The sequence below is a fragment of the Diabrotica virgifera genome, chromosome 8 (assembly GCF_917563875.1).
Source record: "Diabrotica virgifera virgifera chromosome 8, PGI_DIABVI_V3a".
NCBI lineage: Eukaryota > Metazoa > Arthropoda > Insecta > Coleoptera > Chrysomelidae > Diabrotica > Diabrotica virgifera.
Genome location: NC_065450.1, coordinates 147,118,783 through 147,407,140, shown reverse-complemented (window position 1 = coordinate 147,407,140; position 288,358 = coordinate 147,118,783). Strand labels below are relative to the sequence as shown.

Genomic DNA, 288,358 nt, shown 5'->3' with positions numbered 1-288,358 from the left:
ATTTTTAACTCTTCCTGATTTATACTATTTTGAATGCTGGCGCAGATATTTGATACCAGTATCATTGGTCGACTATCAGGAATAATTAATCTTCTAATCTCTATATCATTTCCTTATATCTAAATCGATTTGTGGCTGTGGAGTAAATTTTCTACGATTGTGTTGTTACTCAAGTCATGCACTCCGAAGAAACCGTGACAATAATAAACGACAAAGTAATAGAAAAATTTGAAGAATATAATATATACTTAGGACAAAAAATAATACTAAATAGGGAAATTCAAACGGAAGAAATAAAAAGAAGAAGAAAATTAGCATGGGCAGCATTCGGAAAACTGAACTATATACTCAGAAATCAGCAAATTCAACTACATCTTGGATCTAAAGTTTTTGATGTATGCATTATTCCGATATTATGGGGCACAAACATGGACAATGACAAAATAGAATATGAACATAATCAGAGTCACGCAACACGCGATGGAAAGAGCAATGCCTGGCATATCACTTAAGGACAGGAAAACAAACACATGGATAAGACAGAAAACCAAAGTCACTGATGTGGTACAAAAATCATTAAAATTGAAATAGGAATACGCTGGACATGTAGCTAGGAGCGATCTAAACAAAGAGCACAGAACAATTCTAACCTGGAGACCATACCAACACAAAAGACCCAGAGGCAGACCTCCTATGAGGTGGACAGATGATCTGAAACGAACTGCCGGGAAAAATTGGCTACAAGTAGCGTACAACAAAAAACAATGGAAAGGAAGACTTGAAGAGGCTTATGTTCAGATGTGGACGTGAATGGCTAGACGAAGAAGAAGAAGAAGAAAAAGAAGAAGTGTTGTTACTAAGATAAATTTTTGTTGAAGATTCTGGACGCAAAAATATTCTTTGTTTGTACTAAATTCCTGTAATTGTTATATATAAAGCAATTGCCTGTTCTTTAGATGGAAAATTAAAATTGCCTCGGCATTGGAGTAGACTTTCTTACGGTATTTTTACATCAGGTACTGATGACGAAACATTAAAGCACTCAAACTAAAGGTTATAGATTGGAAATATTAATCTAGGGACCGAAAAAAATGGAAACAGATCACTACAGCCACGAAAACACATAACATATTATAATGAACAAAGGGGAATAATCCACCTCTAAAAAAGGATTATTACACGCCCAGGCGTGAGCCATAATCCCATGGGATTGCGTAGCTAGAATGATTATGATAAACCAACAAAAACACGTTTTATTTGGAGCTGAAGTTTTCGAAATTTCTCTAATTAGTTCCAGGGACGTCTCCAAAGACTACACCATATTGTTACATTGTATTTTGAGCTCAAATAGGGAGGTATGTATGAAAATAAAGATATTAACCTATTTTTGAATTAAAATTTTTGTATAATCCTGTCTCAGAAACAGGGTAGTACTTGAAACGGAAACGTTTCATTGGGAAACGGAAGTACTTGAATGGTGAATGGGGGTTACTGAGGCGGTTCTAGATATACTGCATTTATTGCAACACCGATTTTTATAACCGAGTTACAGGGTGTTTATCGATTTTTCCCATTTATATCTGGACACATTACTTTAGAATCACCTTGTATATATTTGGTACACATATGTCTCATTAAGAACCCAAACCACCCAACTACTAATTACAAGAAAAATCAAGGTCCGGACTAAAAAAGTTATAATTTCATTGTGATCTAGAAACAACCCCCTTTATATTGAAATTTTCAAAATCCGTTTGCATATTTGAAAAGAGCACAGAAAATTAAGTTTAATTGTTCTCTTCAATTCTTTGGCCAAACAACTTAATGACTTTAATCTTGAACTGATATTGAAATTTCTAAGAAATCTGAGATTAAAAAACAAGTATTATTAACTTTTAATAATACATTAGTAAGGTTAATGAACAAATACTCATTTTAAAAATAAATAATCCGTACCTACTCTTTTAATACATTGGAACAACTCATTTAGTAATCAGAAAAAAATCCAGGTCTATAACACCATTTATAATGAAATTTTCAAAATCTCTCTGCACATTTGAGAAGAGCAATATAAACTCAGTTTATAGGTTTGCTTTAATTTTTGCGCAGAAAATTTAATGAATTTAATTTTGAAATTAAATAGGTATATTGAAATTTAGTTTAATGGCTGGCTTCAATTTTCTGCGTAGATCATTTAGTACATTACTTTTGAAACTTTTGTTAGAGTTCTCTTCTTCTTCTTCTTGACTGGCTTTACAACTCGGGGTGAGTCTTCGCCGCATCCGCTATGGTCCTCCATCGTCTGCGATCTTGCGCTTCGATTTGCCATTGTTGTACCCCAATCCTAGATAGATCGGTTTCAACATCATCCTTCCATCTTTTTCTGGGACGGCCCACTGATCTTCTACCGTCTGGTCTCTCGAAGAACACTGTCTTTAGCACTCTGTCTTCCTCTGATCTTACTACATGACCTGCCCATCTTATCCGATTAGCTTTTATATGTCTGACGATGTTTTCAGTACCATATAGAGTCACCAATTCAGCATTGCGGCGCCTTCTCCACTCTCCTGTCAATTCATCTCTTTGAGGACCAAATATCATTCTGAGGACTTTCCTTTCAAATATCAGCAATTTATTTATTTCTCGCTGATGAAGAGTCCATGTTTCACTCCCATATGTAACAACTGGGCGAATAATTGATATGTACAGTCTTAATTTAGATTGTCTTTTCAGCAGCTTAGATCTTAATAATGATGATAGGGAGTATAATGCTCTATTTCCCGCAGCTATTCTTGCTGAGACCTCTTTTTCTATGTGATTGTCCTCTGTGATTACTGCTCCCAGATATTTAAACTCTTTTACTACTTCAAAGTTGTGGTCATTAATAGTTACGTTCTGCCTAACTCTTGGTCTTGGATTTTTGGTCACCAGCATATATTTCGTCTTCTCTTCATTTATTCGAAGGCCCAGGTTACCTGTTTCCTCCTCGAGCTGTGAAAACACCTCCCTTACGTCTCTTGTAGAATGTGCGACTGCATCTAGATCATCGGCAAAGGCCAACAATAGTTTTGATCCTCGATTTGCGAATCCCCCTGTTAGTTCAGACGATATTTTACTTATTGCGTATTCTAAAGCCAAATTGAATAGCAATGGTGATAAAGGGTCTCCTTGTCTAAGCCCTGATGTTATACTAAATGGCATCGATGTTCTGTTTCCTATCTTTACCTGTGCATATGAGTCTGCCACGCACATTTGAGTGAGCTGCACTAATTTTCTTGGTATTCCCATTTCTAGCATTGCTAGCCATAGTCTGCTTCTTTTTATCGAGTCATATGCTTGCTGGAAATCTACGAAGATTTGGTGTACATCTCGGTTGAATTCCCAGTTTTTTTCTAATATTTGTCGGATGGTAAATATTTGATCTATTGTTGACCTTCCACTTCGAAAGCCGCATTGGTAGTCGCCTAGAATATCTTCCGAATACGGAGTGAGTCTCTTTAGTAAGATAATTGATAGAATCTTATACGCTGTACTAATAAGCGATATGCCTCTGTAGTTTCGGAATTGCTCTTTATTTCCCTTCTTATGTATGGGTATTATAACGCTTCCATTCCATTCTCTAGGCATTTTCTGCTGTTGCCATACTCTGAGAATAATGTCATACAATTTTTGATGTAAAACGTTTCCTCCTTTTTTTATCAATTCTCCATTTATACCATCATTTCCTGGTGCTTTGTGATCTTTAAGAGATGCTATTGCATTCTTTACTTCTTGGAGTGTTGGTGATGGTATTTCCACATCTGCAGAATGAAATGTAGTCTCTGATTCCTCCATCTCACTTTCAATATTTAGTAAATTCCGAAAGTATTCCTTCATCGCTCTACGATTTCTGTTTCCATCATTATCAGTTCACCTGCTTCATTTCTCATAGCTTGTGTTACTCCAACATTTCCACCTTGTCTGACTGTCTACACTTCCCTAAAGAATTTTCTTATTTGATTCCTCTCGCCACTTATTTCCATTACTCGTATTTGCTGTTCTATGTAGCTTCTCTTTTTAGTTCTGAGTAGTTGCCTTGTCTGTGCCCTCGTTCTGTGAAAATCTGCTTTGTTCTCATCTGTAGGGTGTTGTAGCATTTTCATTCTTTTGTGAGTTTTTGTTTCCAGCATTTCTTCGCATTGTTTGTCAAACCATTTCTGTTTTGGGCGAGTCCTCTTTTTCCCAATGGTTTCTTTCGCTGCTTGTTCTATCACTGATGCCATTCGCTGCCATGCATCTCCTAGGTCTACATTTTGGTCTTCCTCTCCTAGCAATTGAAATCTGTTGCTTATGGCTACTTGGTACTCCAGTTCTTTATTTGGTATTTGAAGAGCTTCTATGTCCCATCTTTCTCTTTGTTCTTGTTGCTCCATCTTCTGTACTGATATTCGTGTTCTCAACTTTGATTTTACAAGAAAATGATCACTATCACTGTCAGCTCCTCTCATACTTCGTGTATTAATAATGCTACTAGAGTGTCTTGCATCAATGAGGACATGATCTATTTGGTTACGTGTTCTTCCATCATTTGACACCCATGTGACCTTGTAAATGTCCTTTCTTTCAAATTGGGTGGATTTAATAATCATGTTATTAGATATTGCAAATTGTGTTAGCCGGTGTCCATTATCATTTGTTGTATCGTGTAGGCTATATTTACCAATTACTTCTCTTAAATAGTCTTCCTTACCTAGTTTAGCATTACAGTCCCCCATTACTATTTTGATGTCATGTTTTGGCGCTGCTTTATACTGTTGGTCTAGTAATTCGTAAAATTCGTCCTTCCCATCTTCTTCGGCATCTTCTGTTGGGGCATAAATTGAGAATATAGTGAGATTTAACCACTTACCTTTGAGTCTAATATAGCAGATACGTTCGTTTATTGGCTTGAAATCTATCACTGCCGTTTTTAATCTTTTTGCAATTACGAATCCACATCCGTATTCATGTCTGTTCTCACTACCCGACCAAAAGACTATAACATCTTCCATTTCTAAATTTCCCGTTGCTGTCCATCTTATTTCCTGTATTGCTGTTATATCCATGTTATATTCTTGCAGTTGTCTAATGGCTCTTGTCGCTATTCCAGGTCTGTACCAACTTAACACATTCCACGTACCTATGCAAATATCCTTATTCCGTTGCGTGTGTCGTTTATTTCGAGTATCCGTCTTGTTCCGAGGCAATAGTTTCTGTTTCGTGGCTTCAAAATTTTCATATGTACGGGACGCCGGCCCATAGCACAACCCCCTTTTCGGAGGACCATTTCACCCATTGTTAGAGTTCTCCGAGTTCTTAAAAATTTCGATATAATTTCAAAATTAAAGTCAATAAATTGTCTGCGCAAAAAATTGAAGGGAACCATTATACTTAGTTTTTTGTGTTCTTTTTAAATATGCAAAAGAATTTTGAAATTTTCAATATACAGGGTGTTGTTTCAGGGTCACAATTACGTTATGTTCTTTGTTAATTCGGACCTAAGCTATCCGGACCTTAAAAAGCCAGCATATACATTAAGAAACGTAAAAGGCAGTATAGGAATCCGAAATGTAAACTACACTGTCTCCATTACTCCTGGGAACGGTTGTCTATCTAAATTTATAACGATAGTGAATGCTATATCCCTTTAATGCTTGTAATTCGATAATAGCTCCATTATTGCTAAAATATATTACAGTTAAACCCTCTTATTAAAACACCGGGTATAGGAATATTCCGGTTTAAAAAATATAAATTTGAGGTTCAGAGACATTTTCATTTACTCAATAAATTTATCCGTTTATACGAATAAGTTTTAATTACCAGAGAACGGCAGTTCTCGCCAGTGGCGCACAACCCCCTAAACGCGACACTATATATACACGAAATTTTCGATTTTCTAAATCTGACAATTAAAAATTGGGCCAACTCCCAACTTAAAGTTCAGGAAAGGACTCACCCATCCATATGTCAACGATCCATTTTGGTCCAAGGCTGTGGATTTTACGGCCGTTCTTATTTAGAGTCTGTTTTCCGTTCTCGTCCTCAAAACTCATTACCTTTCCAACGTATGTCTAATTTTGCAAATCGGTTATACCATTCAAAAGTTACCGAGCTCAGAAATATGACTCAATTTTTATTTAAAAAGGGGAAAATGTTTCTGGATATGTATGTATGTATGCGTGTAGAAAAGTTACACCGATTTGAATTTTTTTCTGTGTTTGAAGAGGGGTGAGGGCCGATTTAGAACCATTGTATTTTGTGACTGTTGACCACCCATAAGCCAGCTATAGGACTTGGTAAGTACAAAACGGCATATATTTGGGGGCATATATCTTCGGTTTAAGAAAAGACAGGAGAACCGCAAATACACCAAATCAATAGTGTTGAGTTAAGCTTTCAAATAGTGTCTAAGCTGTCAAGATCAGACATACACACGGCTCAGTAAAGCCAAAAAACTAAAATACTAAACTTTGATAATTTTAATTTTTCGACCATTACTCAAAATTTCAATCTACGAATTGCACCAATAGCTGAGCGTTTGTAGAAGAACTCTGGACGAATCTAACTGTGTATACTGCATATCCGGGAATATTCGAATTTTTAAGTTATAGGCTTCATAAGTATGATCAAATCTATTTCATATGGGAAAAAACGGTTGTTCAAGCTCAATAATTCCTGTAATAGCTTTAGTTACCATACTTAACCTTAGATGTATGAGGTACTACTTGTCAGTACGTTTCAAACTCATGTTTAGTGAACAAAATCGGTTATGCCGTTTAGAAGTTATTAAGCTACAAAAGTATGTATAATACAATTAACGATTATTCCCGAAATGGTTTATGTAGTTGTAGTGATTACGACACACAGTGATTATGTCCACAATAGGACACGTTGCCAGAATGAAGGATGGAAGATGGACTCGCAAACTTGTTGAATGGAGACCAAGATCCGATAAACGTACCAGAGGAAGACCACCAACACGATGGACACAAAAACTGGATACAGACAGCACAAGATAGAACACATTGGAGACAAACAGGGGAGGTCTATGTCCAGCAGTGGATTGAGAGAGGCTGATAAAGAGTGATTACGATGCTAAATTTGATCTGGCAACGGGCAATCCGAGTTCATTTACCCGTCATCCCCCCAATATTTTTTTCAATCTATTTCGAATAAAAAAAAATCTAGTGTACATTCGATGGACACTGGATCATTTGGGAGATAATCCGACAAAGACGACCATTTGTAAAGCTTAACATGTAATCGAGAAACATTGCATTCAACTTCATACATTTAATTAAATTGCTTTGAAAAACTCCTGATACAAGAATAAAAAACCGCTAAACGCCGTAAAAATGAGTGGCGCATACAATATTACAGCTACAAAAGATCTGATATGATTATTACGTGGCGCGAAAATGTATTTTCATTTTGATGCAAAAGAAAATTCTAGTTTTATTTTAAAAGATTTTTTCATAATATTTACTAAATTTGAAGCAAACGCGCCACAAGAGTTTCAAAATTCAAACTGTATCAAAGTTACTCTTTTGTGGCGCGTTTTACTTCAAATTTAGCAAATATTGTGGAAAAATCTTTTAAAATAAAACTAGAATTTTGTTTTGCATCAAAATGAAAATACATTTTCGCGCCACGTAATATTCATCAGATCTTTTGCAGCTGGAATAATGTATGCGCCACTCTTTTTTACGGCATTTAGCGGTTTTTTATTCTTGTAAAATAATACCCATAGTAATAAAATTTTACTAGATGTCTGGTTTAAGAGGATGTGTCAGGTAATAAATACTTAATAACTTTTTTTATAAGCACCAATTCGAACTTTCTTCGAAACAAACACAGGTAATAAAATAAGTTTTTCAATTGTATAAAAATTTCTATTTCCCACCAATTTCATATATATAAGCAGTTAAGTTAGAATTCACCCAGGGGCCTAAGTGTTTGCAAGTAAACCATGGCATCAATAAATTCGAAGACGAAGGAACTTACTTTAGGAGAAAACATTAATGTAATTGATTACGCTAAACAATCAAGTTATGCAGTCAAATCAAAATTGATAAAAAATTTGGTATTTCACAAGCTCAAGCGAACAATATTTTAAAAAATTAAGACAGTTTCATTAACTATTGGCCAGCTAATTTAAAATTAACTCAAAAACGAAAAAACAGTAGGATAGATGCTGACGTCCGCACAGGCATTAGCCGAGTGGTTTACTGAGAAGACTGCCCGAAATATTCCTGTGTTCATATCAGCAGTCCAGTTTGATGCAATAAACTACCCCAGATAATTGAAATATTATTCGATAATAATATTTCAATCAACTATGATAGCTATTGTCTACCCTAGACTAGCTCAATCTCCCAAGTTGTGAGTCCACCTAATCAAAAACAGGAACAATGAAAATCCAGAACGGAGCAAATAAAACAATAATATTTAACTAATCATGTATATTTTTCATAAGGACATAATTAACTAATGTAATAAAAAAATATATATACAAGAACTTGCCGAAACTTAACAGATCACAGATTATACTTATCGATGACACTTGTTATCTGTCTGCGGGTCCTTGGTGTCTTGCTTTTGGTTCTGCAACGGGCTCTGGGGCTTGTAGATGTTCTGGCCACCAGGCTTAAAGGTGTAAATCGGTTTCTAGGTGACTAAAAATAGTTACTGCTGCATCGATGCATCGCCGGCGACATTGGGGGCTCCAGTTTCAGGGAGTCTCCCACGAGGTGAAGTGTTGTTCGGTGTAGATTATAAGTTGTCCAGAAAACTAGAATACATACAAATATATAAGGCACCAAGAAAATATGAAAGATATTCTTGCCATTCTCTTAAGAGATAATCCAGAAATGTTGCAGAAAGACAAGGTTAAACAAAATTAATAGTAATAAATAATATTAGTAGTTAAATAGTTGTGGATTACTTCATACATATGAAAATAATAGATATAATGTGAAATATATGAAATAATCACCATGAGGTATGAGACTAGAAAGTAAGGTTAGATAGGAACATAAAAAAATTACACATATAGGCTTAGAAAAATGTGTACAGTTATGTTTAAACACTTACCCCAAATAAGAACGTCTGTTTAAAAATGTGACTATGAGGCCAGACAATTGTCTTAAGTAAATTTTAAAATTAAAAGAAAAAATATTCTTCATTTTGACAAAGAGAAGGGTTTCACTTGACATTGACAGACTTCGTAAGTGGAGGCTTAAAATTTGAAACGAGAAACGACAGTGCGACATCACTGTCATGAACCACAAAACGATTGAATAACAATGTTCTATGCTGAGATAGAACAAGAATGATGAGATATGCCTAAAAATAAAGAAGCAGCGCGCCAACCAATTTTTAACGGGGAAAACAGGTAAAACAAATAGAGAAGATTATTATTAAAGAATTAATAATGAAGGTAGAATAAAATAATTATTTAACAATAAAATATCAAAGAAGTGACGTTTGTAACGTTACAAGTTTTAAAAGAAAAAGCTGAATAAATAGCAGCAAATTTGGGAAATGAAAACTTCAAAGCGACAAACGGATGGATCTGCAGATGTATAAAATCGTTCACAAGTTTCCTTCAAAATTATTACTGAAAAAGCAAATGATTCCCATGTATCTGCCGCAAATACCTGGATAACCGATGTTTCACCTTCATGGATTAAAAATTATGAACCAGCGTGCTTGTACAATCGTGACAAAACTGCGCTTTATTAACGAGCTATTCCAAACGTCACCTTTTGTTTCCCAGGAGGCAAAGCTGCAGGCGGAAAAGTTCTACAGGACAGATTGACGATTATGTGTTATGCTAATTCCTCGATAAACCATTAATTGTCACTTTTTATTATTGAAAAGCCCAAGGTGTTTTAAATGCATAAAAGGTTAACGGAAATATGATTTGTTGTTGGGTTCAAGTGGCTTTGGTCCTTAATTAATTAAATGTACAATAAACACGACGTCAATTTGACTACATTATACTTTATTTACTGGTATTCGAACTGCGAGTATAAAAATCAACAATAGTAGCGAGCAGTCTAGCCCAACGGCATGTCGCAATCGTTTTTACATTAATAAATACTAACTACAATAATAAGTCGATATCACAGGAGGTTTACTTATACAGAGTGAGTTTTATGTATGGAAACACTCAATTATCATAAAAACGGCTTATACGATTTTTATAGATTTTGGTAGGTATAGGTTTTCTCAGGCCGATGCCACATTATGCGTTTTGACCGGATGCGGTGAAAACGCATCCGTTTCCAACGCAACCGGACCGACCTGTCACACTATGCGTTTAGTCTGGTGCAGTTTGTAAGCGCGTACCGATGACTCAAAACGCATCCGTTTCCAACGCAACCGGACCGATCTGTTACACTATGCGTTTTCACCGGATGCGGCGGAAACGTATCCAGTCAAAACGCATAATCTGACATCGGCCTAATGCGGCCGATATTATAGTGCTAATTACATTGTTGTCATATTTTCCGTTTTTTTTTTTGGAAATCTAATGAACTTTCTTATTTCAAATGGAACACCCTGTATATTTTTTGTGTTTTGAAGTCCCTAAGCCAAGCCGCACACCAAAGAAACATGAAACGAAAAACATGAAACATGAAACGAAAAACATGTTTCATGAAAAGAAAACACTGCTAAACAAATCTCAAAGTCCGCCTAAGAATGAAACGAGTGTGATTCATACTCATGACACACTTTCATTTTCGGAGAGTTTCATAAATGGCCGGACATATATTTGTTTAGCAGTGGTTTATTTCCATGAAACGTAATTTACGTTTCATGTTTCTTTGATGTGCGGCCTGCCTAAGAAATACTGATAATTTTTCATGTTATATTCCCTATACCTAAATACCATAATTTCGGAGTTATTGCTACATTTATTTAAAAAAAATTTAAACAAATTATAAAAATCAATTTTTTTGACCCGGCTAAACACTATTTTAGGTTGTTTGGATCATGGGGAACAAAAAAGATCTTTTATAATTTTTCTCTAACATTGATCGTTTCCGAGTTATAAACAATTTAATACTGAAAAAAATCGAATAATGACGATTTTCAAGGTTCAAAAACATAAATAAAAAATTTTATTTTTGAAACTTCGAAGTGCCCAAATTAAACCTCAAGCCTTATTTTATCAGAGACCGATAAGTAATTTAAGATTGTTTCATTTTAAAACATTGTAATTTTAATGTTAATGCAGCCCGATCGCCCGTCCTCTCATATGCACTTCATTAAAAATTAAAAATCAATGTTTTAGAATAAAAATAGACAAAAAATCTTATGGCAAGCTATCAGAAGAAGAGTTGGGCTTGAATTTAGGTACTTTATAAAATTTTAAGATATATTTTTTACTTTTGTTTTAGAACCTTAAATATCGTCATTATTCGTTTTTTTTTCAGTTTTAAATTGTTGATTACTCGAAAACGATTAACTTTGTAAAAAATTACAACAGACCTTTTTTGTTCCCAATGATCCGAAGAACCTAAAACAATATCCACCTGGGCCGTGAAAATTGATTTTTATAATTTGATTAAATTTAAAAAAAAAATTAAAATAAATGTAGCAATAGCTCCTAAATTATAGCATTTAGGTATAGGGAATATAACATGAAAAATAATCAGCAGTTCTTAAGAAATCCAAAACGCAAAAAATATATTGGATTTTCCATGTGAAATAAGAAAGTTCATTAGATTTGCAGAAAAACAGAAGATCTGGCAACAATGTAGTTAGCACTATAATATCGAACGCATTAGAAAACCCCTACCTGCCAAAATCTATAAAAATCGTGCAAGCCGTTTTCGAGATAATTGAGTGTTTCCATACATAAAACTTACTCTGTATAGACAATAAACTATTGCTAAATCACGCACGCCTTCGGTCACGGTCAATCGAATCACGGTCAATCATATTTACTTAAATTATTGACTTTGAGTGAGTTTTAAACATATTTTATACAGTGTCATAATATCACTACAAAATCATTGCTCGTAAAATACAGTTTGAATAAAAATGATTGTATGACAAAAATCCTGTTTAAGGAATGGCTTATTGACTTGACAAGAAAATGGCAGCAAAAAATAGAAACACTCTGTTAAGCAAGAAACCCATTATGAACGGCCGGCACGGCACAGCCCGGCCCGGCACAGGACAGTCCAAATTCATTTGTATAGTTTTAAATGCAACGTAACCCATTACGAGCGGCCGGCTCGGCCCGGCAGCGTATTTACGTTTCCGTGTTCATTTCAAGACCGGGTAGTTTTGTAATCGGCACGTAAACGGCGGAGCATATCTGCTTTCAAACACATGTGCATTTCAAGACGTTTAATTTTGAAATGAGCACTGGTTTGTAAAAGAACTTCGCGCGTAAAATTATCACAAATACGTGTTAAGTTGTAACATTATTTTATTTTATTTGAACTGTTTATCACAAATAGCTCCTATCTGCAGAATAACAAATTATCATTCATTGGATCTGTGGAAATAAAACAATTTTGTTACCAAAGTTACCTTCTTTTTTCTTTATAATTTTTCAAAAAACTCAAAGTAGTGCCAATATATCCTGTCAAAATAAGCTAGTACGATACGTATACATTTTGTAGTAATGCACAATAGAAACATATTTTAGTTTCAGCTAAACAATTATTGTTCAGCAAACATATTTTTAGCTATTTTTAAGGAAGCAATATCAGAGGAAGAACAGGGTATATCAATAGACGGAAAATTCTTGAAAAACAAAAGATTCGCAGACGACACCGCTATTTTTGCAGACAGTTTAGAAGCACTGCAACGAGTAGTACCTAAATAGATTACATCAAGTCAGTATAAAATATGGACTACGAATTAACGTTAAGAAAACCAAGTTCATGATTAATTCTAAGCAACATACAATAGGAAGGCTAGATATCGAGGGAAAACAAGTAGAAAGAGTGAATAACTACAAATATCTGGGAACCTGGGTAACAGAAAACAACGACCAAGGTGGAGAAATCAGGACACGAATCGAAATTGCAAGAAAAGCATTTATAAAAATGAAAAAAATGTTTGTTCCTTTGGAAAAACCTTTCTCTGGAACTGAGAATAAGAGCCTTAACATGCTACCTGTTCTCGACTTTTTTGTATGGAATGGAAAGATGGACACTGAAAGTAGACAACATAACGAAGTCGGAAGCATTTGAGATAATGGTGCAATAGAAGGATTTTGAAAATACCATGGATCCAACGAGTTACGAATGCACCTTAAATAATTGACTTAAATACACAACAACACGACCCTCAAAGCTAAGTTGATAAACAGCACGTTCAACGAATAATAGACCTATTAGTTCTATGCACTTGTTTGTAGAATTCCAACGCCACATGTTTCGGTACAAACCCGTGCACATTTCGGGGGTTGGCGCTTTCAAATCAACACTTTTTTGGAACTAGATATGTATCACCGTTTCGGTGTCCGTTTCAAAACCGCAATGTCTTGAAATGAACACGCAAACGGAAATACGCGGCCCGGCACGCATCTAAACATTCCGTATATGTATTTGTACCATAGGAGTTTTCTATTGGTTCGTTGCAGCACGCGGTAATATTTTAACCAATAGGCGGCGAGGTCCCAAACGCATATACGGAATGTTTGTCGGTCCCAAATTCATATACGGAATGTTAAAAATATTGTACACCGAAAAAGATAAGTTTTTTAGAGTCTTTTAAAAGGAGATTGACTTTAAAATACTCGTTACTGTATTATTTCTGTAAATATATTTTGTTTTATTTCCTATTGCATTGTGTTATTTCTCTTTAATTATTGAATAATACAAAAAAAACGAATAAAGTCCTTTATAAAAGGTATTTATTTAAAATCCCTAAAGGGCTACATCACAGAACTAGTTTTCGATTGGTTGACCTTGACCAATCATTATCAGTGCCTTCCTAAAATGAATATAACCTGATACAATGATGCAAAGGTTTTAAAATTTTGACTACGGTTAAAAAAAGTTGTAGGTTATACTCACGTGACCTTACCGTGCTAACCATCAAAATATACCTAATATTACAAATTTTATTTACATATATTACATAATTACAAATATTTTGGTGGTTAGCATGTAAGATCACGTGAGTATAACCTACAACTTTTTTTAACCGTAATCAAAATTTTAAAGCATTTGCACCATTTTATAATATTATATTCATCTGAATATAATCACACACACTTATAGGTCTGGATCCCGCGTATGAAAAAAAAGTTGATTAATAGCAAGCTGAAAATTTGTTAATAGCTTAAGGGTGTCCAGTCGGATAAACTTTGATATATGGGAACACTGGAACAGGGGCAGTTTTAATTGTGGAACAGGTTAAAAATTTGGAATGGTCACACCACGAAAACGGCATATTTATTTTGTCCGACAAAACAGACTTAAACTCTTCGAACAGAGATTAAACTCTCATGCAAAAATCAGAGTGCTATTTATCACCAAATGGGCGTTTTAATGAGTGAAACATGTAGAATATGTCAAATGACAGGAATTATGACAGGTGATAAATAGCAGTCTGATTTTTGCATGAGAGTTTAAGCTCTGTTCGGAGAGTTTAAGTCTGTTCTGTCGGACAAAATACATGTGCCGTTTTCGTGGTCTGACCGTTCCAAATTTTTAACCTGTTCCACAAATAAAACTGCCCCTTTTACAGTGTTCACATATATCAAAGTTTATCCGACTAGACACCCTTAAGCTATTAACAAATTTTCAGCTTGCTATTAATCAACTTTTTTTTTCATACGCGGGATCCAGACCTATAAGTGTGTGTGATTATATTCAGATGAATATAATCTTATAAAATGGTGCAAAGGTTTTCAAATTTTTATTACAGTTAAATAAAGTTGTAGGTTATACTCACGTGATCTTACATGCTAACCACCAAAATATTTGTAATTATGTAATATATGTAAATAAAATTTGTAATATTAGGTATATTTTGATGGTTAGCATGGTAAGTTCACGAGAGTATAACCTACAACTTTTTTTAACCGTAGTCAAAATTTTAAAACCTTTGCATCATTGTATCAGGTTATATTCATTTTAGGAAGGCACTGATAATGATTGGTCAAGGTCAACCAATCGAAAACTAGTTCTGTGATGTAGCCCTTTAGGGATTTTAAATAAATACCTTTTATAAAGGACTTTATTCGTTTTTTTTTGTATTATTCAATAATTAAAGAGAAATAACACAATGCAATAGGAAATAAAACAAAATATATTTACAGAAATAATACAGTAACAAGTGTTTTAAAATCAATCTCCTTTTAAAAGACTCTAAAAAAAACTGATATTTTTCGGTGTACGATATTTTTAACATTCCGTATATGAATTTGGGACCGACAAACATTCCGTATATGCGTTTGGGACCTCGCTGCCTATTGGTTAAAATATTACCGCGTGCTGCAACGAACCAATAGAAAACTCGTATGGTCCAAATACATATACGGAATGTTTAGATGCGCCCGGCACAGGCCAGCACCCAAACGGAACGGCCAAAATTCTCCGAGGAGAATAAAATCCGTTGAAGTCGACGGCCTGAACGGCCAGTCGGCGCCAGTGCGTCATAATTGTTGGTAATAAGCAGATATATTGTTGATTTTTTAATTGAAAGCGCGTTGTTTCTTTTGAAATAAAATAATATGGAAGAACTTTTCATTGAGAGTGTCAGAGAATACCCATTTTTGTATGATGCATCGGACTCAAGTTATCATGATAGTAAGAAAAAGGACAATACATGGGTATAAATATCCGAAAATTTTAATCAATGGACAGGTACGTACATTATCTTTTAACCATGAATTCGTTTTTTTAACATGATGCATATTCATTAAAATTGTGTAGTTTATGTCTTTTAAAAACTTTTATTTTACGATAGTTTTTAAAATATATGATCATTTTTCCGGTGCCGTGCCGTGCCGGCCGTTACAAATGGGTTTTTGGACGTGCCGGCCTGTGTTGTGCCGTGCCGGGCTGTGCCGTGCCGGGCGTTCATAATGGGTTTCTTGCTTTATTTGTTAATAAACTCTCTGCCCATGTTAAGAGGTTGAAAAATATCGGTGTCGGAAAGTTGATCGAGAAGAGTTAGTCGACGGAAAATTAGTCGACAACATTTGGTCGACAAACAGTTGGTCGAATGCACAATTCATCGAATGTACAAGTCGTCGACGAACATTTGATCGGATAGATTTTTCGTCGACAAAGACCCAAAGGGAATAATACATGACGGAAACACGCCAATATATAAAGTTAGTTTCTTTGTACCATATAAAAAAGATCATTTTATAGATTGCCAGTCCTAAGCCTTGGATAAAGTGTGAATGGAAGTTTATTCGCGATTTCTGTACGTACTTTTTTATTGATATTGACTAATTATTGCAGTCGAAAACATTTTACGGAAATGCCTCGATTCTACTAAATCTCTAAAACCCGGTGACTTAACGGGACATCTTGAGGTATTAAGGGCTGGAACAACCCAAATCATGAAGATGCCTACAGACGTAATGCCTGCAAAACAAGATTTCGAACTCGCGTTAGATGTTACTATTAACGACCGCGAGTTGACAGAAAACGAAATCGCTCAAATCTCAAAGGGTGCCCTCACTTACTATACTGATGGGTCAAAAACAAACGAAGGAGTAGGAATAGGGATCACAGGTCCTAATATTAGGATATCCGCAGCCCTTGGAAATGCTCCAACAATATTTCAAGCAGAACTAATAGCAATAGAGTTCTGTGCTCAAGAGTGCCTAAGAAAAGGCCTCAACTCAGCAAGAATATTTATTGCATCTGATAGTCAGGCTGTTTTGAAGGCTCTGAAGTCTACAACTTACGAGTCAAAAATAGCCTGGAATTGCAAACAATCCCTTAAACAACTGGCTAGTCGCAATAAACTAACGTTGCTATGGGTGCCAGGGCATAAAGGAATTGTCGGAAATGAGATTGCCGATAGTCTCGCAAAGGAAGGAGCTTGCACTCCTGAACTGGAGTGGCTGAACCATTTTGAACTGAACCTTGATACCTTGCTGAAAGCAAGGTATTATTAACTTTTAATAATAAATTATTAAAGTTAATGAACAAATACTTATTTTAAAAATAATCAATACTTATTTACTACATTGCAAAGGCCCATTTAGTAATCACAAGAAAAAATCAGGTCCGGATTAACAAAAAAAATAATTTAATATAATTATGACCTTGAAACAACACCCTGTGTATTAAAATTTTCAAAATTCGTCTGCACATTTGAAAAGAGCACAAAAAACTAAGTTTAATTGATCGCTTCAATTTTTTTGCGCAGATAATTTAATGACAATAATTTTGAAATTACATCGAAATTTTTGTTTTGAAAGTTCGAGTTCTTAAAAATTTCGACATAATTTCAAAATTAAAGTTATTGAATTGTCTGCAAAAAAAATGGAAGTTCCATTAAAGCCCTTTTCAAATGTGCAAACGGGTTTTGAAAATTTCAATATACAGGATGTTGTTTAGAGTTCACAATGGATTTATAATTTTGTTTAATCCGGACCTGGATTTTTCTTGTGATTAATAGTTGGGCGGTTTGGGTTCTAAATGTGACATGTGTACCAAATATCAAAAAAAAGGTACAAGGTGGTTCTAAAGTTATGGGTCCACAAAGAAATGGGCAAAATCGATCAAACACCCTGTAACTCGGTTATAAATTCGGTGGAACAATAAATTTAGTATGTCTGGAACCGCCTCATTTACGTCTATTCACCATTCAAGTATTTCCGTTTCCAATGAATCACCCTGTATACTAGTTCATCTTGATTGCGGCCCGCAAGCTGTGGCAATAGCTACTATGTGGCCTAGGAAAGAAAAAGGTTGAGTATCGCTGATTTAGAGCAACAAGCGACTAGTATTTTATACACTCACCGGCACCCCAAAAAATGGGTAATTTTTGATAGCTCGTATCTCCTAAACCTGTTGTCCGATTTAAGTAATTTCTTTAATATTTTATAGCCTTATTTTTTAACAATACCGCAATAATAATATTGTCGATAGACAAGTAAATTTTCATTGTATACCAAGTGTACCAATCAAACTGGGTTTTTTTCCCAATTTTCACAACACCCTGTGGAATATTTTAGTCTTTATAAAATATTGAAATTAAAACCCAACTATAGCCCCAGGTTTTATTAACCTTCTGTTTTTTTATTTATTCGCTTGTGTTGGATAATAAAAAAGTTAGGTACTTCAACAACTAGCCATGTTCTTTATCAATACAGAGTGTTTCTAAATAAGAGCGACAATCTTTAAGGAGTAATTCCGCATGAAAATATATTGGACGTTTGCTTGATAAACCTATGTCCGCAAAAGCTTCGTTTCCGAGATACGGGATGTTGAATTTTTTGTTACAAACTAACGATTTATTTATTACTTTAAAACCGGTAAAGATATGCAAATGAAATTTGGTAGGTTTTAAGAGATACTTATTGCGCATTTTTTGACATACAATTAGAAATTGTATATTCACCATTGGCGTGCATGCGGGTAATGTGACTGGGTAATATGACCCGTATGCACGCCAGTGGTGAATATAAATTCTTAATTGTATGTCCAAAATGCGGAATAACTGCCTCTAAAAACCCTCCAAATTTCATTTGCATACCTCATCCGGTTTTAGAGCAATAAATAAATCGTCAGATTGTAAGACAAAATTCAACATCCCGTATCTCGGAAACGAAGCATTTGCGGACATAGGTTTATAAAGCAAACGGTCATTATTTTTTCATGTATAATTGCCCCTTAAAGTTTGTCGCACTTATTTAGAAACACCCTGTATTGATAAAGAACATTTCTAGTTGTTAAAGTCCTTAACTTTTTTATTATCCAACATAAACGAATGAATAAAAAAACAGAATGTTAAGAAAACCTGGGGCTATAGTTGAGATTTAATTTTAATATTTTATAAAGGCTAGAATATTCCACAGGGTGTTGTAAAAATTGAGAAAAAAAACAGTTTGATTGGTACACCTGGTATACAACGAAAATTGAACTGTATAGCAACAAGATTCTTACAGCGATATTGTTACAGAATAAGGCTATATCATATTAAAAGAATTACTCAAATTGGACAACAGGTTAGGAGATACAAGGCATCAAAAATGACGCATTTTTTAGGGTGCCCGTTTTTCGTGCCGGTGAGTGTATAACAAAAATTAGGCTAAGAGTACCGATTATTTTGATTTGTTTTTTTTTTCGCTTGGCACGAAGGGTATTTTAATAAGCGAGTTCAACTATATATGAAAAAGTGAAAAAATCGAACAAAGGGCTATACCCAAATCCCAAAAATCTAGCAGTTCGTTATGTTTTTTCTTCTTCTTTTAGTGCCTATTCCTTTCGAATATTGGCGATCAATCTGGCTAAAAATTTTTTTTAACTGATGCTTTAAATAGATTAGTTGTTGTTGTGGAGAACCATTTCCTCAGGTTCTTTACCCATGATATTCTTCTTCTCCCAATTCCTCGCTTTCCGAATACTATTCCTTGAAGGATAACCTTCAGTAATCTGTATTTAGTGCCGTTTCTCATTATGTGTCCGAGGCATTCTAACTTTCTCCTTTTAATGGTATGCATCACCTCTCTTTCTTTCCCCACTCTTCGTAATACGGTCTCGTTGGTTATCTTGTCCGTCAATGATATCCTTAGGATTCGCCTGTATAGCCACATCTCGAAGGCTTCAAGTTTTTTCTCAATTGCTTCAGTGAGTGTCCATGATTCAACTCCGTAATACAATATTGAGAGGATATAACATCGCACAGTGTGGTATTTGACCTCAAAACCTGGCCTAAATGGTTTTTGTTAAAAATGCGTTCTCCCCACCAATATTCATCATATTAAGACAGGAAAGTAGTGCGCATGAGCAGATGAAAGCCGCACGTCGCTATGAGTAATCGTTTTTCAGCATTGTCAGTCTAAAGTTACTTTTCGCCTCAGAGTGTAGTGTGATTGATAAGTGTTTTTAAAAGTTACTGATTTTCCAAAGTTTTATTTTTACGTCTCTAAGCAATTTGTTTACCTTTTTTGTGATGGATCCTGCAGAACCAGGTATGTTCTTTATATACTACTATATCTTAGATAAATTTTTAGCCAAATTTAGTCCGCTTTGACAATATTACAGAATCGTCTCATATATGTGAAGAAAAGGCAACTTTGCAACATATCAAAAGGATTTTGTAATATTTCTGGGCTGCGAAACTTATCCCAGGGCATAATGTGGCTTGCCCACTAGACAGCAATGAAAAAAATAGCCGCCCGAAACCGCCCCATTTTTTATAATTCTATTTTTTATGTAAGCATTCAGAATGTAAATTTTCGCTTTTTTTAATGTTTATGTTTTTTTGTTATTACAGGCCCTTCTAAGTTGAGGTGTTTCAGTCGAAATGAGTTGTATGCTATCATACAAAGATCAAACGAAGCAACTTTTGATGGAAAGCTTCAATTTATGGAGTCTAAAATACTGAAACAATATGCAGACAATGACATCATATTAAAGGATGTAAAACATAAACTATCAATTGTATAAAATGACTTCAAGCAAAAATGGACTACTGCTAATAAAATAAAAGCAAGGTTCGAGGAAAAGAACACTAATTGGCTCAATAGCGCAATTTCCTTGCCAGCCAGAGGTATGTAAAATACACATAATAATGGATTTCAGAGAAAGCAAGATGTTTCCCGCTAATGTTTAACTCAGCGTGGTGTATTTTAACCGAAATTTTATCATCGTTGATTACTATTATAGTAAATATCGTTTTTGTTTAATTACCTTTAATTATTTATTAATATTTAACAGGAAACAGCCCTGGTCGCCCCATCAAGTCTTTTTCGGACTCAAATGAAAGAACCAAGAGGCGGAAAACATAGGATCTTCGATCAGCAGATGTTGACGAATTAACATATGCAACACAGGTGAAACTTCGTGATTCGCGCAAAACTGATGCTTTAAAGGTCGTGAAAGACCTCACAAAAAGTCCTCGAAAAGCAACAAAATATGTAACAGCTATGAAAAAGAGCCAAAAAGAACAAGATCAACCACGTCAGCTGTCACCTTTACAGGCACTTTCTATGTTCATAGAAGTAGGTCTCACTGAAGCCCAATATGAAATAATAAGAGACACAAACAAAAGTTTCAAAACTTTTGTCAGAATGTGACCTTGCTAATGTAAAAAATATACAATCTGAATGTGATGATAGTGGTGATGAATAAATAGTTTAAAATCACAATAGGCTTTTGTTTTTACGTTTTTTATCAATAATAAAAGAAATTAGAAGCAGTTAGGAGCCGTTTGGATCAAAAAATAATTTAGGTCCGGTTTTGGTCAAATACCACAATGTGCATCGTAGGAGCCTTATATTTTTTAACAAATATAAAATGAAATAATTTTAAAAGTATGTAAATTCTTTTCCAAATAAACTGACTCGCTGCAAATTAGTAAGTTGTAACTGAATTAAAACTTCAAACAACGACAAAAATTAAAAAGAACGTTGCTTAGTTGGCCCAACAAGCTATTAACGCGGATTTTCAAATAATGATTAAAAATGTTTTTCGATCGTAATCCAGCGAGCCTTAATAATGTTAATTATACACCAAGGATTCAAACTAGCGCAGCTCTAACGCGCTGTATTCTATAGAACTTGATACCAGTTACCAATTAAAACTCTGCTTCATCGGTTGTTGGTATTTTATATATTTTTCGTCATTTGTTAGTTAATAGGGACATTTTATTTCTCAAAGCACATTAATTCAGAGAAGAAGTTATATATATTGTTATGCTCTACCTTTTCTGTTTATTTAGATTAATTCGCAAATTATTAATTTGATTGATTATCAAATTATTTTATTTATTGCCTATTTAAAGACATAACTAAATTCCAATTAAATTTACCAATCAATTTTATTATCAGGGCTAATTTTGTATTTGATCCAATACCAGTAATCTGTGGATTCTAGTATTTCTGGTTGCTTACTTCTTCCAGGGTAGAAACAGGGAAATTGACAACACTCAAATTTATATAAATGTAATCTATTGTTTTTATTAAATGCCGTGTATATATGATTCAAAATTATTAAAATTTAACTTTGTTGCAACAATCTCTAACTTAATAAATTAAAACTCTAACTCTGATACCTCCTTCTTTTGACAAAATTATTTATTTAATTAATTTCTTATTTACTCATACTGAATTGAATGAATTTTACTTTTCTTCTTTTGAATTGATTTCTTAAATTTGAAATGACTAACTGTGTTACAAAAATATTGTTCAATAAACAAGTAAACAAATATGGTCTTGATATAAATAACTTTTCTCCATTCAGACAAATGATTTGACTACCTAACCTTTTATTCTTCACTCCCTCGTTTTCTGGATTGCGCTGTCCTTGATTCTCCCAACACGTACTCTCTGGTTGTTGCAAAAAAATCCCCCTCGTCAAAACTGCTTCCAAGAAAAACACACAGGACTTGCTCAAATATCTAGTGCACAAACGGATAATAATCAGCTACTCGTTCTAGACAAAACAAAGGAATCTCCCTCGGACCAGGAAAATTAACTCTTCAACCGGTCGACGATTTGTTTTCAACTTGACTCTGCTCGCAAAGGCTGATCACACCACTCTACACTGATTATACACTTTACACAGTGACTTTATTTTTCTCTCAAATCCATACTCTCGCATCCATTATCCCTTCTCCCGATATTTTTCGTCCACTCAACAACAACCTCTCTCCAACCATTTATTTCTTAAGAAACCCAATATTCTTCCACATAACTTTTCCAATTTGTCAAATTCAAGGAAAATCATAATTAGTTATTTTCTACTTTCTACTCTTACAACTAAAATAATACCGTTTGTATACCACATTAAAATACCTTCCCGGAAGGATCTTAAAAACGTTATAGTCTCGTCAACGCTCTCTCCACTTTCTAATCACCGAAATTTTTTGTTAATGTCCCGACCATTTCGTCGAATAATTATCACTAATCGTTTTAATTTTTCCGAAACACTTGTTTAAAAGCAAAATTAAATTCTAAACAAAGTTGCCCATATACAGGGTGATGAAAAACTATCATTTCTTGGTCGTTGATATAAATTTATTTTTTTTTTTAATTTCCTTAAAAAACAATTCCACAACAATATTTAATGCTATAATTGAAGTAAAATAAAGAATTCTGAATAAAAATCGTGAATATGACATTTGTGTCTATCTTAAATATAGTCAGAAGAATGGTTCAAACCGGGCGATTGAATATGCAAAATGAACAGAAGATTAAGGCCGTGGGCCATGAAAATGATATGCCTAAGTATCTTGGAGTGAAGCAAGTGCGGAAAATTGACCATAAGCAAATGAAAACTGAGATACGGAGTTAGTTCATACAAAGGATAAAACAACTGCTTCATTCACATCTTAGCAGTAAACATTTGTTAGTAGATTAAAACGGATATAGAAAATCGTCAACGAGAAAAGCACGAACACACCTAATAAATTTAGAAAAACACCATCCTCCATTATTTGTCTCGGGATTTTTTGTCCAGGGATTAGGGATAATTGGTGGGGATATTTTTGTCCGGGAGTATTTGTCGGGGGATTATTCCTCCTAGCTTTGTAGAAACACCTACATTACCGCGATATTTAGAATGAAGAGGAATTATAGATATAGGTGAGCAATTTCAAAAATGGATTGCTAGTTTAAAAACTTATTTCCGGATGTTAGTCTAGTCGGGATATCATCTGACCTTGCATGGTCAATAGTAGTGGGGGTCAATAGTAGTGGGTGTCAATAGTAGTGTAAATTTAAAATCCCAACTAAATTTCGCAGTTGCATTAGCCGCCATCTTGATTTAGAAGGCGAACCGTTTTGCTCTATATCTCCGCCATTTTCGACAAAAATGGTAGGAACTAAAATTGTTGCAAATGCGATTTGCTACAATTTCTTTTTTTTTGCATTTTTTTATGCAGAAAATATTTTCCGAGTTAAAGGGGAAAATAGTGAAAGGGGAGGGGAAACATATCTGTTGAATTATCTCGTTTATTATTAACTTTTCGACATAACTGAATATAAACAAAAATTGATAGAATTATATTTTATAAAATTTTGAGCTTTTTCATTTTTTTGCTAAAACTTAGGTTCGTCTTTGTGTATGGTTTGCTGCTGATGACGTCAGTGGCTAGGGTTCGTTAATCGCTTGTGACTCGGTTATGCTTGTCATAGACGTAGGACCTTAAATGTTGATTGTAGCACAAAAAATAAAAAAAAATCAAAATTGTATAAAACATAATTCTCTGTATTTTGTTTATGTACATTTATCCATTTATGTCGTAAAGTTAATAATAAATAAGGTAATTAAATAATTATATTTAGTCACTATTTTCCCTTTAATTCGGAAAATATCGACCGTACAAAAAAAATCGCAGTTGCAATCATTTAAGTCAATACGTTTTCCTTTAAAATCAAGGGCGGCAAACTCAATGGCTGAATTTAGTTGCAATTTAAAATTTATATTATTGACCCCCCCCTCCCCAAATATTAGAAAAATAAAATTTTGAGCACCTTCTTAATATGTATCATATACATCATACATTTTTAATGTAATGTTATGATCTTTCTTAATTTTTATAATTTCAGGATTAAATGAATGTTCATTTTCCAAAGAATGTTTAGGTGAAGCTAAAGTATTTGGTTTTTTGGTTTTTAATGCGTATTCTTAAAAAACCTATTTTTCTAATTTCTATGCCCCAATCATTCACCTAAATTTAATTCGGGCAAAGACAAATTTTAAGTTCCTCATTTCTTCTCGGACGAAAGACACGTAATTATCCTAATCGATTATAATAATATCGACGCGTTCGAGTGCATTATTTTTGGCCCTAATGTTGATTACTGTAGTCCTTCGAAAAATCGATGGTAGAACACTATCGGATAGAGCTAGAAATGCAGATATACGACGGAGATTCAAGGTCTTCTTCTTCTTACAGTACCGTCACCTATCGGAGGTTGGCTACCATCACAGCAATCTTAGCTTTGTTGACTACAGCTCTGAACAACTGTATTCCACCGCACCCATACCACTCCCTTAAATTTCGCAACCAGGAAATCCTCCTACGTCCCATATTTCTCTTTCTAGAGATTTTTCCTTGAATTATGAGTCTTAGCAAAGAGTAATTTTCTCCTCTCATTATGTGACCTAGATACTCCAGTTTTTTCGTTTGTATGGTTTTCATGACTTCGCATTCCTTCCCCATCTTCAGCAAAACGTCCTGATTTAGAGATGCATGGTACTTTCCACATTCTCCTGTAGCACCACATCTCGAATGCCTCAATGTATACTACTGCAGATAGACAAAGAAAATTCGACTGGTTTACATTGATTGATTTATTGGCAATAAGTGTGTGAACTTTATGTACAACATATGTCATATAATTAATAAAATATTAAAGATTTAGAAAAAATGAGAAATATTTAGATTAAGTATGTACTTTTTCCTGACATTTTCTTTGAAGACATGCAGTTGTGAAGGCTAATAGTCGCTGTGATTCTATTAAATTGGTGTAAGATTTATTGCAGATTTTTGGTTATAGGCTACTACTGCGTCATCGGCATAACATATTAATGTTGTTCAACAATTTTATCATATAAATTGTTAACCCTTTTTTGGGATCTAAAGAGGTTACATTAGCGCCTCATCAATATTAATTCGAGAGATAGTAGCCGCACCGTTTTTCGACTGTTCTGCGAACCTTTGGCAACAGTGGAAATACAGGGTGTAACAAAAATACAGGTCATAAATTAAATCACATATTCTGGGATCAAAAATATTTCGTATAAACCTAACTTACGTAAGTACAAATGTGCACATAAAAAAAGTTATAGCCCCTTGAAATTACAAAATAAAAATCGATTTTTTCCAATATATTGAGAACTATTACAGATTTTTTATTGAAATTGGACATGTGGCGTTACTATTGCAGGTACATCTAAAAAAAATAGAAGTGAAATTTGTGCACCCAATTAAAATTTTATAGGAGTTGTGTTTCCTTAAACCCCCAAATATTTGTGTACGTTTCAAGTAAATTATTCTTGTAGTACCATTAGTCAAACAAATGTTTTTAAAACTTTTTTGTTTCTTTGTAATTTTTCGAGAGGTCAGTTTTTAACGAGATATTTTGAACGTTTGTAAAATCCAACACAAATTTTTACATGGTAAGTAAGATTGTAGAGGCCTGGTAATAATATGATTATTACATTCATAGGAGATTCTGACCAATAGAAAGCTACAGAAATAAAAAATTAAAGTTATAATTTTTGATTATTTCATTCATAGGAGATTCTGACCAATAGAAAGCTACAGAAATCTGAATTAAATCGATAATTTTTGATAATCTCTCGTCGTTAAGTATATTACGTCAGATGCCCTTCGTTGCTACGAAAAAATACATTCAGTGACATTAATGACAATTAATGTTTTAAAAATTATAAAAGTGATGACATTCAATCGTCAAATATTTATAAAAACTGTATGTTTAATGGTACTTACATAAATAAATTACAATAAAATTTTGGTTTTGAACAGTTTTATTCATGAAATAATCGCAACAAATTGCACTCGACCTCTGAAATTAATATAGAATTTTTGCTCTCGTGACACTTTGACATAATTTCACTCGCCTCCGGCTCGTGAAATTAAAACTGTCAAAGTGTCACTCGGGAAAAATTCAATAATTTCAGAGCTCTTGTGCAATTACTACTGATTATTTCATTCATAAGAGATTCTGACCAATAGAAAGCTACAGAAATGCAAATTAAGGTGAAAATTTTTGATAATATCCCGTCGTTAAGCATATTACGTCAGATGCCCTTCGTTGCTACGAAAAAATACATTCAGTGATATTAATGACAATTAATGTTTTAAAAATTATAAAAGTGATGACTTTCAATCGTCATATTATATTTATAAAAACTGTGTGTTTAATGGTACTTTGTACTTACATAAATAAATTACAATTAAATTTTAGTTTTGAACAGTTTTATTCATGAAATAATCGCAACAAATTGCACACGATCTCTGAAATTAATATAGAATTTTTGCTCTCGTGACACTTTGACATAATTTCACTCGCCTTCGGCTCGTGAAATTAAAACTGTCAAAGTGTCACTCGGGAAAAATTCAATAATTTCAGAGCTCTTGTGCAATTACTACTGATAATATCCCGTCGTCAAGTATATTACGTCAGATGCCCTTCGTTGCTACGAAAAAATACATTCAGTGACATTAATGACAATTCATGTTTTAAAAGTTATAAAAGTGATGACTTCCAACCGTCAAATATTTATAACAACAGTGTGTTATATTGTACTAATTTGTCCATACATAAATAAATTACAATAAAATTTTGGTTTTGAACAGTTTTATTCATGAAATAATCGCAGCAAATTGCACTCGATCTCTAAAATTATTATCGAATTGTTGCCCTCGTGACATTTTGACATAATTTCACTCCCCATCGGGTAGTGAAATTAAAACTGTCAAAGTGTCACTCGGGAAAAATTCGATAATTTTAGAGCTCTTGTGCAATTACTACTGAAAATATATTGTGAATTTACAGTTTTTATGTGTTCATGTTTTAATGAAATTAACGCGAGAATTCGATGAAATAAAATAATTTTGACATAATATTCGAAAGTCAAATCAGTAGACAATAACAGTGGTTTTGAATCGTCGTCATGGAAACCAAGATCGTCGTCATACTAACCAATTATGCTGAAACTTTGGTTTTGACAACCTTGTCCAAGAATTAATTTGTGTATGTATTATCATATTAATTAAATTAATTGATTAAGATTTGGTCATTTTTTACAGACTCGTAGAAAAAATATTGTTCCTAACGCTTGCAGAAAGTCTCTTTTCCGCACTCGACTGCTTGCCGAACTCCCGCTTCGCGTCGTTCGGCAAACTGCAGTCGCGTGCGGAAAAGTATGACTTTCTGCCCTTGTTAGGAAAATATCTATTGTGGTGTGTACAAATTGCAATATTATTATTTTTTGAGACGTCCCTACCATAAGAATACCACAAGCCCATTTTCAGTAAAAAATCTCTAATAGTTTTCGATATATTCGAAAAAATTTATTTTTATTTTGTAACTTCAAAGGGCTGTAACTATTTTTATGTTTGTACTAAGGTAAGTTAGGTTCAATCAAGCTATTTTAGGTCCCAGAATCTGTGGTTTAATTTATGACCTGTATTTTTGTTACACCCTGTATATTGTGGAAATAATTTACTTATAGGCGCGCTAAATGTTGCCAAATCAGTCAGTTATGTTCGATTTATTGTTATAGATAATCGATTTTAGTATTTCCAATGTGACACAAAATTTAGGCTTGGAATAAAAAAGTTTATTTGAAGAAAGTGTATTTTTTTTTTTTGTTCTTTTTAATGGCGGTACATACTTACTCGTTTTTGTAATATTTTATTTAATTATAGGGTAATTTCAACGTGTTAATATATTTCTCAAATTGGGCTCTGTACCGCCATTCTTTACTATATTAAGTATATGTTTGCCAAATACCTAACTCGACAAGATCTTCAAAATTACAGCTGCAATCTTGGAACGCGTTTTCCGTCTTGATGACGCGAAGATGTAGCCTCTTAAGGACTTGTTATTATGATAACAAATTTAAACAAAAAAGCTTAGCTGTATCTGTAATTATTTTCACATTGGTTATTTAACTACATATTCCAAAACCGCCTTATTATATTTTAACACATGTAATAAGCTATAAATATAATATTGCCTTTATTTGCCTAACGTCCTTTCTGATTATTTTCTGCACAAGAGATTTTCTTCGTAATCTGGATTTTCTCATTATCCAGAAGTGCTCTCATTTCATTTTAAAATGTGAACCGTAAAGGTGCAGGAACATTCCTGAGCAACTCAGATAAAATAGACTACACGGTCACAACAAACCCGTGTTTTGAGATGGCCGCAAATTTAAATGGATAACTGAGGCAACGATAAATTGAATTATTTTTGATGTATTATATTTAACAACGATTCTATAAAGCCAAATAATGTGAACAATAATAATGTGATATAATTAAAAAATATTTACCGGCTTCATCATCATCATCATCCAGCCTTCTGCATCCAAAGTTGAACATAGGCCTCCCCTAATTTCTTCCAGTTTTGTCGATCTTGGGCTTTCTGCAACACATTGCCAGCAATCCTTTTGACGTGGTCTGTTCATCGTGTAGGTGGTCTACCTCTACTTCTCCTGTTTTCTCTTGGTCTCCACACTGTAATTTTTTGGGTCCACATCCCGGTGTTCATTCTGGCTACATGGCCCGCCCAATGCCACTTCAACCATGCTACTCGCTCTATGACATCTGTGACGCCTGTCCTTCTTCTGATTTCTTCGTTTCTGACCCTCTCTCTGAAAGTTAGTCCAAGTAGTGACCGTTCCATTCTTCTTTGGGCCACTCTAAGTTTCGTTGCTGTGGCCTGGGTTAACGATAATATTTCGGCGCCGTAAGTCATGACTGGAAGCACAACGTCTGGTTGAACGTCTTTCTTTTCAAATAACTTGGCAAGTTGCTCTTACAGATGTCTGACAGAGCTCCATATGCGGCCCATGCTAATGTGATCCTTCTCTGTAATTCGGTCAATCAAACTGATTGACCCTGGCAATTTAGATTTCATTTCTTAAGTATTTATATTTTTGGACCAATGCTATTTCGCTGACGTCGACTTTTGGATTTTCTCTTGGTACCAGATTTGACATGTATTGTGTCTCTCCAAAATTTATGTTTAAACCAACTTTTTTACAGGCGGCATCTAACTCAGTAAGCATAGTTCTAATATCTTTTAAATTGTCTGTTATACGAAATATGTCGTCTGCGAATCGTAGGTGGGAGAGCCTTTCACCGTCGACACTTATTCCTTTGGCGTCCCACTACAATTGTTTGAAAGCATGTTCAAGGACTGCCGTAAAGAGTTTGGGAGATAACGTGTCTCCCTGTCTTACTCCACTTTTGATTTTTATAGATTTGGTATCTCTGTGTAGTCGGACGGTCATGGTTGCATTATTGTATATGTTCGCTATCAGTTTGGAGTACCGATAATCTTTACGACTTTCCTCCAATGCTCTCATTATGCTGTTCATTTCTATCGTATCAAATTCTTTGCGACAGTCTACGAAAGCCAGGACCAATGGTCGGTTGTATTCGAAAGATTTTTCTATAATTCCTTTTATGCAGTGTAGGTGGTCGTTAGTGATAAAGATTTTCCCAAAACCGGCCTGTTCTCTAGGTTGGTAAAAATTCAATTTTGTTTCCAGTCTATTTGTTATTATTCTTGTGAATAACTTGTAGCGGTGGTCTAATAGGCTTATGGGCCGGTGATTTTCGAGGTCTGTTGAATCGCCCTTTTTGTGTAATAAGATGGTAAGTGCACTGTGCTATCTTGTAGGTGTTTCACTTTGGTGCAGACATAAGTTGAACAATTCCTTTATGTTGTTTAAAAGTCTGTCTCCTCCCATCTTTACGACTTCTATAACGATATTGTCTTCTCCCGAAGCTTTATTTCTTCTCATTTTTCTCAATGCGTTCCTGATTTGGTCTGTTGATATATCAGGCATCAATTCCGATCCTTGGTTGACTAACCTTTTTCCTGAAACTTCTAGTGGGTCATCATGGTTTTGTTGGCTGTTGTTTTACCGGCTTAATTTTTTTATTTAGATTAATGTCTCGAAAACCAATTACTATTGGCATGGTACAGTTGATTTTTCATCTAAAACAGTCGACCATAAAAAACATCGAAGCATTCGAGATTCGAGATGTGGTGCTATAGGCGCATTCTCAAAATAACACATATGGACACACAAGCACACAAGTACTTCAAACTTTAGACAAAAGATGCGGAATTGTAAATGAGATAAATACTAGAAAGATGGAATACTTGGGGCACATTATGAGGGGTGAAAAGTACGAACTTTTAAGAAATATAATGCAGGGCAAAATTAAGAGCAAAAGAGGTGTGGGAAGACGAAAAATATCATGGGTTCGTAATCTAGTTCGATTAAACTTTTTAAGCGCGCTGCTAACAAAGTCGCAGTGGCCGTGATGATTTCCAATCTCCGCTAGGAGTAGCACGTGAAGAAGAAGAAGTTCATTTTTGTAATCAGATACCTAGTGTAGTGTATAATGTGTGTGTTGAGTAAATGTCTTGTTACTTTGAAAAGTCGATTTCATTGTCTTTACCAAAGAGACGCAAATTGTATCCGAACGTCTGCGGTCCTTACGGTGAGTATCGATCCCACCAGAATAGAAACTATTTTATTAATTTTTAATAAATGAAAAATTTCCTACCCCTGATGAGATTCGAACTCACGACCCCTGAATCCAAAGGTAGGCTCTCTTACCACTGAACCACAGAGGGAATTAGTTAAATTTTTATTTCAATTTTAGTCGTTTTAAATTTATCGGTAATAGAAGCCTGAGATTCTGACCAATAGAAGCCTACAAAAATAAAAATTACAACGATTACTTTTTAATGATTTTCACTTCCAATCGTTTAGTAAGATTTTTCATCACTTGTTTAATTTTGTCCAATCAGATGATTATTACAGAGGTAATTTCCTATTGTATATTATTATAGTGGGAATAATTTCAGGTAGATTGTTTGTGTTTAATTACGAGTTAACTAGTTTTGATAACTGCCACATTTAAGAAAACAAACCATAATAAACTTTTAGTTCTGCATCTGATGTCAAATTTTCACGAGGACTACACAAATCAGCAAATTTAAGCACTCGAGTTTATTTCGGTAAGATTATTTCATGAATAAAACTTTATTTATAAATAATTTTAATTAATATTTTATGGATATCTTCCTCTGAATATTTGCTAAACTGTTCACTTTGACAAGTTGAAATATGTGTCACATTAATTGGGATGAATAATGCCACTGAATGTTTTTATACAAAGACTTAAATTTTATATATAAGTATTAATAAATAATCTGACGAATATCACACGATAGTAAGAATAAATAAGAAAATAATACTTTAATTCCATTCTTAAACTTGTTTCCGTTCGGCAATAGCCTTTTGCCAGGCAACAAGTTTTCGAAAAATTGTCGCATTATTGTAAATTTATTCTCACTCTCTTATGATATTAATGCCGATTATTTTTTGATGATTTTAACTTCCAAACGTGTAGTAAGATATTTGATCACGTGTTTAATTCTGTCACATCAGATTAAAATTATACTGAGAATTATCTACTGTAGAAAATTACCGATAGAATTTTTTTAAGTAGATTGTTTCTGTTTAATGGCAACCAGTTTCCTAGTTTTGACAACTGTCACATTTAAGGAAATATCCATAATATACGTATTAAAAAATAATCTTACGAATATCACACGACAGTAAGAATAAATAAGGAAATAATGCTTCATTTTTACTCAAATTTGTTGTCATTGGGCAATATTGCCAGACAACAAATTTTCGAAAAACTGTCGCATTATTTTCAATTTATTCTCACTCTCTTGTGATATTATACCCGACAATTTTTTTTGATAATTTCCCGTCGTCAAGTTTTGCCAGATGCCCTTCGTTGCTACGTAAAAATATATTCAGTGACATTAATGGCAATTAATGTTTTACAACTTATCAAATAGATCACCATGAATAGGTTTAGCAAATATTGAGGCGAATATATCAATAAAATATTAGTTAAAATGATTTAAAAAACAATTTTATTCATGAAAGAACCTTACCGAATTACTTTCGAGCTCTTAAAAATTATCCATTTGTTTTGTCCTCCTGACACTTTGACATAATTTCTCTCCCCTTGAAATGGTTCAAAAGATCGCCATTATTTTGCCTTATGCAGAAACCAAAAATTGTAAATGTATCGTAACATATTTTTGTCCCATCCTGTAGACATAAAATATATCGCTTCATATGCCAAGCGAATGTAAGGAATTCATTCTTCTTCACGTGCCATCTCCGCGACGAAGGTTGGCAATCATCATTACTATTCTCACTTTCAACACTACAGCCCGAAAGAGTTCAGTTGAGCTGCTTGAGTAAGGAATTTATTTCTGTTAAAAAAAACGTGAGAATTTGAAATTTATCCGTCTTGTTAAAGAAAGACGTTATTATATTTTACGGTCATAGGTATCTATATTCGATTTCCTATGTTCAGTTTGTGATGTAAAAAAGAGTTACAATGTAGCTAATGATCGTTTTGGCTCCACGAATCCTGAAATTTAGATACACATACGTGCTAATATCAGTATTAGAGAGTACAGGTGTAGTATTGTGCACTCATCAATATCTTTCCTGAGAACTGTAGAACGAAGTGAGTTTTGCTGACTTTGCAAACTAATTTTGGATGGTTCCCTACTAAGTAGGTTGGGCTTAAAATATATTTTGTTTTTCCCTATTGGTCGATAGTAAATATAGGCTTGGTTATTTTTTTATTAGTCATTGATGAAAGAAGGAAGGATTAAACTTTTTTCTTATTGGTTGATTGGATGAGTAGGGTAGAATGAGAGAAATGGAGTGGGTTTTTGGAAGGAAGGGTTTTGGTTTGAGGAGAGGTATTCAAGTTGTGAGATTGTGGATTCAAGTTTGAGCTTTCAAAGAGAGAGGTTTGTTGAGCCTCAGCAGAAGCCGCTTTGGCGGTTTTCTGAGAAAGTTAAGTTCGAAGATTAAGTTCTGACGTAGTGCTTAATCAAGTTTTTTTAGTTCCTGAAAATGTAGAGTATTAGAAGCAGTACCTATGTAGTGTTGAAAACTGTTCTCCTTTCGTGACTTCCTAGTCACAAGCCTAATGCCGCTGTTAGGCAAAGAGCCAGTTTATTTTAGAGTATACTACACTACCTAAGTTTCTTTTTGTAAGCAGTTATGGATTAAGTGCTAAAGATAATCCTAAATACCTCAAAGGTTATTTAAAATCAATATGAGCAGAGTCATTTGGAAGTTTATTTAGTTTTGCTGAAACTTTTCGTGGAAACAAACCTTTTTGTACTTTTTATGTAAATTCAGTGAAAAGTAGTGCTTTGGACATTCACAACGTGAAGAATAAGGACAGGACTATATGACAAGGTATTGTTTGTAAACTTTTTTATCGTTTTTGTAAACAGGATCTTTAATATTGTACATCTACAAAAGATCCATCATTTTCTTTTTATTTTAATTTTAATAAAAATTTCATTTATTTAGCAATCATGCTTTTGACTATTAATTATTATCTGATCCCTTTTCTCTTGTTCCTAAATGATATTCAACTGAGAACACTATGGTAAGTCATGTTATATTTATATTTATGTAAATGTGTTTGTATCTTATGATAACTATATTTTTTTATTAACTTGTTACTTTAATTATTTTATTTTGAAGTTTTAAGTAAGCTTCGTCTTTCATTTTCTTTTAATTATGGCGCCCCCCGAGCAATTGATTTTCTATTATATTTGAAATCTATTAAGAATCCACACCCCTAGATCTCTGAATTCTTGGAGCTACCGAGGTACTCCGTAAAGTTACGTAGCACCAAGTATAGATATTTTTATGTTTGTTTAATTTGTCGAGTTACATATTATGTTTTTTTGCTTTTGTTATCTACGCTGGTGTTACACCTTTCGGGTCGTGAAATTAAAACTGGCAAAGTGTCACTCGGGATACAAATCGATAATTTTAGAGCTCTCGTGTGATTACTACTGATTATTTCATTCGTAGGAGATTCTGACCAATAGAAAGCTTGGGAAATAAAAATGAAACTGATTATTTTTTGATGATTTTAACTTCCAATCGTGTAGTTAGATATTTGATCACGTTTTTAATTCTGTCCAATCAGATTAAAATTATACTGAAAATTATCTGCTGTATAAAATTGCCGATAGAATTTTTTTAAGTAGATTGTTTCTGTTTAATGGCAACCAGTTTCCTAGTTTTGACAACTGTCACATTTAAGAAAATATCCATAATATACGTATTAAAAAATAATCTTACGAATATCACACGACAGTAAGAATAAATAAGGAAATAATGCTTCATTTTTACTCAAATTTGTTGTCATTTGGGCAATAGCCACTCGAGCCTTGTGGGCTCTAATGTCTATTGCCAGACAACAAATTTTCGAAAAACTGTCGCATTATTTTCAATTTATTCTCACTCTCTTGTGATATTATACCCGATAATTTTTGATAATATCCCGTCGTCAGGTATATTCCGTCAGATGCCCTTCGTTGCTACAAAAAAATACATTCAGTGACATTAATGACAACTAATCTTTTAAAAATTATAAAGGGATGACTTCCAACCGTCAAATATTTATAACAACTGTGTGTTTAATTGTACTAATTTGTACTTACATAAATAAATTACAATAAAATTTTGCTTCTGAACAGTCTTATTCATGAAATAATCGCAACAAATTGCACTCGATCTCTAAAATTATTATCGAATTTTTGCCCTCGTGACACTTTGACATAATTTCAGTCCCCTTCGGGTCGTGAAATTAAAACTGTCAAAGTGTCACTCGAAAAAAATTCGATAATTTTAGAGCTCTTGTGCAATTACTACTGATAATTTTTTTGATTATTTTATTCATAGGAGATTCTGGCCAATAGAAAGCTACAGAAATCAAAATTAAACTGATAATTTTTGATAATTTCCAGTTGTCAAGTATATTACGCCAGATGCCCTTCGTTGCTATGAAAAAATACATTCAGTGACATTAATGACAATTAATGTTTTAAAAATTATAAAAGTGATGACTTTCAACCGTCAAATTAATATGTATTACAACTGTTTGTTTAATTGTACTAATTTGTACTTACAAAAATAAATAACAATAAAATTTTGGTTTTGAACAGTTTTATTCATGAAATAATCGCAACAAATTGCACTCGATCTCTAAAATTAATATAGAATTTTAGAGCTCTTGTGCAATTACTACTGATAATTTTCCGTCGTCAAGTAGCACGTCAAATGTCCTTCGTTGCCACGCAAAAATAAACATTCGGTAACGTTTAACAATTAATATTTTACAACTTGGCAAAGAAAACACCACGAGTAGGTTTAGCAAATATTCAGGAGAAGATATTAATAAATTATTAGTTAAAATTATTTAAAAATAAAATGAGTGAAAGTCATGTTGACAACGAATTAACGAAACCGATTATTTTCATTTTTGATTTAAAAATAGTTTTATTGATAAAATAATCTTCCGAATTTCACTGAAGCTCTGAAAAGTTACCGATTTATATTGCCCTCGTGAAAATTTGACACAATTTTCCTCCCCTCAAATGTCCAGTTGTTAATCGGGATACAAATCGGTAATTTTAGAGCTCTTGTGTAATTATTATAAGTGATTATTTCATTATAGTCGCTCTGCGGACTCTCGTGTCTATTCCAATAGACAAGTAGTTTTCGAAAAATGGTCGCATTAAGGCACGATTCCGACATCGACGGCAGGTGGCAGACGGCAACTGCAGGGCGGCATTTGCAGTTGTCGCCAGGACGACGTCATTATTTTGAACTGTTAATTTGTATATTTTTTAGCAACTGACGTTCTACCGGACACCAGTTGCTAATTAGTCCATGTGGTGAGACCGCGACCGTCTGAAAAAATTTCTGATTCGGTTTCTTTGTGGATTCCTATTCAAAAATGTCCCCTTTAAACAAATCTGAAGGGTGCCGGGCGGAATTTTTGGGCAGAAATTGTTTAAACAATATTTTTAAACAAATACAAAAGATCACATTTTTAGACCCGAAAAATATTTTTTTTAGGTTTTTTGAGTCATTCTAAACAATAAAGGTATCTTGTGATTTTTCTCTAAAGCTGATAGTTTTCGAGTTATAGACGATTTAAAATCTAAAAAAATATATTTTCCGGAGGAAAATAGGAGATTTTTGGAAATAGTGCGCGCCGCACCGGCAAAAAATCAGATTAGTGGAGTCACTGAAGGTTTTCACCTCCGATTTCGTTGAACCTTCATCGATTTTCATGAAAATTGGTGAGTAATTAGAAGATACTTCAAGGAACAAAGGTGACATGACGCCAACTTGCGCTTTTACCATGGGGGTGGATGCCACCCCTTCTCGGGGGTGAAAATTTTTTATTAAAAATATTAAAAACAATAACAGAAATCGATATAGGTGCAACTTCTAAGCAAAATTTGTTATATAAAGTTATTAATATAAATCACTACTTTTTGAGTTATTAAATATCAAAGATTTTATTTTTTTCTTAAAAAAATGCATGTTTTAAAGCTGTTTTTTACGAATTACTCAAAAACTAGAAGCTTTTGTAAAAAAGGTATTATTATCAAAATTAAAGATAATAAAAAATATAATACGCTCCCCACTTAAATAACTAAACTACTGCTATTTCAAAGTGAGTGATGGGTAATTGAATGTATATTTTTTTCGACGAGTACTCAAATCTTAGTATTCAAGCTTACATAACGGGAAAACGATGCATTTTATAAAATATAATTGTTAAACACTCGTCAAATTACTTCGAAATACCTATCAAATGAGCTCAAGTAGAAGTTAATAGCATCAAAATTAAGCAAGTTATGATGAAAATAAGAGAACCCTTTCGATTTTTTTAGGAAAAGTGAAAAATAAAACATACGTCATTTCCACAAAAGTTAAAATTTATAGTAATCCTCACAAGAATTTCTTGAGGTTAACATAGTTAATGATTTCAACAATTTTGACAGGTTTATAATGCATATTTTTGAAAAAAAAAAAAAAGATATAATTTTAAAAAATCAGAATTTTTAAAACTATCGTACTTTTCATTTTTTTTTGATAATAACTCCAAAAATATTCAATATACCTAAAAAATGATATGTGACTAAACTTTAGTTTTTTCTGTTCCAAATACTTTACCGATTTTGCTATTTCCGTAGAGTAAAAAATAACCGAGATAGAAACGTTTAAAATTTCAATTTTGCTGTGAGAACCATGTAACCAGGTCCATTTAACCTTTTATTTTTAAAAAACTAAAGGGTTTAAAGACTGGATTCGACGTCTTTTAATATCTCTTGGAATCAACTTTTAATTAGTTTTTAGGTGAACCTGATATCTTAAAAATTAACGGAGTTACTTACAAAAAAATAACATTTTTTGGAAAAAATTTTAAAAGATACATTTTTGGTGCATAAATTTTAATGATATCAACTTGTTCGATGGCTTTTTTGATAGATATTTCTATGAACTTTGACAAATGTTTAATAAGTTTATGTTATAAAATGCATCATTTTCCCGGTATTTAAGCTTGAATACTTAGATTTGGGTACTCGACGAAAGAAATATACATTTAATTACCTATAACTTATAACTCACTTTTAGTTAGCATTGAAAGGTTTTTCTAGTAAGGAGTTTATTTGATTTCTTATTATCCTCAATTATGATAATAATAACTTTTTTGTAAAAACTTATAGTTTTTGAGTTATTTATGAAAAATCGGTTAAAAACATGCATTTTTCTTACGAAAAATTAAAATCTTTGATCTTTAATAACTCAAAAAGTTTAGATTTATTTTAATAACTTTATATAACAAATTTTGCTTATAATTTGTCCCTCTATCGAATTGTGAGGTTATTTTAAATAAAATAATTTTCTCTCCCAAAGAGGGGTGGCATCCACCCCCAGGGTAAAAGCGCAAGTTGGCACCATGTCACCTTTGTTCCTTGAGATATCCTCTAACCACTCACCGATTTTCATGCAAATCGATGGAGGTTCAACGAAATCGGAGGTAATAGCTCATATCCACCTTCAGTGACTGCACTAGATAGACATGCATAATTAACAATTAAATAACAACGGTGTTAATTTAAGTTAGACCCGATCAGTCTGCAGGATTTTGAAAATGAATGTTTAAGCTACAATTCAAGTACTTGGCAACCTCAAAAATACTAATTTAAATATTTAGCTTGTATAGAGTTTTAAGCCTTGAAAAAGCGTATTTTCGCATTTTTCAGATTTTAAATCGCCTATAACTCGAAAACTATCAATTTTTGAGAAAAATCACAAGATACCTTTCTTGTTTAGACTGGCCCAAAAAACTTAAAAATATATTCTTCGGGCCAAAAAAGGTGATATTTTGTATTTGTTTAAAAAAATTGTTTAAACAATTTGTCTAAATGAAGTAACATATATTATCGACCCATCAGCCTACTCCCAACCGTTAGCAAAGTTTTTGAAAGATTGCTGCTACAAAGAATATACGCAGATCATGAATTCCTAACATTACTACCAGAACATCAGTTTGGTTTTCGGGAAAATCACTCTACTACACAACAAGTCCATCGAATACCAAATGAAATATCAAAAACTCTCGAAGAAAAGAAATACTGTATTCCTAGATATCTCACAAGCGTTTCTCAAAGTTTGGCACAGAGGTCTGCTTTACAAAGTAAAATTAGCACTATCTAGTAACTATTTTCTTCTAATCAAATTCTACTTATCAAATAGATATTTCTCTGTAAAATTCAAAGACCAACAATCCAGCCTCTGTCCTTTTAACTCCGGAGTTCCGCAAGGTAGTGTTTTCGGGCCCCTGCTTTTTTCACTCTACACAGCCGATATACCAGAGTCTCATAATACTACGATCGCTTCCTTTGCTGATGACGTAGCAATACTAGCTGTAAATGAAGATACAATACAAGCCTCACAAGACCTGCAACACCATCTGGACATACTCAGTGAATGGTACACAAAATGCCGAACAAAAGTAAACAAAACAAATTCATCTCAAATAACGTTTACCAACCGCCACAACACATTCCCACCTGTAAGAATGGAAAATGTACGAATACCAACAGTAACAGACACTAAATACCTTAGCCTCCATCTTGACCAACGCCTTACTTGGAAGAAACATATCCAGACCAAAATAAGACAGCTAGACTTGAAATTCCGGCAAATGTATGGGCTCCTTGGGCGCAGATCAAAACTCAACATCCAAAACAAAATTCTTCTGTACAAAGCAATACTCAAACCTATTTGGTACTACGGACTACACCTCTGAGGCTGTGCAAAGTCAACATCACTGAATATCATCCAAAGATTTCAGTCTAAAGTTCTAAGGTCAATAGTGGATGCACCATGGTACGTAAGTAATCAAACACTTCACGAAGACTTAAATATACCTTTCATTAGAGAAGAAATCCATCGAGCAACGGTCACAAAATGAGCGTACCATCCACCATGAAAATGAGTTAGTAAGGGAATTATTCCATAATGGCCCTGCCACAAGGAGACTAGATCAAACCTGGCCTTAGGACCTATTTTAAAACAAACATAAATAGAATAAGATGAGACATCATTGGAAGTCTCTTCTTCATGCCCAAAAATATGGAACAAATTTACTTAATACTCTTTTAATGATGTAGATTGTAAATAAACATAATCACATTAAAATAACAATTTCTGCCCAAAAATTCCGCGCAGCACCCTTCAGATTTGTTTAAAGGAGATATTTTTGAAGAGGTATCCACAGACCGATTAGCCTCCTCAGCCATTTATATAAGTTATTTACGCGAATAATAGTTAAGAGAATGGATAGAAAGTTAGAGACTTATCAACCAAGAGAACAGGCAGGATTCCGAAAAAATTACGGAACAAATGACCATCTACAAAGTATAAAAACCCTGATAGAGAAAGTAGTGGAATACAATAAACCCCTAGTTCTACTTTTTATCGATTTTCATAAAGCCTTTGACACAGTTGAACTTAGCAAAATATTACAGGCGCTTAAAGAATGCAGGCTAGATTATAGGTATACAAAATTATTACACAAAATATACTTACAGGCAACAACCACTGTCAAATTACATACTAACAGTAATCGCATAAAAATAGAACGGGGGGTTAGACAAGGAGACCCAATGTCACCTAAACTTTTTAATACGGTCTTAGAACATGCTTTCAAGAGTTTGGATTGGATGACAAAGGGAATAAAAATAGATGGAGAATACCTAAACAACTTACGTTTCGCCGATGATATAGTCATAGTAGCTGAGGATCTAGGTATGGCAAGAGAGATGGTACAAGAACTCGTTGTAGCTACAGAAAATGTAGGTTTAAATATAAACATCTCGAAAACAAAAATAATGACAAATTTGGTACCCAACCAGAACATCAGTATTGGTGGGAAGGAAATAGAACTCGTAGATAGATATAAATACCTGGGACATGAAATTACGATTGGCAGGGAAAACCAGACTCATGAGCTGAAGAGAAGAATCGGTCTTGGGTGGGCAGCATTTGGAAAACTGAGAGAAACTTTTAAAAGTGAGTTACCCACATGTCTAAAGAGAAAGGTATTCGATCAGTGCGTCCTCCCAGTCTTGACGTACGGATCAGAAACACTTACCTTAACTAAAGCCTCGGCTACCAAACTAAGAGTCACGCAGAGAAGAATGGAGCGGTCAATGTTAGGAATAACTCTGCGAGACAAAATCAGAAACGAAGAAATCAGGAGAAGAACAAAGGTGACTGACGTCATCGAGAGGATAGCCAGGTTGAAGTGGAGATGGGCAGGACACGTAGCGAGAATGACAGATGGGCGATGGACGAAGAGGTTATTGAAATGGAGGCCAAGAGAAGACAAGAGAAGCGTCGGTCGACCGCCTACAAGATGGACTGACGACTTAAGAAAGGTAAATAAAAACTGGATGAGGGCGGCGCAGGATAGATGGGGTTGGAAACGAGGGGAGGAGGCCTATGTTCAGCAGTGGACTTTTGAGGCTGGATGATGATGATGATGATCCACAAAGAAACCGAATCAGATTTTTTTTAGACGGGAGCGGTCTCACCCATGGACTAAATAATTATACAAATTAATAGTGCAAAGTAATGACGTCGTCATGGTGACAACTCTAACTGCCGCTTGCAGTTGCCGTGTGCCGCCTGCCGTCGATGTCGGAATCGTGTCTTTATTGTTAATTATCACAATCTTGTGATATAATTGTTGATAATTTTTTTGATAATTTCCCGTCGTCAAATAGCACGTCAAATGCCCTTCCTTGCTACAATAATTTAAAATTAAATAAACATTCAGTGACATTAATCACACATAATGACTTTTATCTATTTAAAATCAACACCATAAGCAGGTTTAGCAAATATTTAGATGAAGATATGGATAAAATATTAGTGAAAATGATTTAAAAATATATTTTTATTTATAAAATAATCTTACCGAATTACATACGAGCTTTTAAAATTACCGATTTGTATTGCCCTCGTGACACTTTGAGATAATTTCCCGACCCGAAGGGGATTCACTCCCCTGTCAGAGTAAAACTGTCGAAGTGACGCTCGGGATACAAATCGATAGTTTTTAGAGCTCTTGTGTAATTATAAGTGATTTTTGAAGTTATACTTCTTTACCGGCGATAGAGGGTGATTTTTTTATATGTTAAAACCTATCAGCCCGGCGCATGCGCATTATAACTTTGTTCTGATTGGATGTTCAAATGGCATGTCAAAAATTATCCGATATGGCAGCTGCGGTTTGGAGGTAAAGGTAAAGGTAAACAAATGTATAATATATTAGTTTTATTGTTGTGAGGACAGAAACAAAAAAGTTTATAATATTGTAGTGACTTTTAAATAGCTTTTAAAAGCAACAGGTACGTAATAATTGTTAATGTATCATGGGTATAAACCTACCTATTTGATCTGCCAAAATACATAGTATGTAATACTTTTATTTATATAATTTGATTACCATCAAAATTTCTATCAATATTCACCTAATATATTGTTTTTTTACTCTATGTTTTGTTGTATTTTTTCAATTCTAAATCATTTGATCAATTTTCAAAATATCAAAATATCACAAGTTTAATCCGTTTAGTTAGTCGATCTTCGTAAATAATGACACATAGTGTCCGTGGCTAAGCGGAGAAGGCGAATGAATTCCAATACCAACCGCTCTTATCAGTGCTGGTTCAAGTCCCAATAGAAACTTTCTTTTTTGTTTTTTTTAATACATTTTATGATTGTAAGTATATTTATTATATAATTGTAGTTTCAGAAAATACGTATTTAGTTAAAAAAAATTTCGACAATTAATGTTCAGACACCATTTGTGGCTTGTTTAATGTGTTTGTGTGTGTTTTATTCTTTTATTATTTTAATTTTTGGCACTGTTCTGATAAAAATGTTTGAGAAGTAGTAAGTATAAATTAGTTTAATATTTAAACAAAATATAAATAAAAGGTATATTAATTTCGTTTAAATCATATAATAGAAGTATAACTTCTTACGTGCGTACAAAGTACACACACATTCTTTTTTTTTTTGATAATTTTCCGTCGTAAAGTAGAGCGACGGATGTCCTTTTTTGCTACGCAAAAATAAAAATTCAGTGACATTACTTAATAATAATTAATTACAATAGTGCAATCACTGAAGGTTTTCACCTCCGATTTCGTTGAACCTCCATCGATTTTCATGAAAATTGGTGAGAAGTTAGAGGATACCTCAAGGAACAAAGGTGATATGATGCCAACTTGCGCTATTACCCTGGGGTGGATGCCACCCCCTCTCGGGGGTGAAAATTATTATATTAAATATAATACCAGAAGTCGATAGAGGAACAAATAAAGTTATTAATATAAATCAATACTTTTTGAGTTATTAAAGATCAATGATTTTATCTTTTCGTAAAAAAATGCATGTTTTAAAGCTGTTTTTCACGTATAACTCAAAAACTATAAGCTTTTGCAAAAAAGTTATTATTAAGAAAATTGAAGATAATAAAAAATTTAATACAGTCCTAACTTAAAGAACTAAACTAATGTTAAATCAAAGTGAGCCATGAGTAATTAAATGTATATTTCTTTCGAGGAGTACTTAAATCTAAGTATTCGAGCTAAATAACGGGAAACCGATGCATTTTACAAAATATACTGACTTGTTAAACACTTGTCAAAGTAACTCAAAATACCTATCAAATGAGCTCCGGAAGAAGTTAATAGCATCAAAATTAAGCAAGTTATGATGAAAATAAAAGAACCCTTTCGAATTTTTTAAGAAAAAGTGAAAAATGAAACATAGGCCATTTCCACAAAAATTAAAATTTATAATAATTCTTACAATAATTTCTTTATACACTAAGCAACAAAATTAACGCACCACCTTAAAAATGGGACAGCTTTTATGCCTCGGATTTGCTAAACCTGTTGTCCGATTTGAGTGATTTTTTTAGTATATTATAGCTTCGTTCTTCAAAAATATTGATGTAATAATATTATTGCTAAACAGGTAAGTTTCATTGTATACCGGGTGTAAAAATGATAGTGTGTTTTTTCCTCAAAGTTTGGAACACCCTGTGGAATATTCTAGCGTATATAAAATATTGAAATTAAAACTCAACTGTAGCCTTAGGTTTTCTTAACATCATGCTTTTTGATTCATTCGCTTCTTGGATAATAAAAAAGTTAGGTACTTTAACAACTAGCCATGTTATTCATCAATACAGGGTGTTTCTAAATAAGTGCGACAAACTTTAAGGGGTAATTATGCATGAAAAAATAATGAACATTTGCTTTATAAACATATGTTCGCAAATGCTTCGTTTCCGAGATACGGGATGTTGAATTTTTTCTTACAAACTGACGATTTATTTATTGCTCTAAAACCGGTAGAGATATGCAAATAAAATTTAGTAAGTTTTAAGGGGTATTTATTTGCGCATTTTTGACATACAATTAAGAATTTTATATTCACCATTGGCGTGCATACGGGTCATATTACTCGGTCATATTACCCGTATGCATGCCAGTGGTGAATATAAAATTTTTAATCGTATGCCAAAAAATGCTCAATAACTACCTCTTAAAATCTACCAAATTTCATTTGCATATCTCGACCGGTTTTAGAGCAATAAATAAATCGTCAGTTTGTAAGAAAAAATTCAACATCCCGTATCTCGGAAACGAAGCATTTGCGGGCATATGTTTATAAAGCAAACAGTCATCATTTTTTCATACAGAATTACTCCTTAAATTTTGTCGCACTTATAAAGAAACACCCTGTATTGATGAAGAACGTTGCTAGTTGTTAAAGTACCTAACTTTTTTATTATCCAACATAAGTGAATGAATCAAAAGACATGATATTGAGAAAGCCTAAGGCTACAGTTGAGTTTTAATTTCAATATTTTATATACGCCAAAATATTCCACAGGGTGTTCCAAACTTTGAGGAAAATACATATTATCATTGTTACACCCGGTATACAATTACCCTTTTCTATTTAGCAACAATATTATCACATCGATATTCTTGAAGAATAAAGCTATAACATATTAAAAAGTCACTAAAATCGGACAGTAGGTTTAGGAAATACAAGACATCAAATATGTCCCATTTTTAAGGTAGTGCGTTAATTTTGATGCTTAGTGTATTAGCATAATTAATCATTTCAAGAATTTTGACCGGTTTAGAATGCATATTTTTGAAAAAACAATATAATTTTAAAAAATCAAAATTTTTAAAATTATCGTAATTTTCATTTTCTTTTGATAATAACTCCAAAAATACTGCATATCCATAAAAAAATGATATATAACCAAATTTTAGTTTTTTCTGTACCAAATATTTTTACTTTTTTTACTATTTCTGTAGGGTAAAAAATAACCGAGATAGAAAGGTTTAAAGCTTACATTTTGGTGCGAGAACCATGTAACCGGGACCATTTAACATTTTGTTTTTAAAAAAAAATAAGGGGGGTTTAAAAGAATTAATGTAACGTGGTTTAGTGGCCCTTGGAACTAACTTTCAGATGGTTTTTAGGTGCACCTGATATCTTAGAAGATAAATTTTGAAACATTTTTGGAGCATAAATTTTAATGTTATCAACTTGTTCGGGGCCTTATTTGATAGATATTTTTAAGTACTTTGACAAATGTTTAATAAGTTTATGTTATAAAATGCATTATTTTCCCGTTATTTAAACTTGAGTACTTAGATTTTGGGTACTCGCCGAAAAAAATATACATTCAATTAACTATAACTCACTTTTTTTTAACATTATAAGGTTTTTCTGGTAAGGAGTTTATTTCGTTTTTTATTAGCTTCAATTTTGGTAATTATCACTTTTTTGTATATGGAGTTGTTTTAACCCGCGAGCAGTCGGGCCGTTAGATAAAATCTAACATTTTCTCCTTTTTCGCGATAACTTTATGAAAAATTTTGTAATTTTGAAAAAATTTCGTAAGTGCCTCGAGGAAGGGTGTAGTAATGCGTAAGTATTCTTTTTTTTTCTTCTTCTTCTTCTTCTTTTTGTGGAATTTATAGCCTAGGGGAGAACCAATTAGCTTTAATAATTGTTAGAAATAATATTTCTAACATAGCAAGTAAATAAAAATACTATAAAATAAAAATTTGTTATAAATTCGTATTTAAATTCGTATTGTGAGACAAAATCTAACACGCAACTGTTCACGTTACAGAAGTGAGCGCGACTGCTTCCGGGTTAAATAAAAAAAATTCACCCCCGAGAAGGGGTGGCATCCACCCCCAAAGTAAAAGCGCAAGTTGGCACCATGTCACCTTTGTTCCTTGAGATATCCTCTAACCACTCACCGATTTTCATGCAAATTTATGGAGGATCAACGAAATCGGAGGTAATAGCTCATATCCACCTTCAGTGACTGCACTACAATTAATGTTTTATAACTTGTAAAAGAGAACACCATGAGAAGGTCTAGTAAATATTCACGCGAAGATATTAATAAAATATTAGTTAAAATGAATAAAAAATACCGTTTCATTCATGAAATAATCTTACCAAATTAAACTCGCGCTCTTAAAAATTACCGATTCGTATTGCCCTCGTGACAATTTGACGTAATTTCCCTCGTGACAATTTGACATAATTTCCCTCAACTTCACGTCGAAAAAGTAAGACTGTCAAAGTGTCACTCGGGATATAGATCTGTAATTTTAGAGCTCTGTCTTATGTAATTACAAGTGATAATCTCATATAATTTTATCCCTACAATCCCTATGTGATTCAATAAAATTGTGTTTTTACTAGGAAAGTTTTGGGGTAGTTGTGATTTCTTTCATTATATATGGATTTTGGGCTGCTGAATTGAAATATGAGGTTTGCGGACAAAATTTCTTGCCAGAACATTGAAAAATTCGCGAAAAGAGCGAAAAATTTCAGCTTTTTTCCGCTTTTTTGCTCAAATCTTGAAAACTATTAACTTTTAGTAAATGGTTTGTTAACAGAAATTAAAGTACTTAAAATTATCTACAAATATCACTATTTACTTTTTTTCAGACGAACCGTTCGGTCTAAAGTACAAGTTGAAAATTGCCAATTTTTAACGGTCTCGGCAAAACCCACTTTTTACATTCCAAAACTTAGAATGCGGTCATTTGATAAATTTCTCCTAGTTTTCTGTACAAATAATAAATGTTAGTTTATAGGTATGGTATGTCTCTTGTGACAGCTTCCATGAGTCCATTCCGTATTAACAGGCCGGGAGTGTCTCTGCTTTTCCCTTAGACCCACAGAAGATCAGGCACAGATGAAGTCACAGTTTTAGTTGGTGTGAACATTTCCTTCGGATCTGTTATCTTGATTTCTAATAAACCTTGAGGTTTTGTCCTTTTAAAATGAATTAGTTGAACAGCTCCCTGACTTCCATAAACCTCAGGCGCGGGTTTCTTTTTTATCCGAGGAATGGATTGCTTAGGAGCTACTGCATGTTTTGGTACAATAGAGGAAATGCCACATATGACGTGAAAAGTGTGGTACTCGTCGATTGTATGTACGTTAAAATGAGCGTTATCGTACACCTGCTGTGTAAAGCAAGGCAGGTCAATTTTCTGCGGATCGCCTGCGAATGCTGACACTTCCAGGCGAACAGCTTCCATATAGCATGAAAAAAACCCCAAAGAGAAAACTACATCAACCTATTTTCTTGAGCCGTACCTTTTGTAGAGAAAACTGCCAACCCTTCAAAGAATGGTGAGACCAACTATCTGGGCCTTACTACCGCTACAAGACTTTGAGCAATCGCGTTGCTTATCTGGAAGTGTCAGCAATCGCAGGCGATTCGCAGAAAATTGACCAGCCGTGCTTTACACAACAGGTGTACAAAACGCTGATTTTAACCCTTTCTATGCCAGGCCTTAATTTGCAAGTTGGTCCCTCAATCCCAAAAGTTTTTTCATGCTTAGAGTCCCATTGCATTATACATACGTCGCATATAAATAAACCAATAAATGACCAAAACATGTTTTTAATGAGTTTTTTTTAACCAACTTAAACGTTTTCTTTTCAAAAGTACTCATCAGAGAGCAAAACCAACTTGAAAAAAATGTAACTATCTTAAAAAAATAATGTAATGTAAATTAACATTCAAAGCTTTCTTTTGTGTGGTACTCCTCAAAACATGACACTGACACTACGCAAAGGCCGACTCCGCATCTTGCACACATGTATCTCGATTCGATAAGCAACGCATATTTTCGGCTTTGGTAAATTGAGACCATAACACCTTGAACGTATATGTATATAAGGCGGCTGGGAATACAGACCCACTTTTTCAAAAACATATATAATATGCAGCGTTGGGACAGAAAAGGTTAACGTACATACAATCGACGGATACCACACTTTTTACGTCATGGGTGGCATTTCTTGTATTGCACCAAAACATGCAATAGCTCCTAACCAATCTATTCCTCGGCTAAAAACTAAACCCGCACCTGAGGTTTATGGAAGTCAGAGAGCTGTTCAATTAATACATTTTCAAAGGACAAAACCTCAAGGTTTATCAGACATCAAGATCCGAAGAGAATGTTCACACCAACTGAAACTGTGACTCCATATCTGTGCCTGATCTTCTGTGGCTCTAAGGGAAAAGCAGAAACATTCTCGGTATTTTAGGATGGAATGGATTCATGAAGCTGTGAGAAGAGACATACCATATTAGTCTGGGCTGATTATCGGAGAATAGGCCATTTTTGGGAAAAGTTATTTACCAGCAATTTTATTGCTGGAATCGAATTATAAGATCCTATATATTAATAATATAGGTATGCAAAGTCCTCAGATAGTGTGCTACTTTTTTTATAAACAAAATGGCGCCCGAAAATCGTGTTTTTTTCAATTATTGCTCTATAACTCCAAAGATTTTAACTTTACAACAAAAAAACTCAAATAAAAATTCACTGTGATTAAATTTTGCATAGAGACGTGTTTTTCCCGATCTGCTCCGACGAAAATTTTCCTCGGAAAATGCGGGTTTTCCCAACAAAATCTTTAATTTTCAAATAAAGTTTTAGATAAGTAATTATCTACCAATAATTAAATAATTTGGTGACCTAAACCCTTCTTGGTTTAGATTATAGTTCCAGAAGCTGGTGAAAATTAAACGAATATTTTAGCAACAATTCAATTGTTAATTAATAATTTACGGTCGCAATAATAACCAAAATAATTATGATACAGTGATCAAACATTGAAATCTTATAAAGATGAGATGCCTATTTAATATTTTGTCGACAACACATATTTTTTTTATTTTTTTGCATAATCTTTAAATGTTTAAAAAAAATAGTTATAAACAAATTAAAGTTTCTCAGAAAGTTTTTATTTTATTTTAATATTAAAAAATAGCTAAAATGCGCATTTCAAATATCTTGAAAATGAATGATTTAAAACTTTTTTGCAAGCATTTGCAAAAAATTTATGAAACAGCAAAGTAAACATACGATAACTACGGTGTTTATAATTTTTTTTAATTCTTTAAAAGCGTAGAAGTGAGTTTAAAGTACAAGCTAATTATTTACAGAAAAATAACGATCATCAGTTTAATGGTTATATTTTAATTAAAGATTATAAATATATTTTTTTGTAATTTACACGCGCGAAAATAGAGTCATACATTACTGTAGCTAAAATTTTCACTCGGAGCGACGATCGGCCGCGCGACGTACACTTTTAATAAATAATATATGCTGCGTGTCAGTCGCTTCGAGTGAACATTTTAGCTCCGAGTCTGTATCAGGCCTTCTTTTGCGCTAAAAATTCCAAAAAAGTATATTTAACCTTTGATTCAAATATAACCATTGCACTAATTTTTGACATTCTTTGTGAGTAATTAGATTGTACCATAGACTCACTTTTAAGCTTTGAAACAATTAAAACAAATTATAAACAACGGAGAAAACGTATATTTACTTTGCTGTTTCATAACTTTTTTGCAAATGGTTGGAAAATTTTTTAAAGCATTCATTTTCAAGACCTATGAAATACGCATTTTAAGTATTTTTTAAAATTAGAATATAATAAACAATTTCTGAGAAATGTTAATTTGTTTATAACAATTTTTTTAAACATTTAAAGATTATGCAAAGAAATGAAAAAATTATATTTTGTCGACAAAATATTAAATATGCATCACACCTTTATAATCTTTCTAAGTTTGATCAATGTCTCATGATTATTTTGGTTGTTATTGCGACTGTAAATTGTTAATTAACAATTGAATTGTTGCTAAAATATTCGTTTCATTTTCACCGGCTTCTGAATTTATAATCTATACCAAGAAAGCTTTTATTTCACCAAGCTATATAATTATTGATAAATAATTACTGGCATAAAAAAATTATTTCAAATTCGAGATTTTGTTGGGAAAACCCACATTTTCTAAGGAAAATTTTCGTCGGAGCAAATCGGGAAAAACGTGCCTCTATGTAGAATTAAATTGGGGTGAATTTTTATTTGAGTGTTTTTGGTGTAAAGTTAAAATCTTCGGAGTTATAGAGCAATAATTGAAAAAAGTACGATTTGTCGGCGCCATTTTGTTTATAAAAAAAAGTAGCACACTATCTGCGGACTTTGCATACCTATATTAATAATAAATAGGATCTTATAATTTGATTCCAGCAATAAAATTGCTGGTAAATAAGTTTTCTTTGTACTTTACTAATTAGACCAGCGTATTATAACTATTTTTTTTTCAAAATTTAAAGACTATGCAAAAAAAAGAAAAATTGATATTTTGTCGATAAAATATTAAATACCTAAGCATCTCAATTTTATAATCTTTAAAAGTTTGATCAATGTATCATGATTATTTTGGTTATTATTGCGATCGTAAATTGTTAATTAACAATTGAATTGTTGCTAAAATATTCGTTTAATTTTCACCGGCTTCTGGAATTACAATCTATACCAAGAAAGATTTGATGTCACTAAGTTATTTAATTATTGATTAATAATTATTTACCTACTAAAACTTTATTTGAAAATTAGCGTTTTTGTTAGGAAAACCCGCATTTTCCGAGAAAAATTTTCGTCGGAGCAAATCGTGAAAAACATGTCTCTATGCAGAATTTAATTGCGGTGAATTTTTATTTGGGTATTTTTGTTGTAAAGTTAAAATCTTCGAAGTTATACAGCAATAATTGAAAAAAATACGATTTGTCGACGCCATTTTGTTTATAAAAAAAGTAGCACACTATCTGCGGACTTTGCATACCTATATTATTAATATATAGGATCTTATAATTCGATTCCAGCAATAAAATTGCTGGTAAATAACTTTTACATGAATTTTGCTAATTAGCCCAGAGTATATTCATAGTATGAACTAACATTTATTATTTGTACAGAAAACTAGTAGAAATTTATCAAATGGCAGCATTCTAATAAAGACTAAAGTTTTGGAATGTAAAAAGTGGGTTTTGCCGAGAGCGTTAAAAATTGGCAATTTTCAACTTGCAGTTGTTCTGAAGCTATTTCCTTGTGGCATTTTTATGATTAATTATTTATATGGGAAATAAGCCACAATTAAAATGAAAAAAATAATTTTATTAACGTTTCGACGCCCAAATCGGGTGCCGTTGTCAAAATACAAAATATTACTAAAATAAACTAAAGTGTTGTTGCTAAGCAAAAAAAATTCTTCTAATAATTTATTTAATCTCACTCATTTATATTGGCAATTCAGACATATATTATACATTTTAAAGTAAAAGACTTTAAAATGATATTGCCAATATTTATGAGTTGCGTTCCTGGGACGACTTACTGAAAGATAGTTCATTCGATTACATGAAATTAACCCCAACTCAAGAATATCCGTCATAAAAAATTATAGCATGTGATATGTCTTTAAAAAGACAACCAAATGCAACGACAGTAAAATTCTCGCGTTAGAGACTTCATAGTAAATCACAAGGGAAAACCAGGAAAAACCCTGTGATACTATCCCGACATCGTAAGTATTTGGTCTTACATTAATTTACTCTCAAAAAATAATACCAAATTCTGACTTGTAACATGTTTAAATTATAAATATTATTAATAATACTAGATATATAAGTAATACTAAAATATAAAATATGTACTAGCTCGATATTATTGACTTACTAATCTTGGTATTTTCTTTCTATTGACTTCCTCTTTCAGTATGGGTAACCACATCCTACTGCATTCTACCGAGGAATTTGCGACACAATTGGTTTCATTTAGCATAATTAGAGCCGCTTCTTTGATTTTTCTCTTTTTACTATCTGATTCTTTCAGGACTATACTTGAATCTCTCCACTGAACTCTATGTTCATTATCCCATGCGTGTTGACATATTTGAGATCTCTCAAATTCTCTATTTTTAATATAAGATTGATGTTCACTTATTCTAACGTCTAATGGTCTTGATGTCTCACCTAAATAAAATTGTTCGCATTCACAAGGTATTTTATAAATGCAATTTTTTGTTCTTTCTTGATCATTGTTAGGTTTAGTTTTAGATAGAATAGATCTCAATGTGTTTGTTGTTTTGAATGTTGTTGAAATGTTGAATTTATTTCCTATTGTTTTAAGTTTCTCGGATAGTCCTTTTATATATGGTATTGATATTTTCCTCGTATTATTTCTGGTGAATGTTGTAGGATCCCGTTCTAAGTTGTTCTGTTCCATTCGATCCAATCTTGACAATTCCTTATTTATAAACGATAAAGGATAATCATTTTTTAATAAAACAGATGTTAACAATTGTTTTTCTGCTAAAAAGGAATTTTCGTTAGAACAAGTAATTTTGGCTCTATCATATAAGGATTTAATGATTCCCTTTTTAACGTTGATGTTGTGATTTGACTTGTAATTGAGATATCTGTTGGTGTGTGTTGGTTTTCTGTACACTTGAGTCTCATATCCAATATCCTTCTTTGAGATCAAAACATCGAGGAAAGGTAGGCTGTTATTGTATTCCTTTTCCATTGTAAATTTTATTGTCTCTTCTTGATCGTTTATAATATTCAGGAATGTATCCAACAATTCTGATCCATGAGGCCATATTGAAAACACATCATCTAAATATCTCCACCATACTGTGGGTTTTAAATTTTGTTTAGAAATAATATTAGTTTCGAAATCCTCCATAAATATATTAGCCAATAATGGAGATAAAGAAGAGCCCATTGCTAGACCAAAATTTTGTTTATAGAATTCATTGTTTAGTTGAAAATAGGTATTATGGGTACATAATGTCAATAACTCCATTATAGCTGATACATTTAGTCTTGTCCTAGTTGCCAATGTATTATCATTCTCTAATTTCGTTTTGATTATGTTTAAAGTTTTATCTAATGGTACATTTGTAAATAAACTGTTTATGTCAAAACTTACTAAAATATTATTTGGATTAAATTCAATAGTTGATAATTTGTTTAAAAAATGTTTTGTATTTTTTATAAAAGTGTCATCATTATTAGCAAATGGTTTTAGAATGTTTAATAAGAATTTTGATAGTTCACTACAAGGAGAATTGATGGTACTACAAATGGGTCTAAGTGGTATGTTCGCTTTATGAATTTTCAGCACTCCATAAAAATGTGGTGTCTTACTGTAGTGAGGTGTCATTAATTTTCTTTGATAGTATGTTAGATCATTTTTAAATTTGAATAAAGCTCTATATATTTTGTTTTCCAGTGTCTTCGTTGGATCCTTCGTTAATTTTCAACTTGCACTTTAGACCGAACGGTTCTTCTGAAAAAAAAAAGTAAATAGTGATATTTGTAGATAATTTTAAGTACTTTAATTTCTGTTAACAGATGATTTACTAAAAGTTAATAGTTTTCGAAATTTTAGCAAAAAAGCGGAAAAAAGCTGAAATTGTTCGATTTTCTCGCGATTTTTTCAATGTTCCGGCAAGAAATTTTGTCCGCAAACCTCAGATTCGGATTCAGCAGCCCAAAATCCATATATAATGAAAGAAATCAGAACTACCCCAAAACTTTCCCACTAGGGAGCTCGTAGAGTACAAATTCACTGAAACAATGATCTAAATCATTTTTCTATTCTCTCTGGAATTCTCGCTTATTAAAGGCAGCTGCATTTCCATCATACAACAAAACATTATAGGCCTGGATCCCGCGTACCAAAAAAAGTTTATTAATAGCAAGCTGAAAATTTGTTAATAGCTAAACGGTGTCTAGTTGGACAAACTTTGATGTACGAGAACACTGGAACAGGAGAAGTTTTAATTGTGGAACAGGTTTAAAATTTGGAACGTCATACTACGAAAACGTCCTACGTATTTTATCGAACAGAACATCCAATTGATTTGTTACCCTTTCATTAAACTCTCATGCAAAAATCAGACTGCTATTTACCACCAACATAATTCCTGTCATTTGACATGTTCTACGTGTCGGACTTATTAAAATGCCCAACATATTTGTCGGGCAAACATTTTTTCATATTTATATTATATCTTCTTCTTCTTCTTCCTACTTTATAAATAGGCTCAATGCCTGTTTACTTCGGTTTTTAGCCTCAATTGACATTGTCTGACCATCTTTTCCTCGGTCGTCTCAATGATTTTCTTTCATTTGGCGATTTGTCTCTTGCTATTTGTACTATTCTATTTTCTGTCATTCTTTCTATGTGTTGATTCCATTCAATTTTTTTTTTTTTTGTTTTGGTCCACACGTTTGTTTCTTCTATACCACATCTCGCTCGTATTTCCTCGCTTCTTACTGTCTCATAGAGTTTGGTTTGTTATTTTTCGTAAGACTTCCATTTCTGCTATTTCCAGCAGTCAGGGCCGTAACTACCATTGGGGCAACCGGAGCAGTGCCCCGGGGCCCCCGGCCAAGAGGGGCCCCGCAGTGCCCTCGTTTGATTGGCCGTGCATAGATTTTAACGAGGAAAATAAAAATATGTATTTTAAAAGCCGATCCCAATGAAATAGTTTCAAATGACACAATTTTAAAAAGACCTTACAGATGCACCCTAGATCTCAACATAAAGTTGAGGGGGTTAAGCTGGGGCCCCCGAGACCATAACATAAAAATTTAAACTATTACCTAGAAAATTAGTTATTTTGGAGTAATAAAACATAAAATGCCATTCGAAGAGGAGAACCGGGCTAAGCTGGGGCAACCGAGACCTTTCGTAAAGATATAAATTGTTACTGAGAAAATTAGTCATTTTGGCGAAATAAAAACTAAATTGCAACCGGAATATGGGCCCCCGTCCCAGCTATATTGTCTTAACCAATTTACCCCAGGCCATATATTGGTACGTGAAAGGAACCACATTGTAGCCGAACAATATACTTGCATAAAACAGATAAGATGGTACTTGCAAAATTATATAACTTAAGATAAGGTGATTTCAAAATTTTTTGTGTTGGTCAACTTAAATAGCAATATAGGTTTGTAGGTACAAGAAACTTTAGTCATGAAATGCATTAAAATGAGTTTTCAAGGGGTTAAATATCAAGCATTTTTCCGTACCCCCTCTCCTCATTCCGCTGGAGGATAAACCCCAGACCCCACGGTAGGGGCCCCCAGATCACGTTTGCCTGGGGTACCCAACATCGTAGTTACGGCCCTGCCAGCAGTCTTTGTGTTTTCGCCGTATCTGCTCTTGTTTCCGCTGTGTACGTCATTATCGGTCTTGAGATTGGTTTATATATTGTGCTTTTTGTTTCCATTGTGAGGTATTTGTTTCTCCAGATTGTGTTGTTGAGACATTCTGCTGCTCTGTTCGCCATGTTCACTTGTTTTGTACTTCTTCTTCCACTTTTTCGTAGCTTGACAGTTTTATTCCCAAGTGTTTCGTTTCCATCAGTTATATTATATAAAGTTTACTATTGAATAAATTTAAAAACAACCTGCTAGTTTTCAGTCACAACTTGTCAGGATGACAAGTTTCACAATTAAAATCATGTTTCACAATTTAAACTTCCCCTGTTCAAGTGTTCCCATACATCAAACTTTGTCCGACTAGACACCGTTAAGCTGCGCAAAATGTCACCTGTCAAAATATTCAATGTGTTTTAAATGTATTTATTTTTTGCGAATCCTGAGAAAACTAATAAATATTTTTGAAAATTTTAAACCCTGAATGAAAGATTGCATTATTATTGAGGGCTGAAAGTCCTTGAAAGCTTCTAAAATGTTTACTTAAGTTACAGGGGTTAAAATGAAAGAGAAAATTTAGTGTAAATTTTAATTGCAAATACTTCATTCAAAAGAAACTATTTATTTATTCTAAGGGACTTTGGACCCTCGGTAATAATGCATACTATTGAATAAATTTAAAAGCAACCTGCTATTTTTCAGGCATAAACTTGTCAGGATGACAAGTTTCACAATTAAAATCACGTTCCACAATTTAAACTTCCCCTGTTTAAGTTTTCCCATACATCAAACTTTGTCCGACTAGACACCGTTAAGCTGCGCAAAATTTCACCTGTCAAAATATTCAATGTGTTTTAAATGTATTTATTTTTTTCGAATCCTGAGAAAACTAATAAATATTTTTGAAAATTTTAAACGCAGAATGAAAGATTACATTATTATTGAGGGCTAAAAGTCCCTGAAAGCTTCTATAATTTTTATTTTAATAACTTTCAGGGGTGAAAATAAAAGAGAAAATTTAGTGTGAATTTTAATTGCAAATATTTCATTCAAAAGAAACTATTTATTTATTCTAAGGGACTTTCGGCCCTCGGTAATAATGCAATATTTCATTCTGCGTTTAAATTTTTCAAAAATATTTATTAGTATTCTCAGTATTCGCAAAAAATTAATACCTACATTTAAAACGCATTGAAAATTTTGAAAGGCGACATTTTGCGCCTTGCCCCTAACAAATTTTCAGCTTGCTATTAATAAACTTTTTTTAGTACGCGGGATCCAGGCCTATTAAAAAATGCTAAACTATTTACGTTTCCTAACATCTACCTACTCGTTGAGCTATCTCAAATTCAGTATGATTTGTGTCTGTATTCACACATCAAATAACTACGCATTTCATACTTCTCAAGAATTGTGCTTCAAAGGTATGCCGGAAATGATATTTTGTATTTATTTATACAGTTTACAATGCCAAGTAGATATATTTCTACTCTATATTCATTTTTCTGCTATCGAAATCGGTTTTTGTAACACTTCAATCTGGTTTTAAGAAATATACGTCTGAATTCCAAATATTATATTATGTCCAAAGCTTTAGAAGTTGAAAGCCAAGAGGTAATTTATTTGCAAGGTGCAGATCAACTAAAATAGGTTGAGTCAATAGATAAATGAAAATAAAATATATTTATTTACAAAACGTTAACGAATACTAATATATTAAAAAAGGAAAGCCCGTGGTTTAAAGAGGAAGTGAAGGTAAAATGTGAAGAAAAGGAGAACACAGCCTTTTTACAATACAGAACAAAACAAATAGAAAAGGCATACAACAACTATTTACGAATCAAAGACATAACGAATACTTCAGTCAAACAAAAAAAAAAGGGAACACTGGCTTCTGTTTTGGGGAAACGACTTCTACTGAACACAAAAAGAAATATGGAGAATGATTACAGAATAAAATAAAAAGAGTTGAACGAACTAATAAAAACGAAGCACACTCAGAAGGAAACATTGGCAGACTACTTTCGCTCTCTATTTGCTAAATGCAACGATAATGAACCACCAACACCTGAAGTTACGACAAACGAAGAAATAAACATCTAGGAGGGAGAAGTAAAGGAAGCATTAAGGAAATTGAAAAAAAAATACTAGGAGAGGACAGCTTATCGAATGAACTCATAAAATACGGAGGACAAGATCCGTCCAAACAACTATTAAAATAAATCCAAAAAAATAATAGAACAAAACAGAACACAAGAATGAAGACCAAGCATTCTAATACCTCTCCTCAAAAAGGGAGATAAATCCGACCCGTAGAATTACTCTATGTTTATAATGAGGCAAGTTCAAGAGGAATCATTAGAATACAACAAAATGGCATATTTAGGTATCTTCGTGGGCCTTAAGAAGGTATTTGACACGGTGAATTTAAATGACGTTATCCATTTATTGTACGCAAGTGAGGTACCTCTAGGAATAATTAAAACGATTGAAAATATCGGCCAGAACAACACAATCAAAGTATGAGTAGCAGAAGAACTAACTGACCCAATTGAAGAGTAATGGGATAGAATAGGGCGATATAATTTACTATATTTTATGGTTTACTTTCACAATTTCTCTTATTCTACTGTTAGTAACTCTTTCCAATCTCAATTTCCCTGCCGAACGTCTCCAAAAATCCATTTCCGTTGCCTCATATTATCTCTTATTAGGCCTGGGTTCCCGCGTACCAAAAAAAGTTAATTATTAGCAAACTGAAAATTTGTTAATAGCTTAACGGTGTCTAGTCGGACAAACTTTGATGTACGGGAACACTGGAACAGGGGAAGCTTTAATTGTGGAACAGGTTGAAAATTTGGAATAGACACCGTTAAGCTATTAACATGTTTTCAGCTTGCTATTATTCAACTTTTTTTGGTACGCGGGATCCAGGCCTAATATAATTCCTTGATTTGCCATACTTACTGCTCTAGGTGGTTATACTTTTAATAATTGTGTTATGTTATGTCCTACGTTTGTTACTATTTGTTACTGATTGGAACCAAAACATATAATTAGAAGGAATATTGGTTTTTGTTCCCTGGCAATTTCTTTCTTCTATCGTTTCGTATACATTATGTGCTTTTATGATGATCATACGCAGCTACTAATCATTTTAGGCACGATATGACCGTATAACTTAAATAGTAGAACCTAAAATAAAACGTGTGAACACTTTGTTGTCACTTTTTAGTGGCACGTGTGTCGACAGTGGCACATCAAACTTTCCACTTATGGACTGGATAAATAAATTAAAAGGTACCCTCTCTCGCTCCCAGAATTCAATTTTTGTCATTTTTTTATGTTCTGTGTGATCAAATAATCAGAATCAGCGTAATTTTAGCCCACCACCCCATCCCCTTTCCCCCACCATCAAAAACTTCATTTTTGGTTTTTATTTTTTTTTAGGTAGGATGCAATCAATTTTAAAATTTCAAAAAATTCGTAGGCATAGTTGAGGCTTTTACAAAACAAGTCTATTTTTTATAGATCCGAAGGTTGAGTGTACATAACCTCAAAAAAAATTTTTAATATTTTTTTGGAAAAAAGGGTATAACTTTTTTTGGAGGTGGTTGGAGGTTTATTTTTCTGTTTTGTGTATTTTATCAAACACAATGTTTTTAATATTTTTCAGATTTTTTCCGAAAGGTTCGCCGCCTTCAAAAATCCAAAAAACTGTTTTTATGGGGTTGTTGGGGGTTTTAACGGATTTCTCCCGTTTTAAAATATTCCAAAAGACTCAGTTACTGTAATTCACATATGATACCCTATAAAAAACATTGATTTGATCTATTTTGAAATCTACAATCTAGGGAAAATCCCCCAAAACCCCAAAAAACAGTTTTTTTGGATTTTTGGAGTTGGTGAACCTTACGGAAAAATCTAAAAAAAATTGAAAACATAGTGTTTGATAAAATACACAAAATAAAACAAAATTAGATCTCCAGCCATCTCTAAAAAAAAAGTTATACGCTTTTTTCCAAAAAAAAAATGTTTTGAAGTTATGTACACTCAATCTACGAATCTATAAAAAATAGTCATATTTTGTAAAAGCCTCAACAATGTCTATGATTTTTTTTAATTTTAAAATTGATTTCATCCCACCTAAAAAAAAATAAAAACGAAAAATGAAGTTTTCGATGAGGGGAGGGGGAAGGGGGTGGTGGTTTAAAATTAGTCTTATTACTGAGTCTTATTATGAGTCTTATTACTTAATCACATAGAACTTAAAAAAATGAAAAAAATTGAGTCCTGGGAGTGAGAGAGGGTACCTTTTAATAATTTATTTACCCCGTCCATAAGTGGAAAGTTTGATGCGCCACTGTCGAAGCATGTGCCACTAAAAAGTGACGGCACAGTGTTCATACGTTTTATTTTAGATTCTACTATTTAATTTATATATAGGATCTTATCGTGCCTAAAATGATTAGCAAATTTCACCTATAGCGGCTCTTAGTCTATAAGTATGTTTCTTATGTGTTCATTTCTGAGTCTGCTAGTCCTTGCTCCTATCGTTCTTCTGAGGTATTTCATATCTGCTCTTTGTATCCTAATCTGGTTTCTTCTGTGTAATATCCAGTTTCCTGCTCCATATATCAATGTTGGCCTATGTATTGATTCACATATTGTCATCTTCGTGTTCCTGGATATTTCTTTGTTGTTGAGAAATCCTCTACGTCTGTTATTGAGATCGTCATCGATGCTTCCTCTGTTATTTTATTACTGTTCCCAGGTATGTGTACATATTTGTTTGCTTTATTTTTGGTTGACCTATCTCCCCTTCGATTAGGTCATCCGTGTCTTTTATCTTGTTATCTTAATTATCTGTGACTTCTCTTTATTTACATTTAAGTTGTATTTTTTTGACTTCTGAGTTCCATTTTTCTAAATTGTGCTGCAGTTTTCCTACTGTTTCGACGAATAATAAATACTACGTCATCTGCAAATAGCCATATCACTCACTGCATTTATTATTTGCATTCTATAATTTTGTTTTAATTGTTTACACATTTTTAATAGGTCTAGATCCCGCGTATAAAAAAAAGTTGATTAATAGCAAGCTGAAAATTTTTAATAGCTTAATGGTGTCTAGTCGGATAAACTTTGATATATGGGAACACTGTAACAGGGGCAGTTTTAATTGTGGAACAGGTTAGAAGTTTGAAAAGGTCAGACCACGAAAACGGCACATTTATTTCCGACAGAACAGACTTAAACTCTCCGAACAGAGATTAAACTCTAATGCAAAAATCAGACTGCTATTTATCACCTGTCATAATTCCTGTCATTTCACATATTCTACATGTTCCACTTATTAAAACGCCCATTTGGTGATAAATAGCAGTCTGATTTTTGCATGAGAGTTTAATCTCTGTTCAGGGAGTTTAAGTCTGTTATGTGGGACAAAATACATGTGCCGTTTTCGCGGTCTGACCGTTCCAAATTTTTAACCTGTTCCACAATTAAAACTTCCCCTGTTTCAGTGTTCCCATATATCAAAGTTTGTCCGACTAGACACCCTTAAGCTATTAACAAATTTTCAGCTTGCTATTTATCAACTTTTTGAAGTTATACTTCTTTACCGGCGATAGAGGGTGATTTTTTTATATGTTAAAACCTATCAGCCCGGCGCATGCGCATTATAACTTTGTTCTGATTGGATGTTCAAATGACATGTCAAAAATTATCCGATATGGCAGCTGTGGTTTGGAGGTAAAGGTAAAGGTAAACAAATGTATAATATATTAGTTTTATTGTTGTGAGGACAGAAACAAAAAAGTTTATAATATAGTAGTGACTTTTAAATAGTTTTTAAAAGCAACAGGTACGTAATAATTGTTAATGTTTCATGGGTATAAACCTACCTATTTGATCTGTCAAAATACATAGTATGTAATACTTTTATTTATATAATTTGATTACCATCAAAATTTCTATCAATATTCACCTAATATATTGATTTTTTACTCTATGTTTTGTTGTATTTTTTCAATTCTAAATCATTTCAATTCAAAATTAAAATGATTTGATCAATTTTCAAAATATCAAAATATCACAAGTTTAATCCGTTTAGTTAGTCGATCTTCGTAAATAATGACACATAGTGTCCTTGGCTAAGCGGAGAAGGCGAATGAATTCCAATACCAACCGCTCTTATCAGCGCTGGTTCGAGTCCCAATAGAAACTTTCTTTTTTGTTTTTTTTAATACATTTTATGATTGTAAGTATATTTATTATATAATTGTATTTTCAGAAAATACGTATTTAGTTAAAAAAATTTTCGACAATTAATGTTCAGACATCATTTGTGGCTTGTTTAATGTGTTTGTGTGTGTTTTATTCTTTTATTATTTTAATTTTTGGCACTGTTCTAATAAAAATGTTTGAGAAGTAGTAAGTATAAATTAGTTTAATATTTAAACAAAATATAAATAAAAAGTATATTAATTTCTTTTAAATCATATAATAGAAGTATAACTTCTTACGTGCGTACAAAGTACACACACATTCTTTTTTCATACGCGGGATCCAGACCTATAACCGTTAATCTAGGATGAGAGTGAATAAATGTTTAATGAATTTTGTGAACACTATATTTTAAATGATGATGAAATTGTTTTAAATGATTATCGAAAACTATTTTGATTACTATATTAATTGAGAATAAACCACAATTTAAGTTTGAAGTTAAATTTATTGGACGTTTCGATTTTCACTTAACAAAATCATTACCTAAATACAAAACATTAATTTGATAAAAAAATAAACAAATAAATTATGCAACGGAATTGTTTCAGAGAAAAATAAAATAATATTCATACGATGGACACTACTATATTTTGGATTGATATCTATAATTAAACATTTTTATTTTTGGAATTAAGTTAAGATTTGCTATATTTATTATATTGATGGTATTAAAACTTTCGTCTTTTGGTGTTTTTCTTTATCTTGTTTTACCTTGTATATCAGTTTTGAAGAATGGTTGTTATTTTCTTTCCTTCGAATCATCGTCTTTTTGTATCTAATGGTTAATTATTCAGGAAACAACACACTCCAAATTGGCCCATATAACGAGCGTGTGAGGTAATATTCCAAGGGTACACTAGATTTCTACAGTCAAGAAATTCTGTACAATGTTGCGCGATCGTATTTTCTTAAAAGGTATTTCTGAGGAACATTGGATTAATAATATGCCTTTAGCACCCTTTAGTATGAAAATTTCTGTAAAATATTTTCAGTAGGCTTAGCCATATATGTAGTAATAAAAAAATCCACAAGGAAAAACTTTTCCTGTAGTTGGCTGTATCTGTATACCATAATATAATAAAAAAAAAACCAATAAAATCCTTTATAAAAGGTATTAAAATCCCTAAAAAGGGCTACATTACAGAACTAGTTTTCGATTGGTTGACCAATCATCATCAGTGCTTACGTGATCTAACATGCTAACCACCAAAATACAATGTACAGTATTGCCCAAAATAAACAGTACTGAAACTTAAACACAGATGTCTCTTTGTGCGCGCTGTCATATTCAAATTAACTAATATAGACCTGTAAAGAAATCCTTAAACAATTCATTATTAAGGCCTAATTGTTAAAAATGGTGTTAAGTACAGAGGAGAAAGTGTTTCTTGTGAAGCATTATCGGAATCGGCCGACATAATAGTGCAAGTCTGCCATACGTGTGTGATCAATTCACACAACGGTTTAATAAACGTTCTCCAAGTAATACAGTAATTTTGAAGGTTGCTGAAAATTACAGCATTACTTGGAGAACGTTTATTAAACCTTTGTGTGAATTGATCACACACGTATTGCAGACTTGCACTATTACGTTGACCGATTCCGTATGAGCGAAAATATTGCTCCACAAGAAACACTTTCTCCTCTGTACTTAACATCATATTTAACAATTTGGCCTTAATAATTAATTGTCTAAGGATTACTTGACAGGTCTATGCCAGTTAATTTGAGTATGACAGCGCGCACAAAGAGACATCTGTGTTTCAGTTTCAGTACTGCTTATTTTGGGCAATACTGTATTACAGAAATATGTGCGTAAAAACCCTTTAAAAGTAATCCGTCAAGGAAACATTGATGAAAAATGAGAAGTTAAGAACGGATATTTAAAATATTCCATGTAATACGCTTTAGGTACCATCTGAGCGATGGTACCTAGATGGTAACTAGTAACAGCTGTTGATTGTAAAAATGGTAGCCATTTTTTAAAACACATTAAATGTAATTATTTTAACATTTAAGGGTTTTACCCTGACCAGTGGTGACCACTTTTGACCCCGACTGTTTACCAGGTATAAGTTTGCTGTCTAGTTCAAGCGTTTCTTTTGTCCAATCCCTCCCATGGGATGTTTTCTTGCACAGGTAATTTAGGCCTATAGCTGAAGGCACTGTGCTACCCAATGGCGGATAGGGAATGCTCCTGGGGACAGGTGGGAATCAGATATAACCCAATAAGCACCCGCGGATTAACAGGTTTCCAAATGGTTTCGTACGAAGAAACGATTGTAAACAATTTTGTTTAGTTTAGAATAGAGGGTTTTTTTAGAATGTAAGTAAAATTTAATTATAATGTCTCCTGGAAATTGACAAGACATACAAATTTGTATACAATACTATTTGTTCTTAAGAAAAAAAGTAGGGATATGATGTGTGGAGAATGCTTGTGATTGGCGAGGAGACCGATGGAGGGAGAATAGAGTGGTTGAGTTTCGGATTGATGAGAGAAAAAGAATTCACTGTGTAATTAACATCGGAAGGAAACAGTCCAGTTTGAAAAATAGTATTTCTGTGTAAAGTGGTTAATTTGCTGGCCGTGTAAGCAGATTCGTGTTGAGACGAAATCGTGATCAAGTCGAGAAGTACAATCTCCTTGTGTCCGAATAGATTTCAGTTTCTGTCTAGAACCAGTAGCCGGTATTATATCAACTATGCACGAGATATCGAACTGAGAGAAGAAATCTTGGAATTATAAAGATTGATATTGTTTGTATCGAGTCAGAGATTTGATTGAGGAGAGAATTCGAGCGAGTGCTGTTTTTGTTTGTGAAATAGTTTGAAGGAGAAGGACAATCGCAGCATCAGAGGTGCACGTTTTGGGAGAACCGAGGACAACACAATCCATGAGAAGAAGTAAAGAAGATAGAAAAGGTTAGTCAGATTATTTGTAAAAAGAGAGAGTTGCTTAATATTACATACCATATTTGTTTTTTGTCAACTCAACAGCTTTGCAGTACAATTTATTCATTCATAAATTCATAGAAGATATAAGTAATCCATTTAAAAATTGAAAATTAAATTTTGTTTTTATTTTATATAATAATAAGGACAGTCTTCCGAATAATTTGAGTGAATTTTGGTTCAAAAAAGGAGATAGTAGAGTTAAAGTTTTTTTTATTAGATAAGAAATTTTTACAACAGAATAAAGTTTAGCACATTTTTTGAATCTTATATTTATGTATGGTATAGTATATAAATAAATAATAGTTATACAATTTATATGATTTTGAGTACATTTATTTTCCCTCTTTTGTCCTGGATAAAGTAAGCAACGAGAAATACTAGAAGCCACAAACTAAAAGTAATACATTAAAATCAATTAGCCCTGAAAATATTTTTTATTGGAAAGTTTTATTAAATTTGGTTTTGTTTTCATGAGTAGCAATTAAAATAATTAATTAATTAATCGAATTAATGAAATGCTGATCAATCTCATAACAGAGAGAAAATACAGAGCATAATAATATATTATTCCCAGAATACAACAACCATGTAACCAAAGAGACAGTATCAAATATTTTACGAGCAGAAGTAGAAAAGACTCTGAACCAACTAAGAAACGAAAATATCACAGAGATAGATTACATGCCAGCGGTGACTCTAAGATCAAATAACTAAATTGGCATAGAGATAATACTTAGTGTGACCAACTAGCCCGAAAAATCCGGGACATGACCCGAATTACGAAGTTGTGTCCCGGCGTCCAGGACAAGGCTTCCGGGCCATCCGAATTTTCAACTTTTTGGTAAAAATCTATATTTTCGTTTTTATTCTAAGAATTTACATCAAATTAAATTGTTGAGACGAAAAAAAAAATTTTATCGTGGTATAAATTTTAATAGTTCTATGAAAGAAAACGAAAACTGGAATTTTTTTTATTTGGGTTTTAATTATCGTCTTCCGAAAAGACCATTCAAAAACAATAATAATTCATGTCACAATGAATCATGCCTAGGCACGCATGCCGCATCGAACGATGTAATGTAATGATTGCTGATGCATCTTTTTTTTTCGGTTTTGTCAACTACTTTAAGTAGATACACCTCTTGAGTTCGTTCGCGAAATATGATTAATTTCCAAACCGTTGCATGCTTTGAGCCAAATTCAAATCTGCTGCGTTGCAATATGATTTTTTATCTAAACATTTATTTTATTGTCAGTACAGTAATCAGTTTGAATCCGAAAATCGATTAGTGACCATCTCGGAATTATTGTTTTTGACCCGACTTTTTCATTCCAATATATTATTATTGTTAATATGAATATGGAACCAACACACGAAAGTAAAAACAGAAAACGATATTGCACTTTCAATAAAATATTGGAAGAAGAATTTCTATTTTTAAAAAAAAAAGTAACTCTAACAGTGACATGAAGTGTGATACTTGTGGATCGGAATTTTCGATCGCCCACAGTGGTAGAGCGGATATACTAAGTCACATCAAAAGTGAAAAACACCGAAGAGGTATCTGCTCCGCGTCTAGCAGCAAAAAATTGACTCAATTTTTCAAGCCAACAGCTTCATCGAGCATTGATTTAGAGACAGCAGCTCGGGTAGGTGTTTGAGCGTATCATTTGATTAAGACCATCAAAAATATTATTGTCAACATAAAAATGTTAAATAACCAATAAAATGATGATATTAGAGTCCTATATTTAAAAAAATAACAAATGGCCCGATTTTCATTCAAAAGTCCCGGATTTTAGGTATTTTTTTTCAGCATTGTCCCGGATTCGACTGAATTGGAGTTGGTCACACTAATAATACTGGATATGTGTAACAAGCTATGAATCACAAGAAAATAGTAATTACAGTAACTTCAGAACCATTGCTCTTATTTCTCATGCAATCAAAATTCTGCTACATAATATAGTCAAAGAACGGCTAAAGAACTTTCTACCCCCAGAGATAGCCAAAGAACAATGCGGATTCGTTCCAGGGAAAGGAACGCGTTGGCAGATATTGAACCATAGATATAATACGAATAGGAAAGGTAAGGTATAGGCCGCTCTGTGCATCGAGATGTAAAGCCAGCTCTACACTCTCGCGAAGATCCTCGACGAAATACTAGGGAAAGTTGTCCGAAGTGAATCTCTACACACTCGTTCAACTTCGTGGAACATATTCGCGCGGGAAGAAACTAACTTCGAGTCCTTTGACTCGGTCGCAAAAAACGACATAAAATTGAAGTAGCCAGAGGCGAAGCGGGGTCGCATGAAGTACCTCTCTACACTCTCGCACTCGCTGAACTTTGATCAACTTTGCGAGTAGTATAGTGGACACCGATATCAAGGACGTCATTATCATTATCATCATGGCTTATTCACTCCTGGCGGAGTGTTTGCCGCCCTGTTGGGCTCTCTGATTCATTTATTGCGGAGAATCAGTCCGCTGTTGTCTTTTATCATTATAGCAGCGTGTGTAACTTGGCCCTGTCTACAATTTTCCTCCATTCTTTCCGGTCCTTACAGCGCTCCTTCCAATTATAGATTCTCAGCTTCTTTATGTCTCCTAAGACTTGAGATCTCTCCATCTTGTTTTGAGTCTTCCCTTTGGTCTCTTTTTTGTTGGTCTCCAGCCAGTTATTCGCTTTAGCGTAGAGTCTGGGTTAGCTCTTTCTGTGTGTCCCAGCCACCTGAGCCTTTGTGCCTTCACGAACTTGATTATGTCTTCACTCTGGATGACTTCTTTAATTTCTTAATTGGTTAGTCTTCTAAATTCGCCTACACTTATCCTCACCAGTCCCATTATTCGTCGAATTATCTTTCTCTCTAAGATTTCTAACCTCATTTGATATTTTTGTGTTAGGCACATCGTCTCTGCACCATAGGTGATCACTGGCCTGATTGCAATCTTGTAAATTTTTAATTTGGTTGTCTTTTATTACCCAGTAGGATGCGTTCATTTATTTCATCAGTTCTATCATTTCTGCCATGCACCATCACTCCCAAGTATTTGAAACGGTGTACTCTTTCAAATGTATATGCACCAAGCTTAATTTCTTTCTCGATGTTCGTATTCTCTCTTGAGCACTTGAGGTATTTCGTTTTGCTTTGTTTTATTACTAGCCCTCTCTTCTTTGCTTTTTTATCTAGTATTCATATTATATTCTGCATGGTTTTTAAATCTCTAGTAACCAGTGCAATATCGTCTGCATACGCTATCAGTTGAGCTGAAGATTCGATAATAGTTCCCCTAATTTTGGCTGCTCTTACTGCCCCCTCTATGGCAATGTTAAATAATGTTGTTGACAGAGAGTCTCCCTGTCTGACACCTACCTCCATTTGTACTTCATCTGACGGGCCTTCCCTTGTTAAGATTCGTGCCTTGGATTCCTTCATCGTCATTTTCGTGAGACTTACTAGTTTTTCTTGAATGCCTAGTTGATTCATATCACTAATTAGCTCCTCGCTTATTACACTGTCAAAGGCTTGCTTGTAGTCAATAAACAGTATATGTAGATCTATTCCGTGCTCGTAACTTTTTTCGACGATTTGCGTTACAATGTGTATTGTAACTATGTAACTATGTGTAAAAAAAATAAAAAATAAAAATAAAAAAATAAATAAATAAATCTTACCATATTCGTTCTATCAGCTTATGGATTCTGTGGGATAGTTCCTCTCTCCCTTTCTTAAAGAACTCATTTATAATGTCGTCTGGTCCTGCTGCTTTCCTTATATTTAATCTGTTTATGGTCGCCAATACTTAGCTGTATAAGAGAGGCTCTGATTGTTCTTCATTCCTATTTCTGTTTGTTGTTCATTTTCTGCATTTTCGGCATCGTCTTTCTTTTTGAACAATTCTCTATAGTGTGTTTCCCATTACTTTTTTCCAATATTTGCCGGTATCTTTTTCTTATTCTGTGCTTTTAAGTGTTTATATAGTCTTGCGTTATCGTTACTATTAGCTTCGAGTTCCAGCAGTAAGTCTTCATCCATTTCTTCTTTTTAGTTCTGCAACATCTGTCTGACTCTTTCTTCTTCTCTTTATATTGTAGGAGATCTTCTTGTTTCCCTGTGGCCAACCATCTGTGTCTTGCTTTGTCCTTGCCTTTACTAGCTTGCTCGCATTCTTCATCGTACCAATCCTTTCTTTTATTGTCTTTCATTAGTCCTATCGTATCCTCTGCTGTTGTTAAGATACTATCTTTTATGTCTTCCGATGTTTCATCTATGTTCGATGGTTTTAGGACTAGTAGTTTTCCTTCCAACTTAGTGCAGAATTTTCTGTTTGCATTATCTCTATTTAGTTTTTACCGATTCCACCTCTTTCTTTTCTTTCTGTCGTTTTTGTCTTTAAGTATCTTTAATTTCATGTCGCCTATCACCAAAATGTGATCCGAATCAGCATTGGCTCTCCTGAAAGACCTTACATTCTGTACAATTGTTCTCCATTTTTTTGAGATTAGGATGTGGTCTATTTGGTTTCTGTCTGTTGTTCCAGGTATTAGTCACGTTACTTGGTGCTCTTTTTTGTGCATGAATTAGGTGCTAATAATAAAAGTATTGATTGCTGCTGCTAGATTGCTTTTCCTGCGATTTCTCTGTTCGTGTCTTCTTTCCCTATCTTCACGTTGAAGTCTCCTAACAGGATTAGTATGTCGTTCTTTGGTATTTCTTCGTACAATTCTTCAAGTTTCTCATAGAATTCATTCTTTTCTTCTTCGGGAGCATTCTCGGTAGGGGCATATACAGTGAGCACGTAAAGGTTGGAATAAATTCATTTTCTCGAGAATGGTCAATTTTGGAAAAAAATCCCGAAACAGGTCGATTTTTATTTTTAAATGACGACTTTTTGGCATATATATCATACTAGTGACGTCACCCATTTGGGCGTGATGACGTCATTGATGATTTTTTTAAATGAGAATAGGGGTCGTGTCATAGCTCATTTGAAAGGTAATTCAATTCTCTATTCAGTAATATAAACATCAACATAATTATTTATACAGAGTGTCCAAAAACATTTTTTTTTTAATTAAATTTATTGACATAAAAAGAAGAATTAGTGTAATTTATTTAATTTAAAATACATTTTACTGCTATCAGAAAACAGGAAAAAATGTTTATTTGACACATAAATATTGTTTTTTGCAAATTTAATATTAAAGCAGCCACCCACTAGCCTCTTGACAATTTGAGCATTTAATTTAAGCGAAAAGCAATGATTTTTTGTTCAAATAAACATTTTTTTCTGTTTTCTGAGCGCAGTAAAATGTATTTTGAATTAAATAAATTACACATATTCTTCTTTTTATGTCTATAAATTTAATTGAAAAAAATGTTTTTTTTCGACACCCTGTATAAATAATTATGTTAATGTTTATATTACTGAATAGAGAATTGAATTTCCTTTGAAATGAGCTATCGCACGACCCCTATTCCCATTTAAAAAAATCATCGATGACGTCATCACGCCCAAATAGGTGACGTCACTAGTATGATATATATGCCAAAAAGTCGTAATTTAAAAATAAAAATTGGCCTCTTTCGGGATTTTTTTCCAAAATCGTCCATTCTCGAGAAAATGAATTTATTCCAACCTTTACGTGCTCACTGTATATTAACAAATGTTAAATTTGCTTATTTATTTTTCATTCTTATATATGATAGAAGGACGTCATTGGTCAATATTCACTTTGAATGGTCTAGCCATCTTTGTGTGTCATAATGATCGGGATCGGTTAGTAAAGAGAGATAGATAGACCACCGATCGACTGCCCGCGCGTTATGATATTTTGTTTAGTATGCCTTGTCTATCATTATTATGCCTATGTATTGAACACCCGACAGAAAATAATAATTTTTTAGTGGTGAAAGCATTTTGTGCCGTCTGTCACTAATCTCCTTTTTCTTCCTCTTTATAAGCAATTCTGCTTGTTCATTGGCGGATTGATACCTATATGGAAGGTTGTCTGTCACTAATGAAATCATAAATGAGTGACGAAAATGACAGGATGTCACGTCTATAAACTCCAAAATACTGGCCGCGAAAGCTGACATTGTACAAAATGATTTTGAGTAATAAAAAATTGCAACCTAGTATTAATAAAATAATAATTTTCTCTAAAACAAACTTTTTTATTTCGGATAATCTGTATCCCTTACTACTATATAAATTTGGCAATATCGCAAATATTCCTGACCGCAGTTCAACAGCCTTCTGTTAAGATTATACGCCATGTGTCTTCTCGTCGCTCTAATGCTGTATAGTATAGTCCTATATCAATTCGATTTAGAGGCGTGTTGCGTGTTATTTATCTTTCCAGGTTGGTGTAATGGTGTAAAGTCCTTTGGGAGAAGAGACCTCCTATCAACTATTTCTTTGGTCAGATATATTTAAGTCACTCACCCAAATTGAAACATCTTAACAAAACTGAATTAATGAAATAATAATTAACATCTAATTTTCTAAAAAATTTCTATCCTTACTCTACTCTTCCTAATTAGAGCGTTGCCTGCATCACAATAAATAGTTTTAATGTCCGACTGATATATTATTTGACAAATAATGACATGGTTTCGAAATCAATTAAGTATGTATAATTCTTACGCTATGAGCTCGTAGGTAGAGGAGATAATTAAAAATTCGCGAGTGCCAGTAGTGACAAGTCTGTAAGCTTTTACTGAAAATTTGACATAAATGTCAAAGTTATTAATTTAAAACATTAAAATTAAAAACAATAGGAAATAATATTAGTTGGTCAAAGCTGTGGTGTATATTTTTACCTTAAATATACTTACGTTTTAAATACTAAATTTAAGTTTTTTTAATGTTTCGTAATATGTAATTATAAATTAATCTAAGCTCCATCTACACGATAATTGTGAAAGTATCCGAAGTAAGAAATTAATATTTCATTAATAGAACGTTAAAATGATTAGCAAAATCTTTAAAAAATCGATTACAAATTAATTACTTTTTTTGCGTTGTAAATATTAAGCGATAACAATTAAATAATAAATTTAAAAATTACCGCTGAAAGTTGCATTAGTAATCCGCTAGGAGCGATACCAGCGAAGCTCAAAGCGTAAATTTAAGTCAGTTCATAAGTTCTTAATGTCCGTTAAGTATAACATCAACGGTTCCAGAGTTACGGAGGGTGAAAAGTCGAGGTTTTTGGGCAATGTATGGTATAACTATACCAAAAACCCAGACATCCAAAGTGAAAGTTATCCTCTAACACCAAATTGTTCTATATGGTCCACATAATGTTCAGAAAAAAGTCACACCATTTAGAGCGTCGGGTTTGGGGGGGAGAGGGGGGAGAAATCGGTAAATATAAAAAGTATCGAAAACTTCCACTTTCACCCTCCGTAACTCTGTAACCGTTGATTTTATAACAATTATGTACACAACCTTTTTTGTTTTAAATTTTATGTAGAACATTTTTATGTAGACCATTCTTTATGCTAAAGCATAGTTTTAGAAATATTGACGAAAAACGTAAAAAACTACTAATTTACCGACTTCTCCCACATCTCTCCCCCCCCCAAACCGGACGGTCAAAATGGTGTAACTTTTTACTAAACAATATGTGGACCATATAGAACAATTTGGTGTTGAAGGAAAACTTTTACTTTGGATGTCTGAGTTAGGCCTTTTTTTGGACCAATTATATTATACTACCTCCGTAACTTTGGAATCGTTCATTTTAGAAGGGTTATGCGTAGGGCCTTTTTTATTTCAAATTTAATGTAGAACAATTTTGTATAGAGGGTTATTCATGCTAAACGGCATAGTTTTAGAAATATTGACGAAAAACGTAAAAAACTACGAATTTAGAGTTTTCTCCCCCCTCTCCCCCCAAACCCGACGCTCAAAATGGTGTGACTTTTTTCTGAACATTATATGGACTATATAGAACTATATGGAACAATTTGGTGTTGGAGGATAATTTTCACTTTGGATATCTGTGTTTGGGTCTAACTATACCAATTGCTATTTTCTTTTTTTTTAATCAAAAGTTATTCGGGTTCAAAAATTGGAACTTTTCGATTTTTTTTTTAAGTTCAACCGCGTTTATCTCGAAAACTATGCTTCCTACGAAAAAACTTGTCAAAAAATTTTTGCTTAGAATGACCCAAAAAATACAAAAAAAAGGTTTTGTTTTGCGAGAAATCGCTGTTGATGCTGTGATGTAATTCCTCAAGTTTTTTGTTTATAACAATCTTATCGACATCCGGATCAACTGTAACCCACCAAATTCGTGTTCTACGGGTCAAAATATATTAAAAAGAAACTTGGGTAAGTCCATCTGAATAAAGGACTATATCAAAAAGTTCTACTCCAACAGTGGGTACTTCACTTTTTATTAGACAAATGAACTGCGAATTTAATTTTAAATACCTTACAATATAAACTTAAGAAAAAAAATTGACGTTGCCATTGAAAAAATCAGAAAAGTAACCCGCACAAACCTTATGGAAATTTGGTCCCAGTGAATTTCGTTCATACTTTGGGAAAATACTATTTGAAGCATTCTGATAAAAAGTTCTCATGGGCACAACTTAATCGTATGACGGATTTTCAAGATTTATTGAGGCACAAACTCGGAAAATTATAAAATTTACTAGGTATTCCAATTCCCTGAGTTACTAGTTATCTGGCAACATGTATAAGTTTGGATTAAGGAAAAGTACTAGTAGTCTAGGATTTTTCCTGCTATCCAATGGCGACCTTTACTTTGACCTTGACCTTCAACGGACGTCATCTTCTAGAGTTTCGAGGGTTTTCAGCATTAAATTGATATAAACAGATTACTCATGGGATTTTGGGATCGCTAAACAGGGATATGCCATCATAATTAACCTTTGGAGGACGTGGTGGCCAGGGCCACTGCAAGGGACGTCATTTTTTAGAGTTTCGATGTTTTTCGGCATTTAATTGATGCAAATGAATTACTGGAGGGTTTTTTGAGGTCGCTAAACACGAATATGGCACCAGAACTGACTCCCGGAATACCTGGTTTCCAAGGTCAATGAAAGGCGCTCATGGAGTTTCGAGGGTTTTTGGTACTACATTAATGTAAACGGATTAGTTATAGGTTTTTGGTGTTGCTGAACACGAATGCGTCATCAGCACAGACACAGGAGCATCTGGTGCCTAAGACAGGTTAACTTCTGAAGTTAAAAACCTAAGAGTAATCCATTTGATTCCTCCCTTTGATTCCTCCGAAACTCCAGAAGATAACCCGTCTTAGGCAGCAGATGCTCCTGTGTCTGTGCTGATCACGTAGTCGTGTTCAGCAACCCCAAAAACCTATAACTAATCCGCTTGCATTAATGTAGTACCAAAGACCCTCGAAATTCCAGGAGCCCCTTTCATTGAACTTGGAAACCAGGTGCTCCGGGAGTCGGTTCTGGTGGCATATTCTTGTTTAGCGACCTCAAAAAACCCTCCAGTAATTCATTTGCATCAATTAAATGACTAAAACCATCGAAACTTTAGAAGATGACGTCCCTTGCAGTGACCCTAGTCACCACGTCCTCCGGAGGTCAAATCTGATGGCATATTCGTATTTAGCGATCCCAAAAACCCATGAGTAATCTTTTTATATCAATTTAATGCCGAAAACCCTCGAAACTCTAGAAGCTGACGTTCGTTGAAAGTCAAGGTCAAAGTAAAGGTCGCCATTGGATAGCCAGAAAAAATCCCAGACTACTAGTACTTCTCCATGATCTAAAAAACTTCTACATGTTGCCAGATAACCAGTAACTCAGAGAATTGGAATACCCAGTAAATCTTATAATTTTCCGAGTTTGTGCCTCTAGATCTTGAAAATCCTTCATACGATTGAGTTGTACCCATGAGAACTTTTTATCAGGATGCTTCAAAGAGTATTTTCCCAAAGTATGAACGAAATCCACTGATACCTAATTTCCATAAGGTTTGTGCGGGGTACTTTGACACAAAAAACCTTGTATAAAGATTTTTATAAAATTAAATATACAGCTTCTATAATTTTTTATTTATGTATAACGCTCATGTCACCCCTCTCACAAACATTGGCGCACTGCATTGGGACCATGCAAGTTCGGAAAAGCGACACCTGGTTTCAAAACTCGGCAACTTTTGTCGCACTTTTAATTATATTGGCCAATCATATAGGCTCTGGTTGCTATATAATTGTCAAGGCCATTGCCAAAAAAAATTATAAGAAGAAAAGGTAAGACTGAGGTTATGTTATTAAAAGGTAAACAATTATTGTATGTAGCAAATAAAATTAATTATTAAAATGTAGTACTGCAAGCAAAATAAAATTAATAAATTTACTTTTATATAATAATTGCATATCATATTAATATTGTGGAGTAACATATAATTTTTCTTCTTCAATGACAGTAGATATGAAATATACGTCAAATTGACAATTTCAATTGACAATATATGAATTATTTAAGAAAGTTGCAACATTTTTCCGCTATTCGCGCACGATCGTTTCTCGTATCCCCTCCAAGTACTTGCACACGGCGATTACGCCAACTGAGTTGCTGAAACTAATAGATGATGATAACATAAAAGTAGTAATAAGACTTTTTAATACAATATATTATAACACCGGAGTGATTCCCACAGATCGGCTCAAATACATCTTTGTCGCAATATTTAAAAAACACAATGCGAGAGAATGCTCAGAATATCGATTATTTAACCTAATGAGCCACATTCTTAAGATTTTGCTAAGAATACTTCACAACAGAATTAGACGCAAATGCGAAGATCTCGAAGACACCCAATTTGGTTTTAGAAATGGTATGGGAACCAGGGAGGCACTTTTTGAGCTAAACATCCTATTACAAAAATGGCGTTACCAAAGAAACTACGTATTTGCTTGTTTCGTGGATTTTGAAAAGGCATTCGATAAAGTATGAATGGATGACAATATTCGTGTCATTAAAAATTTGTACTGGAATCAATCTACTATCGTAAAAATTGCAGATAACTACACTGATGAAATCTCCATACAACGAGGAGTTAGACAAGGTTGCATTTTGTAGCCAATGTTGTTCAATGTTTACTCGGACCAGTTATTTAAAAATGTACTTGAGACAAACACATATGTAATAAAAATCAACGGGGAACTATTTAATGTGATTAGATACAGTAACTATACTAGACCATACAGTAATTCTTCTTTTAGTGTTTAGTCGTGACCCACATCCAGATGCACATCTCCAATTAAATGGAGTCCAAGTTGAGATAGTTCACAAAATGGCATATTTGGGAACTGTGATAACGGACCAGGGCCTCGAATTTTGACCCTTCTCTTCGTTATCTAACTTATTCGCTTCGTATAGGGCTTTTTATTCACAGTCATCTGTTTCGAGCTTCTGTCATTTATCACATAATATCAATATATCTACGTCATACGATATTGGTATTGCCAATGATACAAACTAAAGACGTATGACGTAGATATATTAATATTAGGTGACACATGACAGAAGCTCGAAACAAATGACAATCGATGAAAAGCCCTATACTAAACAGATACGAAACGAATACGTTTGATCCTTCGCTTCGTTATAGAGCGTATTCGTTTCGTATCTGTTTAGTATACGAAGCGAATACGTTCGATAACGAAGCGAAGGGTCAAAAATCGAGGTCTGCTAGATCCAGACATAGGAATAAAACGTAGAATAGCAAGGTCTAAAACTACTTTTATGAAAATGAAGTCATTTCTTTGCAATAATCGTCTCAGTTTAGAACTAGGACAAAGAATGGTTAAGTGCTATGTTTGGTCTGTACTTTTGTATGGTACAGAAGTGTGGACGCTAAAAGTATGGATCTTGAACAGAATTGAAGCATTGGGGATGTGGATTCATAGACGGATGCTGAAGATACCTTGGAGATCAAGAAAAACTAATAAAGAAGTAATAAGAAGGGTCAACAAATCGAGGGCTGAGAACAATAAGGTTCCAAGCGCCATTTCATAAATTTTTCAGGAGACAAATTTCTAATTTCAAGCTATCATAACTTTGTTATTTGAAGGACTGTAAATCTTAAAATTATTTTATACTACAATGTGGTAAATTGTGATAACGCCTCACGTTAGATAATGTCATAAGTAAGATTCTAATGTGCAATTTTGCATCATATTTACTGACGTCTGCAGTGTACTTGGAACCTTATTGCACTATAAGCCTTGTACTTCGAACCTTATGGAATTATGAGATAAACAATTCACAAAAAATTTTAAATTTTCCAAAAATTGTTAGCGCAATTGGTGAAATTAAGGTATAAATTTCAAAATAAAACGAATATTTATTTTTAAATAGAAAATCACAAAAAATATTTTTCCTAAATTTAGCTTAAACAACAGAACTTAAAATGAAAATAAAAAAATACTTATACATTATGGAAAAACCTAATTAAATCTAATCCATTTGCAATCCATTTAAACATAGCGATGGTGGCTCAATAGTAAAACATTTCACTAGAGATCTAGAGGTCCCCGGTTCAAATCCCGGGTGCCCTCTGTTCTTTTTTAATTTTTTAATTTTTGTCATTGTTTTAATAAAAAAATTTGGAAAGTAGTAAGTATAAAAATTAGTTTATTATTTAAACAAAATACAAATAAACTGTTAAAACAATATTTATTTAGTTAAAATCATATAATAGAAGTGTAACTTCTTATGTGCGTACAAAGTACAGACACATTTTTTTTTTATTTTTGTTTTAATAAATTTATTTAGAAAGTAAATATTAAAATTAGTTTGATATTTAAATAAAATACAAATAAACTGTTACAGTGGCGCACCTAGTAGAATTTTCTTTTGGCGGGGGGTTGGCTTGGGCACCGAAATTTTTTGTATTGTTTATGAAAGACAAGTTACATTTTCCTAATATTTTTTATAAGCGCTAAAGGGGGAAACAAACCCCCCTAGGTAACCACTGAAAGTATATTTGTTTCGTTGAAATCATATAATGAAAGTATAACTTCTTACGTGGGTACAAAGTACACACACTCTTAATTTTTCTAAAGTTCGCTTGGAACCTTGTTGCCTGAACCTGAAAGTATTTCACGTACTTGAAACCTTATTTCATCATTTATTACACCGCCATCTAGAAACAATTCAACGTTTTTCAACTATCATTCAACTTTATTAAATAGAATTCTTTAAAAAAACTGATTTTGTACAAAATGTCGCTTGGAACCCTATTGTTCTCAACCCTCGAAATATAGAGAACTTCTGAAGACTGTTAAACACCGGAAAATGTCTTATCTGGGACATATAATGAGGGGAAATCGATATAAAATATTACAACTGATCCTTAAAGGCAACATAGAGGGCCGTAGAGGTGTAGGAAGAAAATAAGTTTCTTTGTTAAAAGACATTCGTGAATGGACTCAGATATCAAATGCAATACAATTATTTCATATTGCAGAAGATTGAGAAGCCTTCTCAGTTGTGATCGCCAACGTCGGATAATTCTGATATGGCACGTGAAGAAGAAGAACAGTTTTAAATATACATATTGGAAAAAATCGATTTTCATTTTGTTAGTTCAAAGGGCTGTATCTTTTTTTATATACACATTTGTACTAATGTAAGTTAGGTTCAGTCGAACTATTGTTGGTCCCAGAATATATAATTTACTTTATGTTTATGACATACCTTTTTGTTTCACCCTTATGCCTATGCAAAATTTGATCAAATATTGAAATAACTGTGCGGACTACGGTCATCCCGTTTAAAATTAACTACAGTAGACAACTTACGGTGATTACTTATAATGTGATTAAAAAATAAAGTCAATATTTTACCTCTACATTTCGCAGCTTTTATAAAAGTCATCTGGAATTTTGAGCCCTAAAGATAACTGGTGACAGATTATTGAAAATTAAATTTTCCGGACGATAATCTAGGTTAAATAACAGCATTCGGAATTGAATTAACTTTTATAATGCCTAAAACATTTCTGATATTTCAGCTGAAGATAAATCCCGAGGAAATGAGCTCGGAACTTAAAACTCGATTATAGTGTGATATTTCCGATAAAATGAAAGCAAAGAGAATTGAAAAGAATCGATTTATTAACAATGGTTTATTATTTTTATTAAATATTGTTAAATTTCGTAAAAACAAGCCATTAGACTTCGTACGTCCTAGGGTTTCACCCAACGTGACCGGACGTTATATTTGCGACAGACCGACGGACAGACAGACAGGCATGAAACAAAAAGTAGGTATATATCTATTCTCGTCTTGCTAAGGCGTGCCGAATAATATATCGCTTGTACTGTTTCGGCGACTTTAAAACATAAGTTCCGATTGCAACTCTAAAATCGAAATCTGAGGTCAAATTTCTGTCATTATTACCAACCTTGGGTTATAAGCTTTCATTCAATTAACCATTTTTCAAAATGGGTAAAAATAACAAAACGTTTAATTATTAAACAAACTATAGTACCCGTGATAAGAGGATTGAAGATAAGTTTATATTATCTTAAATCTAGACCACTTTGGCTAAGAAATGGCAAATCTAAGAGAAGAGTCTCAAGTTGTGCAGATTAAAAATTATTCATAGGTCGTAGCCATCAGCCTGGAAACACATATTACTGTCGAATACACTACTTATTAAATTGCCAGTTATAGGAATATCCCGGTTCAAGGAATAGAAATTTTTGAGGTATCGAAACGTTTCCATTTACTCCTTAATTGGGACTGTGCAATGTGCAAGTTTGGAAGAGCAACACCTAGTGTCATAACTCAGCAACATTTTTAGCACTTTTTATTATATTGGCAATTATATTGGCCAATTATATTAGTCCTGGTTTCTGAATAATTGTAAAGGCCATAGTCCAAAAAAAGAATAAGAAGAAAAATTAAGATTGAGGTTATGTTATTAAAAGGTAAACATATAGTAAATAAAATTAATTATTTCAATGCAGTATTACAAGTAAAATACAATTTGTTCCGTGCGTGTTCGGGAATGATTAACTTAAATTAAAATAAGTGTAAAAACAACACCTTGTCAATAATATATTTATTTCTGTCGGTAACATAGCGTGAATATTTATCGACCGAGGGTTTGTTATTGTTTTAGGGCAGCGAGGGTGTGTCTGACCGACGGAAGCATGCTGGGAGGTGTGTGAAACGACCCGTGGTTGTATCTCGACTGCTGTGGCTGAAAAAGACCATAAACGCTAATATGTTTTTGTTTCTACCATCTGGCCAGAAAGGCGATATATTATTTAGATCTGGCGTTTAAAAGTTGAAACATTTCTGCAGTTTTAAGAAGCGTCTTCGAATGCATTTCCAAAGTGAGTTATTGACATAAGGTCTGATAAGGTAATTAATTTATGGGGAATTCAGTTTGTTAAACTGAACACACCAAAAATATCTGGTTAGGGATACATTTCGTTTCGTAAAACTAAACGGGCCCTTCTTAGCATCTGGTTTGTATATTAAATGTAAATTTTATATGACCCATAATATTTCGTTTTGAGTAAAGGTATTAAAAATTAAAATTAGCAAAAATAGTAATCAAAGCGTGTCGCCGCACAATTAATTAAATTCACTTTAATAATTGCATATCATACCAATATTGTGGGCAACATTAATGCCCGATTTCATAATAACAACCTGAAGTACACTTTAACTATGGTTCATTTTAGACTAAAGTGCATAACTGTATCTTTTGTTAATCCAAACCTTTCAAAGAAACAAATAATACATCATCATTTTGGTTTGAATAATTATTAATTCTTTCCCTGTAAACTTTTGGGCGGTCTTCAGAAGAACCTGAGCTTGAAGAAATGTTTAGCATTTTTTTTTCAAGAAAATAAAATTAAAATAATGAAATTGATTTTGAGGTTAAAGTGTTAAGTTAAAGTGAAATTAAATGAGGATTATGGTATAATGGTACTGAAATTTACACTTAAATGTGAACTTTTATTTAATGTTCACTTCAGATTGATTATAAAATCGGGCGGAAGAATGCATAATTTAGGTTATTTTACTTACTTCTGCTTTATTATGATGGAAATGTATTTTTCTCTTTGTATTAATTTGTGTTTAGACCCCTCTGCGGCTCAGTGGTTAGAGAGCCTACCTTTGGATCGAAAAGTCTGAATGATCGTGAGTTCGAATTTTAATCTCACCAGGGTAGAGATTTTTTCGTTTATTATAAATTAATGGATGAAAATGGTTTCTATCCTTGTGGGATCGGTACTCACCGGAGGGACCGCAGACGTTCGGATACAATTAGCGTCTCTTTGCAAAGACAATGCCGTCGACTTTGCAAAGTAACAAGACACTTACTCAACACACACACACACACTACACATTACACTGGGTACCTAATTGGAACAATCCACTGTAACATCACCATGCCAATGGCCATTAGTTGTTGAGGCATTAGCTAAATAAAAAAAAATGTGCTTAGAAGGTGGAAACGAATAGAACAAATTAACAATTTTTTGTTGTATTTTTACAATTTATAACACACCTTTTGCGAAATCCCATTTTCTTCAATGACAGTACGTATGAAATATGTCAATATGACAATTTCAATTGACAATATGAATTATTTAAGAAATATACGGAAATATAATAAGCAAGATTTCTATGCTACTCGCGCACGATTGTTTTTCGTATCCCCTTCAAGTACTTGCTCACATCGACTTAAGGACATAGGCGCAAAATTTTGCCTGTCAAAATGTTCAATCTGTTTTAAATGTATTCATTTTTTTTTTTCGAATCCTGAGAAAACCATAAGTATTTTTGCAAAATTTAAACGCAGAATTAAAGATTACCTTATTACCGAGGGTAGTAGTTACAGGGTTGAAAAGAAGAGAAAATTTAGTGTGATTTTTAATTTTTAATATCTCATTCAAAAGAAATGTTTGTTTATTCTAAGGGACTTTCTGTGATGCGCATCATAAGGTGTTGCTTCCAGATAACACCTCTAGCCTCTCATACTCAATTCCTATCCTCACCTCCGAGAAGTGTGATCCGGATCACACGGGTGAACCCCGATAAACCTGAGCAACCCTACTGGAGACTGGGTAACCAGCCCCAGTGAAAGGTGGGGTCAGGGCTGACGAGGAAGGGAGAAATTGTCCTCCGAAAAGGGGGTTGGGCATGGGGCTAACTCCCTCATCCCGAAAAATCCTATTGTTACGGAATCTCGAGATAGAAAAGCCGGACTGAATTCAAGACGACAACCCAGGCACCGAACTAAGGACAATGATTTAAAGATTAGTACTTGGAATGTAAGAACGCTGTATAGGACAGCGGGACTGAAGCTGCTCCAAGATCAACTCCTAAAATATAGAATAGACATTGCAGCTATTCAAGAAATGAGATGGACAGGAACCGGGATTATGCAGAAAAAAAATATGATATCTATTACAGCTGCAACCCGAACCGACATGAGTTCGGAACTGCGTTCCTAGTATCAAAGAAAATAAAAAAAAATTATTATTGGTTTTAAAGCCATAAATGATCGGTTATGCATCCTTCGAATAAAAGAAAATTTCTCAACATATGCCTGATCAATGTGCACGCGCCAACCGAGGAAAAAGACGAAGAAATTAAATATTTATTCTACGAAGACCTCGAAACAGCATATGATAACTGTGCCAAAAACGACATTAAAATAATCATTGGAGACATGAACGCCCAGATAGGAAAGAAGATATGCTACCAAGATTATATTGGTAAACACAGCCTTCACGACGTTACTAATGACAACGGCTTAAGACTTATTAGTATGGCAGCTTCCAAAGACTTAATTGTGGGAAGTACATGTTTTACTCATAAGAATATCCATAAATAAACTTGGAAATCACCAAATGAACACACCACAAATCAAATTGACCATGTTATAATTGACAGAAGGCATTTTACAAACCTAATGGACGTCAGAAGTTACAGAGGCGCAAATATTGACTCAGACCATTTCATGGTAGGGGCCAAGTTACGACAAAGAATTTCCAATGCCAAGAAAGAAAGGGGCACTAGACCCTATTACCATTACTATAAAGTAAAATATAATTTACATAAGCTAAAAAATGAAAACATAGAGAAACAGTTCCAGTCACATATAAAAAACCCTAGAACACACCTGGGCAGTCGACCAGTCAAGCACTGAAATGTGGAACAACTACAAGGAGGCTCTGAAATTAGCAGCCGAAAGCACATTAGGAATATCCCGAACCCAAGAAAGAAACGACTGGTTCGACCAAGACTGCAAAAAAATAACAGATGAGAAGAACGAGGCATTTAGCACCATGCAACAACGGAAAACTAGGACAAAAATAGATAGATACAAAAACTTAAGGAGAGAGGAAAAACGCATACACCGAAAAAAGAAACGAGACACGGAAAATGACATACTTATTAGAACGGCTCGAAAGCCATATGAGTCACGGAGAAACAAGAAAGTTCTATCATCAAATAAATATTATTAGAAAAGGATTCAAACCGAGAATCAACTATTGTAATGATAAGGAAAGTAATTTACTTACCAACAAAGAGGATATCCTGTTACGATGGGTAGAGCACTTTCGAGAGTTACTGGAAGGGGAACCTACTAACAATATAGAGCTGGAATACCGAAATGAGGAACTCGTGGAACCCCCCTCGGTAGAAGAAGTGAAAATATCTATAGAAAAACTAAGAAACCACAAATCCCCAGGCAGCGATGGCATCCCAGCAGAGTTATTTAAGCACGGTGGAGAGCAGCTCACCAAGGGGATACGAAAAATTGTTTGTAAAATTTGGTCTGAGGAGCAAAGGCCTGAAGAATGGAGCTTAGGCTTAATATGTCCGTTACACAAAAAGGGAAACCAACTGGAATGCAATAATTACCGCGGAATAACTCTCCTAAATACAGCATACAAAATATTGTCAAACATTTTGCACGAGAAATTGAAGCCTTATACCGAAACGTTTCTAGGAAAATATCAGGCAGGATTCAAGCGTAGACGTTTAACCATTAACCAGATAAAAAAGGGTTCAAGGCAAGTTTTGTTTATATTCGATTCAGAGTTGGACTACCATCTCCATATAGTAACTATTTCAGCATCCTTATGCATCATCAGTGAAGATTATGCAGTCACAACTCTGAAGGGAATACAAACATTCTGCCTCTTTTAAAGCAAACCATCGCGATGCGATGAACCCGCCTTTTGAGACGCAAAACAGCGACATCTCTCGTATTACGAGGAAAACGAAAAGTCCTAGATACAAAGTTTACCACTTTTTAAACAATTAGAATAATTGAAATAAAAATATAATAAACAATATTTTAAATCCAAGACTTTTCGTTAATAAACTGCTTTCTGGCTGCATCCCATATCTCCGGATTTTACAATATATAATCACATAGAGACGACGAAATAGGAGAAAGCAAATAGAGGACACTTAGGCCACGCATTTACCTTCTCTTCGTCTAGGAAAAGGACCGAAAGACAGTTTCTAAATACTCACAAATTGAGTAAAAATGAAAAAGATAAAAAAGGGTTCAAGGCAGGTTTTGTTTATATTCGATTCAGAGTTGGACTACCATCTCCATATAGTAACTATTTCAGCATCATATTGATCTTTCAGTCTGTTACTGGCTATCTGGATATGCTGTCGGGCAAGTTCATGAATGTTGTTCATTCGTAACTTCAGGCGGTCGACGTATTCTTCGCCTGCAAAATGTTCCTCGAAAGGTCTGCAGCCAAACTCTAGGTCGCAGGGCAAACGAACTTCACGACCCAACATCACGCAGGTTGGTGTTTGACCTGTAATTTCATTCACGGCCGAGCGGTAGCCCATCAGGAATAAATGAATGTATTGGTCCCAATCTCGCTGATGTTCAGATACAACTTTGGAAAAGTGTTTCCCATCGTTCGGTTCATCCTCTCGACCATTCCATCTGATTACGGATGCAGGGGTGTCTTTGGGGTGTTATTGACACAAATCAATTTACAAACGTTTTGGAAAAGGGCTGACTCACAGTTTCGCCCTTGGTCGGAGTGGATCTCCAAGGGAACACCAAATCGGCTGAAGAATTCTTTAACAAGTACCTCTGCAACGGTAGCAGCTTCTTGATTTGGTAATGCATAAGCCTCAGTCCATTTCGTAAAATAATCCATGGCTACCAGGATGTATTTATTTACAACATCGGTTTCTGGAAATGGACTTTCAATGTCGATTGCTACTCTTTCCATAGGACTGCCAACGTTGTACTGTCTCATGGGTGCTTCCTTTTTACTAACTGGACCATTACTGGATGCACACAGTTCACATTTCCGGCATCATCTTCGTACATCATCTTTCCAGTTCACCCAATAGAACCATTCTCGAACCTTTTGTAGAGTCTTCGTAATATAAAAGTGTCCACCTGATGCACCGTCATGCAACTGACGCAATACTTCTGACACTTTACTTTTAGGTACAATTAACTGAAGCTTTGATTCTGTACCATCATTGTTCTCAAGGATTCTGTATAGAAGATCATCTTTTAGTACCAGGCAATCTCATTGGCTCCAATAGGCCTTGTCTTCCGGACTACATGCACTAATGTTTTGCCAGCTAGGTCTCTCACCTTGCCGCATCCAATCCAATACTCTTTTTATACATGGATCATCTTCTTGGGCGTCTTGTAGCTGTTGGGGCTGCCATTGCTCATTAACTACGTTGGTTCGTCTCACGGGGCAAAATCGATCCTCTAATTTACCACAGTGATTACAATTTGCACTGCATGGTCGTCTCGAAAGGGCATCAGCATTTAAATGAACTCTGCCGGCCCTGTGTTCTATCTCATAATCATATTCTTGCAATCGTTCTAACCATTTTGCCATCTGGCCCTCTGGATTACGGAATTGCATGAGCCATTTTAGAGCAGCATGATCTGTTCGAAGAAGGAACTTTCTGCCGTACAAGTATTTATGGAAATGTTCGCAAGCCTTTACTACACCCAACAGTTCTCTTCTGGTAACGCAATAGTTTCTTTCTGGTTTCGACAGGACTTTGCTGAAATAAGCGATGACTGTTTCCTGTCAATCCTGGATTTGTGAGAGAACAGCTCCTATGGCACTGTTGCAAGCATCGGTATCCAAAACAAATTGTCCTGCCTGTCCCGGGTAGCTTAATATCGGTGCACTGATCAGGGCCCTTTGTAGTTGTTCGAAAACTTTTTAACACTCTTTACTCCATGTATATTCTTTGCCCTCCTCCGTCAACTTGGTTAGGGGCTTGGAGATATTGGCAAATCCTTTGACAGATCGTCGATAATATGTACATAGGCCAAGGAAACTTCTAATTTCATGTTTATCTTTTGGAACGGGCCAATCTTTAATTGCTTCAATCTTTTCAGGATCAGCTGTTACACCATTGCTCGATACAGTATGTCCTAAGTACTTAACTTCTCGTCGAAACATGTGACATTTCTTCGGACTTAACTTCAAGTTCGCTGCCCTCAATCGTTGAAAGACTTCTATTAGATTCTTGGTATGGTTATCAAAGGACCTTCCAACCACAATTACATTATCCAAGTAAACAAGGCATGTTTTCCATGTTAGATCTCTTAAAACTGCCTCCATTAATCTGTCAAATGTGGCAGGAGCGTTACATAAACCAAACGGCATAGCCGTAAACTGCCAAAGCCCTGATCCTGTCGAAAATGCTGTTTTCTCCCGATCGGCTGGCTCCATGTCTACTTGCCAATATCCACTTTTTAAATCGAGTGTGGAGAACCAACGAGAATCGGAGAGAGTATCCAATGTATCGTCTATTCTGGGCAAAGGATAACTATCTTTTTTTGTTACCGCATTGAGCTGGCGGTAGTCGATACAAAAACGCGTTGAACCATCTTTCTTCTTTACCAGAACTACTGGTGATGTCCATGGATTGTGCGATGGTTGGTTCAATTACCCCTTGTTTGTCCATATCGTTAATAATCTCTTCGGCTTCATCTCTTTTCGCAAATGGAAGTCGTCTAGGCCGTTATCTGATTGGCTGAGCGTCTCCGGAATTTATTTTCTGCGTTACTATGCTTGTTTTGCCCTTATCCTTCTTATCAATAGCAAAAACATCTTGATACTCTATCAGCATAGACCTCACTTTTTCCGTTCGTTCATGATCAAGATCTTGGGATCTTTCAATGATCATCTTAACAAGCTCCTTTGGATACTTCAACTTCGATGATTTCTCATTGGTATTCATAGAGCAAATTGAAGCCACGGGAACACACTGCCGATCAAAGCTCCTCTACTCTGCTTGATAGCAGTTTCCCTTAAGTTCATAACTTCTACAGGGATGACATCTCAAACTCTCACCAAAGTTTTCGCCGTTAGGAACTCGACATTATCTACATCTTCGACCATCCTTAAACTTCCATCTCGGTAGTGTCCATCAAGCATGGTCATCAGAATTTTCTCACTATTACTGGGTACGGTTACGTCGCATGTAGTCAGTAAGCGGATTACATCTTCTTTGTCGTCGTTAAAGGGCAACTCTTCACCATTTATGTTGAGAACTCCATTTTGAACATCCAATATTGCCCCCACTTTTCTTAGTACGTCCATCCCCAATATGAACTCCTCGGAGATCTCGGCAATTAATACTTGATGTTCAACTGTGGTCTGGACAATGGATACTGACATATTAGCCTCGCCATATGTATTAATTAGCTCACCAGTCGCTGTTCTAAGCTTTACTGTTGCACGTGATAACTTAAGATGGCCTAGCACTACTTCTGGACGTGCGATAGTTCTTGTTGCACCTGTATCCACTAAAAGCGATCTACATTTATTATTGGTACGACCTTCGATGTATAAGTTCTGAATTCCACCGGATGACGTAAGGTTGACAGTTACTATGGGGGCTCTAGTTCTCGAGGTCGGCAGTTGCCCCTTGGTGTCGACCCGCTCTAGTTTTCCGACTGCTGTACGATCTTCTTACAATTACGACGAATGTGGCCTACTTCGCCGCAATTCCAACATCTAGGCTCGCGTCTCTTTGGCATCTCGTTACGAACTACTCTCCGTATCATTTCCCCTAGACGTTTATCGTTGTGTTCGTCACTTTCGTAATGGTTCTTACTCTATGGCTTCGTGAAGTTTGACTGGCCGTCTCGTGTTCCAATGCAATAGCAAGTGCTTTATCTAAAACTTTCGGTCTTGCTAGTCGTAAAGCTTTCTGTAGTTCACTATCTTTCAACCCATTGAGGAAAGTATCTACCGCAATTTCTTCTAAAACGCTGTCTGTCACCTCCGGATAATCCAACCGCACCACACGAGCCACATCTGCTTCAAATTCTTGCAGATTCTCACTTACTCGTTGACTTCTACTTCGCAGTTGTGCTTTGTATACTTGTTGTAGATGGGCAACTCCATAGCGTTTTTCTAGACGAGTGAACAAGGTCTGGTAACATTTTTCTTGACCCTTAGGAATTTACCTTAATATGTCTGCAGCATCACCTCGTAGAACAGCAGTCAAGGAAACAGCCTTTTCTTGTTCGGTTTAATGATTGGCTGTCGCAATAGCTTCAAATTGTCTAAGGTACATAGACCAAGAGTACTTTCCATCAAATGGTGGTAATTTGAATCTCATATTATGCGACGTTTCGTCTCTCGGTAGTTCATCTTTCACTACAGGATCTAAAGCTACTGCATTAACTGACGGTTGCACTTTTGTATCGGTTATCATGCTCTCTAATTGTTTGATCTTCTCTTCTACGGCTAAAACTACTGCATTAACTGAGGGTAGAACTTTCGTATTGGTTACCATAATCTCTAGTTGTTTGATCTTCTCCTCTAGGATTTCTTTATTGTCGTTTACACTTTTTTGTATCTTATCCACTGTTCTAGAAACTTTTTCAAATTTCTCGTTGTTTTGTCTACAAACATCTTTAATTACTTGAGAAACACTCTTAAATTTCTCGTTGCTTTTACTAGTAGTTTCATCGATCTTTTGAGAAACACTTTCGAATTTCTCGTTGTTCTGTCTACTAACTTCTTCAAGGTTCTCGTTGTTCTGTCTACTAACATTTTTAATTACTTGAGAAACACTTTCGAATTTCGATGTAGAACATCTTTGGGTCATCTCCATTCTTCTTGGGGACCTCCTCGAGTCGTGCTTTCAGGACTTTCTTGGACCCACTGGCATCTAACTCGTACTCTTCTAATTGTTCACGGAGCTGTTTTACGGAAAGTTCTTCTAGCAACATCTTTGGTCGGCACACACGTACTGTTCACAATGTCTTTTAAAAGTCTTTCCGAATACCGAACAATTAACGCACTTTAATTCTTCCCGACGAATAAAGTTCAAAAGTCTTTCCGAATACCGAACAATTAACTCACTTCGATTTTTCTCCGACGAATAAAGTGCAAAAGTCTTTTAAAGTCTTTCTCTAATTCACTTATTAATATCGCACCAAGTTTACCGAACACCGGACACCACTGTAATAAAACGAGCTATTTCGTATTTATATACGACTTTATTAATTATTTATTTATACAAGTTTTCTTTTACAAACTCTAGCTTCAACTAAAAAAAAATAAAAGCGCGCTCCTCTTAAATAGCAAATAACGCTATTCTCGAACATTCCAGACTTCGCCACCTCTAGCTATTGTGTGACCTTCCACATACCGTACGTCTTTCTCCACCGATTCCACGTATATCATGTTTCCGCCAGAACGTTCTGGAGATGGAACCGTTTGGAGCTGCTACTTGCGGCCGGTGATTCATTCTTTTGCTACAGTATTTAGAGTTAGAAATACACAAAAAATTCCTCTGATTGAAAAAAAATTGTTTTTTTTTTTAAATAACAAAATCTCTGGCTAATTGGCTCGGCCAAGGCCATCAAATTCACACAAAAAAAACTGTGCCCTTTCATTTTTAACTTCAAATATCTCGAAAACTAATAAATTTATCGTTACCAATCAATATTATTTACATAGAAAGTATAGGAAAATCGAAAAATTAAACTAAAATAGCAATTCACCCAGTGGCTTGGAATTTGGGACGGGTCAATCATTCACTATCCCGTGTCGTACGCCTCTGGTAGTAGCCAGAAACAATTGAAGGGTCACTACGAAAAACGATCAATGTCAATTTTGGCCGAAATTAGAATATATGCGCCATCTTGTAGAAGGTGTCAGTTAGTTTCGAAATATAAATAGCTACGGCAAGAAAAGATTAACCCGGGAGTAGTCGCGCTCACTTCTGTAACGTCGATAGTCGCGTGTGAGATTCTATCTCAAAATACGAATTTAAAACAAATTTTTATTTTGTACTATTTTTGTCTACTTTTTATATTGAAAATATATATTTCTAACAATTTTATTAAAAAAACCTGTATTACCGGCCACCTTCCAACATCGGCCACCTGTCCTAACAGCCAGTTTAAAAATTTCCCAAACCAATTATATGTAGACTACAAAAACTGGCAATAGCGGCCACGTTTCTATATCGGCCAATAGTTCTTTCATTTTTAGTGGCCGTTACTGACAAATTTTACTGTACAGTAAAACCTGTGTTAACGGCCACCTGCCAACATCGGCCACCTGTCCTAACGGCCAGTTTAAAAATTTCCCAATCAGTTATATGTAGACTACAAACACTGGCAATAGCGGCCACGTTTCTATATCGGCCAATAGTTTTTTCATTTTTAGTGGCCGTTACTGACAGGTTTTACTGTATTACGAAACAGGATGAAATGTGATATTCTATCTAACGGCGCGACTACCCGCGGGTTAAAGCTAATTGGCTCTCCCCAAAGCCATAAATTTCACAAAAAGAAGAAGAAGAAGAAAAAAAATTCCTGCGCATTACTACACCCTTCCTCGAGGCACTTACGAAATTTTTTCAAAATTGCAAAATTCTTCATCAAGTTATCGCGAAAAAGGATAAAAATTGAGATTCTATCTCACCGCGCGACTACTCGCGGGTTAAGGTTTGTCAGAAAATAAGGGAAATAGATATAGGCTACTGCCAAATAACGATCAAGGTACAAGCGCTTACGGTAAAAAACGATCGAAATCCAAAAACGCAAGTCTCTGTGTGACGTCTTTTTGCTCTCAGAGTCTTCCGACTATGACTTCTGCTATATAATTTGTTTATATTTTTAAATCTACCCTTCGACTTTAAAACTTAAAATCATGATTTTAAAAAAACTATTAAAAATGACTATTAAAAATGATCGTAGGGTGTACAGCGCCTACAACAGGGGAGGAAAGGATGTTAAATGTGCAGTCACTCGAGCGCTTTGTGGACCTATTGAGTTGTGAAGAGTAGGTTCTGAAACCAAAAAAAGTTAAGTAAAGTTTCGCATTTTAGTGGGGACTTTCCGTTTTTAATTTAATTTTCCATTTCCAACAATCGTTTTTTCCGATTATAGCGCCATTTATCCATAATTCAAAAAAATGTTTCAAATAAAAGTTACTTATTTTTACGTAAGGAATCCGAATCTGAAATAAAAAGTGGGGGTTCCTATTTAAAATTTCAAAGTAAGCCCCCACCCCACCTCCGTGGAGGGTCGTGTTTGGTGTCATTCGATAGATTTTTCAAACATATTGAATAAGTGGATTTTTCAGTTTTTCCATCTGATGTGCATTTCGCGAAATATCGCGGGATTTGTATTTAAAATTTTAAATTTACCCACCACCCCTCTCCGTGGAGAGTCGTGTTTGGTATCATTCGATAGATTTTTGACAAATATTGAATACGTATTTTTTAGTTTTTAGATCTATCGTTCATTTCGCGAAATATTCGCTTTTTTCTTGTGAAACTTTGTGACTCACCCATTGTTTTACGCCCCGCCCAAATCGTCAGATTTTTTAAATATACACTATTTTGCATGTACTTAACTTACCTTATCTTAATCTGTCGATTTCGAGTTTTTCTAAGGATAGATTTTTTGTCTCCCCCGCCCCTAACGAACTCCCCTGTGTTTAGAGCCAATATAATATGGTAGAGGTACATCTACCTACAGGGTACCAGGTTTCTCCCCATATGATAATCTGACGCGCTCGAGTTACTGCAAAAATCCCCGCTTGGGCTCTCCTACCACTACACTTTCTGCCAAGTGTGACAAGGATATGTCAAATAGTTTTAAAGAACTGGGTACAAATAGTTTTTAATTTTTTAAATAAAACACCCTGTAACTCAGTAAGGACCCACATTTTATTGAAGTATTTGGGTTAGGCTTAATATTTTGAGGCCTAGAATCTACAACTCACAGATTGGATGTTCTTAATGAATCACCGTGTATAATGATATTTATATTTAATTATACCTATTCTAGTTGTCAATGTATGATCAACATTTAATTTCCAATTATTAAAGAAAAGTATGCAAGAAAGTAACTAAAAATTTTACGAATTGATACAACTGCCGCCATCTAGGTTTCAGTGGTGTCCACATTCTGTTTTCCTATATAGCTTTCGTCTAAAATGACTTGAAACACAAACCATATTTTCATAATGTCGCAGTTCATTAATAGATGACACATTTTGTGCACTAGGAATCTAAATGTACCTCTCTATAAAAAATTTTTATTTTTTTGTGCACTAGGAATCTAAATGTACCTCTCTATTTTTATAAAATATTCTGGTTTGAAGCTTTTCTTGGGTTATTTTATAGACCGCGGCATTTAGAACTAACAACACGGAAATAAAACGATTTATAAATACAGCACATATTAACTTGCTACTTTTTACATTGTGTCCCAGATGCAAAAGTCATGAGGTCAATACGTCAGGAAAAAGTCTACAATAGAAAAATGGGTGGAAATGCATAGTTGCATTTACAGTGCATAAAATGCATCCAAAAGTGCGTAAACATATTTTATAATTCAACTAGCTGACCCGGTGAACTTCGTTGCACCTTAGATAGTGTGTCATAATTTAGATAATCTGTCATAATTTTGATTCTAGATCAGTTGCTTGAACGCAATTGCTAAAAATCAATTACTCAAAATCAACTGCTCGAAAATGAATTGCTAGACATGAAAATTAATCGAAATGCAATTTGCTCGAATAAAAAAGAAAATTATATGTCCAAATATTTTTTCAAAATAATGCAAAATTTGTAGGTATGGTCGTATGAAATTCGATAGTTTTAAAGGCATTCCAGAAGTCGCTACAGATAAAATGTTTTAACAACTCATTAATCATTCAAAATTAGTCGACGGTTATTAAAAGTTAAAATAATTAAGACGATAACTGGACGATAACGATTTAATGAGTGAAATTTAATTTTTTTTCTACTTTAATGACAAAAAAGCAAACTCATTAGCAGAGCGTAATTAAAAATTATTTTGCACATCATATTTGAAACAGTATTTGGTTGAAAAATCTCATTTTTGCTGGCACAAAATATATTAATTTGTCTGGACTAAATTACAGTTCTGTTTATCTTAAAAGGGATATGTTACTATCAACATTCACACAGTGTTGCCAAACTGGATTTTGTTATTTTGAGTGTAAATTTTCCCAGCGATCTCCGAGGGTACAATACATAAAAAAGCTACATAATATGACAAATTATATGATATTCCACGTATACAGTACGTAAATCGTTCAGCTGAACATAGGGAACATACAATATATAGATTTAGATACATAAATACATATATTGTATTATATTGAGATAATTGAGGCAACTGAGCTTTCTCGATGACAATATGGTTGTTAGCATTAAGGGGCATTAACCTCAAACTTGACAAATCATTTCGACTGACACAAATAAACGTCAAAATATGAGAATGTAGTAGGTAGCTAAATATTTTTGGCCTAAGAGAATGGAAAAACTTTAGTTTTTAAAGTAAAATAAATTTTATTATTTTAATTCATACCTTAACCTTTAACTACACGCGCTGGCGTAATTTTGTACGCCACATATAAGAATTCTATTAAAAATGTATTTAAAAATTTAATTTTTGTCTTTGTTTATTTATCTAACCTATCACTGGGATGTGCTTTACACTGGATTTAGTTTCGTTAAAATCGGCGTTCTAGGAAGATCGTAATTTACAATTTATTATTTGTTGTTTCCGGTGGTGGATAACATACACCACAATTATAGTAATATAAGTACATATTTCAAATGTTTTTTAGTCATTATGGCACAAAATATATTTTTCTTTATAAACAATACTTTTCTCAGGTAAAAAATATCATTTCAAAAAAATTTTTATTACCAATTTTATTTATCATGGAATCAGATTCCAGTTATTTATCCCAATTTGCTTACTGAGAAGGAACTCCAAGTATTCGCTGACGTCGAGTAAGGTTTATAACAAACAAATAAGTGTAATTTTTCAAAAAAAAATAAACAAATCCGCTGTTTTTAAGTGTATTTTCTTGTGGCGTATAAAGTACGCCACGCGTGTAGTTATGTTATATTTTGATGCGCGGGTAGTTAAAGGTTAAAATTCTAAATATTAATTAATTATGACAATAACAAAAAATATTATCAATCATTTAATACATGCAATAGTGTACATGATATTTTTCGTTAGTTCATCTAATACACATAAATAAACTGGAAGGTTTGCCCAGGCGAAAGAAGATTTTTTGAAAATTGCGTAAAATTAAGAAATTCATATTTTATCCAATTTGAGTCCAAAAGTTAATCTGTTGCACTTTTCTTTTATGAAATTTCCCGTTCGTTCTTCTTCTGTGCTCAGAATTTTGCTACGGCTTACGGTTCGCTATTTCGGAAACGGACTGCGCTAGAGAAGAAAAAATAGCAGCGTTTTATTCGGAATTCGGCAGGGAGTCTACCTGCCAAATTTCATAAAAATCGGTCAATTCGTTTCGGAGGAGTATGGCAACAAAGATGTAAAATATTTAAATGGCTATTAAAAAATAACGGTTGAAAATAAAAAAGTGAAAATTTAGCTTCTACATCATACAAAATTAAAAAAAGCGGTTAGTCAAAAAATTAAAAAATATATCAGGGGGGCAAGCCCCCTTATGACGTACGGGCATGAAATCAGAGTTATGCCTATTCCCAGTCCGGTAGAATACACGTGTAAAATTTCATAAAAATCTGTTGAGCCGTTCTCGAGTTATAAATGGTGTAACTAACATTTTATATATATTATATATAGATGTAAAATCTTTAAATGGCTATTAAAAAATAACGGTTGAAGATAAAAAAGTGAAAATTTAGGATTGTATGTATCTTTTGCTTCTACATCACAAAATTAACAAAAAGCGGTTAGTCAAAAAATGCAAGACCATGTCGGAAGTCAGGCATTTTAATTTATTTTGTTATGATTTTATTAGATATGTATGTTTGTTTCATTTTGATATTTTAGTCTACAAATAATAGTCCATTTTCTCACGGTTTTTGCTGCGAATTTTAAAGAACCGCTTGCATTTACATGAAATACACATTGGCATACACATAATACACATAGCTAACAAAACAAAGAAAAAAAGTGATATTGTGCCGATGTGTACTTTTGCACTGGGGGTGGGTTCCACCCCTTCTCAGTGGTGAAGAACATACGTTCAAAATAAGCCTGGAATTGGATAAACTGAGTAATTCTGAGGAACTTTGTTTCTATAGAATTTTTTTGACTTTTCGAGTTATTTGCGAGTGAATATGTTCATTTCTTAACAAAAACCCTGTTTTTAGACGGTTTTTCCCAAATAACTAAAATGTAACTATTTTATCGAAAAAAATGCTGTTATCAAAAAAATAGCTTACAAAAAGTTTAAAAAAATGGTAGGTTCTTATTCTTAAAATTCCAAATCGAAAATTTTCAACGTGAAATAACCAAAAAAATGAAGCACTTTTCGGGGAAAACTCATTAAAACTTCTTTAAAGTGTTTAAAACAAGCTTTATATTTGTTCTTTAAAAAAATTTCTAGCATCAAAAGTAAGTAAGTTATGCTCAAAATAAAGTTGGTGCCTTTTTTTGCTAAAAGAAATCTTTTGGACAAAATTTTTTTATCTTGAAAAAAATATCTTTCTTTAAAATAGCTTAAAAAGTATTGGTGATACCAAAAATCTCAAGCAGTAAAAAATGTAGGTTTTTCTATTCTGAATATTTTGGATTTTTTGTTTTCCTGTAAAACAAAAATTTGTTAAGATATGGCTGTTCAAAATTCGCATACACCCGTGATTAACGACCCGTTCAATTCCTTTTAACTAGAACAGCCTTTTCGAAAAAAGCACTTTGAACCGATGAAACTTCAGATCATATAAACAATACATACGTAACTTGTAGTGAAGCGGTAACGATTAATTTCATTTGGGACGCTAATTAGGTGGTGATTTTCACGATTTTTTTTTTTTCTATGAAAAAAGGGACCATCATTATTTTTAGCTTAACTTACTTACTTTTGAAATTATAAACTTAAAAATAAAAAAAAAATAATGTTTCACTTTCACTTTTTTATAAGCTTTATTTTTGGTAAGAATATTTTTTTGATAAAATACTGAACTTACTGAAAAAACTCTAGAACAAAAGTTGCTTAAAATTAGCCATTCTATCCGATTCCTTTTTTGAACGTTTCTATGTTTTTTCTTACCCCCGAGAAGGTGTGAAACTCACATCCAGGGCAAAAGCACACATCCGCACAATATCTCGTTTTTTATTTGACATGTTAGGTATGTGTATGCCAAATTCCATGTCAATGCAAGCAATTTTTTAAAATTCGGAGGTTTTGCAATATTTTACCGTGAGTGACTGGACTATAAATATGACTTCTAAAGCTCAGTTTTTTGCTGTATTTCAAGCACCTACCTACCTACCTACCTTCAAAAAATAAATAGAAAAACATGATCCAAAATGCGTTAAGGGGCGCCAAAATCCTTTTTTGCACACAGGCGCCAGTTACCATTACGGGGGCCCTGTGAACCGACGAAACTTACAGATCGTATAAAAAATACATACACGAGTAAAGCAACTTGTGAAGCAGTAACGATTAATTTTATTTGGGATGGTTATTAGAGGGTGATTTTAGCGATTTTTTCACCAAAAAAAGGGACCAACTTTATTTTGAGAGGAATTTGGTTACTTTAATGATAGAAATTTTGTTAAAAAACAAGCATAAACCTTTTTTAAGCACTTTAAAAAAGTGTAATGATTTTTCATTTTTTTGGATATTTCACGTTTATTCGTCTATTTTTCACTACCTGCAAGTCTGCCTCTACTGGGTCAATAAACCTCATACATACACTATATCTTTCACTTTTTTGTAAGCTATATTTTTGCCAAAAATGGTTTTTTCGATAAAATACTTACTATTTGCGAAAATCGTCTAAAAACGTGGTTTTTGCTAAAAAATGAACATATTCACTCGCAAATAACTCAAAAATGATTAACTTGGTAAAAAAAACGCTATAGAACAAAAGTTGCTTAGAATTAGTCAATTTATCAATTTTCGGACTTATTTTGAACGTATATTTTTGCACCCCCGAAAAGCTGTGAAACTCACCCCCAGAGCACACATCGACACAATATCACTTTTTTTGACATGTTGGCTATGTATTGTATGTATATGTTTGTGCCAAATTCTATGTCTGCTGTTTTATAAAATGGATAGGTTTTGCAATATTTTCGCGTGAGTGAATGGACTAATATCAGTATGTTAAGGGTCAGATTTTGTTACTCGGGGGTTTTGGGGTCGCTTAATATTGAATACTCAATCAGGGCCGACCTCCGGAGCGCCTGGTGCTCCGGGGCGGAGCGCCTGGTGCTCCGGGGCGGAGCACCAGGTGACATTTATTTAATGGCGTTATGGAATTACCTGATGAGCTTTCTGAATGAAAAAGATTTGTGATAAAGTCATTTCAATTGAAGGTACACTTTCCGTCATAAAAAACTGGTACACTTTTTTCCCCAATGTAGACCTGTGTTGAGACATGACAATGGTTCGTAAATCACTTTGTTGTTGCCATTACAGATAACGGAATTTCATTAGATCTAAATAAAAAAAAATAAGTTTTTAGATAGGTATTATTTTTATCATCAAAAAACCGTATCTAATAAATTTAATAGCCAGAGAGAGCGTTGTTAATCTTAAAAAATCCACTTATAACTGAAAAATTAAACGATTAAACATAATAAAAAGCAAAAGGTCCGGTCCTCGATGACTTATTTAATTACATAACACCAGTCAGATTTGACAAGTTGGTCAAAGTAAATTTTTAACGATGCCACGTCAATTAAGTAAGTGTGATAAAACGAGAATAATTTCTAAAATAGAAGATGGTTGTCCGACAACTGGCTCAAGAGTTAAATAATATTTTCGTTGAACTGGCAACGATGCCCTAGAAATTAGAATGACACATTTGACAAGACCAACTTACACAACTTGAAAAACACGATTTTTGGTTAAAAGAGTTGTACCAGTTTTTTATGACGCGAAGTGTAGCTTTGTGTCAAAAGAACCTTTAAGTTTTTGATCAAATTATAACTGACTTACAACTTTACCAATCCAAAGTTGGTATTATTGCAAAAAACGTTTAGAGAAAATTTTAGTAATTTTATTCAAAGTTGTTACAAGACAAAAAATTGTGTAAAACTCTTTTAAATTTATTGCAGTTTTTCAACAAAATCTTCGTTTAAATTTGCACAGTGAAGCTGGTACCAGTTGCGGTTTGCTTGGTTCTATTTTTTATTTCATGGATGACCAATTCATATTTATGGATAGCCGCTTTCAGTTTCTTGATATTTCTTAATATCCTAATATTCTTTTCTTCGGTCCTTTTAATAATGTCGACGCTGACATTCATGATGTGCTCAGTTTGTTCATTTAAAGAATTAATTTGAGATGCTAAGAATTTACCACGTAACGCTTCTTCCTATAAAATGAATTTGTGATTAATTTAGAAATAAAAGTAGCTGTAATCTGTCGAAATCAGTGACAAAACATTTCGTAACGCGACATTTCGTAACGGTATAATTCGTAATGTCAAAATTGAAATATTTTGTTTATAAAATAAGTTATCAATCGAAGTAGCACAGAAAACGACAATACATATCGTATCCATACCGCCAGATTGACAACAGGTGGAATACTTTCTTTGATTACAACCTCCCGAGATTTTCAAAAATTATATCATACAGGATTCCGAGGAAATTAAGATGAGAGAATTTTAAATAATTCACAACCCATATGCTCAGCGTGGTAAAAGTTCCAACAAGAAAGATTCCTAAGTACTCAACAAAAGAGTAAATTAATTAAAATGTATAAACATTTTAAATTTCTTTGCAACACGAAAATGCAGCAGCTGCATAATACTCTGGTTAAATCGGAGAGTGCAGGAAGAGTCTATACCGGTTTCGGAGGTTTTTTCCTCCGAAACCGGTATAGACTCTTGTCATAGACTCGATCATTTTTTAAATTACGAAGTACCTAAATTCAGGTTAAAACTTTATTCTATCAGTTTTTGATAAGTATTTTGGACTTATTTCAGTTTGAAACATTGTTTTTTAGTTGTTGATGCCCGTCTACCCACTAGAAAACTTCCTCGTTAACAATTAATTTCTCATTAATTCCTCATTGCCCAATAACAATAATATTACAGATTACATAGATTACATATTCCCGCATACTTTCTATAAGTTCGTCAGTCATAGTGCGTTTATACTCTGGGCTAATTAGCAAAATTCATGGAAAAGTTATTTACCAGCAATTTTATTGCTGGAATCGAATTAAAAGATCCTATATATTAATAATATAGGTATGCAAAGTCCGCAGATAGTGTGCTACTTTTTTAATAAACAAAATGGCGCCGAAAAATCGTATTTTTTTCAATTATTGCTCTATAACTCCGAAGATTTTAACTTTATAACTAAAACACCTTAATAAAAATTCACCGCAATTAAATTCTGCATAGAGATATGTTTTTCACGATTTGCTCTGACGAAAATTTTCCTCGGAAAATGCGGGTTTTCCTAACAAAAACTCTAATTTTCAAATAAAGTTTTAGGTAAGTAATCATTAATCAATAATTAAATAACTTAGTAACATCAAAGCTTTCTTGGTATAGATTGTAATTCCAGAAGCCGGTGAAAATTAAATGAATATTTTAGCAACAATTCAATTGTTAATTAACAAATTACGATCGCAATAATAACCAAAATAATCATGATACATTGATCAAACTTATAAAGATTATAAAAATGAGATGCTTATTTAATATTTTATCGACAAAATATAAATTTTTCTTTTTTTTGCATAATCTTTAAATTTTGAAAAAAAAATAGTTATAATACGCTGCGCTGGTCTAATTAGTAAAGTACAAAGAAAGGTTATTTACCAGCAATTTTATTATGTCGGTAAAGTCAGCAGCACCACTTCATAAGACCAAATTCAGACTAAGACTATATTTTATTGCTAATTTATTGCTAATTTATTACGCAAAGGAAAAATTTTTTGCTGTAGCCGTTTCCGAGAAACAGTGGGTGCTGCTAGCTTTACGGTAAAGCTAGCAGCACCCACTCTATATCTCGGCAATGAAAAGGAGTACAGGGATCATTTTAACGGCATATTTTATTGCTATTTAATTGCTCTTGATTGGTATATTAACCAATCCTGAAAAGCTACCCCATCATCCCCTAGCGTAAAACTCACCCCCAAAAAGATGATGAAAATCGAAAACTCAACCCCAAGGAATTAATTGCTAATTTATTGCTAATTTATTACGGAAAGAAAAAATTTATTGCTGTAGCCGTTTCCGAAAAACAGTGGGTGCTGCTAGCTTTACGGTAAAGCTAGCAGCACCCACTCTATATCTCGGCAATGAAAAGGAGTACGGGGATCATTTTAACGGCATATTTTATTGCTATTTAATTGCTCTTGATTGGTATATTAACCAAACCCAAAAAACTACCCCATCATCCCCTAGCGTAAAACTCACCCCCAAAAAGATGATGAAAATCGAAAATTCAACCCCAAGGAATTAATTGCTAATTTATTACGGAAAGAAAAAATTTATTGCTGTAGCCGTTTCCGAGAAACAGTGGGTGCTGCTAGCTTTACGGTAAAGCTAGCAGCACCCACTCTATATCTCGGCAATGAAAAGGAGTACGGGGATCATTTTAACGGCGTATTTTATTGCTATTTAATTGCTCTTGATTGGTATATTAACCAAACCCAAAAAACTACCCCATCATCCCCTAGCGTAAAACTCACCCCCAAAAAGATGATGAAAATCGAAAATTCAATCCCAAGGAATTAATTGCTAATTTATTGCTAATTTATTACGGAAAGAAAAAATTTATTGCTGTAGCCGTTTCCGAGAAACAGTGGGTGCTGCTAGCTTTACGGTAAAGCTAGCAGCACCCACTCTATATCTCGGCAATGAATAGGAGTACGGGGATCATTTTAACGGCATATTTTATTGCTATTTAATTGCTCTTGATTGGTATATTAACCAATCCTGAACAACTACCCCATCATCCCCTAGCGCGAAACTCACCCCCGAAAAAATGATGAAAATCGAAAATTCAACCCCAAGGAATTAATTACTAATTTATTGCTAATTTAATACGAAAAGAAAAAAATTATTGCTGTAGCCGTTTCCGAGAAACAGTGGGTGCTGCTAGCTTTACGGTAAAGCCAGCAGCACCCACCCTATATCTCGATAATGAAAAGGGGCACAGGGCCCATTTCAACGACATATTTTGTTGCTAATTAATTGCTCTTGATTGATATATTAACCAATCTCGAAAACTACCCCATCATCCCCTACCGCGAAACTCACCCCCGAAAAAATTATGATAATCGAAAATTCAACCCCAAGGAATTAATTACTAATTTATTGCTAATTTATTACGAAAAGAAAAAATTTATTGCTGTAGCCGTTTCTGTATAAACAAAAAATATATATAAGATATAATGTGGCGCTACAAGTTTACGTAAAGCTGTATTGCCCATATAGAATCCAAACGATTACAGAAAATCTGAATAAACCAGTGCTAGGTTTGTTCTGCATTTTTGCCAAAGCGTGTAATTTTTTCTGCATAAACAAAAAAGATATACAAGATATAATGTGGCGCTCCAAGTTTGCGTAAAGCTGTACTGCCCATATAGAATCCAAACGATTAGAGAAAATCTGAATAAACCACAAGTTAGTGCTAGGTTTGTTCTGCATTTTTGCCAAAGCGTGTAATATGTTCTGCATAAACAAAATAGGTTATACAAGATATAATGTTGCGCTACAATTTTGCCTAAAACTGTAGTGCCCCACAAACGTTTATGGAAACGATATGATTCGGGACTCGTATAGCACTGATCATTTGAAGAAAACTTGTTAGAAAAAATAGTCTATAATCAAGAATAAAACAAAAGATTTGCTTTTTGTCTTGTTTGACCCCACCGAAGTTTTGAGATCATCGTAAATTTCCCATTTATTGTTATTTCGTCGGCAGTGGGAAATATAATGTCCAATTGTTATTTCGTTTTCAGGAGGAACAAACTCAACAATGCCTTTAATTTGGTATGTTTTGTTTTTTAAGGTACCTAACTAACTGTTGCTGGAATGTTGGTTAACTCGACTAATGTACAATTTTCAAGACAAAAACATGAATGGGAGCAAAAAAATTGCTTGAAAACGTAGTAACAATTAATGTCTCTTCCACAAACGGAACACGTATAGATATGGTTACATTTATTGCATTTTACAAATTCTTGATTCCCTTCCTTGACAAATACTGTGTGCTATTGATAAACCGATTTTTTATTTATGCTGAAAAAAAATCATGTATTGCTGCTGTATTTGAAATTTCTCATTGTTTCAGTTTTCATTTTGTTATTATAACGCTTATGGAAAAATTTATCTGTATCCAGAAATTTAGTGTCTCATTATAAAAGTTATTTTAATAACAGCTGTAAAGCTGAATAATCCCTTATAAATATAATACCTACTCTATTGTTGTATAGTTTTCAGAATTACCCAAGATGTCAGGACCGGCTTCCAAGTCAACTGTAGGTACATAATAATATTATCCTCAGATCAAATAATCTGTACTAGGGTTCCAGCTTTCATTAATATGAGTACCCAGATATACAATATTACTTACTCGTTCAATTGAGTCATTACCGATTGCTACGTTATAGTTATTATTATTTACGGCTGCCTGTTTACTAATAACCATAAACTTTGTTTTTCTTGCGTTGAGTTTGAGTCCATATATCGCGCAGAATGCCACCATTCGTTTCAATAACGCTTGAAGATGTTCAATTGATCCAGTCAGCAACAAGGTGTCATCTGCGTATCTGATATTGTTCATAAGCATACCATTAATGAGTATTCCCTCTTTTGCGTTTTCCATTTAAGATTGTTTCAGCGTAAAGATTAAACAACATTGGTGACAATATACAGCCTTGTCGAACTCCACGCTTGATTTTTACTTCTTCAGAGCACTGATTCGCAACCCTAACACATTCAGCCTGGCCACCCAATACAAATTTGCGATTATTCTAATGTCCCTACCGTCCAGACCGGTAGTTTTGAGAATATGTAGCATTTTTTCATGGCGAACTTTATCAAAGGGTTTACACATACAAAATGTCAGAAATGTGGTGTGGCACTGTGTTTCAATAGAAATAATACTTAATTGTTTTTATAATTTTCATGTAAATTAACAATGTAGATTTTATATCCTTACTTGACCTTGTATGCACAATGTAGAATTTAGGCAACAAACTTGTTATTGTCAAAAACAAGTGTTTAAAATTAAACTTAATTTTTTTTTATTATTTTTTCATCATTTCTAAGCTTCCGCTAAAGGCCTTTTTTTGATATGTAACATCAACAAAAAAAATCATGCATTTAAGGGTTAAACCAATTTTATATTCTCCAATTTCTGAATGTGCACTTAGGCGACCATATAAGATACTCGAAATATTTAATATTATATAAAAAATATAATATTAACATTAAATAAATAATAAAGAAATAAAAAAATAAATGGTACAGTGGAACCCCGTTAAGTCGGCCTCCGATAACCCGGAAGTCCGGCTAACCGGGACCGATTTTCATCAGACAAACATTTCAACAATAAAAACGTAATATTGACAACCGAAACTGACTGAAATTTTTACCAAGGAATGAACAATACTGTATATAACTGTACGTAATTCACATGTACTGTGCATAATGTATTTCATGATTTTGCAATTATAATGGAGCTTATCTCTAAGGATACCGTATTTGATTAATTTTTACTATATTCTACGGCTAACACGGATTTTCGATAACCCGGATTGCCCGCATTCTCGATTAATCCGACTTATCGAGGTTCCACTGTAATCTTTATATACACAGCGTTTCAAAAGTATGGTAAAATATTTAAGGGGGCTTTTGTTTGGGTTTATTTTAAGAAGAAAACTTTATTTAAGATCAATCTATAAATCCCTAGGGTGTTTCATTTAAAATAAGTAGGTTATTACAGCTTGAATTTGTTAATAGAACAATCTAAAATTCTAACCACCATGTACAAAGATAGGTATAGGAACCCTTAAAAATATTAAAAGCTAAGTAAATTTTCCATACGATAAACTAATAAAATGTAGGGCGTTTAATTTAAAATAAATGCGTTATTACAGCTTGAATTTGTTAATAGAACAATATAATATTTTGACCACCCTGTACAAAATTTTGCTACCATAAATATCTATTTAAATACGCTGAGTAGTATATTATTAAGATCCAAGAAAAAATTTGTCACCGATTTTTAGATTCATAAATATTTACTTTTTTCTAAAACCTTTATAAAAATCGAAATAAATCAAAACACCTTGTACTTAGGTATGAAGAACCCTTATAAAAGTACAGCTTATTTTTTAAGAAAAATTCAAATATGTTATCTGATATAGGGTGTTCCATAAGAAAAAATATAACTTTGATTATACTACTATTTTTTTGGAGCACCCTGCATAATTCACATTGGTCCTGTATATTTCTATGAAGAATTTTTTTTAAATATCAAGTCGTTTCCCGTAATACAGAGACCGGGGCGAATGCAATAAACCACCCTGCATAATATTTTTCTATGAAATAAAATGAACACTCCTGTCACAAACTACGGTTTCGTCAATAATTGTTGGTTATTGTCGTATTTCTGATTATAAAATTATTGTAATATTCACTTTCTTCTCTTACATGGAATATAATATCTAATAATACCTATTACATTAATTTATTTTAATTTTTTTTTTTATTTACAACAATCCGCTTCAACCTAAGAAGGTTATTAGCGGGATAGTAACAGTTAATTACACTTTGTTTAGTAAGTTGCAGTCTTTTAGAAACAGAAATAGTTTATTAGTGTTGTTATAGTCTAAAATGTCTTTAAGATTGTTAGCTAAATGGTATTTAATTCTATGGCTATTGAACTTTTCACACTTTTCCACTAGCACATGTTTCACTATAAGGCAGCGATTCTCAACCTGTGGGGCGCGCCCCCTAGGGGGCGCACTTTTAGTAATGGGGGGCGTGAGCACATAAAAAATACACCAACATCATTAACTAATTTACTAAAATCAAAGCAAAACAAAATTCTGACAAAATAAAAAATCAAATACACATGAACTTGAATAGGAGTTATAATCATAAAGAGCACTCAATACTAAAAAGTAAGATTTTACTGTTTTTTGTCAAAATTATTGAACGAGGGGGGGCGCGGTGAAAATAATTATGGAAGATTGGGTCGCAAAGGGTAAAAGGTTGAGGAACGCTGCTGTAAGGGGTGACCCGCACTCATCACAAATTGGAGGTTCTTCTTTTTTCAGCAAATATTCATGAGAAAATTGGGTATGTCCAAGTCGTAAACGGGAAATAATTGTTTGCTTTCGTCTAGATACCTCGGGTGGTTGCCATGGTCCAACGTTGTTTTTTATCTCCTGAAGCTTTGATGATGTGGATTTCCATTTACTGTTCCAATTTTCGAAAATATGTTTTATGAAGTAGCTTTTTAGATCCATACTTACAGATTGAAGCAACATTGGAATACTGTTATCATTTATGGCTTCTTTGGCATTTCGGTCTGCTGCTTCATTGCCTGCTACTCCAACATGTGATGGGACCCAGAGAAACTTGATTCTTAAATCTTCAGTATGCAATTTATGTAGTTCTTCCTTTATTAGTAAAGCTATTGGATGCTGCGTGTAAATTTTCCTTATTACGTGTAGTGATGACATAGAATCTGTGACGATTATTATCTTCTTCATCTTGTTCGCATTTGCATGTAGTATTGGTTGGTAGATCGCATAAAGTTCCCCAATTAATACAGTTGCAGTATCTGGAATTTTATGTTTGTGAGTCTCTGTGTTGTTAACAAATGCCACTCCGACTCCATTTTCAGTTTTAGACGCGTCTGTATAGTATACTGTGTAATCGGAATGAGAGTTAATTAAATCTCTGAAGTGTTGTAAGATGAGATTAGGGTTAGTGCTATTTTTTTGGAATTGTAATAGACTGCAATTGACTGTTGGAATTTTTACAGTCCAAGGTGGAGATGAAGATATTTCTTTGTATTGATATAAGGGTGGAAATTCCTGCCAGTTAAGTAGCTCCATTGCATGGTGGATTCTGCGAGAATAAGGGAGATTGAACTTTGAAGAGTCATTGGTCATGGATGGATCTAAAATGTTATTTATTGAAATTCTTTTATGTACATTTATGTTAGAAGCGTAATTAAAGGTTAACAGCTGTCTACGAAGCATTAGAGTGGGTTCGCCTATTTCAGCTTGTATGCTATTTATCGGAGTTGTTCTGTATGCTCCAAGTATAATCCTTAGGGAGGTGTTATGTAGCGTATCCAAAGGTTTCAACGTTGTTTTGCTGGCAGATGCATATGCGACACATCCGTAGTCAATCTTAGAGCGAATTAAGGATCTATATAGCATGAGCAGTGTTTTACCTTCGGCACCCCAAGTCCTGTGAGCTAGATACTTTAACAAGTTAAGACCATGTCGACATGAAAGAACTAACTGCTGAATATGACTTTTCCAATTTAACTGTTGATCAAATATCATTCCTAGGAATTTTATTTCGTTTGTATAGGAAAGATTTTGATTCTCAAGCGTGAGATTTGGTTTATCCTCGATACGTTTTTTTGAAAATATTATACATTTTGTTTTATTACAATAAAAACTAAAACCGGTGTTTAAGGACCAATTTACTAGTTTATTTAAGTGTTCCTGTAATATTGACGCCATATGATTTACGTTTTTTCCTTTGATGTAAATAATCAGATCGTCAGCATATAGTCGTGCCTGAACAGGTTTCGCCATGATTTTTACTATATCGTTTATTGCTATTAAAAACAGAGTAGGGCTGATGACTGATCCTTGTGGGATTCCGTTTTGTTGTTCTCTAAGATAGGATATAGCACCATTCGCTCGGACTTGAAATGTTCTTTGAGTTAAAAAATTGTTTATATAGGCTAAAATATTTCCTTGATATCCAAATTTGTTTAGAATGCTCAATATACGGTGTTTCCATACTGTATCAAATGCTTTAGTTATGTCAAAGTAAATCGCCATACATTTTTGGTAATTTTTAAAAGCTTCGTGAATAGCGTTTTCCAGATCGATAATGTTGTCGTTTGTAGATCTGCCTGGTCTAAAGCCAGCTTGTTCGATAATCAGTTGATCATTGCGTTCCGGGTTCCACATTAATCTTCTGTTGACTATTTTTTCCATAAGTTTACATGAGGAACACGTTAATGATATAGGACGATATGATTATGGGTGTAATTTATCTTTATTTGCTTTAATAATAGGAATAACAATGGCATTTTTCCAGATTTGTGGAAATGATTTTTGTTCCCAAATAATATTGAAAATTTGGAGCAGAAACTCTTTTGCTTCCATGGGAAGTTTTTTAATGAATTGTATTGGTATGTCATCTGGACCTGGTGCAGTGTCTTTTATGCTATTAAGTGCATCTTCAAATTCCCCATAACTGAGAGGTATATTAATAGCGTTAAATTCGTCGGAAATTGTAATAGGTACTGCCTCCTCCTCTTGTTTGTATGTTAGGAACTCGTTACTGTAACTTTGGTTGGATGAGAATTTTTGATAGGTATCAGCCAGTTCATTTACTATATCCTGTGGCTCAGTTAGTAGCGTTTTTTCTTTTTGCAGGCTCACAATTTGTTGGTAGGTATGCTGCCCTGTTATTTTTTTAACTTTTTTCCAAACTGATGATATATTTGTACTACTGTTTATGCTAGATATGTATGTCTGCCATGATTCTTGTTTGCTTTTTTTAATTATTCTTCTCGCTTCAGCTCTACGTTTTTTGTACTCTGTTAATAGATCAATATTTTTGTATTTTTTGTAGCGGTTCCAAATTGTATTACTTAATTTAATAGCGGCTTCACATTGTGAATTCCACCAAGGAACTGGTTTGCGTTTTTTTAAAAGTTGAGATTTACCTATGGTTATATTAGCCGCATCCAGTATAAGCTGATTGAAGCTCCTAAGTGTGTCATCAATGGAGTCTGAAATTTTAATCTGATCCATTCTGTTTGATACAATTCTCTCAAATTCAATCCAATTTGCCTTTTTTAATTTCCATTTTTGAGTTGGTGTTGTATTTGTTTTAAATTTACTGTGTGCTTTATTAAGATTGGGAAGTGGTCGCTACTATATAAATCTTTTAATGCTGTCCAGTCTAGTTGGGTGATCAATGAGGGTTCACATATGGAGAGATCAATGGCGGAAGAAGTTCCCGTAGCCATATTGAATCTTGTTGGCGAGCCGTCGTTAAGTAGGCATAAGTTCATAGTATTCAAAACGTTTTCTAACATATTTCCCCTCGTTGTTGTTTTATTTGATCCCCATGTAATATTATGGCAATTAAAATCTCCCGTGATTATTCGAGGGGAAGGAATTTGTTGGAGAAGATTAAGTAGTTCGGGTTTAGTCAGAGTCTTGTCTGGTGGAACATAAATGCTGCAAATATTTAACTTTAGAGGGGCAAGTACTGTTACAGCAACTGCTTCGATATTAGTTGTGAGGTTTATATTTTGAACAGGTATATTTGACTTTATATATAGAGCTACTCCTCCACTAGCGTAGTTCTGATTGGGTGGATTGGTGCAAAATCCTGTGTAACCTTTCAGGTTGTGTGTTGAGTTATTTTTGAAGTGAGTTTCTTGTAACGAAATAAAATCTGGTGCATATTCTGAGATAAGAAGCTGTAACATTGTTAAATGGGTGTAATACCCATTTAAATTCCATTGTAATATACTATTGAAAGTGATTTATTGTTTAGTTGAAGCACATGAATCACTATCCGGTTCAGATACTTCATGTTGTAATAGTCTTTCTAGCTTTTTGCGTAGTCGTGTGATTCGATTTTTTAATTTTGAGTCAGTAAAATGAGGATGAGTGTCTACAAGCATTTTAATAAGTAATGGTAAATCTGGTATATAATCCTTAACAATATTATAGACATCTTTAGCTCCGCATGTCTCATTTAGTAACTCCCGAAATTCATCGTAATTTAAGACATATGATTTTGAATGTTTATTGATAAATCTTTTAGCAGCTTCTTCGGTTTCTATTGTTTCCTTGGATATTGTGTGAATTTGATTTTGTAATTTCTGATCAACTTGTATCTGTTGTTTTTGGGATGAGTCTTGAGTGGGTGGTATTATGTTTTTTTCGGGTTCAGAATTGTTGTCGGCTCTTATTTTTTGGATATAGGACTACTTTTATTACATGCTTCGTTAAATATATTAGATGCTGGTTCTTCTGTTGGAGATGGGGTTTCTGATAAATGTTTTTTGGTTGATGTTGATGTTTCTGTTGTTGAAAGGGATATATTTGACACCTCCATAGAATTTATTGGAAGAAGAGGACTTGATGAATTATTTGTTTGGTTATCTGTTGTGGGAATCTGCGAGGTGATATTGTGAGGTGGATTAAAAGTTGGAATAGTATTTGGCATATTAGAATTGATTAGGGAAGAGGTTTCTGATGAGCATTATGAGGCAAGATGGCCATTTTGTTTGCATTTGAAACAAAGCGATTGGTCGTTGGACAAAAATATTTTGTAGCTAACATTATCATGATTAACCATGACAAAATCAGGTATGGTTATATTATCTAGGGATTCTATGTATACTTAACGCCTAAAACTGAGTATGTGGCTATATTCAGGATTTGTAGCTCCAATTCTCAAACATGTTATTGGTGACATTAATTTCAAGCCTAGGTTCTGGAGAATATTAATTAACATTTCCTGCGGTATTGTTGGATGAGCATTAGATAAGAGAAGACGTTCCGATGGAGTGACTAATCTACGTGCTAGAAGTACTTCATTATTTATTTTTATGGATCCTGCTTTATTTAGAAAGTCATCAACTACAGCTTTACTTGAAAGATAAACGCATACTCAGTTATTAGAGATTCTTGATGAATAAATAATATTTTTTGGTTGGACGAGTGGTCCTAGTTGCAAAAGATAATCTTGCAATTTTGCGCCATTAATTGAACTGAAGATGATGGCTTGTTCTTTCACTGGTAATTTTGGAGTAGTTTGTTGAGATGCAATAGTAGAGTACATTGGAGTGTTTTGAGAAGTGGTAGGAGTTTCCATTGTTGATAAAGTATTATTCATCATTTAATTTTACTTGAACGATTTATTATAAACATATTCAAGTACGGCCCTGGTTTTAATTGTTGTTAATAAAAAACCAGTCCGGTGTAGTGTTGATATGAAGATTTTATAGAGATAGATTTCCAAATGAATATATTATTTCAATCTAATTAATGTTCTTCTACTCACGTTTTTGGGTCTTCTTATAACACTAACTTTATTTATTGAACAGGTATATCACTTTTGTTAATTTACTATTGTGAAAATACTGGTATAAAATTGCGAGTATATCGGAGCTGAAATTAAACACGCTTTGTGGTTCGGAATCAGGTCCGGTCTGTATTTTAATTTTCATTTCACTATTTTATTATTTCACTTGCAATTTATTTTTTCTACGAGCGTGCAAAAATGTCTACTTTCGCGCACGCATTTTAGTTTAGAAAGTTTTACTTTTCCGCACGCGTGTTACTTTTCCGCACGCGTTTTACTTTTCCGCACACGTTTTACTTTTCCGCACGCGTTTTACTTTTCCGAACGCGTTTTACTTTTCCGCACGCGTTTTACTTTTCCGCACGCGTGTTAATTTAGATATGTTAATATGGCCTTAAAGTAATTATAATACATGCAATAAACTAATATATAGATATTATTTACTAATTTATTTCAAATATATCTTATTGTGTTTATGTTTTAATGAAATTAACGCGAGAATTCGATGAAATAAAATAATTTTGACATAATATTCGAAAGTCAAATCAGTAGACAATAACAGTGGTTTTGAATCGTCGTCATGGAAACCAAGATCGTCGTCATGCTAACCAATTATGCTGAAACTTTGGTTTTGACAACCTTGTCAAAGAATTAATTTGTGTATGTATTTTCATATTAATTAAATTAGTTGATTAAGATTTGGTCATTTTTTAAAGACTCGTAGAAAAAATATTGTTCCTAACGCTTGCAGAAAGTCTCTTTTCCGCACTCGACTGCTTGCCGAACTCCCGCTTCGCGTCGTTCGGCAAACTGCAGTCGCGTGCGGAAAAGTATGACTTTCTGCATTTGTTTGGACAAACCTAGCAGGTGCATTTGTTCAGAATGTGCAATTAATTCAATGGGTCTATTGAATAAAAAGAAGTATTTGCTTTTACTTACAAGTATTTAAGTATTTACTTAATACTAATTGAATAAAGTAATTTCTTTAATGCTTTATTCAATTACCGTTAAGTAAATACTTAAATACGAGGAAGTAAAAGAAAATGCTTCTTTTTATTCAATAGACCCAATTAATTGATTAAGATTTGGTCATTTTTTAAACGCTCGTAGAAAAAATATTGTTCCTAACTCTTGCGGAAAGTCTATTTTCCGCACTCGACTGATTGCCGAACTCCGCTTCGCGCAATCGCGTGCAGAAAAGTATTACTTTCCGCACTTCTTAGGAAAATACCTATAACATAACAAAAATTGTTAATTACTTTCAAAATTGGGATATATTTAATAAAGAATCCACACAGAAAAATATAATAATTAATTAATTCTAATACTCTATCAGTTTCTGTATTTTTCCCTTATTTATCTAGATATTTATTTAAAATAAATATGTAATGTTAAGTTAATACCAAATGAAATATAAAATTTCTTAAGCCGGCCCATTTCAATACTTATATTTACGTGAAATCCCTTTATTGCTTCGACTTTATCAGCGGGTTACTCTTAAATTCTCCATAAGTCAATTCTTAGAATTATTGTGAATGAGCTTTATAACAAAGTTAGCCTATTCAATTTTTTTTTGGATTTTATATTATGGGGCAGTACATTTAGGTAGAATTGGAGCAACGCATAATATCTTGTGTAACTGTTTTTGCGCAAATTTCACGCTTTGACAGAAATGCAGAACAAACCCAGCACTAACTTATTATAATATGGTCTATTTAGGTTTATCCATTTCACGAATATACGACTGTTTTGGATTATCTTAACAACGAATATTTTACTGTGCAAAATATGAAGAACAAAACTAAATTGCAAATTACATTGTTGCTTATTGAAATAATTATTAGAGCAATTTACTTTCGTACTGCTTATAAATTATATTATCGAATATATTATCGAAAACAGTCGTATATTCGTGGAATGACGTATATTCAAAATGTCTTCAATGGTTTTAATTCTATAATATGGGACAGTACTGCTTTACGCAAAATTGTAGCGAAACATTATACATATGTATATCTTGTATAACTTTTTTGTTTATGCAGAACATATTACACGCTTTGGTAAAAATGCAGAAAAAACCTAGCACTAACTTGTGGTTTATTCAGATTTTCTCTGATCGTTTTGATTTTATATGGGCAGTACAGCTTTACGTAAACTTGGAGCGCCACATTATATCTTGTATATCTTTTTTGTTTATGCAGAACAAATTACACTCTTTGGCAAAAATGCAGAACAAACCTAGCACTAACTTGTGGTTTATTCAGATTTTCTCTAATCGTTTGGATTCTATATGGGCAATACAGCTTTACGTAAACTTGGAGCGCCACATTATATCTTGTATATCTTTTTTGTTTATGCAGAACAAATTACACGCTTTGGCAAAAATGCAGAAGAAACCTAGCACTAACTTGTGGTTTATTCAGATTTTCTCTAATCGTTTGGATTCTATATGGGCAATACAGCTTTACGTAAATTTGGAGCGCCACATTATATCTTGTATATCTTTTTTGTTTATACAGAACAAATTACACGCTTTGACAAAAATGCAGAACAAACCTAGCACTAACTTGTGGTTTATTCAGATTTTCTCTAATCGTTTGGGTTCTATATGGGCAATACAACTTTACGTAAACTTGGAGCGCCACATTGTATATTGAATAACTCTTTTATTTTTTTAGAACAAACTTCAAAATTACAGAACAAACTAGAACAAACCTAGCACTAACTGCTACAGTTATGAAAAGATATATTGGGAACTGGGGCAATACAGGTTTACAGACATATCGCTATGCTATCTTCGTATATATTATATTCTCAATGGTTTTTACTAAATCCACTGATATTCCCTTTTCATATAATAAATGTGTCGCGTTCCGAATTCTCACTCTATCAAGCGCTTTCTCCAAATCTATCAGCCACATAATATATGCTGATTTATTATATTCCAGCGACTTTTCTTTTATTTGTCATTACAAAAACTGCATCCGTGCATTATGATCTTCCTGTCCGAAATCCTTGCTGCTCCTCTTGCAGAGTTATTCGTTCGTTTATCTTTGTCGCTATAATTCTTGTTGTCAATTTGAGTGTTGTATTTAAAAGATTTATTGCTCGATAGTTATTGGGGTCCTTCTTATCTCCTTTCTTGAAGAACCTCAGCATGATCGCTCTTCTCCATTCATCTGGTATTCTGTTCGTGGCGATTATTTTATGAATAAGAAGTTGCAGTTGTTGTACACCACCATATTATAAGAGTTCATTTGGTATTTGATTTTATTTGGTGTTTCTTGTAAAGATTTTTCGTTTTCTTTTTTAAAAATTTCTGTCAGGAAGGCCACCCACGTATCCTCTTTTATGTGTTCTATTTCAACTAGTTCTTTCATTTCGCTTCTTTGTTATCTTATGAAGCGCCTTGTTTCTGTTGTCCATAGAAATCCATCTCTAGTCCTTTTGTGAATCTTTCCCAGTATAATCTGTTATTGTTTTTCTTACCAATTGATGAGTTTCAGTTCTTACTCTTTTATAGTTTTCATATGATTCATTCGTTTTTTCTGACCTATATTTTAGGAAAGCTTTCTTTTTTTGGTGACAGTTTTATTTAACCTCTAGTGTAAACCATGGTGTTTTCGTTGACCACTTTTGGTTTTTCTTTATTATTTTCGTTCCAGGGGCTTCTCCGGTAGCGTCCAGAATATTTACAGAATTGACAGGACGGAATTTTGACAGAATTATTAAAAATAATTAGCAATAAAATTGGTCGCCAAGATGGACCCTGTACCCATTTTTCTTGCCGAGATATAGCTTTAAGCTAGCAGCACCCACTGTTTCTCGGAAATGGCTACAGCAATAAATTTTTTCTTTTTGTAATAAATTAGTAATTAATTCCTTGGGGTCGAATTTTCGATTTTCATAATTTTTTCGGGGGTGAGTTTCCCGCTAGGGGATGATGGGGTAGTTTTTAGAGATTGGTTAATATATCAATCAAGAGCAATTAATTAGCAATAAAATATGCCTTTAAAATGGCCCCTGTATTCCTTTTCATTGTCGAGATATAGGGTGGGTGCTGCTAGCTTTACCGTAAACACTGTTTCTCGGAAACGGCTACAGCAATAAATTTTTTCTTTTCGTATTAAATTAGCAATAAATTAGTAATTAATTCCTTGGGGTTGAATTTTCGATTTTCATAATTTTTTCGGGGGTGAGTTTCGCGCTAGGGGATGATGGGGTAGATGTTCAGGATTGGTTAATATACCAATCAAGAGCAATTAAATAGCAATAAAATATGCCGTTAAAATTATCCCTGTAATCCTTTTCAGTGCCGAGATATAGAGTGGGTGCTGCTAGCTTTACCGTAAAGCTAGCAGCACCCACTGTTTCTCGGAAACGGCTACAGCAATAAATTTTTTCTTTCCGTAATAAATTAGCAATAAATTAGCAATTAATTCCTTGGGGATGAATTTTCGAATTTCATCATCTTTTTGGGGATGAGTTTTACGCTAGGGGATGATGGGGTAGTTTTTTGGGTTTGGTTAATATACCAATCAAGAGCAATTAAATAGCAATAAAATATGCCGTTAAAATGATCCCCGTACTTCTTTTCATTGCCGAGATATAGAGTGGGTGCTGCTAGCTTTACCGTAAAGCTAGCAGCACCCAATGTTTCTCGGAAACGGCTACAGCAATAAATTTTTTCTTTCCGTAATAAATTAGCAATAAATTAGCAATTAATTCATTGGGATGGAATTTTCGATTTTCATCATCTTTTTGGGGGTGAGTTTTACGCTAGGGGATGATGGGGTAGTTTTTTGGGTTTGGTTAATATACCAATCAAGAGCAATTAAATAGCAATAAAATATGCCGTTAAAATGATCCCCGTACTCCTTTTCATTGCCGAGATATAGAGTGGGTGCTGCTAGCTTTACCGTAAAGCTAGCAGCACCCACTGTCTCTCGGAAACGGCTACAGCAATAAATTTTTTCTTTCCGTAATAAATTAGCAATAAATTAGCAATTAATTCCTTGGAGTTGCATTTTCGATTTTCATCATCTTTTTGGGGGTGAGTTTTACGCTAGGGGATGATGGGGTAGTTTTTTGGGTTTGGTTAATATACCAATCAAGAGCAATTAAATAGCAATAAAATATGCCGTTAAAATGATCCCCGTACTCCTTTTCATTGCCGAGATATAGGGTGGGTGCTGCTAGCTTTACGGTAAAGCTAGCAGCACCCACTGTTTCTCGGAAACGGCTACAGCAATAAATTTTTTCTTTCCGTAATAAATTAGCAATAAATTAGCAATTAATTCCTTGGTGTTGAATTTTCGATTTTCATCATCTTTTTGGGGGGTGAGTTTTACGCTAGGGGATGATGGGATAGCTTTTCAGGATTGGTTAATATACCAATCAAGAGCAATTAAATAGCAATAAAATATGCCGTTAAAATGATCCCTGTACTCCTTTTCATTGCCGAGATATAGAGTGGGTGCTGCTAGCTTTACCGTAAAGCTAGCAGCACTCACTGTTTCTCGGAAACGGCTACAGCAATAAATTTTTCCTTTGCGTAATAAATTAGCAATAAATTAGCAATAAAATATAGTCTTAGTCTGAATTTGGTCTTATGAAGTGGTGCTGCTGACTTTACCGACATAATTTTATTGCTGGAATCGAATTATAAGATCCTATATATCATTAATATAGGTATGCAAAGTCCGCATATAGTGTGCTACTTTTTTTATAAACAAAATGGCGCCGACAAATCGTATTTTTTTCAATTATTGCTCTATAACTCCGAAGATTTTAACTTTACACCAAAAACACTCAAATAAAAATTCACCCCAATTTAATTCTGCATAGAGGCATGTTTTTCCCGATTTGCTCCGACGAAAATTTTCCTCGGAAAATGTGAGTTTCCCAACAAAATCTCGAATTTTCAAATAAATTTTTTGGGCCAGTAATTATTTATCAATAATTATATAGCTTGGTGAAATAAAAGCTTTCTTGTTATAAATTATAAATTCAGAAGCCGGTAAAAATGAAACGAACATTTTAGCAACAATTCAATTGTTAATTAACAATTTACAGTCGCAATAACAACCAAAATAATCATGAGACATTGATCAAACTTAGAAAGATTATAAAGGTGTGATGCCTATTTAATATTTTGTCGACAAACTATAAATTTTTCATTTTTTTGCATAATCTTTAAATGTTTAAAAAAAATTGTTATAAACAAATTAACATTTCTCAGAAATTGTTTATTATATTCTAATTTAAAAAAATACTTAAAATGCGTATTTCATAGGTCTTGAAAATGAATGCTTTAAAAAAATTTTCCAACCATTTGCAAAAAAGTTATGAAGCAGCAAAATAAATATACGAAATCTCCATTGTTTATAATTTGTTTTAATTGTTTCAAAGCTTAACAGTGAGTCTATGGTACAACCTAATTACTCACAAAGAATGTCAAAAATTAGTGCAATGGTTATATTTTAATCAAAGATTAAAATTACTTTTTTTTGTAATTTTTAGCGCAAACGTAGGCCTGATACAGAGTCGGAGCTAAAATGTTCACTCGAAGCGACTGACACGCAGCATGCATTATTTATTAAAAGTGTACACCACGCGGCTGGTCGTCGCGCGTCGCTCAGAGTGAAAATTTTAGCTACAGTACTTTGTTACTCTACTTTCGCGCGTGTAAATTACAAAAAAATATATTTATAATCTTTAATTAATATATAACCATTAAACTGAGATCGATATTTTTTTGTAAATAATTAGCTTGTACTTTAAACTCACTTCTACGCTTTGAAAGAATTAAAAAAATATATAAACACAGTAGTAATCGTATGTTTACTTTGCTATTTCATAACTTTTTTACAAATGGTTGCAAAAAAGTTTTAAAGCATTCATTTTAAAGATATTTAAAATGCGCATTTTAGCTATTTTTTTAAATTATAATATAATAAAAACTTTCTGAGAAACGTTAATTTGTTTATAAATATTTTTTTTAAAACATTTAAAGATTATGCAAAAAAATCAAAAATTCATATTTTGTCGACAAAATATTAAATAGACATCTCATCTTTATAAGATTTCAAAGCTTGATCAGTGTATCATAATTATTTTGGTTATTATTGCGACCGTAAATTATTAATTAACAATTGAATTGTTGCTAAAATATTCGTTTAATTTTCATGAGCTTCTGTAACTATAATCTAAACCAAAAAGGCTTTTAAGTCACCAAATTATTTAATTATTGGTAGATAATTACTTATCTAAAACTTTATTTGAAAATTAAAGATTTTGTTGTGAAAACCCGCATTTTCCGAGGAAAATTTTCGTCGGAGCAGATCGGGAAAAACGCGTCTCTATGCAGAATTTAGTCGCGGTGAATTTTTATTTGAGTATTTTTGTTGTAAATTTAAAATCTTCGGAATTATAGAGCAATAATTGAAAAAAACACGATTTTCGTGCGCCATTTTGTTTATAAAAAAAGTAGCACACTATCTGAGGACTTTGCATACCTATATTATTAATATATAGGATCTTATAAGTCGATTCCAGCAATAAAACTGCTGGTAAATAACTTTTCCCAAAAATGGCCTATTCTCCGGTAATCAGCCCAGACTATTATTAAAAATCAGACGTGTACCTTTCAATGCATAAAATACTACTAAAAATCACAGCACACTCCCAGCCTCTGCTAAAATACACAACGGCATCGGAATGTTCGGCGGTTTTTGTCTCTGCTATCATTCTCCGCCGAAGCCGAGACGATCTGACCGTTCTGAGTCGAATGTATAGCAAAATCTGCCGATTGCTCTTAGCCGAGCCGACCGGTTCGAGCCGATTCAGTGCGCGGCCTCCTTAACACTTTGGCAGACAGAACGTCTATAGCCGTCTAATTCCCATTGGTGTAATGTGATACGACGTCTATAGACGACATTTTTAAAATAACGAGCTGTGACAAAAAATGTCACATTACGGGCCGGTTGTTCGAACGCTAATCAACAATGATCATTATCAAATATTTAATTACTGTCACCAACTGTCAATGTCAACTTTGTTTGGGTTGCTGAAAACATAATTAATTACAATAATTATGAGATTTATTAATCGATTATGTTAATAATTGTTATGTTAATTGATTAACTAGTCTCATAATTGTAATCAATTATGTTTTCAGCAACCCAAACAAAGTTGACATTGACAGTTGGTGACAGTAATTAAATATTTGATAATAATCATTGTTGATTAGCGTTCGAACAACCGGCCCTACATCTACAGATCCATATTAAATGTTACACGATGTCCATGGTCATCGTCCACATGTTTACAAAAATGTCAAAACTCGTTGTTTTCATAAACTATAAGCGCTAAAAGAAATTCAGCGCTTCTGGTTTATGCATTTTACTTTGCAAAATACATAAATAGTGTCACAAGACTTGCTTTTACATTTGACGCACTGTCCGTCACCGTGTTAATGGTGCGGTAATTGGCGCATTCCCTTGCGTTTTTCTTTTTGGGGAGACAAACAAAGATCGACGTTAACCATTCTTTGGGTAATACGCCTGACCTATAAATTTGGTTCAAGAGTATCACTAGAACATCAATGTGCTGCTCATCTATAATTTTTATTAATGCGATAGGAGGCATGTTGGGTCCAGGGCTTTTCCCCTTCTTCATTGTTTTTGCTGCGTGTGCTATTCCTTCTCTTGTAATATCTGGACCAATTTCTTCTGAAGTAAGTTCTATGTTTTCCAGGTCTCCTCTTTCATCATCGAAGAGTTCGTCTATGTATTCTGCCCAGCGTTGTACTTTCTCATCGGTGTGTGTTATAGTAATTCCGTGTGCGCGGCCGTGGAGTAACGGCATATTCGCTGGTCTCATACGCCAGTGCACGTGGGTTCGAGCCCTGCCAAAGACAAACCATTTTCATTTCCAATAATGACACGAGTCGTCTCACCGTGCCTCGGAGAGCACGTAAAGCCGTCGGTTCCCCTGGGCTAGTGTACATCGGCACTAGTTATGTACTTGAAACAGGGTTAAAGATGTAAATGGCGCCGGAACTGTCCGAAAGGATCTCCCCGGCAAAAATGCCATACGGTATTATTATTATTATAGTAATTCCGTGTCTATCCAGAAGTGCACCAGTGAGATTTTGTTTTCTGAGTCTTGCCATTTCTTTGAATTTCTTGTGTAGATTAAATTTATCGTATCTTTTTTGAAGGTCCTCGATCTCTTTGCATTTCTCTTTAAAGTGTTTTTCTTTTGCCGAATTTATCGTTCTTCTTATCTCGTGGTTAATATCTCTGTATTTATTATCTTTATTCTTATATTCTCTCCGTTGTTCCATCATATCTCGTCTGTCATCGATTCATCTTTTCTTTTTGGGTAAGTTTTTAGTATTTCTTTGCACGGTTCTAGTAGACAATGTTTTAGTCGATCCCAGTGATCGTCAATCATGCCTATTCTGTAACTCATTTCGATGATAGAAGTTAGGAAAATCGAATAGAAGTGGCCAAGTCGAATATAAATAGTCAAAATCGGTATTCCATAACTCCCTCGGAATCTCTACAATCGGAATAGTGAATAGAAATGACTTCGACACCATTTACCCTGTCTAAATTAGATTTCTATAATCGGAATTGTGTTTGACGCAAGCGCATTTTATTTTGTTTTGACATTTATATTTTATATCTACTAAAAATAATTTATTACTACGTATTTACCATTATTTATAGTATTTTTACCTTATGTATCTGCTTAATTTTTAGTCTGTGCTGGTATTTACTTAGAGAATTGTATATTTAATTTAGACATGTACGAGTATGCATCAAACTTAACCTTAAAATTGATTTGACACTATTTGGCATCCGAAATTCAGATTCTGAATGCTGAATGTATGCCAGTCACAGTGTTGCCAAATATTTTTTGTCTGTTTCTTGTACAATTTCAATCAATGGCATAATGTACAAGAATAGATTGTACAAGAACGTTTAAAATATAAAAGATAGACTTATAGCGTTGATTGATAAATATATTATACCGGGTTACTTGTATTTGTATTAATTAACGCTTACAGAAAAGAAAATAATTATAAAAAACCATACTGAAGTAAAAACTTCTTTTGTATATTGGTATAAAAAGTTTTATTAAAAAACATAAAAGTCCTCCAAAAGGATTTGCAAAACGTTTTCAATCTGAATCAGATCATCCTCAGTGCCTAGAACGAAGTATTTCCACGTTAAAATGAATACAAAAGGTTTAAAATTGTGACTAGGTTAAAGAAAAATGTGGCAATACTTACGTTCTGCTTCACAAAAGAAACTAGCAACTTATTTAGAAAGGTTACATCGATATAAATGGTTTACATAACAATTAAGTGATATTTGTAGCGACTCCAAGTCGATGTTACAAGATGAAATGTGCTGGGAGTGCTCAAAGGGCAACATGGTTCCCTGCTCGTTAAGAACTCGTGGTTCTTGCCAGTTCAATGGACACAGACCAACTAAAGTGAAGGAGATGACAATCCAATTATCAGACCGAAGTGACATGACAAGACAGGTAGTCAATTTTTGGTTATGAATTTCAAATTATTATTGTTGTTTAAAAAATTTTTGGATTATATATTAGTAACTGTATAAAATTGAAATTTAAATTATAATAATTAGATTTTATTGTAAAAGTATATGAGCCAACTCTCTACTCTCTGTTACAGAAAGAACTGTTGTTAGTGTTAGGTAGATAAAATGCAAGTCAGTGACGTCATTGGTGATTAAATTTGAGAAAGAAGGCAAACAGTTTTATTTAGTTTGAAAGAAAAGGAAAATTAGTTCTATGTACGCCACCTATATGATAGGTACCAAGATAAGGTATATTTAATGTTGTAAAAATAGCTAGGTGATGTTGGTTGCCTATGTATATGTTTGTAATGTTTATTGACAAATTGAAAATATTATAATTTAATTGGTTGTCTGAAGTAGAGAACTAAAAACTAGAAAAGATAATGGAGCAAACAGACTGATATGAAAGTAATGTATATCATTGTGAAGCTTCCCACATAGGCGAGAAGATTGTTTAGCAAAATCAAGTTGAGAACGAGTGATGTTGGTTGCCTGATATTCTAGGTTGAAATTAAAATTGTTTAATTAAAATTACTGAAAAAATATTAGTTATTTAATGATAATTACCTAAAAGATGTTGTCAGAAATTTTTTTTTTTTTTTTTTATAAAACATTTTTAAATTTTATAATTATGATTTAAAAGAATCCAGTCAAAGATGGAATAACCTGAATGATAATATCAGAAATGCAAAATGAATTATGTGTCAAACAATTGTTATTATTGAACTGAATGGATGAAGTTAATGAGTTATAACATAAGAGGCAACCATAGGAATTAGTTAGGGTGTGGGTGTATATTGGAATGATATTTATATAATACAGGCTGAGAGTTGGGGTTATTGTCAATATGAGGCAAAGATCTTGATGGAATAATTCATTGGATGGGTTAACTGAAAATTTGAAATTTTATAGTCAGTAATGGAAAGCAGGTTGATGTATTGTTGAGAGAAAAAAGTAGAGAGTAGTGTTGCCAAATGGAAAAAAAGAAGAAGAACAACCAGATCAAGAAATGCATGGGGAACCGGAAACATCAGAAACAAGAGGTATGGCCATGTAACTATGTGGATTGGGAAAATGTATGAGAGAGGAGTGGTAATGTAAGAAGGTAAACTTTGTTGTGGTTAGTAATATAACTTAGATTTAAGGAAAATGTGTGAGGGAAGATTGGAAGAGAAAGGAGGTAAACTGTGGTAAGGGTGGGATAGATAAAAGGGGGGGGGAACAGAAAGAAAAGAATAAAAGAGCATATTTGAAAGTGTTAATGGGTGATTAGTAAGGAAATAATAAATGTTAAATGTAAGTGGGGTGAAAGGAAAGAGGGAAACAAAGTAAGGAAATGAATGATGAACCAAAAATATATAAAAATAAATAAATAGATAAAAAATAAAACAAAATTATATAAAATAAAGAAAAGAATGGAGGTATAGATCAAAATATTGTTAAGGGAATAATTGTCGGTGAATAGGAGTAAAAGGTCAATTTAAAGTAGTCTGGCGGTTAACGCAATTGGGGCTAGTCCTCATGTCTCTAGAGATCTCCAGGTCCTCATACAAATCCAACCGTAAGGAGTTCCTATCCTGAATATTGTGAATTAGTTTGACACCCTCAGGGATGTTAAGGTGGTGTTTGTTAACTTTAAGGTGGTGGGAGAAAGCTGATGTATTATCTCTTTTTGAATGTTCGGCAGATCTAGTTGAAAGTGATCTATAAGTCCTACCTATATACGAAGCATCACAATCAGAACAAGTCAGCCTGTAGACTCCACTACGATTCATGTAGTCTACTGTATCTTTAGTATTAGTTAAAAATTGATTGAGAGTATTACTAACTTTGAAGGAGATATGTATGTTATCAGAAGAGTTGGATATGATGCGTTTGATCTTTTCGGATAAGGTGGGGTTGTGAAATGGTAGTGACCTATAAACTGGAGAAGAAGAAGAGGCATGGTGATAAGCGGAGTTGTGTAGCAATCTAGATTCTCGTTTACGAATGAGTTTATCTATTATATAGGGATCATAACCATTATTGACAGCTATTTGTTTTATAATGTTAAGTTCTGTATTGAAAGAGTCATTTGACATCGGTATGGAATAAAGTCTATGTATGAAACTTCTAAAAGCCGCTAATTTGTGTGATTGTGGGTGATTGGAAGAAAAATGAATGACATGGTCAGTTTGGGTTGGTTTACGAAAGATACCAAAGCTGAATCGGTCGTTAAATCTGGTGATAGATAAATCAAGAAAATTTGATGGACTGAGATGATTCTAGTTCCATTGTGAATTTGATGTTTGGGTGAATTTGATTAATTTTAAGAAGTAATTGTTGAGCTGAGTTATGATCAGCAGAAATGAAGAGTAAACAATCATCTACGTAACGGAACCAGTGTAAAATTTCTGGATTTTTCATGATATAATTGGATTCTAGATGATCCATAAAGACATCAGCTAGGAACGGGGACAAGCAACTACCCATAGCTAGGCCATCGGGTTGTTTGTAAAATTTGTTGTTAAATTGAAAGAAATCTTGAGACAGACATAATTCAAGGATATCTAATATCGGAGAAATGACGTTGGGCTGAATAGACTTATTGACTAAGGGTCGATTTCTCATACCTGCGTTAATCTATGGTTCAGTTGAACCAGGTTCACCCGTGATCTGTGGTTTTGTTTGAAATGCATTTCTCATTGCGCGTTCATGTCAGCGCTCGTTCTACAGCTTTCGAGATATGCCAATAGATGGCAAAAGGTAAAAAACTGTCGCCATTTTGAACTACCATTTTTATGCTGTTTTTGAATAAAGTTAAATTTAAGTATTTATAGTCAAATAGTCATTTTAATAATTATAAATAAATATTATAAAAACAAAAATAATGTTATCGTTTATCGTTAGGCTTAATATAATAAAATAGGATATATTTATATTATGACAGCGTTTCGTGTTAATACAACGCATGCGTAGTCCATGGAATCATCTGAACTGAGTTCTGAAATCTTTGAACGGCCGAATTCCACCGTTCAAGCATCGTTCAAGTTTAAACTGCCATCGGTTGAACGTGCGGATTGAGAAAGACGATTTTGACTTTAAACTGACGTTTACTAGAAGTTCAGGTTAAACTGGGGTTGAACTCGATATGAGAAATTGGCCCTAAGAGTGTTTTTACCAGACTTAGAGTTTCAATTTTGGGCACTGAAGTAAATAAGTTGCTAACGTCAAAAGAAAGCATAGTAATGTCAGGATTAAGATTGATGAGTTGAAGTTTCTCAACTAATTGGCATGAATTTAGTACAGTAAATTGGGGAGTGAAATTGATTAAGTTTTTTAAGGTAGTAAGTATGAATTTAGATAAAATAGACACTGGAGTATTGATAAAACTAACAACGGGACGAATGGGAATTCCAACTTTATGTATCTTAGGCAAACCGTATAGTCTCGGAATAAGAGGGTTACCAGGGAGTTTGTTGTAAGGAGCATCATGATTAGATAGGAAATCTGAATGTTTTTTGATGTTATCTTTTAGTTTGGTTATGAATCTTTTAGAAGGATCAGAAGGTATAAGAGTGAAGTTGTTATCGTCTAGAAAAGATGAAACTTTATTATTGTATGAATCACGGTCTATAATGACTAAACAATTACCTTTATCAGCCTTGGAAAAGACTAGATTGTAGTTAGTGATTTTGAATTTAATTGATTTAAGAGTTTTTAGATGAGATTGAGCTTGTTTAAAAGAAAGATTGTGTGGAAAGGAAGAGATAGTAGATGCTGAAGAATTGGAAGGTGTAGAAATCTTATTTTTGAATTTATTAATATAACGGTAACAGGAATTTCTAGTTGACGTTCTTTGGGAAAGAGATAATGATAGATTTTGGATTACTATATCAGTCTCAATGGATAAATTCTCTAGATCGTGTAAAGATAAATCTTTTGGAACGGAATATTTGAGACCATAGTTTAATAATTCAATCTCATCTTCAGCAAAGCTGATACCGGTAAGGTTCTTTATTCTTGGGTGGAATTGAAAATCTGAAAATTTTTTTATTGTTATTTCTGTCCTGAGAGGCTTGATCATGCAAATTTTTGTTTCTAATAAGATGTATAAGTTTATTATGTACTCTATTAAATTTAGTTGAATTATAAGAATCTACCCTGTCATGCACATCAGTCAGAAAATTGTTAATGTTAATGAAGCCAAGATTTCGAGCAAAGAATCATACATTACCTTAAGCTTACAGTTGATATAATTCAGCTTACTATAATGTTTACATATCTCTCTCTTCAAAAGTTTTTTCTGTAGCGAGGTCCTGATGTTAGGTGGTACATTTTTAGATGTCCTGACAATACTAAAAGTTGGAAAAACTTTGAATTTGAGACATTGTTGAATAAACCATATATCTATTTTCAAGTTGTTTCTCTTTGTTGCTAGCCTCAAATACTGAAGAGCCAAATTGACCATACTGTCAAAATAATTATAGAAAAGACGCCATTTTTGGGAAAAGTTTTTTATCAGTTATTTTAGCTGGAATCAAATCTTAAGATTGTATAGGTATGTTAGTAATATCTTACATTATACATCTTAGCTTCATTTATCTTTTTTATCAGTTTATCTTCTTTTTTATATCAATTTTAATTAACTTTGATTTAAAACCATTTATCATCTTTTGAGATTTTTGTGTCCAATATTTACACTAACATTTTATTGTTTACTTTTGAAAACTTTTCTTTTTTGTAATTTCAAAACTATTTTTAAAAAAGCAACTGTATGTAATGTGATAATATGAAAAATTAAAGATATGGCAACGGTGTCGTATTTCAAACTTAATACCAGTAACAAATGGGTCACAGATCACTAATTTCGCTTGATACGGGGTTGCCACCTCCGCTTGACCACGTGAAATAGAAATTGCCGATTTCGATTTTACTTGTTTACTATGTGAGTTACAGAATACCAATTCAAACAAAAAAATGACGCGATAGATATCAAACATTCCGATTTCGGGTAATTACGATTCGACTTGGTTATTTCTATTCGATTTGTTAAAAGTTACAGAATAGGCCTGAATATCATTGGTCTCTATGTTCAGTTTGCTACAGTTCATATGTAGTTCGTGTTCGAGGCATCATTTTACGTTTTTTCAAGGATAAATTGAACATTTTGTTGTCTGGTGTTAGCACCTCTGGCTCTAATTACATGCCTAATTATCTGTGGAAGGCGTCTTATCAGAGACCGTATGTACTCGAAATCCAAATTTTCCCATTCTTTCGTAAGTATTTCGCAGTCAATCAAGGTTATCTGGAGGAACGATACGGACTCTATTAGGACTCTACTTAGGGTACGGACATACCGCAGATACATGGATGTGCGCGGTAGAGGTCGCGGTCGCGGTTGAGGTTTTACATCGATGACGGGCAAAACATACCGAAGATATTTTAATTTGAGTGTTATTTGCGGTTTCTGCACTGACTGACAAGTGCTCCGGGAAAGTTTTTTACATTATAAAATTATGTACATGAGCAACAATAGTGACGACAGTGTTTGCAGGTCTTCAAGTGAAAAGTGGTGGATCATTTGTAATTCTTCAAATCGTCAGTTTTAAGCTCAGCTTGTAATTCAAAAAAGGCAGCATCTAGGAGAATACCTTCACCTATTTAAAAGCTTAAGAAACAACACTCAGACGTGAATCTCATGTGGTTTGAAAACCACCAACAAACTTGTAATTTACCAAGCGATCAACAGCTCGATCGTGATGTAAAACAAACTATTTTGTTCAGGCATCTACATCGCTGTAAACCGCGATGATATGTCGCGAGGGTGAATGGGTGAAAGTTACTGAGTATGTGCAATCTCATAAGAGATTGAATGTTTGTTTTGACATCAATGTAGTGACCGCGACCTCCGCGCCGCACATTTATGTATCTTCGGTATGTCCGTAAACTTGTGGGTCTTTCTAGGTATTCCTAAGCATGCTTAATTGGGTTTGGGTCTGGGCTGACTGCTAGCCGATTGAGAACTTGAATACGAACCTCTTATTGGCGAGGAACCGCAAAGTGGGCGACGCCTGGTGACGAATTTGAAAAGCATCAACTCTAGAAAAACATTGACTTTGCCATTAATTTGTGTACATATTTGTGGTATTTGTGGTTAATTTGTGTACATATGTTGTAATTAACAGTAATTTCGACTTAAAAAACTATTGCAGTGTTCCTCAGTATTCATTCCTATTATACTCTACGTAATGACCTAAATTAACCAATGCCAAATCACACATTTTGTTAATTTTATGTTTGTATTAAACGTAGTATTTTTAATGTTTAAGCGACTGCAAAATTAAATAAATAAATAAAATGTAGTATATATTCTGTACATAGAATGTACATTGTTATGCAAAATATTTCGACCACCTCGTAATTTCCAGAACACAATTATTATAAAATAAATTCACCTACTTAGTTTCCACGTTTCCAGTTTTTATTTAATTAAAAAATGTTATCTGTTGGTGTAAAATAAATTGTAGTGTACCTATTCATTAAATTAAAAACAAAATTAGAAATTCTAAGATAGATTAATAATTTTTAAAACGCTGTGTGATTATCGGGCGGCCAGATTTTTTTATGAAAAAAAGGTAAAAACAAGTCAGTACTTAGCATCAAATTTTAATGAATGCATACAGATGAAACATTGAGGGTTACATTTTCTCCAACCTAATTTTTGATTAGAATTTTTCTATTTTTGGTAATTTTCACACGTATTATCGATAGTTTTTATTATAATAATATATGTTATGAGGATTTTAAAGATATGAAAATTGGTGTGAAGAAAGAGGACAAAAATAAAAAGGTGACGGTTTAAAAATTATGATCCTATTGTTTATATTTTTGCCGTAAATTCCGGTCAACTTTGACCGGTTGTATCTCAGGAACCACTCGTCATAATTAGACGTTTTTCTTTTAAAAGAAGCGTTCTCTGCTGTCTTTCGAATGCCGTTTTCACGATTTAATTTAGTTTAATATTTCCCGAGATATTCTATTTGTTTATAAACCAAAAAATTGTTTATAATTTTAAAATATTTCTGAGGCCGCTTAAATAGTCCAATTTCAATTCTGTATAGTACATTAGATAGTTATAGTGTCTTTTTATGAAAAAATCATAGTTATTCTTATGCATCATAATTATTGTCGTTAGTATAGCGACCGTAAATTTTTAGTTAACATTTTAATTGTTGCTAAACTGTTCATTCAATTTCCATAGACTTCTGGAATTATAATATATACGGAAAGGGCTTTTCGTTACCAAGTTATTTAATTATTGATTGACAACTACTTTTCTAAAAGTTTAGTTGAAAATTAAAGATTTTGTTGGAAAAACCCGCTTTTTCCGGGGAAAGTTTTCGTCGAAGTAAATCGGAAAAACACATCTCTATGCAGAATTTAATTGCGGGGAATTTTTATTTGGGTGTTTTTGGTCTAAAGTTAAAATCTTTGGAGTTATAGAGCAAAAATTGAAAAAAACACGATTTTCGGGCGCCATTTTGTTTATAAAAAAAGTAGCACACTATCTGCGGACTTTGCATATCTATATTATTAATACATACAATATTAAGATTCGATTCCAGCAATAAAATTGCTGGTAAATAACTTTTCCTTGTATTTTGCTAATTAGCCCAGAGTATTAAGCGAACGGCTCCACGAGCGACAAGTTTACGCCAGCAGTAGCCGTAAAACGAACTTAAGTTTCCGCGGAACGGAATAGGAATAGCCGAACTAAACCGACTACAGGACTTGTGCGTAGTCGGTTCAGTTCGGCTATTCCTATTCCGTTCCGCGTAACCTTAAGTTCGTTTTACGGCTACTGCTGGCGTAAACTTGTCGCTCGTGGAGCCGTTCGCTTAAGCTACGATTTGGGCTACTTGTTCTGACGTGTAGCTATATAATATATACTTTACCTCCACTTTCTTTTGAGTGTCATACATAGCTTCTTTCATTTTCTCGTATAACTGAGAATGTTCTGGTAAATCTTCCTTCCCTTCTTTCCCTTGTTTTCTTTCTTCGGCTAATTTCTTTAGATATTGTTCTTTAACTGCCGCTAATACAGCCATGGCATTATCACAAGCTCTCTCGGCTTCCTAAATTACCGGTACATAAATAAAATTATCATTAATATTAACAAAATAAAATAAAATAAAATAAATCCAAATAAGTCAGAAGTTATTTTTAGGACAATAATTTATCAAAGGATCAATTTATCATTTAATTTATATCTCCCTTATAAATGATAATATTCTACGATTATACCTCCTTTAGAAATAGAGATGGACGAGAAACGAGAAAAGTCTCGAAATCGTCTCGATCTCGTTCCGATTTCGAGACGGGACCGAGACGATTCTAGTACTGTTGAACTTGAATTAGCATCGAGATCGAGACAATGCATTCTAGGGTCTCGAAAGCTCGAAATTTTAATTATTAAAGGACCCCGCACAAACCTTATGGAAAATAGGTCCCAGTGGATTTCGTTCATATTTTGGGAAAATACCCGTTGAAGCGTCCTGATAAAAAGTTCTCATGGACACAACTCATACGTATGAAGGATTTTCAAGATATAGAGGTTCAAACTCGGAAAATTATAAGATTTACTTGGTATTTCAATTCCGTGAGTTACTGGTTATTTGGCAACATGTAAAAGTTTTTAATCAAGGAAAAGTACTAGTAGTCTAGGATTTTTTCCTGGCTATCCAATGGCGACCTTTACTTTGACCTTGACCTTCAACGGACGTCATCTTCTAGAGTTTCGAGGGTTTTAGGCATTACATTGATATAAACAGATTATTCATGGGTTTTTGGGATCGCAAAACACGAATATGCCATCAGAATTGCCCTCCGGATGACGTGGTGGCCAGGTCCACTGCAAGGGACGTCATCTTCTAGAATTTCGATGGTTTTCGGCATTTAATTAATGCAAATGAATTACTGGAGGGTTTTTTGAGGTCGCTAAACACGAATATGCCACCAGAACCGACTCCCGGAGCACCTGGTTTCCAAGGTCAATGAAAGGGGCTCCTGGAGTTTCGAGGGTCTTTGGTACTACATTGATGCAAACGGATGAATTATAGGTTTTTGGGGTTGCTGAACACGAATACGTGATCACATTTTGCCGTATGCACAATGTGATTCGTGGGTCGGATCTGATAGTGTATGCATGTTCAGCAACCCCAAAAACCTATGACTCCGAAACTCCAGAAGATAACCTGTCTTAGGCACCAGGTGCTCCTGTGTCTGTGCTGATCGCGCATTCGTGTTCAGCAACCCCAAAAACCTATAACTAATCCGTTTGCATTAATGTAGTACCAAAGGCCCTCGAAATTCCAGGAGCCCCTTTCATTGACCTTGGAAATCAGGTGCTCCGGGAGTCTGTTCTGGTGGCATATTCGTGTATAGCGACCTCAAAAAACCCTCCAGTAATTCATTTGCATAAACTAAATGCCGAAAACCATCGAAACTCTAGAATAGATGACGTCTCTTTCAGAGGCCCTGGCCAACACGTCATCCGGAGGGCAATTCTGATGGCATATTCGTGTTTAGCGATCCCAAAAACCCATGAGTAATCTGTTTATATCAATTGAATGCCGAAAACCCTCGAAACTATAGAAGATTACGTCCGTTGAAGGTCAAGGTCAACGTAAAGGTCGACACTGGATAGCCAGGAAACATTCTTAGACTACTAGTACTTTTCCTTGATCCAAACTTCTACATGTTACCAAATAACCAGTAACTAACGGAATTGGAATACCCCGTAAATCTTATAATTTTCCGAGTTTGGGCCTCTATATCTTGAAATTCCTTCATAGGATTGAGTTGTGCCCATGAGAACTTTTTATCAGGATGCTTCAAAGAGTATTTTCCCAAAGTATGAACGAAATCCACTGAGACCTATTTTCCATAAGGTTTGTGCGGGGTCCTTTGAAGTTTGTTTCTATGTAGTAAAATTTAAATAAATATTAGATAAAAACAAATAATTATAAATCAAAAAAATGTATTTTCATGTACAGAATTCAATGACGCAAAAAATATGAAATTACAAAAGTGTAATATATATTTTATTTTTCAAGCCCGATTTCATCCCAGATCTTATACTGATTTAATTTAGTAGGTAAAGAGCGATCATTAAAATTGTTTTTCTTTTGTTTAAATAAGAAGCATCAGAGAATAAACGCTCCACTGAGACCGATGTAGCAAGAATAGCGTGAACATTTTTGGCCATTTTACTTAAACGTAGATAATATATTTTTCCATGGTTTTTTCACCAAATGGGAATACAACATCATCCATCGTTATTCTACCAGCTTTAAAATAGTTAACTATGTCTTCTTACCACTTTTCAAGATTATATTAGTAGGGGAGAAAAGTAAGCTAAATTTTTAGTTACTCGAGCGTTGTGGGGACCTATTGGGTTGTGAAGATTAGATCCTAAAACCAAAAAAGTTAAGTAAAGTTTTCCATTTAAGTGGGAACTTTCCATTTTTTAATTTAATTTTTCATTGTCAACAATGATTTTTTCCGATTTTATCTATAATAATAAATAATGTCTTGAATAAGATTTACTTATTTTTACGTAAGAAATCCAAATCTGCAAATAGGAGCTCTTATTTAAGATTTTAAAGTAAACCCCCATCCCACCTCCGTGGGGGATCGTGTTTAGTGTCATTGGATAGATTTTATTTTAAATATTGGATACGTGCATTTTGCAGTTTTTCGATCTAATGTTCATTTCGCCAAATATCGCGGGGTTCCTATTTAAAATTTTAAATTTACCCACCACCCCTCTCCGTGGAGGGTCGTGTTTGGTATCATTCGATAGATTTTTGAAAAATATTGAACACGTATTTTTTAGCTTTTTGATGTGACGTTAATTTCTCGAAATATTCCCTTTTTCCTTGTGAAACTTTGTGACTCACCCATTTCCTTACGCTCCGCTAAAACCGTCGGATTTTTGAAATACGATGTCCATAAAGTAATGCATAAATTCATTATTTCGTAAACCGGAGACTTTAAGGAAAAAACCCAAAACAGGTTGATTTTTATTTTTAAATTACAATGTTTTGGCATATATATCATACTAGTGACGTAATCAATCTGGGCGTGATGACGTAATCGATGATTTTTTAAACGAGAATAGGGGTCATGTGATAGCTCATTTGAAAGAGTATTCAATTCTCTTTTCAATAATATAAACAGTAACAAAATTATTTTTATAGGGTGTTCAAAAAAAAATTTTAATTAATTGAGACAAAAAGAAGAATGTATGTAATTTATTTAATTCAAAATACATTTTACTGTTATCAAAAAAGAGAAAAAAATGTTTATTTGACAAATAAATATTGTTTTTCGCTTAAATTCAATGTTAAAGCTGCCACCCACATTCTTGGCAGTTTGAACATTTCGTTTAAGCGGAAATCAATGTTTATTTTTCAAATAAAATTTTTTTCTGTTTTCTGACAGAAGTAAAGTGTATTTAGAATTAAATACATTCATCTTTTTGTGTTTTGTTTTGTGTATTTAATTAAAACATTTTTTTTGGACACCCTGTATAAATAATGATGTTAATGTTTATATTATTGAATAGAGAATTGATTACGCTTTCAAATGAGCTATCACATGACCCTTATTCTCATTTAAGAAAATCATCGATTGCGTCATCACCCCCAGATTGATGACGTCACAAGTATGATATATATATATATATATATATATATATATATATATATATATATATATATATATATATATATATATATAAACTAGAAATGATCACAGCTGATTAGTAATTATCAATTTACAAATTATTGGGTTAACAGCTGAAATGGAAGACTCAGTGTACTCTTTTCTACGATTCCAATATTTCGTTAACAGTCGTTAACATCATCAGGGACGCTGAAATAATATTAAAGGTATAATAGTGAAACTGGGTATTAAAAAACAACTCACCAGTTTGAGATTTTAGTCAACGATGTTATAAATGTGTAAAAAAGCGGCATTAACAAAAAGAATTGCAGTGAATGTTATTAAAAATTAAAAAATATAACAAATATAAAAAAATGGAACTATAATATAAATAACTATGCTAAAAAACCACTAATTATTAAAATCTTTTAAATTCGTCGCACAGAAAGGTATTAGAGACAATTATGTCAATATACTGTCAATTATACCTCTTTCTGTCATAATTGACAGTATATTGACATAATTGTCTCTAATACCTTTCTGTGCGACGAATTTAAAAGATTTTAATAATTAGTGGTTTTTTTAGCATAGTTATTTATATTATAGTTCCATTTTTTTATATTTGTTATATTTTTTAATTTTTAATAACATTCACTGCAATTCTTTTTGTTAATGCCGCTTTTTTACACATTTATAACATCGTTGACTAAAATCTCAAACTGGTGAGTTGTTTTTTAATACCCAGTTTCACTATTATACCTTTAATATTATTTCAGCGTCCCTGATGATGTTAACGACTGTTAACGAAATATTGGAATCGTAGAAAAGAGTACACTGAGTCTTCCATTTCAGCTGTTAACCCAATAATTTGTAAATTGATATATATATATATATATATATATATATATATATATATATATATATATATATATATATATATATATATCAAGCAGTGATTCTTGAGGATGCAGTCTATTTTGGCCCACAAGACAAAGAAAACTCTTTGACTTACTGTCAAGCTTTCGAATTTATTTTAATTCTTTTTCAAGACATCTGTTGACAAAAATATACAAATATAAAAATTATGTAGGTACTTACAATTTTCTTAATTACTTACTAGTCATGAGATTACATTGAAAAAATTTGAAACTTTACCAAAAGGACAATTATGCACATAGGTATGAAAAATTATTTTTAAAAACTTCAGTTATGTTGTCATGTTTGAAATATGTCATGAAATATGTAAAGTGTATACACTTTATATAGGAGGAAAGTAAAACTAGTAACAACATATTTTTTATTTTTTATTAGATTGATCTATGAAAAAAAAAAAAAATTAATAACATCAAACCCAATTAGTCCAGTCATTTTTTAAAGCATGTATATAAATTTTAATGTTGGATTATATGATAGAAAATCAGATTATGATGTACTAATTTTTTTGTTGATATGCTAATATGTAACAATAAATGTTACTTAATTTGTCTATATCTGATTTTCTATTTATACATTTTTTATTTTTCTGTATATGTGTCATTTCTATAAATAACCTTTTCTGTTCATTTTTTACCCTCTGTAGGATTGACGCTTGTGAAAAATTAAATGTATGATTTAAATTAATTGAGTGGTCGGCTAACGCACAAGCTTGTGATTTATTTGTGTTAATATCACTTCTGTGAGATATTATTCTACTGTGCAATGTACAAATTAAGTAACATTTATTGTTACATATTAGCATATCAACAAAAAAATTAGTACATCATAATCTGATTTTCTATCATATAATCCAACATTAAAATTTATATACATGCTTTAAAAAATGACTGGACTAATTGGGTTTGATGTTATTAATTTTTTTTTTTTTTTTTTCATAGATCAATCTAATAAAAAATAAAAAATATGTTGTTACTAGTTTTACTTTCCTCCTATATAAAGTGTATACACTTTACATATTTCATGACATATTTCAAACATGACAACATAACTGAAGTTTTTAAAAATAATTTTTCATACCTATGTGCATAATTGTCCTTTTGGTAAAGTTTCAAATTTTTTCAATGTAATCTCATGACTAGTAAGTAATTAAGAAAATTGTAAGTACCTACATAATTTTTATATTTGTATATTTTTGTCAACAGATGTCTTGAAAAAGAATTAAAATAAATTCGAAAGCTTGACAGTAAGTCAAAGAGTTTTCTTTGTCTTGTGGGCCAAAATAGACTGCATCCTCAAGAATCACTGCTTGATATTTGAATATACAGTCAAGAATACCATAATCTTATATATATATATATATATATATATATATATATATATATATATATATTTACTCCCAGCGTATGAAGTGAGCCACATATCAAAAGAAACTGCGGTTGAAGTGAGGTCCTGTACAAAGTGAGGTCCAGTATACGGACCTCACTTAGTCAATCAATGTAAGACTTTTTCGTAGACATGTACTGATAGCAAACACTGTTTTTTTACAAAAAAAAGTGGGACCTCACTTTGTATGGTCCACATCAATTTTTAGTTCAGAGATTTTCCGCATAGAGGCGCTGACTTTGGCGTATATTTTCTAACCATGTATATTCTATGCCCTGTTGAATAACTTACGATACACATAGTGAGGACCATACAACTGGCAACACCTGTTCAACCAATCTTTAAAAAGTGGGTCGTCGCATAAATTCAAACAGTACAAAAATGTTTAATACTTTAATCCTTTTTGAGAGCGTAGGCGCAAAATTTCGGTTGAGTTCTTTTTAAACGCATATATTTTTTTCGAATCCTGAGATAACTAATAGGTATTTTTTAAAAATTTAAACTCAAAATAGAAGACTCCATTATTCCCGAGGGCAGATAGTCCCTTATAATGAAAAAAGTTTCTTTTGAATGATATATTTAAAATTAAAAATCAGACTATGTTTTTTCACCCCTGTGACTTATTAAAATAAATATTATAGAAGTTCTCAACGACTTTCGACCATGGACCATACAGTAATATTTCTTTCTGCGTTTAAATTTTTCAAAATACTTAAGGTTTTCTCAGTATTCGAAAAAAATGAACGCATTTAAAAATAATTCGAGCGAAATTTTTGAGCATATGCTCTCAGAAAGGCTTAAAATAATATAAATTTTTGTAATCAGTATTTCAATAGTTATTTATGATATACCTAAGTGTTAAAAGTACACGTTTAAGGCACGCATGTGAAAGTTTGCAGAATGAGCGACAGCGAGTTCTGCAATTCACATGAGTGCCTTAAAAATGTACTTTTTAACACGCATATCATACAATATTTTTTCTACAAACGTAATTACAGGACAATATCTACAAAAACTACTAAAATTTTCTATTTCATTAGTAGTTCCAAAATGACACAAAATCTAGGCATCTGATAAAAAAGTTTATTTGAAGAAAGTGTATTTTTTTGTTCTTCTTAATGGCGGTACAGACTCGTTTTTTTAATATTGTATTTATTTACAGAGTAATTTCCACATATTAATATATTTTTCAAATTGGGCTCTGTACCGCCATTCTTTATTATATTACAAATACGTGTGCCAAATATCTCGAAAAAATATTCAAAATTACAGCCTCAATCTTGGAACGCGTTTTGGCTACCTGTTGATCGCTACTGTATCACCTTAAAAATAAATTCGATAAACCAATTCATCATTTATTGCCATCAAAAAATTTCAGTAGGTAGTATTTTTTAACACGTTTGTATAATACCTTTCATTTCCTAAGAATTATGTATTATTTAAAAATTACATAATGCAGATTCCTAATCGTATTTCGGTATTCACATTTCATACAAGAGTCTCAAAGTAAGTACTCAAGTATAAACAATTTTTAGATGATTTTGGGAATATCGATTTCAAGCAGATCACTTACCTTTTTATGTAAATATTCATGTCTTTCATAAAAGCTGATGTGACACTTTCGTCCAGTTCTTTATTAGTAAATAAAAGTTGAATTTGGTTGTTTGGGTTAATAATTACTTCGCATATTATTTATAATACATATAGTAGGGGAGCAAAGTATGCTAAATGTGCAGTCACTCGAGCGCTTAGGGGACCTATTGGGTTGTGATTAAAAAAAGTTAAGTAAAATTTTCCATTTTAGTGGGGACTTTCCATATTTTAATTTAATTTTCCATTTCCAACACCCGTTTTCTCCGATTATAGCGCCACCTATCCATAATTAGAAAAAATGTTTCGAATAAAAGTTGCTTATTTTTACGCAAAGAATCCAAACCTGTAATAAAAAAATAGGGGTTCCTATTTAAGAATTTAAAGTACCCCCCCCCCCCCCACCTCCGTGGGGGTCGTGTTTGGTACCATTCGATAGATTTCAGAAAAAATATTCAGAAATTGTAGTGTATTACCTATAAGAAATTACCGTTAAGCCGGGTCCAGACTATGTAACAAAACATGTTAAATAACAAAGTTTTGTAACTTGTTACAAAATTTTAAATAAAAGAGTTTTAAAACACAGTGTTGTATAACATTTTTCTGGTTATATAGCATGTTTTATGTTATCCAACAGATGTCGGTAAACATCAAAGAAAGTTATAAAACCGCACCGCGACTGATCTACACCTAAAAACATGTTATTGAAACATTTCTCTGGCATAGTACGCGAGCAGCAACCGTTGGAGTCATATCGCCTTGTTCATTCTGGAGTGATTGTGCTAGATTTTTCTTTGCTCTGTTCACGTAGGGTTATTTACGCGATGAAATTGTCGAAAGAACTGACTACTCATTTATTTGAGCTATTTCGTAAGTAACGAGTATTATGGGATTGCTGTGGGATGAGCTACATTTATTGATTAAAAAAAACAAATAAAAAACACGATGAATAGACTGAAATACAAGTGAAAATAGATACAGAAACTATAATTAAAACTAATGCACGTACGCCTATAACTCAATCCAACAAATGAAAAGCAATACGCGGAACCTTAACAGCAAATCGGTGCAAATCAACTCTAAATTTGACATAAATAATATTCTCTACAGAGCAGAGTGTTCAGACATAAAATTTTAACATTCACTTCATTCGCTACACAGATGCAGACTGCTTCATCAGCTACTCAAACAGGCACTCAATCATACAATATATCTGAGCCTTTCTATTCCGTCCACTACATCTACATCCGCTACTTCTCCAGCTACACCAATTCAAACAGACAGTGACACTCAATCATGAACAGGTGAAGAAGATAATACTGAGGAATTAAATTTTACAGAAATGTTATACTTCCTCTCTGAAACAATGAGTAAAAAGTTTAAAAAATATACTTTGCTAATAATATAACTGTTAATCTTTCTCTTACTGGAATTGCATCTCGAAATGTCTTTCCTGCCTATTTTATGGCCGATTTCATTTATAAGAAATTCAAAATCAGAACTTTCTATTCTTAAGAAGCTTTTAAAACTGCCATCACATTTAATGTGTCCTGTCGATGGGTCTATGTTATCTCTTTCCAGATCAGCTAAAAGAGCTGTACCACTACCTATATTTTGCTCGAGCTGCTAATGAAGGACACACCCAAAATATTAATTTAACACGCCGGTGTCGCCTCCACAATATTATACAAGCTGCTGTTGCTATGAAGAGATCCTCCATACTTATATGACGCAATTTTATATACTACCTAACCTACCAGCTATCCATCTAAAATGCTGCAAAATTTATGCGCATGTTGTTGTTTTGTTTTTTGTTATATAGTCTGGATACTCATGCTATATATAACAAGTTACATAACAAAGTTGTACAACTTTGTTGTACAACTTTGTTATTAGCATGTTTTGTTACATAGTCTAGACCCGGCATTAAAAGTTCCCCGTTTCAGGAAAAAATATTGTCTAAGAGTGACTAGTGACCTAGTGGGTAGACCTCGGATAAACTCGGATTCGTAAAGCAGAGGTAAACAATCTATTATGAGCACAATAAAAAAATATAGTAATAAAATAATAAATAAATATTTCAAAAAAAAACAAGAAAAAAAATACAATCACTGGAAGCGAAACTAAACAATACGGAAGAAATATAACCACTGGATTCGGAACTGGATATGGAACTGGATAATATTAGAAAACTGATATTATAATATGTAAGCACTACGAGCCTAGTAGGCCCATGGCTTGATGTACTATTCTTTTCCACTCCCTTTTGTCAGTCGCTTTTCTTTCCCAGTTCCTTAAGTTAATTCTTCTCATATCTTATCTAACTCCATTACTCCATCGTGACCTCGGTCTTCCTCTTCGTCTTTTCCCTGCCAATGCACTAGATAGTACCATTCTGGGAATTCTAGATGGAATCATCCTCTGCACATGGCCCAACCATCTAAGTCTTTGCGCCTTAATTACTGCTAGTATGTTAGGATCTTGATAGAGCTCAGTTAGTTCCTTATTTGTTCTTCCTACCCATTGTCCATTTAAGTTTTTCCCACCAAAGATTTTGTGCAGTATTTTCCTCTCCCAAACTAATAACAATTCTTGATGTTTTTTTGTTGTGACCCATGTTTCAGAAGCATACGTTACTATCGGCCTTATTACGGTCTTGTAAGTTCTTAGTTTTGCTCTTCGTGATATATTTTTACTTCTTAACAACCCATTAAAAGCAAATATAGCGCGGTTGCCCGACATAATTCTCTTTTGTATTTCTTCTTCACTGTTAGGATCTCTTGTGAAGACAGTTCCTAAGTACTCAAATCTCTCAACTTCTTCGAATTTATACTGTGTTCCCTTCGCTGTTGTCATTGTTATGTATTGCCCCCGAACGAATTGCTTATTTGTTCATTCCATATACTTTTTTTTGCTTCATTTATATACAATCCTTTGGTTGCTGCCCTCTCCTCGAGTTTCATGACTGTTTCTATAAGTTCTATTTTGCTCCTAGCCAAGATTACCAAATCGTCTGCGAATGCCAAGCACTAATGTTTTTTGTGGTAGATCAGACCTGTTCTATTAATGTTTGCTTCCTGTATAACCTTTTCTAGTAATATGCTAAACATTATAGACGATAATGGATCACCCTGCCGCACTCCTTGTTTGACCTCAAAGCTTTCTGTTATAGTATTGTTTATCTTGACTTTATTATACTGATATATCATACTGATATTGTTTAAAAACACTAATAATATTGATATAAAATGTTAATCAATTTTATTTATTGTTATAAGAATCAAAGGTAAATATGATTAGGCGAATGAAGCCTTAGGTTTCGCAGTCAATATCCCAACCACACACACATGTTGCAATCTATTTCAATACGGTTTATAGTACAAACTATACATTTAATATCAAAATAGTGGGATATATTTTTTTAGTTGAGGACACTTGGTCACGTTGCATTGTTTCAAGATGAGGTGAAATATCTTCAATAAATGGAAAAAAGCATGTATGTCATATATTATAATACTTTCTATACTCTTAATATGTAGTCTCGTATAAATTTGTAGTGACATGATTTTAATTATAAGAACAAGAAGCTTGCAACAATTTTCAGAGAAAATAGAAAACTAAAACTATTTTAAAATGATTATTCGAAATAAAACATATGCACATATTCACTGTATTTGCCATCTAGTGGAATAACTGTAAAATTAAATCAGTAAAAAAGGTACATTAAGTTTAATTAAATTAAGTAAATCATCTTGTATACTAAAGTTAAGGTTGGAAAATTGTCGTTTCAAAATGAAAATCGACAGGGGCAACAATACCTATACTAAAATACACTCTGTATAGATAATTATGTCAATGTTAATAATGCTGGATAGAGAATTGAATATCCTTTCAAATGAGCTAGCACACGCCCCTATTCCCTATTTAAAAATAAGGGGTGGTGGAAATGGAAGGGAGGGGATGAAAAATGACAGATATGTATGTACCGTAAAAACTGTGTTCCCCTTAGATCAAAAGTCGGGCTTTTATATTTATATGTTAAGTTCAATATAAATTTCACATAACTGAACTATCACTGTATCCTCCATTTTGATTTTTATTGTTCTTAACTAACGCTATTTTCAAAATTCTTGCTTTCCTATCCATCTTTAATGTAAATTATTAAAAAATATAAAATATTTCTTTATTAACGCTAGTCTCCGATAAGGCTACCGTGATTTAATGCTGAGGTACTAAAATGTTATAAAATTAACAAACAGTACGAGCAAGAACAAAGAGTCCACATCCTTCTTATAACTACAAGTGACTGAAACATCGAAACAATAATAATTCTTACTGTGTTATACAGAAAAAGGCAGTAGAAATGATTAATCTCATATTTATCGACAACACTGTATGGTCCTCACTTGATGAGCTGTAAGGAAATATACACGTAAAGTTGCCCTCACTTTGTGCGCATAACGAAAAAGTATATACAGTCTCACTTTAATAGCTGCGTATAATGGCCTCACTTGGGTGGCAATATACTTGAACAATACGGGACACATATACGTAATTTTTTTTGTGTATACTCGTCATTTTTTAATTGCTATTTACTTGTCAAGGTCACTATGAAGAGTTGAAACGATTATGTCTACGTTTTCTACCGGTCCTCACTAAGTGCGCGTAATGTCAGGACCTCACTTTGATATCTGTGCATAAATATATATATATATATATATATATACTTCTGGTTCATTATATATATATATATATATATATATATATATATATATATATATATATAAATTATTCTTGGAACTATTATAAAGAGTTTTCTTTGAGATTGCTGCTACCCCAATATTTCAGCCTTGTTTCCTAACTGTTCAGCAAATATTATATACCTATTATATATATGCAAAATAATATACGGGAAATAAATATTCTCACCCTCGTCTGTGCTGCCATCTTGAGAACGTTTTCGCTGTCTACAGCTCATCAGTCAAGCTCTCAGAACAGACGAAGATGTAGAATAATCTCAGAGCAAGTAATAATCAAAAATCTAGTTCTTAACAACTTAAAATCAAGTAAACAAATACCTACGAGTGTCTTTTTGACATTATTTAAGTGTCTTTCTGGCATTAGTCAAATTTAGAACTAAATTATTAAATCATATTTTTTATCATGAATTGTAAAAATTAAAACATTGGAACTTGAAAACCATTAGGATAAAGATTTTTTTAGATATTTTATGTTTTGTAGAAATGTTAAATTAAGGAACAAACCTCACGTTGTAAGTTTTTGTACTAATTTTTATGCAATGTTCTTTCATTTCGTTGTATTTATTTACAACTATATAATAATTTTAGCTAATCCTGACGAAGCAAATAAATTTTGCGAAAGCTTGATTATAACGCAGAGTTTCTCTTACCCTGCCCCTTAGAAATAAATGACTGCAACCTCAATAAAAAATTAAAGTCTATATATATATATATATATATATATATATATATATATATATATATATATATATATATATATATATATATATATATATAACCGAATTGCCGTTATTCAAACATTACTATATATATATATATATATATATATATATATATATATATATATATAGAACTGGATTCGACATCCGATGTATTTATCGACCGTGCAAGTATATTCTATAACACTATAAAACAGTGTTGAAATTATCGGAAATTGCGGTCTGTGGCTTAGATTGAAACTACATTTAATTCTGTTGAATTCGATATTTCGATGAGTATTTATTAATTTTTCATCTTCATCAGGAACAAACTACAAAATTAACTAACAGTTAGGTACAAACATAATATTACAATGATATAACTTACGAATTGTTGTAGGTATGTTATATAAAGCAATTTAACTTAAAGCTATGCATGTCGTTTCACGAGAACGTCGAGGGCGGCACTGAGTCAGGTATCTTTTCTCACATGTGTTAAGGGTCAAAAGTTCCAATATCGAGCCATCTGTTTAATATTCTGCTATTTTTCGAGTTTTAAAACATTGCAGTAAATTTCGCTTAATCTACTTGTGTCTGATTTGTAATTAATTGAACGTTTATTACTGTTTATGTGGTACATCTCGAGGAACAATCTTTTCTTATAATTGCTTTCTGAATCTAAGATCTTGATATCTGACAAATTAAGTTGGTGTCCTGTTGTTATGGAATGGTGTGCTGCTGCACAAGTATTTTTGTGTGTTTTACAATCACTTTTGTGCTGCGTTATTCTTTGTTTCAGCCATTGCGATGTTTGTCCTATATACTGCCCATCACATTCGAGACAAGAAAGTTGATAGATGATATGACTCTGATTTAGAAGCGGTGTCTGGTCTTTAAGCTTCGAGAATAAGCTGTAGTTGGATATGCTATTGTATTTCGCTATTTTGATTTTAGGAATTCCGTTCAGCAGCTTGATTATATTGTTGGTTAAGCCATTTATGAAGGGCAACTTTTTGTAAATCACGGGATCTGATGGTCTGTTGTCACGTTGCCCGTCGTATAAGTCTGAGTTATATATCAGTTGCTTGAGAATTTTACTTGGATAGCCGTTGTTCAAGAATATGTTGTAGAGTGTTTTTAAATTCTTTTGTGTGAACAGGTCATTGCTGATGTGTAAAATTCTGTTTTTCATTGCCACAACAGTGTTGTGTTTTTGGCTTTTCGAGTGCTGAGAGAAATAATTTATATATCTTCCAGAGTCAGTTGGTTTCTGATACCAATCCAAAATTATCTTGTTCTCTGTGGTTCTTATCACCTTAGTGTCTAAAAAGGGCATACTTTGTTCTTTCTCCTCCTCAACGGTAAATTGTAGGTGTTTGTGAAATCCATTGAAGAGGTCCAGTGTAGTTTGAATAGAGTCCTCGGGGATCGCACTTATCACATCATCCACATATTTGTATATGAACGGTAACTTGAACGGTAGTCGTGGAATTACTATATTAAATAGATGATCTAAAACTATGGTGGCTAGAATGGGGCTGATAGGAGAGCCCATTTACGTTTGTAGAACTAATTAAGAATGTTACAATTCCTCAAACCTATGTACTTATATCCTTAGATGCGGTATCGCTTTTCACGAATATTCCTCTTAACTTGATTATTGAAATTTTAGAGCAAAATTGGCACTTAATAGAACCCAACACCACACTAAGTAAGAATAACTTCTTCAAACTAATCGATTTTATTTTTTCTAATGTTTACTTTTCTTTCGGTGGAACTTTTTACTCACAAATCTTTGGCACTCCCATGGGCTCTCCTATCAGCCCCATTCTAGCCACCATAGTTTTAGATCATCTATTTAATATAGTAATTCCACGACTACCGTTCAAGTTACCGTTCATATACAAATATGTGGATGATGTGATAAGTGCGATCCCCGAGGACTCTATTCAAACTACACTGGACCTCTTCAATGGATTTCACAAACACCTACAATTTACCGTTGAGGAGGAGAAAGAACAAAGTGTGCCCTTTTTAGACACTAAGGTGATAAGAACCACAGAGAACAAGATAATTTTGGATTGGTATCAGAAACCAACTGACTCTGGAAGATATATAAATTATTTCTCTCAGCACTCGAAAAGCCAAAAACACAACACTGTTGTGGCAATGAAAAACAGAATTTTACACATCAGCAATGACCTGTTCACACAAAAGAATTTAAAAACACTCTACAACATATTCTTGAACAACGGCTATCCAAGTAAAATTCTTAAGCAACTGATATATAACTCAGACTTATACGACGGGCAACGTGACAACAGACCATCAGATCCCGTGATTTACAAAAAGTTGCCCTTCATAAATGGCTTAACCAACAATATAATCAAGCTGCTGAACGGAATTCCTAAAATCAAAATAGCGAAATACAATAGCATATCCAACTACAGCTTATTCTCGAAGCTTAAAGACCAGACACCGCTTCTAAATCAGAGTCATATCATCTATCAACTTTCTTGTCTCGAATGTGATGGGCAGTATATAGGACAAACATCGCAATGGCTGAAACAAAGAATAACGCAGCACAAAAGTGATTGTAAAACACACAAAAATACTTGTGCAGCAGCACACCATTCCATAACAACAGGACACCAATTTAATTTGTCAGATATCAAGATCTTAGATTCAGAAAGCAATTATAAGAAAAGATTGTTCCTCGAGATGTACCACATAAACAGTAATAAATGTTCAATTAATTACAAATCAGACACAAGTAGATTAAGCGAAATTTACTGCAATGTTTTAAAATTCGAAAAATAGCAGAATATTAAACAGATGGCTCGATATTGGAACTTTTGACCCTTAACACATGTGAGAAAAGATACCTGACTCAGTGCCGCCCTCGACGTTCTCGTGAAACGACATGCATAGCTTTAAGGAAGCTCTCATACCAAAAGCGATATCCGAACGATATTTGTAACAGGCAACATGCCATATAGTCCAGACTGTATCGTCGCTCCCGTTAGGTAAATTATTCCGATCATTTTTTTTGCACAAACGTTTTTCTTAAAAAGAGGTCCTTATAACAAATACACAGAGTGCCGGGAGATGCCGCGGTCGGAAAATTGTTTAAACAATTTTTTTTAAACAAATTTAAAAAATCAATTTTTTCACTTCGTACCAATTTTTTTTAGATTCTTTGGAATATTATGAGCAAAAAGGGTCTCTTATGAATTTTCTCTAAAATTAATTGTTGTCGAGTTATACGCGATTTCAAATTTGAAAAACGCGAAAATGGTCATTTTCAAGGCTTTAACTCTGTTAGGAATTATTATTATGAAAGTCAGAAAAAGACTAAATCAAAGTTTAAAGCACCCCCTACATGATCCTGAAGAAATTTGTGTCAATAATTTATTACTAAACTGTTATTTTTAACTATTAGCGCTAACAGCGTATGGAGGCGGCCGTCAATGTGAGTGCGAGTAAGATGCACCATTGGTTGCCGGAATGGTGCATCTCTTTCCCACTCACATTGACGGCCGCCTCAATACGCTGTTAGCGCTGATTAATTAAAAATAACAGCTTAGTAATACATTAATGACACAAATTTCTGCAAGATCATGTAGGGAGGGGGGGGGGGGGGAGGGGATTTAAACTTTTATTTAGTCACTTTTTGACTTTCATAATAATAATTTATAACCGAGTCATTAAGCCTTGAAAATGGTCATTTTGGCGTTATATATATCTTAGCTTAGCTATATCTTAATAAGGGGAATACAGAGGCTGATAAATTGGCAAATACAGTGTGTCAATTTTAAAACTTATAATGGCTATATCTCACGAACAAAAGCTGATATCGAAAAATGCTTGAAACCGTTTCTAGGATAGTAAGGGGGAACTAAAATAACATGAAAGAGAACTCACCCCCATCAACCCCCTAGGCCCCACCCATCACAACCAAAAAAGTTTAAATTGCAAACCCCTACTTGTGATACATCATTGAAAAGGCTATAAAAAATACTATTCAATGGTATAAATAATAATTATACAGGGTGAACCAATAATTGTGAAACTTTGGCTTAAATGAAAAATTTAATAAGGTTTTGTTGAATTACAAATTTATTAAAAATGTCAATTAAGTAAATATTTAATGTGAATTCCGTTGTTTGGTAAACAATAATACAGCCTATTTTCAAATTCTGCACGAAATTTAGCAAATGTTCTAGTAACAGGGCGACATGCTTGAGTAATTCTTTCTCGCAATTCCCCAAGTGAAGCAAGTTGAGTTTTGTAAACAACCGATTTAGGGTAACCCCATAGAAAAAGGTAATATACTATCCTATCATAAAAAGTACTATCCAATGGTACAAATAATAATTATACAGGGTGTTAATATCAGCTGGCTTACTATGACTTTTGTATTTGTAATGCTATCTCCTGGACTATTATTTTAAATGGTAAGTGTCCGCTCGTACTTTTTTTTGTTAATTAAAACTTAATTTGCCATTTTTGCCCTAAATCAGTTGTTTATAAAACTTAACTTGCGTCACTTGGGAAATTGCGAGAAATAATTACTCAAGCATGTCGCCCTATTACTAGAAAAACATTTGTCAAATTTCGTGCAGAATTTGAAAATAGACTGTATTATTGTTTACAAAACAACGGAATCCACTTTGAACATTTACTTAATTGACATTTTTATCAAATTTGTAGTTCAACAAAACCTCATTAAATTTTTCATTTAAGCCAAAGATTCACAATTATTGCTCCACCCTGTATAATTATTATTTATACCATTGGATAACATTTTTTATAGCCTTTTCAATGATGTATCACAAGTAGGGGTTTGCAATTTAAACTTTTTTGGTTGTGGTGGGTGGGGCCTAGGGGGTTGATGGGGGTGAGTTCTCTTTCATGTCATTTTAGTTCCCCCTTACTATCCTAGAAACGGTTTCAAGCATTTTTCGTTTTCAGCTTTTGTTCATGAGATATAGCCATTGAAAGTTTTAAAATTGACACACTGTATAGTCAAGACTTTAAACATTTCTGCAGACATTGAAATATATAAATTTCACTTTTTACCTTTTATTAAACACAAAATTGTAAATGAGTTTAAAGTTGAATGGACAAAACAGTTTAAAACTAAAGTGATTTTTCTACAAACCCTTGGTTCCACAAATTCACATTTGGGGATCGAAGGCACTTGACATCAATTATTAGAATGCGTTTGGGTCAATGCCTCATACCAGATCATTATTGGTTTAAAATCAATTGTAGTGATACTCCTTTTTGTGAATGTGGACAAAAGTATAACTCATATGTTACTGAATATGTTACAAAATAAATCAACTTGACCTGTATCAGGAACTTGTTAATACAGGAAGTCCAACCCCCATTTCAATATAAAATTGTCTACATAATATTAATGACCAAATCTTAAGAACGATCAATCAAATTAAAATATAAAATAGTTATTTGACAATCATAATACAATGAATTTAACGAAGGGAATATGGAAAAATCCAGACCCCTTGAAAAGAGTATTCCCTTCCAATTGCAGTCTAAATACGAGAACTGGCCAAGTACCTAAGAAGTGGAGGCCAAGAAACTAAAAGGAGAAGAAGTGATTTTGGCGTTTTTCAAATTTTAAATCGCGTATAACTCGAAAACAATCAATTTTAGAGAAAAATCACAAGAGACCTTTTTTGTCCATAATGACCCAAAGAATATAAAAAATTTACGAAGTGAAAAAATTGATTTTTTGAATTTGTTTAAAAAAAATTGTTTAAACTATTTTCCGACCGCGGCACCTCCCGGCACCCTGTGGATTTATTATGAGGACGTCTTTTTCGGTAAGTTTGTGCAAAAGAAAACGAATCCGAATAATTTACCTAACGGGACCAACAATACAGCATGGTCTAATAAATATCTGCGGTTAATTTATGTCTTCAATGCACTTAAACTACCTAGAATTCTTTAAAAGCTCGTTCGGGATCGGATTCTCAAAAAAGGGCAGTAGAGTGTGCTGTGTGCCAAAGGCCCAGATGTGTGTATTTGGGATTGAGGGCGTACAATAAGAGGGATAATAGGGCATTATAATTTTTGATATAATAGGTTTATTGGTCAATTATAGGTCAATTTTTTACAATAATTTGTTTACTTACATAACAAACTTAAAAAAGTCTTAAAAGCATAGACATGCTTGTTGACTTATCTATATAATGTTTACAGATTAATATTTACAGTTTTTTTGACAAATCAATTTTTTCTAGTATAATTTAAATTTGTTAAATTGGTACACAAATCCCTTTTTTATTTAGTCCAAGTAGTATAAATAATTTTATATATATAATCTATATCTAAACCTTTCTTAAGGTGTTCGAAAAATACATTTCATGCATCTATATCAATTATATCATATACAAATCGTCTCCACTCTTGCTTATTCTTGGACCTTCGTTTCACTTCAGTCGAAGTTGTATTTTTCTTCTTCAGAATCCTTACCACTTCATCGTTCCAGGTTTTCTTTGGTCTCCGTTTTCCTCTCTTGTTTTGTGTACTTTTGCCTCCCATACGCGTTTTACTTGTCTATTGTCGTTCATTCTACACAAAAGCCAAAAGGATTTAAGCTTGTTCTTATCTAGTATTTGTGTTTTTGGTTCGACTTGTAGTTCTTCTGTTACAATGCTGTTTCTTATTCTATCGCGTCTTGTAATTCCTTTTACTTTTCATGGGTACTTCATGTCCATTGAGTTTATTCTATTTTTCGATGATTGTGTTAGCACCCAGCTCTCAGTAGTATAGGTGAGAATCGGCCTGAAGATCATTTTATATACCCCCATCTTCGTCCTGCTGCTTACTTCTTTCTTTCCAATGAATGCTCTGTTTAAGCTGTAGTACATTCTGGAGTCATGGTTATCCTTTCGTTGACTTCTTCTTCTGATCTTCCTCCATTTTCTATTTTCATACCCAGGTATTTATGTATATGTTGTTACTTGTTCTAGTTTTTGGTTATTTATCTCTATATTTACTTGAGTATCCTCATTTCCCATGACCATTATCTTTATTTTCTCCATGTTTATTTTCATATTTCTTTCTAAGCGATATTTTTAAAGTTTATGGGCAATTGATAGTCCGTTCGCTGACGGTAAAATAATGCAAAACCTATAACTTTTAAAGATCCGCTTAAATTGGCATGAAATTTGGCATATACATATTATGTAGGTAGCATGGGGGCCCAGCTTCATCCCTTCTCGCGAGTGAAAAAATATACGCTCAAAATAAGACCGGAAATGGATAAACTAACTAATTCTAAGCAACTTTTGTTTTATAGCATTTTTTCACTAAATTAAAATTTTCGAGTTATTTGCGAGTAGATATGTTCATAAAAAACACATTTTCAGACGGTTTCTTGCAACTAACTCAAAAAGTAAGTATTTTATCGAAAAAAAAAACACTCTTAGCAAAAATATATCCCATAAAAAAGTGAAAAAAATGGTTTAGTTATGAGATTACCTAGTAAAAGAAGAGTTATAAGTAATGAAAAATACATTGATACTCGCCAAATTTCAAATCGAATATTTCAACGTGAAATAACCAAAAAATAAAGCACTTTTTGGGAAAAACTCATTAAAACTTTTTTAAATTGTTTAAAAACAACTTTAATTTTGTTTTAGTAGCAAAAGTAAGCAAGTTACGCTCAAAATAACGTTGGTCCCTTCCTTTTTTGGTAAAAAAATTGTGAAAATCACCCCCTAATTAGCATCCTCAGTGAAATTAATCATTACCACTTCATAAGTTGCTTTACTCGTGTATACTTATATTATTGTTTATATGGTAAGTTTCACCGGTTGGAAGTGCTTATTTTTGAAGGGGTTGTAGTTGAGGCTTGAACTAGTCACTAATTACGAGTGCATGCACATTTAAATTTTTCAAAAATTCTTATTAGTTTTCTCAGGATTAAAAAAAAATGAATCCATTTAAAAAGTATTGGACCGAAATTTTGCGCAAGTATTGTATATTTTTGTAATCAGTATTTTAAAAGCTTTTAAATGAGGTGTTACATGATGTACTTTCCGATTCAAAAAAATCTTAGTTATGACTGTCACACGAATATACTATGATTGTTTTAAAAATCGACCTGTCCGATTTGCATATTATGTCCTAAAAGTAAATAAGTTAATATGTTCAACCTCAAGTCAAAATTCATCAGAGTATTACCCTTGGGAGGTAAATAGAGTCGTTGCAGAGGATTATCCAAAAATATTAACAACAATAGTGTAGCATGAACATGCTGAACCCATTTTTTTCTCTGACGTCTTCTTAAAAATTGCCAAGCTACAATAACGTCTTCTTCGCTTGAAGACATTTCAAATACTGATATTTGATATACTTACTGAAGTTCCAAAATTATAGCACGCTCCTGTATTCTACATTATATAAAATGTGTGCATGCGACGTTATCTCTGTTGAGAATAAACAGATGTACGCTATTATGAAATAAATGTGCAACATTTTACGTATGTATTTTATCGTATGTGTTGTATTTGGTTTGCGAGCTCGCTAAGTTAAATTGCTTTATATAACATACCTACAACAATTCGTAAGTTATATCATTGTAATATTATGTTTGTACCTAACTGTTAGTTAATTTTGTAGTTTGTTCCTGATGAAGATGAAAAATTAATAAATACTCATCGAAATATCGAATTCAACAGAATTAAATGTAGTTTCAATCTAAGCCACAGACCGCAATTCCCGATAATTTCAACACTGTTTTATAGTGTTATAGAATATATATATATATATATATATATATATATATATATATATATATATATATATATATATATATATATATATATATGCCAAAAAATCGTAATTTAAAAATAAAGATCGACCTGTTTCGGATTTTTCCTAAAAGTCGCCGGTTTACGAAATAATGAATTTATGCGTTACTTTATGGACGCACTGTATACATTGCTCTGCATATACTTTTAACTTACCTTATCCTTGATGTGACGATTTCGAGTTTTTCTAAGGATAGATTTTTTTTTCGGACCCCCTTAACGAACCCCCCTGTATTAAGATCCAATTTATGGTAGGGGTACATTTACAGGGTACAAGGTTTCTCCCCATGGGATTTTCTGACGCGCTCGAGTAACTGCAAAAATCCTCGCTTGGGCTCCCCTACCATATAAGACTTTTGGCATACAAACAATCAAAATCGATCAGATCTTTATCTTCCTTTTTTTTCATCTTCTTCCTTCTTTTTTTTTATCATTATGATTAGCTTAGTTTTTTTTTAATATTGTAATCTTTAAAACAGATCTAAAAACTGTGCAAGCGATTGGTTTTTTAGATCTCGGTCCCATTGAGTTAAATCAAAAGTCTCCAACATATGACGTGAGTCTAAAATCGAAGAGATACAATACATCCAATGGATTTTACGGTAATACTTTAATAACTATTATTTATCTGTTTGTAAGGCTAAAATCATAATTTCTTCACAAGTATCTCCTTGTGCATGCTTGTCAATTTCAAAAGAAATTTCTTCCAACATAGCAATTAATAAATTAAACGATACGATTACTGATGAAAGAGTAGGTATATTCTCGCTGGAGTTCTCAAAGTGCATCATAGATTTTTAAGTAATCTTAAATACATATGGAGCTTATTTTAGTTTATTATTACACCGAGACCGAGACGAGACCGATACGAGACAAATATTTGGTCTCGCACCGAGACTGAGACGAGATCGAAACGAAAAGAGACTGAGACCGAGACGACTCTGCTAATTCTATTATCGTCTAAATCTCGACTCGTCCATCTCTATTAAAAACATTAATTTTTAATAATAACTACAAACAGAAAAATAAATAGTTACCTCTGCCGTCAGCTTCATCTTTTCTCCCTCTTTTCTCAGTTCCTTCTTCATTTGACTAACCACATTTTCGTGTCTGCGCTGCATTCGCTGTGCTATTTGTTCTTTGTAATCTCCCAAGTATATAACATATCTAAACAAAAACATTATAAGAAAAAGAAATATATGAAACGAATCTTTTGACTGCCTCCTTCTTTCACCACTTAATTTTATTAGATCAGCTTACTCAAATAGTCAAATCGATCAGCTTCTTTAATAATTAATCAACTAATTTCAACTTTAAAAATCTGCAGATCTGGATTACCATTAGTATTCTCAAGCAGCAATAATAACAGATGACGGACAGGGCCGTAACTACCATTGGGGCAACCGCGGCAGTGCTCCGGGGCCCCCGACCAAGGAGTCCCCGCAGGTGCCCCTTTTTTGACCGTGCATTGACCGAGTTTAACGAGGAAAATAAAAATATGTATTTTAAAAGCCGATCTCAACGAAATATTTTCAAATGACACAATTTTCAAAAGACCTTACATAGGCACTCTAAAACTGAACATAAAGTTTTAATTTTTCATTGGAGAAATTAGTATTTTCGACTAAAATGCAATTGGAACAAAACCCGTAGAAGGGCTGCTGAGGCCTGGGCTGAGCTGGGGCTCCCGATACCTTAGCATAAAAATTTAAATTAATACTTAGGAGACTAGTTATTTTGGCGTAATAAAACCTAAAATGCCATTGGAAGAGGGGCCCGGGCTAAGCTGGTCCCCGAGACCTTTCGTAAAGATATAAATTGTTACTGAGGAAATTCTGAGGAGCGGCCCCGGTCCCAGCTACTTTTTTTTAACCAATTTACCCCAGACCACAACTTTGTACGTGAACGGAACCACATGGTATCATATATTCAGAAGAAAAGTAAGGGTAAGATGGAATGAGCACATTGATATCAGCCCTACCAGTACCACAGCATAATAAATCTAACAGCAGAGACGGTATTCGCCTTCGAGAGTGTCACTGCTGAAGGTACCGGATATCGTTTTCTAACATCCTCGTCAAATAGGATTCTGCTCTCATTAGAGCTGTATACAATTACTTTCCGACGGTCTCCTCCTTTTTGACATTTTCCTATCTCCGTCAAGTTTTCTTCCACTTTTCCATATCGAATTTTACCGCATTCTTGAATTTTTCTTCCACCTTTTCAATTTTCTGTATCTCCTCAGCAATCTGATTTACCTCTTCCTGCATTTTCTCTAAATAAACCTTCATATCTTCATATTTTTCCATTCGGTTGAATGGAAAGAATGGAAAAGAAATTTTCTTTTTATTGTTTCATTATAATATCTCATTTTGTTTTCCTATCTGTTCATTTTGTTGTTTTTCTTTTAAATTTTTTAAAGCGAATAAAAAATAAGGTGATTTCAAAATTTTTTTGTGTTGGTCAACTAAAATAGCAATATGTAGGTTCAAGTAACTTCAGTCATAGAATCCATTAAAATGCGTTTTCAAGGGGTTACATATCAAACATTTTTCCGGACCCCGCCTTCCGCTGGGTGGTAAACCCCCAGACCCCCCGGAAAGGGGCCCCAGATCACCCTTACCCCGGGACCCCTAACCTCGTAGTCACGGCCCTGATGACGGCATCGCCAAAAATATACAAATAGCAACTGGAGTACGACAGGGCGACTCTCTGTCAACTATCTAATGTCGCTGTAGAAGAAACAACAAGTCCTGTGGTCGGTTCAGTTCGGCTATTTTCCTATTCCGTTCCGCGGAACCTTAAGTTCGTTTTACGGCTACTGCTAGCGTAAATTTGTAGCCCGTGGAGCCTTAGCCTAAGAGCTATCGAAATGAAAGATACAACTATAACATTGACGTCGCAACTTGTGTCGTACGCTGCGACATAATATACTTTTGATTAGCAGATACCTAAACAGTTTACAGAAGAATTTGCAAAGTTGTGCAAGGAAGCATCCAAGAGCGTGTAACGATGAGTTACTACTATCGTTACTAAAATGTTATTCCGATGGGAACTAGGTATGCAACCAACTTTACAAGCACTCGTATTAGAGGTTGCAGTTGATAGACGATAAAGTTGGTAATATCTGGTAGATTAGAGTCTAGCAGTTGGCAATGACGATATCCGGCAGGGGTGTATGTCATATCGGCCATAGCGGCTGGCACTTCACTTGAATTTTCGTTCTTGTCCGATCAAGAAGTCCTCCGGTGGCCATTGTAAGAATTTACCTTTTGGTTGAAATAAGTTATAAGAAGATTAATTTACGTTGGAGGAAGTTTTTATTTTTTTGTTTGGGGTTGTGAAGAGTTTTTGGTTCCAATATTTTTTGAAGAAAACAATGGGTATGTATGAAAAAAAAATATCACTTAACTATGGTTTGCCATTTCTTTTTCATGCTAAGAAAAAATAACCATCTAAATTATTTTTAATACCATATTTAGATCATATGAAAAGCATTGCTATTCTTTAATTATCACTTTTTCAATACTTCTAATATACACTCACAGGAAAAAATATTCTTAGAACTACATTTTCACTCTCAAATAAATTGAAAATCAATGATAATTTTCATTCTATCATGTATTTAACTCCATATAGTAATCTTTGATTACAAGATCCACATTTTTTTTGTCCAAATACTTCCTTATATTCGTTTAAAAAGGCTTTTTCCAGTCAAGAAGAATCAAGGTCAATGAAAACATATACATCAAACCTCACTTTTTCCGTAGTTTTTTCTCTGTCAAGTTCTGATAAGGTGAAACACCTTTTTATAGAGGCCCTGTTTCTTAGATACTTAAGGAAAACCAGCTAATAGAAGGTTTTCTGTTCTTTTAGCCACTGGAGGGAGACTATAACAAAATTTAAGTCACATTTGGATGCTTCATTTATTTATGGAATAAACAATCATTTTGGTATTATTTTGGGTTTGGATTGGAAGAGTTTTGGATGTTTTTTTTTCTCGTTTCTGGAATAGACACTAAGTTCTATCGACACTAGCAAGTACCTCCTCGTCAATACTCTGTGTTGCTGTTCCTTACCTCCCGAGGATTGGGAAGATCGGAGGATACGTACCTGGCTCTCTCATCATCAACCTCACCAGGATTTTGGAGAAGCCACAGGCCTACTTTTGTAGAAACGCCAGGTTTTTATAATAAAATTTGAATTTTCAATCCTTTTAAATAATAGTTTTCAATTTTCAATTTTTTTCAATAACTCAAATACATAACCTTAATAATAATATAAATTCACCTTCTTAAACCCTATTATCTTTATAATATTCAATAATTTTTTTTTGTCAACGAATTTTATATTTCATTTTCATGATTGTATCAGGTATTTAAAATAATCTCAGGATTGTAAACTATCTGGGACGATACTGTGCACACTATCGAAGGGTTTATTTCCTACTCAATAATATTTATTCCATTCACCAGATATTGTCAGGTTGTCACTTACGATCAGATACGGGATTGTCAGTCAATCTTGTATTCTACAGTAATAATTAGTTTGTACATGCATATTTAGATCAAATCACTTCCTTAGTAGAATAAATTCATTACATATATTAGTTTTTTCATACTGTAAAACTTGCATTATCGACAGGAGTGTACTACCATAGTACGTCGGATATTTAGCTAGTGTATAAAATTGTATATAGGGTTTATAGGTATTTTTTTTATTAAATGTGGTTGTACATACTTATATGTTTTATTATCCTATCATTTTAATAGTATCTATTAATAGTATTAGTTAGGTACAGCAATATAGGTCACGTGGAGAAGAATTTATTCAATTCTTCCCTGGCGCTCAACACTACTTCTGAATATCTTCTTGGTCAATAGTTCTCTTCTTGTCATTACTCCTTATATTAATTTATTTTCTTTATCATTCAAGTATTTCAGTAGGTACCGTCTTACTAGGGCGTGCAAATACGGCCTGATCCTTCCCTGAGCCCTACTGTTTAGTCTCTTCAATTTCCAGCTAGCCTATTTCTGTAAAACTTTAGTCATTTATTAAGCTACCCCATTCAAACAGAATAATCATACGTTACAATTGGCGCCCAACGTGGGGCCCGACTTTCAGTAAGACAGTACCTTTCTTTATTTTGTTGCTTATTGTAAATTTTTCTAGTAAGTATCTTTCTGGTCTATTGTTGTATATTTTGTAATTATATAGAGATACATTTTTGATTCCTTTTGTACGTTATTTGGAAAATACACTAGTGCACTTATATTGCTGTATTGGTACTATTTTAATTTATTTAAAATAATAATTGTAAATCGTGAGTAGGATAATATTTGAACAGGTGTATTGGTTGACATTTCGGTCTGGTCGGTTTGGTGATACCTGGATATTTATTTTGAAAAATTTTGAATGATTTATTTTTTTTGATATCTAGGTACATTACTACTTTTGATTTAGGTTCAGCCACAATATACTACAGTTAGCTAAATTTTTGCTTACCATACCTATATATAATTTATAAAGTTTTCATTTTTTTATATACATTTTCGTTTAAACATTTACTTAAATTATTTTAAATATCTACCCCAAATATATATCTCGGTTATATTTGGTTTGTCGGTTTGTTAGGTCGTTAGTTTAGCAGCTCGTTGGTTGAGCAGCTCGCTTAGTAGATTGTCGGTTAATTGGGTCGTTAGTTGTTGGGGTGGGTTCGGTTTGTCGTTGTTGGGTTGGGTTTATTGTTACTAAATTTTTCCTACTACCATGTGTACCTTTCAGCCAGAACATTTGTTAGTTAGGGAGTTAGATTATGAGCTGAGGATAAGGGAAATAGAGGTGGAAGAAGCTGCTAAATGTGATAGAAAACGCAGTCTATTGCGTGGTGCTCTTAAACAGGAGCAAGGAAATAGGAGTTTCCGTCAGATTTCAGCTGCAGCTATTCCTTTCCTGGAACAACAACAGGGAATAAATGAGACACTAGAGGATCTTACGCAAAAGATAAATAATTTTAGAGGGACTGTCCATGATAGCATGTATTCTAGATACATTTCAGGTCTTGCTCATATCTCTGGTCGTGTCCACTTATTATGTTGCTCAGATGAGGAGCAACAACTTTACAAACGCTCTATGTCCATTAGGATTCTCAGTCTAGAAGGTGAACTCGATTCTCGAGTAAATCCTCTAGCCACGTCCACTCCTGTTTCTTCAGTTCAAGCCTCTAATTCCTTGTTACATCCCAAGCCTGTGCAGGTACATAAGTGGGGAGTTTCGTTTTCTGGTGAAGGTCATTATGACCAAGTAATTTCATTTTTAGATAGGGTAGAATGTCTTCGTGTTTCGAGAGGTGTGAGTGAGGAAGATCTTTTTTCGGCTTCTGCCGAATTATTTACAGGCCATGCTTTTACGTGGTTTATGAACAACCGTGGTAGCTTTACCACTTGGACTGGTTTGGCTCAGAAACTAAAATCCGATTTTCTGCCTTATTCTTTCCAAACTGATCTCTTAGACGAGATCAAGAACCGCAAGCAGAAACCTGGAGAATCAGTGACTATGTTTATTAACACTATGTTGGGTATGTGTAGCCGTTTAGATACTCCTTTAACAGATAATGCAAAAATTAAGATAATTTTAAAATGTTTGCTACCTTTTTACCATGCCCAATTGGCACTTGTTGATATAGACACTATCGAAGACCTGACAGATAAGTGTAAACGGTTAGAGGAAACTCTATCCTGGTCTTTTCATCCTCCTACAACACCTAATTCTGGTGCTGGATTTAACTCTTACTCCTCGAGAAATCGTTCTTGGCAATCTAGACCCCATACACCGAATGTGTCTGTGACTACTTATTCTTTGTCTTGCTGGAATTGTCAGGTTGTTGGTCACGCATTTCGGGATTGTACCAGACCCCAAACACGGATTTTCTGCCACGGTTGTGGTAGAGAAAATACGCTTAAACGTAACTGTTTTAAGTGTTCGGGAAACGAGCATGCAGAGGCTCGTACCCTGAGCGTTCCTCAAACAGCAGCCCCATCAGGGAACATGACCGCAGCTGTAGACGAAGCTTCAGGTCCAATACCCGCCAGCAGCTCGAACACCTCTCAGGAAGGAAGAAACACTTCCAACCGGAGACCAGCACGCAAACCGAAATCAGGGAAAAAGTAATTGTTAGTAACACTTCAGTTGACTCGTGCGGTTCGCTTGATCGTAGATTATCCCCTCCAGTCTTAAACTGGAATTTTAGTAATAAGCATAATCAAGACGAGGAGACAGTTCCAAATTCTATACCAGGTTGTACGTTTGTAAATAATAATAATATGTCTATGTTAATACCAGATAATTTTGAAAATAAATCAGAGATTTTGGATTTTGATATAAATTCGTTATTAGTTAGGAAACATAATGATAACCGACCTTATCTTGAAATTGAAATTTTAGGACAATCTTGTTTAGCTCTATTAGATAGTGGCTCGAACATTTCTCTAATAGGTTCGTATTCGCTGAAATTATTAGAAAATACTGATATTAATGTTATGTCTATTTCTTCTTTACAAGTCTCTACTGCGGATGGTGCTATCCAGTCAATTACAGGTAAATTTGACACAGAAATCGTAGTTGCCAATATTCGGAAAATGGTTACATTTTATGTTATACCTTCAGTTAAAAATTCTATAATTCTTGGCATGGATTTCTTGAATGCATTTAATAGTACACTAAATTGCTCAGATTTTTCGTTGTTTATATCTTCCTTTAATGTCGCAACTGTAAGTGCCATTCGTGAGTTTTCTAGTTTGTCTAGCTTAGAACAAAACCAGTTAGAGAATATTATCTCTAAATTTTCTTCTATCTCTTCCAAAGATAGATTAGGCCGTACACATTTAATATCTCATACGATCGAAGTGAACACTTCAACTCCTTTCAGACAATATCAATATCCCATACCTCAAGCATGGCAAGCAGATTTAAGTAAAGAAATTGATTCGATGCTCTCTTTAAACATTATCGAAAAGTCGACGTCGTCATTTTGTTCGCCGTTATGGATGACAAAGAAGAAGGATGGATCATTCCGAGTATGCTTTGATGGTCGCAAACTTAATAGTATCACTACTAATCGAGATGCTTATCCCATCCCTCGGATAGATATAATTCTGAGCAAACTTCAGAATGCCAAATATATCTCTTCGATCGATTTATCCAAAGCTTTCTTACAAATTCCGTTAAGCGAAGAGAGTAAGAAGTATACTGCTTTCGCTGTCAGTGGTAAAGGGTTATTTCAATTTGTCACAATGCCTTTCGGTCTAGTTTCAGCTCCGCAAACAATGTGTCGTTTAATGGACTTGGTTATTGGTCCCCAACTCGAACCATTCGTATTCTATTATTTAGACGACATCATAGTTGTTACTCCTGATTTTTCTTCACATATTGAAATATTGGAGAAATTATTTTCACGCCTTAAAGAGGCTAATCTCACTGTTAATTTAGAGAAATGTAATTTTTGTCGTCCTAATTTGAAATTTCTAGGATATGTTGTTGATCATCAAGGTTTGAGAACAGACCCTGATAAAGTAACCGCTATTAAGGACTTCCCCATTCCTAAAACTACTACACAACTACGTAGGATCTTGGGCATGTGTGGATACTATCGTCGATTTGTGCCTTCTTATTCTACTTTATTATCACCTCTTACTGACCTCCTTAAGAATAGGAAAAAGGGCCAGACTATCACCTGGACTCCTGAAGCCGACGATGCTTTTCATCGTATTAAAGAAGCTCTTACGAGTGCTCCGGTCATGACTTCACCTGATTTCAGTGAACATTTCTACCTCATGACTGATTGTTCAAATACCGCCTCAGGTGGTGTACTCTTTCAGATGAAAGATGGTTCTGAACACCCCATAGCATATACTAGTAAGAAGCTCAATAAGGCCCAGAAAAATTATTCCACTACCGAGCGTGAACTCCTTGCTATTATTCACGGCTTGGAGGCTTTCCGTTACTATTTGGAAGGTCGTAAGTGTACCCTTATTACTGATCATAGTTCTTTACTCTGGATGCATTCTATGCGTAACCCATCCCAACGTTTGTCTCGATGGATTTGTAAGTTGTCAGCCTTTGATTATAATATCGTCCATCGTAAGGCAAATGGTGTTGTAGTAGCCGATGCTTTGTCTCGAACGTTTGATGTCAATCTTCTTGACTTATCCACTTTAGTTCCGGATACATGGTATCAAAAAATGTTAGAAAAGGTTACTCAAGCACCTGATCAGTACCCTGATTTTAAAGTAGAGAATAATATTCTTTATAAGCATGTCGTTAGTTCAGTGGAAGCTTTGTCTAATATGTCTGATTGGAAGATTGTTGTCCCAACAGCAAACCGGGATGAAATTCTTCGTACATTTCATGATAATGTGACATCTGGTCATTTTGGTTCTTATAAAACATTTAGTAGGATAGCAGAATTATATTATTGGCCTGGCATGCGCAACTATATCAAGAAATATATTTCTAGATGTAGAGTTTGTGCTACTTGCAAGCCAAGTACTATGCCACAAGCTGGATTAATGGGTACTTTTAGGAACATTGACTTCCCATGGCAGATGATATCCATGGATCTGATTGGACCATATCCTCGTAGTTACAATGGCTATACCTATTGTTTGGTGGTTGTGGACTACTTTACTAAATTTCCACTAGTTTTTCCTCTTCGTAATGCCACTGTCCCTGCTATTGTGAAATATTTGGAGGAGCAAGTCTTTTTGTTGTTTGGTGTTCCACAAATTGTTTCTTGTGACAATGGTCCTCAATTTGTGTCTAAGGCTTTTAAAAACCTTCTAACTAAATACAAAGTTCAGAAGATCTTTTATAATGCTGCATACCATCCGCAAGCTAATCATAGTGAGCGAGTGAACCGCAGTATTGTAACAGCCCTTAGATCATACACTTATCCAGATCACAGAGCTTGGGACCAGTATATTCACTCAATAGCTCAAGCCATAAGAACTTCGGTCCATGAAGTTACTCAATGTTCTCCAGCTTATTTGAATTTTGGTAGAAATATTGCTTTGTCTGGTGATTATTTTGGTTTAATTTCGGACAATTCCACGAATCTCCCTCAGACCTCTGAGAAACTCCATCGTTTAGATGATCTTCAGACTTTACCCCCAATATTTGCAGACATCAGGAAGAAGTTAAAATCTTCTTACCTTAAGTCACAGAGTCAATACAATTTGAGGAAAAGAGATTTGCGATTCTTTGTTGGTGATCGGGTATTAAAACGTAATTTTGTTAAGTCAAGCAAAGGTGATGCTATTTCTGCCAAATTTTGTCAGAAATATGTCCCATGTGTTGTCAGTAAAGTAATCTCTCCTTTAATATATGAACTAAAAGATAGTTCGTCCAACAGGAAACTTGGTCGATTTCATATAAAGGACTTACTACCAGATAATACTGTCAACGACTTAGCATCTTCGTCGTCAGAAGAAGAAGATTAACTTAACAATATTGATCAAGTTAATTCCTCTTTCTAAATTTTAGAAATACTCGATTGTTCAATGAATAGGTTAACGATTGGATTTTGATTTTAGTCACCAGATAGGTACTCTATGTTTTATCTATTATAGTAATTTTTCTAGCTTTCCATATTCTATGTATGTTAGATGTCATTAGTTATTATTGAGATTTAGCTTAATTTGGCTTATTATTGAACTGGTATGGAACTGTAACACCTTGTATGTAATTATGCTTATATATGTCATCACTTGTAGATTAGTGTATCTACAAAATAGGTTTAGATTATGTTTATCTGGTGTTGTGTTTAATTTTGTAGTTTCTACTGGAAAGTTATTCCAATGCTTAGTATGATTCCTTGGTACATTAGCTTATTGTGGTCTAAAGAAGTCATCATGATATTTGTTTTGGTAAAGGCAATTTGAGTATACAGTGTGATTCCAAAGTTATACTTCATTGGTCAAAATTTAATTAAGTTAATTGAGATAAAAATTTATGATAAAGACTATGAAGCCATTTCGTTATGTACCGTATTGAATATTTCTTAGGAAAATGGTTTGCCTAGCTTGGCTATGCAAATACGTGGGTTCGAAACTTGTATTACTTATCAACTGTGCACATGATAGGAGACGGATTTCCTGGCTCACAGTTGCCTAGTCCTGGGTCATACCTTAATTAGTTCAGATGCTGAATTTTTATGATAGAATGTTTAATCATCATTTTAATCATGCACTAGGCATTCTTATTCCATGTTCAGTTTATGATCATTCTATAGAGACTTAGTCTTAAACTTGTCTGTCTATTGTATACTTACTCTCCTTTAGTTTTATCAATTTATTGTTCTGATAATAATGGTAACTTCTTGGATATCAGTCCTATGGAAATATGGTAGCTTTTGCCTACACCAAGGGATTATTGTGTTCGAGCATCAGCTTTCCTGAAAACTCATTATTTTTGTTTGTATGTGAATTAGAATCAGGATCAACGTCCTGTTGTCTGTGCGTGACTTGGGAACATTTCCTTAATCTGCAGTTTCTTTAGAAATTGATTTACTTGTTCTCCAGTATTTACTTAATTGGATTTATTTATAAGAGTTAATAATATGTGACTTCTTGAAGTATTTCATGAGAGATGATTCCGAAATATTGGTTAGCTTTTTCTGGCTATTCCCATAAATTTGTTGTAGCTATAGCTATAGTTAGAGAATCCCAGAGTAAGCTAACTTCTGTTATGTCCACCATTTAATTAGGTAGACCTCCCGTTGCATCTGATACAAATCTGATGATCAGTTGAGTGAGGGTCATATTACCCAATATGTAATCATTATTAGCACATTGAGTGTTAGGTTGTAGCGTTGCTTAATTAAATCTGCCTGATTGTTCCACCTTGGATATGCTTCCATATAAATCTATTGTCCACAGTCGGATCAATTTAGGATAAAAGGCTTGCTACAATAATTTCTTTTCTTGTCAATACATAACTCTTATATTTATTTTGGTTTATACTATGGTCTATGTTTTAGCTTTTTGGAACTGGCTACGAGATTTCTACTGATTGTTCACTTTGGATATGCTCTATTTAAATCTGTTGTCCATCGATAGAACAATTTTGTACTACTCGTCCCACTTGACTTTTTTGAGAATAGAATTTTTCTAAATTATGGAATTTAGTAAAGGGTTATAATAAACCTGAAGTATGTATGTTGGTACCATATGAGATATATCGGGCATTAAGACAACTCCATTTACATGACTCATAATTTGCGGTTAGGTATGATCGATCGAGTCAGCTGTAAGTGTAAGTTAGTCGTCGTATAGGTTATATTGAGTTTTCTATTCGAATATTGTTGTTATGGTGTTCTTGTTGACTATAATTTGGGGTTTTATAGAAATCTACTGAATCAACTTCAACACAACTTGGTCTTTAGGATATATATCTAGAGTTTGGACGATGTCCTACGGTAGGTTAGTTTAGAGTAGTGAAGTATTCGTAGGTTCGTATTATATTTTAGAAATTTGGTTTGGTCACGCCTGTGTTGGATCCCACAGCGTGTGATTTTTTCTCTGTGGATACTTGTATGGAGTATCTATATGAGTATATATATGTATATGCATAATAAAAAAAAAGATTGATCATAGGATCAATTTTTTTTTCTTACAAGTAATGGGGGAATGTAACGATGAGTTACTACTATCGTTACTAAAATGTTATTCCGATGGGAACTAGGTATGCAACCAACTTTACAAGCACTCGTATTAGAGGTTGCAGTTGATAGACGATAAAGTTGGTAATATCTGGTAGATTAGAGTCTAGCAGTTGGCAATGACGATATCCGGCAGGGGTGTATGTCATATCGGCCATAGCGGCTGGCACTTCACTTGAATTTTCGTTCTTGTCCGATCAAGAAGTCCTCCGGTGGCCATTGTAAGAATTTACCTTTTGGTTGAAATAAGTTATAAGAAGATTAATTTACGTTGGAGGAAGTTTTTATTTTTTTGTTTGGGGTTGTGAAGAGTTTTTGGTTCCAATATTTTTTGAAGAAAACAATGGGTATGTATGAAAAAAAAATATCACTTAACTATGGTTTGCCATTTCTTTTTCATGCTAAGAAAAAATAACCATCTAAATTATTTTTAATACCATATTTAGATCATATGAAAAGCATTGCTATTCTTTAATTATCACTTTTTCAATACTTCTAATATACACTCACAGGAAAAAATATTCTTAGAACTACATTTTCACTCTCAAATAAATTGAAAATCAATGATAATTTTCATTCTATCATGTATTTAACTCCATATAGTAATCTTTGATTACAAGATCCACATTTTTTTTGTCCAAATACTTCCTTATATTCGTTTAAAAAGGCTTTTTCCAGTCAAGAAGAATCAAGGTCAATGAAAACATATACATCAAACCTCACTTTTTCCGTAGTTTTTTCTCTGTCAAGTTCTGATAAGGTGAAACACCTTTTTATAGAGGCCCTGTTTCTTAGATACTTAAGGAAAACCAGCTAATAGAAGGTTTTCTGTTCTTTTAGCCACTGGAGGGAGACTATAACAAAATTTAAGTCACATTTGGATGCTTCATTTATTTATGGAATAAACAATCATTTTGGTATTATTTTGGGTTTGGATTGGAAGAGTTTTGGATGTTTTTTTTTCTCGTTTCTGGAATAGACACTAAGTTCTATCGACACTAGCAAGTACCTCCTCGTCAATACTCTGTGTTGCTGTTCCTTACCTCCCGAGGATTGGGAAGATCGGAGGATACGTACCTGGCTCTCTCATCATCAACCTCACCAGGATTTTGGAGAAGCCACAGGCCTACTTTTGTAGAAACGCCAGGTTTTTATAATAAAATTTGAATTTTCAATCCTTTTAAATAATAGTTTTCAATTTTCAATTTTTTTCAATAACTCAAATACATAACCTTAATAATAATATAAATTCACCTTCTTAAACCCTATTATCTTTATAATATTCAATAATTTTTTTTTGTCAACGAATTTTATATTTCATTTTCATGATTGTATCAGGTATTTAAAATAATCTCAGGATTGTAAACTATCTGGGACGATACTGTGCACACTATCGAAGGGTTTATTTCCTACTCAATAATATTTATTCCATTCACCAGATATTGTCAGGTTGTCACTTACGATCAGATACGGGATTGTCAGCCAATCTTGTATTCTACAGTAATAATTAGTTTGTACATGCATATTTAGATCAAATCACTTCCTTAGTAGAATAAATTCATTACATATATTAGTTTTTTCATACTGTAAAACCTGCATTATCGACAGGAGTGTACTACCATAGTACGTCGGATATTTAGCTAGTGTATAAAATTGTATATAGGGTTTATAGGTATTTTTTTTATTAAATGTGGTTGTACATACTTATATGTTTTATTATCCTATCATTTTAATAGTATCTATTAATAGTATTAGTTAGGTACAGCAATATAGGTCACGTGGAGAAGAATTTATTCAATTCTTCCCTGGCGCTCAACACTACTTCTGAATATCTTCTTGGTCAATAGTTCTCTTCTTGTCATTACTCCTTATATTAATTTATTTTCTTTATCATTCAAGTATTTCAGTAGGTACCGTCTTACTAGGGCGTGCAAATACGGCCTGATCCTTCCCTGAGCCCTACTGTTTAGTCTCTTCAATTTCCAGCTAGCCTATTTCTGTAAAACTTTAGTCATTTATTAAGCTACCCCATTCAAACAGAATAATCATACGTTACAAGCGGTTTAGCAAGAAATCAAAATAAAACAAAATAGCTAATATGCTTAAGAAAAAATACAGTTAGTTACAAGGTTAAATATTGGGGAGAATGAGTTTGGGAAGATAAAAAACGTTAAATATCTTTGGGTTTTTATAAAAAAGGTAGCTAAATTTTGAAGACAGAAGGGCATTATCCTAAATTATTGTGAAAACCAAGAAAACAAAGAAAACATCTACTTACTTCTTAACAACAGCTAAAGGATAAGCTTGAAGTAAAAGTTCCATTATTTTTCTAGCTGGAGCTTTTTCTATAACCTGTTCCCACATGGCAGCTGGTAGTTTGTATTTGTCTTCTACTGCTGGTTCCGATACATCGAAGAAAGATTTCGGGGGCACAAGCTTTTCTTCGATTTCATCTAATATTTCTTCCCTTTTGGCTACCTTAAGAGTTTTAATATATCAAATATATGTTTAAACAAAGTCGCATAATTAAAAAGTTTAAATTCCACTTAAAAAAATACAATACGATAAAAAGTCGTATTTTCAGTGGAAATCGTACAAAATATGCTAATAAAAGATTGATGATATCCGGTTGAAGCCGGGAGGAAGGTAAAAAAAAGAAGGACGAGATGGTGAAATGACGTGGAAGACGATCCGAAAACCATGAATATAAGACAATGGAGTAGAAGGGCACAAGAGAAATATGAATGAAAGGATATAGCCAGACAGGCAAAGACCCATCCAGGGTTATCATGCCAGAAGAAGAAGAAGAAGAAGAAGAAGAAGAAGAAGAAGAAGAAGAAGAAGAAGAAGAAGAAGAAGAAGAGTTAAAAGGTTGAGAACAACATAATGAGCTAATCTAGAGTATTTACAATAAATTAGTTAAATTACTTAAATTAATATTAATTAAATGAAATTTGTATCTAAACATTTCACAAAATTGTGAACCCTTTACTAGATAATAACTTAAGAATATTTAAGACACAATAACTCTGAAAAAGTTGTTTTTTACTCTAAGATTGAAAGCCACCATCTGGATATAGTGTGTGTAACTAAAATTTCTATATTTCCTGCAGTGGGTTCGGTGAATTTTTTAAATTATTAAAGCAACTTGAAGTAAAAAATTCTTCTTCTTTAAGTGCCGTCTCCTAATCGGAGGTTGGATATCATCATCGCTATCTTTACTCTATCTACCGCTGCTCTAAAGAGTTCTATAGAACTGCATTTAAACCAGTCCCATAAATGTTTCAACCATGATACTCTACTTCTTACTATACTCCTTCCGCCTCTTATCTTTCCCGGTATTATGTCTTAGCATTACATATCGCTGCCCCCTCATGACGTGTAGCAGATTTTTAAAATTTCTTATTTTTAGTGTATTTATTATTTCGCATTCTTTACCCATTTCTCGCAATATTTCCGTGTTCGTTTTCTTCATGTTATTCTGAAGCTATTTTCTTGTGGCATTTTGGCGATTAACTAGTTTTGATGGGAAATAAGCCACAATTTTACTAAAAAATGATTTTATTAACGTTTCGACGCCCAAATCGGGTGTCGTTGTAAAAATACAAAAAATATTAATGAATTAAACAAAAATGTTGTTGCTTAGTAAAAAAATTCTTCTAATAATTTATTTAATCTGACTCATTTATATCGGCCATTCAGACATATATTATACATTTTAAAGTAGAAGACTTTAAAATGATATTGCCAATATTTATGAGTTGCGTTCCTGGGCCGACTTTACTAAAAGATAGTTCATTCGATTACATGAAATCAACCCAACTCAAGAATATCCGTCACAAAAAAATCATAGCATGTGATCTGTCTTTAAAAAGACAACCACATGCAATGGTGACAGTAAAATTCTCGCGCTAGAGATTCCATAGTAAATCACGAGGAAAAACCAGGAAAAAACCTGGTGATACTATCCAGACGTCGTAAGTATTAGGTCTTGCTTTAGTTTACTCTCAAAACTTATACCAACTTCTTACCTTAATATGTACATATGTTATTTTAAATTATAAATAATATTAATAATACATAGATATATAAACAATACTAAAATATAAAATATGTATTAACTCGATATGTTATTGACTTCTATGTCATATACTTATTTTATATGGTTACCCATACTAAAAGAGGAGGTCAATAGAAAGAAAAAAAGGATTAGTAAGTCAATAACATATCGAGTTATTACATATTTTATATTTATTTTTAGGCCAGGAACCGAAGCTTTTCACCTCGCAATTTTTACAGAATGGATCGATTTGCTTGAAAATTTGAGAATAAGTAGTGGATAGTCCAAGGATCAAAGTATATATGATTCCGAAAGGCGCTTTTACCATGGGGGTGGTTGCCACCCCATCTCGGGGGTGAAAATTTTTTATTATATTTTGACCGCAAAAGTTGATAAAAGCATTCATTCTAAGCAAAAAATGTTCTATACATTTTTTTGATAAAATTAATAGTTTGCGATTTATTCGCTATCGAAAGCGTTAGTTTTGTATAGAAAAGATCAACGTTTTTCGAGACACTCATTTACGATTCACTCAATTTTTGTCGTAGAAAAATTTTTTTAAAACCCAGTTGTTGGGAATTAAATAAATTATAATTTATATTGAAACATTTTTTTGTATCTTTGATGCTAATCTTTCTATTCTGAAGAAAATGAAATTTTTTACCAAACTACAAAAAAGTCGTTATTCGCTTTTAACTCCAGTGTTTTAAAAACTGATCATTCTAAGCGAGATAAACTTCTGAAATCTATTAATAATACACAAATAAATAAGAATGAATAAGGAGAATGACTAAAAACACAGCTAACTTACATTATTATGCTTCCAATTGGATTTCTCCTTTTTTTTTTCAAAAAAATATATTGATTTTTTTAACCGTAACTTTTTTATTTTTTATCTAAGAAAGTTTAGTAAAAAATAATTTCGGAGGCTTTTACAAGGTTTATAAGCTTATTATTATTAAATCTTTTTAAATCATCAGTCGCAAAAAGAGGTGAATTTGAAAGGGTTAGCCAAGATGGTTTTTACATGTTTTAACAAGTTTTAATTATCAATAGCTCACTCAATTTCTGACGTAGAAAAAATTTCTGCAAACCAGTTTCTTAACAATTAAATACTCTACAATTTTATATTTAAACATTTTTTCGTATCTCTGATGCTAATCTTGCTATTCTGAAGAAAATGCCATTTTTTTTTCAAACCACAAAATTTCGTTATTCGCTTTTAACTCCTTTTTTTTAACTAATCATTCTAAGCCGGTCAAACTTCTAGAACCTATTAATAATACATAAATAAAAAAAACGAATAAGGTCAATGACGAATTTTAATTAGGGTGGTGATTAGGGGGTTGCTTGCGATCACCTTTTCGCTGAAAAAAATAGGGATTGACATTCTTTTTATTATAAGTCACTTAATTTTTGAGCTAGAGACTTCTTTTTTATTTCTGGAGATAGATGTTTTTATGTACTTTAAATTAGTTTAACCAAGTTGTGCTCAAACGCTAACTAAAACAGATGAATCCGCTCTGTCGATTTTTGAAAGAAAGGTGCTACGTAAGATATTCGGAGCGGTCTGTGAAAACGGAATATGGAGGCGTAGATATAACTTTGAACTTCAGAATATCTACAACTATACAACTATACAACTATATATACACTATAATTAAGCGAAACCGCCTGCAGTGGGCAGGACATGTAGCCTGAGCCCCTGAATCGAACATGATAAAAAAGATTCTAACAGCGCAACCCGTGGGAATGAGAAGACGGGGTAGACCAAAGCTGAGGTGGATGGACGGGGTAACACAGGATGCCGAGAAGATCGGAGTCGGCAACTGGAAAATGCAAGCAAGGGACAGAACAGAATGGCGTAGAAAGCTTGAGAAGGTCGAGGCCCTCTAAGGGCTGTAGCACCAAGATGATGATGAAGTTGTCCTCAAAAATGCATAGTTTTCCCGTGTTTGACTTAGAAACTACAATATTTAGCATTTGACGCGGCTCCAAAGAGCCAACATAATAAAGTATAGCCCGATTACTCTTGGTCAAAAAAAAATTAAAAAAAACGGTTTTGTTTATTTTTTCAAAAGGTACATTTTTGTTAAGTAAAGCTGTTTTGATAAAACAAAAATTTTTGGAGTTATTAGCAGAAAACTTATTAAAAACAATGATTTTTTCGATATAAAATTAACACTTTCGATAGCAGATAAATCGAAAACTATCAATTTTATCAAAAAAATTTATAGAACGCCTTTTGCTTACAATGAACATTTTTACCAACTTTTGTGATTCAAATATAATAAAAAATGTCCACCCCCGAGATGGGGTGGCAACAACCCCCAAGGTAAAAGCGCCCTTCGACATCATATAGATTTTGATCCTTGGACTATCCACTACTTATTCTCAAATTTTCAAGGAAATCGATCAATTCTGTAAAAATTGCGAGGTTTTGTCTTATTTTAAGCTTCATTACTCGGACTATATTGTTTATATATCTATGTATTATTAATATTATTTATAATTTAAAATAACATATAGTAGGAAAATGAAAGATTACACATGAACGAACATATAAAACACGCTGTATTTTCCTGTCACCGTGTCACAAAAAAAATGGCCAGCGCAAATACATGTAATAATATTATATAAACTGTTCTTATACATATTATTGGCACTGGTTCATTACTTCTGGAACATAGAAAAGATGTGTTTAACATGATCGCTCATGGGTAATCTTTCATTTTTCCTACTATGTGTACATATTAAGGTCGGAATTTGGTATAAGTTTTTAAAGTAAACTAAAGTAAGACCTAATACTTACGATGTCGGGATAGTATCACCAGGTTTTTTCCTGGTTTTCCCTCTTGATTTACTATGGAATCTCTAGCGCCAGAATTTGACTGTCACCATTGCATGTGGTTGTCTTTTTAAAGACAGATCACATGTTATGATTTTTTTGTGACGGATATTCTTGAGTTGGGGTTGATTTCATGTAATTGAATGAACTATCTTTCAAGAAAGTCGTCCCAGGAACGCAACTCATAAATATTAGCAATATCATTTTAAAGTCTTCTACTTTAAAATGTATAAGATATGTCTGAATTGCCGATATAAATGAGTGAGATTAAATAAATTATTAGAAGAATTTTTTATTAAGCAACAACATTTTTGTTTAATTCATTAATATTTTTTGTATTTTGACAACGACACCCGATTTGGGCGTCGAAACGTTAATAAAATCATTTTTTAGTAAAATTGTGGCTTATTTCCCATCAAAACTAGTTATTCGTTTTCTTCTGTATCTATGCTATTCTAAGCATCCTTCTATAACACCCTATTTCCAATTGCTGTAACTTATTTATGTGTTTTTGCTTCAATGTCCAGCTTTCAAGTCCATATTGCAGTATCGAGAACACGTAGCATCTCAAAGCTCTTACTCTTCTAAGGTCTTTGTTGCAGTGAATTATTAATAATGTCTTTGTTACTGGTCCTTATTTCTTATTAAGCCAAAAATGCACCTTTTCAAAATACTTCTATCTGTCGGTAAAAAAGTGAAACATTTTAAACGAAATTTCAGATAACTATCTGATAAAACACCTTTAAATTTTACACTGGCAATTTATGAATTTGTTGCACAAATGCTAAGAATTCTTAATTTTAGTAAATGTTAATAACTATTGTTACTTAAATTATTTATCCCAAACAACTTTTTTGTGTTGATACAAGTCAGAAAAAAATGATTTACAATAATTTTACAGGTACCTACCATAAGCAATAAAGAGAGCGAAAGAATTTTTAAGAAGAGGAAAAAACTATTTCCAACATTGCAAAATTTGTTTGAAAATAATAGTTTCAATCAATATAATAGTTTCAATCAATATAATATTGAAATTGAATTTGCAGTATCCCGAAATAACCAAAGTACGTGCCTCCTAGAGGCGGGATACGGGCAACAATACATTGGCTTATAGGGCAGTCCTTACAGTAGGGATCCTGGCCTATACAGAAAAATGCAGGCGGGTGTGGGGTAATACTGCACTTTGGTTGCATTGGTGGTGTATTGGCTAAACGTGCAGGGCAGGGTATGGTGCTGATAGAAAAGGCATTCAGGCATCAAATATCCAAACAAAATCTTTTCAGGCCATAATAATGAAAAGACCTTCTCCAATGATATAAAAAAAAAAAACTTATACTGAAATGATGGCATCTCCTGAGGTAAAATGTGCCGGAAGTAAAATGAGCCTCCGTTCGGATTTCCGGGTGAGGACTATCTCAGGGGGAACACCATTGCAGGTTAGAAAAATCAGGATAGGGTCGTGGAATCTTGGTAGTCTTACAGGTAAGAGTCTGGAGTTAGTGGATGCGCTCAAACGAAGAAGAGTTCAAATTGCTTGTATTCAAGAAACTAGGTGGAAAGGACAAAGGGCGAAAGAACTAGGTGAAGGATACAAATTGTGGTATGTAGGGAGTAGTAACACTAGAAATGGAGTTGGTATAATTGCTGATAGTGAAATGAAAGATAACGTAGTAGAAGTTGTAAGAACGAGTGATAGAATGATGTCAGTGAAATTTGTAATTGATAAAGAGGTATTGAATGTGGTGTGTGTGTATGCTCCCCAAACAGGTCTGGGTGAGAATGAAAGAAGAGCTTTCTATGATCAATTAGGAGACGTACTGAGTGATATTCCAGCAGAGGAGAAAGTTATAATAGGAGGTGATTTCAATGCACATGTGGGCCAAACCAAGACAGGATATGAAACAATACATGGGGGATTAGGCTTTGGAACTAGAAATGAAGCTGGAGATGACATGCTTGAATTAGCAACAGCATTGGATATGGCGATTGTTAACACATTCTTTAAAAAGAGAGAAACTCAACTTATTACCTACAAAAGTGGACAACATCAATCCCAAATAGACTACTTCATGATAAGGAAAGAAGACATACGTGAATGCAAGGACTGCAAGGTAATAGTTAGTGAGACAGTAAGCCAACAACATAAGCTGCTTGTTCTGGACATCGAAGTAAAAAGCGAAACTAAACAAAAATATCGGAGAGGACCACAAAAAATCAAGTGGTGGCTGCTGAAAGATGAGAAAGAAGGTCTATTCAGGAGAAGAATAGTAGAAAAAATATGTTGGAACATGAAAGGAAGCCCTAATACAATTTGGAGAAAAATGGCCAGTAGTATTAGAGAGACTGCTATTGAAATACTTGGGAAAACGTCAGGAAAAAAGTTTGAGGATAAAGAGACTTGGTGGTGGTCAAACGAAGTACAAGGAAAAATAAAAGAGAAGAGAAAATTATATAAAAAGTGGCAAGAAACCAGATCCGACACAGATCTTCAAAACTATATGGTGGCGAAAAAGGAAGCGAAAGTAGCAGTAGCAAAAGCCAAAGCAGAAGCGTATTCAAACCTATACGATCAACTTGATACCAGGGAAGGCGAAACGAAGATATATAAAATAGCCAAACAGAGAGCAAAGAAAGCAAAAGATTTTAATCAGATTAGATGTATCCGAGATGACAATAATAAAATACTAGTTCACGAAAGGGATGTCAAAAAGAGATGGAGAAAGTACTTTGACAGCTTATTAAATGAAGAATTTGACAGACAGCCTGTAGGGTCAACGGAGACAGTAGCAGCAATGGTCACCAAAATAACCAACGAGGAAGTGGCTCAAGCGCTTCAAAAAATAAAGAAAGGAAAAGCGGTAGGACCAGATGATATTCCTGGGGAAGTATGGAGAGCATTGGGAGAGACAGGAACAAGGTGGCTAGCAGGTCTATTTAATAGAATTATGGAAGTCGGACAAATGCCAGACGAATGGAGAAGCAGTATACTGATACCTGTTTACAAAAACAAGGGAGATATACAACAATGTACAAACTACAGGGCTATAAAACTGCTTAGCCACACCATGAAAATATGGGAAAGAGTAATTGACAGACGGATACGTGAAGAGACCGAAATATCCGAGAATCAATTTGGCTTTATGCAGGGTAGATCAACAACAGATGCAATTTTCATTATAAGACAGTTGATGGAAAAATACAGGAGTAAAGAAACAAACGCTCATATGGTATTCATTGATCTTGAGAAAGCATATGATAGAGTTCCTCGAGAGATTCTGTGGTGGGCACTCAATAAGAAAGGAGTCCCTGGTGAATATGTAAAGATTGTTAGGGATATGTATGAGGGAGTAACGACTAGTGTTAGGACAGGTGTGGGAGAGACTGATAAATTTCATGTGAAAGTAGGATTGCACCAAGGCTCTGTGCTTAGTCCGTATTTATTTTCATTAGTTTTGGACCAGATAACAGCGAAACTACAGGGTAACATTCCATGGTGCTTAATGTATGCTGATGATGTCGTGTTAGTAGGAAATAGTGAAAGAGACTTAGAACAAAAACTGGAACAGTGGAGACAAGCTCTGGAGGAAAAAGGTTTAAAACTTAGTAGGACAAAAACAGAGTATTTGGAATGTTCATTTAAAGATGGAGCTACTACAAATAAAATGGTATCTTTGGATGGTGGAATGATTGTGAAAAGCAATAGTTTTAAGTACCTAGGATCGGTATTACAGAGTAATGGAGAAATAGATGGAGATGCATGCAGTAGAATTAGGGCTGGATGGATGAAGTGGAAAGAAGCGAGTGGTGTGTTGTGTGACAGAAAAATTCCAATGAAGCTGAAGGGAAAATTCTATAAAACAGCCATAAGACCGGCTATGATGTACGGAACTGAATGTTGGGCAGTGAAAAAGAAAGAGGAACAACGAATGCATGTGGCGGAAATGAGAATGCTTAGATGGATGAGTGGAGTGACAAAGAAGGATAAAATTAGAAATGAGTATATTAGGGGAAGTCTAGGTGTGGCACCAATTGATGCCAAAATGAGAGAGCATAGGTTAAGATGGTTTGGTCATGTTCAACGTCGAGACGTTAATCACCCAATACGAAGAATAGCTGAAGTGCAGATTCCTGGAAGGAGTAGGAGAGGAAGACCAAAGAAGACCTGGGGGGAGGCGATAAGGCAGGATATGTTGGTAAAGGGGATTAACATTGATATGACCCAAGATAGAATTGTGTGGAGAAATGCAATTAGGGAAGCCGACCCCGCATAGGGATAAGGCAAAGAGAATGATGATTGAAATTGAATTTGCAACAATATTATTTGAATAATTTCTCGCTAATATTTTACTAAAACAGCAAGCAAAAAACTTCAATTCGAGTGATATTAAAGTCAATTTGTTATTTTTGTTGCTTAAAATTTTTTAAAAAACTGTTTTTTTTTTATATTTATTAATTTTAACTGTTAAAATAAGAAAAATTATTATGAAAACTCTAATTTTTGGTGAAGGTTTCGGGTGTAGCGGCAGTTTAAAATTGATTTATCCAAGGGCTCATCTTTAGAGCAATAGTCTTATAGTGAATCTTCAACTTACGGTTTGTCAAATATATTTATTGCATTTCTTGTTGTCTATAAATAATTAGAAGATGCAGAGATGGGAATCAAAGTGAATGGAGTATTGTGTAAGTGAATAGTAAGTGAATGGACAACATAGTCGATCTGCAACAACTTGTCAGTATAAATAATCGGAGAATACAGTAAGCGAATGGGATTAGAGATTAATACCAAAAAGACCAAATTCATGATCATCTCCAGAAACCTGGATCCACTTGAAAACTCCACCATAGCACTGAATACCAAGTCTATTGAAAGAGTGAGCAAATTTAAATACCTGGGAACATGGCTTTTTGAAGACTGGGCATCGGACAGGGAAGTAAAATGTCGCATTGTGCAAACGCGACAAGCTCTCGTAAAATTCAGGAAGATACTGACATGTTCAGAGTTCGATCTTCAACTGAGATTAAGGTTTACTAAGTGCTACGTTTGTTCGGTGCTGCTATATGGAGTAGAGGGCTGGACACTCAAAACGAGGGTTATAAACAAATTGGAAGCCTTCGAAATGTGGCTTTATCGCAGTATCCTAAAGATACCATGGACGGTGAAAATCACAAATGTAGATGTCCTTTAAAAAATCAACCAAGGACGCCAACTTTTTGAAACCATCAAGAAAAGTAAGACGGCTTATCTGGGTCACATCATGCGAAACGAAAAATGCCAGTTCCTTCAACTTACAATCGAGAGTACAATTGAAGACAAGATAGGAATAGGACGCAAGAAATAGTCCTGTCTCCGAAACATAAGGCAATGGACAGGGATTAACGACATACAGTCTCTGATACATATTGCAAAAAACAGAGAGTTAATGGAAAATGTGATCGTTATCATAGATTAGTGGATTGGCATCTGAAGAAGAAGATAAATAATTACCCACCTAATTAAAAAAACGGGCTCCTGACTATCGTACGGCACTTTTTTTAATTCTTGAACAAATGTGTAGATTTTGAATTAAAAAAAAAATTATAACGTATATCAAATGTAACGTTTCAATTAAAATGTTTGTTGATTCCTATTAAATATACCTAGTAGGTAACAAAATAATTTAGTTTTACCTTATCTCTCCTAATTTTAACTCTGTCAAACAAAATTAATAATAGTTCAATTCTTCTTTCACTCTCCTCCATTTGCTCATATTCGTCGTACATATTTTTATCAGTTAAATCGTGTATCAGTTGCGCTATAAGTCCTTCAATGGTTTCATTATCGGCCACTTCTTTGCCTAGAACAAAAACATTTTAGAATATAAATAATGTTTTATAGTTTTTTGGTTTTTGATTTATCTGGATCTATAAATAATACAAATAAGCTACAGTCCTTTGAAATGTGGTGTTACAGGAGGATGCTTAGAATAGCATGAACACAGAAGAAAAGTAACAATGCGCAAAGAATACGAAATAATAAACACAATAAAAATAAAAAAGTTACAATTAGTGCAGTCACTGAAGGTGGATATAGGCTATTATATCAGATTTCGTTGAACCTTCATCGATTTGTATGAAAATTGGTGAGTAGTTAAAGGATATCTGAAGGAACAAAGGTGAACAAAGGTGACATGGTGACATTCAATTTCAAATTGAAATCAATTGGGAAACATAAGAGACTTTTCTTCTTCTTCTTCTTCTTCTTTAACTGAAGTCTCACAATCGGAGGTTGGATATCATCATCATTATCTTTGCTTTATATACCGCTGCTCTGAAGAGTTCTATAGAAGTGCAATTAAACCAGTCCCTTAAATTCTTCAACCAGGACACTCTCCTTCTTCTTATACTCCTTCATCCTCTTATCTTCTCCTGTATTATCAGCCTTAGCAGTTCATATCGCTGTCCCCTGATTACGTGTCCCAAAGTGCAGTCGCTAAAGGTTTTCACCTCCGATTTCGTTGAACCTCAATCGATTTTCATGAAAATTTCTGAGTAGTTAGAGGATACCTCAAGGAACAAAGGTGACATGATGCTAACTTGCGTTTTTGCCCTGGGTGTGGATGCCACCCGTTCTCGGGGGTGAAAATTATTTAATTAAAAATATCCCCATAATTCGATAAAGGAGCAAATTCTAAGCAAAATTTGTTATATAAAGTTATTAAAATAAATCAAAACTTTTTGAGTTATTAAAGATCAAAAAATTTAATTTTTCGTGAAACAAATGCATGTTTTTAACCGATTTTTCATAAATAACTCAAAAACTGTAAGTTTTTGCAAAAAAGTTACAATTATCAAAATTAAAGCTAATAAAAAATGAAATAAACTACTTACTATAAAAACCTTTTAGTGTTAATTGAAAGTAAGTTATGGGTAATTGAATATAGTATACTGTTTTCGGCGAGTACCCAAATCTAATTATTCAAGCTTAAATAACGGAAAAATGATGCATTTTATCTTCTTCTTTATATGCCGTGCTCGATTATCCAACGTTTTCTATCAAATTGACTGTAGTAATTTTGTTAATGAGTCATTGACATGGTCAATAGAGAAGGAATATGGCAAAGCCTGAAAAACAAGGAAGTAGATGAAGAACTTGTAAGTGTAATAAAGAGTTTGTATGTCAACACAAAAAAACAGGTCAGGACAAGTAACTTAATCTCCGGCGAATTTTCTAATAACGACGGGGTTAGACAAGGTGGAGTGTTGAGCCCACTGTTATTTATTTCCGTTATGGATGAAGTTATTAAAAAGTGTTGGAAAAAAACTAAAAAATGCGCTATAGGGTATAGAAATTTGCAACAAATAAAAATTGAAGCCTGTGCATTTGCTGATGACATTGTATTAGTTGCAAGAACTGAAAAGGCTCTCGCAGATAACATTAGAATCTGGGCTGAAGAACTAAAAAACTACAACTTAATAATAAATATGGAGAAAACTAAAGTAATGACAATAGCCAACAAAGAAGCAACTGTAAATATTGAAATCGAAGGGCAAAAAATCGAGCAAGTAGACCTCTTTAAGTATTTGGGAATAATGTTAAACAACAAAGGTACACAAGAAGATGAAATTGGAAACAGAATAAAATTGGCTACGAGAACTTATTATTCACTGTATAAAAATTTCCTAAACAAAAAAGAAATATCGAGGAAAACCAAAATGACAGTATATAAAACTGTATATATGCCAATTACAATATATGGGGCAGAAAACTGGGTACTTAATGACAGACAAAGAAAAAGATTACAAGCTACAGAAATGAGATACTTAAGAAAAGTGGTGGGAGCAAGAAGATTAGACAAAAGAAGAAACGAAGATATAAGACATGAATTACAGGTAAAATCGCTCAACGAAAAAGTTGAAGAAAAGAAGTTAAAATGGGCTGGACACATGATAAGAATGAGTGGTGAGAGACAAGTGAAAATGACATGGGAGGCCAAAGCAGTGGGTAAAAGCAGGAGGGGCAGACCAAGGAAAAGCTGGAACACTAGTGTAAACGAAATACTCAAGAAAAGAGGAACATCGTGGCAAGAAGCAAAAGTTTTAGCAGCAGATAGGAAGAAGTGGCGTAAATTTGCAGAGAGTATTATATAAAGGAGGAATCCTCGACACCTAATATGGTAAAAGAGGCAACCGATTATGTATGTATGTATGTATGTAATTTTGTTAATGGCAGCTCGGAAAAGGGATGCAGTTTATAACATAAACTTATTAAACATTTGTTAAAGAACTTAGAAATATCTATAAAATGACCCCAAGGACAAGTTGATAGCTTTAATATTTATGCTTCAAATGTTTTTCAAAATTTATCTTTTAAAAATTTTTCCAAAAAAAATGTTATCTTTTTTTTTAAACAACTCCGTTACATTTTTACAACATCAGGTTCACCTAAAATCCATTAGTTTCTTAATCTTTTAATCTTTTAAGCCCCTTAGTTTTTTAAAAATATAAGGTTAAATGGCCCCGCTTACATGGTTCTCGCAGCCAAATTTAAGCTTTAAACGTTTCTGTCTCGGTTATTTTTTATTACCCTACAGTAATAGTAAACACGTAAATTGTTTGCTATAGAAAAATATAAAATTTGGTTATATATTATTTTTTACGTATATTGAGTATTTTTGGAGTTATTATCAAAAGAAAATGAAAATTACGATCATTTTAAAAATTCCGAATTTTTTAAATTACATATTATTTTCAAAAATATGCATTCTAAACCAGTCAATATCGTTGAGGTCATTACTTATGCTAATATAAAAAAATTCTTATAAGGATTACGATAAATTTTAATTTTTGTGGAAATGGCGTATGTTTTATTTTTCACTATTTCCTAAAAAATTCGACAGGGTTCTCTTATTTTCATCATAACTTGCTTAATTTTGCTGCTATTAACTTCTACTGGAGCTCATTTGATTGGTATAACCAAGTACTTTGACAAGTGTTTTGCAGGTATATTTTATAAAATCCATCGTTTTCCCGTTATTTAAGCTTGAATAATTAGATTTGAGTACTCGTCGAAAAAAATATACATTCAATTACCCATAACTCACTTTGAATTAACATTAGTTCAGTTATTTAAGAAAGGAGTGTATTTTCTTTGTTATTATCTTCAATTTTGGTAATAATAACTTTTTTGTAAGAGCTTATAGTTTGTGAGTTATACGTGAAATACATTGAACGTGCTTTGAAACATGCATTATTTTTTACGAAAAAAAAAAGTATTTGATCTTTAATAACTCAAAATGTATTGATTTAAGTTAATAACTTTATATAACAAATTTTGTTTAGAATTTTTCCCTCTATCGATTCATGGTATTATTTTTAATAAAATAATTTTCACCAACGAGAAGGGGTGGCATCCACCCCCAGGGTAAAAGCGCAAGTTAGCGTCATGTCACCTTTGTTCCTTAAGGTATCCTCTAACTACTCAGAAATTTTCATGAAAATCGATGGAGGTTCAACGAAATCGGAGGTGAAAACCTTTAGCGACTGCACTTTGGGACACGTAATCAGGGGACAGCGATATGAACTGCTAAAGCTGATAATACAGGAGAAGATAAGAGGATGAAGGAGTATAAGAAGAAGGAGAGTGTCCTGGTTGAAGAATTTAAGGGACTGGTTTAATTGCACTTCTATAGAACTCTTCAGAGCAGCGGTATATAAAGCAAAGATAATGATGATGATATCCAACCTCCGATTGTGAGACTTCAGTTAAAGAAGAAGAAGAAGAAGAAGAAAAGTCTCTTATGTTTCCCAATTGATTTCAATTTGATCGGTTTGCTTCGTGTGATTCTTATGAGTATATCGATACTTAGTGTGAGCTACCATCTGAATAACGCTATCTTCTTCTTCTTGACTGGCTTTACAACTCGGGGTGAGTCTTTGCCGCATCCACTATGGCCCGCCATCGTCTGCGATCATGCGCTTCGATTTGCCATTGTTGTACCCCTATTTGCCTAGATAGATCGGTTTCAACATCATCCTTCCATCATTTTCTGGGACGGCCCACTGATCTTCTACCGTCTGGTCTCTCGAAGAACACTGTCTTTAGCACTCTGTCTTCCTCTGATCTTACTACATGACCTGCCCATCTTATCCGATTATCTTTTATATGTCTGACGATGTTTTCAGTACCATATAGAGTCACCAATTCAGCATTGCGGCGCCTTCTCCACTCTCCTGTTAATTCATCTCTTTGAGGACCAAATATCATTCTGAGGACTTTCCTTTCAAATATCAGCAATTTATTTATTTCTCGCTGATGTAGAGTCCATGTTTCACTCCCATATATAACAACTGGGCGAATAATTGACATGTACAGTCTTAATTTAGATTGTCTTTTCAGCAGCTTAGATCTTAATAATGATGATAGGGAGTAAAATGCTCTATTTCCCGCAGCTATTCTTGCTGAAATAACGCTATAACTAATACTACCTCAATAGAATATTAATGCTGTTTCTAGAAGAAAAATGTCTATAATCAAATGGATCTTCTATAATCAAATGGATAGGAACAAGAACTTAGGGTGGAGGCTTATCATCGGTATTGGCTCGGCAATCCTTTGTGGATATTGGTCTGCCTGCGAAGGAGTCGCCGCTCCCGTGGATTCCTCGAAACTTCCCTGCTTCTTCTGACCTTTAGCATCTCAAGGTCTTCTAGTTCATCAATCCATCTTCTATGCTGTCGTCCTCTATTATTTCTGCCCTCAATGTTTGAGAATGACAAGCTCTTCGTGTCCTCATTATCTGACATCATAACAATGCGTGTCCCCATCTCAGTTTCTGTAGGTTAATAAATTTTACAATATCTGGAACTGTGTATATCTGGTATATTTCAAAGTTCGACTGCATAGATCATTTTCATTTACGGCTCTATAAATATTTCCAAGTAGTCTTTCGTCGTTTTGGGATAAGATCCATGTGTTGGCCCTGTATATCAAAACCGATCTTATTAAGGTATAAATCCTTGCCTGGGGAATAGCCCGATATTCCTCTACCAGGGCCATAACTAAACCAAATTTTCTGGAGGCGTAGGATGTCGGTGATTCTAATTCATCCCATAAATGCTCAATTGGATTGAGATCTGGGCTGCATGCGGGCCATTCTTATCTTATCAATCCACCTCTATTTTATGACTCAATCAGTGTTTTTCTTTACAAAAAATGGTACAGCTCTTACAAGAAAAGAGATATTCGGATAATTTAAGAATCAAAATTTTAGTGATGCCTCCGTGGTAATGTGACATGACTATGAAATAAAATCAGCTTTTCCATTTATCCACAGAATTTTTTAAACTTATAGAAAATACAACGCTTCCATTCACCCCTGTATAATGCCATGCAAGCCACATTTCTTTGTTACCGGAATAATACCAAACGATATCTCTCATCCAGTATTAGCGTACCATTTACTCTGCGTTTGCGTACATGTCAAAATAGCGTATTCCGCTATTAGCGTGCGATAAAAATGCATTTGCGATATCTCTCTCTATTAGCTCGGTGTATCTCGGCATTGATGGTAAATTTACGTAGAGTGGACTCTAATGCCTAAAATGATTTCCCAAATAGGTGTTATCAGATCCATAACTAGATGTGCTGTGCTGATTTGGTGAACCAAAACAAAGAATAGAAAGACAAGATTAGAGTTGCAAAAAGTGCAAAGAGTTACATAAGGGAAATACTGATTCTCTGAACCATAAAATAATCGGTTATCATTCTAATTGGAATCTTAATCTCTATAGGCTATTGATTATATTCAAAATAAGATAGCTAAAAGGAACTACAACGTTAATGGGGTTTTATTATTTCATGTGGTCAATGGACATCTATACATGAAAAAACCGCGGAGTGCTACCATTTAGAGGGGTGCGTTTTTGAGAAATGGGTGAATTAGTCCCTGGGCACAGGTTACATTAGGGTGAGTTCTATGCACTTTTGGTACAAACATATCTACATAAAAATTGTTTCTGGTTAAATTTCCCATCTAAATTTCCCTTTTTAAAGTCAATGATACTTTTTTTTTACAAAAATATATTCAAAAGAAAAAGCACAAAGAAACCCAAAAGGAAGAAATTTTATTTTTTGTCCCATAACTTTTGTCCACGAGGATATAGGTATAGACATTGCTTTACAGAAAAAAAATCTACATATTTCTTCTTTAAAATGTTGTTTGGCAGAGGTAATTAGGATTAACAGGTTTCGAAATATGATTTTTCAAAGTTCAAAGCAATTTTGGACAATTTTCCTTGTTATTTCGCAAATATTCTTCTGTAACTTTTTTCTACGTAACTTTAGGTATATGCACTGGTACATACAATAGGAACAGAAATCAATTACCTTTAAAATGGTCTACTGTGTAACGTTGTACGACTTTTTTTTAAAGAGATTATGGTTTTTCAAAGTTTAATACTTTTAACGATTTTTTATAATATAATATAAAAATAAGATAATATTATTATATATTATATAATATTATATTATATATAGTATATATAATATTATATTATATTATATATTATATAATACCTAATATAAAAAATATTATTTTTTACATTTTTTACGATTATTTTTGAATAAGATATTATTTTTCAAAATGTAATAAGTACTTGCAACGCTTTTTGATTTTATGATTATTTTTTAAATTTGTCATTATAACTTTTTTTTTCTTATACATGAATATACTATATATTGCTCAATAAATAGGGCTTACTTTCTGTTCTTTAAAAGTGGTGTATCATCTCTATTTAAATAATGGAAACCGAGTGATTCTTTGATATTTTTTACCTGTATTATTTAAAATTATTTTTTTTTACAAAAATTACATAAACATTAGTCTTAGAAAATATCACTTTAGTTAAAATTATTTAAACGTTGACATTTAAAAAATTTTCAAAATCAAAGTCCATCTCTTCGTTAGCATTAGCTTCAATATCTTCCTCTGACACCTCAGTTATCTTAGAGTTCCCACAATTAGTACCCATGCACATGCACCCTTTGCAGAATATTGAACAACTAATTCCTATCTTCCTACAACCGCAGTTTTTTGCACATCCTTTGGTACATTTACATGCTATTTTTTCAAGCAAAGCTTGTGGTGCAGGAGCTTTGACAGTAAATACTGGAATTAATCCATATTTTGAAGTTCGACCGGCCGAGTCAACTGGATCCAAAATATTACCTATAAAAAATAAGATTCAATCATACTACACAATCACATAAAAAAGTTGTAATGAGAAATTTAAAAAATAATCCTAAAATCAAAAATCGTTGCAAGTACTTATTACATTTTGAAAAAGCATATCTTATTCAAAAATAATCCTAGAATTTTTTATAATACACCATTTTAAAGTAAACAGAATAAGATTTCTTTTTTATTATATAATATATACGTAAATTTAGAAAAAAAATTATAATGGGAAATTTAAAAAATAATCGTAAAAAATATAAAAACTCGTTAAAATTATAAAATCTTGAAAAAGATAACCTCTTTAAAAGAAGTCGTACAACATTATACAGTAGACCATTTTAAAGGTATTTGATTTCTATTCCTCTTACATGTACCATTGCATATGCCTAAAGTTACGTAGAAAAAAGTTACAGAACAATATTTGCCAAATAACAAGGAAAATTGCCCAAAATTGCTGTGAGTGGCGAACTTTGAAAAATCATATTTCGAAAACTGTAAATCCTAATGACCTCTACCAACATCATTTTAAAGAAAAAATATGTAAGTTTTTTTTCTGTGAAGCAATATCTATACCTATATCCCCGTGGACAAAAGTTATGGGACAAAAAACAAAATTTCTTTCTTTTGGGGTTCTTTGTGCTTTTTCTTTTGAATATATTTTTGTAAAAAAAAAGTGTCTTTGACTTTAAAAAGTTATATTTAGATAGGAAATTTAACCAGGAACAATTTTTATGTAGACGTGTTTGTACCGAAAGTGCATAGAACTAACCCTAATGTAACCTGTGCACAGGGACTAATTCACCCATTTCTCAAAAACGCACTCCTCTAAATGGTAGCACTCTGCGGTTTTTTCATATATAGAGATTCATTGACCATATGAAATAATAAAACCCCGTTAACGTTGTAGTTCCTTTCTATAGTACATAATCAATAGCCTACTAGTAGGATAATTTTAAATGAAAAGGATCTACAAGTAGAAATATTTTAAAGGTATATCAAGTCCACCTATTTCAAGCAGATACACTGATCTATTTGTTTTGCGATCAAATTAATATAAAAAAAAACCTGTATTGCAGTACAGTGGAACTTCGATAAGGCGGATTAATCGGGACCGCGGCCGATCCGGGTTATCGAATATCCGGGTTAGTTGTAGAATATAGTAAAAATTAATAAAATACGGTATCCTTAGAGATAAGCTCCATTATAATTGCAAAAACATGAAATATATTATGCACAGTACATGTGAATTACGTACAGTTACGTACTGTACATGTACATATACATTATTGTTCATTCCTTGGTAAAAATTTCAGTCAGTTTCGGTTGTCAATATTACGTTTTTATTATTGAAATGTTTGTCTAATGAAAATCGGTACTGGTTAGCCGGACTTCCCGGTTATCGGAGGCCGACTTAACGGGGTTCCACTGTATTAATAACTCTTACCATCTAATTCATCAGCAATATGTTGCATCAGAGCATCGTAAAACTGTAACACTTTTTCTCTATATTTGGGATCTTTTCGTCTAGCTAGGATCTTCTCCATTTCAGTTACAGGAGGCACCATCTCCACAAATTTTTCTGCCATTCTCTGATCAAACGAGCTGTAACGCAATAATACACTGTGGAAGGCACTTATGGAAAATTATAAAAAATAGTAAGACCCGTCGATTTTTAAATAAAATATGCACTTTTTAAACATAACTCTAAATATACAGGGTGATTCATGCAGGTCAAACAGTGTCCATAAGTTTTATTTTTAATTGAGCACCCTGTATATTTTTATATTTTTAAAAGCTGCTTAACAACCTGATTTCAATGAACTCTATCATATAGGGTGTATTATGAATAATACAGGGTGAAATTTTGAAATTATAAAGTGTGGAAACCAATTATGGAATAAAGTGCTTTGTGTCCTTATTTTAGAAAATTATAAACATTTCTGGGACACGTCAACTTTTAAATCCAAATGGGCGCTTTACAAACATAAATTTAAATATACAGGGTGATTCACGCAAGTACAGCATTGTCCATGATTTTTAGTTTTAATGGATCACCCTCTATATTTTTATGTTCTGAGAAGCTACTTCAAAACCTCATCTCAAAAAAGTGTTTTTTGTAGGGTCCATTATAAATAATACGGATAATATGAATAATAATAAGGTGAAATTTTGAAATTATTTATAAATTTCGTCAAGGTATTAAATGCAAAACCCAATAGATTTATACTTAGTTTAGAAAATGTATGTCTTTATTTAGCTAATTTAAAAATAATACCATTATTTACAGTATGGTAAATTATTAATTTGGAAATTGTATGTAAGTTTTTAATATCCTGGCGAAAATTATATATAATCTTAAGATTTCACCTTATATTATTCACAATAAACCCTATATAATAAACTTTTTTGATGGGAGGTGGTAAAAATATACAGGGTGACTATGCTAGACTTCCGCGATTCACCCTGTATATTTAAATTTATGTTTAAAGAGTGCATATTTGAAATTAAAAGTTGACATATCCTAGCGTTTTTTATAATTTTCTAAAATAAGATCACAAACAATTTTATTCCATAAGTGGTTTCCACACACTATAATTTCAAAATTTCACGATACCTTACGCGACGTGTTTCGTCCTCATATCAAGGACACGTCAGGGACATCTAGATGGATGTTCAGAGCGGAGTAGAATACCGTATGCCTTCGTGGTTTAATAAACTAACCAAACTTGAGTACACTAGGTACAACATCTATATGAAATAAACGAAAATATTTATCTGGTATACAAAGAAATCTCCCCAGTAGCGGACGTGAAAATGTGAATTCAAATTCAATTCACATTCACATGGATTCAGGGCTACAACTAACACAGCCACACTAAGGAGTGTGTATGTAGCTGTTTATTTAGAGAGTTGACGTCCACAGAAACTTTTTCACAAATAAAAGATACATCGAATGTGATACGCTAAATAATAATCGGTGAATAAACAAAAAAGTTATGGCCAAACGGACGATAGAATCGCTGTTTTTGAATATTGTTAATAACAATCTTATTGTTTATTAAAATTTGTTTAAATGTACGTAAACTTGAGAGCATTATTATGTTTGAATGGTGTGGGAAAAATGTTCCAGATATATTACATAGTTTTTGCAAAATTGAATTTGTTTATAAATTTTTTTGAAAAACGAGCTAATTTCTGAAGCTGGTCCAATTAATTTAGCTGAATGGATCTGAATAATCCGGGGCTTATTTCCTTCATTAAGATGTGTGCTAATAGTCCATAAAAAAAAATAGTAAAAAAAAAATACATTTATGTACAGAAAATTAGGTATTTGTTAATAAATAGCACTTTTAAGCTTATAAACAATTACAATACCTCCGTAGAAATTAAATTAAATTAAATGGAAATAAAAAATATGGAAATCTGGTTAAAATACAAAACTTTAAAAAAGGTCCTACGACCATTGGGGGCTGAAATGGCCCCTTTTTTAAATCACTGTTACGTTAATTAACAACATTAAGAGCTGAAAGTAAGAGAAACAAATATATATGCCCTCTACAGGAAACAAAAAAGAAAGGAACGGAAAAAGAGGTCCTTATAACATATCAACAGGGTGCCGGGCGGTACCGTGGTCGAAAAATTGTTTAAACAATTTTTTTTAAACAAATTCACAAAAATAATTTTTTCATTTCGACCAACCTTTTTTTAGATAATTTGGGTCATTCTGAGCCAAAAAGGTCTCTTGTCATTTTTTTCTAAAATTGATTGCTGTCGAGTTATATGCGATTAAAAGTTTGAAAAAGTCGAAAATGGCCATTTTCAAGGCTAAATAACTCAATAAAAAATTATTATTATGAAATTCAAAAAGTGGCCAAATCAACTAATTAAATTTTAAATCGCGTATAACTCGACAACAATCAATTTTAGAGAAAAATCACAAGAGACCTATTTTGCTCAGAATGTCCTAAGTTATCTAAAAAAAATTTGTTCGAAGTAAAAAAATTATTTTTGTGAATTTGTTAAAAAAAAATAGCTTAAACGATTTTTCGACAACGGCACCGCCCGGCACCCTGTGGATATGTTATAAGGACCTCTTTTTGAGTAAGTTTGTGCAAAAAAATTGAATCGGAATAATTTCACTAACGGGGGTGACGATAAATCCTGGGCTATAGCGCTAATTGTTAATAATTAAATATAACAGCTTTGTAATAAAATAATGACAAAAATATCTTCAGGACCTTAGTAGGTGTTATATAGCAGAGATCGGGAGGAGGAGGAACACCTGTCACTAATTACCGCTTGTTGACCACCTGTCCCTAATAACAGGAGGAGGAAGAGGAGGAGAAACACATGTCGCTAATTACCGCGGGAGGAGGAGGAGGAACATATGTCGCTCATTACAGCTATTGACCACTTGTCCCTAATAATAGGAGGAGGAACACCTGTCCTTAATTATCATACAGCTATTGACCACCTGTCACTAATAATTTGCGTTCATACCACCTGTCACTAATTTGCGTGTCTACCAAATGTCACTAATTTGCGTGTCTACCACCTGTCCCTAATAATAGGAGGAGGAACACCTGTCCATAATTATCATACAGCTGTTGACCACCCGTCCCATTTTTTATAGAGAACATATGCAGGACATCTGTTGACCCATTTGCTTTATGTACCATGTGAAATTTATATAATGGCTCACAAACTTAAAAAAAATCGAATCAAGATTCAAAATAATAAAGCTTATGGTACCCTAATGGATATCCTTCCTTAAAAGTTATCCTAAAAAAAGCCACTTTTTGACATAAGAGTCCAAATCCAATGCATCCAAAAAAATATTAATTTTTAAAACAGAGATTCATTAAGATATTTTTTTATATCACTATCAAGATTCAAAATAATAAAGCTTATGGTATGCCAATGGTTATACTTCCCTAAAAGTTATCCTTAAAAGAAGCCACTTTTCGACATAAAAGTCCTAGTACAACTCACCCAAAAATTATTCATTTTTAAAACAGAGATTCTTAAAAACATTTTTACTATCAAAATAATAAACCCTTGAATTAATATAGGATTGTCGATTGTGGTTCATGAAAGTTTTAAGAATACACAGCCAAAAATTGTTAATCCTGTGCTAGATATAAAGCATAGAAATAAAATACATTGTTAAAAACATTTTTTTCTTTATTACTTTATTAAATTTGTGGGAACTGTGTCTTAACAAGAAAACAGCTGCTTTGCAAAAAAGAGCATATGTTAATATTTTATACACTTGCATTTACCAATATTTACTGTAATCTTAACAAAGAATTTACTAAAAACCACCTGTTAGTTTTTTATACAATTCATACTTGTCCAGATGCAAGATGCAGGCTCATTTGTCTCCAATTTATACAATACATGCAATCGTTAGTGAACCCTGTCTTTAAAATAATAGTAGTTCCTACATTATGTACTTCCCATCAGGTGTCATACCTCAAGTAAACAAGTTAGCAAAAATAATATGGGTAGCAGATGGGGAATAAGATAATTATTAAAGTTCATATTTTCACATAAATTACCTTTAGGAAGAGATTAGTAGGGAGTGGTCATGCCTCAAGTCAGTTAGCAAAAAGGTATATGGGTGCCAGATGGCGAATAAGATAATTATTAAATTTCATATTTTTACAAAAATTATCTTTAAGAAGAAATGAGTAGGGAGTGGGTTGCTGTAACAAAATAGGGCTTGTTTTTCATTGGTTGTATTACAAAGCTAGCTAAGCAATTCTAAGTGGGAAACAGGAGTAGGAAAGGGTCCTATAAAATAATATGTATGCAATTGTATTAGTAGTTTACAGTAAAAGACTTCAACGCAGTTCCATTTTAAGAAGTACGAGTTTTCAGTGAAACACAGTTCAAAATGAAAGGAGAGAAATTTATTGTGCCTACCAATGGAAAGACGTCTGCTAAAATCATAACTCATTTTTGGAAATCTCGTAATTCTGAGGAGTTTACCAGTGTTAACACCAGTTGTGAACTTGTAGAAGGTGATCCTGCAACGCATCGCCCATTGGGATATAAAGAGTTCCAGCAACAAGTATCCTGTTCTTCGACTCCAACGCAACCCCTAATGGTAACAAAATATGATAACGTATCATCTGACAACAGTTATTCGATGATGAAAAAATACCACAAGTGTCAATTAGTAAATTAAACGGGTCATTACATGAAGGTGATAATTTAAATTCTACAACAAACTATGACAGCATAGATAAAAAAGTAGAAAATTTTGATAACGAGGTGAAAAAATTACTAACCGAATTTGTGAAAGCGAATGAAAAGTTTCTAATCGAATATAGAAACCAACGAGAAGTTATAATGAAAAAACTGGCGAGCTATGAAAAGAAGAATAGGAGGGCTAACCGTACCTTGGACGTTCTAAACAAGAAAATAGGTGACTCTACCAAACTTTTAACAAGTATACATTCATGTCAATGAGTGAAAGTCCAACCAGGAAGATTTTAATACAGTGAAATTTGTGATGTATAATTTCAAGAAATTTGTGAGTGAAAAATGAGTGCATTATAATATGCAAAATTGATTCATCTATTCTTACTTGTTTCGAACTTCTATCGAAGATGATAGAAGTTCGAACCAAATAAGAATAGATGAATTACTTTGAATATTATAATGCACACATTTTTCACTCACAAATTTCTTGAAATTATACATCACAAATTTCACTGTATTAAAATCTTCCTGGTTGGACTTTCACTCATTGACATGAATGTATAGTTGTTAAAAGTTTGGTAGAGTCACCTATTTTCTTGTTTAGAACGTCCAAGGTACGGTCAGCCCTCTTCTTCTTCTTTTCATAGCTCGCCAGTTTTTTCATTAAAACTTCTCGTTGGTTTCTATATTCGATTAGAAACTTTTCATTTGCTTTCACAAATTCTGTTAGTAATTTTTTCACCTCGTTATCAAAATTTTCTACTTTTTTATCAATGCTGACATAGTTTGTTGTGGAATTTAAATTATCACCTTCATGTAATGTCCCGTTTAATTCACTAATTGACACTTGTGGTATTTCTTCATCATCGGAATCACGATGGTCAGATGATACATTATCATATTTTGTTACCATAAGGGGTTGCGTTGGAGTCGAAGAACAGGATACTTGTTGCTGAAACTCTTTATATTCCAATGGGCGATGCGCTGCAGGATCACCTTCTACAAGTTCACAACTCGTGTTAACACTGGTAAACTCCTCAGAATTGGGAGATTTCCGAAAATGAGATATGATTTTAGCAGACGTCTTTCCATTGGTAGGCACAATAAATTTCTCTCCTTTCATTTTGAACTGTGTTTCTCTGAAAACTCGTACTTTTTAAAATTGAACCGCGTTGAAGTCTCTTACTGTAAACTACTAATACAATTGCATACATATTATTTTATAGGACCCTTTCCTACTCCTGTTTCCCACTTAAAATTGCTTAGCTATCTTTGTAATACAACCAATGAAAAACAAGCCATATTTTGTTACAGCAACCCATTCCCTACTCATTTCTTCTTAAAGGTAATTTTTGTAAAAATATGAAATTTAATAATTATCTTATTCGCCATCTGGCACCCATATAACTTTTTGCTAACTTACTTGAGGCATGACCACTCCCTACTAATCTCTTCCTAAAGGTAATTTATGTGAAAATATGAACTTTAATAATTATCTTATTCCCCATCTGCTACCCATATTATTTTTGCTAACTTGTTTACTTAAGGTATGACACCTGATGGGAAGTACATAATGTAGGAACTACTATTATTTTAAACACAGGTTTCACTAACAATTGCATGTATTGTATAAATTGGAAACAAATGAGCCTGCATCTTGCATCTGGACAAGTATGAATTATATAAAAAACTAACAGGTGGTTTATAGCAAATTCTTTGTTAAGATTACAGTAAATATTGGTAAATGCATGTGAACAAGTAATAAGTGTATAAAATAATAACATATGCTCTTTTTTGCAAAGCAGCTGTTTTCTTGTTAAGATACAGTTCCCACAAATTTAGTAAAGTAATAAAGAAAAAAATGTTTTTAACAATGTATTTTATTTCTATGCTTTATATCTAGCACAGGATTAATAACTTTGGCTGTGTATTCTTAAAACTTTCATGAACCACAATCGACAATCCTATATTAATTAAAGGGTTTATTATTTTGATAGTAAAAATGTTTTTAAGAATCTCTGTTTTAAAAATTAATAATTTTTGGGTGAGTTGGACTTGAGACTTTTATGTCGAAAAGTGGCTTCTTTTAAGGATAACTTTTAGGGAAGTATAACCATTGGCACACCATAAGCTTTATTATTTTGAATCTTGATAGTGATATAAAAAAATATCTTAATGAATCTCTGTTTTAAAAATTAATATTTTTTTGGATACATTGGATTTGGACTCTTATGTCAAAAAGTGGCTTTTTTTAGGATAACTTTTAAGGAAGGATATCCATTAGGGTACCATAAGCTTTATTATTTTGAATCTTGATTAAATTTTTTTTAAATTTGTAAGCCTTTATATAAATTGCACATGGTACATAAAGCAAATGGGTGAACAGATGTCCTGCATATGTTCTCTATAAAAAATGGGACGGGTGGTCAACAGCTGTATGATAATTATGGACAGGTGTTCCTCCTTCTATTATTAGGGACAGGTGGTAGACACGCAAATTAGTGACATGTGGTAGACACGCAAATTAGAGACAGGTAGTATGCACGCAAATTATTAGTGACAGGTGGTCAATACCTGTATGATAATTAAGGACAGGTGTTCATCCTCCTATTATTACGGACAGGTGGTCCATAGCTGTAATTAGCGACAGATGTTCCTCCACCTCTTCCCGCGGTAATTAGCGAGGTGTTTCTCCTCCTCCTCCTCCTCCTGTTATTAGGGACAGGTGGTCAACAAGCGGTAATTAGTGACAGGTGTTCCTCCTCCTCCCGATCTCCGCTATATAACACCTACTAAGGTCCTGAAGAGATTTTTGTAATTATTTTATTACAAAGCTGTTATTTTTAAAAAAATACCAAGTTTCTTGTAAAAGGTATATATTAAAATACCCTAAATAAGGGTCACAATACAAAACGTTTTCGGATTAAAGAATCCATCATCAGTGTTTAAAAGCCCTAAAATTATATATAACCTAATTAAATGAGATAAAAGTTAAAATTGACAGAGGTTTTCAAGAACAAGAGGTCATACTTACAAAATTTGCATGCCTGAGCCACCAAAATGTATCGGGTAAAAACCCTTTAAGTGTAAATAATAAGGATGTTTTACATATTTATATAATCTCTTATCTATATCATCCAATGAATTTTATATAAATATGAAAAACATCCTTATTATTTACATTTAAAGGGTTTTTACCCGATACATTTTGGTGGCTCAGGCATGCAAATTTTGTAAGTATGACCTCTTGTTCTTGAAAACCTCTGTCAATTTTAACTTTTATCTCATTTAATTAGGTTATACTTAATTTTAGGGCTTTTAAACACTGATGGTGGATTCTTTAATCCGAAAACGTTTTGTATTGTGACCCTTATTTAGGGTATTTTAATATATACCTTTTACAAGAAACTTGGTATTTTTGTGATTTATGGTATACAGCCAGCTACAGGAAGTTTATTTTCCTCGTGGATTCTGTTATTTTTAATTATTAACAATTAGCGCTATAGCCCAGGATGTATCGTCACCCCCGTTAGTGAAATTATTCCCATTCAATTTTTTTGCACAAACTTACTCAAAAAGAGGTCCTTATAACATATCCACAGGGTGCCGGGCGGTGCCGTGGTCGAAAAATTGTTTAAGCTATTTTTTTAACAAATTCACAAAAATAATTTTTTTACTTCGAACAAATTTTTTTAGATAACTTGGGACATTATGAGCAAAATAGGTCTCTTGTGATTTTTCTCTAAAATTGATTGTTGTCGAGTTATACGGATTTAAAATTTAAAAAATGCGAAAATGTCCATATAACTCGGCAACAATCAATTTTAGAGAAAAATCACAAGAGACCTTTTTTACTCAGAATAACCTTTTTAAGTTTTTTTTATTGGCTTTAGGATTAGACCATGCGGCCAGAAACAAAGTAAATAGTACATACATAAATATAATATATCTTATCTAAAATATCTAATTAAGGTTATTTAAATCTGACCGACCATTTTGTTAAGAATATATATAATAAACCTTTTATTTTCAAAGTGAGTTTTTGCTAAATTAATCTTAATAAAAATTTTGGGATAAGGACAAGGGTCACACTTTTCTCATTCAAGGGTTTTTCTTTTTTCTTAATAATTATTAATTACCTATATACCCACCCCACACGGTAAGACAGGCATGTAGCCAATCAAAAGGAAAGACATTTAAGACCTTTTGAAGTTCGTAATAATTTTTAACCGAGTTATTAAGCCTTGAAAATGGCCATTTTCTCATTTTTCAAATTTTTAGTCGAATATAACTCGACAACAATCAATTTTAGAAAAAATGACAAGAGAACTTTTTTGCTGAGAATGACCCAAATTATCTAAAAAAATATTGTTCGAAATGAAAAAATTATTTTTGTGAATTTGTTTTAAAAAATTGTATAATTTCGCTAGCGGGGGCGACGATACAGCTCGGTCTATTAGGTTCTACTATTTAAGTTATAGACTCGTATCGTGCCTAAAATGATAACCAAATTTCACTTATACCGGCTGTTAGTGTAGTAGCGCGCGAATTCGTTCTCATTCGTCTACGCCCACTATTTTTTACTCTAGTCGGAACGCAAAATACTCTTTGTTTATAACACTCCTGTTTAAACAATTTGTAATATTTTTCTTGCTAAAAATTTTGTTAAAAACTTTGACTTTTCTTATAAAAGATTAGTTAATTTCATCTCTTAATGTGGTTAATTAACGTAACAGTAATTTTTTTAAAAAGGGGTAATCTCAGCGCCCAAGGGTCGTACGACCTTTATTTTTTTTTTGGAAGTTGTGTATTTTAACCATAGGTCTGGATCCCGCGTATGAAAAAAAGTTGATTAATACCAAGTTGAAAATTTGTTAATAGCTTAAGGGTGTCTAGTCGGACAAACTTTAATATATAGGAACACTGGAACAGGGGAAGTTTTAATTGTGGAACAGGTTAAAAATTTCGAACGATCAGTCCACGAAAACGTCACATGTATTTTATCCGACAGAACTTCCAATTGATTTGTTACCCTTTAATTAAACTCTCATGCAAAAATCAGGCTGCTATTTATCACCAAATGGGAATTATAATGAGTGGAACACGTAGAATATTTCAAATGACAGGAGTTATGACAGGTGATAAATATCAGTCTGATTTTTGCATGAGAGTTTAATGAAAGGGTAACAAATCAATTGAAAGTTCTGTCGGACAAAACACATGTAACGTTTTCGTGGTCTGACCGTTCCAAATTTTTAACCTGTTCCACAATTAAAACTTCCCCTTTTCCAGTGTTCCCATATATCAAAGTCTGTCCGACTAGATACCCTTAAGCTATTAACAAATTTTCAACTTGCTATTAATCAAGGTTTTTTCATGCGCGGGATCCAGACCTACCAGGTTTCCGTAATTTTTATTCCCATTTAATTTGATCTACTTTCTACGGAGTTATTGTAATTGTTTATTAGCTTAAAAAGTGATATTTATTAACAAATAATTTTGTGTACATAAATGTTTTTTTTTTCATACGCTATTAGTATACATCTTAGCGAAGGAAATAAGCCCCGGATTATTGAGATCCATTCATCCAAATTAACTGGACCAGCTTCAGAAATTAGCTCGTTTTTCAAAAAATTTTATAAACAAATTCAATTTTGCAAAACCTATTTAACAGATCTGGACCATTTTTTCACACCATTCAAAAACCATAATTAGTCCGTTCTTTAACGGTAAAATATTGCGAAACCTCTCAATTTTAAAGAACCGCTTGGATTGACATAAAATTTGGCATACAGATAGCTAACAAGTCAAAGAAAAAAAGTGATATTGTGCCGATATGTGCTTTTGCCCTGGGGGTGGTTTTCACCCCCTCTTGGGGGGTGAAAAAAGATTCGTCCAAAGAAAGTCAGGAAATGGATAAACTGGCTAATTTTAAGTAACTTTTGTTCTATAGAGTTTTTTCACTAAGTCAATACTTTTCGAGTTATTTGGCAGTGAATATGTTCATTTTTTCAACAAAATAACCACGCTTTTAGACGGTTTTTCGCAAATAACTGAAATAATAAGTATTTTGTCGAAAAAACATTCTTAGCAAAAATATAGCCTGTAAATGATTTAAAAAATGGTGTATACATCACGTCTCTACACCTAGTAGAAGCAGAGATATAGCTAATGAAAAATGGGTTCATATTCGTCAAATTCCAAATGGAATACTTTAACGTGAAATAACCAAAAATGAAGCACATTTCGGGGAAAACTCATTAAAACTTATTTAAAGTGATTAAAAAAGCTTCATTTGTGTTTTATAAAAAAAATATCTAGCATCAAAATTAAACAAGTTACGCTCAAAATATAGTTAGTCCCTTTTGGTTTTGGTAAAAAAATCGAGAAAATCACCCCCTAATTAGTATCTTAAATGAACTTAATCGTTACGACTTCACAAGTTTCTTGACTCGTGTATATATTGTTTGTATGATCTGTAAGTTTCATCGGTTCAAAGTCCTTATTATTGAAAGGGCTGTAGTTAAAACGGGTTGAACGAGTCACTGATCACGAATGTATGCAAATTTAGAAACACCAAATCTTAATACATTTTTGTCTAACAGAAAAACAAAAAAATACATGATATTCAGAAAAGCAAATCTGACTTTGTTCGTTTTTCGAGATTTTTGGTATCTCTAACAAGTTATTTTGATAAAAGCATATTTTTAAAAATTTAAATTTTTAAAAATTTTAATATGAAACCAAATTTTTTCAAAAATAAGCACTTTGAATCGATGAAACTTACAGATCATATAAACACAACATAAGTAAAATAATTTGTGGAGCGGTAACGATTAATTTCATTTTTGCTAATTAGGGGTTGGTCTTCCGATTTTTTTTTTGCAAAAACAAAAGGGACCAACTTTATTTTGAGCGTAACTTACTTAAATTTAATGCTAGAAACTTTTTGTAAAAACAGAAATAAAGGTTTTTTAAACACTTTAAAAAGGTTATAATGGGTTTTCCCCAAAAAGTGCTTAATTTTTTGGATATTTCACGTCGAAATATTCTATTTGAAATTTGGTGAATATGAATATATTTTACATTGGCTATAACTCTGGTTCTACGAGATCCAGAGACCTAACGCGTACACCATTTTTTTAAATTTTTTATAAGCTATATTTTTCTAAGAACGTTTTTTTCGACAAAATACTTATTTTTTGAGTTATTTGCGAAAAATCGTCTAAAAATGTGGTTATTTTGTTGAAAAATGAACATATTCACTCGCAAATAACTCGAAAAGTGTTGACTTGGCGAAAAAGCTCCATAGAACAAAAGATACTTAAAATTAGTCAGTTTACCCATTTCCGGACTTATTTTGGACATATATTTTTTCACCCTTGAGAGGGGGTTAAAGTCACCCCCAGGGCAAAAGCACGCATCGGCACAATATCACTTTTACGCATGCCAAAATTCATGTCAATCTAAGCGGTTCTTTAAAATTTAGAGCAAAAACCGTGAAAGAATGGACTAAATACCCTCATGTTTAGGTACATTTAAACAAAGGGCCTAGCTGGGTAAGATGGTGAAAAGTGCCCCCAACCCAATTTAAATTCCATATAGACCACTTTTTAGCACATATAGAGGAACTCACTTTCTGAAATTTTTAGCCCCCTAGGTGGTCACGTGACCCCCCTAGAGCCTAATTAGGCTTTTTATGTTTTTATTTTTTCTCTCAGCCGCATCAAGAGCTAGCCAAAAACTTTATTTAAAAAAGTTGTAAGTTTCAAAAAGATCTAGATGAAAAATTTTTTTTTTATTTATTTGGCGGGAAATTCGAATTTTTAGAACAATTTTAAATTTTAAATACCTCTGAAAAAAAAACTAAGACACTCGTTTTTACGAAAATTAATTATAATGTGTATTTTTTAACAATTTTTCACCCTTAATTTTTTCAGATTTTTAAAATTGGTGAAACGTACCTTTAAAAATAAAAAACCGCATTTTTTCGGTTTTTTTTTTCGTTTTTTGATACAATTTTATACATATTTTTCAAAAAATTTAACACCGTCACTAGAATAGGTAAAAAACTGAAAAATAATTGGGGTTTGCTTAATAAAAATTTTTTGTAACGATATCCATTTTCAAGATACAGGGCGTTGAAGAAAACAAAATTTTACATATTTTTTACGATTTTGCCGAAACTACTGGCAACATTGTAATAAAACTTGGCGGGTTTTAAGAGGTAGTTGTTGCGCATGTTATGACATACAACTAAGGATTTGATATTCATCATTGGCGCGCATAGGGGTAATGGTCTGAAATTTTCAAAGAAAAAAGATAGTACGCCACTGACATATTTCAAATTAACTATCATTTTTCAATTCCTCGTTCAATTTTCAATAAAAAATCTATCTTCTCATTTTTTCATACGACGTGCCGTTTTGCTGCAAAAAATAAAATATCTTAACGCTTCCAAAGTATTCGAATTAATTTTGATAATAATGGATGTATGAGTTTATTATTATTATATATGTAGATGTAGAAAGTACTAGAAGTTCGAATACTTTGTAAGGGTTAAGATCTTTTATTTTTTGAATAAAAATGGCGCGTCGGATGAAAAAATAAGAAGATACATTTTTTGTCACAAATTGAACGGGAAATTCAAAAACCATTGTTAATTTGAAATATGTCAGTGGCGTACTATCTTTATTCTTTAAAAAGTTCAGACCATTACCCTATGCGCGCCAATGATGAATATCAAATCGTTAATTGTATGTCAAAACATGCACAATAACTACCTCTTAAATCCCGCCAAGTTTTATTACAATGTTGCCAGTAGTTTCAGCAAAATCGTAAAAAATGTGTAAAATTTTGTTTTCTTCAACGCCCTGTATCTTGAAAATCGATGGCGTTACAAAAAATTTTTATTAAGCAAACCCCAATTATTTTTCAGTTTTTACCTATTCTAGTGACAGTGTTACCTTTTTTGAAAAATATGTATAAAATTGTATCAAAAAACGAAAAAAAAAACCGAAATAACGCGGTTTTTATTTTTAAAGGTACGTTTCACCAATTTTAAAAATCTGAAAATATTCAGCGTGAAAGACTGTGCAAAAATACACATTATAATTGATTTTCGTAAAAACGAGTGTCTTAGTTTTTTTTTCAGAGTTATTTAAAAGTTTAAAATTGTTCTAAAAATTCGAATTTCCCGCCAAAAAATAAAAAAAAATTTTTTTCATATAGATCTTTTTGAAATTTACAACTTTTTTAAATAAATTTTTTGGCTAGCTCTTGATGCGGCTGAGATAAAAAATAAAAACATAAAATGCCTAATTAGGCTCTAGGGGGGTCACGTGACCACCTAGGGGGCTAAAAATTTCAGAAAGTGAGTTCCTCTATATGTGCTAAAAAGTGGCCTATATGGAATTTAAATCGAGCTGGGGACACTTTTTACCATCTTACCCGGCTAGGCCCTTTTAATAAGCAATAAAATTGTTACTGTCAATATTCAAAAACAGCGATTTTGTCGTCCGTTTTGCAATAACTTTTTTGTTTATTAACCGATTTTCATTTAGCGTATCTCATTCGATGTATCTTTTTTCTGACAAAGTTACCTGTGGACGTCAAATCTCTAAATAAACAAGCTTTAAGTTACGAGCAAAAAACTAAGTTGGACGAGTTATTGTTTATTATAAAATTGTTTCACTAAAAATTGATGAATCCCAAGATGGTAGTATTTTTGTAATATCTCATACTACACATTTCTACTGTCACTGTCAAACCCCGTCTTTTCGGTTATATCGAGTAAAAACCTAACTTGATTGGCCTATAACATTTTTTATTGTACGAGGTGATGTTGCTCCATCATGTTGAAACCACATGTTTCACTTGATGAAGTGAACATCCTCTAAGAATCCAAGCAACTCGTCTGTTAAAAATGTATGATAATACTCATTGCCTTAATAAAAAACAATTTCATGCCTCCCATTAAATGAAGTTAGCTTAATTATTTTCTTACTATCTTCTCAGTAAATCTTATTATATGTACCTTTTTTGTATGTGTAATATACAGAGTAAAAAATACGCATATAACTGGTTTTACTTTAGTGTAAGTGTAGGGCTCGGTTTTAGGCTTTAGTTAAAAATTTTGTATTTTGGTGGCGGAGCCCGTTTAAGTGTTCCCCACCAAAAAAATTATGGAACCGCTGATCTAGAAGTTTTAGTGAAAAATATGCAGTTCACACGAGTTAAAAAGAAAAACTAAAATAGTACTATTTATCAAGTAATTATCTAGGAGAAACCAAAAACACAAAAAGCTGCAAATTAACACAAAATCTTGACAGGAGAAAAAAAGAATAACGACATAACACCGAGCATAACGCCTAAAGACTGGGAACAATATTTTACAGAACTTTCAGTAAAGAAGAGTAAAAATGGATGTAAACAGCTGAATGAACAAAGCACCCGGACCAGAAGATATATATTCAGAAAATTGTTTAAGTACGGAATGAACAACCCAGATAGCACAAGTACGTTTTATGGACATCCAATGGACGTACATCTATGTACATTGGAACGTCCAATGGACGTCCCACTAAGGTACAATGGACATCCGATGGACGTCCAACGAACGTCCAGAGTTCACAAAATTGGACGTCCATAGAACGTCCGCTACAAACGTACAGTGTACGTTGTTGAAGGTTTCAGTGTACATTTTATGTACATTCAATGTACATCTGATGTACATTCAATGTACGTCTTATGGACATGTTTGTAGGGCACTTTTCAGAAAGCAATCTGTGTCCATAATTTTTTGAATACATACATAGCAAACAGCCTTTGGTATAGGAAATAGTTCCTATAATACTAAACTTATACTTTAAAATATTACACAAAATACCTTTTTTATTTCTCTTTATTATAACTTTATTATGTATAGTTTATTATAGGAACTTCATTAATGCACGACTGCACTTGCACGATAAACAGCAAACACAAAGATATCACAATGTATTATATTGTATGTAATAACTTAATAAAGACAAAATTCAGATAATGACGCCCTATGATGCATGCACATTAAAAGAGGTTTATTTCTGTTCTCTTCCTTCCAATTTCCAAACATTATTTCTTAGAACTTAGAGTCAGTACGGTTGTATATTGCAAGCGGGTTTGCCATTCTGTGAATTATCATAAATAAATCCTCCTTCAGTATTCCACAACAATTGCAGCGATAATCTCCTAAAAGTACCTGCCTAGTACTACCTTTTACGACCGATATCGTGAAGAGCGACAACGTTGTCAAGAAGATTCTCATTTAGTTTGGCGGGAAATTTAACAGTTAATACAAAATGCACATTTAAGATTTAAATTGGTAGTGTCTAGTTATTGTAAGTTCTATAATTACCGATGTGCGATGTAGCTCCGTTATTCTGAAAAAGTTTACCATCGTTTTATCATCATCTAATATTATATATAGGTTTAATTAAAATAATTTTAGTGGTTCAGTGTTTTAATTCGATGATGAAAAAATATGTGACTACATTTATTAGAAGCTTCTTGTATTCTACTAATAATATTGCTTTGATTAAAACAAGAAGCTATATATAATTACTCATAATAATAGTCGCATTTTGTGTAAAATCTCCATGGACCACAAAAGGATGTCCAATGTACGTTGAATTCAAACGTCCGATGGACGTCGCGTAATGGACGTACATAGTACGTCCAGTTTTGATCCATGGACGTTTGGACTTTAAATGTACGTTATATGGACGTCCATCGGACGTTGTGTGCTATATGGGAAATGATCGAACCCCTTCAGCAACTATTTCAAGGATTCATAAACACAAGCGAAATTCCTATGGGGTGGAAAAATATCTCAGTGCTATATATCATCATCTAACCAATTTACGTTCATTGCTGGACATAGGTCTCCCTGAATTGTTTCCACACCTCACGGTTTTGTGCTGATTGTTGCCAGTTTTTACTAATTCGCCTGATATAATCTGTCCATCGTGTAAGTGGTCTTCCTCTACTGCGTTTATCTTTTCTTGGTCTCCATTCCATTAGCTTTCGTGTCCATTTTGAGTCAGAGGCGTGCGGTCCATGGAAGCGGGGGAAGCACCGCTTCATATTATATACTTCGATGTAACAAAATATATTATTGACTAATATTTAATTATCAAAAGTTTTCCCCAATCCCAGTAATGTACATATTATTACCTATGGGCCATTCCACGAACATACGCCTGTTTTGGATTACTTCGACAACGAATATTTTACTGTGCAACATAAGAAGTACGAAAGTAAATGGCGCTAATACTTATTCCAATAAACAACAATGTAATTTGCAATTTATTTTCGTTCTTCTTATTTTGCACCGTAAAATATTCGTTGTCGAAGTAATCCAAAACAGGCGTATGTTCGTGGAATAAGGTATAGGCAATATGCATTGAAAAATATTAAAAATTAATCGCATAGGAAGGAACTCAATATGCGCTATGCACACAATTCAACTATTCGGTCCACCCCTGACAGAAGCGCATCTCAAAATCGCCGCTTGTCATGCAGTTGTCCCGTATAAAAATTTGTCAGGGTTCAATGATGGCACACACTAGTCGCGCGAATTTTGGTACCCTGCAGAAGCGATCGTTCGATCGCCTTCCAAGAGTGGGATGATCTGACTGTTACTGCTTCTAAGGGGTGCTTATTTAGGTACATACATTCGCTTAAAGAATATTTCGATTTAAATTTTTTGCAGAGATTTTTCCTTTTACTGATCTTGTATTTGACATTTTACAGATGAAGTCAATTGACATTGCATTTTGTATAAGACAAATTGATGACTTTATTAACACGATAATTAAAAAACGAGAGCAGTTTAAAAATATTTGGGATAAAACTGAAACTATGGGGTTTGAACATGAAAGAAAAAGAATGAAGATTGATAATGTCGACAACACAGAGACCTTTTGATAACATTCTACAAAAAATGAATTTTCGCTTTCAAAATTTTAACGAATTAAAATTTGTAGAATTTTATAATATATTCTTATTTAATATTTCTAATTATAATTCATCAAAATTTCCCACAGAGGAATTTATTTCACTACGATTAAATAATGAAAATATTTTGATATGCCAGCTTTGCATTATAAGTTAAGTGTTGTTTATGAAACAACTCACATTAGTGATAAAGATATACTCAGAAATCTGGGTATTTGTTATAACTACTGGTTTAAAAAAGTCCCTGTGTGAAGTGTCCAAGTTGTGTGAATTACTACAAACTATCCCAGTCACAAGTGCATCAGTTGAACGAAGTTTTTCAGTATTAAAATGCATTAAAAGTTTTACAAGAAATTCAACAAGCGAAGACAGACTTTACAAGTCCATTGAAAAGACCGAATTCAACAATTATCAGAAGTTGATAGGAGAATAGAGCTCAAGTATAAATAAGTGTCATATTGTTGAAAGTTGTGTGTTGTGGAAAATGCCTCGTAATTAAAAAAAACATTTAAATAGATCTCTTCTTTAGGAAACGAAGCCCGGAGCGAGGACTTAAGGCCCGAGCAAGCAATACAGATCAATGATAGGTCACTATAGTCACTAGAAAGATCGGCAATAGAGTGCCTCACGCATTGATCGGGGTAGGATTTAGTGTGTGACTCCTTGTACCCAGGACGTCTCACATAAGCACTTTGCTGATAGAGAGCCCTTATAGCATCAGAGTGTTATCAGGTGGGAAGTGGCTCGACCCTCGACCCATAAGAAAATATTTTTATATCCTTATTGAATCTCTTCCCCTTTAGAAAAAGTCACCGCACGCCACTGTCTTGAGTCCTTCAGCCTGGCGACGTGTCCTGCCCAGTTCCATTTGAGCTTGGTGACACGTTCTGTAACATCGGTGATACCGGTTCTTTGCCTGAGATCTTCATTTATTTTATCCCCTAGGGTTACGTCCAGCATGGATCTTTCCATACGCCTTTGAGCAACCCTCATTTTCGACACTGTTGCCTTGGTTAGAGTCAGTCAGTGTCTCTGCTCCATATGTCATTACCGGTAGCACACATTGATCAGACACTTGTCTTTTTAAACTGATTGGTATACTGATCCTAAATATGTCTCTCAGCGCTCCGTAGGCTGCCCAAGCAAGAGTTAATTTTCTTTTTATTTCGCACGTTTGGTTATCTCTGTCTCAATTCTAATTTAATGACCTAAGTAAATGTACTTTTCGACTTTTCCACTAGTTCTACTTCTTCTTCACGTATAATCAGCTGTCTGCTAGGAATCATATATCAGATTAGTCATAAATTTAGTTTTAGTAAAGTTCATTTTCAGGCCTAAACTCATTTATCATTTCCTTTACTTCTCCTAGGTCGTCAGTTATAAGGAGAGTACTATGTGTACACAAAAAAGGGAAATAAGCACAATTGTAAAAATTACCGAGGATAAGCTGTAACCGGATCTAAGAGTAGAGTCTATAGAAAGGTTTTGAAGAATCGAATCGAGAAAGAATATTTATATTCTCAAGCAGATCAAGCAGGATTTCGTACTTAACCCAAGTAATAGAAAAAAGTTGGTATTGAGTCAAAAAATGCATGTATTTGTCTGACTAAAGTATTCGCTTCGTCTCTGATTCGTTTGTAGTGGTTCGATGCCTATTTAGTATGGTATAACTAGGCCCAAACCCAGACATCCAAAGTGAAAGTTATCCTCCAACACCAAATTGTTCTATATGGTCCACATAATGTTCAGAAAAAAGTCACACCATTTTGAGTGTCCAGTTTGGGGGGAGAGGGGGGAGAAATCGGTAAATTCGTAGTTTTTTACGTTTTTCGTAAATATTTCTAAAACTATACGATTTAGCATAAACAACTTTCTATACAAAAATGTTCTACATTCAATTTGAAATGAAAAAGGCCCTATGCAAAATCTTTCTAAAATGAACGGTTTCAAAGTTACGAAGGTAGTATATGTAATATAATTGGTCCAAAAAAAAGCCTAACCTAAACATTCAAAATAAAAGTTTTCCTCCAACACCAAATTGTTCTATATGATCCACATATTGTTCAGTAAAAAGTTACACCATTTTGAGCCTCCGGTTTGGGGAGGATATGGGGGAGAAGTCGGTAAATTAGTAGTTTTTTTAGGTTTTTCGTCAATATTTCTAAACCTATGCTTTAGCGAAAACAATTTTCTATACACAAATGTTCTACATATTTTTTTTTTTATTTAATAAAACTCAAACAGGAATCTTATGATTATTGCTATCTGATCATTACTATGATCAACAAGCAAGTTAGTTCTATGTACAAAATATTATAAAAAACTTATCTAAGGTCATATTCAACAATATTCATTAGGCTCTAATACATTACAGTACTATATACTAGCTAACGTGTACACTTTAGCCGCACTATGCACTGCTTTTTTACTTTCACGCACTTGAACTTATTGCACTAAATCGAACGGCTTCGTTCTCTTAAGTCTTCTTATCTGGTTGGCGTTGTCTAGGAGATTTATGGCCTCGACATTCACATGGTTGGAGAGCCTTTGTTCATGACTCTCGGCAAACTTACTTATTGTCTGGATAACCGTATCCACCTGGAGGTCTCGATGAAGATCACAGTTTCTGAAGTACCATGGAGCTTTGACGATGTTCCCTAGTACTTTATTCTGATATCGTTGTATAATTTGGATGTTACTTTCTTTTGTACAGCCCCATAGCTGTATCCCATATGTCCATATCGGTTTAAGGACTTGCATATACAATAACAATTTGTTATAAGTAGACAGAGTGGATTTTTTTCTCATCAACCAGTACATCTTTCTGAACTTAATTTCTAATTCTTCCTTTTTTTTCTTAATATGCGCTTTCCAACGTAGCTTGGAATCCAATGTCATACCCAAATATTTTACTGTATTTGCATAAGGTATTTGGTTTCTATTTATCATCATCATCATCATCAGTAGCTCGACAAAACTTTATGACAGCCCTGGCATTAAGGCTATCTGCTCCCGGTGAGGGTGGTTATCCCTTATCCGAGGGGTGGAATAATTGATACGCTTTTACTTGTTGAGTTGTTTTATTTACACTCGCATGAGCATAAGCTGGTAGCACCGCACCCAAAGAACGTCTCGTGAAGAAAAAGACACTATCTTTAATGTGGAAATATTACGTCTGATCACCAAAATAGAATGACGAATGTCTAATATAATAATAAGAATTTCCTTGTTATAGTTTTGCTGTTTATATATTTAGAAATGCCTATTCAGCATCGACCATGAAAAGAATCGTGATCTAGGATAACAATATTTATATAATCGAATGAAGGTTGTAATATTGTTATGATGACATAAATAACTGAAAGTAATTATCGTAGATAATTACAGGGTGTTTTTAAGATATATCTACTGAGTACAGATGAATTCTTGTACACCTTCCCTTTTTAGGAATTTTCCGACTACGGGGAGGGAAATTTGCAAGTCGTGCTACCAACCCATACTGTGTTGTAATCAATACAAAAAATTTATTTTATATACAAACTTCCTAAGCCTACGCAAATACATAAATAATATAAAATGTTCGTTTAACAACATTGTTTCGTAACACTTGTCACTCACTGTGTTTTCGGATTGTAAGCATATAATCTATTCTTATGTATTTCCTTGATTTTATTGTTTTCTATTCTGATTTTACAATTAACGTTATTTACTTCTGTTATCGTGAAAGGACCTACATAAAGACTATCAAACTTACCATTCTCTTCCCTTTTTACAAGGACTAGGTCTCCTATTTTAAAGTGTTGTGGTGTTGCTTTGAGCTTATTCTTTTCTTGCCGCTCTTTTTTGTGTTTTAATAAGAAGGTTCTGGCTCTCTCGTGTGCGCTTTGTAGTTTGTATCGTAACTCATTGTAGTAGGCATCTATATTGTAACATGGTTGAATCTCATGTGTAAGGTCTTCCGGTAGGTTAACCTTCCTGCCATATAACAGTTCGAACGGTGTGTATCCATGATACGCGTTAGGGGTTGTATTGTAGCAGTATGTGAACATTCTGCAACACACATCCCAATTTTCTCTGTCTTCGTCTATGAATGCTCTTACGTACTCGTTCAACGTTCTGTGTAGTTTTTCGCAACTTCCAATGGACTGTGGGTGGTATGCCGTTGAAAAGTTGTGTTCTATTTTTAATAGCTTTGTTAATTCCTGCATTACTTCGTTCTTATACTCTGTGCCTTGGTCTGTTCTTATTTGCTTCATGAGTCCGTATGTTGGTATGAAATGATCAAAGATTCCTCTTGCTATTGTCTCTGCTTCTTTATTGCACACTGGTATGCTGACCGCGTATTTTGTCAGTTCACACAACATTGTGATACAGTATTTATTACCTTCATTACTTCTCGTGAATGGACCTATTGTATCTATGTATACTATGTCCCATGGTTTGGAAGATGTGTCCGATATCACGAACTCTTCGACATGTGTTCTTTTCGGTTTGTTAATTTGACATTTGTGGCATTGTTTTACGTATTTTCTTACGTCTTTTTCCAAATTTTTCCATCGGAATCTTGCCTTTAGCTTCTTAATTAGTCTGTTATTCCCTACGTGTCCTCCGAACATCGGGTGATTATGGTATTCTCCTATTAATCTGTGTTTTTATTTGTCATCTTTTATTGTTTCTGGTACTTCACATATGTATATTTCTATATTCTTCAATTTTTTATTTCCTTCTTTAATAAATTCATCAATTGTGCACATTTTAAAAATAATATCATTTACGTATATTTTTACTTTACGTACTGCATTCTCTACCGCCAGCTTATCAAGCTGTACCAACGCTTGGTTTAAATCGAAACGATTCAATCCTGTGGCTATGCTTTTGCTGCATTTTATTTTGTTTTTGGCCCTAATGCTCAGTCTTGGTGAGATTAGTTCTGCTCCAAAGGACAAAATTGGTAGTCTATGCGCCTCTAAATTATTTAGTACCTTCCTTACTGTCTGCTTGGTGGCTTCTGGCTGTAGTGCGAGTTCACTTTCAGCCTTTGTTTGTCTTCCTTCTTTCTCCTTTTCTTTTGCTTGAGCTCTTGTTATGGCTAGTATATGGGCGTTGTCTATGTATAGGTTTTTTAGTTGATGCAATGTTATTCTTGAAAGGCTGTCTGCGTAGTTACTTTTCCCTGTTATATACTCTATTTCGAAGTCATATTCTTCTAGGTCTAATCTGATCCTCGTGAGTTTTGAGGTTGGTTCTTTCATTGCAAATAGGTGTGTCAAAGGTTTATGGTCTGTTTTTACTTTGAATGTTGGTGCTCCATATAGATAACATTTAAAATAATTAATTCCCCAATGAATCGCTAGTAATTCCTTAACGATTATAGGTTTATTACATTCTCCTTTACTAAAACTTCTTGATGCATATGCTATAGGTAGGTCAATTCCGTTATAATCTTGACTTAGGATTGCTGAACAACTCTCATTGGATGCGTCCGTTGTTAAGATAAACTGTTTGTTGAAATCAGGATATTTTAAAATTGGTGGTTTCGTCAGAGATGCTTTAAGCTTTTTGAATGCACGTCTATAATAGTTGCAAAATGCTGCAAATCTCTTTGTTTCTTCGGCTGTCTTAGGTGTCGGATATTGTTCAATTGCTGCATACTTCGCTTTGTCTGGTGATACTCCCTCTTGAGAAAGATCATGTCCTAAATATGTTACTTCCCTTCTAAAGAATTGACATTTTCCTGGGTTAAGTTTCAAATTGAATTTTCGACATGTCTCGAATGTCTTTTTCAGGTTGTCTAAGTGATGTTTTTCGGATATTCCAATTACTACGATATCGTCCATGTAAAGAAATGCTTTGTCTGGTGTTAATCCTGAAAATGCTATTGACATCATTCTTGAAAAGCTATTTGGGCTTACATTTAATCCAAAAGGTAATCTGGTAAATTGAAATGCTCCATTTTCTGTGCTGAACGATGTGTATTTTCTCGATGATTTTTCTAATGGTATCTGGTGAAAGCCTGACATTAAGTCTATAACTGAAAACCATTTTGCTCTTCCTAGTTGATCTAATATCGAATCTATTCTTGGTAATGGAAATTTGTCTGTAACTATCTTCTTGTTCAGTTGTCTAAAATCTATGCATAATCTCCATGCTTTTCCTCCATCTATCGCTTTTTTCGGTACCAGTACTACTGGGCTGTTGTACTCGGATGTAGATGGTTCTATGATTCCTTGGTCTCTTAGGTTTTGTACTTGTCGATTTAATTCCTCTGTTTGCGCATGAGGTGTCCTATAATTCTTGATATATACCGGAGTTTGGTCTTTAACTCTTAGTTTTTGTTCGTAGAAATTGTTACAGGTTAACATATCATGCCTTAGGGCGAATATGTCTGAATATTCCTCGCATAACGATACTAAGTTGTCTCGTATGTATTCTGGTATGTCTAATTTCAGTGATTCTCGTAATTCTTTTTTTCTGTCCTTGCTGTCGTTGACTAGCCTATATATATTGAATAGTTTAATATCCAACGTCCTGATTGTGCTTGCGTCTACATTTACTGTTTCGTACGTTGTGTTCAAAATTTTGATGTATGGATTATTACTTGAAATAATTGCTCTTGCTATGAATATTCCTGGTTGTATTTCTTGCTGTTCCACTATCCTGTCTTTCTTTAACGTTTGAAAAATTTTTACGATTCTGTAAATTTCACATCTAGGCGGTATTATTATGGTGTCATTGTCTATATTATCCAGAATTTTCGTACTAATGTAACAATCGTTGTCCTCTTTAATGTGCATTTTAAGGTTTGCGTAATCTAGTATACATTGAAAGTTAGAAATAAAGTCTCTCCCAATGATTCCGTCTGTTGGAATTGGAAAGTTAGGTTCTACCAATTGAAAGATGTGTTCGAATCGAGCTCCTTTTACTTCGAGTGTTGTCTCAACTTCTCCCATTGTTTGCAACTCTCCTTTAGTGACTCCTTTTATTTTCGCCTTTGTGTTTGGTTTCACCTGTTCCTTCATAAAATCTTGTGAACATTTTAGTATTGAAATGTCAGCTCCTGTGTCTATGATAAAAGCGCTTGTGTTTTCAAGAATTCCTGTTTTCATTCGTACAAAGTTCGTTAGGTTTAGGTCGAAGATGTAAATGTTATATTTTATTTCTGCCTGTGTGCTTTCAACTTCTTGTTCATTCAAAACCCCAACTGCTGGTTTTCTTGCTCTTCTTGACTGTCCTCTATTTCTAGTAACCTTACGTTCCTGTTACGTCCGCCTCTCTGGTTTCCTCTGTATGTTTGATTGTTAAATTGTCTGTATCCTCTGTTCGAATAATTTCGTTGATTGTCCGTTGCTTCTCCTTCGTTCCGTTGTCCGAAGTTATTTCTTCTTCCTCTGTCATATTTGTTATGGTATCCTCTTCTGTATTGCTGCTGTCCTCTCCTATTCTCGTAGTTTGTCCTATAATTTAAGACTCTTCCTTGTGCATTTTCTTCAGTCGTATCGATCGACAAAAATTTAGATACTACTTCCTGCGGTGATGTAAAGTTACCTGCTTCCAGTATTAGCTTAGCTTTCTCTGCATTAGCGTTTCGTTTCATTGTTGTTACTACTGCTTCCGTCGTATATTTCTTTGCTAAGTCAAGTGGCATTCCTTCCGCTATGTATGCTACTTTTAATTGTTCTGCTAACTCTTCCACTTCAGATGCGTACACTGCTGCATCTCTATGCCCTTGCCTTTTTTTGGCTAATTTGGCTATTAAATTCTTCGGATTATCACCTTTTAATTCTTTCTTTAGTGCTTCAGCTATCCGTGGAATCGTATCTTCTGTGGTTATTAGGTTCCTAGCCTTATTGGTGAGTCGCGTTTTTATTAGCGTTACAGCTGTGTCTTCATGACCTTCTGCCAATTTTCCAAGTAGTTCTAATGCGTCTAAAAATGGTTGTAATTTCCCTGCGCTTCCATCGAACTCGTTGGGCAATATCTTGCTTGCGATATTCAAAAATTCATTGATTGTCAAAGCCATGTTTAATATTGTTATATCTTGTTTTATGTCACCTTTTTCCTCTTTTATTCCGTCGTTAATTATTTCTTCTTCTCCTTCCTCGTCGCTTTTTCCTTCTTCTATTTCCTCATCGCTTTGTTCCTCTTCAACTTCCTTGTCGATTGGTTGATGTATTGAACTTGGAACCACTGTTCTCACATTTACTGCTTGAAATGATCGTATAACTTTGTCTCTGATTTTTCCAAAATATTTGTTGCACGATTCCTTTTGTTTGTCCGAAAGTGCCTCCCAGTTTTTCCTAGTCAATTGCGTGAACTTGTTATAAGCTTTAATTAGCTGTGTCGTCACTTCTTCCTTTATGTCCTTAGATTTCGGAACTTTTTTCTTTAAGACTCTTCTGCTTTGCCTGTCTATTTCTTGTGCAATTTCCTTAACTATTTTGACAAAATCTTCTCAAGGAACTTTGTTGCTACTCATTTATACATAATTTTTTTCTCTTTTCCAGCTTCTGCACTTCTTAGCGAAAATATAAATTCGATAGTTTTACGGTGTATATAGATATGTAGTATATAGATATATAGTAAAAAATATGGAGATAAAATAATACGTCAATAGATGGTAAAATATGTAAAAATTGCAGTGGTAATAAAAAATTCAACAATAAATAACGTTATATTAACCCTTGTAAATAAGTAGTTAGAATAATAATTTAAATGTATTATGCATATAGCGTATATTTGTTATATATCGTATATTTATTTTGATAGGTATATTTACGATAGCAAATATTAAAATCATAAAAAATTGCAAAAATGTACTAAAAATCAGTAGTCAAATAATAAATTAATAAAAGTCAGCAAGGATAAAGTATACGTTGATAAATATGTAAAAAATCATATAAAATTGTATCATTGCGTCCTATAATAACTTAATATGAGGGTAAAAAAAAAATCTTTGTATATTGATAAATATTGGTAATAGAATAGAATAATTAAGTAAAAATAGGTAAACTTGAAACATATATTAATGTAATTAAGGTAGCACATAATGTTTATACTTTATACTTTATATTAATCAGGAAATACCATAAAAATAACTAATATGGACTTACCACTTTTACACGTCTTTGTTCGTATCACAAGTCCTCGCTGCATGTTCCATAGCATTGTCCATTTTCTATTGTCCCACGATGTTCCATCTCCATACTATTCCCTTTTCAGCTCTGCGTCGGCCTGATGTCTCCATCCATTTTACATACCACACTGTTGTCTAAGGTGGTCTAGGTGCCTGAACATTGACGTGTTTTCTCATTTCTCGTTCTAGACTGCTAGTTCTGAGTTCTCGCCTGGTCTTGGATCGCCATATGACAGCCCTGGCATTAAGGCTATCTGCTCCCGGTGAGGGTGGTTATCCCTTATCCGAGGGGTGGAATAATTGATACGCTTTTACTTGTTCAGTTGTTTTATTTACACTCGCATGAGCATAAGCTGGTAGCACCGCACCCAAAGAACGTCTCGTGAAGAAAAAGACACTATCTTTAATGTGGAAATATTACGTCTGATCACCAAAATAGAATGACGAATGTCTAATATAATAATAAGAATTCCCTTGTTATAGTTTTGCTGTTTATATATTTAGAAATGCCTATTCAGCATCGACCATGAAAAGTGTTTATAATTGACTCTGCAATTATTAGTGAATCGTGATCTAGGATAACAATATTTATATAATCGAATGAAGGTTGTAATATTGTTATGATGACATAAATAACTGAAAGTAATTATCGTAGATAATTACAGGGTGTTTTTAAGATATATCTACTGAGTACAGATGAATTCTTGTACAACTTTTTGGGTCCTGGCTTGTTCTAGGATTTTCCGCCATTCTGTTCTGTTCCTTGCTTTGTTCTTCCAGTGGGTAATCTCAAGTGTTTTCAGATCTTGTTCCACTTCTTCCATGTATCTTAGTTTGGGTCTTCCCTTTGACCTTCTCCCTACGGTGTTTGCTTCATTATATGTTTTGGTGTTTCGGTCTCCAACATTCGTTCAACATGGCCCATCCAGCGCAGACGTCCGATATTTATGGATGTTATGAGGTCGGGTTCGTTGTATGCTGCGTATAGGTCAAAATTATATCTTCTGCGCCATACGTCATTTTGATTTTTTTGCACAAATAGTCTAGTCGAAGTGTCAAAATAACTGCCAATATTTGAACACACATTTCAAAGTTCTCTGCAAATTTTGTGATTTAAGACATTCTTAAAACAGTTTGAATTCGTTATTCATACTGTTCGAGTTCGTCTTGACGTTTTGTATGATAATTAAGTTTATCTAACTTCAGCAGTTGAATCTGCAGAAAAAATATAATTATAAAATAAATAGTGAAGTGACAGTGACGTAGCAAATTCTGTTTTTCTACAATGAACAATTCACACATACGGAATACATACAACCAGTGTCTATTTTGGTATTAGCAGAAATTGTAGGTAAACAGCAGGTCCACTATTAATATACATCCAGGAACATGTACCCAACTCCCAAACAATATCCGCCCTCAGAAAACACTTCCGAAAATGCACCAAATTCCGTTTACTACTGTCAAAAGGCAAATACTCCTATTGAGACCGTGCAAGTTCGGCAAAGCGACCCCTATTTCTACGCTCTGTACTTTTATTCGCACTTTTAATTATATTGGTCAATTATATTAGTCCTGGTTACTGGATAATTGTCAAGGCCATATTCCAAAAAAATAGTAAGAAGAAAAAATAAGATTCAGGTTGTTATGAAAACGTGAACAATTGTATGTAGTAAATAAAATTAGTGATTAAAATGCAGTACTGCACTCAAAATACAATTAATTAAATTTACCTTTATATAATAATTGCATATCATATCAATATTGTGGAGCAATATATAATTTTTCTGCCTCAATGACAGAAGGTATGAAATATACATCAATTTGACAATTTCAGTTGACAATATGAATTATTTAAGATAGTTGCAATATTTCTCCGCGACTCGCGCACGGTCGTTTCTCGATTCCCTTCCAAGTACTTGCACACCGCGAATAGCCAACATTCCACAAAATCAATTCATTTTTCCAGCACAACTACAACAATTTCCACTACAATCATAACCAATGTACTACGTCCAAAACAACCCATCCACTGCAGAGCAGACCTCAAAAAGACAGATAAATCTTGAAAATATACATTCAGAAAATTCGGATATTGAGTTTAGCGAAGACGAAGACAAAGAAGCCCAAAATAAGAACTCATGGCAAGTAGTCAAAAAACGTAAATTTAAAAATAATGATTCTAATTCTTCCAATTCACCACCAACAAAAATACAAAATCGATACAGTGCATTATCAAACGACGAGAACACTAAACACACTGAAATAGAAAAAAAACAGAAGGTACCGGTACCAAGACCACCTCCAATATTCATATATGGTGTCAAAAACTTTAAAGATATGCTCGATAGCTTTGCACAAATTATACAAAAAGAAACCTACTATACCAGAACCCTGCCAAACGACACAATCAAATTTATAACACATACAACAGATACCTATCGTGAACTGGTAAGACATTTACGAGACGAAAACATCGTTCACAACACTTACCAAATAAAGGAAGAACGTGCCTACAGAGTGGTAATAAGACATATCCATCACTCTATACCCACAACAGATATAACAAAGGAGTTAGAAAATGCCGGCCATAAAGTTCGCAATATAACCAACGTCCGACACAAACAAACAAAAGAACCCTTATCCTTATTTTTTATAGACCTTGAACCCAAGAGTAAAAACAAAGACATATTTAATCTAGAATTCTTATGTCACACCAAAATAGCAGTGGAAGCACCAAAGAAGAGAAACTCAATCATCCAATGCATGCGTTGTCAAGCTTACGGTCACAGTAAAACATATTGCACTAAACCACAATACTGCGTCAAATGTGGAGAACAACATGATACAAAATCTTGTAAAAAACCTAGAAACACTCTGGCTAAGTGTGCACTATGCAAACAAGATCACCCTGCTAACTATAAGGGCTGTGTTGTCTACATGGAACTAGTAGAAAACAGATATATGCCAAAAAGAGGAAACCAACAGCCCCAAAGAACAACATTTAACAACCCACATGTAAGTAATGAAACAAATCACCTAAACACTACTCTACAAATTCATCATAGAACATATGCAAATGTGACAGCAAAGCAAATCAACCGCGACCAAGAACCTAAAACTAACATAGAACTACAACTAATAACATTCCCTAACGAGTTCAAAAACATGTTCTCACAACTCATGAGTCAAAATAGTATGATATTAAACTTACTCACACAAGTCATTAACCGAAGGGATTGTTAATGTTAAACATACTTAGAATTGCCACATGGAACGCTAATGGCCTGCTAAACCATAAGCAGGAAGTAATCACTTTCTTAAACCAGAATAAAATTGATGTACTGCTTGTTTCAGAAACCCACTTTACTGATCTAACTATGTTCAATATTCCGCTCTATACTACATATAGTACATCTCACCCCGACGGTACTGCTCATGGTGGCTCGACCATAATCATACGAAGCTGTATATCACATCATGAATTGCCAAAATATGCAACAGAAAAAATTCAAGCAGCAATTGTTCAGGTGAATGCAACGCCATGGCACTTTAACATATCTGCAATCTACAGCCCACCTCGTCATGCAATCTCCACAGATGAATACAAAGCCTTCTTTCAATTACTTGGCAGTTAATTTGTAGCCGGGGGAGATTGGAATGCGAAACACACACATTGGGGCTCAAGACTCATAACAACAAAAGGTCGTCAACTTTTAAAAGCAATGACCGACAACAACTACGATTGCCACACCAACGGAATCCCTACTTACTGGCCAAGTGACCCCAGAAAACTTCCAGATGTGCTAGACTTTTACATAAGCAAAGGAGAATCCAGAAACAACTGTCTAATAGAATCCAGCTATGACCTCTCATCTGATCATACACCAGTTATTATGAACAAGAGTACCACAGTTATAACCAACACAGCCCCTCCTCGACTAGCGTCAAAAAACACCAACTGGGCAGATTTTCAATACTACCTAGAAGAAAACATTAATCTTAATTTGCGAATCAAATCTCCACACGAGATAGATACAGCAGCTCAATATTTCACCATCCTTGTGCAAGAAGCGGCATGGCAATCTGCACCACGAACTGAACGCAGACCGACACATACAACAAATATTCCCCTACACATTCGGCAACTCATTGCTGAAAAACGTCGTGCGAGAAGAAACTGGCAAAGATCTAGAAACAACATAGATCAACATATATACAATAGACTACGTAGACAACTTGGAGTAGCCATCAAAGCTGCAAACAACGAAATCTTCGAACATTACATTACAAACCTTACAGCAAATGATCAGACGCTATGGAAGGCGACTAAGAAACTCAAGAAACCATAGACAACTATTCCTCCCCTCCATAAACCAAATGGCGAATGGGCTCGTTCCAACAAAGAAAAAGCGGACGTCTTTGCTGAACATCTTACGAGTGTATTTCAAACCGAGCCACCAGACCTTGATGAAGAAGTGGAAGAACTAATTAGCGCAGCATGTCAAATGTCCCTTCCAATCAAAAGTTTTACTCCTATAGAAGTCAAGAAAGAAATAATCAAACTCAACTCACGAAAAGCTCCAGGTTATGACTTAATCTCGGCACAAGTACTAAAACAACTTCCTCGTAAGGCCATTATTATGCTAACAGTAATATTTAATCGCATGCTAAGTTTATCATACTTTCCAAAAATATGGACATTTGCAGAAATTATAATGATCCTTAAGCCAGGCATAGCTCCCAATGAAGTAACATCTTATCGACCCATCAGCCTACTCCCAATCGTTAGCAAAGTTTTTGAAAGATTGCTGCTACAAAGAATATACGCAGATCATGAATTCCTAACATTACTACCAGAACATCAGTTTGGTTTTCGGGAAAATCACTCTACTACACAACAAGTCCATCGAATAGTAAATGAAATATCAAAAACTCTGGAAGAAAAGAAATACTGCAACGCTGTATTCCTAGATATCTCACAAGCGTTTGACAAAGTTTGGCACAGATGACTGCTTTACAAAGTAAAATTAGCACTATCTAGTAACTATTTCCTCCTAAACAAATCCTACTTATCAAATAGATATTTGTCAGTAAAATTCAAAGACCAACAATCCAGCTTCTGTCCTATTAACTCCGGAGTTCCGCAAGGTAGTGTTCTCGGGCCGCTGCTTTTCTCACTCTACACAGCCGATATACCAGAGTCTCCTAATACTACGATCGCCTCCTTTGCTGATGACGTAGCAATACTAGCAGTAAATGAAGATCACATACAAGCCTCACAAGACCTGCAACACCATCTGGACATACTCAGTGAATGGTACACAAAATGGCGAACTAAAGTAAATAAAACAAAATCATCTCAAATAACGTTTACAAACCGCCACAACACATGCACACCTGTAAGAATGGAAAATGTACGAATACCAACAGTAACAGAAGCTAAATACCTTGGCCTCCATCTTGACCAACGTCTTACTTGGAAAAAACATATACAGACTAAAAGAAGACAACTAGACTTGAAATTTCGGCAAATGTATTGGTTCCTTGGACGCAGATCAAAACTCAACATCCAAAACAAAATTCTTCTGTATAAAGCAATAATCAAACCTATTTGGTACTACGGACTACACCTCTGGGGCTGTGCAAAGTCAACATCACTGAATATCCTTCAAAGATTTCAGTCGAAAGTTCTAAGATCAATAGTGAATGCACCCTGGTATGTAACTAATCAAACACTTCACGAAGACTTAAATATACCTTTCGTTGGAGAAGAAATCCATCGAGCATCGGAATCACAAAACGAGCGTACCATTCACCATGACAACGAATTAGTAAGAGAATTATTTCATAACGGCCCTGTCACAAGGAGACTAGATAGAACCTGGCCTCAGGACCTATTTTAAAACTTTAAACATAAATAGAATAAGATGAGACATCATTAGAAGTCTCTTCTTCATGACCAAAAAACATGGAAAAAATTTACTTAACACTCTTTTAATGATGTAGATTGTAAATAAACATAATTACATAAAAAAATACGTCATTTTCTTTCACCCCCTTATATATTTGTCTAAGGATTTTTCGTTCAAACGTGTCTAATAAGTTCTCATCGCTTTTCGACAGTGTCCATGTCTCTGATCCATATATAAGGACCGGTTTTATCAGGGATTTGTATATTTTGCATTTGGTTTTTCTAGTGATGTTGTTAGATCTTAGATGTTTAATGAGTCCATTATATGTTTTATTTATACTAACTGGGATACGTTGTTCTCTTTTGTTAGTAAAATCGACATGAACAGATTTTGTTTCATATAATTTGATACGCCATCGCCTGGTCCAGATGTTAATTTGTTCAACAGAATTCTGTAGCATGGTTGCTGCTTCCTCGTGGTTTTGTCCGACTGCTAGAATACATGTGTCGTCTGCAAATGTCGCAATTGTGTTAGGTTCTAATGATGGAATATCACTGGTATAGAGCAGGTATAGCACTGGCCCCAGGACACTTCCTTGTGGAACTCCAGGTTTAATTTCTCTTAATTCTGAATATGCTTCCTCATTTTTAACTCGAAAGTATCTGTCGGATATATACGATTCTAGTAGTTCAGAATATTGTTTTGGTAAGTAGCATCTCATTTTGTCATATAATCCGTCATGCCACACTTTGTCAAAAGCCTTCGCTACATCGAGAAAAATTGCAGAACAGACTTTTCCTTCTTCTAAAGCTTTTTCTACTATATCTGTTATTCTATGCACCTGATCTATCGTTGAGTGGCTTTCTCTAAACCCAAACTGATGATTAGGAATTGGATTTTTTTCCTCTATAATCGGTTTTAGTCTCTTCAAGAGTAGCTTTTCATATAATTTAGACATGGCAGGTAACAGTGAATAGGCCTATATGAAGAAGCTTCTTGTGGAAGTTTTCCTGGTTTTAGTGTCATTATAATTTCTGCCACCTTCCATATCTTTGGTACGTACCTGAGCCTAAAGGAAGCATTTATAAGATGTGTTAATTTTATTATAGCTTTCCTTGGAAGTTGCTTTAACACTTCCCCAGTAATCAGATCAAATCCAGGAGCTTTGTTTGGATTTATTTTCTTTTATTTCCAAATATACTTCTTTTGGAGTTACATGGCTAATCTCCATTTCATCTTGATCAGAGAGCTCCCAGTTAATTATTTCTTGTTCTTCATTTGGTTGAAGAGTATTTTCTAGGTGATCAGCAAACCTGTTGGCCTTTTGTATATTGCTTCTTGCCCAGCTACCGTTAGTATTTCTAATTGGTCGATTCTGTAAGATTGGCCTTTTTAATCGTTTGGTAGCCTTCCACAATGAGTAATAAATCAGTAGCGCTATCATTTGATAGTTCATTTAAGTAGACGCTAACCGATTCTTTTTTAATTTTTTGAATTTGTCTTTTTAATTTTTGTGTGGCATTATTTAATCTAGTTTTATCAACTGGTGCTTTAGACCGATGCCACTTGCGTCTCAGTTTTCTTTTTTCGGTTATCATTTCTCCGATTTCTTTTGGGTAGTTATTTCCTTTTATTCTTTCGACACTGTTCTTGCTGTTGTTCCAAGCAGCTTGTACATTTTTATTGAGTAGTTCTACTTCTGCCTCTAGTTGTTCAACGGTTCTTAATGGAACTGTGAGGTTAATCTTCTCTTCAAGGTATAACTGGACACTTTTCCAGTCAGTATTTTTGCTAACAAGTCTGGGAGGTCTTTCTTTTTTGATAACAGTGTCACTGAGTGTGAGAATAATTGGAGAATGGTCCGAGTTTATATCCAATGCCTCTTCTATCTCTATGTAAATTGTTGAAATATTTCTGACTACAAAGAAGTCGATAAGGTCTGGGATTTTATTTGTGTCATTAGGCCAGTATGTTGGCTTTACCGTTGATAGTGCGTCGCATTTTATGTATTTCATTGCTTCCAAAAATTCTTTCCCTTTGGTGGTAGTCAGTCGTGACCCCCAATGCGTATGTTTTGCATTGAAGTCTCCTCCAAGGATAAATCTATGTCCTTGACTGGTCAGGAAATCTACATATTGATTTTTGTTGATGGCATGTCTTGGCGGACAGTAAACCGCTGTGGCAATTACCTCATAGTTTTTACATTTAATTTTTACTGATGTGGAATGAAATTCTTGAGTTCTATATCCCATTTCCTGATAGTGCATAATATTTTCTTTGATTATTACTGCACTCCTTTGGCTGCATTATCAGGGTGAGTAGTATGATAAGTTTTATAACCCCTAAATCTAATATATGACTCATTCGTAAAATAGGTTTCAGAAATGAGGCATATGTCTTTTTCTCTATACCTACTATGGCTTGTAGCTCTTGCTAATGTTTCAAGATGCCATTTGCATTCCATTCTACTATTCGTAAACTACCCTCCCTTACCAAGTGTTTTAGGTATAGCTCCTTTGGTGCTATATTCTATTCTGGTTATACGGTCGTCCAGGTTAGTTAATCTCTCTAGTATTTTCTGTAGTGTTTGTTCTATTTTCAGATCTTTTTGACTACTATAGTTTTCTTCGTTACTTTTACCAGCTGCTACCATGCTATAAGTTTTTGTTTTGTGTTCTTCTTGTTTTGGATTTTCTACAGGTTTTGGATGCATTCTTTGCGGTTGTCTGGGTAAGGTCTGTTTCATGTTATATTTATCTTTTATTTTTGTATTTCCTTTGCCACGATACATCCTCTATAGTTAGCCGGATACCCTTCTCCACAATGGACACATTTAGGTTGTGCGTCCTTGGGTTTCTCACATAAAATTTAAAACAAAAAAGGTCCTATACATAATTGTTATAAAATCAACGGTTCCAGAGTTACGGAGGGTGAATAGTGGAGGTTTTCGATACTTTTTATATTTTTTGGGCAATTTCCTACTGATTTTCTTTGACAGGATTGGGTTTTATAAATCAAATTTGCTATTTCGGTAGCCGATGGTATGTTAGTGATAAGCCCTTGAAGAAACGTCAACCTCACCACCCAAAATCATCATCAATTGCCCATAAAATATAAAAAGTATCGAAAACCTCCACTTTTCACCCTCCGTAACTCTAGAACCGTTGTTTTTATAACAATTATGTATCGGACCTTTTTTGTTTTAAATTTTATGTAGAATATTTTTGTATAGAAGGTTGTTCATGCTTAAGCGCATAGTTTTAGAAATATTGACGAAAAACGCAAAAAACTACGAATTTACCGATTTCTCCCCCCTTTCCCCCCCAAACCGGACGCTCAAAATGGTGTGACTTTTTTCTGAACATTATGTGGACCATATAGAACAATTTAGTGTTGGAAGATAACTTTCACTTTGGATGTCTGGGTTATGCCATCTTTTGGATCAATCTTATCATAATAATTGTGTGTTTGGATCTGTATTGCAAGAAGGCTTTCTTCTTTTCTTCACATTTTATCTTCACTTTCTCTTTAAACCATGAAGTTTTCTTTTTTGATATGTTACTATTCGTTAGTTTCCTCTCTCCAAGTGAATATGTTGTTGCCTTGATTATGTTATCTTTCATAATAGATATTAGCTAATGAGAAATAGTAAGAATAATTCTGACTATACAGGGTGTAACAAAAATACAGGTCATAAATTTAATCACATATTTTGGGACCAAAAATAGTTCTATTAAACCTAACTTACCTTAGTACAAATGTGCACATAAAAAAAGTTACAGCCCTTTGAAGTTACAAAATGAAAATCGATTTTTTCCAATATGTCGAAAACTATTAGAGATCTTTTATTGAAAATAGACGTGTGTCATTCTTATGGTGGTAGTATCCTAAGAAAAATCTATAGTGAAATTTGGACACCCCATAAAAATTTTATGGAGGTTTTGGTCCTTTAAACCCCCCCAAACTTTTGTGTACCTTCCAATTTAATTATTATTGTAGTACCATTAGTTAAACACAATATTTTAAAAACTTTTTTGCCTCTTTGTACTTTTTCGGAAAGTCAGTTTTTATCGAGATGTTTTGAATAATTGTCAAATCCACCACATATTTTTGTATATGGCAAAGTACGATTATGGAGACTTGGTAATAATATAAAAATTTATTTTTCTGAGATACATTTTTAGGTATATTTTGAACCATATTAAAAAAGAAATAAATCTCGATAAAAAGTGCCTTCTCGAAAAAATACAACGAGGCAAAAAAGTTCTAAAAACACTGTGTTTAACTAATGGTACCGCAGTAAAAGTTTAATTGGAACATACACAAACATTTGGGGGGTTTAAAGGAACAAAACCCCCATAAAATTTTTATGTAAACATATTAAAAAAGAAGCCGCAACTCGATAAAAACTGCCTTATCGAAAAAATACTAAGAGGCAAAAAAGTTTTAGAAATATTGATTTTAACTGACGGTTCCACGATAATAATTTAATTGGAACGTACACAAAAGTTTGGGGGGGTTTAAGGGAACAAAACCCCCATAAAATTTTTATGGGGTGCACAAATTTCACTGTAATTCTTTTTTAAGATGTTCCTGCCATAAGAATGCCACATGTCCATTTTCAATAAAAAATCTCTAATAGTTTTCGATATATTCGAAAAAATCGATTTTCATTTTGTAACTTCAAAGGGCTGTAACTTTTTTTATGTGCATATTTGTACTAAGGTAAATTAGGTTCATTCGAACTATTTTTGGTCTCAGAATATGTGATTTAATTTATGACCTGTATTTTCGTTACACCCTGTATATACAGTGCGCTGGAATAAGTGTTACTCCCCCTTATTAACTTATTTATTTTTAGCACATAAGTAAAACGCTCGGACAGGTCGATTTTTAAAATAATAATAATATATTATCGCATCAATGTTTCGAACTTTACGCGATCCCTCTTCAGGTGACTGGCGTAACTTTGATTTTTTTTAAATCGGAAACTACATCATGTAACAACTCATTTAAAAGCTTTTGAAATACTGATTACAAAAATGTATAATACTTTAATCTTGTTTGAGAGCGTAGGCGCAAAATTTCAGTCGAGTTATTTCTAAATGCAATAATTTTTTTCGATTCCTGAAAAAACTAATAAATATTTTTGAAAAATTTAAACACAGAATGACATATTACAGTATTCTCGATGGTAAAAAGTCCCTGAGAACTCCTATAATGTTTATTTTATTAAGTCACAGGGGTGAAAAAAAGAGAAAATTTAGTATGATTTTCAATTTCAAATATATCATTAAAAAGAAACTTTTGTTTATTCTAAGGGACTGTCAGCCCTCGGTAATAATGTAATCTTTCATTCTGCGTTCAAAAAGTATTAAAGTATTATACATTTTTGTAATCAGTATTTCAAAAGCTTTTAAATGAGGTGTCCAGAAACGAATGGAGTACCAGAAACAAAGGAAAAAAGCAAAGGAACTAGTTGCAGAGGCAAAAAAAGTAAGTTGGGCAGAATTTGGAGAGAAAATGGAACAAAATAGCAAAGAAAACCAAAAACTGTTTTATAAAATCCTTAAATCATTCAGGCAGGACAAAAAAGAAACAAATACATATATTAAAGATTCAGAAGGAAAAGTGTTAAACGAAAACAAAGAAATAATGAGCAGATGGAAAGAATATTTTCAAGAACTACTGGAAGCAACGCATACAGATACAGCGGAGGAGGAAGTAGGAAACATACTACAACAGGGAGAAACAGATGAGATAAAATTAGAAGAGTTAGAGGATGCTATTATATGGCTAAAAAAAGGAAAAGCACCTGGGTTCGATAAAATAACGAACGATGGATGGATTTTAATGAAATATGGAAGACAGAGACGATCCCGAAAAATTGGGAAATGGCGCTGATTTTGCCCATTTACAAAAAAGGAGACAAGAAATGTTGCAGTAATTATAGAGGAATCTCCTTACTATGCACGTCTATGAAAGCCTTCGAAAAAATAATTGAGAGGCGACTGTCTAAGAAAATTGAAAGTTCGCTGCATGAAGCGCAAAGTGGATTCCGAAAAGGAAGAAGCACCCAGGACCACGTATTCACACTGAAACAAATAATAGAAAAAGTTAACCAAGCAAACCAAACAGCGTCACTGGCATTTATAGATTTGGAGAAGGCTTTTGATAAGGTGAAGAGTTGTGTGACATTGTGGGAAATACTGAAGAAAAAAGGTGTAGAGGACAAAACATTAACTGTGATTAAGAGCTTGTATAAGAACAACAAGAATAGTGTCATTTGGAGAAACAACATCTCGGATATCTTTGTAACCAGCGAAGGACTGAAGCAAGGAGGAGGGCTCAGTCCACTATTATTCAATATATTTATGGACGAAATCATCACAGCCTGTTCAAACAAAGCGAAGAAATTAAAAGTAGGGTACAAAAATTTACAAATGGTGATGATTTCGGAAGGAGCATTCGCGGACGATGTGATGGTAGTGGCAGAAAGTGAACAAGACCTTCAAAGTAATATGGAAATATGGAATGAAACACTAAAAATATATGGAATGATTCTCAACAAAAACAAAACCAAAGTAATGAAGATAGGAGACGATCAAAAAATGAGCATTTCAATTGAGGGAAGAAAATTAGAACAAGTCGACATGTTTGAGTATTTGAGCACTAAGATAGAGGATTCAGGAGATGAAGAAATGGAAATCAATTCAAGAATAGAAAAAGCTATGAAAACGTACTATTTAGTGAACAAGGGTTTAATAAGAAAAAGAGAAATTTCACGGAAAACCAAGATGAATGTATACAAGACGATATTCAGACCAATCCTCACTTTTGGTTGCGAATCGTGGGTATTGACAAATAGGCAGAAAAGTAAATTACAGGCCACCGAAATAAAATATTTGAGAAGAGTGAGAGGAGTCACAAGAAGAGACAAAATTAGAAATAATGTAATACGGGAAGAGTTAAACATCCAACCCTTGATCTCATTTATTGAACAGAAACAACTAAGTTGGTGGGGACATCTGCAACGTATGGAAGATCAACGACAGGTTAGAAGAGTATGGAAAGCCAAAACATGGAAGAAGGCAAGGAGAGGAAGACCTAAAATACCTGGGACAAAACAGTTGGGGAACTGCTGGTAAGAAGAGGAACCACTTGGAATCAAGCAAAACGAATGGCAAAAAATAAAAAAGAATGGCGAACATTTGTATAACAGTGATGGTATAGTGACTGCCACACACCATTAGATGGTATAAGTGGCTCCTGATTATATATACATATATATATATATATATATATATATATATATAATGAGGTGTCACATGATGTACTTTCTCATTTAAAAAAATCAAAATTATACCTGTCACCTGAAGAGGGATCGGGTAAAATTCGAAACATTGATGCTATAATATACTATGATTATTTTAAAAATCGACCTATTCAAGTGTTTTGATTATGTGCTAAAAATAAATAAGTTAATAAGGGGGTAACACTTATTCCAGCGCACTGTATAAATAAATGAATGCAATTTTAAAAACCTTCACAAAAGCAGAATTGTACGTTTGTATCTGGACAGGAAATCAGAGGTCAGCTAGGAAGAGATAAGGTAAACAAATAGTCGTGTTGGAGAAAACCGCAAAAACTCGGTGGTGAGTGGAATCTTTTTATAAGCGTAGGTGTATGATAAAGAATACAAAATAAATATTCCACTGTATTCTGATTTATATTGGGAACACGATATACAGAGTGAGTTTTATGTATGGAAACACTCAATTATCTCGAAAACGGCTTGCACGATTTTTATAGATTTTGGTAGGTAGGGGTTTTCTAATGCATTCGATATTATAGTGCTAATTACATTGCTGTCAGATCTTCTGTTTTTCTGCAAATCTAATGAACTTTCTTATTTTAAATGGAACACCCTATATATTTTTTGCGTTTTGAAGTCCTTAAGAAATGCTGATTATTTTTCATGTTATATTCCCTATACCTAAATGCCATAATTTCGGAGTTACTGCTACATTTATTTTTAAATTTTTTTTTTTAATTTAAACAAATTATAAAAATCAATTTTCTTGGCCCAGGTGGATATTATTTTAGGTTCTTTAGGTCATTGGGACTTTTGTAGTTTTTCTCTAAAGTTAATCGTTTTCGAGTAATCAACAATTTAAAACTGAAAAAAATCGAATAATGACGACTTTTAAGGTTCTAAAACACAAGTAAAAAATATAATTTTTGAAATTATAGAGTACCTAAATTCAAGCCCAACTCTTTTTCTGACAGCTTGCTGTAAAATTTGTTGTCTCTTTTTATTCTAAAACATTGATTTTTAATTTTTAATGAAGTGCATATGAGAGGACGGGCGATCGGGCTGCATTAACATTTAAAATAACAATGTTTTAACATCAAACAATCTTAAATTACTTATCGGTATTTGATAAAATAAGGCTTGAGGTTGAATTTGGGTACTTCGCAGCAGGGCCGCGCCAAGGCTTTCAAGCGCCCCGGGGCAAGTAATTTTAGGCGCCCCTTTCCTCCTTCCTTTTTAAGTAGTTTTTTGTAGCTTAGTGGATCGTTATACGGTATAAATACAAACTATTTTTATGTGTTAGGAAAGTATCATCATCATCATCATAATCTAACCGTTATCGTCCACTGCTGAACATAGGTCTCCTCTAAGTTTCTCCATGTCTGCCTATCTTGAACTACCAACTATCCAGTTCCCGGCAGTTCTCTTTACATCGTCACTCCATCGCGTTGGTGGTCGATATCTGCTTCGTTTATCCGATTTCATAACAAAGAAAAAAATTGATATTGCGTCGTCGGGGTTGAAAAATATACGTTAAAATTAAGTCCAAAAGTGGATAAACTGACTAATTCTAAGCAACTTTTGTTCCATAATAATATACAGTTTTTTCTACTGTCAATATTTTTCTATTTATTTGCGAGTGAGTATGTTGCGCATGAGCATGAGTTGCGTTCATTTTTCAACATAAAAACCACGGTTTTAGACCGTTTTTCGAAAATAACACAAAAAGTGTGTATTTTATTGAAAACAAATTTCTAAGCAAAATAGAGCTTATTAAAGAATTTAAAAAAACTTGTGCACGCATGAAGTCAGTAGATCTAATTAGTAGAGAAAGAGTTGTAGCTCCAGTAAAGTGGGTTCTTATTCGTCAAATTAGATATCAAGCATTTCAACGTGAAATAACCAAAAAATGAAGCACTTTTCGGGCAAAAGTCATGACAACTTTTTTAAAGTCTTTAGAAAAACCTTTATTTTTGTTTTTTCAAAAAGTTTCCAGTAGCAAAAGTAAAAAAAGTTTTTTTTAGTAAAAATCTCCGCTTAATTAGCCTCCCAAATGAAATTAATTGTTACAGTTTTACAATTTACTTCACTTTGCATATTTGAAAGGTAAAGTTAATTATGTATATTTATATGATCTGAAAGTTTCACCATTTAAACGTGCATATTTTTTTAAAAAATTGGTTTTAAATAAAAAAAAATATATTGACATTTTTAAGAAAATGCCTTTTTTATAAAATTTTTCCTAATATATTTTCGCTAAAATACTTACTTTTTGAGTAATTTGTCGGTGAAAAACGGTGAAAGACGAAAAGCTGTTTAAAAACGTGTTTTTTTTTGTTGAAAAATGAACATATTCACTCGCAAATAACTCGAAAGGTAGATATTGACTTAAGTAATATAAAAACTTTATAGAACAACTTAACTTTATAGTTACTTATAATCCGTCAGTTTATCCACTTCCTGACTTATTTTTAACGTAAGTACCTATATTTTTCTCCCGTGAAGGACTGGTACTCCCCTATGGCAAAAGCACACGTCGACGCAATATCATTTTCTTCTTTGACTTAAATGTATTCATTTTTATCAAATCCTGAGAAAACTAATACGTATTTTTGAAAAATTTAAATGCAGAATGAAAGACTACTTTATTACCGAGGGCCGAAAGTCCCTTAGAAAAAATAAAAAGTTTCTTTTGAATGAAATATTTGCAATTAAAAATCACACTAAATTTTTCCTTTTATTTTCACCCCTGTAACTTATTAAAATAAACATTATAGAAATTTTCAGGGATTTGCGGCCCTCGGTAATAATGTTCTCTTTCATTCTGCCTTTAAATTTTGAAAAATATTTATTAGTTTTCTAAGAATTCGAAAAAAAAAATGAATACATTTAAAACACATTGAAAGTTTTGACATGCGTCAAATTGTTTTCATTTGATATTTCCTTGATAGAAAATTTCCCCGATAGAAAAAAAGTTTGTGTCTTTGTTGTATTTGTCCCATGTCAACTCAAAATTGCCAGTAAACTCAAAAAAAGTAGAAGAATAAGATTGTGTAATGGTCGGCAGTTGCCCCTGAGAGCAGAAAGTTTGTGTCTTTGTTGTATATTTGTCCCATGCCAACTCAAAATTGAAAGTGAACTCAAAAAAAAGTAGAAGAATAAGATTGTGTAATGGTCGGCAGTTGCCCCTAAAAGCAAAAAGTCTGTGTCTTTGTTGTATTTGTCCCATGCCAACTCAAAATTGCCAGTAAACTAAAAAAGAAGTAGAAGAATAAGATTGTGTAGTAGTCGGCAGTTGCCCCTGAGAGAAAAAAGTTTAATGTCGTTGAAAAAAAGTTTAGTTGTTGTATTTGTCCCATGCCAACTCAAAAATTCTACTAAATCAAAGAAGAAAAAGAAGATTGTTTATTGATAGACAGTTACCCCTAGCGTGAAATTTTTTTTATCTTGTCATGTTTTTCCCACACCAACCAAAATTGCCAGTTAACTAAAGAAGAAGAAGAAGAAGAATCAAATTGTACAATGTACTAACTCCAAATTGTAAGTGAATAAGAAATGTTGTTCTGAAGCTATTTTCTTGTGGCATTTTTACAATTTTAACTATTTAGAATGGGAAATAAGTTTTATATAAATAAAATAAAATAAGTCAATAGTCGAGTTAGTACATATTTTATATTTTAGTATTACTTATATACCCATGTATTATTGATATTATTTATAATTTAAACAAAATTATAGTAAAGTCAGAATTTGGTATTAATTTTGAAAGTAAATTAAATGTAAGTCCAAATACTTACGATGTCGGGATAGTATCACGAGGATTTTCCTGGTTTTCCCTCGTGATTTACTATGAGATCTCTAACGCGAGAATTTTAATGTCACCGTTGCATGTGGTTTTCTTTTTAAAGACAGATCACATGCTATGATTTTTTTGTGACGGATATTCTTGAGTTGGGGTTGATTTCATGTAATCGAATGAACTATCTTTCAGTAAAGTCGTCCCAGGAACGCAACTCATAAATATTGGCAATATCATTTTAAAGTCTTCTACTTTAAAATGTATCATATGTATCTGAATTGCCGATATAAATGAGTCAAATTAAATAAATTATTAGAAGAATTTTTTTACTAAGCAACAACATTTTTGTTTATATTAATAGTATTTTGTATTTTGACAACGGCACCCGATTTGGGCGTCGAAACGTTAATAAAAATCATTTTTTAATAATATTGTGGCTTATTTCCCATTCTAAATAGTTAAAATGAATAAGAAATTTTTCCCTTATTCCGCGACGATGAGCTGGCCAAATACCCAAGTAGGTGGAGGCCAATAAACTAAAGAAGAAGAAGTTTTAATTTTGCTCCGTTGGCCTTTGATTGAAATAACCGTTCGTACACTTAGGGGATCAAAGTAATAGGTAATAACTGCTATTTTTATATCTACCTACGATATGTAAAATTTTCAATTTCACAAGATATTTTTTTTTATGTAATTATGTTTATTTACAATCTACATCATTAAAAGAGTATTAAGTAAATTTTTTCCCTGTTTTTGGTCATGAAGAAGAGACTTCCAATGATGTCTTCTTATTCTATTTATGTTTAAAGTTTTAAAATAGGTCCTGCGGCCAGGTTCACAAGATAATAAAATATTATTAATATTTCTGGTAATTTCGGTATTGTCAAATTTTTTTTTCGGCACCCGTTGGCGCCTTTTTACTTCGGCGCCGGGGGGCACCGCCCCTCTCCGCCCTTATGGACGGCGCGGCCCTGCTTCGCAGTTTCAAAAATAAAATTATTTATTTGTGTTCTTGAACCTTGAGAATCGTGATTATTCGATTTTTTCAGTTTTAAATTGTTTATAACTCGGAAACGATTAATTTAAGAGAAAAATTATAAAAGATCTTTTTTGTTCCCCATGATCCAAACAACCTAAAATAGTGTTTACCCGGGTCAAAAAAATTGATTTTTATAATTTGTTTAAATTTTTTTTTTAATAAATGTAGCAATAACTCCGAAATTATGGTATTTAGGTATAGGTAATGTAACATGAAAAATTATCAGTATTTCTTAGGGACTTCAAAACACAAAAAATATACAGGGTGCTCCATTTGAAATAAGAAAGTTCATTAGATTTCCAGAAAAAAGGAAAATATGACAACAATGTAATTAGCACTATAATATCGGCCGCATTAGAAAACCCATACCTACCAAAAACTATAAAAATCGTGTAAGCGGTTTTTGAGATAATTGAGTGTTTCCATACATAAAACTCACTCTGTATGTAAGCAACGGCGGTCTCTCCATAAGTGCACATGTGCACGTGAACCCCCAAAATTATTTTCACACAAATATTCATATGTAAAATTTATCACTCTATAAATACCATTTTAATCTAACTACAGTCGAACCTGCTTATTAGAATCCCTGTTATAAGAATATCCCGGTTTATGGAATATAAATTCAAGTTCCCGAAACATTTCCATTTACGCCTTAATAAATTTATCTGTTTATTGTATAACGATCAGATGGACAAGAGGTCATGAAGGCTGAACCAGAAGGATCAGGACGATATTATCCTTAGATGGAATAAGGAATGACCGAAGATGGAAAGGTCCAATCGTTTACATTGACGAAACAAAGACCACGTTGCTCAGTCGGAAGAGATGTGGGCGCGGTTCTTTGGGTTGGGCTTCTGTTACAATGAAAGATGTTAAATGAATAAATAATGGTATGCGAATAGGGCTAATGGAACGACGATAGACAAAAGATAAATAGATAACATTGACTGATGGTTTGACTCATGGACTCTAAGGAAACGAAATACTTAATACTCAAACGAAAATATAGGGCGCCAGGTATTTTGACCAAAAAATACTCAAAGGAACATTAATTAACGAAACATAACACAACAATAACAAATTAGCAAGAATGCTACGATAAGACATCAATGTACTAATCTTGAGCTGTAAAAAAATTAAATAAAATACGACATCGTAAGTTTCAATGTAACATTTATTAAAATACTCTACCAAATCTCAATATTTACACAATACGTACAGTGTATACGCAGTATAAGATCGCCAACAACAAAATTAAGAAACCAAAAAATACCTAAACCGTTAATCTATAAGACAAAAGTTGGCGACATAATAACAATCACTGCATATAAATTGGTGTATTCACCAACACAGTAATACTAAAAAAATGGAATGTAAGTGAACGAATATAACTATTAATTATTAACTCAAAAAAAAAATTAACTGTAGTTACTCGAAACAATAAAAAATCCATACTCTAAATAAAAACTAGAAATTTTACCGTTCACTTACAACAAAAAAAGAAAGAGCTCTTTGTTTATATTTATACCTATCTAACAATACTTAATAACACTCTAATAATACTCAGAAAAATATCTACATAATGTAAATGTTTATAGTTTAAATGATCACCCATTTAAAAATAAAAAGATAATCATCAACTTCATACTAAAAGTATGACCTACTTTTCAGAATGTCACTATCACAAACTGGGCGAAAACTTTAGGTCATTGAACTTATTTCACGAAAGCACACAAAATTGTCCTTGCCCTGGACATAACAAAGGCGTCTCTACTAATTTCTTCAATAAGTAAAAGATGAGTGACTTACTTAAAACATCTGTTAGAGGGTAGGATGGCCCTTTGTAAGCCGGCAGGCTCTCAAGGTGTGGAAGATGGTCATGAAGAAATTCAACTTTACGACACAGTCGAAAGAATAATAGTATTTAACAGTGTTCATAAAATAGCAGCTGGACAACATAATGCATAGGTGGAAGGTGGAAGGTGAAAGGTGGACCCTTTAAAAAAATAGAAAACGCAATTGTACAATTATTGTACATACCAATAAACAATCATTAATAATCTTACCTGCCTAATCGGCGGGGCCCACAATACACGAACAAACTTGATCTCACATAATGACTATATTAACTCAACTCACAAATGATGCAGAATTTTGAGAATTTGTGGTTTTTATGAACCTTTGGCGTCCTTTGTTTGTGGTGGGGTTTTAACCGATCAAAATTATGGGAAACTGTGAAAGATATTCAAGAACAGATTTCCTTACCACTCGTAAAAGGGCTTAGCGAACCTAATACTTAAGACGAGTTATGGGATGCAAGGCCCATATCATTCACCAGAAAGCTATTAAAGTCTAATGTTCGACTCTATCGATAGTACACATGTGTTTCTAAGAAAAACACGGCACTAGAGATTCTGAAGTCTACAGGGAAATAAGTTAAAATCTATATAGCAATGAAAACTGAATTAAATTCTACACTGGGAAAACTTAAACGTTATACAGCTTCCCCCCACGATTTAAACCGTGGTGTAATACCACTGTTTACAATCGGAGTCTGCAGTAAGCACCATAAACAAAAGACTGACCATCAAGCAGTAGCCTGACACAGTTGGTAATGATCTAGACACACTAAAATAAATTTTGGTACTTGAGGTGCTTGAACACAAGTGACCAAATCGGAAAAAGCTAATAAGCAATAAAACTCAAACACCAAACTAAAAAGGGTTATCTCTATGATAAACTAAACGCAAATAAAACACAAAAACTAGGAACTATATATACAAGGACTACTCTAATTCTAAACGACTAAGGCAGCAAACACCTACAGTGTTGCTTAAATCCTTAACATAAAACTAAACATTCAACTCGAAGTCGACTCAAAGTATGGTTCGTTGACTCGCAGGTACAACAACCAATGGCAGATATCTACACAAATGGCTCTAGCCAAACTAAGAAGGTGGAACATACCAATGTTGAAGTTTTGGACGCGAAAATCAAAGTTGCTCCAGCTCAACAAAGGCGAGTAGCCAACAAGGTAACGTAGGCAAACTTCGTTATGGTTGTCCCCTCAACCGGTGACTAGGTAAGCGTCAAGCAATGCTAAGATTTTGACTGCAAGATCAAAGCAATAAAGTCTCGAAATTTTATGACAGGGAAAGAAAACAAGTTGGCCAAAAGTTCCGTAAAAATCTTGTGGGGTTAGCCACGGCGGAAAATTTCCAATCGAGAAACTCACAGAAAAAACAAGGAATGTAATCAGGACAAGATATGTCTGAATACATTATAAGATATTATTATAAATAACTTTAATAATATCTACTCAACTAAAATAAAATCAACTCCATTGGAATTGACTCAAAACCAAACGCAAAATTAGCACAAGCAAACTCAACACAAAAATATTTGTCATAGTGCGTCCACTAACAACAAACAAACTCGAGTTCTAACAAACTCGACTATACGCATAGGTGCCTTGGAGTCTCTCATCCGGGACTTTATGAGCTACACTCAAAAATTGCCACGAAATCTTTCATTCGGGACTTTAATAATAACAGACGCACTAGTTATTGCTAGTGGTTTGCTTATTTGATTTCACTTTGCCGGTCTAGGACAAAGCATTTCGCAATCAAACGTTCTTAAAATAAGTATAATGTTCACAGAACACTAACTCAAAAAAATATTTACTGCTATCCCGATAACATGAACCGGAAGAGCCTAAACAAATTCAAACAGCAAACATAATACAAAAGCAAATAAACACGAGTAACATATAAAATTACCAAAGCACAATTACTATCTCACGTAACGAATAAATTCGAACTCAAACAAAAGGAATAGAGAAGTTAGTAAAACATGCCAAGGAGTTCTCAACAAAGAAATATAGAAAGAAATGAACAAAGGAAAGTTCAGATAATTGTCGAAATCTACCTTTAATTAGGACCGGAAGTAATTACGCATACTAGACGCCTTATTATTATAATATATATGATAATATATTATTATAAAGGTACTTAAATCGTTAGGTTAAATCACAGGTAGCTCACAGGTAGGGAAGTGTCACAATTTAATAGGGACTTAGGTCCTAAATAGATACGACATTTTATCGAAATACTATTTTATGAAAGCCGCAAGAATAAAATTGATTCTGTAAATACATCTGGGCCTAGTACGTGCCTGTATTTAACAAAAAAATTTCACCCTTTATTAGCCGACACAAAATTGCCAAGACATTATCCTAATTCACCCAAACTATCGACAGAACTAACAATAATTACTCGAATTCTTTTACTCGAAACAAAAAAATATTTGCATTATCTGCTAACTAAACATCGAAAATTTATATTCACGAGTCAAACTACTTGTGAAATATAAACAAGCAATAAGATGCTACTTTTTACATCTCATTAATACCTAAAATAGGGTCATAGCCCTTTAAAAATATCTACTATCAAAATAAGTGTATCTACAAGCTTTTGCGGTTGCAACATATGCTAAATAAAAGCTAATAAAAACATTACGCCTCTTTATCTGAAATTAGGGTCAAAAGACACACTTAAATACCTCTAGCCCTGACAGATGTTATTGGGGGTGGGACAAGAATTTTGAAATGTCAACCACCTTATCGTAGGCTAGTCGAAAAATATTAAGATTACGCAACGGTAAACGAAGACTCTACACTGAAAAAAGGAATATTTTCTGGACTGGAAGTAGTTTTGTACCGAATAGATTTTAGAATGCTGATATTGGAATGGTAAAACATAATTTCTCAAACATATTTCACAACAGCATGCGCCGAGGTCTTTCACTCGCGACTAATAGCTAATTGTAAAAAACAATTTCTGGAATGGACAGCTTAACTTCTTTCATTTAAGACTTAAATCACAAACCTAAAACAATAGCATGACGGAAAGCTGCAGGACTCTTTCATTCTCCAGACTAACACCACGCCATGACTAAAAACTCTCTAAAACCACTCAAAACATTCTGGTACTGAAAAACATACGATATCAACTAAATAGGATATCATCAAAAATACATAACCACATAAAAATCCAAAAATATACTGCACAGAAATCATTACAACAATACTATTCTACGAGGTCAGAAAAGATTGGTCATAAAACCGGACAGAACAATATCGTTGAACGACGAAGAAGCATGTACCCGAAAATTTAGAAGACAACGCAATAATAATAGTGATAGTTGCTACCTCTAAAAACAGTTACAAAGCATTTCATAACTCAAAAACGGTACCTAACTGCAATAAAATAAACGCAACACAGTACAAAAAAATAAATATACCGCAACACAATACGTATACAAAAATATAAAAAGTAAAATGCACAATACAATGATATAATGCAAACTACAATAAATCACAAAAGTTGCAAAATACGGCACAAAATAAACGTAAAAATCAAAAAGTTAAACAATTACAACTTCTTTGTGATTTGCTACAAAAAATACACAGCTCAAGATCTAGATACCTTTACCTTAATTAGATACATAACAAAAGACGTATCCCTTTGACATAAGGAAAAGTAATAAAAATGCTCAAATCTACTCAAGTAAAATATATCTAAAGAAAAAAGATCGATACTATACTATATACTTCAAAAAATGATACTCTAGAATTCGAAAAGGCAGAAATGAAAGTGTAAGGTACTACACTGACATTTAAATACAATAAGCGGAAACAAACAAACTAAAATGTGTCAAACTATTATTATCTATTAGCAAATAATAACACGAAAATATATTGTCAATAAAAATAGCTGCAAATTAGCCAAACTTGAACAAAAAAGAAAATCAGGTCTAATAGGAACATGATAAAAAAGAAAATCATGCTTCACGCATAGACAAGAAAATATATATAGCCCGTGAAAAGGCAATTGACAAAGCTCTACGAAATTATGTATAAGGCAACCATAGGTAACAGAAGAAGCCCCACGTTGGGCGCCAATTTGTATAACGATCAGATGGACAAGAGGTCATGAAGGCTGAACCAGAAGGATCAGGACGATATTATCCTTAGATGGAATAAGGAATGACCGAAGATGGAAAGGTCCAATCGTTTACATTGACGAAACAAAGACCACGTTGCTCAGTCGGAAGAGATGTGGGCGCGGTTCTTTGGGTTGGGCTTCTGTTACAATGAAAGATGTTAAATGAATAAATAATGGTATGCGAATAGGGCTAATGGAACGACGATAGACAAAAGATAAATAGATAACATTGACTGATGGTTTGACTCATGGACTCTAAGGAAACGAAATACTTAATACTCAAACGAAAATATAGGGCGCCAGGTATTTTGACCAAAAAATACTCAAAGGAACATTAATTAACGAAACATAACACAACAATAACAAATTAGCAAGAATGCTACGATAAGACATCAATGTACTAATCTTGAGCTGTAAAAAAATTAAATAAAATACGACATCGTAAGTTTCAATGTAACATTTATTAAAATACTCTACCAAATCTCAATATTTACACAATACGTACAGTGTATACGCAGTATAAGATCGCCAACAACAAAATTAAGAAACCAAAAAATACCTAAACCGTTAATCTATAAGACAAAAGTTGGCGACATAATAACAATCACTGCATATAAATTGGTGTATTCACCAACACAGTAATACTAAAAAAATGGAATGTAAGTGAACGAATATAACTATTAATTATTAACTCAAAAAAAAAATTAACTGTAGTTACTCGAAACAATAAAAAATCCATACTCTAAATAAAAACTAGAAATTTTACCGTTCACTTACAACAAAAAAAGAAAGAGCTCTTTGTTTATATTTATACCTATCTAACAATACTTAATAACACTCTAATAATACTCAGAAAAATATCTACATAATGTAAATGTTTATAGTTTAAATGATCACCCATTTAAAAATAAAAAGATAATCATCAACTTCATACTAAAAGTATGACCTACTTTTCAGAATGTCACTATCACAAACTGGGCGAAAACTTTAGGTCATTGAACTTATTTCACGAAAGCACACAAAATTGTCCTTGCCCTGGACATAACAAAGGCGTCTCTACTAATTTCTTCAATAAGTAAAAGATGAGTGACTTACTTAAAACATCTGTTAGAGGGTAGGATGGCCCTTTGTAAGCCGGCAGGCTCTCAAGGTGTGGAAGATGGTCATGAAGAAATTCAACTTTACGACACAGTCGAAAGAATAATAGTATTTAACAGTGTTCATAAAATAGCAGCTGGACAACATAATGCATAGGTGGAAGGTGGAAGGTGAAAGGTGGACCCTTTAAAAAAATAGAAAACGCAATTGTACAATTATTGTACATACCAATAAACAATCATTAATAATCTTACCTGCCTAATCGGCGGGGCCCACAATACACGAACAAACTTGATCTCACATAATGACTATATTAACTCAACTCACAAATGATGCAGAATTTTGAGAATTTGTGGTTTTTATGAACCTTTGGCGTCCTTTGTTTGTGGTGGGGTTTTAACCGATCAAAATTATGGGAAACTGTGAAAGATATTCAAGAACAGATTTCCTTACTACTCGTAAAAGGGCTTAGCGAACCTAATACTTAAGACGAGTTATGGGATGCAAGGCCCATATCATTCACCAGAAAGCTATTAAAGTCTAATGTTCGACTCTATCGATAGTACACATGTGTTTCTAAGAAAAACACGGCACTAGAGATTCTGAAGTCTACAGGGAAATAAGTTAAAATCTATATAGCAATGAAAACTGAATTAAATTCTACACTGGGAAAACTTAAACGTTATAATTGGAATAGGATCTAACTAGATAATACCGCTTATTAGCATATTTTGCAGGTCAAAGAATATTTTTTTTACAATTTGCTAAAAATTTAAATTATGTTTGGTATTATGGTTTGTCGTCAACGGCCTGTAGTGCTGGATTAGATATTATTAGGGTAATAAATATGTATTACTTTGTTACGCAGGGCCGGCGATAACGGGCCTGCAAGGGATGCACTGCAGGCGGGCGCCCCTGTTTGTGAGCGCCCTGGGGGGCGCCAAAATGAACTTTTTCTGCTGGTGCTATACAAAATACTAATGTAGAAGAAACCGAAGGGCGCCTATACCAGTTTTGCAGGCGGGCGCCTTATACCCTAGCGCCGGTACTGTTGTTACGAATACCAATTCGATCTTTAGCATGGCCGACAAATGCATGGGTCATAAAATAATTTTTGTTTGTCTACACAAAGGCACTGTTGTCTGTTATAAAATTGTTAAAAGCAGTTTATTTAGAATTCACTCAGAGAGTACCTACTTGTTTGCAAGATGCGAATTATGGCTTTGTTAAATTCGAAAAGAAGGGAAAAGAACAAGGTTGTAACAATCCATTTCTTGAAGCCAATAAAACTTCTATTCAACCAATGGATTAAGGATTAAGGATGACCACACGGATTAACAACGAAAAAGCTATAATTACCAATAATTTCTCAAGAAAAAAAGTAATTTTGTTATATATGCATTTTAATAAGAAAATATTTACATATCTACATATCGCATACATTTCATATTAATTACCTAATGTATTCATTCACATACATGTAATGAAATTTGGTATTGAACACATACATAGATAAGTACTAGTTACACTACTGTATTATTGACGTAAAAAGACCTAAAACCATTTACATACACTGATTATGTAGGTACATATTATGATATACATATTGGCATAGTATGTAAAACTACACATTGGCATAGTATGTAAATAATATTATTACGTATATTCGGTAACACTTATTTCGACTAGCCACCAATGATCGGTTATTAGAATATCCCGGTTATAAGAATATTTTTGCCTTGCACAAAGGCTATTCCAATAAGCGGGTTCGACTGTATACAGTAATTTAAATCACAAACCACAGATTTAAGGAGTCTATAAGTAATAGGTAATATTTAATTATTTTTATTCTATTTCGACGAGGAAATTTCACGCATTCCAGGCCTTAGACAGAACTTCTCGTTCACCGCTCTTACGGTGGCTCCTATCCCAATGACTTATCATAGTGCAAAATACAACTCACCACACACCCCGCTTCCCGCTCTAGCCCACAAATTTAGATGACCACAAGTGCACAAGTTGACTGTGATGTGATCAGTGTGATCTTATGGTGTTTTTAACGTGCACGGCGCATAATATGTACATTTAAATTTTGCTTTTGTGAAGTTCGAATTTCGAAACAATATTAAGAATGGAGGGATTTGTGGATGTGAATGTTAGCGTTGAATATTTAACATCAATTAAATTTTTTTCATTATGTTTAGAAGGAAAATTAAAAATATCTAAACCAAACTTCTTAATTACGAATGTGCCAAAGTGCAAAGGTCGGGATTATAAATGATCATTTGTGGTAAGTGATCATGGAGATTTGTGAAAAAACTTTGTGTTGTTGCTACTATCAATACTTTTTACTGCTTTCCGTGGTTCCTATATATTTGGAGAAGAGTAATTATAAAGAACAAAATAGAAAATCAGATTTTAACTATCCGGGGAAGTCCACTTGTGGACTGCATGAATAGCATCCCAGTCCAGTAGGTACTCCAGTCCAGCGCTAGAATACCACTGAAGTTATGGGAACCTGCACTGGAATATACGATTCCAGTGATCAGTCCAGCCCAGCTAACTAGAATGACGGTCTATTTTTCATTCCAGCTCACCCATTCCAGCGCCACTGCAATTGAACGGCCAATCCAGGGCTTGATTTTGGCATTAAATCGTTGTCGTTATGGTGTTACGGATCTTGCAACATTTGAATGACTGGAATAATGTGGACGATATGATCTAGTCCAGCTCTATACTGAAAAACCCGCTCGATTAGTGAATTGAAACAATGTGAACCGGGCATAATGTAAACTGGGTAACATCCTAGTCAACTGTACTGGATTTATCACTGGAATGGTTCATTCCAATTCACTGGAATAATGTGAAGCGAACATTGCTCAAGTCTCACTATTTTCATTTTGTATCGAATTTACCTTTCACCTGCTCCTAACCACATCGGTTCTTCATTTGTAAGAGAAATTCCTACGTACGCGAATGCTCCTTGGCCATTGGGTAATGTTCGAGTTGCTACATAAGTTCTTCCTCGTTTTCCTTTGCCTTCAGAAGTATGAATTCTTGTGGTGTCTAATTCTGTATCATTCAGCCAAGACGGTAACTAAAAATGTAACGTCAATGATTTAGGATGAGCGTAAATTAAATGTGCATAAATTGGCAGAGGCCACAAAAAATGGGAAAATAATTCTGCTGACATTTGCCACGTTTTGCAGACTATTGGCCAAAAATATAATCGTTTTTTATAAATAAAAGACAGATATCTTGACCAAGTACTTTCGAGGTGAAGTTAGATCCAGAATAGAGCATAATAGAGCCGCTTTTAGAAGGATGTGCAAAGTACTATGTAACAGAGAACTAAAATTGGCATTAAGGACCTTCTCTGCTGCTACGTGTTCTCGGTCTTACTTTATGGTGTGGAGTCTTGGGCCGTGAATAAAATCGATCTTAATCGCCTTGAGGTCTTCGAAATGTGGTGCTATAGAAGAATTTTAAGAGTTTTTTCGGTAAAGAAGATTCGAAATTCCAAAATACTATACTAAATTTACAATCAAGATGCAGTAGAAATAAACAAACCAAGAGACGTTAAATGCTACTAGGAGCACTCCCGAATCATAATTTACAATGTAAAAACTGGAAATCATGATTTGGGATTTACAATGTATATACATTGTAAATTCTGATTCGGCAGTGCTCCTAGTAGCATTTAACGTGTCTTGGTTTGTTTATTTCTACTGCATTTTGATTGTAAATTTAGTATAGAACGTTTCAACAAGACTTCTGAGATTAAAAAAAGCATCAAGAAGAGAAAACTATTTTGGACATGTAATGAGAGGTCCCAAATATAAGTTGCTATAAAATGTTATGCAAAGGAAAATAGCGGGCAAATGCAGTCCAGGAAGAAGAGAAACTTCATGGTTGAAGAACTTGCGATATTGGTATTGAGTTGATACTGAGTTGATATTGAGTTGAAGTGTAAACGCGATGCAGCGGGCGGAAGACGAGCAATTCTCCGAATGTCGCGACAATAACTAGAGATGGGCAGAATCTTTGAGAAATAACGGCTAGTATTTATATAGGAGCAAATTTTGTAAATAGGGTATAGTTTTAAGCGAGAGTTTGTAAATAACACTTGTATAAATAGATTAATAAAGTCGTATATAAACTGGAATCGCTCATATGATTGTTACACAAGCATTTTATTTACGGTGGTAGTAAATAAAATTAAGATAGCTATGATGGTAACCAACGTTCTAAAAGGACATGTTACATGAAGAAGAAGAAGAAGAAGTACTTTCGCTCTCAGAACATACACTAGACATAAGAGATACAGTTTAAAATATTCGGAGGCTATATCATAGGCAATGTCGGGAGATAGAATCTATCTCCTTGTGTATTATTTGTATAATTTTTAAGTAAATGTCTACGGTATTCCAAGATGTGTTGAAGAGCTACCTTTTTTGACCCCCTCTTTTCTTTTTAAATGTCCCTGAAGATGCCCTGAGCGCGAAAGTACTTGAGCAATATTTATCGAGTAAATTTGCAACAATTCAACCGCATCTTATTGTTCAAAAATATAATCGTGTAATCACTTCTCAGTCTCAGCAATGTTTGAGTTTTACGAAGAATTCGTCATTGTATTGGTAACCATTGATGAAATCTGGATTCAATACTACATACCAGAGTACAGAATGAACGTACTACAGTGGACTAAAGCAGGTAAAAGTGCTCCGAAGAGGCCAAAAGTGGTTCAAAGGGTTGGAAAGTTTATGGCCAATTTGGGATTGAAAAGGTATACTCTTATTTGACTTCGACATATAAAAAAGGAAAAACTATCAATGACCAATATTATTTATGCATTATTGGACAAATTGAAGCAAGAACCCAGTGAGACCAAGTGCAGAACAAAAAAGTGTTGTTTTTTATCCGGTGTATTCTCCTGATTTGATCCCCTCCAATTATTACGAGTTTCCCAAATAAAAAGAAGTGGCTGGTAAATAAAAAATTAAGCTCGAACGAAGAGATAATTGAGGAAAAAACGCCCATTTTACAGAGCTTCCAGACTCACATTATTTGAACGGCATAAAGAAGTGGAAAAATCACCAGAATTGTTGTATTGAGCTAAAAGATCATTAAATAAAATAAAAGAATTTTCTGGAAAATATTTTTCATTTCAAAGGAGGGTACTTATCAGATAACCAGTCATTTGACGAAAACCTACTTCAACAGTATCCGGAATAGGTCCAAACACTTCATGGGCGTTTAATATATCAGTATCTCTTGCGGGTGCCATAAATGGTTTTTCTAGAAGCCCATTTTGCATTCCTACCAGAAGGTTGGATAGATATATATTTCTGCATCTCTTTTTCTGTACGCCTTCGCATGGTTCGCCGATTAATTTTTGCAACCACACCTAAAAAATTCAACACATATTTTTTTTACAATTAGAGTAATAAACCGTGGTTTAAGTAGGGGTTCAAATAAGATGCTTGACATCTTATCGTAGTGAGAAAAAAATACAAAAAAAATATTATCTAACATTAAGAGGAAACAGTAGCGATCAACAGGTAGCGGAAACGCGTCCCAAGATTGCGGCTGTAATTTTGAATATTTTTTCGAGATATTTGGCACACGTATTCGTAATATAATAAAGAATGGCGGCACAGAGCCAAATTTGAAAAATATATTAATATGTGGAAATTACTCTGTAATTAAATATAATATTAAAAAACCCGCCTGTACCGCCATTAAGAAGAACAAAAAATACACTTTCTTCAAACAAACTTTTTTATCCGATGCCTAGATTTTGTGTCATTTTGGAACTATTGTCCTTTTCATGAGCATTTTTCAGTGCGAAACGAAAAAGGGTAAGTCCGTGATAATACACATTTATGACATTTATTCTAACATGAAATTTTAGTTAAATCTGACAGTTGTCACATTTTATTTTCAATTTGGAATAAAAACAAATCAAATGTGTTTCTTGCATTTATAAAATGGTATTTTCTTTGATTTGTATAGTCTTATAAATTATACAGATTATATTTGTAATATTATTATCTAATTAAAAAAATTATTCTTTTTATTATGGCGCCATCTATCGACAACTAGAATAACTAGAATAAATGTTGTAAATGTCTGTAATCACGGACGTGCCTTTTTTCTGTCACATACAATTTAATGCGTTAGAAAGAAATATAAAAACTGTGGCGCACTGAAAGATGATCATGAGAAAAAGAATACTAAAATTTTTTATTTCATTAGTATCAACCAAAATGACTATTTCGATCTATGAAAAGTACAGTATTGTAACATTTTTATTATAATTTGAATACAGTGAGCATTATACTGAGGACACTTTTCTACTTCCCCAACGAATTTTATATTAAACACCTAGAAACAGAAGTTCAATGTTTTCAGAATTTTATGTTACAAACAAGATATTTCCACAAAGTTATTAGATAGTACTACAATCAACGAACATAACATGACCGATCTTTAAATAAAAGTAAAACTTTATTCAGCTCAAAAAACAACAAAAATCGAAGGAAACAAATAAAATAAACTACCTATATGACTGGAAACGTGCGTCTCACTCGAACTTTCTCGTGCACTACGGATCGCAAGCGCCGAGTGTCGTACAAGATTAGCAGATTTGCAATCCTAAACGCTCCGTGTACGGAGCTCAATGCCACAACGAAGGAACTTTTAGTCCATTCTTTCACGGTTTTTGCTCTAAATTTTAAAGAACCGCTTGGATTGACATGAAATTTGGCATACGCATAGCTTACATGTCAAAAAAAAAGTGGTATTATGCCGATGTGTGCTTTTGCCCAGGGGGTGACTCTCACCCCCTCTTGGGGGTGGAAAAATATAAGCCCAAAATAAGTCCGGAAATGGATAAAATAACTAATTTTAAGTAACTTTTGTCCTATAGAGCTTTTTCGCCAAGTCAACACTTTTCGAGTTATTTGCGAGTGAATATGTTAATTTTTCAACAAAATAACTACATTTTTAGACCGTTTTTCGCAAATAACTCAAAAAGTAAGTATGTTGTCGAGAAAAAAGTTCTTAGCAAAAATATAGCCTGTAAACAAGTAAACGAAATGGTGTACGCGTGGTGTACGTGTTGGTCTCTGAACCTCGTAAAACCCGAGTTATAGTCAATGAAAAGTAGATTCATATTCACCAAATTTCAAATAGAATACTTCGAAGTGAAATATCCAAAAAATTAAGCACTTTTTGGGGAAACCCCACTAAAACTTTTAAAGTGTTTAAAAAAGCTTTATTTCTGTTTTTATAAAAAGTTTCTAGCAATAAATTTAAGCAAGATACGCTCAAAATATAGTTGGTCCCTTTTGTTTTGGCAAAAAAAAATTGGGAAGACCACCCCCTAATTAGCAACTTAAATGAAATTAATCGTTACCGCTCCAAAAATTATTTTACTTATGTTGTGTTTATATGAGCTGTAAGTTTCATCGACTCAAAGTGCTTATTTTGGAAAAAATTTGGTTTTTAAGTAAAATTTTTTAAAATTTTAATTTTGAAAAATATGTTGTTTTCCAAAATAACTTAAAAATTGTTAGAGATACCAAAACTCTCGAAAAAAAAAGTCAATATTGCTTTTCTGAGTTTCATGTATTTTTTTGTTTTTCTGTTAGACAAAAATTGATTAAGATTTGGTGTTTCTAAATTTGCATACATTCGTGATCAGTGACTCGTTCAACCCCTTTTAACTACAGCCCCTTCAAAAATAAGGACTTTGAACCGATGAAACTTACAGATCGTATAAACAATACATACACGAGTCACGAAACTTGTAAAGTCGTAACGATTAAGTTCATTTGAGATACAAATTAGGGGGTGATTTTCCCGATTTTATTTTGTGCGTAAACTTTATTTTGAGCGTAACTTGTTTACTTTTGATGTTAGAAATTTTTTTTATAAAACAAAACTGAGACGTTTTTAAACACTTTAAATAAGTTGTAATGAGTTTTCCCCGAACTGTGCTTTATTTTTGGTTATTTCACGTTAAAGTATTCCATTTGGAATTTGACGAATACGAACCTATTTTTAATTAGCTATAACTCTGCTTCTACTAGGTATAGAAACGTGATATATACATTTTTTTAAATTTTTTTTAGGCTATATTTTTGCTACAAATGTTTTTTTGGTAACATACTTACTATATGAGTTATTTGAAAAAAAAAACAGCTAAAGCGTGGTTATTTTGTTGAAAAAATGAACATATTCACTGGCAAATAACACTGGCAAAGGAAAAGTATTGAATAAAAATGTATACCATTTTTATTCAGTTGCAATGCGAAGGCAAAACAATCTTACTTTTCAATTAGAATACGGAGTGCAGTCCAGTCCCTTGAATCGCGATTTTCGGCTCTTATTGGAGCCTTCATCGGAAGGAACGTAGGCACTGTTCTCCATATTTTAACTGATTCGTATCGAGAGGTTTTCCCACCCATTGCAACTGAAGTGATGATAGTAGGTGGCTAGCGCCATCTGGCATTGAAATACGAAGTAGTTTTCAATCCTAATAGTAAATTATTAATATTGAAAATATTAAAAATATTACTAAAAGATTTTTAAATTGAAAACTTAAAGAAAAAGTAATTGTGAAAAGTATTGACTTAGTAAAAAAAACTCCATAGAACAAAAGTTACTTAAAATTAGTCAGTCTATCAATTTCCGGACTTACTTTGGACGAATACTTTTTCACACCCAAGAGGGAGTGAAGAGCACCCCCGGGACAAAAGCACATATTGGCACAATATCACTTTTTTCTTCAACTTGTTAGCTATGTGTATGCCAAATTTCATGTCAATCCAAGCGGTCCTTTAAAATCTAGAGGTTTTGCAATATTTTACCGTTAAAGAACGTACTATTTACTGGCGGTAAGAGACCTACGTGACTGGAATCGAGTCGAGTAGTGCGAGAGTCGCCCCATGTGCGGACGGCCTAATCGTTTAAGCACGTACTCTGCGCGTTATGAATAGTTTTGGCGTCAAAGTATCTCCCTGTCGCATTCCTCTGCCAATTGTTATCTTATCAGTCATGAAATGGAAGGTTTACAGCTGTTGTTGCATTTTCGTTTATAGTTCGAATAATATCGCCTACCTGTGATCTATTCCGCATTCGCACAGTGCCTTTAACATAGATTGTTTGGACTGTTTTTCTCCTAAATGCTTTCATGCTTTTGATTTCTTCTATACGTTTCATGATTTTCTCGTTCTTGTATTTTCTAATGTCCTGTTACCTTTAGAGATTTCTTTATTTATAGTGTTTATTTCTTGTGGGTCAACATTTCTTTGACTTTTCAATACTCCATGATCTTCCATTTTTGTTTCAATACAATTTATTATTATTATCCCGGTTCCCAGTTTCCACCTTCGTCGGTCGTTCCATTCGCCAGGGTGAAGATTCCTTTCCGACATTGCCTTCTGAATGCCGCCTAGCCATGATTGTTTCGGCCTTCCTCTCTTCCTTTTTCTTTCCCTTGACGTCCGTTTTAGAATTTGTTTTGGCATTCTGCCGTCATCCATTCTTTCTGCATGACCATACCAGATCAGTTTTCCGCTTTGAATTTCGTCTATGATGGTTGACTTGACTCCTTTTATATTTCTGATTTGTTCATTTTGTATTCTTTCAAGTCTTGATTTTCTAGCCGGTCTTCTTCAGAAGTCCATTTCCAATGTTGTTCCCAAATACACATATTCCTCACAGTTCTTGATTGTCTCTTGTTCGTTAACTATTAGATCTTCTACTTCAGTCCCGATTCAAAAGCATTTTGTTTCTATTTAGAGAAAGGCCCCACTCAATATAATTTACAAATTGCAATAAGTTTCTTTACTAAAGCCCCGCTCAATACAATAATTTACAAATGGCAATAAGTTTCTTTATTAATTTTTCCTTCTTCTTCATGTTTACGACCAAATTTTCTTGGGCTTATATTATTGTATCTACTATTTCTTCGTTTAGGTTGTTTAGATCTTCTTTTATTGTGTTCTTAAGTAAGTTATTGCTGATATATATTCTCGCAGGTTCATTCATTACTCGTATTCAAGGTTTAAATATTTTACTTTTTATCTTCAGCCTTAGTTGCTTTATGTTGGTTTCTACAATATTACATACCCCACCGTTACTACAAATTATATGCAACTAACAGCTCTATGAATTATGAGCTTTTTGAATTTTGCCATTGCGCATCCAAAACTCGTGTCTCTTCACTATCTAGGGCTATCAGTGTAAACGTTAAATAAAGAAAAAGAAATATACATGAAATAAAATAAAAAAATACCTGTGCTCTTTTTGATAGCTCTTCATTTTGAATTCTTCTTAAGAATGTGTTTGTAAAATTTAAATAAAACAAAAAGTCCTCATCCAATTGCTCTTCCAACTCCATTTTACGAAAATTTTTGCTATTTATGACAATATTTCATGTAGTAAATATTTGGCATTGACAAGTTATTTATTAGGTTAAAACCTATATAAAGGGTGATTTACGTAGACCTCATATTTATCAGACTTATCGCTGAAAATATTCGGATTTGAAATCTGAAAATGTTAATTTTCGCGCTGCTGTACAATACGTCAAGCTCATGCAAAATTTCGGGCCAATACTCTTTAAATGAATTCATTTTTTTTTCGAATCCTGAATAAACTTTAGGTATTTTTGAAAAATTTTAAATTATTTTGTTTACGTTTTTATTATTCCTTCAATTCGCTTTAATTAAATATTTCTAATTAATAGTGCAGCCGATATGTGAAACAATTGTGCATTTTTTTTTATTTTATTCTGGCCTTGGTTCAGAATAATATGCTTCTATATAATAGACCACATATACTACACATATAAAGGTTCAAATTTAGATGGGAGGCCATCTCAGATTTTGCCTTTTACAAAAATGGCGCGCGTTCAAAATGACGACTATACATATGTGACTAATAGCACGATAACTTTTGAAAGAAAAGTCCGATTTTAACCGAATTTTGTATATAGGTTCCTTTTTTGATGTTTAAAATTGAGGTCTTGAACCGGAAGAATCGGTTTATCAGAAGTTGTGTTTTTCCTGGTTTTTTATGTAAAAATATGTTGTTTTTATTTCAATTATTTCACCCTGTATGTATTAATTTTTCAAAAAGGCAATAACGCCATTGAAAAGAGCGTAAGAATGTTTTTTAGGAAATATTTTGAACTTTTTAGTTATGTTAATAATCATTTACTAAATGCATAACTTATCTTCACATGTACCTATGTGCGGCAGATTCGTGCAAATATTATAAGAATTATTGTGCATTTAATGGTAGAAGCATATAATTTGGGCCAAATATACTACACATACAAAGGTTCCAATTTAGATATGAGGTCATCTCAGATTTTGCCTGTTACAAAAATGGCGCGCATTCAAATTGGCGACTATACATATGTGACTATTATAACGATAACTTTTAAACGAAAAGTCCGATTTCAACCAAAGGTATATAGGTTCTTTTTTTTGATGTATAAGATCGAGCTCTTGAACCGGAAGAATCGGTTTTCCAGAAGTTGTGTTTATCCTGATTTTTTTTGTAAAAATATGTTGTTAATTTTTTTAATTCTTTCACCCTGTATAAATAATTTTTCAAAATGGTAATACCGCCGTTGAAATGAGCGTAAAAATACTTTTTAGGAAATATTTTGAACTCTTTAGTTATATTAATTACCATTTAAAAAATGCATAACGTATCTTCACATGTAGGTACCTATGTAGGCAGATTAGTGCAAATAATAATATAAGAATTATTGTGCATTTAATGGTATAAGCATATAATTTGGATCACACATACTACACGTACAAACATTCAAATTAAGATATGAGACCATCTCAGTTTTTTTTTTACAAAAATGGCGGGCATTCAAAATGAATCTGCCGCCCATAGGTACATGTGCACATACGTTAGGCATTTATTAAATTGTAATTAACATCACTAAAAAGTTTAAAATATTTCCTAAGAATATATTCAATGGCCGTATTACCTTTTTGAAAAATTTATATATACAGGGTGAGAGAATTGAAAAAGGAACAACATATTTTTACATAAAAAACCAGTAAAAGCACAACTTCTGGTAAACCGATTCTTTTGGTTCAATACCTCGATCGTATTCATCAAAGAAAGAACATATATACCAAATTTGGTTGAAATCTGAATTCTTGCTCAAAAGTTATCGTGCTGTAAGTTACATATGTATAGTCGCAATTTTGAATGCCCGCCATTTTTGTAAAAAGAACAAAAACTGAGATGGCCTCATATCTAAATTTAAACCTTTATGTGTGTATTATACGTTGTCCAAATTATATGCTTTTACCATTAAATGCACAATAATTCTTATAATATTTGCACGAATCTGCCGCACGCAGGTGCATGTGAAGATACGTTATGCCTTTATTAAATGGTAATTAACATAACTAAAAATTTCAAAATATTTCCTAAAAACTATTTTTACGCTATTTTCAATGGCGGTATTAACTTTGTGAAAAATTAATATATACAGGGTGAAAGAATTGAAAAAAAACAACATATTTTTACATAAATAATCAGGAAAAACAAAACTTCTGGTAAACCGATTCTTCCAGTTCCAAAGCTCGATCTTACACATCAAATTAAAGATCCTACATACCAAATTTGGTTGAAATCGGATGTTTCGTTCAAAAGTTATCGTGCTATTAGTCACATATGTATAGTCACCATTTTGAATGCTCGCCATTTTTGTAAAAAGCAAAATCTGAGATGGCTTCTCATCTAATTTTAAACCTTTGTATATATGTGGTCCAAATTATATGCTTCTATCATTAAATGCACAATTCTTATAATATTTGCACGAATCTGCCGCACTATAAAGGGCTGATATTTATATAGGTAGTAGGTATGCAATATTGAATTCAATATACGAACATCATTGAATGCCTACCTACTCTTCCGCATGGTTTTAGTAATAGCATGAGAGCTGTTAGACATTTTTGAGTAGGTATTTTAGTCAATCTGCAATCTGCAAAAATGCAAGTCTGACTGTGCCAAAACAATATCTTGCCGCGTCCAGCTATCGAACTTGCTGGAAAAAGGGTGGCTGATTACTTTAGAATGGATCCCTAGTCATATCGGTGTTGCAGGGAATGAAGCGGCGGATGAACTTGCAAAAGAAGGCATGACTTTTCCACATTTCCCTAACTTCCAATCGTACACATCAGCAAAGTCCAACATTAGAAGAGGAATCAAAGCGAAGACAAAAGAGCAGCAAATACAAGCCGGTGCTGGAAAATCTTGGGCCACCTAATAGAGTCACCAATCCCTCGCAACTTGCTGAGACCCATTAGTGTGTAATCGTGTTCAGAATAACTACGGGGCATGACTACCTGGCCTCCCATCTACATCGCATCGGCGTCAGCGAAAATGACAACTGTCCACTAGCAGTCAGCCCCAGATGGATGCTGCTCACCTCCCACTGTGCCCAGCCCTGATAACAGACCCACCCGAGGATGATGAAGATCGCCTACGAGAAACGGCTTGCCTATACTGGTCAGCACGCCACCAAATGGCTAACAGGCCAAGGGTGGGCGTTGGCTCGTAGGTAAATAAGGTCTGGCTGGAGGGTAGCGGTTATTTTCCCCAAAAATTACCCCCAATGTTAAAAAAATGGTAAAAATTGTTATTACAAAAATATTCAAATATAAAGAAAATAAACAGGCCAGGCGATTTGCGAGAGATTTTAACTCTGCAAGATGCTTGCATGGGTGCCCCAGAATTATTTTCAGGGGTGCATCTGAACTTCAGAAGATTGCATCTGAATCTGTACATACTATTAACCAGTATTTTAGGGTATTTTTTAATATTAAAAATAAATATTCTAAAAAAGACAGGTTTTTTTGGTGATATTTTCTAACTGCCAGGTGATCAAACAAATTACGCGTGCATGTAAATTAAAAGCGCTATAGGTAAGCAGCAGTGTGAGAAAGGACGTATACCAATAGCTGTTTGCGTCCTCTATCGCAGTGAGTCCATTCGCTCGATAGCGAATTAGTCGATAGTCCATTAGCTCGATAGTCCATAGCAAAATCACATGACCTGGCGATATCCATGTTGTTGTGGGTATCGCCAGAGAGAAAAATAATACGTACTATACAATAGATTTTGCAAACATGATAGAAAAAGATAAATTTATTATTATAATAATATATAGGTAGAAAAGTATAAAAATATAAACTAAATTAATTCTGTGTATAAATACTTCTTGTTCAAACTCTTCATCCGAGCTAAAATATTCATTTTCTTCTTCTTCGTCAGACTCCCCTCGAGACTCAAATTCCTTTCTATATGATCTGTAAATGGTTGTAATATGTGTTTAGAATTATTTAAAAAGGAATTAGTAAATTATTATTTGAGTTGCTACGTATTCTCTGTCCTTTTATACGGAGACGAAGCTTGGACAATCACGGACGCATCTGAAAAAAGACTTGCCATTTTTGAGATGTGTTGTTATCGAAGAATGTAAAAAATATTATCGACACAACACGTAACAAACACAGAAACATTAAGAGAGATGAAAAAGGCAAAAGAAATACTTAACACTATAAAGGAAAGAAAAATGAGCTACTTTGGTCACATACTAAGAAATAAAAAACGTGATGTGATTGGTTATATAAGGAAAAGTGCAAGAAAAAAGAGAACCTGGAAGACGATGCATACACTGGTTGAAAAAAGTAGTGAAGTGTAAAAACAGCATTAGAACTCTTCAGAATCGCTGCAGACAGAATAAAATGGGCTGTGATGATCGCCATTGTCCTGAAAGGATGAGACGTACGAAGAAGCAGAAGATTGAATTAACTAAAAAGAAAGATTTCAGTTATAAAAAGAACATGTAAGCTTACCTTCAGCAATATTTCAGAAATTCTCTTTGGTTCTCTGATAAACTATAGCATCATAAACTGATTGCGGCAAACAATCTTCTTCAAACCAATTAAAATCCAATTTATCCATATTTAGTATCCATCCATTTCCGTTAGGTGTTAAAGAATTGGGGACTTGCAAATATGCGTTTCACCAAATGCTCGTGATATATTGAGTTCTTAGCAGATATTGTCTCAATTCGGCTTTGCACGGAGGCAAAGTAGATGAATCACACTTTTTCAATATTTTTTTAAAAAACTCATTTTTTTTTATTAGACTTATAATTTAGGCAGAATGTTTGAAATTGTGCTGTGTTGAAATTTGATAAATTTTTTGTACCATGAATACATGGATATCGCCAGGTCACGTGATTTTGCTCGAGCGAACAGACTCGCTGCGATAGAGTACGCAAACAGCTATCGGTATACGCTCTTTCTCACACTGCTGCTTACCTACAGCGCTTTTCATTCACATTTGTTAGATTGTTCAGATTTGTTAGATCACCTGGCAGTTACAGAATTTCACCAAAAAAAAACCTGTCTTTTTTAGAATATTTATTTTTTATATTAACAAATAGCCTGTCAAAATAACAATTGCATCCCCCTGTTCGGAAAGAATCTTCTGAAGTTCAGATGCACCCTAGATGAAAATAATACTGGGGCGCCCATACAAGCATCTTGCAGAGTTAAAATCTCTCGCAAATCGCCTGGCCTGTTTATTTCCTTTATATTTGAATACATATTTAAATTTACGTGCACGTCAATGATATTTTTTGTTAATAACAATTTTTACCCTTTTTAACTTTGGGGGGATTTTTGGGGAAAATAACCGCTACCCTCCAGCCAGACCGGCATTTTTGTATTAGGATATCATGTAAGTGTTACCTGAAAAATTTTCAGATTGCCTAAAATACCTACTCAAAAATGTCTAACAGCTCTCGGACCATAATGAGTATGTTTCAGTATAATATGAGGAATATGTTTATTTTTCGACCCTTTTTGTAGGGGGACTCACATTTTTTTGTGTTAAATACAGTGGCGGATCCAGCTTCGTCAAGAGGGGGGGTCGATTGGCTAAATTTCTATGAAAAATATATGAATAAATGGATCTTTTATATGTTGAATGGGAATCTTTTTATAATCTTTAATATATAACTTGGTTTTAGAGGGAGGGCCGATCGCCCCCATTGCCCTCCCCTGCATCCGCCACTGGTTAAATAACATGTGCATCTTAATTTCCTCTAAGCAAGCGTAAGCGTCATTGTATTTTCTACATCTGTTAATGTATTACTAATTACATACTAATTATATAACAGGCGTAATCGTTTTCTCCGAATTCGAAAACCGCATAACTATGCAATTTATCTATACAATTGGAATGTAGGTTTTATCCGGTTGTTGATATCTAAAACTGAAAATTGCAAAAGCATTCGTTTCTTTTGAATGAAAAAAAAAAGGAAATTGTATTTAATGTTGCTTTTGTCTCGCTAATGAGCGATATGTAAAACATATTTTTATAATGTAATAATCTTCTTCTTTGGGTGACTGTCCATTCCGAACGTTGGCGATCATTCTGGCTATGATGATTTTGTTGGTTGCTATACGGAATAGTTGTGTTGAGGTCTTTCTATACCATGCTCTTAGGTTAGGGTGACCAAACGTCCCGTAAAAACGGGATTGTCCCGTTTTTTAACGATTTGTCCCGGGGTCCCGAAAAAGTCTCTCGGGACGCCTAAATGTCCTGTATTTGCGTTGGGTTGATTTTATGTATCTGACTATATTTTCTCTCTTTAATTTTTCTTCAATTTCGGAATTTGTTTTCATTCTTATTTCTCCCTCTCTTGTTACATTGTGGCCCGGTATTGTTTGTTCTCATTATTTTTCTTTCAAATTTCAGAAAGCTATCTTCCTCTTTCTTGTTCATCATCATTATTTCCATCCTCTATCAATAGGTATTATTTAAGGTCTTATATACATAGACTTCATATTATGCTAAGAGTCTTGCTTCTCAGCAGATTTTCAGAGAGTTGGCTTTGTTTCTCGCTATTTTCTATTCTTCCCTGTTTTGCTCTGAAGGGTTGTTGATCCATGTCATTCTGGCGGAGTTTTTTTGTGATCTGTCTGTTTCGCAGTCTTGATCGTACGCAAATTACATATTCAAAGGTAAATTGAAAAGGATTTATAGGTCCCAAATTAGCTAAAAGGCCATGTTTCAATCGCCCCTCCCTGTTTGGGTATCGCCTCAAACCTTCTTTGGCTTGGCAGAGGCTCACTTATGAGGGGTTTGCGGTTTAAACCCCCTTTCCCCCAGGGTATTTGAAACATATATAGAGAACAGTAGGAAGATGTAACTTGTCGTTCACAAACAATACAAAAAAATTTCGATGACCAACCTAACCACCCCAGAGAAAAATTCTAGATGCGCTACTGTTCCTTGGATGTGTCTCGTTTTATCAGGTTTATGATTTGGTCACCCTATCTTAGGTTAGCAAGCCAGGATATGCTTCTTTGTCCTGGGGCCTTTTCCTTTCAATTTTACCTTGCAAGATTCATTGGACTAGCTCGTATCTGTCTTGATTTCTCATTATTTGTCCCAGGTACTGCACCTTACGGCCTTTCACCATATCTGGACCAAATCTGAGGTTATGTTCATCCTCGTAGCACTTCTTCATTGGTGACTTTGAGTGTCCATGGTATCTTCAGGATCCTTCTGTACAACAATAGCTCAAAAGCCTGAAGTTTTGATAGAGTTTCTGCCTTCAATGTCCACGTTTCTATTCCGTATAGAAGGACTGAGTAGACGTAACATTTAAGAGCCTTATTTTTGTTTCTAGAGTGAGGTCATGGCTCTTGAACATAGAGCTCATAGTCAAGAACAGGGCTGAAAATTTTAGAGGGCGGCAAATTTTGGAAAAAAAAGTAAAAAATGGCGTGGGTGGAGGGCGGCAAATTGTGGATAGCCCAGGGGCGGCAAACCTTCAAATCCGCCTCTGGTCAAGAATGCACTTTTTGCTCTTCCGATGCGACATCTAATCTCTTGGGTATTGTCCCACAACTCATTGATTATAGTTCCCAAGTAGTTGTAATTATCTACATTGTGTAATTTCCACATTTCTCATATTTTGTTACCAAATATCTACATAACGCCCTACCGGTAGCTTTTAACTTATTACTTCGCATCTTTCCACCGCTAATATCTTCTTCTTTCTCATTTCAACGAACAGTCTAACGTATTTTCGTACTTCTCACCATTTTCTCATCAATTACTCCATCAAGACCTCTCGGACGCCAGCGGAAGCTCTCTTCTACACTTACACTTTTTATACATCACCCCTATATATCCAGAGGTTACTTTTACGGACCCAACTCCACATACCTAGCCATCCAGTTCTGCCATCAAATTGATTTCAAATGTCTAGAGGGGGGGGGGGACTAATTTTCTAATTCTATGTGCTAATATGTGAGTATTCTCTCTGTATTTATTTATACCTTGTTCCGCTAAAACTTTGTTCACTACATTTTTGATAACTCATAACCTTAACCTTAGACGGGAACTGGTAAACACTTACATACAAACTTATATTTAAAACCTATATTACAATATAATTATTGTGATATTAATAATTAGCATTATATGCGCTAATATTGTCAAAGTCCTCTGTACTGCTTTAATAGGTGTCTGTTTGTTTGTTTGTTTGTATCATCACAAATACACCTTACATTTTGACTAATACAACTTGTAATTATTTTGGCTTAGCTTTTTAAGGCCTGATGATAATGTACAATTTTTTAAACATCGAAACCGGTCGCCCAACTTTAACTTTTAAAATTTAAATAAATAAAATCGAATAAGACTGTGAGTAGTAGACTTATTACCCTACATAAATAATATGTGCTCACACCAGCAACCATTTCAATACTTGATTTCAAATTCTTTTTTATTTCAACGAACACTCTCAAGTATTTAGCTACTTCTCAGCATTTTCTCATCAATTACTCCAACAAGACCCTTCTGACGCTAGGGGAGGATTTCTTCTGCTTACACTAGTTACACTTCTGGTACATGACTTCCACTTCCTACATCTCAAGAGGCTACTTCTACGGACCTAACACCACATACCTAGCCATCTAGCTCTTCCATCAAAATGATCCTCAAATTCTCATGTGTTCTACTGGTAAGTATCTTCTACTCCTATCTCGTGATTTTATTTTAAATTTTTGTTAAGAATACAAGTTTATTTAGATAAAATGTGTTATTTTAGTTAGGTTTCCATTTTTAATTATTGTATTGCCACATCTAGAAATATGTATATGACAGTTAATTATTCAAAAAAAGTTAAAATAGAAGAATGCATGTCCATACTTTTACGAAAAAATGGGTACAGGACGGTACACAAAAACGGTAATACTTGAACCCCCCAAATTTGCTGTTTATTGATTTCTATTTATGTATAATTACTCAAATTTTGCTACACCCTGTATATTATGAAACAAGAAAATAAATTCCGTATTCTTGGATGAAGTACCGTATAATATATCCACCTAAGGATAATTCTGAAAACTTTGTATTTTAATTTTTCAAATTTTTATATATTTATGTATAGACCTGGATCCCGCGTACCAAAAAAGTTGATTAATAGCAAGCTGAAAATTTGATAATAGCTTAACGGTGTCTAGTCGGACAAACTTTGATGTACGGGAACACGTAGAACATGTAGAACAGGAGAAGTTTCATTTGTGGTACAGTTTAAATATTTGGAACGTCAGATTACGGCAAAGCTCTATGTATTTTGTCAGACAGAACTTCCAATTGATTTGTTACCGTTTCAGTAAACTCTGATGCAAAAATCAGACTGCTATTTTTATCACCAATATAATTCCTGTCATTTGACATGTCCTTCTTGTTGAACCTATTGAAATGCCCAGTTGGTGATAAACACCAATCTGATTTTTGCATAAGAGTTGAATGAAATGGCAACAAATCAATTGGAAGTTCTGTCCGACAAAATACATGGAAAGTTTTCGTAATCTGACTTTTACAAATTTTTAACCTGTTCCACAATTAAAATTTCCCCTGTTCCAGTGTTCCCATACATCAAAATTTGTCCGACTAGACACCGTTAAGCTATGAACAAATTTTCAGCGTGCTATTAATCAACTTTTTTTGGTACGTGGGATGCAGCTCTAGTATTTTAAGCAAATATATATACGTATCTTGTTTACTATAGCAATCAACAATGTGCACGTGTTTCCGGTTAGATCATCAGCGAATGTGGATTTGTGGAATATGGTTGGTTTCCTGTTTCGCATGGGAAATGAAATTAAGTTACTCTTGAGATATATTGTATTGCGTTTATTTTGAACATAATATGCAATGACATAAGCAGTATGGAGTTTCGATAATTGCAGTTTTTCTATTAGATATGACGCAGCGAGGCTTAAATATTTTTAAACATAGAAACAACTAAGAATCACTGGCGTTACTGCTAAAATATCTAACAAAACATCAATGAAGGTGAAAAATGCTTTAAACATGTACCTATATAGGTATACATATATTATACTATAATATAAGTATAGTTCGTCCACTGTAGTAACTTTGCTCATGAGTGAAATAATTATTCACGAATTACTTTTTATACTAGATGTCTTTTTTACTCACAAAAACTAGTATCGCAAAATTAAGCCGCTTGTCCATAGAAACCCCTACTTATAAGTTAAACAAGGATAAACAATACGGCATGTCTTTTATACCTTGTTTACTTTAAAAATTTATCATTTTTTATCAATGTATCTTTATTTTATCATTTTCGGTGACGGTGACATTAGCGTATTTGTTGTATTTATTGACTTGTTTGCATTGATTTTTTATTTGATAAGTCTTTAATTTAAGTACTTAAATAAAGTTTATTTGGTCCAATCATAAATGGGGTTCAGACACTAGAATTGTCTTAAAGCTATATCAAACATTAATAAGAAGCAAGCTCGACTACGGATACATGTGTTATGAAACAGCAAACAAAAATCAACTAAAAAAACTGGATATACCCTATTCCACGATCATACGCCTGTTTTGGATTACTTCGGCAACGAATATTTTACTGTGCAAAATAAGAAGGACGAAAGTAAATTGTTGTTTATTGGAATAATTATTAGCGCCATTTACTTTCGTACTTCTTATGTTGCACTGTAAAATATTCGTTGTAGAAGTAATCCAAAACAGGCGTATGTTCGTGGAATGGCCCATATCATTCAAACCACATCTCTACGACTAATTTTTGGAGCCCTTAGAACTACTCCAATAAGAAGCCTTCAAGTTCTATCAGGAGAAATACCATTATACCTCAGAAGACAATACCTGTCACTATGCTACACTTAAAAAATTCTAAGCGCAAAGGAAAATACCTTTCTCGCAAGTTTAGTATCGGAAGAACCACCAGAACAATACACAAATTACACCACCAAGGCAATACCGTTTTACGAACGCATTAAACGATTACCGTATAGCATCAATCAGAACACCTAGTATCCATAAAAAATAACAGACACCCCCCTGGACAGTGTTTTTACCAACAGTAGACATAATTCTAACAAACATTCACACACCTCTGCTGAGATCAGGCTGCAATATCATACAAAATTACTCAAATACTCTTCTTACAAACTTTTCTTTACCGATGCCTCCAAAAGTTGCAACGGAATAGCTGCTGCTACTGTATCAGAAAACGTAATTTCCGCCACTAGATTATCTGATGGCTGCAGTATTTATACCGCAGAACTTCAAGGAATACTTGACTCACTAAATCATTGTAAAAATACAAATGAAAATCAAATACGTATATTATCAGATTCACTAAGTTCTTTACAGGCCATCAAACATGTTTATCCTACCCACACAGGCCCGGCCCCAGGGGTGGGCGAACTGGGCGGCCGCCCAGGGCGGCAAATTTAGGAGCGGCAAATTTTAGAGGACCGCCAATTTTTGAAATTGAAGAAATCGTGGGCTTGGTGCAGCAATTCACGAAGTCAAAATTTACATGTTTTGAGATCTTTATATATTTTACTAAGGCCCGGTCTTTTCACCTCCGACAACTAGTTATTCGGAGGTGAAAAGACCGGGTCTTAGTAAAATATGTAAAGATCTCCAAACATGTAAATTTTGACTTAGTGAGTTGTTACACCAAGCCCACGAAATAATAAATTATGTTCTTAATATTATAAAAAATCAATATTATGAACAAGAGCGACAAAAATGTAACTGTAAAAACGAGAATTTAATAAGTGAAACAATAACAATTGCAAGGTTCATTTGACGGAAAATCCACAACACCCCCTTCTTCTTCATCGCATAAGAATCGTGTGATTAGGATTACCCCTCCACACCCACCCTCTCGGGATTGTTTTTACGGTTCAGGTGCAGTAGCCCCGACTGATAACTGATATCTGTTGATTCGCGCTTTTGGTAACGGTAACCTGTTATCCAGTTTCCATAGATCATAGATGTGCCCTTAACTATTTTGTTGTGTGTTTGTATTTCGTTCAATTGTATAGACTTGTAGATATTTTATTTTTATTGTGTTTAGTTTTTAGATCAATTTAGATCAATTATTGTTGTACAGTGCAGTTTCTTGTGTGCCAGGATACTATTAATTAAGTGTTTAGTGTTATTAAAAATAATTGTGTAAATGCAATAATGGATGGTAGAAAACGTCTTTCTGGTAGTCAGTACAGGAAAAGGAGAGCAGAGAAGGAGATTGAAAGAAAAAAGCTTAAAACTTTCCTAGGTAAATTTTTAAAACTGTTACACACTGATGCTGATAATATTACTCAACCTAGAGAACATGTAGCTGCTACCGCTCTCTTTGAGTCTGACAACATTTATCCAGACCTGGGCCTATCATCTGCATCCACGTCTGCTGCCGCCCTCTCCCAGTCCAAAGACAGTCACTTAGGACTATCATCTGCATCCACGTTTGCTGCCGCCCCCTCCCAGTTCAACGACAGTCACTTAGAACTATCGTCTGCATCTACTTCTGAAGCCGCCCCTCAGTCCAACGATAGTCACTTAGGACTATCATCTGCATCCACGACTGCTGCCGCCCACTCCCAGTCCAACGACAGTCACTTAGGACTATCATCAGCATCTACGTCTGATGCCGCCCCCTCTCAGTGCAACGACAGTCATCTAGATCTAGGACAATCATCAGCATCTACGTCAGCTACTGATGAAACTACTACTGTCACAGGTAACAATGTTATTATTGATTATGATCCAGCAAAGTGGCCCAATAAAATTAATGATTTTATTAGAACAACTTTAGTAAGAAGAGGCCCCCCGCCAAAATTATCCATTGCAGAGGCTCAGTGGTGCCCGAAAGATAATTCAGATCGTAGATTTACAAGTAACTACTACAGTTACACAATGTGCAATGGTGAAACTGTTGAGAGAAAGTGGTTAATTTATTCTAAGACAAATAATTCTGTGTATTGTTTTTGCTGTAAATTATTTTCCAACCTAAAGATTAAATTTACTGAAAATGGATATAATAATTGGAAACACATGGCTGGAGCTTTGTCCAGCCACGCTAAGTCTCCAGCTCATCTACAGGCACAGCGACAGTGGATAGAATTAGCAATTAGACTAGATTCGGAAAAAACCATAGACGAACAAACACAAAAGGTTCTAAATTCAGAAACTCGTCATTGGAAAAATGTAATTGAACGACTTATATTGATAATACAGCTCTTAGCACAACAGTGTCTTCCATTGAGGGGCGATACTGATAAACTGTTTTATCACAACAATGGTAATTTTTTAAAGCTTGTAGAGCTCTTTGAGAACAAATAGAAAATGATATAAAAACCTTAAAAATAAAAAACTGGAGAAAAAAAGCACGAAACAGATCAGAGTGGAGAAGAATCCTGGAACAGGCCAAGACCCAGAAAGAGCTGTCGAGCCAATGATGATGATGATGATGATGATGATGTAGAGCTCTTTGGAAAATTTGATTCTGTTTTACAAGAGCACATTAGAAGAACAACGAATGGTAGTAACAAGCAACATCACTACTTGGGAAAACGCATTTAAAATGAAATCATTCAGCTCCTCCATGACCAAATCAAAAATAAAATTTCAAACTTTTTGAAATCAGCAAAGTATTACAGCATAATTTTAGATTGTACACCTGATATTTCTGGGGTAGAACAGATGACAATTGTTGTACGTTTGGTCGATTTAGGTTCCTGTTCACAAAGTGTGAAAATTGCAGAACATATTCTTGGGTTTGTACCTGTACTGGAAACCACTGGCTTGGGACTTACAGAGGTTATTTTGCAAAAACTAAGTGAACTGGGAATACCTTTGGAAGACATGAGAGGACAAGGGTATGATAATGGGGCAAACATGAAAGGGAAGAACTTGGGAGTTCAAAACAGAATTTTGAAAATGAATCCTAGAGCATTTTTTGTCCCATGTTCTAGCCATTCACTTAACTTAGTAGTGAACGATGCTGCTAAAGCCTCACAGTTTGCAGTTTCTTTCTTTTCATTAGTCACAAAAATTTACAATTTTTTCTCAGCATCTATTCATCGTTGGGCTATACTGAAAAATCATATTTCTAGCCTAACACTGAAACCTTTGTCCGAAACTAGATGGGAAAGTAGAATTGATGCAATTACTCCCATCAGATACCAAATTGAAAAAATCTACGATGCTCTTGTAGAAATCTCTGACAATAAAACCAACGATAAAATGGTTGCTCATGTTTGGCAAATCAAATTTGTGACTTTACTTTTCTTTGCTCTGTGGTAATATGGCATGACATTTTACTTCACATCAACGTAGTCAGCAAATCACTGCAGAATATTGACATGGGAGTGTATCAAGCCGTCAGTTTGTTAGAAAAAAGGAAATCCATTTTAAGTCTCTCAGAAGTGATTTAAAATTCCAAGGTTATTTGACAGATGCAAAACAGCTTCAAAGTTAGAAATTGAGAACCCGAAAATCGGAGGCACAGTAATAGCAAGAAAGAGGAAAGTGAAAAGACAATTTGGCTATGAGGCTGAAGATGAAAGTATTGACCTAGATCCAGAGACACAACCGTTAATTCATTAAGTGATAGATTTCAGCAAATTAAGAGCCATGGTGAAATTTTTGAGTTTTTATACGACATCAACCAAATTAAGGATATGACTGCTAGTGACTTATCAGATAAATGTTTTAAGCTATGTAATACTTTAACTGTTGATGAGTCAAAAGATCTAAATTATGCTGATCTAAAAGATGAACTCAAAGTAATTTCCATGATTGTGAAGCCCAAGAGTACACCTCTAGAGATCCTGAAAATGATTAGAGAGTATGATTTTGATTTCGCACCCAACGTTAGTGTTGCTTTGAGGATTTTATTAACCCTACCAGTGTCAGTGGCCTCTGGAGAGAGAAGCTTTTCAAAGCTAAAACGAATAAAAAATTACTTAAGATCAACTATGTCCCAGGAACGTTGGAGTGCTCTAGCGACAATTTCTATTGAACATGAAATAGCTGAGTCTTCGGATCTTGAAGAATTATTAAAAGACTTTTCCCGTGTCAAGGCAAGAAGAGTGCTACTTACTTAAAAAAATAAGTGTGTAATTATGGATATGGATAGTGACTTTTTGGATATTAAAGCATGTTACGCATTTGGATAAAATGTTACTCTGTATTAACATATTTTTTTATGTTTAAATATTGGTGCCCAAATTATATGTGGATATTAAATAAAGCGCTATGTTACAAAATGTATATGTTACAGTTCAAGTTGATTATCCAGTTGGAGTTGACTCCAACTAGTTGGAGTCAACTCTAACGGCTGGTTTCAGTAAAAGTTGATTATAAATATAAAATGAAGATTTATATTCAACATTTACTAGTAAAAGTAGACTCCAACTAGGAAAAGTATACTCTTCCCAATGCCATTTAGTAAAAGTTGATTCTGATTCACACAAACAGCCGATTCTAGAAATTAAATGTTACTGAATATGTTCAAATTAGTCTAGGCTGTATCGTCGCCCCCGTTAGGTAAATTAATCCGATTCGAATTTTTTGCACAAACTTACTCAAAAAGAGGTCCTTATAATAAATCTACTGGGTGCCAGGCAGTACCTTGATCGATAAATTGTTTAAACAATTTTTTTTAGACAAATTCACACAAATAATTTTTCCACTTCACAAAATAATTTTCCTAACAAGTGCAGAAAGTCATACTTTTCCTCACGCGACTGCAGTTTGCCGAACGACGCGGAATTTATTTATGTAAGTACAAATTAGTACCATCAAACACACAGTTTTTATAAATATTTGACGATTGAAAGTCATCACTTTTATAATTTTTAAAACATTAATTGTCATTAATGTCACTGAATGTATTTTTTCGTAGCAACGAAGGGCATCTGACGTAATATACTTAACGACGGGAGATTATCAAAAATTATCGATTTAATTCAGATTTCTGTAGTTTTCTATTGGTCAGAATCTCCTATGAATAAAATAATCACAATAATTATCTTTAACCGAGTTATTAAACATTGAAAATGTTTATTTTGGCGATTTTCAAATTTTAAGTCGCTAATAACTCGAGAACAGTCAATTTTAGAGAAAAAGGCCCAAAGGATCTAAAAAAAAATTGTACGAAGTGAAAAAACTATTTTTGCGAATTTGTTTAAAATCATTGTTTATCGCCAAACGTCACTAAAATCATTCATTATTGTACTCATTTGCCCTCATTTTCGGCAGTAAAGTATCACTTTGTTGTATTGAAAGAAGAATGTTACTTTACCTGCCGCGATTATTAATCAAATTAACCGAGATTGAATGTAAGTGGTCAATGGCAGCAATCGATTATTTATTTGAGTGAAATTAAAATTTATTTACTTTAATTATTAAAAATATTGTACAAAATTTATCTTATTATTAATAAAATTTATGTCAAAAAGTAAAATTCTGTAGTGTTTCGCAATTATATTCATACGAAATAAATCAAAACTTTACAGATTTAGTAATTAGGTAGGTATACAATATTGATAACTATCGATTAAACATCAAAACCGGCCATCGTGCAAAAGTCATCTGTCATTACTGTCATTAATGTCATACGAATTTTTTATTTCGTCTAAAATTAAAAAAAATTCCTCAAAGTTGTAAGTAAGTGTTAATGTTTTTTATGATTGACGATACAATTTTGTACGCACCATCTCAATACTCTTTATCGAAAGCGTATGTTGCTCGCTTCGCTTCCTCCGCTCGTAATATCAGACTCGTTCGATAAAGAGCCACTTTACTGACTTGGTACATAAATAACTATTAAACAATTTTTCGACCACGGTACTGCCTAGTACCATCTGTCCGACAGCGAGTATAACTCCTCGTTAATTATAACAGGTAGAATGACAAATGAGGTGTCAAAGGAAAGATTAATATCCAAGGATGGTACTAAAGGTGACAAATTTAACCAAGGCTGTCTATCCATCCGTCCGCGAATATCACTCCTCCGTCATTATAACAGGTAGAATGACAAATCTTCTTCTTCTTCTTTTTGTATAGACATTACTTTGTCTGTTTTTTCAATGTGGCTCTAGTAAGTTGTCGTTCCATCGTTTTCGTGGTCTTCCCACTGAACGTCCTCCTATAGGGAACCGTCTCTCGCTGTCCTGACTACATTCTATTCTATTCTTCTGTTTCTTACCCAGTTATTAATGTTATCCACCTTGCATCTCCGTCGTATATAGGCTGTCTATCCATCCGTCCGCGAATATAACTCCTCCGTCATTATAACAGGTAGAATGACAAATCTTCTTCTTCTTCTTTTTGTATAGACATTACTTTGTCTGTTTTTTCAATGTGGCTCTAGTAAGTTGTCGTTCCATCGTTTTCGTGGTCTTCCCACTGAACGTCCTCCTATAGGGAACCGTCTCTCGCTGTCCTGACTACATTCTATTCTATTCTTCTGTTTCTTACCCAGTTATTAATGTTATCCACCTTGCATCTCCGTCGTATATAGGCTGTCTATCCATCCGTCCGCGAATATAACTCCTCCGTCATTATAACAGGTAGAATGGCAAATCTTCTTCTTCTTCTTTTTGTATAGACATTACTTTGTCTGTTTTTTCAATGTGGCTCTAGTAAGTTGTCGTTCCATCGTTTTCGTGGTCTTCCCACTGAACGTCCTCCTATAGGGAACCGTCTCTCGCTGTCCTGACTACATTCTATTCTATTCTTCTGTTTCTTACCCAGTTATTAATGTTATCCACCTTGCATCTCCGTCGTATATCTGTACTTCTAGCTTTGTCCCATAGAGTTTTACTATCGATTTTTCGAAGGGTTTTCATCTCGGCTGTTTCGAGCAATATTTTTGTCCTCTCTGTGTCGGGTTGTGTTTCTGCTGCGTATGTCATTATTGGTCTGATGACTGATTTGTAAATTCTGCCTTTCATTTCTTTTCCGATATGACAAATGATGTGTCAAATGAAAGCTTATAATCCAAGGATGGTAATATTCATTTTCTTCTTTCATCCATTAAATCCAATATTTCCTCTGTCATCCATCTTTGCTTCCGTGGTCGCTGTTTTGTGAGCATTTCAGTTGCCGTTGCAAGGACGTGTCTGATTTCCTCCCGAAGGCGAAAGTTAAGGATGTTTAATTATATGACAGTGTGCTAACAAACAGTGCGAAAAAGTAAAACCCATTTAAAATACATTGTCACTTCAGACACACTTTAAACCCTTCATGTACTGTTATCTATATTTACAATTTTCATACAATAAAACCTTTACTTTACATAATATGAGATAGAGTAGATAACAATTATTTTTGTGAATTTGGTTAACAAAAATTGGTTAAACAATTTTTCGACCGCGGTACTGCGTGACACCCTGTGTATTTGTTATAAGGATTGTTATACGGATGTACATATTTCTTTGAGTAAGTTTGTGCAAAAAATCGAATCAGAATATTTACCTAACGGGGGCGACGTTACAGACTATACTAATAAGTATGTAATTGAAACGGTCAAAACAAAGAAACGCACACTCATCAAAAATGCACCTGAGATTCTCGTATAATCAACATTTACTGAATCGATCCAGTAAGAGTCAACTCCAACTAGTACAAGTTGATTTAAATTTTTAAAATCAACTTTTACTGCGCGTTTCAGTTGGAGTTGACTCCAAGGAGTCAACTCTAACTGAGAATCAACTTGAACTGTAACATAATATACAGAGAGAGTCTGTAAAGTGGAATAAATTCAATATCTCAAATACTAATTGTTTTTTTGGAAAATGCTCAGACCCGTCGATTAGTATTTCAAATTGTCCTTTTTGACATTCAATAATAATGTATACAGGGTGTCCCAATTTAGAGATATAACGTCATCGTCGATTTTCTTAAATGGCAACACTGTCATTTTGATAGCTAATTTGATAGGGTTTGTAAAGTTATACATAACTGCAAAATATCAAATTTTTATTCTCTACCATTTACAAGATAATAGAAAATAACAAAGTTATATCTGTAATTTGGAATATATTCAATAATTAAAATACTAACTGTTTTTTTGAAAAATGCTCAGACCCGTCGATTAGTATATCAAATTGTCCTTTTTGACATATAATAATAATGTATACAGGGTGTCCCAATTTAGAGATATGACGTCATCGTTGATTTTCTTAAATGGCAACACTGTCATTTTGATAGCTCTTTTGATAGGGTGTGTAAAGTTATACACAACTGCAAAATTTCAAATTTGTATTCTCTACCATTTAGATGATAATAAAAAATAACAAAGTTATGAAAAAGAAGTAATCAACTAATAATTGAATTTAATTATTTCAATAAATTAAGCAAAAACTCATAATGTTGCCCTCAATTATTGTCAAATTGTCAATGGGCAACGTTATGAGCATTTGCTTAATTGAAATAAATAAATTCAATTATTATTTGATTACTTCTTGTTCTTCATAACTTTGTTATTTTTTATTATCTTGTAAATGGTAGGGAATAAAATTTTGAAATTTTTCAGATGTGTATAACTTTACACACGCTATCAAAATAGCTATCAAAATGATGGTGTTGCCATTTAAGAAAATCAACGATGACGTCATATCTCTAAATTGGGACACCCTGTATACATTATTATTATATGTCAAAAATGACAATTTGATATACTAATCGACGGGTCTGAGCATTTTTCAAAAAAACAGTTAGTATTTTAATTATTGAATATATTCCAAATTACAGATATAACTTTGTTATTTTCTATTATCTTGTAAATGGTAGAGAATAAAAATTTGATATTTTGCAGTTATGTATAACTTTACAAACCCTATCAAATTAGCTATCAAAATGACAGTGTTGCCATTTAAGAAAATCGACGATGACGTCATATCTCTAAATTGGGACACCCTGTATACATTTTTATTGAATGTCAAAAAGGACAATTTGAAATACTAATCGACGGGTCTGAGAATTTTCCAAAAAAACAATTAGTATTTGAGATATTGAATTTATTCCACTTTACAGACTCTCTCTGTATATTTTAACTGTTTTAAAAATTACTTATATCTGTGTCGTGAGCAAATGGCTAAGCGTAATTCCCTTTTATTTATGACTCGACAATAATAATTGAAACCAAGTAGTAAATAGGAAATAGGTATTTGTTTATTCTACCAGGTTTCTTAAACATTTCTTATTGTATTAAATAACAACAGCTGACCTTACTGTATTTGTATTGTTAAGAGATTAATATTTATCTACCTGAAATTTTTGGAAAATACTTTACGTGTCTTTACGACTTTACTAGAAATATTTTAGTATTATTAAAATTAAAGACTGGTCAAAACCATTGATTAATAAATGTACCTACCTACCTACACAGGGCTGGGTGGGTAGTTTTTAATCAATGTAAAAAGATATTGTCACAGTGTAAAGAGGGAATTTTCCTATTTAGGGATATTGTTTAGTATATTTGTCTATAATATAAAAAAATATTACTTGAACATTTGAAAAAGATTATAGGACTTAGTATTTTAAAAATATGTATTCAAATAAGAAGGAAATCACAGACTGGTCAAAACAGCTTGTTCAGATTATAAATTTAAGGATATTTGTATTTTAAGATTTTATTTTATGTCGACAATACAATTATTGTTTGTTGGATATAGGTAAAAATTAAAGGTTATTACAATAGTACATTGTTTACCGGGTAGGAAAAGCTTAACATTCCTGGACGACTGTGAAGATTGAAGCCGAGACTTAGCAACACAGAGTCCAGGAATGTGGCTTTTCCTACGAGGTAAACATACTATTTTTCCGCAAATCGTTTAAAATTCGACAGATATTGATTGATTTAAAAAAAAACGCGATAATTTTATTCCCAAATAAATGGTGCTTTGAAATTCCTAATAAAATTACTTGGGTTACTATGGAAACGTATTGAGGTTGAATTGTCAAACTTGACGCTTATAAATTTAATTGCTGGTGTTCTCGAAAGTAAAATGATAAGTGATGATGAAATTTCCATTCCTGGGACTCCTCCAGAGCTGGTTGAGGCAGTGAATACTGCTTCATTAGAATTATTGCCAAAGAAATCAAGAGAAAAGTACGAAAATGCATACAGACGTTTTATGGATTATCGCATGAGTAAAAATACGAGTTCTTTCTCAGAAAATGTTGTAATGGCATACTTCCTAGACCTTTGTTTAAAGATGAAATCTTCAACATTATGGGCCAATTATTCAATGCTGAAGTCAACCCTTGCACTTAAACACAATGTAGATATATCTACATACTCAAAACTTCGTTCTTTATTGAAACGGCAAGCTCAAGGTTATAGGGCAGAAATCTAAGATTTTAACGAAGGAAGAAATTGAAAAATTTATCCAGGAAGCTCCAGATAAAGAAAATTTAATGATTAAGGTAATTTACAAGGTTTTAATAGCAATGTGTTTTCTATCATTTATGTAGAACATTAACAACTGTACGGAAATATCATTTCCTTACAGTAAGGAAATGACATTTCCTTACAGTAAGGAAGTCCTGACTTTTTCTTCAAGAAATTTTGACAGGAATGTCAAAATTTCCTGGCGATTTGCGGAAAAAAATATTAACCTATTTTTCATTTTTCGTTTCACTTTTCGCCGATTTACCAGCAAAGCTTCTAAGTAAATGTTTGTGTGCAGTATTCAGACTTTCTTTGCTTTTATTGATATGAATTAATTCACGAATTACTTCTAACCGGAAATCTTTGAAGAAAGAGAGTTTGTCCCAAAATATTTTACCGAAAAAGGCATTGGGCAGCATTAATTGAAGAAATTGGACCTCTACAATCGTTTTTTCTGTTAAAAAACACAATGTTGTTTACTTTCTATTGTCTACTAAAAAAATATTCCTGTCTTTTATCGTTGGTTGTTTTAAAACAGTCGCATCGTGTGGGGAGAAGATCCATTTAGTTAAGGCTGTATCTTCGCTCTTATCTTGTTAGGTAAATTATTCCGATTCGTTTTTTTTTGCACAAGCTTACTCAGAAAGAGGTCCTTTTAACAAACCCACAGGGTGCCATTCAGTACCACGGTCGGAAAATTGTTTAAACAATTTTTTTTAAACAAATTCTGAAAACTTCTAGAACGTTGATTTTATTAAGTTACAGGGGTAAAAAAACAGAGAAGATTTAGTGTGATTTTTAATTTCAAATATCTTATTCAAAAGAGACTTTTTGTTTATTTTAATGGAGTTTCGGCCCTCGGAAATAATGTAATCATTCATTCAGTGGCGGTTCTAGCCCGGGGCAGGGGGGCAACTGCCTCCCCAGTTTTTACAGGACTTTTGTACTATAATCTTTGTTAAAAAGGCACGTTATCTGGTTTATTCACCGGTTGTGTTCACTTGCCTCCCCAGTTTTTTTGGTCTAGAACCGGTACTGCATTCATTCTGCGTTTAAATTTTTTAAAAATATTTACATATTAGTTCTCTCAAGATTCGAAAAAAATAAATACGTTTAAAATACATTGGTTCGAGATTTTGCGCCTATGTTCATAAACCATAAAATCTAACTATAAAGGATTTTTATTTTATTTCATTTAACATATAATATGTCATTGCAACCTTGTAAATTCTCGTTTATGTAAATAATAATTTGTAAATAAATTATGGTTTATTAAGATTTGTTTTGTTTTTATTACATATCTCAGTTTCACTTTACAGGGTAATTATTTTAAGGATTATAAAACATTAGCTGTCACTCTTACTGTAGAAAGAAGATGAGTCATGGGTCATGGGCAGTATTCCACAGCTCTGGGACAAAATTTCAGTAGAGCTGCTCCAAATTTTTCGGTAGAAATCATCAAATTTTGGTAGATTTTATTTTTGGTTCTTCCGCTAACATATTACAACGAACAGTGATATTTGAGGTACAAGCATGTGTTTCCCAAATAAAACAAAGGATATTAAAAAAAATTAACCGCCTTTTTAAAAATAAACTTTATTCAACGTAACTCTCAGAAATCAAGTACCAATTCCGTAAACAAGTCTCAAACAACGGATAGGTAGGTACTTGTAAAAAAGGATAGTTACCCAACAGAAAAAAATTAACTCATCAATCCTTTTCAATTTCAAAACGATAAAATAATGCTCTGTCGTTCATTCGTCGTTTACTATTACAAAATTTCGCTGTTTTGTTTTCATTAAGTTTATAGCAGAAAAAATATTCAACATTAGCTGACGAATGCGGAATACAAAGCAGATTAAACACAACAGTTTAAGGGGTATGTAAACGCCACAGTCAAAATGGTTGGTGATCATAGGAACTAAACGTTTAACAATTCTTTCAGTAGATGGCAGCACGTATATATATATATATTCGAACATTTTAATAACGACGAATTTTAATTCTATTAACGACGGCGTTATTGCCACGTACTAAATAGAACTTATGATCGTTACCGATCGATCGGTACTGTTCGCCTTCAATCGTACTTGTATTGTATTTACAGTGTTGAGGGTGTTTATTCTTTACCTGGAAATAGTAAATTCTTACTATTAATAGATAGCATTGTATAACTAGACATTTTATCTTTTTTTAAACAATGCTAATAGATACAAAATGTTTCGTTTGGAAATATTTGATCACTTACCTATTTATAATTTTGTGACAATTATTAATTCACCTGGTCAAAAATTTTTATTTTAAACTGATAAGAAATTTGCAATTGTTTGAAATACAAGTATGTAGTAAATATATACACTGAATAACACTTTTTGCTCTAAATTTTAAATAATCTCTTGGATTAACATGAAATTTGGCATACAGATAGGTAACATGTCAACCAAGAAAAGTGATAGTGTGCCGATGCAAGATTTTGCCCTGAGGGTGAGTTTTATTCCATCTCGGGGGTGAAAAAATATACGTTCAAAATAAGTCTGAAAATGGATAAACTGACTAATTCTAAGCAACTTTTGTTCTATAGGATTTTTTCACTAAATTAATATTCGAGTTATTTGCGAGTAAAAAACACGTTTTTAGGCGGCTTTTACAAATAACTCAAAAAATAAGTATTTTATCCGAAAAAAACATTCTTAGCAAAAATATGTAGCTTCTAAAAAAGTATAAAAAAATGGTGTATTAGACCTGGATCGCGCGTACCAAAAAAACTTGATTAATAGCAAGCTGAAAATTTGTTAATAGCTTAACGGTGTCTAGTCGGACAAACTTTGATGTACGGGAGGGAACACTGGAACAGGGGAACTTCGTAACAGGGGGTTACGAAAACGTCCCAGGTATTTTGTCGAACAGAACATCCAATTGATTTGTTACCCTTTCATTAAACTCTCATGCAAACATCAGACTGCTAAACAACCGACTTGATTACTGTCATTTGACATGTTCTTCGTGTTCCACTCATTAAAATACACAGTTGGTGATAAACACTAGTCTGATTTTTACATGAAAGTTTAATGAAATGCTAACAAATCAATTGGAAGTTCTGTCCGACAAAATACATGGAACGTTTTCGTAGTCTGACGTTCCAAATTTTTAAGCTGTTCCACAAATAAAACTTCCCCTGTTTAAGTGTTACCATACATCAAAGTTTGTCCGACTAGACACCGTTAAGCTATTAACAAATTTTCAGCTTGCTATTAATCAACTTTTTTTAGGTACGCGGGATCCAGATCTATATATTATGAACTCTATGGATCCAGTTGAAACAAAGTTGTAGCTAATAAAAAATAGTTTCATATCCGCCAAATTTCAAAGTGAATATTTCAAAGTTAAATAACCAAAAAATGATGCACTTTTTTGGGGAAAACTCATTACAACTTTTTTAAAGTGTTTAAAAAATATTTATTTTTGTTTTGTTTTAGTTTGTAGCATCAAAACTAAGCAGATGCTCAAAATATAGTTCCAGTACTTCTTCATTTGTATTTTTGGTGGTCCAGCTTATTCTTAGCATTCGGCGGTACATCCACATTTCGAATGAATTCAGTTTGTTGACATCATACTGTTTTAATGTCCAGGTCTCACAGCCATATAGTAATAGAGACCACACATAACACTTTAGTGTTCTCAATCTTATTGTGACTGATAGCTTGGGGTTACAGAGCATTTTAAGCATGTTCATGAAGCCAGATCTTGCTATTTCAATGCGTCTTCTAATTTTTTGAGTGATCTAGCTGACTGTTTAGCTCTGTGCCCAGGTATATGAAGCTTTGGGAGCTCTGAAGGGTGATACCATTGATTTGTATGTTGGAATGTCAACACGGGAAGTTTTTTTTCCTCGGAAAATTTTACATTTTCATCTCATTTCTAATTCTTGTTCTTCATGTGCCTTGTCCGTTGTGGAAGTTGGCTATCATCATAGCAATTTTAATTTTGTTTACAGCGTGTCTATAACTCGATCGATGTTAGTCCAAACCATTGGCGTAAGTTTTGAAGCCATGAGTGTCTTCTTCTTCCGGGTCCACGTTTACTCTCTATTTTACCCTATATTATCAGCTGCAGTATACGATATTTATCATGTCTCATAAACCGAGGTGTTCACGTTTTCGTTTTTTAATTGTGAAAGATATTTCTTTTTATAAAACGGGATAATACCCGAAGGTTGGCTGTATACCATCTAGTTAAATAAAATTAACATGAAGTAAAACTCCCTAGTGTAGTTGGTATATTTAATAAAAATTATAAAAATTTTTAAAAATCCAAACGGATTACGTTCAAAACGTTTTCGGACTTATCAGTCCATCATCAGTGAACTCTCTGTCCTTGCTAAATAGCCACAATGCCAAACACTGGTCAAGATGTATGTTCTAACTACATGGTGAAATCTGATCTACAATTTGGCTTACATTGGATGCCAACGGATTAGTACTAGGAACATGATGCTCTACTCCATTAATTAAGAGATTTTTTTTTATTATTAGGTCTACATTGAACTACGTTTAGTCTGTCAAATGAGATTTGACAGACTAAACGTAGTTCAATGTAGACCTAATAATAAAAAAAAATCTCTTATGTCTGTCAAATGAGATTTGACAGACTAAACGTAGTTCAATGTAGACCTAATAATAAAAAAAATCTCTTAATTAATGGAGTAGAGCATCATGTTCCTAGTACTAATCCGTTGGCATCCAATGTAAGCCAAATTGTAGATCAGATTTCACCATGTAGTTAGAACATACATCTTGACCAGTGTTTGGCATTGTGGCTATTTAGCAAGGACAGAGAGTTCACTGATGATGGACTGATAAGTCCGAAAACGTTTTGAACGTAATCCGTTTGGATTTTTAAAAATTTTTATAATTTTTATTAAATATACCAACTACACTATGGAGTTTTACTTCATGTTAATTTTATATTTCTTTTTGTTTTCCCATTCGGCGCAATACCTATTCGTTGGTGGTGTGAGTCGTCCAGAATATTTTGAGGATACGTCGGTACACCCACATTTCGAATACATATCTAGCCTTTTCGATAATGTTTCCGTTATTGTCCAGCTCTGCTCCATACAACAAGACTGAAAATACATAGCATTTTAGCAGCCATATTTTTAGTGGGACAGATATGTCGCAATAATTGAATATATTTCTCATGTTAAATGTAGCTCTGGTTATACTCGAATATATTTCGGTTTTTTGATCCCATTTCGAGTTGACGACTGTTCCAAGGTATACATATAATTCTACGTGTTGAATTGGTTTTTTATTTTCAATTGTCTGGCAGGTTTTGAGTTTTGCTCACCAGTGTCTATTTTTGTTTTATTTATGTTGAAGGTTAAATTCTCTTTTTTCACTCGCTCTTTGTAGGTATCCTGTCCATAAGATGCTGAAGTTTATCAATACTGCTAGCAACCACAACTGTATCGTCTGCATATCGGTTTATCTAATTATTACTCCAGTAAATTTCAATATTTTTTTTCACTTACGGAAATTTTTGACATAAATTAATCAATGATTATACAATATTGTTTTGTCTACAATTTTTTTATTAGGATAATGCCTCAACAAATACTAATGGCCATTGGCATGTGTAATGTGTGTAAAAATGTCGATGTCATCGTCTTTACAAAAAGCTAATTATATCCGAACAATGCATTATTTGCGTTATTATACAAATTAAATTTGCCAGAAAGTGAATAAAACTTAAATTGTTTTTAGATACGCCCCCCATTACATACTAGAGCTTAGGTTATCTATGTATTGTGTCAAAACTAGTATAATCCCCCAGTAAACACTTTAAGACATTTTGAGCCTCGTTTAACTTTCAACCATTTGTATAACGTCACGGTTTCAAGCATAAAATATGTATATTTGTATTGTTAAGGCACTGAGACGTTATACAATCATATCATGATTGAAAGTCAAACAAGGCCCAAAATGTGTACTGAGAGGGGGTGGGGCCACTTTTCTAAACAAAACCGCGTGATTCATCGTATTTCCGTGGTTACAAAACTCGTTTTCAATTGTTTGCAGATTTTCTTAAAATCCGGCAAACGCGCATCTGTCGCCATTTAATACATCACTGCTGCCATCTACTAAATGACACGTGAACTCATCTTCTCATCTATTAAGTGACAGCGGAACTAATTTATCACTAGAAAAATGCCAACTTAATGCTGTAATATGAACAAAATCCCCAGATTGCAGCTTTTAACAATAATTTTTACCTTTAGGTACAGTTAATTTAAAAATTATGGCAGTACGGACAATGAAATTTTATTTAAAATAAAGCTTTTTGCGTAGTTAATCGTTTCTGATAGTTATTTTCTACCGAAGTTCAAAAATTATTATGCAAAACGAATTTTTACAACAAGTTACTAAGTAAGTTATGACATGGACTCCTTTAAGTACAATTATAAAAAATACACTACTTTCTTTGGAAATTTTAACTAGATACTATTAAAATAGAAAGTCTACAGTTCACGTAACTACGTAAGTTGAAGATTGGTTTTGAAAAAGTGACGGTAACTGTACCTAAAAACTATATAAATTTTAACATTGTGTCATACCACCTTAATCTACTTAAGTAATTTGTACCTATTCACTGAATATTATTCAGATACATTTGGTCCCAAAATCATAAAATTATTGGTCATAAAATTGATATCTGCTGAACACCTGTGGTAAACTGACAACTACAAATTCAAGAGTTCTGACTCTGTTGCCAAATCTTTCCACTAATCTATCAGGCCAAAAAGGTTCTAATATTTAACTGCAATTAAATTCAAAACAAACAACATTTGTTAGTTCATGTTTTATATAGGTATATTAAACAATGGCAGAATCCATAAAATAATACGGGAAATTAATAATTTAATTTTTCGGGAGAAAAAAAGAGAAATCGGTATATCTACTGAAAAATTATGGGTCTACCAAGGCGGGCCGACCTTGCCCAGGGCGGCAAATTCACTAGGGCCGGGCCTGTACCCACATCAATTTATTTCTAATTAAAGACTCGTTGCATCATCTCCAATTTTCTGGGAAACCATATCATTTATGTGGGTCCCATCCCATGTAGGAATAACTGGTAATGAGTTAGCAGACAAAACAGCGTTCGAAGCGATAAACATTGTGAACATTCCGACTACAGCAGGCATACCAATCTCTGACACTAAACCTTTATTCAAGACTCATGTAAACAATATCTGGCAAGAAATATGGGATCAAACAAACACAAATCTGAAAACCATTAAACCAGACGTATCTTCAAAAAATCTTCCTATGCCACCAAAAAGAAAAGACCAGGAAATTATCAGCAGACTCCGGCTTGGACACACACGACTTACCCACTGCTACATAATCTCCAAGGAATCGCCACCAATGTGCCAAAGATGCCAAACACCTCTCACAGTTAACCATATAATAATATAATGTCCAGAGTACACTTCAGCGAAACCGATATTCAAGATACTCAACAGCCTGAAAGGAGCACTGGTCACAAAATTCAATGAAGTTCTATCTTTTGTAAATCATTGTAAACTGTATAACAAATTATGATTCATTTTTTTCTTTGTAAACTCTAAATAATTTCCATATTTTTGTCATTGATATATTCTAAAAATGTAACTTTGCTCTATCTATTTTGTATTATAAATGTACCGCTAATAGCCCGAGTGGTTGATGCTGCGGATAAATAAAAATAAAAAAAAGGTTTATTTGGTTTTATATTTTATAAAAATTAAAAATATAATATTTCAGTTAAATAAAGGAAGACTTGCAATCCTGACTTTTGGGTCTCCAGACAAACACGAGTTTAGTATTATATTTACCCCTGTGATGTATCAAACACGTTATAAATAACGTGCACGTTATCCTGCATTTACGTTAAATTCTACAAATTGATGTGATGTATGACAAATAACGATTCTCAAAAACGTTATCTGGTAACATAACAGGTTCATTTTAACGGGACCTATTTAACCTCTTGTTATAAAATAACGTGTAGTATAAAAAATAAATAAATATAAAAAATGGACAAGTTAGTCCAGAATTTTGTCAGATTGTAAACGTCGGGTTATTAAAATAATTAGATGATGCTATTAGAAGGTTTGTTAAAGTTATTTCTTAGAAATAGTGTATTATTTTTTGAGGTTGTGTTATTTGTAAACAAAAACATTTTATTGATACAAATGAAGAAAACATACAGACTATAGAGACCAGATTGGGTAAATCCATTTGAATGTTCGTTTTGTAGTTTATTTCAGTCCTTGTTGAGCCAGTTTATAATATATATAACAACACAAGCAAAAATTAAATAATAAAATGCACAATAGAAAGAACACCTCACGGACGGAAGACCGGGAATTTCAAATAACATCTTGGTTTTGGTGCCAGCCAGATGTGCGAGTGCGGTGAACAAGATGCGTACTTCGCTGCACGCTGCATGTTTATGTCTGTCTTCCTCCAACTTATTCAATTTCTGTATAATGTTATTCTTGTCGCGCAAGACGATACTTTAACGTTTTGAAAATAACATGCTGGCTGGATAACGTGCACGTTAAAAACATGATACATCACATCTAATTTTTGGCAACACGTTATACAGGCTGTTATAATCAAACGTTATGTTAACATAACGTGTACACGTTATTTATAACGGGTTTGTTACATCACAGGGCTGATTGTCCGTCCGCTATAACTTCTACCGTGCGGTACGATTCATTTTCAATCAAATTAAATCAAAACAGAAAGTGAAACGTACGCCGATGTGTGTAGTATATAGTATACAGTATACAAAATGTATATACAGAGAGAGTCTGTAATTTGGAATAAATTCAATATCTCAAATACTAATTGTTTTTTTGAAAATTGCTCAGACCCGTCGATTAGTATTTCAAATTTTCCTTTTTTACATACAATAATAATGTATACAGGGTGTCCCAATTTAGAGATATGACGTCATCGTTGATTTTCTTAAATGGCAACACTATCATTTTGATAGCTATTTTGATAGGGTGTGTAAAGTTATACATCGCTGCAAAATATCAAATTTTTATTCTCTACCATTTACAAGATAATAAAAAACAACAAAGTTTTGTCTGTAATTTGGAATAAATTCAATTATTCAAATACTAATTGTTTTTTTGAAAAATGCTCAGACCCGTCGATTAGTATTTCAAATTTTCATTTTTGACATAAAATAATAATGTATACAGGGTGTCCCAATTTAGAGATATGACGGCATCGTTGATTTTTTTAAATGGCAACACTATCATTTTGATAGCTATTTTGACAGGTTGTGTAAAGTTATACAAAACTGCAAAATTTCAAAATTTTTATTCCCTACCATTTATAAGATAATAAAAAATAACAGTTATGAAAAACAAGTAATAAAATAATAATGAAATTTAATTATTTCAATTAAGCAAATGCTCATAATATTGCCCATTGACCATTTGACAATAATTGAGGGCAACATTATGAGCTTTTGCTTAATTGAAATAATTAAATTCAATTATTATTTGATTACTTATTTTTTATTACTTTGTTTTTTTTTATTATCTTGTATATGGTAGGGAATAAAAATTTGAAATTTTGCAGTTATGTATAACTTTACACACCCTATCAAAATAGCTATCAAAATAACAGTGTTGCCATTTAAGAAAATCAACGATGACGTCAAATCTCTAAATTGGGACACCCTATACATTGTTATTATATGTCAAACATGACAAATCGAAATACTAATCGGCGGGTCTAAGTATTTTTCAATAAAACAAATAGTATTTGAATTATTGAATTTATTCCAAATTACAGACATAACTTTGTTATTTTTTATTATCTTGTATATGGTAGGGAATAAAAATTTGAAATTTTGCAGTTATGTATAACTTTACACGCCCAATCAAAATAGCTATCAAAATTACAGTGTTGCCATTTAAGAAAATCACTCTTTACACTCTTTAACGAAATTCATATTTTTGACATAACTCGTATAAAATTGATAAAATTTGATATCTGATGGTTGAGTTTTAGATTTTTGACTATCCAGAGCATTTTATGAAGAATAGCTTTTTTTCGTAAAATTGATAATAAAAAAGTTTTCCATGTGGTTCCTAGCTACGCAGACATACTGTATGATGTTCTGTATAAGAATTTTCAAATTGCAATGCCATATTCGGATTCAGCATAATCAAAAACAAAATAGAAACATATTTGATCAAAGTAAAATGATGAATTTAACGATATTTTTAAAATTTATTTATACAAAAAAATTGTTATTGTTTAAACAATTAATAAACAATTAGCGGCCAAATCTACGAGTAGATCTTTTTACTTTTACATGTATATAAACTAACAAAAAAAAGTTTTAGGAAAATATAAGCTTGTTTGAATTTTTTCGAAATAATGCATGTGTTCGTTCTAATTGCACTCCCCTATATTAGATTTTAAGGAAATGTCGAAACAGGTCGATTTTTGTTCTAAGGGGGACATATTTTTACGATACATGCATCTGTCATCTGTCAACTCTCTCCCTTCCACGTCCCTAAGACCTTATTTTTAAATAGGGATTAGGAATCGTGTGATAGCTCATTTGAAAGGGTATTCAATTCTCTATCCAGTAATATAAACATTATCATAATTATGTATAAAGGATGTCTAAAAACATTTTTTAAATTAAATTAATTGACAAAAAAAAAGAAGAGGGTATCTAATTTATTTTATTTAAAATACATTTTGCTGTTGCCAGAAAACAGAAATAAACGTTTAATTCACAAATAAACATTGCTTTTCGCTTAAATTAAATGTTCAAACTTCCAAGGGGCAGACGGATGGCGGGAGCTGAATTTAAGCGAAAATCAATGTTTATTTGTGAAATAAACATTTATTTCTCTTTTCTGGCAACAGTAAAATGTATTTTAAATAAAATAAATTACATAAATTCTTCTTTTTTTTTTGGCAATTAATTTAATTTAAAAAATGCTTTTGGGCACCCTGTACAAATAATTATGATAATGTTTATATTACTGAATAAAAAATTGAATACCCTTTCAAATGAGCTACCACACGACCCCTATTCCCTATTTAAAAATAAGGTGTTGGGGACGTGGAAGGGAGGGGACTGACAAATGACAGATGTATGTATCATGATACTATAAATAAAGAGATAGTATTTTCCCATAGCTCAAATACGTCCGAGTACGCGCATTGATTACGTTACTGGAGACCGGAAGTTAAATTTGAATTCTTGTTAAAGTTAAATGGGATTTGTATGCATTATGTGATGAAATTATTCAATTAGCAAAATAACATTAAACTTCAATGTATTCGAAAAGAATTTAGTGTCGAGATTCCAGTCAAAATAACTGTCAAAGACAAAATATAAAATACAACCGCGAACAACTACGAATGATTACGAACCATTACGAAATTGCCGGTCTCCAGTTACGTTACGACTTCCGGATGTGCAATATATTATCTTGTTATTTATAGTATCATGGTATGTATCGTAAAAATGTGTTCTCCTTAGAAGAAATATCGACCTGTTTCGGGATTTCCTTAAAATCTAATAACTACTGCCAAATATCGAGGTGGATCCTTTTTTTTGCCCACCCTATACATCTAATGGTTATAAAACTAATTATGCAATGAGGACGTTTGAGTTTGCATAAATTTCTTATCTCGAGAATGGAAATCCTCAGACGGTGTTTGGTAAAGAATATGCCATAGCTTAACCTTAGATTGCTGATGTTAAAATAGGTCTATTTAAGCTAACTTACCTTAGTACGAAAGTTGATAATATCAGAAATACAGGATGTCAAAATTAAACTTTTATTTTATTATTTTTTGAATATTTCCTGACAGGCATGAGATAACAACACGAAATTTAATAAGTGGGGTTTTTTTAGGACGATAAACCTAAATTTTCCTCCAAAAATTATATATTACCCAGAGGGCGCTACATACGTCTTTCAGCGCTATTTTTATATGTTGAATTTTTTTTATCCCCCACTCTACATAATTTTAAGATCAAAACTTTTATTCCTCTGTTATATTTACTTAATATCTATTACTATATAGTAAGGTATACTACATTTATCTCACTACGCTTAACCGTTTTCGAGATAAACGCATTTTGAATCTACCTACTATGCAAAATTAATTTTTTTGAATTTCATTGTAGTTATTAAAGGACATTTCACATATCCTTGTCATACTTGGCCGCAAGTGTAAGTACTGCATACGTTACGACACTGTATTAATCAAACGTTTCTGGCTACTACCAGAGGCGTACGACGGGGAAAATTGAATGGTTGACCCTTTTCAAATTCTACGCCATTAGCAGAATTACTATTTCGGTGCATTTTTTGGACTTTCCAATACTTTCTATGGAAATAATATACTTCTCATTCGTAACGATCAAGTCAGTAGTTTTCGGGATATTTGAAGTTAAAAATGAAACGGCACAGTTTATTTGATTAATGTATTATGCCGCTTCGTTATTAGAAGTTAAAAATGAAACGGCACAGTTTATTTGATTAATGTATTATGCCGCTTCGTTTTAAACTTCAAATATCTCAAAGCTAATGACTTTATCGTTACAAATGAAGAGTATATTATTTTCATAGAAAGTATTGCAGAATCTAACAATTATGCTAAAATAGCAGTTTCGTTAATGGCGTAGAATTTGGGAAGGGTCGATCATTCACTATCACGTGTCGTAGGCTTCTGGTAGTAGCCAGAAACAATTATTTAACATAATTTAGTAGGGTGTATACATAATGATAAGGATATGTCAAATAGCTTTAAAGTACTGGGTACAAATAGTTCTTAACGTTTTGAATAAAGAATAAATTATCAAAAACAAATAATACTTTAAAACTATTTGACATATAAAGTTTAACAACTCAGGTTCACTAAACAAAACGCGATCTTTTTTGTTACCACTGATAAAAACTACCGGTTCAAAATTTAATTCATGTGCTAGGCAAACAGAAACAAATTTTGAGTTCGATGGGTTCAGGTAAAATCGGCTTTCACCCAGGAATACGTTTCGAAATATAGCGTTCATTTTGGAATTCTGATCTATGTCTGCAAGTCTCGGGTTCTTATACACGGTTTTCCTGTCCTCCCCCTACCTCTCGATGTCTCGTGTCAAGACTTGTTAAAATCACTATGAGTAAGTGTGTCAAATGCTATTTTTGACTTGACGGTTGACCATTGAGCTATTTTTAGATATTGGGTGTTGACCTAGCGAGTTATTTTTAGACGCTACATACCCAATGTTCCTTCGACAATGCAGCCATATCTGAAGTGACAGATAACATTTTGGCAGATAAGAACGAACTAGTTTATGATTTCACAAGCAAAAGAATCACTGTGGCAACCGAAAAGTGGTTTTACTTTCTGACTACACCTTGTATATTATAATTTGCGACACACGGAAAGGAGAAAAATTGGTTTGACTTTCTGACTACACCCTGTATATTATACTTTGCGACACGCGAAAGGAAGAATTGGTTGGACTTTCTGACTTCTTCTTCTTTAGGTGCCGTGTCTGTATTCAGACGTTGGCCTTCATCCTGTTTACAATTTCCTGAAACCTCTCTCTATCGGCTGCTGCGCGAAATAATTCTTTTTTTGTGCAGCCACACCATTGTCTAATATTACGCAGCCATGAAAGTTTCTTCCGACCAATCCATCTCTTTCCCTCCACTTTTCCTTGTATTATAAGGCTAAGCAGATGGTATTTGTGTCCTTGAACTATATGGTCAAAGTATTCTGTTTTTCTCCTCTTTATGATGCTTATGAGCAGACGTTCTGAATTCATCATTTGAAGAACATCTTCAGTGGAAGTGTGCGAAACCCACGGTATTTTTAGGATTGGTCGATATCACCACAATTCGAATGCTTCTATTGTGTTTAGCATTGTGGTTTTGAACGTCCATGTCTCACAACCATACAATAAGATAGACCACACATAACATTTCAGGACCATCTTTCGAATATTCATCGACAGGTTTCTGTTACATAAAACTGGTTTCCAGGTCATAAAAGACTGCCGTGATATTTCGATCCTACTTATTATCTTTTCATCAGAGTCACAATTTACATTTAACCAGCTGCCAAGGTACTTGAAATGATTCACCCGTTCTAACTCCTCTCCATCAAGAGAAAGCTGACCCTGATCTACATTAATCTTTCCAACTACCATCCAGTTTGTTTTTGAAATGTTGATTTTAAGGCCTCTCCGATAACTTGCCTCACTGACTAGATTTAGTAGTGACTAAATCTAGTCAGTGAGATACTCTCAATCAGAGATACTTTCTGAATACACCCTGTATATTATACTTTTCGACAGACGGAAAGATGAATTGGTTTGACTTTCTGACTACACCCTGTATATTATACTTTGCGACAGACAGAAAGAAGAATTAGTTTGACTTTCTAACTACATCCTGTATATTATACTTTGCGACAGACGGAAAGAAGAAGAATTGGTTTGACTTTCTGACTACACCCTATATATTACACTTTGCGACAAACGGAAAGAAGAAAAATTGGTTTGACTTTCTGACTACACCCTGTATATTATACTTTGGGACACATGTAAAGAAGAAGAATTGGTTTGACTTTCTGACTACACCCTGTATATTATACTTTGCGACAGACAGAAAGAAGAATTGGTTTGACTTTCTGACTACATCCTGTATATTATACTTTGCGAAAGACGGAAAGAAGAAGAATTGGTTTGACTTTCTGACTACACCCTGTATATTACACTTTGCGACAAACGGAAAGAAGAAGAATTGGTTTGACTTTCTGATTACACCCTGTATATTATACTTAGCGACACATGTAAAGAAGAAGTATTGGTTTGACTTTCTGACTACACCCTGTATATCATACTTTGCGATAGACGGAAAGAAGAAGAATTGGTTTGACTTTCTCACTACATCCTGTATATTATACTTTGCGACAGACGGAAAGAAGAAAAATTTGTTTGACTTTCTGACTACACCCTGTATATTATACTTTGCGACACATGTAAAGAAGAAGAATTGGTTTGACTTTCTGACTACACCCTGTATATTATTCTTTGTGACAGACGGAAAGAAGAAGAATTGGTTTGACTTTCTGACTACATCCTGTATATTATACTTTGCGACGGACGGAAAGAAGAAGAATTGGTTTGAGTTTCTGACTACACCCTGTATATTACACTTTGCGACAAACGGAAAGAAGAAAAATTGGTTTGACTTTCTGACTACACCCTGTATATTATACTTTGCGACACATGTAAAGAAGAAGAATTGGTTTGACTTTCTGACTACACCCTGTATATCATTCTTTGCGATAGACGGAAAGAGGAATTGGTTTGACTTTCTGACTACACCCTGTATATTATACTTTGCGACAGACAGAAAAAAGAATTGGTTTGACTTTCTGACTACATCCTGTATATTATACTTTGCGACAGACGGAAAGAAGAATTGGTTTGACTTTCTGACTACATCCTGAATATTATACTTTGCGAAAGACGGAAAGAAGAAGAATTGGTTTGACTTTCTGACTACACCCTGTATATTACACTTTGCGACAAACGGAAAGAAGAAGAATTGGTTTGACTTTCTGATTACACCCTGTATATTATACTTAGCGACACATGTAAAGAAGAAGTATTGGTTTGACTTTCTGACTACACCCTGTATATCATACTTTGCGATAGACGGAAAGAAGAAGAATTGGTTTGACTTTCTCACTACATCCTGTATATTATACTTTGCGACAGACGGAAAGAAGAAAAATTTGTTTGACTTTCTGACTACACCCTGTATATTATACTTTGCGACACATGTAAAGAAGAAGAATTGGTTTGACTTTCTGACTACACCCTGTATATTATTCTTTGTGACAGACGGAAAGAAGAAGAATTGGTTTGACTTTCTGACTACATCCTGTATATTATACTTTGCGACGGACGGAAAGAAGAAGAATTGGTTTGAGTTTCTGACTACACCCTGTATATTACACTTTGCGACAAACGGAAAGAAGAAAAATTGGTTTGACTTTCTGACTACACCCTGTATATTATACTTTGCGACACATGTAAAGAAGAAGAATTGGTTTGACTTTCTGACTACACCCTGTATATCATTCTTTGCGATAGACGGAAAGAGGAATTGGTTTGACTTTCTGACTACACCCTGTATATTATACTTTGCGACAGACAGAAAAAAGAATTGGTTTGACTTTCTGACTACATCCTGTATATTATACTTTGCGACAGACGGAAAGAAGAATTGGTTTGACTTTCTGACTACATCCTGAATATTATACTTTGCGACAGACGGAAAGAAGAAGAATTGGTTTGAGTTTATGACTACACCCTGTATATTACACTTTGCGACAAACGGAAAAAGAAGAATTGGTTTGAGTTTCTGACTACACCCTGTATATTATACTTTTCGACAGACGGAAAGAAGAAGATTAAATTTGCCTTAAATATGTTATTGATCGAATGCTATTTTTAGACCAGATGTTCACTACCAGGTGTCTTGGTCGTTGCTCTCCTCATTTCGCACGAAGGATATACATATAACAAACCGGATGTTGACTAGACTACCAGGTGTCCAGATCGTTAAGTTATTTTCAGATATTGGCCGTTAACCTTGTGTTATTTTTAGATCGGATATTTTTAAGACAAGCAGATGTCCATTGTTTCCTCATTTCACACGACTGTTTGTGTTATGTTTCTGCATATTCTCTTAATTTTTCACAAAAAATACCACCAACTGTATTTGTTATTTTCTCACGGTATGTGTGGGGTTCAGTTAATTTTTTAATTATGTCCCAATGTCTTTTACGCTTTACGGCAACTGTTTTCTGCCAATTTGCATGAAAAAAAACACCAAGAAATGAATTCCCACACTATACAATATGTTTATGTTACTCTTCCTTGATTTATCACATTTTTTATTACGGAACCAGATGTCCCAGTTCATTAGCCCCCTCACTTCGCACGCAGATATGAAACTGGATGTTGTCTAGACTGCCAGATGTCTCTACTCCTCAATTGGTGGAAAATATTTACACTGAAGATAACAAAATTAAGTTTGGCAACATTGTGTGATTGTGTGAGTAGTCTTGTATATCAACAGGGCTGTATTGTGCTTTAAAATTTCTTACAATGATTTATCAATGTTGCTCCAATTAAAATAAAAAAGTTATGATTTTAAATAGAAAAGCATGCATATGTACATTTTCCATTACATAAAAGTTATATACATTACATAAGTATCAAACATGAAAATATATTAATCCAAGTATAAATACTAGATACGGAAAATAAAATTCAATTTCTAATTATAGGTCAAGTATAACATTTATTGGAAACAGTCAGATTTGTAGGTTTTGGTTATTCTATTTTAAGCTATACTCCGGAGGCTGGTTTTTGCTGGTAATTAAATATGCAATTAAAAATATTTATTTTTTACTTGCGTATACACCGTTAACGCAGGGCATATCGTATGCGCTAAAATGATTTTAACTGTTTTTTCTTTACATTTAACTTTACAGGGACCGTCCCTCTTACCGCATGCTTGCATTAGTAACTGAAATAGAATAACTTTTGTAATTACTTTTGTTATTGTTAGAATTATTAATAAAAAAGAACTTAAAAAACAGTTAAATGTAAAACTAACGTAGGTATACAGTTCAAAAATTTTAAAATTCAGTAAAAAATGCAAGCATGTCCCCGCTCTTTTTTTATTTATTTTTTGTAATACAAAATCTAAAAATATAACTTTAAAATAATTAAGTTACAGTAATCAACACGTTACACTCTACAAATGAATATCTCTAAACCACTACTAAAAATAATTACAGCAAACAACACTTTATACTTATTATCATCGAACTGTAAACCACACACCTACACTACAGCAAGGCACTGCTATCAAACTAAACGTTTTGCACAAAACTTATAAATGTCTGGTCGACCCGGTTGGATGAGTGTAAAAAAACAGATGGTTTCAAACGAACCGCTTCTTAAAGCGTTTGACTAAATCTTTTACTTGAACTACACGTTATTCAGAATCACTGTCGCACATTATATCACTATCATCACTGCTATACGCTGTGAGCTTCGCTGGTGTCGCTCCTGGCGGATTACTAATCAACTTTCACTGGTAATTTTTAAATTTATTATTTAATTGTTATCGCTTAATATTTACAACGCAAAAAAGTAATTAAATTATAATCGATTTTTTTAAGATTTTGCTAATCATTTTGACGTTCTATTGATAAAATATGGATTTCTTACTTCGGATACGTTCACAATTATCGTGTAGATGGCGGTAAGATTAATATATTAATTTATAATTAGATATTATGGAACATTAAAAAAACTTAAATTCAGTATTTAAAACGTATTGT

At 33.5% G+C, this 288,358-nt stretch overlaps 1 protein-coding gene and 1 long non-coding RNA gene across 3 annotated transcripts; one reads left to right on the top strand and one right to left on the bottom strand.

The window, feature by feature from the left end:
* Positions 1-98,838: 98,838 nt before the first annotated feature.
* On the bottom strand, positions 98,839-248,489 carry LOC114345139 (uncharacterized). Its single transcript, XM_050659777.1, has 9 exons — positions 248,340-248,489; positions 243,249-243,440; positions 240,949-241,130; positions 185,965-186,122; positions 176,974-177,140; positions 166,677-166,876; positions 152,721-152,850; positions 129,696-129,875; positions 98,839-99,169 (listed from the first exon to the last, which is right to left on the bottom strand). Exons 1-9 carry the CDS (start codon positions 248,442-248,444, stop codon positions 98,930-98,932), a joined length of 1,554 nt encoding a protein of 517 aa, XP_050515734.1. The 5' UTR covers positions 248,445-248,489; the 3' UTR covers positions 98,839-98,929.
* LOC126890660 (uncharacterized) lies at positions 154,695-166,101 on the top strand. 2 transcript variants are annotated; one of them, XR_007700401.1, is made up of 2 exons: positions 154,695-155,066; positions 165,239-166,101. It is a non-coding gene; the product is annotated as an uncharacterized LOC126890660 (long non-coding RNA). The 2 variants fall into 2 exon arrangements; XR_007700400.1 differs by lacking the exon at positions 154,695-155,066 and adding an exon at positions 164,140-164,745.
* Positions 248,490-288,358: the final 39,869 nt, after the last annotated feature.

Bases quoted from the DNA above. Each gene is read 5' to 3' on its own strand.
- LOC114345139 (XM_050659777.1), bottom strand. From the start codon at position 248,444: ATGGAGTTGGAAGAGCAATTGGATGAGGACTTTTTGTTTTATTTAAAT. The intron at 186,123-240,948 runs GTAAATTCGATA...ATTGCGTTACAG, and splicing joins TGGTTAGGAGCAGGTGAAAG to CTCGTTTGATCAGAGAATGG. The intron at 129,876-152,720 runs GTAACTATTTAT...CCGGTAATTTAG, and splicing joins AGATGAAGCTGACGGCAGAG to GAAGCCGAGAGAGCTTGTGA.